We start from the raw sequence: 288,358 nt of genomic DNA on the forward strand, positions 1-288,358 counted from the left end.
TCTTTTCTCAAACATTGGGCTGATAATGGCTCAACAAACCAGTATTACTGTCAATTGTTTTATGGCCGGGGAGTGACACACTTCGTGCCATCCTATCTCAAAAATGCATATTGTGGGAGAGGGTCATGGTGAAACTCCCTCATCCTTGAGGTGTCTCTCTTATCTGATTAATAGCTTTGGGATTCCCTTGTGGCTCAGCTGGTAAACAGTCTGCCTGCAATGCAGTGGATTATTCCTGGGTTCAGTCCCTGGGTTGGGATAAGAAAGGCTATCCACTCCAGTACTCTGGCCTAGAGAATTCCATGGACAGTCCATGGGGTCACAAACAGTCAGACACCACTGAGCAACTTTCATTCACTCACTCAACAGACATAAAACACCTGCTAAAAACTAGCAAGGGGGCACACTTTCTGTCCCCTTCTGATGTCTATCTCAGAAGCTTTCCCTATCTCTGTTAAACTTTAATAAAATTTTGCTATACAAAAAGCTCCAAGCCTTGTCTCTGACCCCAGATTGAAATTGTCTCCTCTGGGGGTCACATGTGTAACACTCAGCTCACAGCAGCAACCTTTCAATAGTGTATAAATGAAAAATAGTCAAATGACACCTCTTCAGGGTTTCTCATTCTTAGGCCTTTCATTACAATGAAAGGAGCTGCTGTTTTTTTGGTTTTTTAATCTCCATTTTTGTCTTAGGTTATATCTACTTGAAAATTTCTCTCATTGCTCAAGTCCAAGGCCTGCCTTTTTTAACTTCCCATTGTGTTCCTTCTTCTTCAGAACTGGGCTCCCACCTGTCAAACAAGAGTCCATCTTCCTTGACACTCTCCTCATGATTTTTCCCTGAAAATACAAACACATGTTTTTCTATTCTAGACTTTCAGTGCTAACTGAAGGTTACCCAGAGCATAACACAGGCAGGGTCGGTCTGCTCTGTCTTTCCAGTGAAACCCTAGAGGTTTCATTTCCCTTTACAAATTCAGATTGGGCTAGTTCTTTTTGCTGGTGAAGTGTGTTTGGTCACTAAGCTTCATACTAAAGCAGAAAGGATATTCAGAGGTGTTTATTATTCCTTCTGAATAGACTAAGCACACACATATTCTCATAAAATGGTTTAGGGCTTCCCAGGTGGTGCTGGTGGTAATGTTGCCGAAACCACTATTGAGAAACCAAGTACCACACCCAGAGAGTTGGAGAACTCAAATTTATTAAAACTGGCGATCCCAGAGCAGTTAACACTCCAAGCTCTGAGCCCTGAACAGAGGAGTTACAGAGATTTTATACATGGACAGGCATGATTAAGCAGGTTAGCAGGGGCTAGGACAATTGCAAAGAGCAGGAAAAGGATGACTGAGATAAGCTCCAGTTGCTAGTATTCTGAGTCCCCACTTTGTGAGACCTAAATGATCTAGACTTTGCAAGGAGCAAGCTGAGTTTCAGAGGCAGAAGGAAAAGGACATAAATTTTTAATTTTTTCTCTTCATTCCCTGTTCTTGATCCTTCTATCACTCACTGTAGAAAGCATCATCTCATGTTTTGGTAGCACATTTAGAGCTCTCTGTTATTTAGGGGGCTATCCAAAGAATAGCAGGAAGAAATAAGAAAGCCTTTTTCAGTGATCAGTGCAAAGAAACAGAGGAAAATAATAGACTGGGAAAGACTATAGATTTCATCAAGAAAATTAGAGATACCAAGGAAATACTTCATGCAAAGATGGGCTCAAAAAAGGGCAGAAATGGTATGGACCTAAGAGAAGCAGAAGATATTAAGAAGAGGTGGTGGGGAGGCGATCCTAAGATGGCGGAGGAATAGGACGGGGAGACCACTTTCTCCCCCACAAATTCATCAAAAGAACATTTAAACGCTGAGTAAAATCCACAAAACAACTGATGAATGCCGGCAGAGGACATCAGGCACCCAGAAAAGCAGCCCATTGTCTTCGAAAGGAGGTAGGAAAAATACATCAAAAAAGAGACAAAAGAGGTAGAGACGGAGCTCTGTCCCGGAAGAGAGTCTTAAAAAGAGAGAAGTTTCCAAACACCAGGAAACTGGTGTTTCCAAACAGTGTTTCCAGAGAGTGTTTCTAAACACTCACTGCCAAGTCTGTGCCGAACCTTTGAAGCACAGAGGGCAACATAATAGGGAGGAAAAATAAGTAAATAAAACCCACAGATTACTAGCCCAATGGTAAGCCCCAGTGGAGAAGCAGCGCAGACTGCGTTGTTTAGACTAAGGATCGGGCCTGAATGCCCCCAAGGCTAATCAGAGCGAACTAATTTGGGCTAACAAGCCAGACTGTGGGATAGCTACCACGTGAAAAGCCTTAAGACACCACCAGGCCCGCACACAGAACAAAGGACTGAACAGAACTAGCCAGCTGCGGACCATCCCCCTCCAGTGACAGGCAGCCAGAGCCAGAAGCAGGCACTCGCAGCCCCAGAGAGACATTATCTACCAAACTGCAAGCAGGCTTCTTTGCTTACTAAGACTTCTTGGGGTTCTGGACAGTCATCCGCCTGAGAAGGTGCGCTGGTTGTACACCCAGAAAACTGAGCGGCAGGGACGGGACAGGCGATAAGTCGCAGTTACCGCGCTCGCCAAACACCTTATCACCTGAGCTGCTTGGAGCTGGGAAGGGCACAAAACCCAGGCCCAACAGAGTCTGCGCCTCTGAGGACTACCCAAGTGCCTGAAACAGCAGCTTAGACCTGGGAGGTGCATGCAGCCCAGGGCTGGCCTCGAACGGTTCCCACCAGAGCAACCTAGAGCCTGAGCTGTGTGGGCAGGGAGGGTGCAGGCGCCATGAGTGGGGGCAGGCCCAGTGTGGCTGAGATGTTGTGAGCGCACGCCAGTGTTATTTGTTTGCAGTGTCCCTCCCTCCCCACAGCGCGACTGAACAAGCGAGCCTAAAACAGTGTCCATCACCGGCCCATTGTGTCAGGGCGCAAATCAGACACTGAAGAAACCAGCAAACAGAAGCTAAAACCGAGGGAACCGCCTTGAAAGTGACAGGTGCAGTAGATTAAAACCCTGTAGTTAGTACCGACTACATAGGAAGGGGCCTATAGATCTTGAGAAATATAAGCCAGACCAAGAAACTATCTGAAAATGAACTGACCGCATATTGCCCACAACACCAGAGAAAGTCCTAGATATATTTTTACTATTTTTACGATCATTCTTTTCTTTTTTCTTCTTTTTTTATTTTCTTTTTTTAACTTAAAAAAATTTTTTAAGTCCTCTATTACTCCTTTAATTTTCATTTTTATAACCTATTACTTTTCCAAAAAAAAGACTATTTTTTAAAGCAAACTTCATATATATATATATATATTTTTTTTTAATAACTTTTGTGACTTTTTTCTTCTTCTTTAATATTGTATTTTTGAAAATCCAACCTCTACTTTAGAATTTTAATCTTTGTTTTTTGGTATTTGTTATCAATTTTGTGTCTTTAAGAACCCAATCTTCAGTACCTATTTTAACTTGGGAGCAAGATTACTGGCTTGACTGCTCTCTCCCTCTTTGGACTCTCCTTTCTCTCCACTAGGTCACCTCTGTCTCCTCCCTCCCTCTTCTCTTCTCTACCCAGCTCTCTGAATCTCTGTGTATTCCAGACGGTGGAGGACACTTAGAGAAGTGGTTACTGGCTGGATCTGTCTCTGTCCTTTTCATTCCCCGCTTTTATCCTCCTGGCCACCTCTGTCTCCTTCCTCCCTCTTCTCTTCTCTCTATAACTCCGTACACATCTCTGAGCGGTCCAGACTGTGGAGCTCACATAAGGAAGTGATTACTGGCTAGCTCGCTCTCTCCTCTTTTGATTCCACCTCATCTCATTCGGGTCACCTCTAACTCCTCCTCCCTCTTCTCTTCTATTCTCCATGTAACTCTTTGAACCTCTCTGGGTGTCCCTCACTATGGAAAAACTTTTCTTCTTTAACCTAGATGTTTTGTCAATGGTGCTATATAGAAGGAGAAGTCTTGAGACTACTGTAAAAATAAGACTGAAAACCAGAAGCAGGAGGCTTAAGTCCAAATCCTGAGAGCATCATAGAACACCTGACTCCAGGGAACATTAAGTGATAGGAGCTTATCAAACGCCTCCATACCTACACTGAAACCAAGCACCACCCAACGGCCAACAAGTTCCAGAGCAAGACATACCACACAAATTCTCCAGCAACACAGGAACACAGCCCTGAGCTTCAATATACATACTGCCCAAAGTTACTCCAAATCCACTGACATCTCATAACTCATTACTAGACACTTCATTGTACTCCAGAGAGAAGAAATCCAGCTCCACCCACCAGAACACCGACACAAGCTTCCCTAACCAAGAAACCTTGACAAGCCACCAATACAACCCCACCCACATCGAGGAAACTCCATAATAAAGAGAACTCCACAAACTGCCAGAATACAGAAAGGCCACCCCAAACTCAGCAATATAAACAAGATGAAGAGACAGAGGAATACCCAGCAGGTAAAGGAACAGGATAAATGCCCACCAAACCAAACAAAAGAGGAAGAGATAAAAAATCTACCTGATAATTCCAAATAATGATAGTGAAAATGATCAAAAATCTTGAAATAAAAATGGAATCACAGATAAATAGCTTGGAGGCAAGGACTGAGAAAATGCAAGAAAGGTTTAACAAGGACCTAGAAAAAAATTTTAAAAAGTTAATTATAATGAATAATGCAATAAATGAGATTAAAAAAACACTCTGGAGGCAACAAATAGTAGAATAATGGAGGCAGAAGATAGGATTACTGAAATAGAAGATAAAATGGTAGAAATAAGTGAATCAGAGAGGAAAAAAGAAAAACGAATTAAAAGAAATGAGGACAATCTCAGAGACCTCCAGCACAATATTAAACGCTACAACATTCGAATCATAGGAGTCCCAGGAGAAGAAGACAAAAAGAAAGACCATGAGAAAATGCTTGAGGAGATAACATTTGAAAACTTCCCTAAAATGGGGAAGGAAATAATCACCCAAGTCCAAGAAACCCAGAGTCCCAAACAGGATAAACCCAAGACAAAACACCCCAAGACACATGTTAATCAAATTAACAAAGATCAAACACAAAGAACAAATATTAAAAGCAGCAAGGGAAAAACAACAAATAACACACAAGGGGATTCCCATAAGGATAACAGCTGATCTTTTAATAGAAACTCTTTCGGCCAGGAGGGAATGGCAAGACATACTTAAAGTGATGAAAGACAATAACCTACAGCCCAGATTACTGTACCCAGCAAGGATCTCATTCAAATATGAAGGAGAAATCAAAAGCTTTACAGACAAGCAAAAACTGAGAGAATTCAGCACCACCAAACCAGCTATCCAACAAATGCTAAAGGATATTCTCTAGACAGGAGACTCAAAAACAGTGTATAAACTCGAACCCAAAACAATAAAGTAAATGGCAATGGGATCATACTTATCAGTAATTACTTTAAATGTAAATGGGTTGAATGCCCCAACCAAAAGACAAAGACTGGCTGAATGGATACAAAAAGAAGGCCCCTATATATGTTGTCTACAAGAGACCCACGTCAAAACAGGGGACACATACAGACTGAAAGTGAAGGGCTGAAAAAAGATATTCCATGCAAATAGGGATCAAAAGAAAGCAGGAGTAGCAATACTCATATCAGATAAAATAAACTTTAAAACAAAGGTTGTAAAAAGAGACAAAGAAGGACACTACGTAATGATCAAAGGATCAATCCAAGAAGATATAACAATTATATATGCACTCAACATAGGAGCACCGCAATATGTAAGACAAATGCTAACAAGTATGAAAGGGGAAATTAACAATAACACAATAATAGTGGGAGATTTTAATATCCCACTCACACCTATGGATAGATAAACTAAATAGCAAATTAACAAAGAAACACAAACTTAAATGATAACAATAGACCAGTTAGACCTGATTGATCCCTATAGGACATTTCACCCAAAAACAACGAATTTCACCTTTTTCTCAAGCTTACATGGAACCTTCTCCAAGATACATCACATCCTGGGCCATAAATCTAGCCTTGGTAAATTCAAAAAAATTGATATCATTCCAAGCATCTTTTCCGACCACAATGCAGTAAGATTAGATCTCAATTACAGGAGAAAAACTATTAAAAATTCCAACATATGGAGGCTGAATAACACATTGCTGAATAACCAACAAATCACAGAAGAAATCAAAAAAGAAATCAAAATATGCATAGACACAAATGAAAATGAAAACACAACAACCCAAAACCTATGGGACACTGTAAAAGCACTGCTAAGGGGAAAGTTCATAGCAATACAGGCATACCTCAAGAAACAAGAAAAAAGTCAAATAAATAACCTTAATTCTACACCTAAAGCAATTAGAAAAGGAAGAAATGAAGAAGCCCAGGGTTAGTAGAAGGAAAGAAATCTTAAAAATTAGGGCAGAAATAAATGCAAAAGAAACAAAGGAGACCATAGCAAAAATCAACAAAGCCAAAACTGATTCTTTGAAAGGATAAATAAAATGGGCAAACCACTAGCCAGACTCATCAAGAAACAAAGGGAGAAAAATCAAATCAATAAAATTAGAAATGAAAATGGAGAGATCACAACAGACAACACAGAAATACAAAGGATCATAAGAGACTACTATCAGCAATTATATGCCAATAAAAAGGACAACTTGGAAGAAATGGACAAATTCTTAGAAAAGTACAACTTTCCAAAACTGAACCAGGAAGAAATAGAAAGTCTTAACAGACTCATCACAAGCACGGAAATTCAAACTGTAATCAAAAATCTCCCAACAAACAAAAGCCCAGGTCCTGACGGCTTCACAGCTGAATTCTACCAAAAATTTAGAGAAGAACTGACACCTATCCTACTCAAACTCTTCCAGAAAATTGCAGAGGAAGGTAAACTTCCAAACACATTCTATGAGACCACCATCGCCCTAATACCAAAACCTGATAAAGATGCCACACACAAAAATAGAAAACTACAGGCCAATATCACTGATGAACATAGATGCAAAAATCCTTAATAAAATTCTAGCAATCAGAATCCAACAACAGTTTGAGCAGGATAGGTATTAGCTCTAAGAATTTGTCCACTTCCATGGTGATCCATGTGGGCTTTATCCCAGGAATGCAAGGATTCTTCAATATCCGCAAATCAATCAATGTAATACACCACATTAACAAATTGAAAACTAAAAACCATATGATTATCTCAATAGATGCAGAGAAAGCCTTTGATAAAATTCAACATCCATTTATGATAAAAACTCTCCAGAAAGCAGGAATAGAAGGAACATACCTCAACATAATAAAAGCTATATATGACAAACCCACAGCAAACATTATCCTCAATGGTGAAAAATTGAAAGCATTTCCTCTAAAGTCAGGAACAAGACAAGGGTGCCCACTTTCACCATTACTATTCAACATAGTTATGGAAGTTTTGGCCACAGCAATCAGAGCAGAAAAAGAAATAAAAGGAATCCAAATTGGAAAAGAAGAAGTAAAACTCTCACTATTTGCAGATGACATGATCCTCTACATAGAAAACCCTAAAGATTCCACCAGAAAATTACTAGAAATAATCAATGACTATAGTAAAGTTGCAGGATATAAAATCAACACACAGAAATCCCTTGCATTCCTATACACCAATAATGAGAAAACATAAAGAGAAATTAAAGAAACAATTCCATTCACCATTGCAACAGAAAGAATAAAATACTTAGGAATATATCTACCTAAAGAAACTAAAGACCTATATATAGAAAACTATAAAACACTGGTGAAAGAAATCAAAGAGGACACTAATAGATGGAGAAATATACCATGTTCATGGATTGGAAGAATCAATATAGTGAAAATGAGTATACTACCCAAAGCAATCTATAGATTAAATGCAATCCCTATCAAGCTACCAACAGTATTCTTCACAGAGCTAGAACAAATAATTTCACAATTTGTATGGAAATACAAAAAACCTCGAATAGCCAAAGCGATCTTGAGAAAGAAGAATGGAACTGGAGGAATCAACCTACCTGACTTCAGGCTCTACTACAAAGCCACAGTTATCAAGACAGTATGGTACTGGCACAAAGACAGAAATATTGATCAATGGAATAAAATAGAAAGCCCAGAGATAAATCCACGCACATTTGGACACCTTATCTTTGACAAAGGAGGCGAGAATATACAATAGATTAAAGACAATCTCTTTAACAAGTGGTGCTGGGAAATCTGGTCAACCACTTGTAAAAGAATGAAACTAGACCACTTTCTAACACCATTCACAAAAATAAACTCAAAATGGATTAAAGATCTAAACATAAGACCAGAAACTATAAAACTCCTAGAGGAGAACATAGGCAAAACACTCTCTGACATACATCACAGCAGGACCCTCTATGACCCACCTCCCAGAATATTGGAAATAAAAGCAAAAATAAACAAATGGGACCTAATTAACCTTAAAAGCTTCTGCACATCAAAGGAAACTATTAGCAAGGTGAAAAGACAGCCTTCAGAATGGGAGAAAATAATAGCAAATGAAGCAACTGACAAACAACTAATCTCAAAAATATACAAGCAACTCCTACAGCTCAACTCCAGAAAAATAAACGACCCAATCAAAAAATGGGCCAAAGAACTAAATAGACAGTTCTCCAAAGAAGACATACAGATGGCTAACAAACACATGAAAAGATGCTCAACATCACTCATTATCAGAGAAATGCAAATCAAAACCACTATGTGGTACCATTTCACACCAGTCAGAATGGCTGCGATCCAAAAGTCTACAAATAATAAATGCTGGAGAGGGTGTGGAGAAAAGGGAACCCTCTTACACTGTTGGTGGGAATGCAAACTAGTACAGCCACTATGGAGAACAGTGTGGAGATTCCGTAAAAAACTGGAAATAGAACTGCCTTAGGATCCAGCAATCCCACTGCTGGGCATACACACTGAGGAAACCAGAAGGGAAAGAGACACGTGTACCCCAATGTTCATTGCAGCACTGTTTATAATAGGCAGGACATGGAAGCAACCTAGATGTCCATCAGCAGATGAATGGATAAGAAAGCTATGGTACATATACACAATGGAGTATTACTCAGCCATTAAAAAGAATACATTTGAATCAGTTCTAATGAGGTGGATAAAACTGGAGCCTATTATACAGAGTGAAGTAAGCCAGAAGGAAAAACATAAATACAGTATACTAACGCATATATATGGAATTTAGAAAGATGGTAACAATAACCTGGTGTACGAGACAGCAAAAGAGACACTGATGTATAGAACAGTCTTATGGACTCTGTGGGAGAGGGAGAGGGTGGAAAGATTTGGGAGAATGACGTTGAAACATGTAAAATATCATGTAAGAAACGAGTTGCCAGTCCAGGTTCAATGCACGATACTGGATGCTTGGGGCTGGTGCACTGGGATGACCCAGAGGGATGGTATGGAGAGGGAGGAGGGAGGAGGTTCAGGATGGGGAACACATGGATACCTGTGGCGGATTCATTTTTATATTTGGCAAAACTAATACAATTATGTAAAGTTAAAAAAAAAAAAAAGAAAGAAAGAACCCACCTGCTAATGCAGGAGACATTAAAAAAAAAAAAAAAGAATCCAACAACACATTAAACAGATCATACACCATGACCAAGTGGGCTTTATCCCAGGGATGCAAGGATTCTTCAGTATCTGCAACCAATCAATGTAATACACCACATTAACAAATTAAAAAATAAAAGCCATATGATTATCTTAATAGATGCAGAGAAAGCCTTTGATAAAATTCAACATCCATTTATGATAAAAACTCTCCAGAAAACAGGAATAGAAGGAACATACCTCAACATAATAAAAGCTATATATGACAAACCCACAGCAAACATTATCCTCAATGGTGAAAAATTGAAAGCATTTCCTCTAAAGTCAGGAACAAGACAAGGGTGCCCACTGTTATCACTACTATTCAACATAGTTTTGGAAGTTTTGGCCACAGCAATCAGAGCACAAAAAGAAATAAAAGGAATCCAAATTGGAAAAGAAGAAGTAAAACTCTCACTGTTTGCAAATGACATGATCCTCTACATAAACCCTAAAGACTCCACCAGAAAATTACTAGAGCTAATTAATGAATATAGTAAAGTTGCAGGATATAAAATCAACACACAGAAATCCCTTGCATTCCTATACACCAATAATGAGAAAATAGAAAGAGAAATTAAGGAAACAATTTCATTCATCATTGCAATGAAAAGAATAAAATACTTAGGAATATATCTACCTAAAGAAACTAAAGACCTATATATAGAAAACTATAAAACACTGATGAAAGAAATCAAAGAGAATACTAATAGATGGAGAAATATACCATGTTCATGGATCAAAAGAATCAATATAGTGAAAATGAGTATACTACCCAAAGCAATCTATAGGTTAAATGCAATCCCTATCAAGCTACCAACGGTATTTTCACAGAGCTAGAACAAATAATTTCACAATTTGTATGGAAACACAAAAAACCTCGAATAGCCAAAGTGATCTTGAGAAAGAAGAATGGATCTGGAGGAATCAACCTGCCTGACTTCAGGCTCTACTATAAAGCCAGTCATCAAGACAGTATGGTACTGGCACAAAGACAGAAATATAGATCAATGGAACAAAATAGAAAGCCCAGAGATAAACCCACGCACCTATGGACACCTTATCTTTGACAAAGGAAGCAAGAATATACAATGGAGAAAAAACAATCTCTTGAACAAGTGGTGCTGGGAAAACTGGTCAACCACTTGTAAAAGAATGAAACTAGACCACTTTATAACACCATTCACAAAAATAAACTCAAAATGGATTAAAGATCTAAACATAAGACCAGAAACTATAAAACTCTTAGAGGAGAACGTAGGCAAAACACTCTCCGACATACATCACAGCAGATTCCTCTATGACCCACCTCCCAGAATATTGGAAATAAAAGCAAAAATAAACAAATAGGATCTAATTAAAATTAAAAGCTTCTGCACAACAAAAGAAACTATAAGCAAGGTGAAAAGACAGCCTTCAGAATGGGAGAAAATAATAGCAAATGAAGCAACTGACAAACAACTAATCTCAAAAATATACAAGCAACTCCTACAGCTCAACTCCAGAAAAATAAACGACCCAATCAAAAAATGGGCCAAAGAACTAAATAGACAGTTCTCCAAAGAAGACATACAGATGGCTAACAAACACATGAAAAGATGCTCAACATCACTCATTATCAGAGAAATGCAAATCAAAACCACAATGAGATACTATTTCACGCCAGTCAGAATGGCTGCGACCCAAAAGTCTACAAGCAATAAATGCTGGAGAGGGTGTGGAGAAAAGGGAACCCTCTTACACTGTTGGTGGGAATGCAAACTAGTACAGCCACTATGGAGAACAGTGTGGAGATTCCTTAAAAAACTGGAAATAGAACTGCCTTATGATCCAGCAATCCCACTGCTGGGCATACACACTGAGGAAACCAGAAGGGAAAGAGACACGTGTACCCCAATGTTCATTGCAGCACTGTTTATAATAGGCAGGACATGGAAGCAACCTAGATGTCCATCAGCAGATGAATGGATAAGAAAGCTATGGTACATATACACAATGGAGTATTACTCAGCCATTAAAAAGAATACATTTGAATCAGTTCTAATGAGGTGGATAAAACTGGAGCCTATTATACAGAGTGAAGTAAGCCAGAAGGAAAAACATAAATACAGTATACTAACGCATATATATGGAATTTAGAAAGATGGTAACAATAACCTGGTGTACGAGACAGCAAAAGAGACACTGATGTATAGAACAGTCTTATGGACTCTGTGGGAGAGGGAGAGGGTGGAAAGATTTGGGAGAATGACGTTGAAACATGTAAAATATCATGTAAGAAACGAGTTGCCAGTCCAGGTTCAATGCACGATACTGGATGCTTGGGGCTGGTGCACTGGGATGACCCAGAGGGATGGTATGGAGAGGGAGGAGGGAGGAGGGTTCAGGATGGGGAACACATGGATACCTGTGGCGGATTCATTTTTATATTTGGCAAAACTAATACAATTATGTAAAGTTAAAAAAAAAAAAAAAGAAAGAAAGAACCCACCTGCTAATGCAGGAGACATTAAAAAAAAAAAAAAGAATCCAACAACACATTAAACAGATCATACACCATGACCAAGTGGGCTTTATCCCAGGGATGCAAGGATTCTTCAGTATCTGCAACCAATCAATGTAATACACCACATTAACAAATTAAAAAATAAAAGCCATATGATTATCTTAATAGATGCAGAGAAAGCCTTTGATAAAATTCAACATCCATTTATGATAAAAACTCTCCAGAAAACAGGAATAGAAGGAACATACCTCAACATAATAAAAGCTATATATGACAAACCCACAGCAAACATTATCCTCAATGGTGAAAAATTGAAAGCATTTCCTCTAAAGTCAGGAACAAGACAAGGGTGCCCACTGTTATCACTACTATTCAACATAGTTTTGGAAGTTTTGGCCACAGCAATCAGAGCACAAAAAGAAATAAAAGGAATCCAAATTGGAAAAGAAGAAGTAAAACTCTCACTGTTTGCAAATGACATGATCCTCTACATAAACCCTAAAGACTCCACCAGAAAATTACTAGAGCTAATTAATGAATATAGTAAAGTTGCAGGATATAAAATCAACACACAGAAATCCCTTGCATTCCTATACACCAATAATGAGAAAATAGAAAGAGAAATTAAGGAAACAATTTCATTCATCATTGCAATGAAAAGAATAAAATACTTAGGAATATATCTACCTAAAGAAACTAAAGACCTATATATAGAAAACTATAAAACACTGATGAAAGAAATCAAAGAGAATACTAATAGATGGAGAAATATACCATGTTCATGGATCAAAAGAATCAATATAGTGAAAATGAGTATACTACCCAAAGCAATCTATAGGTTAAATGCAATCCCTATCAAGCTACCAACGGTATTTTCACAGAGCTAGAACAAATAATTTCACAATTTGTATGGAAACACAAAAAACCTCGAATAGCCAAAGTGATCTTGAGAAAGAAGAATGGATCTGGAGGAATCAACCTGCCTGACTTCAGGCTCTACTATAAAGCCAGTCATCAAGACAGTATGGTACTGGCACAAAGACAGAAATATAGATCAATGGAACAAAATAGAAAGCCCAGAGATAAACCCACGCACCTATGGACACCTTATCTTTGACAAAGGAAGCAAGAATATACAATGGAGAAAAAACAATCTCTTGAACAAGTGGTGCTGGGAAAACTGGTCAACCACTTGTAAAAGAATGAAACTAGAACACTTTATAACACCATTCACAAAAATAAACTCAAAATGGATTAAAGATCTAAACATAAGACCAGAAACTATAAAACTCTTAGAGGAGAACGTAGGCAAAACACTCTCCGACATACATCACAGCAGATTCCTCTATGACCCACCTCCCAGAATATTGGAAATAAAAGCAAAAATAAACAAATAGGATCTAATTAAAATTAAAAAGCTTCTGCACAACAAAAGAAACTATTAGCAAGGTGAAAAGACAGCCTTCAGAATGGGAGAAAATAATAGCAAATGAAGCAACTGACAAACAACTAATCTCAAAAATATACAAGCAACTCCTGCAGCTCAATTCCAGAAAAATAAACGACCCAATCAAAAAATGGGCCAAAGAACTAAATAGACAGTTCTCCAAAGAAGACATACAGATGGCTAACAAACACATGAAAAGATGCTCAACATCACTCATTATCAGAGAAATGCAAATCAAAACCACAATGAGATACTATTTCATGCCAGTCAGAATGGCTGCGACCCAAAAGTCTACAAGCAATAAATGCTGGAGAGGATGTGGAGAAAAGGGAACCCTCTTACACTGTTGGTGGGAATGCAAACTAGTACAGCCACTATGGAGAACAGTGTGGAGATTTCTTTAAAAACTGGAAATAGAACTGCCATACGACCCAGCAGTCCCACTGCTGGGCATACACAGCGAGGAAACCAGAATTGAAAGAGACACGTGTACCCCAGTGTTCATCGCAGCACTGTTTCTAATAGAAACATGAAAGCAACCTAGATGTCCATCAGCAGATGAATGGATAAGAAAGCTATGGTACATACACACAATGGAGTATTACTCAGCCATTAAAAAGAATACATTTGAATCAGTTCTAATGAGGTGGATGAAACTGGAGACTATTATACAGAGTGAAGTAAGCCAGAAGGAAAAACATAAATACAGTATACTAACGCATATATATGGAATTTAGAAAGATGGTAATGACAACCCTGTATGTGAGACAGCAAAAGAGGCACAGATGTATAGAACAGTCTTTTAGACTCTGTGGGAGAGGAAGGTGGGGGATGATTTGGGAGAATGGCATTAAAACATGTATAATATCATATAAGAAATGCATCATCAGTGCAGATTTGATGCAGGATACAGGAATCTTGGGGCTGGTGCACTGGGATGACCCAGAGGGATGGTATGGGGAGGGAGGTAGAAGGAGGGTTCAAGATGGGGAACACGTGTACACCCGTGGCGGATGCATATTGATGTATGGCAAAACCAATACAATATTGTAAAGTAAAAAATAATAATAATTAAAAAAAAAGAAGAAGAAGAGGTGGCAAGAATACACAGAAGAACTATACAAAAAAGATCTTTACGACCAAGATAATCACCATGGAGTGATCACTCACCTAGAGCCAGACATCCTGGAATGTGAAGTCAAGTGGGCCTTACAAAGCATCACTACGAACAAAGCTAGTGGAGCTGATGGAATTGCAGTTGAGCTATTTCAAATCTTAAAAGATAATGCTGTGAAAGTGCTCCAGTCAACATGCCAGCAAATTTGGAAAACTCAGCAGTGGCCACACAACTGGAAAAGGTCAGTTTTCATTCCTATCCCAAAGAAAGGCAATGCCAAAAAACGTTCAAACTACCAAAAATTGTACTCATCTCACACACTAGCAAAATAATGCTCAAAATTCTCCAAGCTAAGCTTCACCAATACATGAACTTTGGACTTGCACATGTTCAAGCTGATTTTAGAAAGGGCAGAAGAACCAGAGATCAAATTGCCAACATCCGCTGGATCATTGAAATAGCAAGAGAGTTCCAGAAAAACATCTATTTCTGCTTTATTGACTATGTCAGAGCCTTTGACTGTGTGGATCACAATAAACTGTGAAAAATTCTGAAAGAGATAGATATACCAGACCACCTGATCTGCCTCTTGAGAAATCTGTATGCATGTCAGGAAGCAACAGTTAGAATTGAACATGGGACAACAGACTGGTTCCATATAGGAAAAGGAGTACATCAAGGCTGTATATTGTCACCCTGTTTATTTAACTTCTATGCAGAGTACATCTTGAGAAATACTGGGCTGGAGGAAGCATAATCTGGAATCAAGACTGCCAGGAGAAATATCAATAACCTCAGATATGCAGATGACACCATCCTTATGGGAGAGAGTGAAGAACTAAAGAGCCTCTTGATGAAAGTGAAATAAGAAACTGAAAAAGTAGTCTTAATGTTCAACATTCAGAAAACTAAGATCATGGCATCTGGCCCCATCAGTTCATGGCAAATAGATGGGGAAACAGTGGCTGACTTTCTTTTGGGGGACTCCAAAATCACTGCAGATGGTGACTGCAACTATGAAATTAAAAGACACATTCTTTGGAAGGAAAGCTATGACCAACCTAGACAGCATATTAAAAAGCAGAGACATTACTTTGCCAACAAAGGTCCGTCTCATCAAGGCTATGGTTTTTCCAGTAGTCAAGTACGGATGTGAGAGTTGGGCTATAAAGAAAGCTGAGTGCAGAAGAATTGATGCTTCTGAACTGTGGTGTTAGAGAAGACTCTTGAGAGTCCCTTGGACTGCAAGGAGATCCAACCAGTCCATCCTAAAGAAGATCAGTCCTGGGTGTTCATTGGAAGGACTGATGTTGTAGCTGAAACTCCAGTACTTTGGCCACCTGATGCGAAGAGCTGACTCATTGGGAAAGACCCTGATGCTGGGAAGGATTGAGGGCAGGAGAAGAAGGGGATGACAGAGGATGAGATGGTTGGATGACATCACCAACTCAAAGGACATGAGTTTGGGTAAACTCTGGGAGTTGGTGATGGACACAGAGGCCTGGTGTGCTGCAGTCCGTGGGGTCACAAAGAGTTGGACACGACTGAGCAACTGAACTGAACTAAATTACAACATTAGAGCATTTTGAGTTTAACTATGCATTTACCTTTACCAGAGAGTTGTGTACTTTGGTAGGTTTTCCAGTCACTAATAAGCATCTTTTCATTTTAGCTTGAAGAACTGCCTTTAACATTTCTTGTAAGACTGCTCTGGTGGTGATTAATCCCATTAGCCATGAACTTAAAAGACGCTTATTCCTTGGAAGGAAAGTTATGACCAACTTAGATAGCATACTCAAAAGCAGAGACATTACTTTGCCAACAAATGTCTGTCTAGTCAAGGCTATGGTTTTTCCAGTAGTCATGTATAGATGTGAGAGTTGGACTGTGAAGAAAGCTGAGGGCTGAAGAATTGATGCTTTTGAACTGTGGTGTTGGAAAAGACTCTTGGGAGTCCCTTGGACTGCAAGGAGATCCAACCAGTCCATCCTGAAGGAGATCAGCCCTGGGATTTCTTTGGAAGTGATGCTTAAGCTGAAACTCCAGTACTGTGGCCACCTCATGCGAAGAGTTGACTAATTGGAAAAGACTCTGATGCTGGGAGGGATTGGGGGCAGGAGAAGAAGGGGACGACAGAGGATGAGATGGCTGGATGGCATCACTGACTCGATGGACATGAGTTTGAGTGAACTCTGGGAGTTGATGATGGACAGGGAGGCCTGGCGTGCTGCAATTCATGGGGTCGCAAAGAGTTGGACACGACTGTGGGACTGAACTGAACTGAGCTTTTGCTTATCAGGAAACCTCTCTCAACTGTAGCTGTGAGGCACAACTTCACTGAGTATAGTATCCTTGGTTGGAAGTTTTTCTCTTTGAACAGTTTGATATGTCATTTCTTTATCCTCTGACTTGTACAGTTTCAGCTGTCATCATATAGGAATTCCATTATCTATAGCAAGTCTTCTCTGGATGCTTTGCAGATTCTCTGGTCTGTAGCTTTTGACACTACAAAATTACTGGTGACTTCCCTGGAAGTGCAGAGGTTAAGATTCCATGCTTCTACTTCAAGGAGTGCGGGTTCAATCCCTGTTCAGTGAAATAAGATCCTGCATGCACTTTGTTGCAGTCAAATGAACAAAATATATTGTGTCTCAGTGTGTCTCTCTTGGGATTCATTTTTTGGGGGAAATACATGGACTTTCTGGATCTGGATATTTGTTTCTTTCTCCATGTTAGGGAAGTTTTCAGCCATTATTTGTTCAATAAATTTTCTGCCCCTTTCTAGTCTCCTTCATTAACCTCTGTAATGTGTATAAATGTTTTACCTGATGGTGCCCTATAAGCCTCTAAAATTTTCTTTATTCTTTTCCTGTTTGCTCCTCTCACTGGATAAATTCCAATGACCTGTCTTAAAATTTGCTCCATTTGCTTGATCCAGTGTGTTGTTGAATCATTGTTTTGAATTTTTGTTATTCTTCAGCTATGTGATTTGTTTGGTGCTTTTAGATATTTTCTTTGAAATTCTCATTTTGTTCATGCATCACTTTTCTGATTTCAGTGAGCACTTGTATGCCTGTTCCCCTTAACTCTCAGGTGAGTTACTTCCATATTTTTAAAGTCTGTTTCTGGAATTTGAGTCATTTGAAACATAGTGTGTTGTTTCTTCAGTTTCCTTGTCTGTGTTGGTTTCTGTACATTAGATAAAACCGCCACCTCTCCCAGTCTCAACAGAGTGGTCCTCTGCAGAAGGTCTTCTGCAGAACAACTTTGTCAGTCAGCCCAGCCCAAGCTTTTGTTTGCTTCTCAAACCTTCATGATAGTACAAGCTACTTTCTTTGTTCTTGGTGCTTCTTAGTAGTTGAGTTTGTTGTCAAGACTGGGCAGTATGGCAATGGGGAAGACCACAGTCAGCACGTAGATGCAGGCTGACTGGGAAACTGAACCCTCAGATGGCAGCTGGAAAAGTGGGCAGTTAGGCCCTTTCCTTGAATAAACTGGGAGCTAAGGAGTTTTGCCTACTCCCTCTGCACTTGGCCTGGGTGTATAGCTGTAGGGGTGCTCCAGTGCCTGGTGAGAATTGCTGCTACATCCTGTAGGCCCTTGTGAATGCCAGCCCTGGTGGCTGTCAGAGCCAGACAGTCTAGGGATGTTTCCCTGGGTGGCAGGTGCTGATTCTAGAGCACAGATGTGTGTACCTGCTTCTCCCTGGAAACACTGGTGAGTGGAACAGGCCAAGCAAGGACACAGAGTATCCTTGGGCCCTGGGAAGATGGCAGTTCCCTCTGTCCTAAATTAGAAGAGTGACTGTAGGTAGCCTTTTAACATATATAATTAGACCCCTTTCAGGGAAAGACTAGGAGTTGGTGAATCATCTAGGGCTGGGTAAAAACTCACTGTGACAGTCTTGTGGATTTCTTGGACCCAAGTCCTAAAACTGGGTGTCTGGAACCCAGTCTGCTCCAGAAGTGAATGTCATAAAAAGTAGGGTGCTAGATATAGGGTCTGAACACCTTGCTCTTCAGAGTGAACTCTGGAGGTGGGCATGCCCACCAGATTGTGGGGTGTTATGCCAGAGTTAGGGTTTATGGGAAGTCTGAGCCTTCTCTGCTTGTTTCAGTGTGGGTATTCTCTTGTCCACTAGATGTGTAAGAGTATCTCAGTCTTTCTTTGGAAAAAAAAAACCTTCTTGGTGTGTAGTAGTCTTTGCAGTGTATCCATGGCAGGAGTGGGAGTTCAGGAGCCTGCTATGTCACTCTCTTAGTCCTGAGCCCTCAGATAAGTTTTAATACATTGTAGCATTACTTTGCCCCTACCATTCTATTTTTCAAAGTGAAAGTTGCTCAGACCTGTCCGACTCTTTGAAACCCTATGGACTATAGAGTCGATGGAATTCTCCAGGCCAAAATACTGGAGTAGGTACCCTTTCCCTTCTCCAGAGGGTCTTCCCAATCCAGGGATTGAACCCAAGTCTCCCACATTGCAGGTGGATTCTTTACCAGCAGAGCCACCAGAGAAGCCCTCTGTTTTCAAAGCCCTTGTCTGAATATTTGTTCTTTCAGTTTTCTAGTGTGGAGTTTGGTAGCTTCATTTCTTCCTTTCTTTTTTTCTTATTCTTTTCTTTTTTTTTTTTTTTTGTCCTGTCACTCTACTCAAGTTCTAAATAGTATTCTTAATACTGCAGATGAGGTTAAGGTCTGTTTAAACAACAGTAAGTCATCTCTTAATGCAGTATGTCAGGTGATCACATCATCTCCCCTGCATATGAATACAGTCTGTGAAATGTGAAACCCCTGCAGGCTGCCTTGTCCTTCCTCCCAAAGACCCCCCAAATGGAGTCTGTTCAAATCCTCCCCAGGTGGATAAGTATGTAAGTATAGACAGCACCACAGGAAGATAGAGGGACAGTTTAGAAAATCAGTGTTCTGTGCCAAACTTGACTGACCTCTCTCTGTATTTTTTTTCCTAAAAACTTTCTGTTGTTTTATTCATGCTAGTGATCACTTTGAAAAAATTACCTTAGTAAAACCTGTAATTTTTCACACTCCCAAGAACAAATTAACCCTGTACTGGCTAGAAAAAATGCCACCATTTAAGACAAGATAATACTCACAGAACTCGACATGAAACAACAGACTGGTTCCATATAGGAACCAGAGTCATCTGTCCAGCTTCCCATTCTGAGTCTCCAGATTCTCATCTTCTGAGACTCTGTGGTCTCATTCCCAGAGTCTCCTAGTGCTTGTTTCCTGAGTTTCCTGAGTTTTCAAGGTCTCATCTCCTGAGTCTTCAGGATCTGGTCTCCTAAGTCTCTAGGGTCTCTTCTCCTGAGCCTCCAGATTCTTGACTCCAGGGTCTCCAGGATTTCATCTCCTGAGTCTCCAGGGTCTTGTATCCTGATTCTCCAGGGTTTTTCATCTCCAAGTTCTCATCACCTGAGAATTCAGTTTCTTGTCTCCTGGGATTCTTAGAGCTTGTCTCCTGAGTCTCCAGGGTTTCATCTCCAGAGGGCGTGGGGTCTCATCTCATAAGTGCCTATGATGTCATCTCCTGAGTCTCCAAACTTTCATCTCATGAGTCTCCACAGTCTATTTTCTTGAGTCCTCATGGTCTCATTTCCAGGGTCTTGTTTCCTGGGACTCCAGGGTCTTGTAGCCTGAGTCTCCAGTTTCTCATCCCCTAAGTCTCTAGGGTATTGTTTTAAGTCTCTGGTGTCTCATCCTCAGGGTCTCATCTCCTGAGTCTCCTGAGTCTCATTTCCAGCCTCTCATCTCCTGAGATTCTCGGGTCCAAACACCTGGACTCTGGGGTTTCATCCCCTCAGACTCTGGGTCTAGTCTCCAAGGAAACCAGAGTCTCATGTCCTGAGACACCAGAGGCTTGTCTCCTGAGCCTCTGGGTCTCATATCTACTTCTCATTTCAGGAGACTCCGAGTTTCCTGAGTCTCCACTGTCTTATTTCTTGAGTCTCCACAGTCTCATTTCTTGAGTCTCCACAGTCTCCTCTCCTGAGTTCAGGGTTGCCTCTCCAAAGACTCAGGAGCCTCATCTCCTGAGTTTTCAGGATCTTATCTCCAAAGTTTCCTGGGTATTGTCTGCTAAATCCTCAGGGTCTCATCTCCTTGACTGTGGGGTCTCATCTTCTGAATATCCATGATCTCATTCCTTAAGTCTCCATAGTCTCATCTCCAAGATCTTATCTCCTGATTCTCAGAGTCTCTTCTCCTGAGTCTCTGAGGTCTTACTTCCAGGGTCTCATCACCTGAGACTCCTGGTCTTATATCTTTAGACTTCTGGGTCTCATGTACTGACACTCCAGGGTCACTTCTCCTGAGTTCCTGGGGCTCATCTCCTCAGTCTCCAAGTTGTCTCTTCTCTAGTGACTTGTCTGCTAAGAATCCAAGGTCGCATCTCCAGGGTCTAGTCTGAGTCTTCAGGGTCTAGTCTTCTGAGTCTCCAAGGTATCTCTTCTCCAGAGTCTTGACCTATGACACTCCAGACTTTCATCTCCTGAGTCTCCAGGGTATGATCTCCTGAGACTCTGGGACCTCATCTCCTGACTCTCTGGGGTCTCATCTCCTGATCAAGGTCATGTCTGCTAAGTGTCCATAGTCTCATCTCCAGGGTCTCATCTCCTGAGTCTCTGGTTCTCATCTCCTGAGACTCCAGAGTGTCTCTACTCCAGGGACTCATCTCCTGAGACTCCAAAGGCATGTCTCCTAAGTCTCCAGGGTCTCAGCTCCAGTTTCCTGATCACCAGGGTCTCATCTCCTTGACTCCAGGGTCTTGTCTTCTGAGTCTCTGTGGTCTCCTCTCCTAAGTCTCCATGATCTCATCTTCAGGATCTTGTCTCCTTAGTCTCCTGGATCTCTTCTCCTGAAACTATGGGATATGGTTACCTGAGAGTCCTGGATCACCTCTCTTCAGACTCCTGGATATCATGTACTGAGACTCCAGGATCTCATCTTCTGGGTGTCATCTACTGAGTTTCCAAGGTGTCTCTATTCTAGGGACTCATCTCTTGAGAATCCAATGTGTCCTATCCTGACAATCCAAGTTTACATCTTGTGAGTCTCCAGGGTCTCTTCTCCTGAGTCTTCAAGGTGTCTCTTCTCCAGGATCTCAACTGTGGATTCTCCAGGGTCTTATAGCCAAGGTCTCATGGCCTGAGACTCCAGGGTCTCATCACCTGAGACTTGTTTCTTGTCTCCTGAGTGATCAGGGTCTCATCTCCAGCGTTTTCTGAATATTGTCTCCTGAATCTCCATGGCCTCATCTCCTGACTCTCCATGATCTCATCTCCAGGATCTCATCTCCTGAGTCTCCAGGTCTTTTTTCCTGAGTGTCCAAGTTCTAATTTCCAGAGTCTCATCCCCTGAGATTCCTGTTTCATTTCCTCAGACTCCTGGATCTCATGTACTGAGACTCAAGATCTCGTGCCCTAAGTCTCTGGGGTATCATCTCCTGAGTCTCCAAGTCTCATTTCCTGAGACTCCAGGGTGTCACTAGTCTGGAAACTCATCTCCTGAGACTCCAATGTCACATTTCCTGATAATCCAGGGTATTGTCTCCTGTCTCCAAGGTGTCTCTTCTTCAGGGTCTTGACTCCTGACATTCCAAGGTTTCATCTCCTGGGTCTCCAGGGTCTGGTCTCCTGAGACTCCAGGGTCTTGTCTCCTGACTCTTTGGGGCCTCATCTCCAGGGGGTTGTCTCCAGAGTTTCCTAGGTATCGTCTCCTGAATCTTCAGAATCACATCACCTCAACTCCGTGGTCTTGTGTCCTGAGTCTCTGTGGTCTCCTCTTCTGAGTCTCCATGGTTAATTCTGAGTCTCCATGGTCTTGTCTCCAGGATCTTGTCTCCTGTGTCTCCAAGAGTCTCTTCTCTTGAGTCTCCAAGATCTCATATCCAGGGTCTCATCTCCTGAGACACCTTAATCTCATCTCCTCTGACTCCTCCATCTCATGTTTGAGACTGACTTCAGGATCTCATGCTCTAAGTCTCTGGGGTCTCATTTCCTAGCCTGCAGGTCTCATCTCTAGAGCCTCCACGTGTCTCTACTCCAGGGACTCATCTCCTGAAACTTCAAGGTCACATCTCCTGAGTCTCCTGGGTATCATTTCCCAAATCTACATGGTGTCTCTCATCACAAGTCTCTCAATTTGTGAGACTCAAGGGTCTCGTCTTCTAGGTCTCCAGGGTCTGGTCTCCTGAGACTCTGGGGTCTCATATCCAGATCTCCAGGGTCTCATCTCTTGAGTCTCTACTGTCTTGTTTCTTAAGTCTCCACTGTGTCATCTCCTGAGTCTCCAGGGACTCAACTCATCTCCCAGGTGTCCATGGTCTCATATCCAGGATCTCATTTCCTGAGACTCCAAGGTCTTTTCTTCTGAGACTCGGGGGTCTAGCCTCCTTGTACTCCAAGCTATCATGTACTAAGTGTCCAGGATCTTATCTCCTGAGTATGCAGGGTCTTGTCTTCTAAACCTCTGGGTCTGGTCCCTGAGACTCAGGGGTCTCATCTTCTCAGACTCAGGGTTCTTGGTTCCTCAGACTCTGGGTTCTGGGCTCCAGGGTTTTGGTTCCTCAGACTCTGGGTTCTGGGCTCCAGAGCCTCTGGGGTCTTGTCTCCTGAGTCTCTGTGTTCTCATTTTCTCAGACCTAGGTCTCATTACCTGAATCTCTGGTGTCTCATCCCCTTAGTCTCCACTCTCTCATCTCTGGAATCTACTGGCTCTCCTCTTCCAAGTAAATTTTGTCTCATCTCCTCTTCTGAGTCTTCAGAGTTTCCTCTCCTGAGTCTCCTGTCCAGGGTCTCCTCTCCAAACATCCCATAGTCTTATCTTCTGAGTCTCCAGGGTCTCATCTCCAGAGTTGTATCTCATAGGTCTCCAGAGTCACATCTCCAGTGTCTACTCTCCTGAGACAGCAGGATTTAGTCTCCCAAGACTAATGGTCTTATATCCTGAGTGCCCCATTCTCATCTCCTGAGTCTCCAGACTCCCTCCTGAGTCACCTAAGTCTTGTCTCCTCTCCTGAGTCTCCTAAGTCTCTTTTCCTGAGTCTCCTATCCGGGTTCTCATCCCCTAAGTCTCCAGTGACTCATCTCCTGAGTGTCCTGGTTCTCGTTTCCAGAGTCTCCACAGTCTTGTATCCTGAGTCTTTGGGGCCTCATCCTGAGTCTCCAGGGTTTCACCTCCTCAGTCTCCAGGGTCTCACCTCCAGAGTCTCATCTCCTGACACTCCAGCTTCTTATCTCCTGAGACTCTGGTCAGTATCTCATTTCCTGAGTCTCAGCTGGCTCGTCTCCCAAGTCTCCAAACTCTCCTCTCCTGGGTAACCTAAGTCTTGTCTCCTCTCCTGAGTCTAAGTTTCCTCTCCTTAGTCTACTATACCTTGTCTCCAGAGTATCCTGTCCCCAGTCTCATCTCCTGAGCCTAGGATCTCATCCCCAGGGTCTTGCCTCCTGAGACTGTGTGGTCTCATTTCCTGAAATTCCTGTGTCTCATCTCCTGAGTAGCCTTAGTTTCATATCCTCTCTTGAGTCTCCTCTCCTGAGAATACTATCAGAATTTCTAGTCTCCTGTCCAGAGTGTAATCCTGAGTTTCCAAACACTCATCTCCTGGGACTCCAGGATCTTGTCTGAAAAATCTCCTTGTTGTCATCTCCTAGGCTTCAGGTTCTTCTCTCCAGAGCCTCCAGGTTTGTCTCCTGACTCCCAGGGTCTCATCTCAATTGACCCATTTTCTAAGTCTCCAGGGTCTCATCTCCTGAGAGTCTGGGGTCTCATCTGCTGACACTTGGTCTACTCTCCTGAGACACCTGGGCCTTGTCTCCTGAGCCTCCGGTGTTCTATCTCCTGAGCTACTGGGGTCTTGTTTCCTGATTCTCTAGGATTTCATCTCCAGGGTCTCTTATCCTGAGTTTCCATGGTCTCTTCTCCCAAGACTCCAGGGTCTCATTCTCAGGGTATCATCTCCTGAGGTTCTTGGGTTTCATCTCCTAAGACTCCTGGGTCTCATCTGCTAAGTTTCCATGGTCTCATTAAGGGGCCTCATCTCCAGAGGCTCCAGGATCTCATATCCTAAAACTCCAGTTTCTCATCTCCTGAGACTCCAGGGTACCGTCTCAAGAGTCTCCAGGGTCTCATCTCCAGGATCTTGTCTCTAAGTCTCCAGGGTCTCATCTCTAGTTCTCATCTCATGAAATTCTAGGCTCCAGTCTCCTGAGACTCCAAAGTTTCATCTCCTCAGACTCCAGGGCCTGGTCTCCAGAAATTCAGGGTCTCATGTCCTGAAACTCCAGAGACATTCCCTAAGCCTCTGCTGTCTCATTTCCTCAGACCTGAGTCTCCTTTCCTGAGTCTCTGTGGTCTGATTTCATGAGTCTCCACTGTCTCACCTCCAGAATCTCCAGACTCTCCTCTCCTGAGTAGCCTAAGACTCATCTCATGTCCAGAATATCATCTCCTATGACTCCAGGGACTGGTCTCCTGAGTCACCAGGTACTCATTCCCTGAGACTCCATGGTCTCATCTCACGCATTTTTAGGTCTCATTTACTGAGTTTTTACAGTCTCATCTCCAGGGCCTCGTCTCCTGAGTCTCCAGAGTCACATTTCTCATCTCAGAAACTCCTAGGTCTCATCTCTTGAGACTTTGAGGTCTCATATCCTGAGTGCCCATCATCTTGTCTCCTGAGTCTCTGGACTCTGCTTTACTAAATAGCCTAAGTCTCATCTCCTTTCCTGAGTCTCTTAAGTCTACTTTCCTGTCTCCTATCCTGAGTCTCCAATGTATTCTTTCCTGTGTTTCATCTCCTGAGTCTCCAGAGTCTAGTCTCCTGAGTTTCCATGGCCTAGTCTCCTGAGTCCCCAGGGTCTCATATCCTGAGTCTCCAGCATCTGTTCCCTGACTCTGCAGGTTCTTGTCTGCTGAGTCTCCAAGGACTCATCTGAAAGGTTTCTTCTTCTGAGTTACCTTTGTCTTTTCTCCTGAATGTCTAGGCTCTCATTTCCAGGGTCTTATCCCCTGACACTCTGTGGTCTCCTTGCCTGCATTAACAAGGTCTCACTTCCTGAGTCTTCAGGGTTACATCTCCATTGTCCCATCTCCTGAGGCTCCAGGGTCTCTTCTCCCAAGTCTCCAGAGTATCACCTCCAGGGTTTCATCTCCTGAGACTCCAGGGTCTCATCTCCTGAGACTCCTGGGTTTCATTACTGAGACTCCTGGATCTCATCACCTGAGCTTCCAAGATCTTGTCTCCTGGTTCTCAGGAATCTCTTCCCCTGAGTTTCCAGGGTCTTATCTCCAGGATGTCACATCCTGACTCTTGGGGTCTCTTTTCCTGATTCTCCAAGGTCTCATATCCAGGGTCTTCTTACTGAAACCCCATGGTCTTTTCTCCTGATTCTCACTGATCTCATCCCATGAAACTCTTGCCTCCTGAGTAGCCTAAGTCTCAACTCTTCTCCTGAGTTTTCTAAGTCTCCTCTCCTGAGACTCCACAGCCTCCTGTCCAGGGTATCATCCTGAGTCTCTAGAATCTCATATTCTGAGAATCTAAGCTCTTGTCTCCTTGGTATCTAGAGTATTATCTCCTGAGTCTCTGCGATCTTGTCTTCTGAGTCTCCAGGGTCTCAACTCAAGGACCTCATCTCCTGAGCCTCCAGGCTCTCGTCTCCTGAGTCTCCAGGGTTTCTTCCCACAAGTCTTCAGACTCTCTTTTCCTGAGTCTCTAGGGACTCATCTCCAGGGTCTATCTCCTGAGACTTTTCCTGAGTCTCTAGGGACTCATCTCCAGGGTCTATCTCCTGAGACTTCAGAGTCTGTTCTCCTGAATCTCCAGGGTCTTGGTTACAAATATCCTCTCCAGAGTCTCTGGTGTCTCATTTCCTGAGTTTCATCCCCTGAGACTCCAGGGTTTCATATCCAGAGTCTCCAGTTTCTCATCTCCTGAGTCTCCAGGGTATCATCTCTAATGTCTCGCTCCTGAAATTCTGTGGTTCAATCTTCTGAGGATCCAGGGTTTCATCTCCTCATACTTGGGTTTCTTCTCCTCAGACTCTGGCTCGGTCTCTGGAGACCCCAGGATCTCACATTATGAGACTCCAGAGACTCATCTTCTGAGCCTCTAGGGTCTCATTTCCTCAGACCTGGGTCTTTCCTCTGTCTCTGGAGTCTCATCTCCCAAGCCTCCACTGTCTTGTCTCTCCAGTCTTCACAGTCTCATATCCTGAATTTCCTGACTCTCCTATCTTGTATAATCTTACTTTCATTTCCTCTCAGAGTCTGCAGAATCTCCTCTCCTGAGTGTCCAGGGTCTCCAGAGACCAGGCAGCCCTGAGAAAACAAGACCCATAAGCCTGAGGAGACAAATCACCAGGGTCTCTGGAAACTGGACCCTGGCATCACTAGAGATGACAGGCTAAGAATGAGATCTTGGAGACTCAGGAGATGAGACCCTGAAAATGAGATCTGGAGGCCCTTGAAACAAAACCCTGGAGACTCAGGAGATGAGAAACTGGAGGCTCAGGAGATGAGACCCCAGAGGCTCAGGCGCAAAGACCCAAGAGTCTTAAGAGACAACATCCTGAGGTCTAAGAAGATGAGACTTTCAAAGAGAAACCCTGGAGAATCAGGAGATGAAATCCTGGAAACTCTAGAGATGAAAATCTGGACTTTAGGAGATGATACCTATAGGATTCTGGAGACAAGATCCTGGAGTTTCAGGAGTTGAGAGTTTGGAGACTCAGAATTGGACCCTGGAGAGGAGACTCTGGGGACTTGGGATAGTAGTCCCAGGAAAGAAGACTCAGGAGAGGACACAAACTTAGGCTTTTCAAGGGGATGAGAACTGGGAGACCCCAGAGGCTCAGGTGATATTCCTCCAGAGCCTTAGAGCATTAGACTCCATGGTCTCTGGAAAGCAGGTGTTAGAGTCTGAGGAAATGAGACCCATGAATTTGAGGAGATGAAACACAGGAATCTCAGGAGACCAGACCCCAGAATCTCAGGAGACAAGAGGCTGGAGATGATACCCAGGAGACTCAGGAGACAAGATCCAGGAAGTGAGACTGGAGGATCTTGTGATGATACCCTAGAGACTCAGGAGATGAGAAACTGGAGACTCTGGATACTAGACCCTGGAGTCTCATGAAATGAGACCATGGAAACAAGACCCTGATACTCAGGGGCTGAGACCCAGGAGATTAGACCCTGAAGAATTAGGAAATGAGATCCTGGAGACTCAGGAGATGACACCACAGAAACTGAGACCCCCAGATTCTCTGGAGACAAGACATCAGAGACTCAAGATATGAGAACAAAGTTTCTAAGAGATGACACCCCATAGACTCAGGTGGTTAAACCATGGAGATGAGACCCTTAAGAATCAGCATGGGACTCTAGATACTCAGGAGATGAAACCCTAGAGACTCTGGAGATGAAAATCTGGAGCTTAGGCCATAGTCTCTGGAGAAGGCGATGGCACCCCACTCCAGGACTCTTGCCTGGCAAATCCCATGGACAGAGGAGCCTAGTGGGCTGCAATCCTTGGGGTCTCAAAGAGTCGGACCTGACCGAGCGACTTCACTTTCACTTTTCACTTTCATGCATTGGAGAAGGAAATGGCAACCCACTCCAGTGTTCTTACCTGGAGAATCCCAGGGATGGGGGAGCCTGGTAGGCTGCCGTCTCTGTGGTCACACAGAGTCGGACACGACTGAAGCGACTTAGCAGCAGCAGCAGGCCATAGTCTCAGGCAACTAGACCATAGAGATGAGGCCCTGGAGAATCAGGACATGGGACTCTGGATACAGATGAAATCCTGGAGACTCTGGAGATGAGAATTTGGGGCTTAGGAGACAATACCCAGGAGACTCAGGAGATGAGACCTTGGAGTCTTAGGAAACAAGACTTAGAGACTCAGTATTAGGCTCTGGACAGGAGACTCTGGAAATTCTCAGCAGTAGTCTCAAGACAGGAGAGGATATGAGACTAAGGCTACTTGGGAAACATGACCTAGGACTTTCAGGAGATGAGACCTTGGAGTCTCAGCAAGATCCTGGAGATGAGAACCTGGATTCAGGGGATGAGACTCTGGATAGGATACTCTGGAGACTCTGGATACTAGACTAATGAGTGGAGTCTGAGGAGACTCAAGAGAAGAGACAAGACTTACTCAGGGGAGGAGGCTCAAAGTCTTGTGACAAAACAGGAGAGACTTGGGAGATGAGACCAGGATGTCTCAGGAGACAAGATCCTGGAGTCTCTGGAAAGAAGAACCCAAAGTCTTATGAGATGAGACCCTGGACAGGAAACTCAGGAACGGAGACTGGAGATTCAGGAGAGGAAACGAGACTTAGGTTACTCGGAAGAGGAGAGTCCAGAGACTTAGGAAAGGAGACCATGGAGACTCAAGAGATGAGACCATGTAGATCATTAGGTGAGACACCAGAGACTCAGGAAACAAGGCCCTGGAGACTCAGGAGATCAATGTTGAAGACTCAGGAGATGAGACCATGGAGGCTTAGAAAATGAGAACTTGGAAACTCTGGATATGAGTCCCTTTAGACTTAGGAGAGGAGACCCTAGATAGGAGACTCAGGAAAGGAGACAAAAACTAGGACACTTAGGAGAGGAGAATCCAGAGGCCCTGGAGATGAGGTGATGTACATTTAGGATAAGAGATCCCAGAATTCCAGGAAATCAGACCCCAGAGTCTCAGGCACTAGACCCCACAGCTTCACCTCTCAGGAGATGAGACCCTGAAGTCTCAAAAAAACAAGAACCTGAAAGCTCAGGAGATGAGAACTCAGAATCTCAGGAAACAAGACCCTGGATGAGATTCAGGAGATGAAAACTGGAAACTCAGGAGAAGAGACTAGGAAATGAGACACAAGTATCTCGGGGTATGAGGCCCAGGAAATTAGACCCTGGAGACTCAGGAGATGGGAACATGGAGATGAGACTCTGGAGACTGAGGAGATGAGACCCTGGAGACTCATTCAATGACACCTCAGAGTCTCAGAGGAAGAGACCGTGGAAATGAGACCCTAAGGACTCTGGAGAAGAGACCCTAGAATCTCTGTATACACGACACTGGAGATGAAACCACAGATACTAAGGAGGTAGGATCCAGGAATCTTAGAGAGGAGACCATGCACAGGGGAATCAGGAGAGGAAATGAGATTAAGATTACTCAATATGGGAGTCATAAAATGCATAAGCCTATATGGTGGAGACTTAAGAGACAGGATAGATGAGACTCAAGATATGAGATTACAGAGACTCAACACAAGATATGAGACTACAGAGACTCAGGAAAAGAAACACAGGTCGGTATTTCACAGAGACCCTGGAGGTTCAGGAGACAAGTCTAAGGAGTCTGAACACTTGAGACTCTGAGGTCTCTGAAGACTAGGCCTTAGAATCTGAGTAGATGAAACCTCTAAATCTGAAGAGATGAAGCCCAGGAGTCTCAGGAAACCAGACCCCAGAATCTCAGGAGATGTGACACTGAGGATAAGATCATGGAGACTCTGGAGAGGAGAAACTGGAGACTCATGATAAGAGACACTGGAGTCTCAGGAGGTGAGACAAAGGAATTGAGACCCTGGAAACTCAGAAGACGAGACCCCAGAGAGTCAAGACAATACCACTGACACTCAAAAAATGAGACTTCATAGTCTCTTAAGACAAAACTCCAGAGACTCAAGAGAAAATCTCGAGGGTCTCAGTTACCAAAACCTTGGAGATGAGACCCTGGTGAATCAGGGGACAAAACCTTGGACTCAGGAGATGAAATTCTGGAGACAAGAATCTGGAGCTTAGGAGATGATACCCAGGAGACTTTGGAGAAGAGACTCTGGAATCTCAGGAATTGACTGTTTGGAGACTGGGAATTAAATCCTGTACAGGAGACTCTGGAGACTCCAGATAGTAGTCTCAGGAAGGGAGACTCAGAAGAGGATATGATGCTTAGGTTACTCAGGAGATGAGACCAGGGAATTTCAGAAGATGAGACTCCTGAGACTCAGGAGAGGAGATCGCAATGTCTCAGTAGATGAGACCTTGGAGATGAAACCCTGGACTCAGGAGATGAGATTGTGAAAAGGATACTCTGAAGACTCAGGAGAGTAGACTAAGGAAAGAGACTTCGTGAACTCAGGAAACCAAGTGAGATTAGGCTACTCAGGAGAGAAGACTTTGGAGATTCAAGAGACAAGAAAGCAGAGACAAAGAAGAGGAAACCCTGGGGTCTCAGTTTCTCAGATCCCAGATTCTTAATAGGAGAGACAATGGAAATGAGACCCTGGGGACTGAGAAGATGGTATCTTTGAGAAGAGGCCCTGGAGACTAAGGAGACAAGACCCAGAGGACTCAGGAGATAAGAACATGGGGAATCAGGAGATGAGACTCTGAGATGAGACCCTGAAGACTCAGGAGATGATACCATAGACACTGAGGGAACAAGGACCTACAAACTCAAGAGAAAAGTCTCTTGAGACTTAGGAACCAATAATCTGTACAGGAGACTCAGGAGAGGTGACTTAGGAGACTCAGGAAAGGAGGCATAGGAAAGGAGATGAAACATAGCCCACTCACAAGAGGAGAGCCTAAAACCTGGGAGAACATTCATATGAGACCCCAGAGTCTCAGGAGACTGGACCCTGCAGTCTCAGGAGATAAGAATCTGCAGATTAGGAGACAAGAATCTGGAATTTAAACCCTGGAGAACAAGAAGAGGAGACCCTGGAATCTTTGCAGAAGAAACTCTGGACAGGAGACTCAGGAGAGGAGACTGGAGAAAGAAAGAAAGAAAGATAATCTATCAAGAAAGATAGATTAAGGTTACTCAAAGTAGGAGACTAAGGAGAAACAACAAAGGTCCGTCTAGTCAAGTGAATGTTGAGCTTTAAGCCAACTTTTTCATTCTCTTCTTTCACTTTCATCAAGAGATTCAACATTCAAAAAACAAAGATCATGGCATCTGGTCCTATCACTTCATGGCCAATAGGTGAGAAAACAATGGAAACAGTGACAGACTTTATTTTCTGGGCTCCAAAATCACTGCAGATGATAACTGCAGCCATGAAATTAAAAGACACTTGCTCTTTGGAAGAAAAGCTATGACCAACCTAGACAGCATATTAACAAGCAAAAATACTTCTTTGCCAACAAAAGTCTGTCTAATCAAAGTTATGGTTTTTCTAGTAGTCATATATGGACGTGAGAGTGGGATCATAAAGAAAACTGAGTGCTGAAGAATTGGTGCTTTTGAACTGTGAGTTGGAGAAGACTCTTGAGAATCCCTTGGACTCCAAGAAGATCAAACCAGCCAATCCTAAAGGAACTCAATTCATTGGAGGACTGATGCTAAAGCTGAAGCTCCAATACTTTGGCCACCTGATGCAAAGAACTGAATCATTGGGGAAAACCCTAGTACTGGGAAAGATTGAAGGCAGGAGGAGAAAGGAATGACAGAGGATGAGATGGTGGATGGCATCATTGACTCTATGGACCTGAGTTTGAGCAAGCTCCAGGATTTGATAATGGATAGGGAGGCCTGACGTGCTGCAGACCCGGGATCACAAATAGTTGGACACAACTGAGTGACTGAACTGAACTGAGCTGATAGAGGACTGCAGCAACATAGAAGAGGCTGCAGAATAGCTAGAAGGTAGAGGATTCTGAGCACCACATAAGTAGAGGCAGTAGGATATCCAGGAGGTAGAAAATCCTGAAGTGCAACAAAAGAAGAGGAGTGAGTGAGTGAAAGTCACTCAGCCATGTCTGACTCTTTGCAATCCCTTGGACTGTACATGAAATTTTCCAGGCAGAATACTAGATTGGGTAGCCTTTCCCTTCTCCAGGGGATCTTCCCAACCCAGAGATTGAACCGAGGTCTCCTGCGTTGCAGGCAGATTCTTCACCAGCTGAGCCACAATGGAAGCCCCCAGAAGAAGAGGAAACAGGATATATAGCAGAGAGGGAAGTAGGAGTTAAATAAGCAGAGATGACAAGACACCCAGTGAAAAGAATAGCCTGAAACTCCACAGAATAAGAGGCAGCTGGATATCCAGCAGGTAGAGAAGTTTGAGTCTCCACAGAAGCAGAGTCGACAAGATACCCAGCAGGTACAGGAGCCTGAAACTCTTTGGAAGCAGAGGCAACATGGTGTCCACAAGGTCGAGGAGCCTGACACACCACAGCAGTCGACTCATCAGGAAATCCAGCAGGCAGGGGAACCTTAGGCTCCCCAGAATAGTCGACAGGATACCCAGAAGGTAGAGGAGCCTGAGACTGCACAAAGAAAAGGTCAGCAGTGTACCCAGCATGTAGAGGAGCCTGAGGTAACAGAGTAGAAGAGGTGGGCAAGATACCCCACAGGTAGAGAAGCTTGAGGTGACAAAGAAAAAATGGGGACAGGATAAAAAACAGATAGAGGAATCTGGGGCTCCACAGGCAAAGAGGGTGGCAGGATACCTAGCAGGTAAAGGAGTTTGAGGCAACAAAGAAAAAACTGGTTGCATGATAAACAGCAGGTAGAAGAGCCTGAGGCTCCATGGAAGAAGGAGCTCCAGGATACTCAGCAAGTGGGGAGCCTGAGACTCCACATAAGAAGTAATGATAGGATGGAGGATCCTGCCCAGCAGGTGGAGGATCCTGAGGTTCCAGGGAAGATGAGCCAGCATGATACCCACCAGATAGAGGGAACTGGTGTTCCAAAAGGAAGGGGTGGTAGAAAAAACTACATAGAGGACCCTGAGGCTTCACAGAAGAGGTGATGAAATACCTAGAAGGTAGAGGAGTCAAAATAGGGAACTGGAGTGCAAAAGTAGGAAGTAAAGTGATGCCTGGAGTAACAGGCAAGTTTGATTTTGGAGAACAAAATGAAGCAGGACAAAGGCTAATTGTTTTGCCAAGACAATGAACTGGTCAAACAAACACCCTTTTTCAACAACACAAGAGATGACTCTACTTGTGGACATCACCAGATGATCAATATCAAAATCAGATTGATTATTTTCTTTGCAGTCAAAGATGGAGAAGTTCTATAGTCAGCAAAAACAAGACTAGGAACTGACTGTGGCTCAGATAATGAACTTCTTATTGACATATTCAGACTTAAATTGAAGAAAGTAGAGAAAACTACTACACCATTCAGGTTCCTAAATCAAATCCTTTATGATTATATGCAAGAAGTGATGAACAGATTCAAGGGATTAGATCTGATAGGCAGTGCCTGAAGAACTATGGATGGAGGTTTGTGACATTTTCCAGGAGTCAGTGATCAAGATCATACCCAAGAACAAGAATTGCAAAAAGGCAAAATGATTGTCTGAGGAGGCCTTACAAATAGCTGAGAAAAGAAGAGAAGTGAAAGGCAAAGGAGAAAAGAAAAGATATTCTCATTTGAATGCAGAGTTAGGAGACTAGCAAGGAGTGATGAGAAAGCATTCCTCAGTGACCAATGCAAAGAAATAGAGGAAAACAGCAGAATGAAGGCCTAGACATCTCTTCAAGAAAATTAGAGATACCAAGGGAATGTTTCACGCAAATGTGGGCACAATAAAGGGCAGAAATGTCATGGACCTAACAGAAGAAAAAGATATTAAGAAGAGGTGGCAACAATACACAGAAGAACTATATGGAAAAGATCTTCATGACCCAGATAACAACAATGGTGTGATCACTCACCTAGAGCCAGACATCCTGGAACGAGAATGAGTGGGCCTTAGGAAGCATCATGCAAACAAAGCTAGTGGAAGTGATGGAATTCTAGCTGAACTATTTCAAGTCCTCAAAGATGACTCTGTGAAAGTGCTGCACTCAATAGGCCAGCAAATTTGGAAAATTCAATAGTGGCCACACGACTGGAAAATCCAGTTTTTATTCCAATCCCAAAGAAAGGCAATGCCAATGAATGTTCAAACTACTGTACAGTTACACTCATCTTATTTACTAGCAAAGTAGTGCTCAAAGTTCTCCAAGCCAGGCTTCATTAAGTAACAGTATGTGAATGAGGAACTTCCAAATGTTCAACCCAGTTTCAGAAAAGGCAAAGGAACCAGAGATCAAATTGCCAAAAACCCTTGGATCATTGAAAAATCAAGAGTGTTTCAGAAAAACATCTATTTTGCTTTATTGACTATACCAAGCATTTGACTGTGTGGATCACAACAAACTGGAAAATTCTTAAAGAGAGAGGAATACAACACCATCCTACCTGTCTCCTGAGAAATCTGTATGCAGGTCAAGAAGTAATAGAACTGGACATGGAAAAACTCCTTCTTCAAGTTTGTATATTGTCACCCTGGTTATTTAACTTCTATGCAGAGTACGTCATGAGAAATGCTGGGTTGGAAGAAGCACAAGCTGGAATCAAGATTGCTGGGAGAAATATCAATAACCTCAGATATCCAGATGACACCACCCTTATGGCAGAAAGTGAAGATGAACTAAGGAGCCTCTTGATGAAAGTGAAAGAGGAAAGTGAAACAGCAGGCTTAAACCTCAACATTCAGAAAACAAAGATCATGGCATCTGGTTCCATCACTTCATGTCAAATAGATGGAAAAATAACAGAAACAGTGAGAGACATTATTTTGTGGGGCTCCAAAATCACTGCAGATGGTGATTGCAGCCATGATACTAAAAGATGTTTGCTCCTTAAAAGAAAAGCTATGACCAACCTAGTTCAGTTCAGTTCATACCAGTTCAGTTCAGTTCAGTTCAGTTGCTTAGTCATGTCCAGCTGTTTGTGACCCCATGAACCACAGCATGCCAGGCTTCCCTGTCCATCACTAACTGCTGGAGCCTACCTAAACTCATGTCCATTGGGTCGGTAATGCCATCCAGTCATCTCATTCTCTATCATCTCCTTCTCCTTCTGCCCTCAATCTTCCCAGCATCAGGGTCTTTTCAAATGAGTGGGCTCTTTGCATCAGGTGTCAGTCCTTCCAATGAACACCCAGGACTGATCTCCTGTAGGATGGACTGGTTGGATCTCCTTGCAGTCCAAGGGACTCTCAAGAGTCTTCTCCAACACCACACTTCAAAAGTATCAATTCTTCAGCACTCAGCTTTATTTATAGTCCAACTCTCAAATCCATACATGACTACTGGAAAAATCATAGCCTTGACTAGACCGACCTTTGCTGACAAAGTAATGGCTCTGTTTTTCATGCGCTGTCTAGCTTGGTCATAACCTTCCTTCCAAGGAGTAAGCATCTTTTAATTTCATGGCTGCAATCACCATCTGCAGTGATTTGGGAGCCCAGAAAAATAAAGTCTGACACTGTTTCCACTGTTTCCCCATCTATTTCCCATAAAGTGATGGGATCAGATGCCATGATCTTCATTTTCTGAATGTTGAGCTTTAAGCCAACTTTTTCACTCTCCACTTTTACCTTCATCAAGACGCTTTTGAGTTCCCCTTCACTTTCTGCCATAAGGGTGGTGTCATCTGCATATCCGAGGTTATTGATATTTCTCCTGACAATCTTGATTCCAGCTTGTGCTTCTGCCAGCCCAGTTTTTCTCATGATGTACTCTGCACAGAAGTTAAATAAGGAGGGTGACAATATACAGCCTTGACGTACTCCTTTTCCTGTTTGGAACCAGTCTGTTGTTCCATGTTCAGTTCTAACTATTGCTTCCTGATCTGCATATAGGTTTCTCAAGAGGCAGGTCAGGTGGTCTGGTATTCCTATATCTTTTAGAATTTTCCAGTTTATTGTGAGTCACACAGTCAAAGGCTTTGGCATAGTCAATAAAGCAGAAATAGATGTTGTTGGTTTTTTCTGGGACTCTCTTGCTTTTTTGATGATCCAGAGGAGATTGACAATTTGATCTCTGGTTCCTCTGCCTTTTCTAAAACCAGCTTGAACATCTGGAAGTTCACAGTTTATGTATTGCTGAAGCCTGGCTTGGAGAATTTTGAGCATTATTTTACTAGACTGTGAGATGAGTGCAAGTATGCAGTAGCTTGAGCATTCTTTGGCATTGCTTTTCTTTGGGATTGGAATGAAAACTGACCTTTTCCAGTCCTGTGGCCACTGCTGAGTTTTCCAAATTTGCTGGCATATTGAGTACATCACTTTCACTGCCTAGACAGCATATTAAAGAGCAGAGGCATTACTTTGCCAACACAAGTCCATATAGTCAAAGCTATGGTTTTTCCAGTAGTCATGTATGGATATGAGATTTTGACTATAAAGAAAGCTGAATGCCAAAGAATAGATGCTTTTAAACTGTGGTGTTAGAGAACACTCTTGAGATTCCCTTGGACTTCAGGGAGATCAAAGCAGTCAATCCTAAGGAAATCACTCCTGAATATTCTTTGGAAGAACTGATGCTGAAGTTGAAGTTCCAATACTTTGGCCACCTGATCAGTAGAACTGAGTTGTTGGAAAAGCCCCTGATGCTGGGAAAGATTGAAGGCAGGATGAGAAGGGGATGACAGAGGATATGATGGTTGGATGGCATCACTGACTCAATGGACATGAGTTTGAGCCAGCTCCAGGAGTTAGTTAAGACAGGGAAGGCTGGAGTGCTCCAGTCCATGAGTGATTGAACTGAATAGAGGAGCCTGCATCTCCATAGAAAGAAATGGGAAAAGGATATCCACTGAGGACTATTTAATGAGAACTGTCCAAAGGATATCCAAAGAGAAGCCTGAGGCAACACAACAGAAGAGGGGGCAGGATACCTGGATAAAATAAAAGTATGAATCTGCACAGAATAAGAAGTGACAGGATTTCAACTAGTAGAGAAGCCTGAAGCTCCACATAAGCAAGTGGAGTCTACAGTTGGCTCAGTGAGTAGAAAACCTTAAGCTCTGTAGAAGTAGAATCAGCAGAATACCCAGAGGAGCCTGAGGAGCCACAGAAGAGAGACAGCAGGATAGCCAGCAGGAAGAGGAGCTTGAGGCACCACAGAAGCAGGGTCAGCAAGGTATCAACCAGATAGATTACCCTGAGGTTCAACAGAAGAAGAGGGGAGAGCATACCTGGAAGTATACCCAGGAGCCAGAAAATTGAAGAGGTGGTGGGCTACTCAGCAAGTAGAAAACGCTTAGATTCACAGAAGGAGAGGAGATATGATATCCAGTAGGTAGAAAAGTCTGAGGCTCCACGGAAGAGGCAGTGAGATTCTCAGCAGCTACAGGAGTCTGAGGCTTTGCTGAAGAGGAAGGGCAGATACCTAGCAGGTAGAAGAGTCTGAGGCTCCAAGGAAGCATAGTCGACTGGCTATATACTGGGTAAGGGAGGATGGGGCTCTACAGAAGAGTTAGCAATATACCCAGTGGGAAGTAGAGACTGAGTCTCCAGAGAAGAAGGGACAATAGGATACCTAGCAGTTAGAGGAGTCTGAGGCTCCACTGAAGAAAATGTGGCAGAATACCCAGGAGGTGAGGGGCTGAGATCACACAGACAAAAACGTGGCAGGATATCCAGCAGGTGGGGCATCCTGAAGCTCCACAGGAGATGAGACAGGATAGCTACCAGGTAGAGGATTATGAGGAAATATAAAAGAAGAGGTAAGAGAATACCCAGCAGGTAGAGGAGTCTGAAGCTCAATAGTAGAAAAGGCATCAAGATCCACAGCAGGAAGTGGATCCTGAGGCTCCACAGAAGAGGTGAAAGTTTATCCTGCAGGTTGAAAAACCTGAGGCTTTACAGAAGAAGAAGCAGAGGGTTAACCAGCAGGTAGGTGAATCTGAGGCTACACAGAAGAGGAGTGGGCAGGATATTCATTTGGTAGAAAAGCCTGAGGCTCCACGGAAAAGCTGGCAAAATATCCAGCAGGAAGAGCATCCTGAGTATTCAGAGACATACAGGCAGTAGGGTTTCTAGCAGGTAGAGAAACCTGAGACTCCACTGAAGATTCAGAAGAGTACCGAGGAGGTAGAGGGGCCTGAGGCAACACAGAAGAAGAGACAGGATACTTAGCAGGTAGGGGAGCATAAGGAACAGAGAAAAAACATCTACAGAATACCACAGAAGATGAAATGGCAGATTAACCAGCAGGCTGGGGAGCCTTACGCTCCCCTAAGAAGAATTGACTGGATTCCCAGCAGTTACAGGAATCTGAGTCTCCACAGAAGAGGTGATAAGATACCCAGCATGTAGAGGATTCTGAGGATGCACAGAAGCAGATTCAATAGGCTACCCTGTGGTTTACGAGCCTGAAGCTTCATAGAAGAAGAGTTGACAGGTTACCCAGTGAGTAGGGGACCCTGAGACTCCAGAGAAGAAGAGACACTAAGATACAGAGCAGGTAGAGGAGCTTAAGCATAAACAGAAGAGTTGGCAGGACGTCTATCAAGTGGGGGAGCCTGAAGCTCAACAAAAGAAAAGAAGAGACGATGCCCAGTGGTTAGAAGAGCCTGAGGCTCCACAAACAAAGGCAGCAGGATAACAAGCAGGTAGAGAAGTTGAGGTTCCACAAAGCAGAGTGGACAGGATACCCATCCAGTAGGAGGACCTGTAAATCCACAGAAGAATCCATAGTTTACCGAAAAGGTAGAGCAGCCTAAGGCTCCACACAAAAAGAATCAATAGGATACCCATACCCACCTGGTAGGAGAGCCTAAGGCTCCATATAAGAAGAATCAGCAATATACCTAGTTGTGAAAAGAGCTTGAGGCTCCACCAAAAAAGAGGTGACAGGACTCCAAGGAAGAAAAGGCAGCAGAGTACTCAGCAGGTACTGGGAGTCTGAGGCTCCACAAAAGAGGTGGCAGGATTATCCAGCAGGTAGAAAAGCTAGAGGCTCCACAGAAAAGAGGCAAGTTACTTAGCAAGCAGTGGAGTCTGAGGCCTCTGGGAGAAGACGCCGAAGGACACATGACCAGAAGAGGAGCATGAGATTCCATAGAAAAGGAGGAGATAGATATTTAGCAAGTTGGGGAATATAAGGAACTACAGAAGAAGAGGTGACAGAATACCCAGCTGATAGGAGAGCCTGGGAATTCAGAGAAGAAAAGGCAACAGAATACCCATCAGGTAGTGTAGCCTTAATCTCCACAGAAGAATTGTTAGGATACCCAACAGGTAGGGGAGCTTGAAACTTTTCAGAAGTAGAGGCAACGTGATATCCAGCAGGTAGAGGAGACTGGTCTCTATATAGGAAGGATCACAGGGTAACCAGCAGGTAGAGGAACCTGTGGTTCCACAGAAGAAGAGGTGACAGCATACCCAGATGGTAGAGAGGCCACAGACTGCAAAGAAGAACCAGTGGCAGAATATCTAGAGAGTAGAATAGCCTGTGGCTCCATAGAAGGGAAAGTGGCAAGATATCCATCAGGTAGAGGAACCTAATGCTCCACAGAAAGAGAGATGGCAGGATACACAAACTGGTAGGGAAGCTCGAGGCCCTGCAGAAGTAGAATCGACAGGATACCAAACAGGTAGAGCAGCATGATGCTCTTCAGAAGATGCAGTCCCATACCCAGTAAGTATGGGAGCCTAAAACTTCAGAGAAGAGGAGACAGGATATCTAGCAGGTAGGAGAACCTGTGGGTGCACAGAAGAGCCAACAGAATACCTAGCAGGTAGGAGAGCTTGAGGCTCCACAGAAATAGAGGTGCAGGATACTCAAGGTAGAGGTTCTAGAGGCTCACAGAAGTGTCGAAAGGATAGCCTGTTGGGAGATGAGCCTGAGGCTGTAAGAAAAGGCAGTAGGATACCCAGCTTGTGTGGTAATGTGAGGATCCACAGGAGCAGAGTCAATAGGATATCAAGCAGGTATAAGAATCAGAAGGTTCACAGAAAAAGAGACAGAAAAATATCAAGGTAGGAGAACCTGAGGCCCCACAGAAGAAGTGCGTCAGGATACCAAGCAGGTTGAGGAGACTCAGAAAACCCAGAAAAGTCACGGCTGGATACCCATCAGGGAGAGGATCCTGAGGCTCCATGGATGAAGCAGCAGCTAGATATTCAGCAGGTAGGGGAGCCTGAAGCTTCACAGAGGAGGTGACAGGATACTTAGCAGGTAGAAGAACCTGAGGCTCCACAAAGAGGAGTCATCAGGGTACCCAGCAGGTAGGGGAGCCTGACTCCACAGAAGAGTCAACAGTATACCCAGGTAGAGGGAGCTGAGGCTCCTCATAATAAAGGTCAGCAGGGTACCAGCAGGTAGAGGATCCTGAGGTTCCCCAGAAGAAGATGTGACCACATACCTAGCACTGTCTCTACATCTGTGAGCCTCAAGCTGCCCCACCTGCTGAGTAACCTGACATTACCCAGAAGGTAGCGTAGCCAAAGACTCTAAAAAGAAGAGGCGGGAGGATACTCAGAAGGTAGAAGAGATTGAGGCTCCACGGATGAGTCAACATGACTCCCAGTAGTATGGAAGCCTGAACCTCCACAATGGGAGAGATGACAGGATACCCAGCAGGTATGAAAGCCTGAGGTTTTTACAGAAGATGTGACAGGATACCAAGTAGGTAGGGTGGCATGTAGCTCCACAGAAGAAGATGAGGCAGAATACCTAGCTGATAGGGGAGCATGAGGCTCTACATAAGAAAAGAGGACAGGATAGGCGACAAAATACCCAAGAGGTGGGGAACCTGAGACTCCAAAAAAGAAGAATTGTAAGGATATCTAGCAGGTAGGGGAATTTGAGGCTTCACAGAAGATTTGCCAGGGTACTCAGCAGGTAGGGGAGCCTGAGATTCCACAGAAGAAGGGTTGGCAGGATATCCTGCAGGTAGAGGAGCCTGAAGTTCCACATAAGAGTTAACAGGATACTCAGCAGGTAGAGTAATTGAGACTCCAAAAAGCAGAGTTGACAGGAATCCCAGAGGGGAGAGGAGCCTTAGTCTCCATAGATGAAGAGAGAGCAGGATACCCAGCACGGTGAAGAGTTTGAGGCTCCACAGAAGCATAGATGACAAGGAGGAGCCTGAGATTCTACAGAAGAGGTGGCAGGATTCCCAGCAGGTAGAGGAGCTTGAGGCTCTACAGAAGAAGAGTTATCAGGATACCCAGCTTGTAGGGGAGCATAAGACTCCACAGAAGTGAGAGCAGGGTATCTCACAGGAGGAAAAACCTGAGATTCCACAGAAGAGGTGACAGCATACACAGTAAATAGAAAAGCAAGAGGCTCCAAAGAAAAAAAGGCAGCAGGATACCCAGCAGGAAGAGGACCCTGGGGCTCTGCAGAAGAAGAAGCAACAGGATATCCAGCAGGCAAAAGTGATGCCATCCTAAGATGGCAGAGTAGATGGATGTGCGCTCATTTTTTCCTGTGAGAACTTCAAAATTACAACTTGCTGCTGAACAACCATCAACAGGAGAATGTTGCATCCCAGCAAAAGAAGATACTCCATGTCCAAGGGCAAAGAATAAAACCCCAGCAAGATGGTTGCTGCTAAGTCGCTTCAGTCGTGTCCAACTCTGTGCGACCCCAGAGACGGCAGCACACCAGGCTTCCCCGTCCCTGGGATTTTCCAGGCAAGAACACTGGAGTGGGTTGCCATTTCCTTCTCCAATGCATGAAAGTGAAAAGCGAAAGTGAAGTTGCTCAGTCGTGTCCGACTCTAGCGACCTCATGGACTGTAGCCCACCAGGCTCCTCTGTTCATGGGATTTTCCAGGCAAAAGTACTGGAGTGGATGCCATTGCCTTCTCCTAGAAAGATGGTAGGAATTGTGAAATTGCATTTAGAATCAAGCCCCATAACCACCAGAGATGCTCAGAAGGCTCAAACTAAACCTTGTGCACAATACGAGACCCCACAGAGACTGAGCCAGGCCTGCCTCGGAGTGTTAGAGGGTCTCCTGCAGAGGTATGGGTCAGCAGTGGCCTGTTGCAGGGGCAGGGTGTCTGGATACAGCAGACCTGGGTATGGCATAAGCCCTCTTGGAGAAGGTCGCCATTATCCCCATTATAGAACTGCAAGAACTTACACAGAACTGGAGAAAAACTCTTGGAGAACACAGAAAAAAACTTGTGCACACCAGGACCCAGGAGAAAGGAGCAGTGACCAACCACAAGAGACCAACCCAGACTTACCCATGAGTGTCCAGGGGTATCTGGTGGAGGTGTGGGTCAGTGGTGGCCTGCTGCAGGGTTAGGGGCACTGAGTGCCGCAGCGTGCATGAGACATTTTGAAGGAGGTCAGTACCTCCAATATAGTTTCACCTTAGGAGGGAACAGAGCTACACCCATCAACAGAAAATTGGATTAAAGATTTACTGAGCATGACCCCACCCCTTAGAACAATCCGGTTTCCCCCTCAGTCTCTCCCATCAAGAAGCTTCCATACACCTCTTATCCTTACCCATCAGAGGGCTGCTGCTGCTGCTAAGTCGCTTCAGTTGTGTCCGACTCTGTGCGACCCCATAGATGGCAGCCCACCAGGCTCCCCTGTCCCTGGGATTCTTATGGCAAGAACACTGGAGTGGGTTGCCATTTCTTTCTCCAATGCATGAAAGTGAAAAGTGAAAGTGAAGTCACTCTGTCATGCACGACTCTTAGCAACCCCATGGACTGCAGCCTTCCAGGCTCCTCTGTCCATGGGATTTTCCAGGCAAGAGTACTGGAGTGGGGTGCCAGGGCAGGCAGACTGAAAACCATAATCAGAGAAAACTAATCAAACTGATCACATGGACCACAGCCTTGTCTAACTCAAAAAAACCATTAGCCATGCTGTGTAGGGCAATCCAAAATGGACGGGTCACAGTGGAGAGTTCTGACAAATGTTATCCACTGGAAAAGGGAATGGAACACCACTTCAGTATTCTTGCCTTGAGAACCCAGTGAACAGTAAGAAAAAGGCAAAAAGATAGACTTTACTTTGACAGCAAAGGTCCATCTAGTCTGACAAAATGTAGTCCACTGGAGAAGGGAATGGAAAACCACTTCATTATTCTTGTATTGAGAACCCAATGAACAGTAAGAAAATGGCAAAAAGATACTTTACTTTGACAGCAAAGGTCCATCTAGTCAAAGCTATGGTTTTTCCGGTAGTCATGTGTTCATGTGAGAGTTGGACCATAAAGAAACCTGAGCACTGAAGAATTGATGCTTTGAAACTGTGGTATTGGAGAAGACTTTTGAGAGTCCCTTGGGCTGCAAGGAGATCCAACCTCTCCATCCTGAAGGAAATCAGTCCTGAATATGCATTGGAAGGACTAAGGTTGAAATGAAACTCCAATATTTGGGCCACCCTATGCAAAGGGCTGCTGTTAGGTTCATATCATTTCTGTCCTTTATCAAGCCTGTAAAGGACAGAAATGGTATGGACCTAACAGAAGCAGAAGATATTAAGAACAGACGGCAAGAATACACAGAAGAACTATACAAAAAAGATCTTCATGACCCAGACAATCACAATGGTGTGATCACTGACCTAGAGCCAGACATCCTGGAATGTGAAGTCAAGTGGGCCTTACAAAGCATCACTACGAACAAAGCTAGTGGAGGTAATGGAATTGCAGTTGAACTATTCCAAATCCTGAAAGATGATGTTGTGAAAGTGCTGCACTCAATATGCCAGCAAATTTGGAAAACTCAGCAGTTGCCACAGGACTGGAAAAGGTCAGTTTTCATTCCAATCCCAAAGAAAGGCAATGCCAAAGAATGCTCAAGCTACTGCACAATTGCACTCATCTCACACACTAGTAAAGTAATGCTCAAAATTCTCCAAGCCAGGCTTCAGCAATACATGAACCATGAACTTCCTGATGTTCAAGCTGGTTTTAGAAAAGGCAGAGGAACCTGAGATCAAATTGCCAACATCCGCTGGATCATGGAAAAAGCAAGAGAGTTCCAGAAAAGCATCTATTTCTGTTTTATTGACTATGCCAAAGCCTTTGACTGTGTGAATCACAATAAACTGTGGAAAATTCTGAAAGAGATGGGAATACCAGACCACCTGATCTGCCTCTTGAGAAATTTGTATGCAGGTCAGGCAGCAACAATTAGAACTGGACATGGAACAACAGATTGGTTCTCAATAGGAAAAGGAGTTCGTCAAGGAAGAAACACAAGCAGGAATCAAGATTGCCGGGAGAAATATCAATCACCTCAGATATGCAGATGACACCACCCTTATGGCAGAAAGTGAAGAGGAACTCAAAAGCCTCTTGATGAAGGTGAAAGTGGAGAGTGAAAAAGTTGGTTTAAAGCTCAACATTCAGAAAACTAGGATCATGGCATCCGGTCCCATCACTTCATGGGAAATAGATGGGGAAACAGTGGAAACAGTGTCAGACTTTATTTTTCTGGGCTCCAAAATCACTACAGATGAAAGGAAATTAAAAGACACTTACTCCTTGTATGGAAAGTTATGACCAACCTAGATAGCATATTCAAAAGCAGAGACATTACTTTGCCAACAAAGGTTCGTCTAGTCAAGGCTATGGTTTTTCCTGTGGTCATGTATGGATGTGAGAGTTGGACTGTGAAGAAGGCTGAGCACTGAAGAATTGATGCTTTTGAACTGTGGTGTTGGAGAAAACTCTTGAGAGTCCCTTGGACTGCAAGGAGATCCAACCAGTCCATTCTGAAGGAGATCAGCCCTGGGATTTTTGGGGAAGGAATGATGCTAAAGCTGAAACTCCAGCACTTTGGCCACCTCATGTGAAGAGTTGACTCATTGGAAAAGACTCTGATGCTGGGAGGGACTGGGGGCAAGAGGAGAAGGGGACAACAGAGGATGAGATGGCCGGATGGCACCACTGACTCGATGGACGTGAGTCTCAGTGAACTCCGGGAGTTGGTGATGGACAGGGAGGCCTGGCGTGCTGTGATTCATGGGGTCTCAGAGTTGGACACGACTGAGCGACTGATCTGATCTGATCTGATCTGACGCAAAGAGCTGACTCATTTGAAAAGACCCTGATGTTGGGAAAGATTGAGCACAGGAGGAGAAGGGGATGACAGAGGATGAGTTGGTTGGATGGCATCACTGACACGATGGACATGAGTTTGGGTAAGCTCCAGGAGTTGTCAATGGACAGGGAGGCCTCGAGTGCTGCAAGTCATGGGGTCGCAAGTAATTGGACACGAATGAGCAACTGAAATGAACTGAACTGAACTGAAAGAGATAGAAACTGAGAGATAAACTCTCCAGGTTGGTAGGTGCCCAGGTCGGTAGGAGAAGAGTGGAGAAATAACCCCAGGAAGAATGAAGAGTTGGAGCCAAAGCAAAAACAACACCCAGTTGTGGATGTGACTGGTGATGGAAGTAAAGTCTGATGCTGTAAAACGCAAGAATGCATAGAAACCTGGAATGGTAAGTCCATGAATCACAGTAAATTGAAAGTGGTCAAACCAGAGATGGCAAGAGTGAACATCAACATTTCAGGAATGAACGAACTAAAATGGACGGCAATGGGTGAATTTAACTCAGAGGAACATTATATCTACTACTGTGGGCAAGAATCCCTTAGAAGAAATAGAGTAGTCAAAAAAAGAGGCCACAATGCAGTACTTGGATGCAATATTAAAAATGACAGAATGATCTCTGTTCATTTCCAAGGCAAACCATTCAGTATCACAGTAATCCAACTCTATGCCCCGACCGGTAATCCTGAAGCTGAAGTTGAACAGTTCTATGAAGCCTTACAAGACCTTCTAGAATTAGCAAACAAAAAAGATGTCCTTTACATTATAGGACACTAGAATGTAAAAGTAGGAAGTCAAGAGATACCTGCAGTAACAGGCAAATTTGGCCTTGGAATACAAATTGAAGCAGGGTAAAGGCTAACAGAGTTTTGCCAAGAGAACACACTGGTCATAGCAAACACCCTCTTCCAATAATACAAGAGAAGACTCTACACATGGACATCACCAGATGGTAAATATAAAAATCAGATTGATTATATTCTTTGCAGCCAAAGATGGAGAAACTCTATCCAATCAGCAAAAATAAAACTAGGAACTGACTATGGCTCAGATCATGAACTCCTTATTGCAAAATTCAGATGTAAATTGAAGAAAGTAGGGGAAACTACTAAGCCATTAAGGGATATATGTCTCTGGGTGTGTTAGTTGCTTAGCTGTGTCTGACTCATTGCAACTCCATGGACTGGAGTCTGACAGGATCCTCTGTCCATGTAATTCTACAGGCAAGAATACTGCAGTGGGTTGCCATTTCCTTCCCCACAATTCAGAATTTGTAAATCAAATCCCTTACGATCATACACTGGAAGTGACAAACAGATTTAAGGGATTAGACCTATACACAGTACATGAATAACTATGGATGGAGGTTGGTGACATTTTACAGGAGTCAGTGATCAAGCCATTCCCAAGAAGAGGAAATGTAAAAAGGGAAAATGATTGTCTGAGGAAGCCATACAAATAGCTGAGAAAAGAAGAGAAGTGAAAGGCAAAAGAGAAAAGGAAAGATATACTTATCCAAGTGCAGAGTTACAGAGACTAGTGAGGAGAGAAAAGCAAGCCTTCCTCAGTGATCAATGCTGAGAGATAGATGAAAAAAAATAGGATGGGAAGGACTAGAGCTCTCTTCAAGAAAATTAGAGGCACCAAGGGTACATTTCATGCAAATATGGGCACAATAAAGGAAATGGCAGAAATGGCATGGACCTGACAGAAGCAGAAGATATTAAGAACGGGTGGCAACCATACACAGAAGAACTATAGGTAAAAGACCTTCATGACACAGATAACCATAATGGTGTGATCACTCATCTAAAGCCAGACATCCAGGGATGAGAATAAGTGGGCCTTAGGAAGCATCACTGCAAGGAGAGCCAGTGGAGGTGATGGAATTCCAGCTAAACTATCCAGGTCCTAAAAGATGATGCTGTGAAAGTGCTTCACTCAATATGCCAGCAAATTTGAAAAATTTAGCAGTGGCCAAAAGACTGGAAAAGTTCAGCTTTCATTCCAATCTGAAGGAAAGGCAATGTGAAACAATGTTCAAACTACTGCACAGTTGCACTCATCTCAGTTCCTAGCAAGTTCAGTTCAGTTGCTCAATCATGTCTGAATCTTTGTGATCCCATGGACTACAGCACACCAGGCCCCCCTGTGCATCACTAACTCCCTGAGTTTACTCAAACTCATGTCCATTGAGTCAGTGATGACATCCAACCATCTCATCCTCTGTTGTCCCCTTCTCACCCCACCTTCAATCTTTCCCAGCATCAGGATCTCTTCCAATGAGTCAGCTCTTTGCATGTAGTGGCCAAAGTATTGGAGTTTCATTTCAACATCAATCCTTCGAATTAATATTCATGACTGATTTTCTTTACAATGGACTGGTTGGATCACCTTGAACTCCAAGGGATTCTCAAGAGTCTTCTCCAACACCACAGTTCAAAAGCATCAATTCTTTGATGCTCAGCTTTCTTTGCAGTCTAACTCTCACATCCATACATGACTACCAGAAAAAACATAGCTTTGACTAGATGGACGTTTGTTGGCAAAGTAACATCTCTGCTTTTTAATATGCTGCCTAGTTTGGTCATAGCCTTTCTTCCAAGGAACAAGAGTCTTTTAATTTCATGGCTGCAGTCACCATGTGTAGTGATTTTGGAGCCCCCCAAAATAAATAAATAAAGTCTGCCACTGTTTCCCCATCTATTTGCCATGTAAAGATGGGGCCAGATGCCATGATCCTAGTTTTCTGAATGTTGAGGATATTTTTTTAATAAATTTATTTATTTTAATTGGAGGTTAATTACTTTACAATATTGTTTTGGTTTTGCCATACATCAACATGAATCCACCACAGGTATACACGTGTTCCCCATCCTGAACCCCCCTCCCTCCTCCCTCCTCGTACCGTCCCTCTAGGTCGTCCCCCAGTGCACCAGCCCCTTAAACTAACTTTTTCACTCTCTTCTTTCACTTTCATCAAGAAACTCTTTAGTTCTTTTTCACTTTCTGCCATAAGGGTGGTGTCATCTGTGTAACTGAGGTTATTGATATTTCTCCTGGCAGTCTTGATTTCAGCTTGTGCTTCTTCCAGCCCAGCGTTTCTCATGATGTACTCTGCATAGAAGTTAAATAAGCAGGGTGACAGTATACAGCCTTCATATATAGATGAAGGCTACACTCCTTTTTCTATTTGGAACCAGTCTGTTTTTCCATGTCCAGTTCTAACTGTTGCTTCTTGAACTGCATACAGATTTCTCAAGACGTAGGTCAGGTGGTCTGGTTTTCCCATCTCTTTCAGAATTTTCCAGCGTTTGTTGTGGTCCACACAGTCAAAGGCTTTAGCATAGCCAGTAAAGCAGAAGTACTTTTCTAGAATTCTTGCATTTTTGATCATTCAGTGGATGTTGGAAATTTGATATCTGGTCTCTCTGTCTTTTCTAAACCCAGCTTGAACATTTGGAAGTCCACGGTTCACATACTATTGAAGCCAGGCTTGGAGAATTTTGAGCATTACTTTACTAGCGTGTGCTGTTGCTGCTGCTGCTGCTAAGTCGCTTCAGTCGGAGATGAGTGCAATTGTGAGGTAGCTTGAGCATTCTTTGGCATCATCTTTCTTTAGGATTGGAATGAAAACTGACCTTTTCCAGTCCTGTGACCACTGCTGAGTCTTCCAAATTTGCGGCCTATTGAGTGCAATACTTTCACAGCATTATCTTTTAGGGCTTGAAATCGTTCAGCTGGAATTTCATCACCTCCACTAGCCTTGGTCAAAGTGATGCTTCCTAAGGCCCACTTGACTTCACATTCCAGGATTTCTGGCTCTAGGTTGGTGATAACACCATCGTGATAATCTGGGTCGTGAAGATCTCTTTTGTATAGTTCTTCTGTGAATTGTTGCCACTTCATCTTAATATCTTCTTCTTCTGTTAGGTCCATACAACTTCAGTCCATTACTGTCCCCATTTTTGCATGAAATTTTCCCTTTATATCTCTAACTTTCTTAAAGAGATCTCTAGTCCTTCCCATCCTATTGTTTTCCTCTATTTCTTAACACTGATCACTGAGCTTCCTTATCTCTCCTTGCTATTCTTTGAAACTCTGCATTCAAGTGGGTATATCTTTCCTTGTCTCTTTTGCCTTTTGCTTCTCCTCTATTCACAGCCATTTGTGAGGCCTACTCAGACAATCAATTTGCCTTTTTACATTTCTTATTCTTGAGGATGGTCTTGATCACTGTCTCCTGTACAATATCACCAACCTCCGTCCATGGTTCATCAGGCACTCTATCAGATCTAATCCCTTGACTCTATTTGTCATTTGCCCTGTATAATCATAAGGGATTTGATTTAGGTCATCATTTGATTTAGACCTTAATGGTCTAGTGGTTCTCCCTACTTTCTTCTATTTAAATCTGAATTTTGCAATAAGGAGTTCATGATCTGAGCCACAGTCAGCTCCCAATCTTGTTTTTGCTAACTGTATAGAACTTCTCCATCATTGGCTGAAAAGAATATAATCAATCTGTGTTGGTATTTATCTGGTGATGTCCATGTGTAGCCTTCTCTTGTACTTGTGGAAGAGGTTGTTTACTATGACCAGTGTGTTCTCTTGGCAAAACTCTATTAGCCTTTGCCCTGCTTCATTCTGTACTCCAAGGCCAAATTTGCCTGTTACTCCAACTGTCTCTTGACTTCCTACATTTGCATTCCAGTCCCCTATAAAGAAAAGGTCATCTTTTTTGTGTGTGTTAATTCTAGAAGGTCTTGTAGGTCTTCATAGAACTGTTCAACTTCAGCTTCTTCAGCGTTACTGGTCAGGGCATAGACTTGGATTACCATGATATTGAATGGTTTGCGTTGGAAATGAACAGAGATCATTCTTTCATTTCTGAGACTGCCTGTAAGTACTGCATTGCACCCTCTTTTGTTGACTATGATGGCTACTCCATTTCTTCTAAGGGGTTATTGCCCATAGTAATAGATATAATGTTCTTCTGAGTTAAATTCACCCATTGCAGTCCCTTTTAGTCCACTGATTCCAAAAATGTTGATGTTCAGTCTTGCCATCTCTGATTTGACCACTTCCAATTTGCCTTGATTCATGGACCTAACATTCTAGGTTCCTATGCTATATCTCTTTACAGCATCAGACTTTACTTCCATCAGCAGACACATCCACAACTGAATGTTGTTTTTGCATTGGGTCCATCTCTTCATTCTTTCTGTAGTTATTTCTCCACTGATGTCCAGTAGCATATTGGGCTCCTACCGACTTGGGGAGTTCATCTTTCAGTGTCTTTACTTTGTGCCTTTCATACTGTTAGTCAGGTTCTCAAGGAAAGAATATTGAAGAGGTTTTCCATTCCCTTCTCCAGTGGACCACGTTTTTTCAGAACTGCCCACTGTGATCCATCCTTCTTGGGTGGCCGTACACAGCATGGCTCATAGTTACATTGAATTAGACATGGCTGTGGTCCATGTGATCAGATTGGTTAGTTTCCTGTGATTGTGGATTTCCATCTGTCTACCCTCTGATGGAAAAGTGTATGAGGCTTATGGAAGCTTCCTGATGGGAGAGACTGAGGGAGAAATTGGATCCTGTTCTGATGGGTGGGCTCATGTTCAGTAAAGCTTTAATCCAATTTTCTGTTGATGGTTGGGATTGTTATTTACCTGGGGCCACACTATGGTGGAGGTAATGAGGATAATGGTGACCTCCTTCAAAGGGTTCCATGCACACACTGCTACACTCAAAGCCCTTAGCCCTGCAGCAGACCAGTGCTGACCCATGCCTCCACCGGAGACTCCTGGACACTTAGGGGCAAATCTGGATCTGTCTCTTGTGGAGTCACTGCTTCTTTCTCCTGATGCATGCAAGATTCTGTTTGTGACCACCAAGAGTTTGTTTCCCAGTCCTGTATAAGTTTTGGTGGCTCTATGGTGGGGTAAATGGTGACCTCCTCCAAGAGGGCTTATGCTATACTCAGATCTGCTGCACCCAGAGCCCCTGCCCCTGTGGCAGTCCACTGTTGACCCCATACCTCCACCAGAGACACTGATCTATTAGACTGACACAGTTCAGTCTCAGTCTCTGTAGGGTCTCTGGGTCCTAGTGCACACAAGATTTGTTTGAGCCCTTTGAGCATTTCTGGCAGGTACAGGGTTTGATTCTAAACAAAACTTTGCCCCTCTTATCATCTTGTTGGGGCTTCTCCTTTGTCCTTGGATGTGAGGTATCTCCTCACAGTCGCTTGAGCACCACACAGCCAGCGCTGCAACACCTACCATCTTTCTGAGGCTTCTCTACCCTTGGACATGGGGGTGTCTCCTCAGTCACCTTGCTAGTCACTTGCTAGTATAGTAATGCCTAAAATTCTCCAAGCCAGGCTCAACAGTATGTGAACTTGCAGATGCTCAAACTGGATTAGAAAAGACAGAGGAACCAGAGATCAAATTGCCAACATTCATTGCGTCATCAGAAAGACATCTACTTCTGCTTTATTGACTATGCCAAAGCCTTTAACTATGTGGATCATAACAATTGAAAATTCTAAAAGAGATGGAAATACCAGACCATCTTACTGCCTCCTGAGAAATCTGTATGCAAGTCAAGAAGCAACAGAACTGGACATAGAACAATAGACTGGTTCAAAATTGGGAAAGGAGTACATAAAGGCAGTATATTGCCACCCTGCTTATTTAACTTCTATGCAGAGTACATAACGTGAAATGCTGGGTTGGATGAAGCACAAGCTGGAATCAAGATTGCCAGGAGAAATATCTATAACCTCAGATATACAGATGATACCACCCTTATGGCAGAAAGTGAAGAGGAACTCAAAAGCCTCTTGATGAAAGTGAAAGAGGAGAGTGAAACAGTGGGCTTAAAACTCAACATTCAGAAAACTAAGATCATGACATCCGGTCCCATCACTTTATGGCAAATAGATGGGCAAACAGTAGAAATGGTGACAGACTTTATTTTCAGGGCCTCCAAAATCACCGCAGATGGTGACTGCAGCCATGAAATTAAAAGACTCTTACTCTTTGGAAGAAAAGCCATAACCAAACTAGACAGCATGTTAAAAAGCAGAGACAGTACTTTGCCAACAAAGGTCCATCTAGTCAATGCTATGGTTTTCCATTAGCAATGTATGGATGTGAGTGTTGGACTATAAAGAAAGCTGAGCATTGAAGAATTGATACTTTTAAACTATGGTATTGGAGAAGATTCTTGAGAGTCCTTTGGACTTCAAAGAGATCAAACCAGTCAATCCTAAAGGGAAGTGGTCCTGAATATTCATTTGCGGGACTGATGCTGAAGCTTAAACTCAAATACTTTGCCATCTTATGCGAAGAACTGACTCATTGGAAAAGACCCTGATGCTGGGAAAGATTGAAGGTTGAAGAAGGGGATGACAAAGTGTGTGATGGTTCAATGGAATCACTGACTCGGTGGACATGAGTTTGAGTAAGCTCCAGGAGTTGATGATGGACAGGGAAGCCTGGCATCTGGCAGTCCATTGGATCATAAAGAGTTGGACATGACTGAGCTAATGAACTGAACTGAGAAGTGCCTGAGGCTCCACAGAAGAGTGGCAAGATATCTTGTAAGCAGAGGAGCCTGAGGCTGTAGAAAAGCACAGTTGACAGGATAATAAATCAGTACCCTCACGCTCCAAAGAAGAGTTGTCAAAATAACCAATAGGAAGAGGAGACTAAGGCTCCACAAGGAACAGGCCATAGGATACCTAACAGTTAGACAAATCTGTGCCTCCACTGAAGAAGATGCGGCAGAGTATGCAGGAGATCTACTTGCCTTAGAAAACACAGAAATGGTGGCTGGATACCTTGTAGGTTGCACAGTCTGAAGTTCCTCAGCAGATGAGGAGATAGAATAAATATCAGGTAGGGGATTATGAGGAACTACAAAAAGAGATATAAGAAAGCCTGAGGCTCCACAGAAGAGGTGACAGATTAAGAGAAAGTAGGGAAGAATGAAGCACTACAGAAAAGGAGAAAGAACACCAACCTAGTATGGTAGCATGAGGCTCTACAGAAGAAGAGAGTACAGGGTATCCAGCAGGTTGAAGAGCCTGAGGCTACACAAAAGAAAAGGGACAGTATACCTAGAGGTAAGGGAGCCTGAGGCTCCATAAGATTTGTCAGGGTGCTCAGCAGGTAGGGGACCTTGAAGCTTCACAGAAGTAGTCAGCTCAATACCCAGCAGTTTGAGACTAAGACTCCACAGAAGCAGAGTCGACTGAATACTCAACAGATGAGGAGCCTGAGGCCACACAGAAGAAGAGTTCATTTAATACCCAGTGGATCGAAGATATTGAGGCTCCATGGAAGAATAGGCATAAGGATACTCAGTGGGTAGAGGAGCCAAAGGCCTGGAAGAAGAGTCTCAAGATACACAGCATGTAGGCAAGACTGAGGCTCCATAGAAGAGTTAACAGGATAAAGAACATGTGTAGGAGCCTGCATCTCCACAGAAGAAATACAGCAGGATACCAGGCAGGTAGAGACTCCCTAGGCAACACAGACAATAGACGACATGATACATCACAGGGGAGGAGCCTGAGACTCTACATAAGAAGAGGGGACAGGGTATTCAGTAGTTACAGGAGTGTTAGGCTCCACAGAAGCTTCACCAGAATAATTAGTATATATGAGCATGGACCTCCACAGAAGAAGATGAGACAGGATACCCAGCAGGTAAAGGAACCTGAGGCTCCACAGAAGCATAGTCAACAGAATATCCAGTGGATCGAGAAGCCTGAGGATTCACAGAAGATGAAGAGGCAGCAGGATATGCAGAAGGAAGAGGAGCTTGTGGCTTCAAAGGAGCAGAGTCAACAAGATTACCGGCAGGTATAGGATATTGAGATCCACAGAAGAAGAAAGGCACCAGGATATCCAGTAGATATGGGTGCCTGAGGTTCCAGGGAAGAACAAGCAGTAGGATACCCAGCAAGTAGAAGAGCCTGAGGCACCTCAGAAAAAGAGTCATCAGGATACAGAGCATTTGGAAGAGCCTGAGTATCCAAGAAGAGGTGGGTATGTACCCAGCAGCTAGAGGAACCTAAGGCTCCACAGAAATGTGGGCTGAATACTCAGAAGGTAGGGGAGCCTGAGGCTCAAAAAAGAAGAGGCGACAGCATATCCAACTGGTAAAAGATCCTCAGCCTCCATAGAAGAAAGGCAATCAAGATAACCAGTTTGTAGAGGACCCTGAGTTTCCAAAGAAAATTAGACAGGTTACTCAGAAGGTAAAAGAGAAAATCTGAGGCTCTACAGAATAGTTGTCAGGATATGCAGCAGGTAGATAAGATGAGACTTCAGAGAAAAAAAGTGGGTATGATACCCAGCAGATAGATTAGCCTAAGGCTCCACTTAAAAAGAGTTGACAGGATACTGAGGACATAGAGGAGTCTGCTGACAGCATACTGAGGACATAGAGGAGTCTGAGGCTACACAGAAGAAGATGCACAAGGGAAGTGGGACCTAAGGCTCAACATAAGCAGAGTCAGAAGTAAACCCAGTGGGTTGAGGAGCCTGAGGCTCCACAGAAGGAGTCAACAGGACACCCAGCAAGTACAGGAGGCACCACAGAAGATGACTTGTCAAGATACCCAGTGGGTAGTGGAGCCTGAGGCTTCACAGAGAAGAAGAAACAGGATATCCATTAAGTAGAGTATCCTGAGACTCCACAAAAGCTGAGTCAAGAGGATAGCCAATAGGTAGAGGTGCCTGAAGCTACAGAAAAGAAGAGGTAGCAGGATATGCAGAAGGTAGGGCTCCCAAGTCTCCAACATCTCATCTCCAGGGAAACTTTATATTCTCATTTTCTGAGATATTGGGGTTTTGTATCCTGAGTGTCCACCATCTCATCCCTGAGTCTCTGGACTCTCCTTTTCTGAGTAAACTATGTTGCATCTCCTTTCCTAGGTCTCTTCTAAATCTCATATCCCAAGTCTCCAGAGTATAATTTTCAGGGTTTTGTCCCCTGGGTCTCCAGGGTCTAGTCTCCTGAGTCTTCAGGGTCTCATCTACAAGGACTCATCTACTGAGTCTCCAGAGTCTCTCCTCCCGAGTCTCTAGGGTCTCATTTACAGGTCTCATATTCTGAGGCTCTCGGGTTTTGCCTACTGAATCTCTAGGATCTTGTTTCCTGAGTCTATAGGGTCTCATGTACATGGTTGCATTTCCTGAGTCTCCAGGACCTTATTTCCTGGGTATGGTCTCATTAGACTCTGTGGTCTATTCTCCTGGGGCTCCAAGGTCTTATGTCCTGAGTCTCCAGGGTCTCTTCTCCTGTATCTCCAGAATATCATTTCCAGGGTATCATTTCCTGAGTCTCGGAGGTCTCATCTCCTGGGATTCCTGGGTTTGGTCTCCTAAGACCCCTGGGCCTCATTTCCTGAATCTCTGAGTTCTTATCTTCTGGTTCTCAAGGATCTCTTTCATGAGTCTCCAGGGTCTCATCTCCAGGGTCTCAACTCCTGAGACTCAGGGTTCTGGCCTCCTAAAACTTCCAGGTCTCATCTCCTGATTAGCCTAGGTTGTCTCCTCTCCTAAGTAGCCTGAGTCTCCTATCCTGAGTCTCTGACTCTCCTGTTCAAGGTCTCATTTTGAGTCTCTAGACTCTTGTCTCCAGAGAGTCCAACATCTCTTTGCCAGAATCTCCTGGGTATCATCTCTGAAGCTCCAGATTCCTGTCTCCAGAGTCTCTAGGATTTCATCTCCTGAGTCTCCAGGGTCTCATCTCAAAGGTATCATTGGCCGAAACTCTAGGGTCTCATCTTCTTGGACTCTCGGGTATTGTCACCTGTGTCTCTGGGGTCTCACCTCCAGAGAGTCCAGAGTCTTGCTTCCTGTGGGTTCATGGTGTCATCTCCTGAGTCTCTGGTGTCTCATCTCCTGAGGTTCCATGGTCTGGTCTCCTGAGATTCTGGGGTTTGGTCTCCTCAAGCTCAGGGCTTTTTTTTTTTTTTTTTCTCCTCATACTCTGGGGCTTGGTCTCCAGAGACCCCAAGGTTTCAGGTCCTGAGCGTTTGGGGTCTCATTTCCTCAGACCTGGATCTCATAACCTGAGTCTCATTTTTTAAGTCTCTATTGTCTCATCTCTTCAGTCTCCATGGTCTCCTCTTCTGAGACTCTGGGGTCTGACATCCTGAAATTCCAGGGTCTCATATCCTGAGAGTTCCCATCTTGACTCCTGAGTCTCCAGACTCTCCACTCCTGAGTAGCCTAGTCTCATCTCCTCTTCTGAGTCTGCTAACTCTCCTCTACTAAGTCTATCTGAGTTTCCAAAGTATGCTTTACAAGTTTTCATCTCCTGAGTCTCTAGAGCCTAGTCTCCTGAGTCCAGGGTCTAGTCTTCTGAGTCTCCAAGTCCTGGTCTCCTCAGTCTCCAGGGTCTCATCTACAAGGACTCATTAGTATCTCATTTCCAGGGTTTCATCCTCTGAGTCTCTGAGATCTCATCTCCTGAATATCTGGGGTCTCATCTCCTGAGTCTCCAGGGTCTCATTTCCTGGGTATTCCTGAGACTCTAGGGTCTTTTCTCCTAAGACCCCTGGATCTCATCTCCTGAAATGCCTGGGTCTTGTGTCCTGAGCCTCCAGGGTCTCTTCTCCTGAATTTCCAGGGTCTTATTTCCAGGGTGCATCTCTGAGACTCTAATCTCTCATGTCCTGTGACTCCTGGGTTTCATCTCCTAAGACTCCTGGGTCTCATTTTCTGAGTCTCCAAGGCCTTGTCTTCTGTTTCTCAAGGGTCCTTCTCCTGAAACTCTGGGATCTTTTCTCCTGAGATTCTGGTGTCTGGTATCCTGAGTGTCTACCATCTCATCTCCCAAGTCTCTGGAGTCTCTTTTCCTGAGTACCCTAATTCTCCTCTTCTATGTTGAGTTTCCTAAGTCTACTCTCCTAAGTCTATCCAGTCTCCAGAGTATTCTAAGGTTTCATTTCCTGAGTCTCCAGAGCCAAATCTCTGGAGTCTCTGGGTCTATTCTCCTGAGTCTCCAGGGTCTGCTCTCCTCAGCCTACAGGGTTTAATCTACAGGAACTCATCTATTGAGTCTCCAGGGTCTCTTCTCCTAGCTCTCTGGGTATCCTGCCTCCTCTTTATCTGTGGAGATTCTTGTTCCTCTACCTGCTGAGTATCCAGCTGACTCTTCTTCTGTAGAGTAACCAACTGACTTTTCTGTGTAAGTTCAGGTTCCTCTACCTGCTTTGTATCTAGTTAACTCTTCTGTGGGGCCTCAGCTTCCTCTAGTTGCTGGCTATCCTTTCAAAACTTATTCTGTGGAGCCTTAGACTTTCCTATCCACTGAGTAGATGAGGTGTGGGAATGTCAAATCCAAAGTTTAGCCTCTCTTGATAGGTTTTTGCCAGCATTTGGAAATTATACATTCTACTGGGTTTGCCAGTATACAGTGTAGTTGGGTTCTCTTTCCACCATGATCCATTTTGCAATTGTTGTTGTAGCATTTTCAGAATGGCAACTTGGGATTTGATTTCTGATGTCCTGATTGACACTCCTATCATAACTAGGAATGTGTGGTCTCATATTATGTGGTGGACATCTGGGTTTTCAGTTTTGGTTTTTTGCTCATTTGCTTTTTTTCTTAAAAGTTCTGAGGAAAATTTACCTGTAGCATTTGGCCTTCTGAAATTCCACTGTTTGGAATTTATTTTTGCAATATTTGCTGCCAAACATGCCCTGAGCGTAGCTGTTATCACTAACAACCCTCAAGTCTGAATTTAAGATGTCAGTAAGCACTGGTTATCCAGTTGTAGTTACAAGAAGGTGGTAAAAAGTCCACAAGGTGGTAGCACTTTTTCAGGCCAATGACTGATTCCTGGGACAACTATAACCTTAAGAATGTCAGCTTCTTGAAATGTGCTTTGAAGTGGAATATGCCTATGGAATTCAGAGTACAGAGTACATCATGAGAAACACTGGGCTGGATGAAGCACAAGCTGGAATCAAGATTGCCAGGAGAAATATCAATAACCTCAGATATACAGATGATACCACCATTATGGCAGAAAATGAAGAACTAAAGAGCCTCTTGATGAAAGTGAAAGAGGAGCGAGAAAAGTTTGGGTTAAAGCTCAACATTCAGAAAACTAAGATCATAGCATCTGGTCCCATCACTTCATGGCAAATAGCTGGGGAAACAGCAACAAGCTTTATTTTGGGGGGCTCCAATGTCACTGTCACTGCAAATGGTGACTGCAGCCATGAAATTCAAAGATGCTTACTCCTTGGAAGAAAAGCTATGACCAACCTAGGCAGCATATTAAAAAGCAGAGACATTACTTTGCCAACAAAAATCCATCTAGTCAAGGCTATGGTTTTTCCAGTAGTCATGTATGGATGTGAGAGTTGGACTATAAAGAAAGCTGATCACTGAATAATTATGCTTTTGAAATGTGGTGTTGGAGAAGACTCTTGAGATTCCCTTGGACTGCAAGGAGATCCAACCAGGCCATCCTAAAGGAGACCAGTCCTGGGTGTTCATGGGAAGGACTGATGTTGAAGCTGAAACTCCAATACTTTGGCCACCTAAAGAGGTGACTCTTTTGAAAAAACCCTGATGCTGGGAAAGATTGTGGGCAGGAGGAGAAGGGAACAACAGATGATGAGATGGTTGGATGGCATCACAGACTCAATAGACATGAGTTTGAGCAAGCTCCAGGATTTGGTGATGGACTGGAGGCTTGGTGTGCTACAATCCATGGGGTCACAAAGAGTCAGATATTACTGAGTGACTGAACTGAACTGATAGGGTCGTGTCTCACTGTTTAGTCTCGTTAAAACTTCACACCCCTAAACCTTGACTGAAACCAAGCCAGGACCACAGCACCCAGCTGAGGGTGCTATGGTACCTAGGTGTCTACACTGTCAGAATGGAGGCTTAATCTGGAAATTCCAGCCCCTGAAGAGGTGGATAATAGGTGACTATTGTCTCCAAGATCTTCCAGGCCTTTACACCACTTGGGATTCTGGTTCCAGCTAGAGCCAGCAGGTAGAAGAGGTTTTAAAAGGGGTTCAACGAAGGGCCCACTGGCAGGCTGTCTTGACATGAACCCAGTCCAATCTTGGCACCCATGCCTACTCAGGCCCTAGTCAGGAAGTCTGAGGGAATAAATTAGACTTTTTTTTCCCTTTCCTTTAACATCAAGATCATGTTATTTTAGTATTTAGCAGATTGGTCATGCTTGCTTGTTGTCAGTGTGGATCCACGATTAAGGTTTGATGAATCCATGCAGTGTAACTTTCCCTTTTGGATTATTTTACCATAGATGTTACTGCAGAAAGTCAAGCATCATACTGAGCATCAGATTCTTGTGAATTATCTACTTCACATATATCTTGTGTATATGAGGAAGGTAGAAAGGAGATAATCAGGTACACATTTCTGTGAATAGGTGAGACAGAGATTTATGTATGTATATGGAAGGAAGCAAGAAAGAAAGGGAAAAGTTGATAAACCCTGTGAAATAGCAATTACAGGTACAGATCTCTGTCTGTATGTTAGTCCCCAGCAACTTAATTCATCCCTGGTCCTTAATTTCTTATGGATCTCTATAAAAGGGAATCTGAATTCTAGTCTGCAGGGTCAAAGAATGAACTTCACAAACATGCACTCACCACAGCAAGCAGGCAGAATTTATTTTAAAGAAGAGAGAAGTAAAGCTCTCCACGTAGACACTGAGGGAGGGTGCCCCAAAATGTGGGAATTACAGCAGGTTATATTTTTACTAGTATTGATGTGTACATTTTTTATTGCCTCCCATGTTAACATGTGTAATTTTTAACCAATTAGCTTAAAGACCACCATGTCCAGTTTGACATCTTTATGACTTCCTTTGATCCTCAGTTTTTGTTTTTTTTAGACATAGGCATTGACTCACTATCCTGTGACCATTTCTCACGACTTTAGGCTATTGTTTAAGGACCAGATGTAAATGGGCTAAGAATTGATGGAACATCTGTTTTTTGTTTTTGTTTTTGTTTTTTTATAAGTTAGGCAACAGTTAATGTGTCCTGTCCTGGGTCTGGATGTTTTCTGACCTACCAGACCAGGGATGCATTCCTCTGAATGCCAGGAAATTGGAACAAAGAGTATAGTTTTAGGTTAATGGAGTAAGATGTTTACTTGAGAAGGAAAATTAAATTTTAAAAAAAGGACTGAGGGCTCAGAGTCCTACACTAACTGACTAACAATTTCTACTTCACCTGGGCATCAGTTTGAATTCTCAGGGTCTCTGCATTGCAAATTTGATCTGATATTTCTCTTTTTTATTTTGCTAAGAAGGGACATGATATGCTTTTGTCTTTCTCTATCTGGCTGAGTTCCCTTATTGTACGATCCTCTGTCATCATCCCTGTGTCAACCAGTGACATAATTTTCTAATTTCAGTGGTGGTTTCTTATGCTGAGCAATGAGGATGATCAGTCCTGAATGTATATTGGAAGGACTGATGTTGAAGCTGAAACTCCAATACTTTGGCCACCTGATGCAAAGAGATGACTCATTTGAAAAGACCCTGATGCTGGGAAAGATTGAAGACAAGAGAAGGGGATGACAGAGGATGAGATGGTTGGATGGCATCACCAAGTCAATGGACATGAGTTAGGGTAAACTCCAGGAGTTAGTGATGGACAGGGAATGGGGTCTTTAGCACAAAGTATCTGCTTAATTTTAGCACAAAGTATCTGTTTAATTAAGGAAAAGCAGTGATTTTTTTCCTTTTAATTTTTTCAGAACAAAAAGAAACCTGAATCAACGATTACATTACAGGTTAATTTTTATACAGCATCAAAACTGTGTATTAGTTTTTGAGTGAGTCAAAACTTTTAAGTGCTTGTTGTGTTACAGAGCTTTTTACTGATGGGAACATGAAAACAGTTCACCTTTTTCTAGCCATTTCTTGATGAGCTGTGTGCACCTTATCACATTAATTCATCTTGGCTGAATGTGGTAAAATAATATGGTCCAAGACCAGACTTAGCAGTGTCTAAAGAGTTTGTGGACTTCCCTGGTGGCTCAGACGGTAAAGTGTCTGACTACAATGTGGAAGACCCAGGTTCAAGATCTGGATTGGGAAGATCCCCTGAAGAAGGAAATGGCAACCCACTCCAGTACTATTGCCTGGAAAATCCCATGGACAGAGGAGTCTAGTAGGCTATATAGCCTATGGGGTTGCAAAGAGTCGGACACGACTGAGCGACTGAACTGAACTGAACTGAATCCATTGTGTATACGTAGTGCATCTGTTTAAACTTCAGTTCTGTTCAGTCGCTCATTCGTGTCCGACTCTGCAACCGCATGAATTGCAGCACACCAGGCCTTCCTGTCCATCACCATCTCTCGGAGTTAACCCAGACCCACGTCCATCGAGTCAGTGATGCCATCCAGCCATCTCATCCTCTGTCGTCCTCTTCTCCTCCTGCCCCCAATCCCTCCCAGCATCAGAGTCTTTTCCAATGTCAACTCTTCACATGAGGTGGCCAAAGTACTGGAGTTTCAGCTTTACCATCATTCTTTCCAAAGAACACCCAGGGCTGATCTCCTTCAGAATGGACTGGTTGGATCTCCTTGCAGTCCAAGGGACTCTCAAGAGTCTTCTCCAACACCACAGTTCAAAAACATCTGTCAGTTAAAACTTAGCTCTTACTCTGTCTTGGCCATTGTAGTTAGTGCCACAGTGAATGTTGGCGTACAGGTGTCTTATTGAATGAGGAATTTCTAGGGATCTAGGCCCAGATGTGGGAATGTCAGGTCCTAAGTTTAGCCTCTCTTGAAAGTTTTTTGGGAGGATTGGGAGACTGTCCATTTTACTGGGTGTTTCCAGCATACATTCACACTGATTGTGTACGGGGTTCCCTTTTTCTAGCCCCTCTCCCACATGTATCGCTTGTAGCCTCTGAAGATGCCTAAACTGACTAATGGGATATGATTTCTCATCCGTTTGATTGTCATTGCTGAAGTAATTCGGAGAAGGCAATGGCACCCTACTCCAGTACCCTTGCCTGGAAAATCCCATGGATGGAGGAGCCTCATAGGCTGCAGTCCATGGGATCGCTGAGTCGGACACGACTGAGTGATTTCACTTTCACTTTTCACTTTCATGCATTGGAGAAGGAAATGGCAACCCACTCCAGTGTTCTTGCCTGGAGAATCCCAGGGATGGGGGAGCCTGGTGGGCTGCCATCTACGGGGTCGCACAGAATTGGACACGACTGAAGCGACTTAGCAGTAGCATAGGAATGTAGAGGATTTTGTTCTGTGGTATAGGTTTGAATTTTGTTTTTTTTTCCCCCAGCAAAAGTGTATGAGAAACATTTCCTTGTGTCCACTGACTTTCTGAAAATCCGTTGTGTTTGGAATTTCTTTCTGAAATACTCACTTGAAGACATGTCCTAAGAGCAATCTATTGAGCTTCTCGAACTTGTGAATTCCAGGTTCCAGTAAAAACTGGCAATCCAGTATTTATTGGAAGTGTCTACAAGGCAACAACACTTTTTCATGCCCACCATTCGTTCCTTAGGCACCCAGAGACTTATGGAAAGTTGGCTTCTTGAGCTATGCATCCAATTGAATGCCTGAGCATGCACCTATAAGCTTGTTTCCCCCTACTTTCTCTCCCTAAATTTTCAAAAGCCTGACCCCTATCTAATCCTAAGGGGCCACAGCATCCAGCTATAGATGCAAAGGTGTCTAGAAGGCCATACTATCAGTAAAGAGGCTTGAGCCAGGACCCCAGCACCATTGCCTCCAAGATCCTCCATTAAGGTGGTCTTTAATGGCTGAGCAATAATACATTTCTATATGTAAAACATTTAAGCTTTAATCTGTCAGTGGAGATTTTGCTGTTTCTCTGTCTTGGCTGTTGTGAGTAGTGCTGCAATGTAATTTGGGTGTGTGTTTCTTTGTGAATGATGGATTTGTCAGCATCCAGGCCATGTTTTGTGCAAATGTCAGGTCAGAGGCTTCACCTCTCTTGATATTCTTTTGGCAGGCCTTCCATGACTAGTCATTATAGTGGTTGTTTCCACTGTGTATACCCAGCAATAGTGTAGGAGTTGGGGTGGGGGTGGGGGTCTCTTTCCCCTAAAATGCCTCCCACATTTATTGTTTGTCTCCTCATGAGGATGTCAGACCTGGCTGGTGGGATTTGATTGCTCATTGTCTTTCTGAGGGACATTTCTGCAGAAATTATAAAGCTGAGCATCTTGTTCTGTGGTAGAGGATTTGCTTTTGGTTTTCTTTTCATCAGAGTATGAGGAAAACTTGTGGCAATTGGCTTCCTGAAAGTCCATGATGTTTGGTTTCACTTCTCCAATATCAGCCCTAGGACTTGCCTTGAGGACAACAATTATCATTAACAGACCCCAAGACCTTGTGAATTAGAGTGTCAGATAAACTGTGGAAAATTCTGAAAGAGATGGGAATACCAGACCACCTGACCTGCATCTTGAGAAACCTGTATGCAGGTCAGGAAGCAATAGTTAGAACTGGACATGGAACAACAGACTGGTTCCAAATAGGAAAAGGAGTACATCAAGGCTGTATATTGTCACCCTGCTAATTTAACTTACACGCAGAGTACATCATGAGAAACGCTGGGCTGGAAGAAGCAAAATCTGGAATCAAGATTGCCAGGAGAAATACCAATAACCTCAGATATGCAGATGACACTACCCTTATGGCAGAAAGTGAAGAGGAACGAAAAAGCTTCTTGATGAAAGTGAAAGAGGACAGTGAAAAAGTTGGCTTAAACCTCAACATTCAGAAAACGAAGATCATGGCATCCGGTCCCATCACTTCATGGGAAATAGATGGGGAAACAGTGGAAACAGTGTCAGACTTTATCTTTTTGGGCTCCAAAATCACTTCAAATGGTGATGGCAGCCATGAAATTAAAAGATGTTTACTCCTTGGAAGAAAAGTTGTGACCAACCTAGATAGCATATTGAAAAGCAGAGACATTACTTTGTCAGCAAACGTCCATTCAGTCAAGGCTATGATTTTTCCAGTGGTCATGTATGTATGCGAGAGTTGGACTGTGAAGAAAGCTGAGCACTGAAGAATTGATGCTTTTGAACTGTGGTGTTGGAGAAGACTCTTGAGAGTCCCTTGGATGGCCAGGAGATCCAACCAGTCCATTCTAAAGGAGATCAGCCCTGGGATTTCTTTGGAAGGAATGACGCTAAAGCTGAAACTCCAGTACTTTGGCCACCTCATGCAAAGAGTTGACATTGGAAAAGACTTTGATGCTGGGAGGGATTGGGGGCAGGAGGAAAAGAGGACGACAGAGGATGAGATGGCTGGATGGCATCACCGACTCAATGGACATGAGTTTGAGTGAACTCCGAGAGATGGTGATGCACAGGGAGGCCTGGCGTGCTGCAATTCTTGGAGTCACAAAGAGTCGGACACTACTGAGGGACTGAACTGAACTGAACTGTAGCATCATGATGCTGTTGTAGTTAAAGGAAGTGCCCACAAGGTGGCAGCACTTTTGTCTGCAAATATCGTTTTTTATTAATTTATTTATTTTGCTGCTGCTAAGTCACTTCTGAGTCTGGGTGAACTCCGGGAGTTGGTGATGGACAGGGAGGCCTGGCGTGCTGCGATTCATGGGGTTGCACAGAGTCGGACACGACTGAGCGACTGAACTGAAGTCACGACAGTCGTGTCCGACTCTGTGCGACCCCATTGACGGCAGCCCACCAGGCTCCCCCATCCCTGGGATTCTCCTGGCAAGAACACTGGAGTGGGTTGCCATTTCCTTCTCCAATGCATGAAAGTGAAAAGTGAAAGTGAAGTCGCTCAGTCGTATCCGACCCTCAGCAACCCCATGGACTGTAGCCCATCAGGCTCCTCTGTCCATGGGATATTCCAGGCAAGAGTACTGGAGTGGGGGTGCCATTGCCTTCTCCTTATTTATTTTAATTGGAGGCTAATCATTTTACAATATTGTAGTGGTTTTTGCCATACATTGAAATGAATCAGCCATGGGTGTACATATGTCCCCCATCCTGAACTCTCCTCCCCCCTCCCTCCCAACCCCATCCCTCAGGGTTATCCCAGTGCACCAGCCCTGAGTGCTCTCTCATCCATCAAACCTGGACTGCTGATCTATTTCACATACAGTAATATATTTGTTTTGATGCTATTCTCTCAAATCATTCCCCCCTTGCCTTCTCCCACAGAGTCCAAAAGTCTGTTCTTTACATCTGTGTCTCTTCTGCAGTCTTGCATATAGGGTCATCGTTTACCATCTTTCTAAATTCCATATATATGTGTTAATACACTGTATTGGTATTTTTCTTTCTGACTTACTTCGCTCTGAATAATAATAGGCTCTGGTTTCATCCACCTCATTAGAACTGATTCAAATGTGTTCTTTTTAATAGCTGAGTAATATTCCATTGTGTATATGTACCACAACTTTCTTATCCATTCGTCTTCTGAAGGACATCTAGGTTGCTTCCATGTCCTGGCTGTTGTGAACAATGCTGCAATGAACATTGGGGTACACGTGTCTCTTTCAATTCTGGTTTCCTCAGTGTGTATTCCCAGCAGTGGGATTGCTGGGTCATAAGGCAGTTCTATCTCCAATTTTTAAGGAAATCTCCACACTGTTCTCCATAGTGGATGTTCTAGTTTGCATTCCCACCAACAGTGTAAGAGGCTTCCCTTTTCTCCGCACTCTTTCCAGTATTTATTTCTTGTAGATTTTTGGATTGCAGCCATTCTGACTGGCATGAGACGGTATCTCATTGTGGTTTTGATGTGCATTTCTCTGATAATGAGATGTTGAGCATCTTTTCACGTGTTTGTTAGCCATCTGTATGTCTTCTTTGGAGAAATGTCTGTTTAGTTCTTTGGCCCATTTTTTGATTGGGTCGTTTATTTTTCTGAAATTGAGCTGCATGAGCTACTTGTCTACTTTTGAGATTATTTCTTTGTGAATTGCTTCTTTGCTATTATTTTCTCCCATTCTGAAGTCTGTCTTTTCCCCTTGCTTAGAGTTTCCTTCATTGTGCAAAAAGCTTTTAAGTAGGTCCCATTTGTTTATTTCGGGTTTCATTTCCATTACTCTAGGAGGTGGATCATAGACGATCTTGCTGTGATTTATGTCAGAGAGTGTTTTGCATATGTTTTATTCTAGGAGTTTTATCATTTCTGGATCAGATTTTTAACACATTTTGTTTATTTTTGTGTTTGGAAAAGAAGTAAAACTCTGTTTGCAGATGACATGATCCTCTACATAGAAAACCCTAAAGACACCACCAGAAAATTACTAGCACTAATCAATGAATATAATAAAGTTTCAGGATACAAAATTATCACACTGAAATCCCTTGCATTCCTATACACTAACAAGAAAACAGAAATTAAGGAAACAATCACCACTGCAATGAAAAGAATAAAATAGGAATAAATCTACCTAAAGAAAACAAAGACCTATATATAGAAAACTGTAAAACACTGATGAAAGAAATCAAAGATGACACAGGTAGATGGAGAAATATACCATGTTCGTGGATTAGAAGAATCAGTATAGTGAAAATGAGGATACTACCCAAACCAATCTATAGATTCAATGCAATCTCTAACAAGCTATCAATTGTATTTTTCACAGAACTAGAACAAATAATTTCACAATTTGTATGGAAATACAAAAAAAACCTTGAATAGGAAAAGCAACCTTGAGAAAGAAGAATGGAATGGGAGGAATCAACCTACCTGACTTCAGACTAAACTACAAAGCTACAGTCATCAAGACAGTATGGTACTGACCCAAACACAGAAATATAGATCAAAGGAACAAAACAGAAAGTCCAGAGATAAATCCACACACCTGTGGATACTTTCCTTGACAAAGGAGGCAATATCAAAAGTTTCCAGGCAACCAGAGCCTTAAGGAAAGCTGACTTCCTGTGCTGTGCATTCAAATGCAATGTCTGAGCAAACACCTAGGGTCTCATGTCCCACTACTTCCTCTTCCTAAACCTTTACTTCCCCAATCCTTAACCAGTTCCAGGGTCAGAGTGGGATTAACTAATCTAGGGCCAGAGCACCCAACTGTAGATATTAAGGTGCTTAGGAGGCTTCACTCTCAGGAAGGAGACTGGAGCTTGAAACTTAGTACCAGCCAAGGTGGAGGTTAATTGACTAATGCTGTCCAAGATTCTCCAGATCTTGATCCCACTCAGACTCTGGTCCAAGCCAAAGTCAAGTAGACAGTAGAGATTTTAAAGGGGGCTCAATTAAGCACCCTGCTAGACTGTCTCAACCCCATCTCAGTCCCGCCCAGGGACCTAAGCTTGCTCAGGCTCCAGAATTGGGATAGAACCTAAAGTCAGGGAGGTCTGAGGAAATTAAGTAGGCATTGTTTATCTTCCCCCCCACCCCCCGCCCCCCACCCTTTAACATCATACACATACTATACTGCAATATAGTCGATTGGCCAAACTGCTTGTTGTCAGTGTAGTGACGCAAGATTCAGGTATGATATACTCATGTTGTGTTTCTCTTCTTGATTCTTTTGCCTTTGAGTGTATTCCAAAAGGTTAATCAATGTGCTGAGAATCAGGTCTTTGTGTATTATCTATGTTAGAAGCAGTTTCCTCTGCATATGAGGATGGAAGAAAGGAAAGAGATGACTTTGTAGATTATCTCTTAGAGAAACAGATTTCTCTATATATATGAGAGACAGATTTGCCATATGTATGTAGAAAGAGGGAATGAAGGAATAAAATAAGAAAACTAATAATCACTGTGGATTTTCTATTACAGATACAGGTTTCTATGTGTATGCTAGTCTGAACCTCGCAATTGATTCCTGACCTTTAACCTTTTTTTTTTTTGGAACACTTTGTTTGAATTTGAATTTTCAGTGTGTCTCCTTGGGCCATAAATTTACTCCTTTGTCTTTTTATTTGGCCTAGAAGAGACATCGTAAGCTATTGTCTTCCTGTGTCTGGCTGAGTTCCCTTAGGGTACGATCCTCCAAGATTCATTACTGTGGCTGTCAATGGAATAATTTCCTGATTTCAGTGTTGCCTTAAGGCTGGGTAATTATCTTATGGATGTAGCATATCTTGTTTAAGCTTTAATCTGTCCATGCTTCTGCTGCTGCTAAGTCGCTTCAGTCATGGCCGACTCTGTGCAACCCTAGACAGCAGCCCACCAGGCTCCGCCATCCCTGGGATTCTCCAGGCAAGAACACTGGACCGGGTTGCCATTTCCTTCTCCAATGCGTTAAAGTAAAAAGTGAAAGCGAAATCGCTCAGTCATGTCAGACTCTTCACAACCCCATGGACCGCAGCCTACAAGGCTCCGCCATGAGGATTTAACTATGTCTTGGTTATTGTAGTTAGTGATAGAGTGCATGTTGGGTGCTGGTCTCTTTGAATAATGGATTCTTGGGATCTAGGCCCAGGTGTGGGAATATCAGATCCTAAGCTTAGTCTCTTGATAGTCTTTTTGCAGGTGTTCAGAGACTCATCATTATACTTGATCTTGCCACTGTATATTCCCACTGACAGTTTAGTTCTCTTTCCTCCAAGCTGTCTCCTGCAATTATAATTCGTAGCTTTATGAAGATACCCAAACTGACTGGTGGGATTTGATTTCGTCACTTTGATAGACTTCCTGCGGTAATTAGGAATGCTGGGCATCCTATTCTGTAGTGAAGGTTTGGGTTTGTTAGTTTCTTTGTTTTCTTAAAGGGGTGAGGAAAATTTACCTGTGGCTTTTGGCTTCCTGAAAATCTATTGTGTTTCAAATTTATTTCTGTTAACACCCACCCCAGGACATGCCTAATTGTAATTACGAAAGAGCTAATTCTTAGGTAAAATGATAAAGAGTTCCGGGCCTTTGAGGAGAAAGGGGCAAAAAAAATTTATCTATATTCCTTCACCTCAGTCGCTTCCCTGGTGGCTCAGCTGGTCAAGGATTTTTCTGCAATTCAGATTTGGGTTTGATCCCAGGGCTGGGAAGATCTCCTGGAGTGGGGAACAGCCACCCATCCCAGTGTTCTGGACTGGAGAATTCCATGGACTCTGTAGTCAATAACGTCACAGAGTCAGACACAACTGAGCAACTTTCACTTTCTCCTTAGTCACTTGATTCTTTTTCTTAAGCTGTGAGTTGCTATGTCAACAATCTATTTTGCCTAAAACTTTCTTTAAGCCCAGAACTAACGATTACACAATAAAACATCTTGCTCAGGTTTATACTTTTCCTTAAGCTCTCTGCTAATTATATAAGAACAAAGTATCTTGCTCAATGACATGACTCTTAACAGGAACACTTTCCTTCTGGCTAATCCTGTTATCTTAAGATGTGTGTTGTAGCAGCTGGTCTGGTAAAATCTTTACAACCTTGAGACATTCTTTTAATCTGTTAATTTGTTAGTAGCCAACTGAAAAAGTGTGTAAGTGCCTTCCTAAGACTAGCAAGGGCACTCTTTCTGCCCGCTTCTGATGTCTGTGTCAGATTTCTTTATCCACTTCGACTTTAATAAAACTTTTGCTGTACAAAGCTCTGAGTGACTGAAGCTGCCTCTTTGGTCCCGAAGTGAAATTTTCTTCTTCAGAGATCAAGAATCTAACACTGTTCACTCTAAGTGATCACATACAGGAAATGTCCACTTTTCAGAAGCTCTTTTTTATGCCTACATTTTGTTTCTTGGCAACCAAATCCTTAGGAAAAGTCAGCTTCCTGGCCTGTGAATTCAAATGGAATGTGCTTGAGCAAACACCTAGGGGCTTGTGTCATTATTTCCACTCCCTAAAATTTCAAAGATTTCAATTGGGGGTCGGGGGCGGGGCGGGGGGGGGGGGGGGTGGTTCCTGCTTATAATCCCAGGATGCAAATTGATACCATCAGTCTGTGAGCAACTTGTAGCTGTAGTTTCAGGTTAATTATGTTTGTTCTGTTCTTTAAATCTTGGAATGGTGCTAAGTCTAGGGAAGGTCTGACCAGACCTCCTCCAGGGATTTAACAAATTCTAAGAGCCATTTTACAAAGATCATGGCATCTGGTCCCATCACCTCATGGGAAATAGATGGGGAAACAGTGGAAAGTGTCAGACTTTATTTTGGGGGGGCTCCAAAATTACTGCAGATGGTGACTGCAGCCATGAAATTAAAAGACGCTTACTCCTTGGAAAGAAAGTTATGCCCAACCTAGATAGCATATTAAAAAGCAGAGACATTACTTTGCCAACAAAGGTCCATCTAGTCAAGGATATGGTTTTTCCTGTGGTTATGTATGGATGCGAGAGTTGGACTGTGAAGAAAGCTGAGCGCCGAAGAATTGATGCTTTTGAACTGTGGTACTGGAAGACTCTTGAGAGTCCCTTGGACTGCAAGGAGATCCAACCAGTCCATTGCAAAGGAGATCAGTCCTGGGTGTTTATTGGAAGGAATGATGTTGAAGCTGAAACTCCAATACTTTGCCCACCTGATGCGAAGAGCTGACTCATTTTAAAAGATACTGATGCTGGGAAAGATTAAAGGCAGGAGGAGAAGTGGATGACAAAAGAGGAGATGGTTTGATGGCATTATCGACTCTATGGACATGGCCTTGGGTAGACTCCAGCATTTGGTGATGGAGGGTGGCCTGGTGTGCTGTGGTTCATGTGGTCGCAAACAGTCGGACTCGACTGAGAGACTGAACTGAACTGAACATGTTAAAACTTTTAACAGTTAAGTTTGCTTCTTATGGATGAACAAAGAAACTGGTTTCTTCAGACTAACACAGCCAAGAGATTTGTGGTGGCCAACTGGAAGGGAGGTGTGGGAACAAAGGACTATAAGTTTGGGGTTAGCTGCTACTGCTAAGTCACTTCAGTAGTATCCAACTCTGTGCGACCCCATAGACGGCAGCCCACCAGGCTCCCCGTCCCTGGGATTCTCATGGCAAGAACACTGGACTGGGTTGCCATTTCCTTCTCCAATGCATGAAAGTGAAGTCGCTCAGTCGTGTCCGACTCTTGGCGAACCCATGGACTGCAGCCTACCAGGCTCCTCCGTCCATGGGATTTTCCAGGCAAGAGAACTGGAGTGGGGTGCCGTTGCCTTCTCTGTTGGGGTTAGCAGACAGAAGCTATTATACACAGGATAGATAAATTACAAAGTCCTACTGCAGAGCACAGAGAACCATATTTAATATCCTGTGATAAAGCATAATGGAAAAATTACAAAGAATGCCTTATATGTGTATATACACACATCTGTATGACTAGATTACTATGCTGTACAGCAGAAATGGACACATTACAAAAAGTGAGAATCGCTCTGTTGTATTCAACTCTTTGCAACCCCATGGACTCCATGGACCATATGGACCATGGACCTGGCAGGCTCCTCTGTCCATGGAATTCTCCAGGCAAAATTACTGGAGTAGGTAGCTGTTCTCTTCTCCAGAGGACCTTTCCAGTCCAGGGATTGAACCAAGGTCTCCCACATTGCAGGCTGAGTCTTTAACATCTGATAGATACTTCAATTAAAAAACAGTAATTTTTTAAAAAAGTGGTTTCACATGACTTACCTCTGCTGAAGATTGTATGAAGACTATGAAACAATTTAGAGGGGCATTCCTAAGATGGGGGAAGAAGTGGAAGGGGAGACCCCTTTCTCCCCCACATATTCTTCGAAAGAAGATTTGAATGCTGAGCAAATTCCACAGAACAACTTCTGAATGCTGACAGAGGATATCAGGCACCCAGAAAGGCAGCCCATTGTCTTCAAAAAGAGGTAGGACAAAAATATAAAAGATAAAAAGAGAGAAAAAAGAGGCAGGGATGGAGATCCATCCCGGGGAAGGGAGTCTTAAAAAAGAGAAGTCTCCAAACACCAGAAAACCCTCTCACTGGCAGGTCTATGGGGAGCCTTAGAATCTCAGAGGGCAACATAACCGGGAGGAAAAATAATTAATTAAAACCCAGAGATTACATGCCTAAAGGCAATTCCCAGTGCTCCCCAGCCACCACCAGCGAGCGGGGGCTGAACAGGGAGGCAGGGGCTGCATTGTTTAGGGTAAGGACCTGGCCCGAATGCCTTGAGTGCAATCTGAGGGAACTAACCTGAGATAGCAACACACACTGCATGATAGCCAGAGAGAGAAACGGGGGAAAGAAAGAGAAAGAGAGAGAACTATCCCACGAAAAGTCCTAACCTAAGACACTGCCAGGCCTGCTCACAGAACAAAGGACTGAGCGAATACCAGAGGAGAGCTAACAGGCTGTGGACCAGGCCATCTGCTGCCAGAGACAAGCAGGCAGGGGGCAGCCAGAGACAGAAAGGGGCAAATTCGGCCCGAGAGAGGCATCTTCTACCAACTGTGAGCAGGCTTTATTGCTAACCAAGGCTTCTTGGGATTTTGGATGATTGACATCCACCAGGAGGGTTGCAGCCAGAGATCAGCTCCCCAGAAGAAACACACGGCACCCCTGAGAAGGCAGGCCCATTGTACAACCAGAAAACTGAGCAGCTGAACTGGGGAGGCATTAAAATGCACCCCCAACTTAGGGCGGACTGCGCTTGCCAAGCACCTGGTCACCTAACCTGCTCAAACCTGGGAAGGGCACAAAATGCAGGCCCAACTGAGTCTGCACCTTTGTGGAGTACCCGAGAACCTGAACCTGAACCTGAGACCTGGGAGGTGTACGCAATCCAGGGCCTGCATCAGACAGTTCCCGGCAGAACAATCTAGAGCCTGAGCACTGTAGACCATGAAAGCATACACTCCATGAGCAGGAGCAAACCCAGTGCAACTGAAACACTGTTAGCACTCCCAACACATACCAGTGATATTTGCTTGCAGTGTTCCTCCTGCCCCACAGCGTGACTGAACAAGTGAGCCTAAAAATGTGACCACCATCACCCCCTTGTGTCAGGGCAGCAATTAGACACTGAAGAGACCAGCAAACAGAAGAAGCTAAAATAGAGGGAATCTCTTTGAAAGTGACATGTGCAACAGATTAAAACCCTGTAGTTAGCACCAACTACACTGGAAGGGTTATACTGATCTTGAGAAGTCTAAGCCAGATCAAGAAATTATCTGAAAATGAACTGACCCTACATTGTTGGCAACAGCTCCAGAGAAATTCCTAGATATATTTTCACTATTATCATTTAATTAAAAAAATTTTAAGTCCTCTATTACTCCTTTTCTGAAAGAGATGGGAATATAAGACCACCTGATCTGCCTCTTGAGAAACTTGTATGCAGGTCAGGAAGCAACAGTTAGAACTGGACATGGAACAACAACAGACTGGTTCCAAATAGGAAAAGGAGTACATCAAGGCTGTATATTGTCACCCTGTTTGTTTAACTTCTATGCAGAGTACATCATGAGAAACGCTGGGCTGGAAGAAACACAAGCTGGAATCAAGATTGCCGGGAGAAATATCAATAACCTCAGATATGCAGATGACACCACCCTTATGGCAGAAAGTGAAGAGGAACTAAAAAGCCTCTTGCTGAAAGTGAAAGTGGAGAGTGAAAAAGTTGGCTTAAATTCAGAAAACGAAGATCATGGCATCTGGTCCCACCACTTCATGGGAAATAGATGGGGAAACAGTGGAAACAGTGTCAGACTTTATTTTTCTGGGCTCCAAAATCACTGCAGATGGTGACTGCAGCCATGAAATTAAAAGACGCTTACTCCTTGGAAGAAAAGTTATGACCAATCTAGATAGCATATTCAAAAGCAGAGACATTACTTTGCCAACAAAGGTCCGTCTAGTCAAGGCTATGGTTTTTCCTGTGGTCATATATGGATGGGAGAGTTGGACTGTGAAGAAGGCTGAGTGCTGAAGAATTGATGCTTTTGAACTGTGGTGTTGGAGAAGACTCTTGAGAGTCCCTTGGACTGCAAGGAGATCCAACCAGTCCATTCTGAAGGAGATCAGCCCTGGGATTTCTTGGGAAGGAATGATGCTAGAGCTGAAACTCCAGTACTTTGGCCACCTCATGGGAAGAGTTGACTCATTGGAAAAGACTCTGGTGCTGGGAGAGATTGGGGGCAGGAGGATAAGGGGAAGACAGAGGATGAGATGGCTGGATGGCATCACTGACTCGATGGACTTGAGTGTGAGTGAACTCTGGGAGTTGGTGATGGACAGGGAGGCCTCGCGTGCTGCGATTCATGGGGTTGCAAAGAGTCGGACACGACTGAGCGACTGATCTGATCTGATTACTCCTTTTTCATTTTTATAACCTACTATTACCTTGGGGAAAAAAGACACTATTTTTAAAGCAAATTTCATATATATATATAATTTTTGTGACTTTGTTTTGTTAATACTGTATTTTTGAGAGTCTAACTTCTAGATTTTTAATCTTTGCTTTTTGGTATTTGTTATCAATTTTGTACCTTTAAGAACCCAACCTTCAGTACCCATATTTATTTGGGAGCGAGATTACTGGCTTGTCTGCTCTCTTCCAACTTTGAACTCTCCTTCTCTCCATCAGGTCACCTCCATCTCCTCCCTCCCCCTTTTCTTCTCTACGGAACTCTGTGAATCACCAGTGTGCTCCAGGTGGTGGAGAACACTTAGGGAACTGACTACTGGCTGGATCTGTCTTTCTCCTTTTGATTTCCCCCTTTATCCTCCTGGCCACCTCTGTCTCCTTCCTCCCTCTTCTCTTCTCTGTGTAAATTCCGTGAACATCTCTGAGCGGTCCAGACTGTGGAAAGCCATAGGGAAGTGATTACTGGCTAGCTTGCTCTCTCCTCTTTTGATTCCCCATCTTCTCCTGCTGGTCACCTCTATCTACCTCCTTCCTCTTCTCTTCTCCATGTAACTCTGTGGACCTCTCTGGGTGTCCCTCACTGAAGAGAAACTTTTCATCTTTAACCTAGATGTTTTATCAACGGTGCAGTATAGACAGAGATAAAGGCTTGAGGCTATGGTAAGAAAAGTCTAAAAACCAGAGGCAGGAGGCTTAAGTGCAAATCCTGAGAACCCCAGAGAACTTCTGACTCCAGCAAACATTAACCGAGAAAAGCTCATCCAAAAGCCTTCATACCTACACTGAAACCAAGCACCATCCAAGACCTAACAAGTTTCAGAGAAAGACATACCACGCAAAATCTCCAGCAACACAGAAACATAGCCCTGAGCTTCAATATAGAGGCTGCCCAAAGTCACACCAAACCTACTGACATCTCAAAACTCTCTACTGGACACTTCACTGAACTCGAGAGAGAAGAAATCCAGCTCCACCTACAAGAACACTGACACAAGCTTCCCTAATCAAGAAACCTTGACAAGCCACCCGTCCAACCCCACCCACAGCAAGGAACCTCCACAATAAAGAGGAACCACAAACTGTCACTGTATAGAAAGGCCACCCCAAACACAGCAATATAGACAAGATGAACATGCTGAGAAATACTCAGCAGGTAAAGGAACAGGATAAATGCCACTCACAACTATGGGTAGATCAACTAAACAGAAAATTAACAAGGAAACTTTAAATAATACAATAGACCAGTTAGACCTAATTGATATTTACAGGACTTTTCACCCCAAAACAATGATTTCACCTTTTTCTCAAGTGCACATGGAACCTTCTCTAGGACAGATCACGTCCTGGGCCATAAATCTAGCCTTGGTAAATTCAAAAAAACTGAAATAATTCCAAGCATCTTTTCTGACCACAGGGCAGTAAGATTAGACGTCAACTATAGGAGAAAAACTATTAAAAATTCCAACATACAGAGGCTGATCAATACACTGCTGAATAACCAACAAATCACAGAAGAAATCAAAAAAGAAATCAAAATATGCATAGAAAAAAATGAAAATGAAAACACAATAACCCCAAACCTATGGGACACTGTAAACGCAGTGCTTAAAGGAAAGGTTCATAGGAATACAGGCTCAAGAAACAAGAAAAAATTCAAATAAATAACCTAACTCTACACCTAAAGCAACTAGAAAAGGAAGAAATGAAGAACCCCAGGGTTAGTAGAAGGAAAGAAACCTTAAAAATTTGGGCAGAAATAAATGCAAAAGAAAAAGAGACCATAGCAAAAATCAACAAACCTAAAAGCTGGATCTTTGAGAAGATAGACAAATTTTACAAACCATTAGCCAGACTCATCAAGAAACAAAAGGAGAAGAATCAAATCAACAAAATTAGAAATGAAAATGGAGAAATCATAACTGACAACAAAAATACAAAGGATCATGAGAGACTACTATCAGCAAATGTATGCCAATAAAATGGACAACGTGGAAGAAATGGACAAATTCTTAGAAAAGTACATCTTTCCAAAATTTATCCAGGAAGAAATATAAAATCTTAACAGACCCTCACAAGCACGGAAATTGAAACTGTAATCGGAAATCTTCCAGCAAACAAAAGCCCAGGACCAGACTCTTCACAGCTGAATTCTACCCAAAATTTAGAGAAGACGTTAACACCCATCCTACTCAAACTATTCCAAAAAATTACAGAGGAAGGTAAACTTGCAAACTCATTCTATGAGGCCACCATCACCCTAATACCAAAACCAGACAAAGATACCACAAAATAAGAAAACTACAGGCCAATATCACTGATGAACATAGATGCAAAAATCCTTAACAAAATTCTAGGGAACAGAATCCAGCAATGTATTAAAAAGATCACACATCATAACCAATGGGCTTTATCCCAGGGATGCAAGGCTTCTTCAATATCCACAAATCAATCAACATAATACACATTAAAAAGTTCAAAGATAGCTTTTTAATCATGATTATTTTTAATCAAAAACATACGATTATCTCAACAGATGCAGAGAAAGTCTTTCACAAAATTCAACATCCATTTAAGATAAAAACCCTCCAGAAAGCAGGAGTAGAAGGAACATACCTCAATATAATAAAAGGTACATATGACAAACCCAGAGCAAACATCCTGAATGGTGAAAAACTCAAAGCATTTCCCCTAAAGTCAGGAACAAGACAAGGATGCCCACTCTCACCACTATGAAACATAGTTTCGGAAGTCTTGGCCACAGCAATCAGAGCACAAAAAGAAATAAAAGGAATCCAGATTGGAAAAGAAGTAAACCTGTTTGCAGATGACATGATACTCTACACAGAAAACCCTAAATACTCCCACCAGAAAATTACTAGAGCTAAACTGTGGAAAATTCTGAAAGAGATGGGAATACCAGAGCACCTGATCTGCCTCTTGAAAAATTCGTATGCAGGTCAGGAAGGAACAGTTAGAACTGGACACGAAACAGCAGACTGGTTCCAAATAGGAGAAGGAGTAAGTCAAGGCTGTATATTGTCACCCTGCTTATTTAACTTCTATGCAGAGTACATCATGAGAAACCCTGGGCTGGAAGAAGCACAAGCTGGAATCAAGAGTGCCAAGAGAAATATCAATAACCGCAGATATGCAGATAACACCACCCTTATGGCAGCAAGTGAAGAGGAACTCAAAAGCCTCTTGATCAAAGTGAAAGTGGAGAGTGAAAAAGTTGGCTTAAAGCTCAACATTCACAAAACTAAGATCATGGCGTCTAGTCCCATCACTTCATGGGAAATAGATGGGGCAACAGTAGAAACAGTGTCAGACTTTATCTTTTTGGGCTTCAAAATCACTGCAGATGGTGATTGTAGTCATGAAATTAAAAGACGCTTACTCCTTGGAAGGAAAGTTATGACCAACCTAGAGAGCATATTCAAAAGCAGAGACATTACTTTGCCAACAAAGGTCCATCTAGTCAAGGCTATGGTTTTTCCAGTAGTCATGTATGGATTGTGAGAGTTGGACTATGAAGAAGGCTGAGCACCGAAGAATTGATGTTTTTGAACTGTGGTGTTGGAGAAGACTCTTGAGAGTCCCTTGGACTGCAAGGAGATCCAACCAGTCCATTCTGAAGTAGATCAGCCCTGCATGTTCTTTGGAAGGAATGATGCTAAAGCTGAAACTCCAGTACTTTGGCCACCTCATGAGAAGAGTTGACATTGGAAAAGACTCTGATGCTGGGAGGGATTGTGGGCATGAGGAAAAGGGGACGACAGAGGATGAGGTGGCTGGATGGCATCACCGACTCGATGGACCTGAGTCTGACTGAACTCCGGGAGTTGGTGATGGACAGGGAGGCCTGGCATGCTGTGTGATTCAGGGGGTCGCAAAGAGTTGGACATGACTGAGGACTGAACTGAACTGAATCACTGAATACAATAAAGTTGCAGGATATAAAATTAACACAAAGAAATCCCTTGCATTCCTATACACTAACAATAAGAAACCAGAGAAATTAAGGAAACAATTCCATTCACCATAGCAACAAAAAGAATAAAATACTTAGGAATATATCTGTCTAAAGAAACAAAAGACCCATATATAGAATACTATAAAACACTGATATAAGAAATCAAAGGGTACACAAATAGATGGAGAAATATACTGTGTTCATGGATTCAAGAATCAATATATGGAGAAAGAATTGGCAACCCACTTCAGTGTTCTTGCCTGGGAAATCCCATGAATAGAGGAGCCTGGTGGGCTAACGTCCATGGGATCACACTGTCGGATGCAACTCAGTCACTAAACAACAGCAACTTATTTGTAGGAAAATAAAATAGATGTCTTGTGTGGCTCCAAATGATGTTACTGTCTCCAGGAGGGCATGTAATTTAGTTCTTACAAATGATCGTGCTATGAACAGATAAATTTAAATAACTCAGAAAATTAGCTGATAAAAAAAAAGTTTGAATTCTTAGGATATGGGTTTGTTTCAATTACTCCTTATGATGCAGTTTGAACATTCTTTGACACGGTCTTTCTTTGGAATTGGAATGAAAACTGACGTATTTACCAGTCCTGTGGCCACTGTTGAGTTCTCCAAATTTGCTAACACTTTAACAGCATCGTTGTTTAGAATTTTAAACAGCTCAGCTGGAATTCCATTACTTCCACTAGTTTTGTTCCCATTAATGCTCCCTCAGGCCCATTTGGCTTCATACTCTAGGATGTCTAGGCTCTAGGTGAGTGACCGCACCATTGTAGTTATCCAGGTCATTAGTCTTCTTGGTGTAGTTCTTCTGTGTATTCTTACCATCTCTTGTTAATCTCTTCTGTTTCTGTTTTTGTCCTCACTGTTTCTGTCCCTTATCATGCCCATCCTTGCATGAAATGTTCCCTTGATATCTCCAATTGAGCAAAGGGATCTCTAGTCTTTGCTGTTCTGTTGTTTTCTTCTATTTATTTGCATTATTCACTAAAGAGGCCTTCTTATCTCTCCTTGCTATTGCAGAACTCTGCATTCAGTTGGCTATAACTTTCCCTTTCTCCCTTGACTTTCGTTTTTTGCACAATTCTGCTCATTTCACAAGCTAGCAAAGTAATGCTCAAAATCTTTCAAGCCAGGCTTCAGCACTACATGAACCAAGAACTTCCAGATATAGAAGCTGGATTTAGAAACGGCAGAGGAACCAGAGATCAAATTGCCAACATCCGTTGGATCATAAACAAGAGAATTCCAGAAATGACATCCACTTCTGCTTCTTGGACTACACTAAAGCCTTTGACTGTGTGGATCACAACAAACTGTGGAAAATTCTTAAACACATGAGGATATCAGACCACCTTACCTGCCTCCTGCAAAACCTGTATCCATGTCAAGAAGCAACAGTCAGAATCAGACATGGAAAAATGGACTGGTTCAAAATTGGGAAAGGAGTACGTCAAAGCTGTATATTATCATGACACTTATTTAACTTATATGCAGAGTACAACATGCGAAATGCCAGGCTAGATGAATCACAAATGGAATAAAAATGGCCAGAAGAAATATCAACAACTTCAGGTATACAGATGACACATGGCAGAAAACGAACAGGAATTAAACAGCTTCTTGATGAGAGTGAAAGGCAAGAGTGAAAAAGCTGACTTAAAGCTCAACATTCAAAAACTAAGATCATGGCATCTGGTCCCATCACTTCATGGCAAATAGAAGGGGGAAAAGTAGAAACTTGGGAGATTTTATATTTTTGGACTCCAAAATCACTGTGGACACTGACTGCAGTCATGATACTAAAAAATGCTTGCTCCTTGGAAGGAAAGCCATGACGATCTTAGGCAGCATATTAAAAAGCAGAGACAACACTTTGCCAACAAGTCAAAGCTATGTTTTTTCCAGTATTCATGTATGGATGTGAGAGCTGGACCATAAAGAAGGCTGAAGTAAAGTAAGGTGAAAGTCAGTCATTACCAAACTCTTTGCAATCCCATGGACTATACAGTCCATGGAATTCTCCAGGCCAGAATACTGGAGTTGGTAGCCATTCCCTTCTCCAGCGGATCTTCCCAACCCAGGGACTGAACCCAGATCTCCTGCATTGCAGGCAGATTCTTTACCAGCTGAGCCACAAGGGAAGCCCAAAAACACTGAAGAACTGATGCTTTTGTACTGTGGTGCTGGAGAAGACTCTTAAGGGCCTCTTGGACTGCAAGGAGATCAAACCAGTCTATCCTAAAGGAAATCAACCCTGAACATTCAGTGGAAGCTCTGATGCTAAAGCTGAAACAACAATACTGTGGCCACCTGATGCAAAGAACTGACTCATGTGAAAAGATCCTGTTGCTGGAAAAGACTGATTGTGATTGAAGGAGGAGAAGGAGGCACTCAAGGATAAGATGTTTGAATAGCATAACTGACTCAGATATGAGTCTGTGCAACTTTAATAATGATATAATATTAACATAATGTTTATATACAGTCAAATACTTCAATATTAGAAGCATCAACATTCTCTAACAAATCAGTGAAATATAGGGTAATAACATGTGTCACTTAATACTTATTTTAGACAAAACAACTGTAATTTCATCAAACATTTTTTAAAATGTACTTGTCAGAGCTGCTAATTATACTTTTCATTCCTCTTTGAATATACTCGTGTGTTATTCTTCTTAAATTAATACTCCAAAATAAAAGCTATACCAAAAAAAAAAAAAAAGAATCAATATAGTAAAAATGAGTATACTACCCAAAACAATCTATAGATTCAAAGCAATCCCTATCAAGCTACCAATAGTATTTTTCACAGAACTAGAACAAATAATTTCACAATTTGTATGGAAATACAAAAAACCTCAAATAGGCAAAGCAATCTTGAGAAAGAAGAATGGAAGTGGAGGAGTCACCCTGCCTGACTTCAGGCTCTACTACAAAGCTACAGTCATCCAGACAGTGTAGTACTGGCACAAAGACAGAAATATAGATCAATGGAACAAAACAGAAAGCCCAGAGATAAATCCACGCACCTATGGACACCTTATCTTTGACAAAGGAGGCAAGAATATACAATGGAGAAAAGACAATCTCTTGAACAAATGGTGCTGGGAAAATTGGTCAACCACTTGTAAAAGAATGAAACTAGAACACTTTCTAACACCACAACAAAAATAAACTCAAAATGGATTAAAGATCTAAATGTAAGACCAGCAACTGTAAAACTCCTAGAGGAAAACATAGGCAAACACTCTCTGACATAAACCACAGCAGGATCCTCTATGACCCACCTCCCATAATATTGGAAATAAAAGCAAAAATAAACAAATGGGACCTAATTAAAATTAAAAGCTTCCTCACAACAAAGCAAACTATAAGCAAGGTGAAAAGACAGCCTTCAGAATGGGAGAAAATAATAGCAAACAAAGCAACAAAGAATTAATCTCAAAAATATATAAGCAACTCCTACAGCTCAATTCCAGAAAAATAAAAGACCCAATCAAAAAGAGGGCCAAAGGACTAAACGGACATTTCTCCGAAGACGACATACAGATGGCTAACAAATACATGAAAAGATGCTCAACATCACTCATTATTAGAAAAAATGCAAATCAAAACCACAATGAGGTACCATTTCACGCCAGTCAGAATGGCTGCTATCCAAAAGTCCACAAACAATAAATGCCGGGGAGGGTGTGGAGAAAAGGGAACCCTCTTACACTGTTGGTGGGAATGGAAACCAGTACAGCCACTATGGAGAACAGTGTGGAGATTTCTTTAAAAACTGGAAATAGAACTGCCATACGACCCAGCAACCCCACTGCTGGGCATACGCATCGAGGAAACCAGAATTGAAAGAGATACATGTACCCCAATGTTCATAGTAACACTGTTTACAACAGCCAGGACATGGAAGCAACCTAGATGTGCATCGGCAGACAAATGGATAAGAAACCTGTGGTACATATACACTATGGAATATTACTCAGCCATTAAAAAGAATACATTTGAATCAGTTCTAATGAGGTGATGAAACTAGAGCCCATTACATACAGTGAAGTAAGCCAGAAAGAAAAACACCAACACAGTATACTAAGGCATATATATGGACTTAGAAAGATGGTAATGATAATCCTATACGTGAGACAGCAAAAGAGACACAGACACATAGATCAGTCTTTTGGACTCTGTGGGAGAGGGCAAGGGGGGGATGACTTGGGATAATGGCACTGAAACATGTATATTATCATACGTGAAATGGATTGCAGTTCTTTGCATGAGACAGGGTGCTTGGGGCTGGTGCACTGGGATGACCCAGAGGGATAGGATGGGGTGGGGGTGGGAGGGGGGTTCAAGATGGGGAACACATGTACCTCTGGGGCGGATTCATGTCAATGTATGGCAAAACCACTACAATACTGTAAAGCAATTAGCCTCCAATTAAAATAAGTAAATTTATATTTAAAAAAAGGAAATAAAAAACCAAACCAAAACAAAAAAAGAAACGATTTAGGGTATTGCATAAATGTAGTTCATAAAGCAGCAGCATGAGAGGATCAACTCCAATTTGAAAGAAGTTGTGACTAAAACAATATTAAATGGCAAAGCAGCCTACAGAAGGAGTTTATGAAAGGAAGAATCAATGCAGAAAATGCCATTGTTAAGAACTGCCACAGCCACTCTAACTTTCAGCAAACATAATCCTAATCAAGGGAAGATCTTCTGCCAGCAGAGATCACAACTCACTGAAGACTCAGATGATGGTTAGCATTTTTTTTTCCCTGTAGGAATAAAAAGACAGGGATTTCCCTGGTGATCCAGACTGCATATTTCCAATGAAGAAGGAAAAGGTCTGATCCCTCCTAAGGGAACTAAACCCCACATGCTGCGTGGTATGGCCAAAATAAAAACAAAACCACATTTTTTAGACATACAATGCTGTTACTGCACACTATGTAACTTTTTATGTAACAGAATACCAAAAATCATGTGACTCACTTTACTGTGAAACTTGCTTGACTGCAGTGGTTAAAACTAAACCTGCAATGTCTCTGAGGTAGCCTTATAACCTACTAAGTTCACTACTTTTGAGGAATGTAATCATAAAATAAAAAACATATTATAATTAAAAGTTAAAAAGTAGGATCTCTGGCTTTGATTTTAAATTTCTTAATGTTACAGAAAACCTAGAATAGATTCATGATATATATATATATATATATATATATATATATAGTAGCTATATGTAGTGGAAATCCGTATCTTCTCTGTTGAAGTACAATTACAGTTACAGACTTCTAGTAAAAAAATAAAGCACAAGATCAGTTATGTTAGGAAAATTTTAAATTCTTTTTTTTTCTGTAATTCTCTCATGGTAAAGAACAAAAGGCAAATAATTTTAAATGTAAAATCCCAACATGTCTGAAATGCTGAATTCAGTGTCTTGTTAAGGTATGCTATGCAAATATATTTCAATGTACACGCATTTTTTAAGAAGAAATAAAAATGACAGGAAACAAAAACAATAGAGGACAAAGTCTTCTTAAATCAAACTCTATTTGTGAATTCAGCAAAATAATTTCTATAAAACAAAACAGCAAAATATTTAAATAGTATAAGATGGGCTGTATTTGTTTGCCAGGATATTTGGTTTTTAGACAGGCTCCAAAATATTACACACATTTAAAAGTTACCAATTCTTTTTTAAATATAGTATTTACTTCCAAGTTTCCTGAAATCCTGAAGCAAATGCTTATTCTAAAATAGTACTTCAGAATTATAATAACTAACCATAAATTTGTTTTAATTAAACCCCACCAGAGTAAGTTTTAGAATGGAAAAGAACCTGGGACAATTTTGCTACCAAGTAAAATTCTGACTGACTAGACTATCAGCCAGATATCTTGGTGCAATGGTATTTCAAAGTACTATGGGACTCTGACGATGTCCACTTCACCTTCATCTACTAAAAAAACAAAAAACCAAGGATACCAAGTACAGTCTTCTCTTATGTGCTCCACACTGTGGCACAGCAAAAATTTGCATATTTAATATTTTAATATTTCTATTATCAATACTTTCACATTTCTGTGTCCCATCAAGAGACTCCACTGTCAAATATTAAATATGAGGAACATACATATAACCAAAAACTGCTCATTTGTCACATTTCTCATGTTATATTTATTCCTGGTTTAAGAAGTAAAAGCTCTCAGCAACATATCTGTCACTTTGAGGAAACTGCTATCATTCATGTAACTCTGTTCTCACTGGCTATACAAACTTAGTGTGTGTTCTCGCTGGCTACACCAACATAGTGTGAGGCCAAGCTAAATACAATACAGCAATATTATAGCTTTAAAGTGATCATGTACTAACAGAATAAAAAGGTAATGAAAAATATGCATAAACAGTGTTATTAAAACACCAATTTTCAACATCACCCATGTTATTCAAAGTCTTATAGTGGCTCCAGTAACTAAGAGTTAGTAAGCAGCTACTGGTGTGACTGATATGAATGGCCTCTTTCAATGTTAAGTTTCTCATCCCCATCTTTTTTTTTTTTCCGTAAAGGCTTTGATCGAATTGCCACAAAGCTGAAAATACTGGTTGCCAAATGCAGCAGACATAACAAAAAAGAAACCCAAAAAATCAAAAAACAACTTTTTTGTAGATTTCTCATAGTCACCTAAAATTTTTTTGTTGTTTAAGAATTAACCATCAAACAATACATTATATACAACTTTCCCATTTACATATCGGTATCACCCATTTATTACAAAACACTATACACTCTCCTGCAGGTAGCTCACCTGTTGACACCAAACTTCCACAAATGAGACAATGAATAAACTCTCCACTCCATGTTGAACAATTTCTCTATTTTGTTAAATACTAACCAAGTATATAAAAGTTTGGACTGTAAGGCCTAATAGCCTGGTCTTAAAGAACCAGGTAATTATGGACATTTCACTGATCCTTCACTTCAGAAGAGGATACTTCTTCATTGCCTTCACAGTTCTCTTGTTGCTGCTGGGCAGTTTTCTGATGGTTGTTCAAGTGATGTGCTGCTGGTCCTGTATATGGCTGTCCATGTATGTGATTATTCTGAGAAGGTGAAACAGATTGGCATGTCAGGCTTTTCAAATGAAAATTAAAAACTCACACAGTAAAGTATGTCTAATGGCTTCCCTGGTGGCTTAGCAATAAAGAATCTGCCCGCAATGCAGCAGACACAATGGATGAGGGTTTGATTCCTGGGTCAAGGAGGTCTCCTAGAGGAGGAAATGACAACCTATTCCAGTATTCTTGCCTGGAAAATCCCACAGAGGAGCCTGACAAACTACAGTCCAGCATGTTGTAAAACAATTGGCCAAGACTAAGCAAATTGAGCCTACCAAGTCTAAAAGCAGCAATGAGTCCATTTTCCTGGGGGTGGTCCTCAGCAATCTGTGATTTTAACAAGGACCTTTAGATGATTTAAGGAACATTAAAGACCACTGCCTAAATAGCCGAATTAGTCACATGGGAAACAGATGGGAAAACAGTGGAAACAGTGTCAGACTGTATTTTTCTGGGCTCCAAAATCACTGCAGATGCTGACTGCAGCCATGAAATTAAGACGCTTACTCCTTGGAAGGAAAGTTATGACCAACCTAGAGAGCATATTCAAAAGCAGAGACATTACTTTGCCAACAAAGGTCCGTCTAGTCAAGGCTATGGTTTTTCCAGTAGTCATGTATGGATGTGAGAGTTGGACTGTGAAGAAGGCTGAGCGCCGAAGAATTGATGCTTTTGAACTGTGGTGTTGGAGAAGACTCTTGAGAGTCCCTTGGACTGCAAGGAGATCCAACCAGTCCATTCTAAAGGAGATCAGCCCTGGGATTTCTTTGGAAGGAATGATGCTAAAGCTGAAACTCCAGTACTTTGGCCATCTCATGCAAAGCGTTGACTCATTGGAAAAGACTCTGATGCTGGGAGGGGTTGGAGGCAAGACGACAAGGGGACGACAGAGGATGAGGTGGCTGGATGGCATCACTGACTCAATGGACTTGAGTCTGAGTGAACTCTGGGAGTTGGTGATGGACAGGGAGGCCGGGCGTGCTGCGATTCACGGGGTCGCAAAGAGTCGGACACAACTGAGCGATTGATCTGATCTGATAGTTTATAATTCAGAACAACTTTTCTAGAAACTTTCTCCCCAAATTCTTGTTTACAAATGAAAGTTTCTTCAGATAAAATTTTTATCAGTTATTCTGCTTCCTGCAATGAACCATCTATTAAAATGAGTCAAACTGTTAACAGGAGGAAGGGAACTTATTTAACATGCTGCTTTCTTCAATGAAGCTACAGTGGTTTCTATGATTACTTGTGTGTATGTTTTTTGTTGCTTGTGTGTGTGTGTTCCTCTCTGATTCTTACAGAATTTGGCTAGGGCACACACATCAAGCTTATTAGTCTATAGTTTCAAGAATCTTAACAACTGCGATCTCTGCCATTTTTCAGTCTTCTTGTAGTCTTTCCATTCATGATGTTTCAGAGAAGATACATTTAAGTGTTCAAAAATGTCAGTATTATTATAATCTATTTTTAAACTTGGAAGACATTTACATTTATTTTTACTTTCCCACATCAGCAATCACGTGTATCAGACTAGCCTGTATTGTCCATCAGGAAACATAGCACTATTGAATACTTTTTCCAGTGGAGAATATTGACTATTTTATCCAATGAAGAACATAAGAAACTTTTAATTTCTAGTCCTGGTGGTTCTTTGAGAATGAACTATGGACTAAAATGTGCTATGTTAGATGGATGTCATTTGACTAGTACTGTGATCATATTTCCAGGTCCTTCCTGTCCACTGGAGAGTACTCTGACAGAACTGAGGCTTAAACCCCGACTATCATTTAAAAGACATTTCTATTGCAACTAAACATTGCACCAAAGTAACCAAGACACTTTTACATTGCTTATTTTCATGTTATTGAGAAATATACATCTTGATTAAGTGCAGTTTTGGGTACAAGAGAGGTGCCTAGTGGGCAAAGAAAATACTGTAAGACTGGTCAAAATATGCTGTAATGTCATTCCACTCCATCAACTCTTCTGATCATCTTGTCAAAGTTATTCTAAATAGTTTATTACTTTATAGTCACAACTAAAAGCTACAAAATATTTAAGGAAAATAAGCAAATAATCACAAAAATTGGGGCGTTAAAATGAAGATAAACTCATGTTTACCTGTTGATAGTGAGATCCAGATGAATGAGGATATAATGGGGCATCTTCTGGTGGAGATGATTCATGCTCATCTGGGGCTTCTTGGTCATCTGGCTCCTATTATTAAGATGTTTAAAGAGATTAATAATGTGATTACAAAGCAACTTTAAATTCACTTTTAATCTTTTTAAAAAATTTAAATCCACAAAGCTCAACTGTTTTAAAACATTTTTTCATTTACAGCCAATAAAATAATTTAGAGAAAAAAAATTTGATCACCTAAACATTTTAGAACAATTCCACTGAAATTTCTCCAAACTAATTTCAACAAAGGTGTCAGGAAGTTCCCTTGATTACTTAAGAAAAATTAATACTAGACATTAAAGCCAATAAAACTTCATGACAATTTTTTTATACAATGAACACTAGCCTATAAAGGAAAAAATTACTTTTCTTTCTTCCATTTCTATTTGCTGCCCATGGGTGACTTTTTTTACCTCCTCTGGACAGAGTTCACAAGCTTTTGCCAGTGTCATCCTAGCACTATGTGATCTCTCTAAGAAATAACCATTTGATGTTTCATTGCTCTGAACTGGAGGAGACCAATTATTATAAGTGTATTGTGGATTGCCAGTGTATGGTCTTCTTTCAAGTTCATCTCCAAGCCATTCTACTGCCCAGGTCCACTTTCTTTTAAGATCTCCATTGCCCTTCAAGAGAAAATAAAATAATTATATAAAAGAATAAATAAAAATTTAAAATGTTAACTTAAAATGCTGACTCCAAATTTTCACGATTCTTTTCTTAGAAAGTATCCATTAATTATGATCCAGGTTACAAAATTAAAAAAAAAAATCTCACCTGTAATATTTGGTAAGCAACAGGACAATTGCTAAAGAGAGCCACCATACATTTTATACACTGGTATGCTCTTTTTTGATAGTGATTCTTAGAGCGCTGGATAGTATCAAACAATCCATCTCGATCATCTGGGATTCCTTTAAGTGCATTATGAATTCTAAAAAAGAACCAGATATATAAATTTATAGTGTCTCTTAGCTAACATTTTGAAGTCCACTGCCTATATATTCAATGTATTTTTTAAGTCTAGTGTTAACCACTAAGTCGGTCCCATTAGTAAGGTCACTTCACTGATGAGAAAATAAATACACAAGTCAAACGACTGTCACACAGCTAGCAATATGGGGAGCTGACTAAGTCTGACTCGAGTCTGAAGTTCCACCAAATTATTATCAACCCAAAATGACTTTGCTTTACAGTAATTTAAATGAATTACTAAAACAATTAAAGACACCAATACTAAGCTGTACTCATTAAAATTACCTTGAAGTATGTCTTCATGACTGCTTCAGCTGAGAATAGACTTACTTAGATCACTACTTCAAGGTAGCATTTCAGAGTGTAAAGTCTAGTTTCCATGGAAGTGATACAATCCAGCAGTACAAAATTAACCTGAATTATAATCATTAGAACACACATGGTGGGTCAAAACTATGCTATTAGTTTGGTGCAAAAATTATTGCCGCTTTACTTTATACTGTTGAATTTTGCTGTTTGATACTGGAATACATTTATAAGTAAATGTGGTTATGATGTGTAAAAGAATGAAACTGGAACACTTTCTAATACCATACACAAAAATAATCTCAAAATTAAAGATCTAAATATAAGACCAGAAACTATAAAACTCTTAAGAGAAAAATGCAGGTGGAACTCTCTGGCATAAATCACAGCAAGATCCTGTATGACCCTCCTCCCACAGTACTGGAAATAAAAATAAAGAAATGGGACACAATTAAAAGTTTTTGCAAAAGGAAGGAAATAATAAGCAAGGTGAAAAGGCAGCCTTTAGTTAATGGGAGAAAATAACAGCAAATGAAATGACTGACAAAAAATTAATCTCCAAAATATACAAGACCATAAAACTCTGTATTAGAAAAACGAACAACCCAATCAAAAAATGGGCAAAAGAATGAAACAGACATCTCTCCAAAGAAGATGAACAGATGGCTAAACACAGGAAAAGATGCTCAACGGCACTCATTATTAGAGAAATGCAAATCAAAACCACAATGCGGTATCATCTCATGTCAGTCAGAATGGTGCCATCAAAAACTCTTCAGTGAATCCTGCAGATGGTGTAGAAAAAAGGGAACCAACCCTCTTACACTGCTGGTGGGAATGCAAACTAGTACAGCCACGATGGAGAAATGTAGAGATCCCCTAAAAAACTAGGAACAGCACTGGCATATGACCCAGCAATCCCACTGGGTTCAGGTTCACACCAGGCAAACTAGAGAAAGAGAAACAGGTACCCCAATGTTCATGGCAGCACTGTTTACAATAGCTAGGACTTGGAAGCAACCTAGATGTCCACTGGCAGATGAATGTATGAGGAAGTTGTGGTACACATACAAAGTGGACTATGACATGGCTATAAAAAGAAACACTTTAAGTCAGTTTTCATGAGGTGGGTAAAACCGAAGCCTACTATACAGAGTGAAGTTAAATCAGAAACAAACACCAATCTCTACATTAAGGCATATATATGGGATTTAGAAAGCTGGTAATGATGATTTTATTTATATACAAGGCAGCAAAAGAGACACAGATGTAAAGAACAGACTTCTTTGGACTCTGTGGGAGAAGAGAAGGGTCAGATGATTTGACAGAGTAGCACTGAAACATGTATAATACCATATGTAAAATAGATGACCAGTGTGAGTTCAATACATGAAGCAAGGTACTCTGGGACAACCCAGAGGGATGAGGTGGAGAAGGAGGTGAGAAGGAGTTTCAGGACGGGGGGACACATGTGCACCAATGGCTAATTCATGTTGACGGATGGCAAAAATCATCATAATACTGTAATTAGCCTCCAATTAAATTTTAAAATAACTAAATATGGTTATGTTACACATCCTTTTAAAAAAATGCCCTTTTCTCACTTTATGTTTTTTCCTAATGACTTATTACTTATTAGTAGGGACTAGGGAAATGATGTCAGACAAAAAGCAAATTCAGGCAATTTTCTTATTTGAGTTCCAAATGGGTCAAAATGGACCGTAAAGCAGCAGAGAGAGCTCACATCATCAACAACACATTTGGCCCAGGAACTGCTAATGACTGTACAGTGCAGTAGTGGTTCAAAAAGTTCTGCAAAAGATATGAGAGCCTTGAAGATGAGGAGTATAGGGGCTGGCCATTGGAAGTTGACAACGACCAAATGAGAGCATCACTGAAGCTTACCCTCATAAAACTACATGAGAAGTTGCCCAAGAACTCAACTTGGCCATTCTATGGTCATTTGATATTTAAAACTGGAAAGGTGAAAAACCTCAATACATGGGTGCCTCAGAAGCTGACCAAAAATCAAAAAAAAAAGCTGCCATTTTGAGGTACCCTATTCTCTTAATCTAGGCAACAACAACAAACCATTTCTCGATGAGATTTTTACATGAGACAAAAAGTGGGTTTTATATGACAACCAGCAATGACCAGCTCAGTGGCTGGACTGAGAAGAAGTTCCAAAGCTCTTCCTAAAGACAAAACTGCACCAAAAACAGGTCTTAGTCATTCAACGGACATGAGTTTGGGTAAACTCTAGGAGTTGGTGATGGACAGGGTGGCCTGGTGTGCTGCAATTCATGGAGTCACAAAGAGTGGGACACGACTAAGCAACTGAACTGAACTATGTCATTCTAAGGTCATTTTACTTCTAAATTTTAGTTTTTCTTTCATCACTGAGATCCTATAGGTTGCTTTGAGGATCAGTACACAGACATTTCAATCCAAACACAATTCTTAGCACACCTACCAAAAATGTAAAAAATCATGTACTTGTTAATCAAGTTATACAAGGGAACTCCCAGTTTAAAATCTGGAGCCAAATTTTCCTTGACAGGATTATCAAGTACCAGTATCTTCAAATACTGACATAGTATTACATCATAAGTCCCACTAATTCACAATTTAATATCGTATACAATACAAACTCAAACTGTCAATCATTCACATTATATCAACAAAGTTATTAGATAATCAGATTACGAGGAGCAAAGATGTTACCGAGTGCACAAAAATTTTTTGGGTTATTAGAATGACTAATAGTTGGCAATATGTACACATGCTTGTTTCTAAAATCAACTATAATCAATGCCTGTGAAGAGAAAAGTGAGGATAAGTTGGCGGAGTTGGGCAACTAATTCTATATCAGCATTTGTAGGCTCAATTTTACTTCAAAGAACACAGCAGAATTTTGGGAAACATTAGTTCCAACATTACTCTTGACCCCAAATATAGTAATAAAACTTCCAACAGGCAAGGATTATTGTTAGATAACTAAATGTTACTTAGTGTAATGAATTTAAAAACATACGTAATTCTAAATGATTATTATTTTCCTACATTATTGACCTAATTTTAAAATTCATGAAAAGCTTCTATTAATTACTCTTTGTTAAAAAAAAAAGTAAAAAGCATTAAGTGGAAGGAAAAAAAAACTAGTAATAGCATAAAAATGTGTTTTTAAGAGAAAATAATAACAATGAAATAAAACTATGATGGGGAAACATTTCATGCATTATGCTACTATGTATTTTTAAGAGATTCAAGAAGTAAAAATATATTTGGTTACTAACAATTTCAGTATTTTTTTAGAACCTACAAAAACATCATTATTTTGGTAGCAAAAAGTGTATCCACCTGTGAGCCTGCCAGGAATCCTCTATCAGTAAAATCTGCAGAAGTAGATCCAAATATGGCCGAAGTTCATAGGTGTATGAATATGCAACCTAAAAACGGATGGGACATATTGAATTTCTTACTTAAAAGACTAATCAAATTATAGGCATATGAATGTTTATTTTTCTTTAACCTGCCAGAGTAGTTCACTGAGGACTGTAGACGAGAACTGAGGATTCTCCCAGCAGCAAAAACGAAGCAATTTGATGGTTTCCTCTGAATTACTGCAGTCTTCAATAATTTTCTTCACATAGCTTGTTCTCACAAATAAAATGTCTGCCACATTCTGCTGAATTGGCATTATAGGCTGCGATATATTAGGGTCACCGAAAGGATTGGGAAGAGGGGGATTACCTAGAACAGATTTGTCATCAGTAAACAGCCAATAGATGCCTTTACAAAACCGTAATACTAAATTTTTTATTAAAAAAATGTGAATTAAGTGTTTTAAACAGAAACACTCATAATGGTAAGGTATACTAAGATGACAAGATGCAAAAATATAAATGCTGTAACTGAAGTAAAAAAAAATTAAAGTTAAAATTCTTAAATCATTTCAAGCCCATTAATTTTATCACAGCAGGTGGTGAATTTTGTAAAAGGTCTCAAACTCATAAAAAAGCTAGTTATAAATAAATATACTAAAGCATATAATCTCATTTTATTAATTTCAGAATTTTAAAGTACTACAGAACCCTACCATATTTTTAAACTATTATGAATAACAGGACATATTACTTTACCATTGATTGAAGACTGCATTCTCGATGAGACATTGCAACAGCGGATCAGTTGAGACACTACTGAGTACAACTTGCCTAATTCAGCATACTGATATTTGATTGGAGGACCTGGTCCTTCATCTAAAGACACAAGCATAAAGGTAGCAGGTACACTCAATTTCAGAAGCTGTGTCTTTTCTGCCATACCTATTAAAAAGGGAGAAGAAGAATGTTTATCAAAAACAAAAGCAAAAATAGTAAGAATAGCAACTGCTGCTTTAATAAATATGTATACAGCTGCCTGTAATTTTTATGACTAAAGTTCATCTCTTTTGATTAGACTACAGAAATACATATAGAATACAGATGGAACAGAAAATACACTGATTTACTTAAATTAAATTTAACTATCCTTACTATGATATAGTGACATGTCTCTGCTATTCCAATTATACTAAAGTATACTTCATAGGACCTAGAGTGATCAGAAGAGACTGAACAGTATTTCTCATGACAATAAGGTAGGATGACAAAGACAGAAACTGCTAAATGAGAAATAATATCTCTTTCGTAATCTATTTTTCCCATTCTAGAAAAATCTTTTTTGGGGAAAAAGGCCTATTTCCTATTGCTTTTCCCCCTAATTTTTCCATTCAGTTTCTCTAATTCAGGTTTGAATTACGTTTGAATCTCATTCAGGTTTGAAGGTAAAAAACAGTTCTCAAATTCAACTGTTTCTTTGTTCTTGAATCTTTTACCTGGATTATCTCACCTTCATTTTTTATTTCCTCTCACATTCCATGGTTTTTTCTTATTTTCTCCCCTTTCTATTTCTATTACTTGTGGATTCTTTATCCCCCCTAGGTTTAGAAGTTGGTTTTCTCCAAAGTTCTCATTCTACACATCTTCTAATACTATTTACTTTTTTGTAACTAAATCTATAACTTTGCATACATAAAGATGATTCCAAATTTTGTATGTACATATCTCAATGTTTATTGGACTTCTTCAGTAAGGTGTGCAACACACCTTTAAAATTTGTCAGCTCACATAGGTTCCTCCATCTAGGTTTCCTCTTGGTAAATGGCAACAGTGTTCTCTCACTTCCTGAAGACATACTTTGCACTTATGTCTTCCCCTAATCCATTCACTCAAATACGTAATCACCAAGATCTGCTGATGCTGTCATTAAAAACTCCTGAATATTCCAAGTGTATCTTTCCTATTGCCAATTCCGTAATATAAGGACAATAATGATCTCTAGCTACACATCATTATATTACAATCTCTAATCTTGTAACATTACAATCCATTCTAGTCTATAGCCAGTACAATCTTTCTAAGGTAAGCCTTATTAACAATGTTATGATGACTCTCAGTGCCCTCACAGACTCTGTTACAAGACCCGCCAAAAAAATATATACAATGGACAAACAATCTCTTTAACAAGTGGTGCTGGGAAAACTGGTCAACCACCTCTAAAAGAATAAAAATAGAACACTTTGTAACACCTTACAGAAAAATAATCTCAAAATGAATTAAAGATCTCAACGTAAGACCAGAAACTATAAAACTCCTAGAGGAAAACATAGGTAAACCACTCTGACATAAATCACAGCAAGGTCCTCTATAACCCACCTCCCAGAGTAATGGAAACAAAAGCAAAAACAAACAAATTGGACCTAATGAAACTTAAAAGCTTTTGCACAACCAAGGAAACTATAAGCAAGGTGAAAAGACAGCCTTCAGAGTAGGAGAAAATAATAGCAAATGAAGCAACTGACAATTAATCTCAAAAGTATACGAACATCTCATGCAGTTCAATACCAGAAAAATAAATGACCCAATCAAAAGGTGGGCCAAAGAACTAACAGACATTTTTCCAAAGAATACATACAGATGGCTAACAAACATATAAAAAGATGCTCAACATCACTCATTATCAGAGAAATGCAAATTAAAACCACAAACAGGTGGTCAGAATGGCTGCTATCAAAAAGTCTACAAACAATAAATGCTGCAGAATGTGTGGAGAAAAGGGAACCCTCTTACACTGTTATTGGGAATTCAAAGTAGTACAGCCACTATGGAGAACAGTGTGGAGATTCTTTAAAAAACTGTAAACAAATCTGCCATATGACCCAGCAATCCTACTGCTGGGCATACACACCAAGGAAACCAGAATTTAAAGATATATGTGTACTCCAATGTTCATTGTAGCACTGTTTACAATAGCCAGGACATGAAGCAACTAGATGTCCATCAGCAGACAAATGGATAAGAAAGTTGTGGTTCATATACACAATGGAATATAACTCAGCTTTTAAAAAAAACGCATTTGGATCAGTTCTAATAGGTGGATGAAACTGGAACCTATTATACAGAGTGAAGTAAGACAGAAAGAAAAACATCAATACAGTATATTAATACACATGTGGAATTTAGAAAGACAGTAACAACAACCCTGTATGCACTGACAGCAAAAGAGACAAAGATATAAAAAACAAACTTTTGGACTCTGTGGGAGAAGGCAAGGGTGGGATGATATAAGAGAATAGCATTGAAACCTGTATATAACCATATGTGAAACAGGTGAGCAGTCGAAGTGTGGTGCATGAAACAGGGCACTAAAAGCCAGTGCACTGAGACAACCCAGAGGGATGGAGTGGGGAGGATTATGGGAGAGGGGTTCAGGATGTGGGACACATATACAATGAATTAATGACATTGATTCATATCAATGTATAGCAAAAACCACTACAATGTTATAAAGTAAGTCTCCAATTAAAATAAATAAATAAACTTTTAAAAAAGACCTGCCAAAAGAGTAGAGGTATGGTATTTACTCATGTCTTTCACTGTAACAAGACATCTGAGAAAAAATTTCATATTGTCTGATGAACCGTTATGTTACGCAAAATCTTTGCATTTACTCTGCACTCTGTTTACAAATTTCCTGTATCATTTTCTCCAGCAACTAATTTCTTACTCTATAAATGTAGACTAGATACTTGCTCAAATGTGCACATTATATTTTCTTTGTGTATCATAGTACTTTGTATCCCATTAACATTCTTTATTCATTGCTGGACTAAACCACGGTGAAGAAAGGTTTACAGTGTTTTATCAGAAAACCAAAAAACTGTAAAAAAAAAAAAAAAAGCTTTTTCATAAGTTGGGTATTATGACATCTTTTTGGTAAAATTTCATTTGAATCAAGATGAAACTATCAATTATATACTTATTTCTGGCAATGAAAATGGCAACTGTAATATGGACCAATGATCAGTGGTTTCTGAACAAGCAATATCTAAAATGTAAACAAAATAGACTTTTAGTGAGTTCTTAAATCGGTATTTTGCATTTAAAAAACAGGACTAGAAAATGGAATTTCACTTATGGTTGTTTGTGCTGTAATTTCCTTCCTTCTCAACTATAAGATCTAACAATCTTAGTTACTAATACACACTGCAAACTAAAATAAACTGTGTAAGATAGTAAGAGAAAAGAGAATTAAAAGAAGAACATTCTTCCTAAAGGATCACAAATTAAGAGTTGAGTAACAAATCCAAATAGGTAACACTTTAAAGAAGAAAGCCTGGTTACAAAACTTACTTTCAGGACAGAAGGTAACTGAGATTAAAAAGAAGTTATTCAAAATGCTCTGCTAATTACTTGAATCAATTCCTCATAAGCAACATATATAAGAACATATATTAACACTATAAAACTTTTAACTAGGCTACATTTCAAAAATGTAATAAAAAATTAGTAATTCGAAGCTGCTGGTGCACCAATGTCTAAATCATTAAAGTTTTCTAACTAGAACGATAATGAATTTACTCTCTTCAAAACAGTCTCTTCAACAGAGGTGCTGGGAAAACTAGACAGTTACATGTAGAAGCATGATAGCAGAACATTCTCTAAAACCATTATACAAAAATAAACTCAAAATGATTTAAGGCCTAGGTATAAGACCAAATACTACAAAATCAAAGGAATACAAAGGTAGAACACTGACATAAGTCATACCAACATGTTTTTGGATCCATCTCCTAAAAGAAATGAAACAAATGCAAAAATAAATGAGGGGACCTAATTAAACACATAACAAAGGAAATCACCCACGCAACAAAAAGACAATCTATTGAATGGGAGAAAACTTATAAATGATATGACCAGTAAGGGGTTCATACAACTCAACACAGTTCATACAACTCAACATCAAAAAACACAACCCAATTAAAAAATGAGCTGGAATGTCCCTGGTGATTCAGTGGTTAAGGATCTACATCACTATGCAGGGAATTCAGGTTCCATCCCTGGTTGGGGAACTAAGACTCCCACATGCTGTGGAGCAACTAAGCCGGTGAGACACAACTACTAAGCCTGTACATTACAACTACAGACTGTGTGTGCTACAATGAAAGGTCCCATTTGACACAACTAGGATACCACAATTAAAAATCAGCTAAGTGAAACAGAATAAATAAATAAAACCCTCCTGCACTATCACTGGGAATGTAATGTGATGCAGCCACTATGGAGAACACCATGGAGGTTTTTAAAAACTGATGAACAAAATGACCATATTATCCAGCAATCCCACTCCTGGGCATCTACACAGAGAAAACTATAATTGAAAAAGACGGGTCAAGTTCACTGAAGCACTATTTACAGTCACCAGGACATGGAAACAACCAAAATGTCCATGGATACATGGATAAAGAAGATGTGGTATATCTCTACAGGGAAAAACTTCTCAGCTATAAAAGAGAATGAAATAAAATAATGTCTTCTACAACAATATGTATCAACTTCGAGAGCATTATGCTAAATGAAATAAGCCAGAGAAGATAAATAGTGTATGATCTGGAATCCAAAATAAACTAATGAATGTAACAAAAAGAATCTGATTCACAGATATAAATATACTAGTGCTTATCACTGCAGAGACAGAAAGGAGGAGGGGCAATACAGGGTTAGGGAAGTAAGAGGGATAACCTACTGTATAAGGATATATTGTACAACTCAGGGAATATAGCCAATATTTTATATTAACTGTAAATGGAGTATAATCTTTAAAAATTGTGAATTACTTACACCACATTTACAAATTGAAAAATAAAAACCATATGATTATCTCAATAGATGCAGAGAAAGCCTTTCACAAAATTCAACATCCATTTATGATAAAAAAACCTACAGGAAGCAAGAATAGAAGGAACATACCTCAACATAATAAGAGCTACAAATGACAAACCACAGCAAACATTGTCCTCAATGGTGAAAAACTGAAAGCATTTCCCCTAAATTCAGGAACAAGACAAGGGTGCCCACTCTCTTCATTATTATTCAACATAGTTTTGCAAGTTTTGGCCACAACAATCAGAGCACAAAAAGAAATAAAAGGAATTCAGATTGGAAAAGAATAAAACTCTCACTGTTTGCAGATGACATGATCCTCTACATAGAAAACCCTAAAGACTCCACCAGAAAATTACTAGAGCTAATCAATGAATATAGTAAAGTTGAAGGATATAAAATCAACACACAGAAATTCCTTGCATTCCTATACAGTAACAATGAGAAACAGAGAAATTAAGAGAAACAATTCCATTCAACATTGCAATGAAAATTAACAAAATGCTTAAGAATTATCTACCTAAAGAAACAAAAGACCTATAAATAGAAAACTATAAAACACTGAAGAAATCAGAGAGGAAACAAATAGATGGAGAAATATATCGTGTTCATGGATTGGAAGAATCAATATAGTAAAAATGAGTATACTACCCAAAGAAATCTATAGATTCAAAGCAACCCTATCAAGCTACCAATAGTATTTTTCACAGAACTAGAACAAATAATTTCACAATTTATATGGAAATACAAAGAACCTTGAATAGGCAAAGCAATCTTGAGAAAGAATGGAATTGGAGGAATCAACCTGCCTGACTTCAGGCTCTACTACAAAGCCACAGTCATCAAGACAGTAGGTACTGGCACAAAGACAGAAATATAGATCAATGGAACAAAACAGAAAGCCCAGAGATAAATCCACGCACATATGGACACCTCATCTTTGACAAAGGAGGCAAGAATATACAATGGAGAAAAGACAATCTCTTGAACAAGTGGTGCTGGGAAAATTGGTCAACCACTTGTAAAAGAATGAAACTAGAACACTTTCTAACACCAACAACAAAAATAAACTCAAATGGATTAAAGATCTAAAAGTAAGACCAGAAACTATAAAACTCCTAGAGGGAAACATAGGCAAAACACTCTCTGACATAAACCACAGCAGGATCCTCTATGACCCAACCTCCCAGAATATGGAAATAAAAGCAAAAATAAACAAATGGGACCTAATTAAAATTAAAAGCTTCCTCACAACAAAGCAAACTATAAGCAAGGTGAAAAGACAGCCTCCAGAATGGGAGAAAATAATAGCAAACGAAGCAACGGACAAAGAATCTCAAAAATATACAAGCAACTCCTGCAGCTCAATTCCAGAAAAATAAAAGACCCAATCAAAAAGAGGGCCAAAGGACTTAATGCACATTTCTCCAAAGAAGACATACAGATGGCTAACAAATACATGAAAAGATGCTCAACATCACTCATTATCAGAGAAATGCAAATCTAAACCACAATGAGCTACCATTTCATGCCAGTCAGAATGGCTGCTATCCAAAAGTCTATAAGCATAAATGCTGGAGAGGGTGTAGAGAAAAGGGAACTCTTACACTGTTAGTGGGAATTCAAACAAGTGCAGCCACTATGGAGAACAGTGTGGAGATTTCTTAAATACTGGAAATAGAACTGCCATATGACCCAGCAATCCCACTGCTGGGCATATACAGCGAGGAAACCAGAACTGAAAGAGACACTTGTACCCCAATGTTCATCGCAGCACTGTTTATAATAGCAAGGACATGGAAGCAACCCAGATGTCCATCAGCAGATGAATAGATAAGAAACCTGTGGTACATATACACAATAGAATATTACTCAGCCATTAAAAAGAATACATTTGAATCAGTTCTAATGAGGTGGATGAAACTGGAGCCTATTATACAGAGTGAAGTAAGCCAGAAAGAAAAACACCAATACAGTATACTAACCCACTCCAGTGTTCTTGCCTGGAGAATCCCAGGGACGGGGGAGCCTGGTGGGCTGCCATCTATGGGGTCGCACAGAGTCAGACACAACTGAAGCGACTTAGCAGCAGCAACGCATACATATGGAATTTAGAAAGAAGTTAACAATAACCCTATATGCAAGACAATAAAACAGACACAGATGTATAGAACAGTCTCTTGGAGACTGTGGGAGAGCCTGAGGGTGGGATGATATGGGAGAATGTCATTGAAACATGTATACTATCATATGTGAAACAGATTGCCAGTCCAGGTTCGATGCATGATACAGGGTGCTCGAGGCTGGTACACTGGGATAACCCAGAGGGATGGGATGAGGAGGCCACTGGGAGGGGGGTTCAGGATGGGGAACACATGTACACCCATGGCGGATTCATGTCAATGTATGGCAAAACCAATACAATATTGTAAAGTAAAAAAGAAAAAAAAATTGTGAATTACTCTCCTTATACCTGTAACTTATACTCAATTATACTTCAATAAAAATTGGTTCTCTTTCCTCTTATAGTAAACAATAACCTAAAATAATAATGAAAATGTCACAAAAAATATTTATGTATTCTTGGGTCAACATATCCTCAAACTGATTCACTGCTGCCATGCAAAGTCCCCATCAAAAGAGTTTTCCAGTCTCCTAGACAGCCAGATAAGAAAATCTATTGGAATATAATAGATTATAACACTGTGTTAATTTCTGCTGTGAACAGTGTGAATCAGCTGTTATGCATACCTATATCCTCTCCCTCCCACATTCTTTAGGTAAGCATGTTGTAACCACTGAAAATAAGTAAACTGGTGTTAGGGAAAAAGTTCAGTTCAGTCGCTCAGTCGTGTCCGACTCTTTGTGACCCCATGGACTGCAGCACACCAGGCCTCCCTATCCATCACCAACTCCCACAGTTTTAGTCAAAATCATGTCTACTGAGTCAGTGATGCTATCCAATCATCTCATCTTCTATCATTTCCTTCTCCCCCCAGTTCAATCTTTCCCAGCATCAGGGTCTTTTCAAATGAATCAGCTCTTCGCATCAGGCGGCCAAAGTACTGCAGTATTCTTGCCTTGAGAATCCTATGAACAGTATGAAAAGGACATTGAAAGATGAACTCCACAGGTTGGTAGGTGCCCAATATACTACTGGAGATCAGTGGAGAAATAAATCCAGAAAGAATGGAGATGGAGCCAAAGAAACACAACACACAGGTGTGGATGTGACTGGTGATAGAAGCCAGGTTTGATGCTGTAAAGGGAAATATTGCATAAGACCCTGGAATGTGAGGTCCATGAGTCCAGGCAAATTGGAAGAGATCAAACAGGAGATGGCAAGAGTGAACGTCGACCTTTTAGGAATCAGCAAACTAAGATGGACTGGAATGGGTGAATTTAACTCAGGTGACCATTGTATCTACTACTGTGGGCAAGAATCCTTTAGAAGAAATGGAGTAGCTATCATAGTCAACAAAAGAGTCCGAAATGCAGAACTTGGATGAAGTCTCACAAATGACAGAATGATCTTTGTTCATTTCCAAGGCAAACCATTCAATACCACTGTTTTCCAAGTCTATGCCTTGACCAGTAATGCTGAAGAAGCTGAAGCTGAACGATTCTATGAAGACCTACAAGACCTTCTAGAATTAACATCCTAAAAGATGTCCTTTTCATTATAGGGGACTGGAATGCAGAAGTAGGAAGTCAAGATACACCTGGAGTAACAGGCAAGTCTGGCATTGGGGAGTACAGAATGAAGCACGGCAAAGGCTAAAAGAGTTCTGCCAAAAGAACGCAGTGGTCATAGCAAACACCCTCTTCCAACAACACACGAGAAGATTTACACATGGACACCACCAGAGAGTCAATACAGAACTCAGACTGATTATATTCTTTGCAGCCAAAGATGGAGAAGCTCTAGACAGTCAGCAAAAACAAGACTGGGAACTGACTGTGGCTCAGATCATGAACTCCTTATTGCTAAATTCAGACTTAAATTGAGGCAAGTAGGGAAAACCACTAGACCATTCAGGAAAAAAGTAGGCTACTCTAAAAAGGATATATTGAAAACGATAGTTACTATTTGGTATTGATTTAAACAGAAGAACTTTTAAGTAAACAACTATATACACTTTCATGGATTTCAATTTATTTTAACCAAAACATATGCACAATAGGCCAACTTCTTTGGGAAGTGATTCTTAAACCTAAAAGGTACAACTACTTTTAATCCTTCAGAAAATACAGATTTCTTTTCCTAGTCCTAGGAATTCTGATTCAGAGAGCATGAGATGTGGTTTGGGAATGAGTAGTTTTTTAAAGCCAGATTTAAGGTAAAACATGAACATAATCTATGACTTTAAAGACTACTGAAACAGTAAGTGCATAAATTACCTTAGAACACAACCTGAGAAATGCCATTAAAAAGTTATACATGGGCTTCCCAGATTGCTCATGGTAAAGAGTTCTCCTCGTAATGCAGGACACACTGGTTAAATTTCTGCTCTGGAAGAATCCCACGTACCACAGAGCAACTAAGCCCATGCACCACAACTATTGAGCCTGTGCTTTAAAGCCCAGGAAGTACAACTACTGAGGCCATATGCTGAAACTACTGAAGCCTGTGCATCCTAGATCCCCTGTTCCGTAACAAAAGCCACCCCAATGAGGAGCCTGCATGCCACAACAAGATAATAGCCTCTGCTCACAGCAACTAGAGAAAGCCCATGCAGCAAAGAAAACCAAGTACAGCAAAAAATAAAAAACTAAATCTTAAGGAAAAAAATTATACAAAAAATCTGCAAAGGATTTCAAGGATAAACCTAGAATACTGCTTGTATTTTAGATAAGATTAGTTCTCAACACTGCAATATATGATTTCATCATTTACTATGTAAATACAAAATAACACATTAAAAGAATCATGAAATTCTTACCTAAATTGGCATACATGACAAACAGATTGAAATATTGCTGTAAATGACGACCATGTTCAGACACTTCCCTTCTCAGGAGATTTAACACTGCTCTTAGTAGATGATCACTCAAACTTAAATTGTCACATGCCTGTGAAGCATAATTTACTGTTTTATCAGGAACAAGATACACAACAGTATACTTCTATTTGCATTAAAAGGGTATGTTCCCAGATGATTAAAACGGTATGTTTATAGAAGTATCACATACAAGTTTATTAAATACATTTGCTTTTTCAGACAGGAAGAGCTGGAGAGATTTCATATCAGATGTTTTATATGTTGTTTTAACTGTTAGAGAATAATAAAAACCATGTGTAGCTTTATGCTAAAAATGTAGTCAACAAAAAAACTCAGCCTTTATAAAATTAACATTAACTGAAAACTTCGTACAGAGCCTCAAACAACTGAATAAAAGAAATTTTCCTTATAAAGTCCCCAATAACCATACCTTATTGGCAAAAAATTTTAATGAACTCAATAATGTGTATGTACATATACAGTATATATCTCAAAATATGCATGTTTATTAATTTCAACTAGAAGAAAATATAACTTACACTTAAGTATTTCATAACTAAAGCAAACCTTTCAATTACCTGACTAGAAGGTCCTGGAGATGTGAAAGATGAAGAACAAGGCCCATCTTGCAAAGAAAAATGTGCAACAAATACTATAAGTTTTGCAAATACACCCCTCACTTCAGCACTAGGGCACTCCAGAAGGTATTCAGAGAAACGATTTGAAACACTGAAAAGCACATTATGAGCAAACCAAAAACGTACGTTCTTGCTGTGACGGAGTAGAATGCACAATGCATCATACCTGAAAAAGGAAAATAAATGAATTTTCAACATGGGGTCCCATTCTGATTACTACAATAAACAGGTTCTATGAACCAAATAAAGAGGAAAAATCTCTATAATTAATAATCTTAGGGGTTTTTGGGGGTGGGGAAAGAGAGGGGTCACACCATGCAACTTGTGGGATCTTAGTTCTCTGACTGGAGACTGAATCCTGGCACTTTGCAATGCAAACACAGAGTCCTAATCACTGGCCTTTCAAGGAATACCCAGTCACAGTTGGTTTTAATACAAATACCAGCCCTCTGACTTTTCTACTCCCACAGTCACAAAATGAATTTAATGAGAACTGTGTATGCAGGGGAATACAAATCTATTTAATAATCTTTTTTGACCTAGTGATATTTCCTTAACATTTCCTAATCTGAGATGCTATGAATTGTTATCGAGGTATTATAGTGTCTTCCATACCAACAATCATTTACAATTCTTCTACCTTTTTAAACAGAAGCCACAATCCATATAGCAAAGACTTAACAAGCATTTTAACTACACAGTTTCTCTCAACACTACTATCAAGATTTTTATCTTATATTTAAAATTTGAAATGATTCCCACAGTCAGGAGAAAATAAAGCAATCTAATCAGAAAATAAAGCAATCTTATCATAAACTTTACCAATTTTAAGTACAAAGTAAATAAAATGAAAGCTATGTACCAATCACTGGCAGGGCCACGGACTATTTTCTTGGTGTGAAATCCAGTGGTAAAGAGGAACCTAGCTGCAAGCTGAATGCTAATCATAGTAATTTCTTCAGCTTCAGGCAGTAAGTGATCTTGTCCTTCAATAAAAAGCACATTAACAATCAAACACAATCTTTGCCTAAAAGTGCTTAAATAAATGCTCTATTTTTTTTTCAGCTAAAAGTAATCTTCAGTGCTTATCTCAGCACTTAAGCAATCTACGTTTCAAACTAATGCTTAGTCAAAACTCTCCTAAGTTCAAGTTTTTCTGTCTCCAGGTGCTGACTGCCACTATTCAAAAGTATAAGTAACTTAATTAACTGGCATTGAATATGCTGATGCATTTAAACTAAAATGAGTCTAAATAGTATGGAAAAAACTTACCTGGAGCAGGGCTTAAGTAAATACCATTACATGTAAGCAATTTTTTCACAAACTGAAAATATTCTAAACTGTACTGCATTCGGTTATGCATGAATTGCACATTTTGTTTTCGCACACTTCTCTCAATGGCTGGTGACATAATCTGATGGGGTTTTGTGATAGTTAGCTCTGATATGTATCTTATCATTTCATCTTCTTGGTCTATTGTGTCCATTCGTTCATAAAACAATATATAAGCATTCCACCATCTTTTCTGCCTTCTGTATGACATGCGTTTCATCATATGATCAAATACTTCTCCCATGTACTCTCCACCAAAACACTGATTTTTCATTTCTTCATCATCATCCATTTTACACTCTGTTACATCTCCATCATCAAATTTATACCAGCGATTTCTGTCACCATCTTTGCCATTCCTCTGAATGATGTAGGAGTAATAATGTCCACCACTTGCTTGACCACTGTGTACAAGCACCCCCACAAGTCTGTATTTCGTGTTTCCAGTTGTATCACTTCCAGACCGTTCATTCTGTTCCATCAACTGACTCTCTGGGTTTACATTATCTCCTTCCAGCTTTGCAACACCTAGTACTGTGTAAGGTTCCATGTCCAGCTCTCGTGGAAATTCAAAATAATCATTGAATTTAATTGCACATTCTCTTTCCCAGTCATAGTCAAAACGTTTCAATTGAATAGCAAGAACAGGAGGCAATTTTTTAATTAGCAACCGTTTTACTGTATCAACCTACAATAAATTTTAAATATAAATGAGTGTTCTTCTAAAAACAAATAAAACAAAAAACTTTATAATAGTATAATTTAAAACTTTACGATCAGCTAAATTTATAAATGATAATAAACCTAATTATTCACCATCACTGACTTTTTCAAAATATTTACAGTAAACCAAAAAACATATAATCACTCATCTGTTGCAAAGTGATACCAAAAAAAAAAAAAATAGTGACAGACAAAACTAATGACTACCTGGTTCCCACTATCACTGCTAACTGATCATGTTACACTTCTTAACTTTACTTTTATGTTAATAAGTAGAATCTGCTATGAGCAAACAGGAGAAATAATATAAGTAATAATATACCAATATATACAGAGTGCAGTCCCAGATAACATGCTACCATGCTGAATTTAATTCACACCATCTTCTGGAAAACTGCTACCAAATTCCTTTCTTTTAAGAGCATCTTGTGGAAAAAGAAACTGCCCTAGCAAAAACTGTATCAAAAATAACAGGGATGGCTTTAGAGCCCACAAGTTTAATGCTGTTAAAATTCAAACAATGCAAGTAACTTGAAGATAAAAGGGTATAGTGAGTCCAGAAAAACATTAACTATTTTTAAAATAGTACGTATTTTCAAAAACATGTAATAATTCCATCCCACAGGCTGTTTAGGTGGCCACAAATAAAATTAGTTGGTGGGGTTTTACAATCAGACCTGATCTTTAAAACTGCAAGCTGTTCTAAAAATCTAATATAATCAAATAAAATTAACAGTTGTTCTAAAGTTGAAAAATAAGCCTGAGTATGAAAGGGGAAAAATATTTTCTGTTAGCAACTCTTCAGGTTTGAGGAATTCAATGCTTATGAGATTCAGGAAAGAAATGAAAAGTTACTGACCTTTGTAAACTACAAGAAAAAAATCATTTTCCTAATCTGTAAGAAACAGTGATGTTAACTTGTCATGAGTTCTAAAATTATTCACCCAATTTAAAGGACTTTTCTCAATTTATTATTGCTCTCTTTCAGTATCATTTCCCTAACAAATCTTTCTTAATCAGTTATCATGTTGACTACTATTACAGCACAGCATAGGTAAACTTCGAGGTTAAAAATAGCTTTGATGTCTCCCATCTCCCATATGTTAAATGCAATCATATTTACTTAAAAATAAGCAAAACATACCTTTTTATCACATTTTTCACAACGATAAGCATTTGCACCTTCCAATAAATCGCCTTTGATATACTGTTCCAAAGAATCCAGAAGGTTTTGGTGATTTCTAATATCTACATTCAGAGTTGTAAAAGATTCTTCACACTCATATCTGAAGAAATCATTTAAGAAACATTAAAAGGATTTATTCTGTTGCTTATTTTCAGAAAAAAAGCTGCTAAAGATACATATCTGTCGCTATTTTACAGATACAGAAATGGGCAGGGGTGGTAGTGATGGTGAAGCAGGAGACTGAAAAGATGAACATAGTTCAATTTACTAGGTAGAATATGATTTAAAGCCGGGTTTTTCTGACCTCACTGCATAAGTTCTTTACAGTTTTTTCATACTGCTACCTGTGTTAAGTAGTACTGATTTCAGGAAGGAAAAGGTAAATATTTATCAGGTTTAGAAAAAAAGGCTAGTTATGAACTGAATTTTTAAATGTTCCTCTGTTTATATAATGTAAAATAGCAACTAATGTTTAAGGCAGTTAGAGGCCAAGTTCCACGATACAAGTTCAACTATCCAACGTACTTTTACAACTACAGAACTGTAAAAAAATTTACAGTGTGGGTTAAGTAATGTGGTAAGAGTCAGCAACCCTCATTGTGAAGATTTTCTACAAAAGCAGCTTTCAGAAACTTCTTATGAAATACTTATAAATTCTGAAAATATATTCTCAACCAATAAATCAACTGATCCAATGCCTCTATCAAGAGTGCCTGGGAATTCCCTATTGGTCCAATGGTTAACACCCTGTGCTTTCACTGTCAAGGGCCTGGTTTTAATCCCTGGTCAGGAAACAGATTCCACCAGCCATGGGTGTGGCAAAAAAACAATCAAAAAAGCCCACTATGTGTAAAGCATAGAGGATACTATGATTTAGACAGTCCATATTTAGAAGCTCATAGTACAGAAAGACAAAACAATGGAAGTACACTACAGAAGTACTTATTACACATGTTCATAGTGTGATAGAAACCTGTCCATGGAGGAGAACAATGGTCTTAGGGGATAAACAGACTTCATCTACAGTTTGGTACACTCTTAAAAAAACCGAAGACTCAGGATGCTTACATACTCTTATATTATCTAAAATATAAAAACTAGCCTTGTCGGAAATGTGTACTTCATTTGCATGATACATGTGTCAGAGAAAAAGAATTTACAAGTATTCTGAAAAATGTTTAAAAAAATTGAGGACTGATAGGTGACAAAGAGCTATATTTTTACTGGTCCCCTAATATAAAGTATCTTTCTTAAGAATCCAAATTGGCCATGCTAGGTGAATAAATCTCTCTCCATATTCCAAATGAATGGCACTGTAAAAAGAATTTCTCATTTATGTGATTTTACCTTTGTTTTCTTAGTTTCAAAAATATCTGCTTTATTCACTCATACCAAGCTAATTATAGAAAACAATAATTTTAGAAATACTATCATTTTGTTTGTGTGAGAAAGGACATCATATCTGTATCATGTGAATGTGTAATAAAACTCCCACAACAGGCATAAACGAATGTTCATCATGAAACCTTCTGAATTATTATTAACAGAAGTTATTTATTTTCATCAGGAACCTGTAATAAGTTAATCTCTCCTAAACTGCTACAAAACACAGAAAAATACCTTGTCAATGTCTGCTACTGATGTGATGTGCAAATATATCTAACGTATCTTAAGAATGGTAAGAATCAATAGTTATTTAAAAACTACTACTCTCCACCCACCACTAACCTTCTAAATTTACTGTATTTTTAATTACTTATTTAAAGTTTTGTTGGGTAACCAAACAAACTCCAAACACCCAGGGATGCATGCTGGAGATTAACTACTAACAGTTAATGAGTGTTTACTATATGCCAGATGCCATTTGCAAAAATACAATTTTTAAAAAATTTTTTGCTATGCTATGTGGTTTGAGGGATCTTAGTTCCCTGACAGGGACTCATCCTGTAACCCCTGTAGCGGGAGCAGAGTCTTCATTACATTGAGCCACCAGGGAATTTCCTAAAGTTACTGTATTTCAATTATTATTTTCACTATAACAACCAGGTAAGAATCCTTACAATAACTTCAGATTTATGAATGTCATTGTATTTCCTCAGATATGACAAAATAATGTAAGAGAAAGGTAACAATACTGAGTAACACTGAAAATAATGCACCCACCCAACAGTTGCATATATCATAAGCATTTTAGTTGGTACTCTCTGCTTCCATACATAAACACTGGTGGAAATTTTATTTATATTGATACTACTAAAAAAAGAAAGACCAATATAAAGTTCATGTTAAAAATGTTAACTAGTACTCACCTATGTGGGCAGCCCTGGCAAATCTTCTGATCAGCAAAGGAACCTCCCAGGACTTGACTTAGCATAGCTGGATGTCCTAAAGCTTTTAAAGCTTCATCTAAACTATCCACCAAAGAATTAAAAAACTCTAAGGCATCATGTTGTTCACGAAGATTAACAGGCTCACCCCAAAGTCTAAGAGAAAAATAGAACAAAACAAAAGGTATTCTCTATTTCCAGACTATTATTTTCTTTTTCTAAACAGCAAAAATGACAATGACATTAGAAATATGAGTTGAGGCTTCATCCCTTTATATAGGAAGTGGGAATAAACTGGTACATTATTATGTATTGGGTGGCAATGTAAAAGAATCTCATACTATAACTGTTAATACAGCAGCAAGCTCTTAGAATGGTGTCTGCTTTATGAAACGGTATAATCATGCATTCTCAATTCAAGAGACCATTAACATGAAAAGGAAAAGTCTCATGTTATATGGAATTTATGTGGAATGTAAGTTATATGGAATTTGTAATGACTACTTTGTTATTTAAATCTGCTTAAATTTGGGGTGCTATACTGCAAAGTCCATAGCCATTTATTCCTAAAGCAACTGTTCTAAATGAAAAGACAAAGATTTGCTCTGTTCTACAGTGAATGCATTTTCTGTAAGATGAATGGATTTAAAACCTAAGCAAACCAATTCGGAGCAAACAAAGTGTCAATTGTGTATACACAAAATGAGAACTCCAGCTATGAAAAGCCAGTCATCCTGGAAAACCTAAAACATCTAATTTAACATTTCAAGAAACATCTACATAAAACAAAGGGCTTCCCAGGTGGCGCTTGTAGTAAAGGCCTACCTGCCAACACAGGAGTAGAAAGAGAAGCAGGTTCAATACCTGGGTTGGGAAGATCCCCCAGATTGGGATAGGCATGGCAACCCATCCCAATATTCTTGCCTGGAAAAATCACATACACAGAGGAGCCTGGCCAGCTACAGTCCATAGGGTCTCAAAGAGCTAGAAATGACTAACGTGACTTAGCTTGTATGCACACACACACATAAAATAGAAACATACTAATTTTTAACAGCTAGTACACAGGCACACAAATGTAAAAAAATAGAAACATACTTATTTTTACCAAAAGACAAGGCAAAAAATTAAGCCTGCAAAGGAGGTTTATTTTATATGTGTGGTGTGCTTTTGGAATTTAAAAAACTGGCTGCTAATTTTAAAATAATTTTAAATTTATATACAGTAACATCCAATCTTTTAGGAGCAAACTATATGATCTTTACCAAACACAGGTCGTTTAACAATTATTAGTAGGACCACTAAGATACTTAGTCAGTCAGTCAGTTCAGTTGCTTAGTTGTGTCCAACTGTGCGACTCCATGAATTGCAGCATGCCAGGCCTCCCTGTCCATCACCAACTCCTGGAATTCACCCAAACTCATGTGCATTGAGTTGGTGATGCCATCCAGCCATCTCATCCTCTGTTGTCCCCTTCTTCTCCCGCCCCTAATCCTTCCCAGAATCAGGGTCTTTTCCAATGAGTCAACTGTTCACATGAGGTGGCCAAAGTATTGGGAGTTTCAGCCTCAGCATCATTCCTTCCAATGAACACCCAGGACTGGTCTCCTTTAGGATGGACTGGTTCCATCTCCTTGCAGTCCAAGGGACTCTCAAGAGTCTTCTCCAACTAAACCATACCAATTCTGACACCAAATTTCTCAATGCTACTATGTCAGTAGTCAGACTTCTGGATTCCTTTCCCTTTGAAATCAACTTTTTAAAGCTTTACAGGAACTCAATGAAATTACTGTTTTTTGAAGTTATCTGAATTTTTTCTTTTAATTTTCTTCATATTAGTGATTATGGTTTACCTTTTCCTACCATTTAAGTTTTTTTCTAAATTAATTTTACTTTGAGATAACTGGAGAATTAGCTATTTGACTATTTTACATTCATACCAGCAACAGGTGACCCAGACTCTCTGCATCCTAGCCAGCAAAGTATGCCTTTTACAAAGTATCCTCTTACTTTTCTTGGCTGTGCCATGTGGTTTGGGGGTTTTCAGTCCCTTAACCAGTGACTGAACTCAGGTCCTTGACAGTTAGAGCACAAATCCTAACCATTAGATGGCCACTGAATTCCTTCCCATTCCTTTACTTTTAATTTACAGCATTAACTTTATTTTGAAATATTTCTTTCTCGCTGTACTGGGTCTTCATTGCTGCACAAAGGCTTTCTTGAGTTGCCAAGAGCAGGGGATACTCTCCAGTTGCAGACTGCCAGCTTCTCTTATTGAAGCCCAGGCTCTAGAGTGCTTAAGTATCTGCAGTTGTGGTGCATAGCACTAGAAGTTCTAGTCAGACCAATTAGGCAAGCGTAAGAAATAAAACATCCAAATTGGAAAATTCAAAAGATTCAACCAAAAAACTGTCAGAATTTAGTTAACTTAGCAAAGTTGCAGGATTATGAAACCAACACTGGGATTTCCTGCGTGGTCCAGCAGTTAAGATTCCACCTTACAATGCAGGGGATGAGAATTCAAACCCTGGTGGGAAAACTAAGGCAACACATGCCATGGGGCAACAAAGTCCATGTACTACAACTACACAAGCTTGGACGCCATAACTAGACTGAAGTCTGTGTACTACAATGAAAGACCCCAAATGCCACAACTAAGATCTGACACAGCCATAATTAAGTATTTTTAAAATCCTTAAAATCACATAAAAATCAGTATGGAGAATCATTATTAATGTGTATGTTGCTGCTGCTGCTGCTAAGTCGCTTCAGCCATGTTCGACTTTCTGCGACCCCATAGACGGCAGCCCACCAGGCTCCCCTGTCCCTGTGACTCTCCAGGCAAGAACACTGGAGTGGGTTGCCATTTCCTTTTCCAATGCATGAAAGGGAAAAGTGAAAACGAAGTCGCTCAGTCGTGTCCAACTCTTCGCAACCCCATGGACTGCAGCCCACCAGGCTCCTCTGCCCACGGGATTTTCCAGGCAAGAGAACTGGAGTGGGGTGCCATTGCCTTCTCCCAATTAATGTATACAGAATTTCAACTTTAGGAAGGTGAAAAAAGATAATGGTATACAAATATAAATGCATATAACTGGTATCAATGAACTATATACTAGAAGACATTTAAAATGGTAAATATTAATATTTTACAAATTTTACCTCAATACACAGTAAATTAGAGTCAAAAGAATTTCATTAAAATTAAAATTTTTTGTGCATCAAAAGACACTACTAAAAAAGGAAAAAGAAAATGTGGGGGAAAATGTTTATAGGTAATTTATCTAAAAACCTAGTATGATGACCATATAAAGAACTTTTGTAAAAGAACAACAAAAAGACAGTGTGTACAAGAATACAAAGTATCCTAAAAAAATAAACTGTCAAAAATAAAAAGATGCTCAATGTTATTAATTAGAGAAATGCAAATTGAAACATAAATGATATATCACTTCACAACCACAGAGAAGCAATCATTAAAAACAAAAAAACCAAAATCAAAACAACACAAACTCCCTACATATATTGGTATGAATGTTGAAAATCTGCACTCCTCACAGTTTGTTGGTGGAAAAATAAAATGGTACAAAGGATGAGGAAGAGTCCAGTGGTTCCTCAAAAGGGTAAACAGAGAATTACCACATGATTCACCAAATACACATCTTAGATACATACTACAAGAAATAAAAACTTATGTAAATACAAAAACTTATAGGATATGACTGTTCACAGAAGTACTGTCCACAACAGGAAAAAGACAGAAACCATCCAAAGATCCATCCACTAATGAGTGAATAACAAAGAATATGGGTTATTCATAAAAATGAATTAGAAAGAAACTAGTCCCCAAATGCCATACTGTGATTGAATATGTATATTCAAAACAGGCATATTCATATAAACAATGGTGGGTTTTAAGAAGGGGAAATGAGGAATGCTTCTTTAACAGGCATGAGGATTTCCTTTTGGGTGATAAGAATATTGTGGAACAAGACACCTCAATAATAACACTAGTGATAGTACATTTTGAATGTGTTAAGTGTCACTGAACTTTCAAATGGTTGTTACAAAGGTTAATTTTATGTTAATCCAACTTTGCCAAAAAAGAAAAAACACACTGAGAACATAGTGTATGTCTAGACTGTAGGTAGTACAAAAGTGCTTTTTAAATTGTAAGCTTCCCAGCATTATATGGTGGGAATAACTGTAAAGGGAAAAATCAGAAACATCATATTTAAGTACACATTACAATTCAGAACATTAAAGTACAAACATTTTAATTCTGTATTACAATGAAAAAAACTTTACATATCTATGTATCTAGCTATACCTATAGGTAGAAATAGAGATACATACATCCATGTAATACAGTTTTGCTATCTAACTATAATTACATATACCTGCACATATACAAATAACTGAATGAAACATTTTAAGATGAAACTCATTATATAGTAATCTAAAAGAGTAAGAACAGAAATGTTGACCAGAATATTAATAAAATCTTCGATCACAAACAGAATAAGATTTTAATAAAAATTTTTACAGCAACACGTAAAGAGAAGATAGACATTTGCCAGGTGAGAGAACTGAAAGAGGAAATGTGCATATTTGGTAGGAAATATAAAGTCAAATAATTCTTTTGACCTAGGTTGAGAGTTTTAATCTAGAGAATACACTCTTAACCTGACTCTTTAATAGTCATGAGCATCTCCTTTTGGAGGGGAATACATAGAATACTGAAAGATAATGGGGGTACTACAAATTCATGAGTTTAAAAATACATATATATATCTCCTAATATATATATATAAAATCCTGTCCTGACTGAAACACAAGGTGACCCAAAAGTTACATGAGTCCTCTGCTTACCCACCTCCTAACACTTAGGAGGTCCTGTGCTGAAATAAGTCTTAACACCTGTTAAGGACTATAGCCTTCCTCTACTCAGATATTAGTGCTGTTTAGTTACAGCCATACCTGGGCGTGATACAAAGCCTCGATAAAATTAGTGAAAAAGAAACCAGATCAAAACGTAATTGAGCTTTTAAAATAAAAGAGGAGAATACATTTTATTGGTCACTTGAGTAGGATGCTAAGAAACTACACGATTACTTTATAAACATAAATATAAGAAAAAATTAAACCATTATCTGTCCCAGTTCTGATGTAGATATTATTTTAAGGTTATTTAACTGATGGACACTTTTATTTATGCTAAGTGATTCTTTCATATCATAAACATAAAGATACAGTCTATATCTTCACCAAGAAAATAAAATCATGTATGAAGTAGGACTGTCCATTCACAAATATATGAATATTTATACTTGAAATAAATATATTTCAAGGAATAATATACTTGAATCAGCTGAAGCCTTGTAATCCTAGTTATGAATAGCTCATGAGTGAAGTCAACTTGATTGCCTACATACCATCACTGAGTTAAGAATGGTTTTATATATATTAAATGGCTGGAGAAAAAAAAATCAGTAATATTGCATAACAACTGAAAATAATATGAATTTGAGATTTCAGTGTCCATAAAAAAGGAGTTTAACAGAGTCACACCTTACTCATTTATGTATTGTTTACAGTTGCTTTCTTGTTATAACAGTAGAGTTGAGTAGGTGTGACAGACGATTATGACCTGGAAACTTAAAAAATACAGGGGCAAAAAAACAACCAAAAAAAAAACCTAAAAAAAGAAAAGAAAACAACAAACCAAAGTCAGAACCAAACTGCAATTAATAAAATTCACACTGGGCAAAGTCCCTAGATTCTTCATTCTTAACTGCAAACAAACAAAACAAACAAACAACACAAAATAACCCCCACCCCTATTCTTAGTATACTGAGATTTTAATAAAACTAAAATCATCATTCACCCATAATTTACCTGAACTGTTTCCAAAATCCTCTGGGGACATAGTATTGTAGCCGGGAAGCAGCTAAATGACCAAAGATAACCTGAAGGTGTCTCAGAACACCAATATTGTACTCTTTCCTATCTTCTGTTTTATTTAATGCTGGTTTGTCTTCAAATTGATGAGGGTATCCAAATACATCATCTCGGGGGTCAACATTACTCTGAAGGTCAAAAAATATCACTGATGACCTAATTTAACTTTAAAAGTATAGTGAAATAAGTTGAGACAAATACAATTAAATAAGTAATGATTTGTATTATTTTATATTGAGTATCTAAAGCACATAACATTCATCTTGTAATATTAGTGCTTGGCCCCCAAACTCACAGATGGACTAACATTAAAAAAAAAAAAAAAACCACATTAAAAACCATAATATCCACCAAAGATAGTATAAGAGACAAAGATTTGAATAGAATGGACTGGCGATAGATGAGTGCTTTATATAAAAACCTTTGGGGATATATGTTACTTAGTCTTTCTAAGATTCAGTTTTTTCTTGTGAGATAATATGTTCTTTACAGATTATATGAGATAAATTATGTGATATGGTCTGAATTACTAATACTTAATTAGTATTAATACTTAAGTACTTAAGAGTACGTTTGGCTGAAACAGAGACAGAGTCCTAAAGGTCTTTATCATTCTACAAAGAATTCAGTTGTTTTACAGAGAGCTGAGTACTTTTTTATACTCTTTGCTCCAAGTTTGAGGCTTATGACATAAAAGTAAACACCCAGTTTCTGCCCTTGTAAAGCTCACAGCCTAGGAAAAGAAACTAGTAAGCAGAAAGCTAACCATTCTGCAAGGCTGATACACATAAAGTACAGGGATCAAATAAGAAAGGTAAATATCTCATTTGAGATTCTACTATTTTTTCTGCCTTATTTTCTTCTTGGGTATATGACTAGCTATCTCTTATGCTCAACTTGGCATCCTAGCAGTAACATGGGATATAGAACTAGATATTTAAAATCCCAATTTTCTTTCAAAGATTGGTTATTAAGCAAGTATTGGTCTGTGCACCCCATATGGTGATTCTAAGAAATGTAAACCTAAGCAGATCCTAATTATTAACCAGATCTGAGAAGAGTAAAGTAAGTTATATGTTTCAGAATATCTCTTAAGTGATGGACCACTTCTTGAGAGCCAAACTATTCTTGGCAAGAAAAGGCTAGAAACACAGGAATGAGGAAAAGAGCATTCACTACGTTTAGAATATTCTATTTCTAGAAACTTATTTAAAGGAAAAAGTGAAAGACTTAAAAAACAAAAACAAAAAACCCACTGTTTCTACATAAATATCACCGAAACTCCTTTACTTATATTCTTATGAACTGTATCTTAGTTTCATTTACTCTGATCAACCACTAAAACCTAACGTTTCTATTACTCCATTCTGTATTGGATACTCTCCATATGTAGCCTTATTATCTATTTCTGTTACCTAATCCTTAGCTTGATTTAAAGTAGCAGACCAATTTGTTTCTTTATGAGAAAAAGTCATTATCTAACAAAATATTTAAACTATCTTAAGAATAATCAGATTATAAAATGGTAAGTGAAATCAATAAAATGAAATAATGTATTTTAAAAGTTATAGAATGAAAACATAATCTCATTATTTTAGATGAAAATATTGATCACTTTACAATTTATACTTACCAAGGCTCACAAGACATGATTACATTAACTGCTGCTTTAAAAAAACAAACAAAAATGTGTAATAAAGATTATCAACTGCAGCTTAAAGTCTATTACATAAATGAGAACTATAATGTGCCAAAGACAGTAGATCAGATATTCTTGTTCTATCAAATGCAGTTTAAACTAATCCTATGTACAACATTCTAAGAGAGAAAAATAGTATCTAGTATGAAGATGTTAACAACAAAGGAAAAAAACTGTAATTAAAACTTACTTCACTGTCCTGCTTCTCATCACCAAACATATCATCATCAATATCACTACCTGTGCCTTCAATTGCAAGAATACTATTCCTGATGGAAGGAATCATGTATAACTGCTGGATCACAGAATTCATATAACAAGTAGCACCAGCATTTTTGAGTCCCACAAATCCTTTTGGTGGGCGGGGTCCAACAGGTGGTAGATATTCCCACTCCGTAAGTGCTTCACAAGCTAAAAGAAAAAAAAAGATGTTCATACTATGAAAATAATGATTCTGTCCACTGGTAGCACTGTTGCACTACAAATAATGATTCTGTGCACTGGTAGCACTGTTGCACTACAAATTAAAATTTGCAAGAATTCCATTACCATCGTAACAAAAGTATATTAAGAGACTACATGATTTTCGTAATATGTGCCACTATATAGTGCTGAGTTGCTTTCAGGATCTTAAATTGAGAAACATCACAATTTCATGTCAAAAACAGTAATTTCAAAAATTAAAAAAAAAAAAGGCAATAAAAAGTACTACAATTTTCAACGCTCCTGGTGGGACTTTAAAACGAAAACGAGAAAGCCACCATGCAAAAAGTCTGGCAGCTCTCTATGGAATTACAAATGATTCTGTAATTTTACTCCAAGATGTCTATTTAAAAGAAATGAAAATACATATCCACATAAAATGTGCACATGGATGTTCAGAGCAGCATTCTTCATAACAGCAAAAAACTGGATAAAAGTATCTTCATGTCATCCACTGATAAGTGGATAACTTACTATAAATACATAGCAACAAAAAGGAACACCGGCTGACATATACTACTGTGCTCAAGAACTGAAGCAAGTCGTAAGTATTTATGACACATTGAGAATAAGCCTGTTTATAAGGAAAACTATTTGAACCACCTATGCCAGCAAATGTGGAAAACTCAGCAGTGGCCACAGGACCGGATAAGGTCAGTTTTCATTCCAATCCCAAAGAAAGGCAATGCCAAAGAATGCTCAAACTACCGCACAATTGCACTCGTCTCACACACTAGTAAAGTAATGCTCAATATTCTCCAAGCCAGGCTTCAACAATACATGAACCGTGAACTTCCTGATGTTCAAGCTGGTTTTAGAAAAGGCAGAGGAACCTGAGATCAAATTGCCAACATCCACTAGATCATCAAAAAAGCAAGAGAGTTCCAGAAAAATATCTATTTCTGCTTTTTTGACGATGCCAAAGCCTTTGACTATGTGGATCACAATAGACTGTGGAAAATTCTGAAAGAGATGGGAAAAGCAGACCACCTGACCTGCCCCTTGAGAAACCTATATGCAGGTCAGGAAGCAACAGTTAGAACTGGACATGGAACAACAGACTGGTTCCAAATAGGAAACGGAGTACGTCAAGGCTGTATATTGTCACCCTGCTTATTTAACTTCTGTGCAGAGTACATCATGAGAAACGCTGGGCTGGAAGAAGCACAAGCTAGAATCAAGATTGCAGGAGAAATATCAATAACTTCAGATATGCAGATGACACCATCCTTATGGCATAAAGTGAAGAGGAACTAAAAAGCCTCTTGAAAAGTCTAAGTGGAGAGTGAAAAAATTAGCTTAAAGCTCAACATTCAGAAAACTAGGATCATGGCATCCGGTCCCATCACTTCATGGGAAATAGACGGGGAAACAGTGGAAACAATGGCAGACTTTATTTTTGGGGGCTCCAAAATCACTGCAGATGGTGACTGCAGCCATGAAATTAAAAGATGCTTACTCCTTGGAAGAAAAGTTATGACCAACGTAGATAGCATATTGAAAAGCAGAGACATTACTTTGCTAACAAAGGTCTGTCTAGTCAAGGCTATGGTTTTTCCAGTCGTCATATATGGATGTGAGAGTTGGACTGACTGTGAAGAAAGCTGAGCGTCAAAGAATTGATGCTTTTGAACTGTGGTGCTGCAGAAAACTTGAGAGTTCCTTGGACTGCAAGGAGATCCAACTAGTCCTTTCTGAAGGAGTCAACCCTGGGATTTCTTTGGAAGGAATGATGCTAAAGCTGAAACTCCAATATTTTGGCCACCTCATGCGAAGAGATGACTCATTGGAACTCTTCCAATGAGATCCAAGACTCTGATGCTGGGAGGGATTGGGGGCAGGAGGAGAAGGGGACAACAGAGGATGAGATGCCTGGATGGCATCAATAACTTGATGGACATGAGTCTTGAGTGAACTCCAGGAGTTGGTGATGGAAAGGGAGGCCTGGTGTGCTGCGATTCATGGGGTCGCAAAGAGTCGGACACAACTGAGTGACTGAACTGAACTGAAGGCTGTGGTGGGAGGGATAGAGAAGCTGAAGATGATGAATGACTACAAAAGGTCATAAAAATTCTTTGGGGGATAATGGAAAAATGTCATGAAATTAGATCAGGTGATAGTTGCAAAACACTAAAAATAGATGAAAAAACTCAATGCAACTGAAATTATATCCCAATAAAGTCATTCAAAACAAAAAAAAACCAACAACAAAAGAAACCCAACAAAAACCATGTGACTTTATATATACATATATTTAAATTTTCACTTTTAATTCCCTATTTTATAATTAAATTATAAAGTAATTAATTACATGTTAGTGACTTAGGATCATATGAGTTTCAAGTCATAGTTCCACATCACAAAAACTTTAAACTTCAAGTGAAGGTTTCCTTCCTTATACAGTGATGAAGGAAAAGTAAAAATTGCTTTGGCTACACTCAAGTTTAATTTTGAGAAGTAAACAAGAGTATACTTGAAAGGTCTGTGAGAAATGTAAAATACTTTATAACCCTTGCCACTTCTCATATAACCAAAAACAACCATCAATCACTAACCTGGAGATGGATTAGATCAACTATTGTTGTTGTTGTTGTTCAGCTGCTCAGTCATGTCAAGTTCTGCAACTCCATGAAGTGCAGCACACAAAGCTTCTCTGTCCTTCACTATCTCCCAAAGTTTGCTCAAACTCATGTCTATTCCCTTGGTGATGCTACCTAACCACCTCATCCTCTGGTACCTTTCTCCTCCTGCCCTCAATCTTTCCCAGCAACAGGGTGTTTTCCAAATGAGTCTGCTCTTTGTATCAAGTGGGTCTTTTAATTTCATACCATGTGCAGTGATTTCAGACCCCATGAAAATAAAGCTTGTCACTTTTTATCTTCCCCCTTCTATTTGCCATAAAGTGATGGGAGACCAGATGCTATGATGCTACTTTTTTGAATATTGAGTTTTGAGCCAATTTTTATACCCTCCTCTTTCACCATCAAGAGTTTTAGTTCCTCTTTGCTTTTTGCCTAATTTTCTTGAAGAAATCTGTAGTCGTTCCCACTCTATTGTTTTCCTTTATTTCTTTACATTGTTCACTTAAATAGGTTTTCCTACCTTGTTGCTGTTTTTTGGAACCCTGCATTCAGACAGGTGTCTTTCCTTTTCTCCTTTGCCTTTCAATCTACTTTTTTCTCAGTTATAAGTAATTTATACTGTACTGCAAACTATATGGCCAATAACTGAATTACATATACCTTTATTATGTCAGCATAAATAAAGGTATATTATGCTGACATAATAAAGGCATGCCATATTATACTAAGTGCAAAATTTAAATAAAACAAAGGATGTGTGTACAGTATATTTATTGCCTTTTATGACAAAATGAAACAAATTAACATAAAGGCTATCCACAGTTACAACCTACATATGCAGACAATGTCTGAACCAGGATTGTGTACCAAGTTAGTGTTTAAGTTCAGTTCAGTTCAGTTCAGTTCAGTTGCTCAGTCGTGTCCGACTCTTTGCAAACCCATGAATCGCAGCACGCCAGGCCTCCCTGTCCATCACCAACTCCCGGAGTTCACTCAAGACTCACGTCCATCAAGTCAGTGATGCCATCCAGCCATCTCATCCTCTGTCGTCCCCTTCTCCGCCTGCCCCCAATTCCTCTCAGGATCAGAGTCTTTTCCAATGAGTCAACCCTTCGCATCAGGTGGCCAAAGTACTGGAGTTTCAGCTTTAGCATCATTCTTTCCAAAGAAATCCCAGGGCTGATCTCCTTCAGAATGGACTGGTTGGATCTCCTTGCAGTCCAAGGGACTCTCAAGAGTCTTCTCCAACACCACAGTTCAAAAGCATCGATTTTTCAGCACTCAGCTTTCTTCACAGTTCAACTCTCACATCCATACATGACCACTGGAAAAACCACAGCCTTGACTAGACGGACCTTTATTGGCAAAGTAATGTCTCTGCTTTTCAATATGCTGTCTACGTTGGTCATAACTTTCCTTCCAAGGAGTTAGCGTCCTTTAATTGCATGGCTGCAGTCACCATCTGCAGTGATTCTGGAGCCCCCAAATATAAAGTCAGCCAGTGTTTCCACTGTTTCCCCATCTATTTGCCAGAAAGTGACGGGACTGGATGCCATGATCTTCATTTTGTGAATGTTGAGCTTTAAGCTAACCTTTTCACTCTCCTGTTTCACTTTCATCAAGTGGCTCTTTAGTTCTTCACTTTCTGCCATAATGGTGTTATCATCTGCATATCTGAGGTTATTGATATTTCTCCTGGCAATCTTGATTCCAGCTTGTGCTTCTTCCAGCCCAGCGTTTCTCATGATGTACTCTGCACAGAAGTTAAATAAGCAGGGTGACAATATACAGCCTTGACGTACTCCGTTTCCTATTTGGAACCAGTCTGTTGTTCCATGTCCAGTTCTAACTGTTGCTTCCTGACCTGCATATAGGTTTCTCAAGGGGCAGGTCAGGTGGTCTGCTTTTCCCATCTCTTTCAGAATTTTCCACAGTTTATTGTGATCCACATAGTCAAAGGCTTTGGCATCGTCAAAAAAGCAGAAATAGATATTTTTCTGGAACTCTCTTGCTTTTTTGATGATCCAGCGGATGTTGGCAATTTGATCTCTGGTTCCTCTGCCTTTTCTAAAACCAGCTTGAACATCTGGAAGTTCACCGTTCATGTATTGTTGAAGCCTGGCTTGGAGAATTTTGAGCATTACTTTACTAATGTGTGACATGAGTGCAATTAGCGGCTGTGCACAGAGCGCAGCCAAGAGGAGCAACCCCACATCCAAGGTCAGGGGCAGCGGCCAAGAGTGCCAGGAGCGACGGTGCAGGAACAGCCGAGAAGAGCTACCCCACATCCGAGGTCAGAGGCGGCAGCTGAGAGCGCCAGGCTGCGACAGCGCAGAAGCAGCTGAGAGGAGCTACCCCAGGTCCGAGGTCAGGGCCTAGGCCGGGAAGAGCTTCCCTGCTCCGAGGCCAAAGGCAGCAGCTGGGAGGAGCTACCTCATGTCCAAGGAGCGGTGGCTGACCGGGCACAGATGGGCCTTGAGGAGCTATTCCATGTCAAGGTCAGGAGGGGCAGCAGTGAGGAGATACCCCTCGTCCAAGGTAAGGAGCAGCAGATGCGCTTTGCTGGACAGCCATGAAGAGATACCCCATGTCCAAGGTAAGAGAAACCCAAGTAGGACAGTAGGTGTTGCAAGAGGGCATCAGAGGGCAGACACACTGAAACCATAATCACAGAAAACTAGTCAATCTAATCACACTAGGACCACAGCCTTGTCTAACTCAATGAACTAAGCCATGCCCGTGGGGCACCCAAGACAGGCGGGTCATGGTGCAGAGCTCTGATAGAATGTGGTCCACTGGAGAAGGGACTGGCAAACCACTTCAGTATACTTGCCTTGAGAACCCATGAACAGTATGAAAAGGCAAAATGATAGGATACTGAAAAGAAGAACTTCCCAGGTCAGTAGGTGCCCAAAATGCTACTGCAGATCAGTGGAGAAATAATTCCAGAAGGAATGAAGGGATGGAGCCAAAGCAAAAACAATACCCAGTTGTGGATGTGACTAGTGATAGAAGCAAGGTCCCATGTTGTAAAGAGCAATATTGCATAGGAACCTGCAATGTCAGGTTCATGAATCAAGACAAATTGGAAGTGGTCAAACAGGAGATGGCAAGAGTGAATGTTGACATTCTAGGAATCAGCGAACTAAAATGGACTGGAATGGGTGAATTTAACTCAGATGACCATTATATCTACTACTGCAAGCAGGAATCCCTTAGAAGAAATGGAGTAGCCATATTGGTCAACAAAAGGGTTCAAAATGCAGTACTTGGATGCAGTCCCAAAAATGACAGAATGATCTCTGTTTCCAAGGCAAATCATTCAAAATCACAGTAATCCAAGTCTACACCCCAACCAGTAACGCTGAAGAAGCTGAAGTTGAACGGTTCTATGAAGACCCTTTAGAACTAACACCCAAAAAAGATGTCCTTTTCATTATAGGGGACTGGAATGCAAAAGTAGGAAGCCAAGAAACACCTGGAGCAACAGGCAAATTTGGCCTTGGAATACGGAATGAAGCAGGGCAAAGACTAATAGTTTTAACAAGAAATGCACTGGTCATAGCAAACACCCTCTTCCAACAACACAAAAGAAGACTCTACACATGGACATCACCAGATGGTCAACACCGAAATCAGACTGATTATATTCTTTGTGGCCAAAGATGGAGAAGCTCCATACAGTCAAGAAAACAAGACAGGGAGCTGACTGTGGCTCAGATCATGAACTCCTTATTGCCAAATTCAGACTGAAATTGAATAAAGTAGGCAAAACCACTAGACCATTCAGGTATGACCTAAATCAAATCCCTTATGATTATACAGTGGAAGTGAGAAATAGATCTAAGGTACTAGATCTGATAGATAGAGTGCCTGATGAACTATGGTCGGAGGTTCGTGACATTGTACAGGAGACAGGGATTAAGACCATCCCCATGGAAAACAAATGCAAAAAAAGCAAAATGGCTGTCTGAGGAGGCCTTACAAATAGCTGAGAAAAGAAGAGAAGCAAAAAGCAAAGGAGAAAAGGAAAGATATAAGCATCTGAATGCAGAGTTCCTAAGAATAGCAAGAAGAGATAAGAAAGCCTTCCTCGGCTATCAATGCAAAGAAATAGAGGAAAACAGAACGGGAAAGACTAGCAATCTCTTAAAGAAAATTAGAGATACCCAGGGAACATTTCATGCGAAGACAGGCTCAATAAAGGACAGAAATGGTATGGACCTAACAGAAGCAAAAGGTATTAAGAAGAGGTGGCAGGAATACACAGAAGAAATATACAAAAAAGATCTTCACGATCAAGATAATCATGATGGTGTGATCACTCACCTAGAGCCAGTGAAGTCAAGTGGGCCTTAGAGAGCATCACTACGAACAAAGTTAGTGGAGGTGATGGAATTCCAGTTGAGCTATTTCAAATCCTGAAAGATGATGTTGTAAAAGTGCTGCACTCAACATGCCAGCAAATTTGGAAAACTCAGCAGTGGCTACAGGACTGGAAAAGGTCAGTTTTCATTCCAATCCCAAAGAAAGGCAATGCCAAAGTTAACGTTCAGTGCATATAATGAATAATATAGTCATTAAATTCTTAAGCTAAGTAAGTTTTCTAGAATCACCTCTTTATGTAGATTCTACAGTATAATAAGTTCAGTAAGAAACTCCTAAAATGTGACTGAAAACTTATTTACATTCTGGAAGTATAAGAAAGATAATTTCAGATGCAGTTAAGAGATGCTGTATATTACTTTGCCATGTCTTGACTTTCTCTAATTCAAGAACTAAAGAAACTTTTGATGAAACTGAAAAGACGAAAGTGAAAACACTGCCTTAAAACTCAACATTCAAAAAACCAAGATCATGGCATCTGGTCCCATCACTTCATGGCAAATAGATGGGGGAAAAGTGGAAACGGTGAGAGACTTTATTTTCTTGGACTCCAAAATCACTGCAGATGGTGACTGCAGCCATGAAATTAAAAGACGCTTGCTCCTTGGAAAAAAACTATGACAAACTGCAACACCATATTAAAAAGCAGAGATATTAGTTTGCTGACAAAGGTCCATATAGTCAAAGCTATGGTTTTCCAGTGGTCATGTATGGATATGACAGTTGGAATATAAAGAAAGCTGAGCACTGAAGAATTGATGATTTTGAATTGTGGTGTTGGAGAAGTCTAGTGAGAGTTCTTTAGACTGCAAGGAGCTCAAACTACTCAACCCTAAAGGAAATCCATTCTTAAAATTCACTTGAAGGACTGATGTTAAAGCTCTAATACTTTGGCCATCAGATGGGAGACGAGGACGACAGAAGTTGAGATGGTTGGATGGCATCACCGATTCAATGGGTATGAATGTGAGCAGGCTCTGGGAGTTGATAATGGACAGGGAGGCCTGGCGTGCTGCAGTCCATGGTGTCACAAAGAGTCAGATACAGCTCAATTGAACTGATTTTCTTAACATTAGATTTTATGACCATATTTTCTGTTATTTTAACTTACTCTCCATTTTTTGAGTTTCACTTCTTTATAGGTCTAAAGAAAATGTCCTCCTTTATGAGACAGATATCCACATTAACTGAGAACAAAATAATAAACACTAAAATAAAATCTTCTTACGTCAGGCAACTTTCTTAAAACTCAGATCAAAATAACTGAAGCTTGAAAAAAATCTTTCCAATGAATCTATTTTAGGTTTTAAGTACAAGTCTGGGATATCAAATTTGGCTTATTAGTCTGGCCTTTGGATTTCATTTCATATATGATGAAAGAAAGCATTCTTTCAAGTTACCTGATCAATTACCAGAAGACATCTAAAGTACATTTGGAAATTTTTCTGTATAAAGTCTCTGTGCTCATAATGGTCTTTGTGTATGATTATTGAAATCATTATACTAAAATGATAGCTAAAACAATCTAAAAGTTGCTAAAAATACAATCATAAGTTAAATGTTTCCTAAAAGAAAAAACCCAGTATTTTAAACATGGAAATATTACTAACCAAAAGAAACAGTTTTTGAAGTTAAAATACTTACTAGTTATTGCTGTTCCTATGTAATACATTTCAGTCAAACAGTCTACTATCTGTTTGAGATTCTTTACACAGCCAACAGCTAATGCTACAAGTAGTTCAAACCCAGCATTGATGGTAGCTGGTGAACTACAGACTGGGATAGCCTGTTCAGCTGGTAGTTCTCCATTTCTCATACACTGCAGGTAAACTTTGGAGGCAGGAAAGATGAAATCATCTATTAATTCCTAAAGAGTTGAAAGAAAACAGATCATAAATTGTTTGTAATATTTACTTTATGAAAAAGTATCCCTTGGAAGGAAAAGAGTCTTATTATTTGATACAATCAAACGTCTCATCTCAAATACAATTTTGGAGTTTCAAATAAAATAAAATTCTATTTTAAAAACATAGTCTAATTAATATACTCACTTTTTTTGATATTAAGCTTTTTTTTAAACATTGACTATTAAGAATAATATATTCTAAATAAATATATTTTAATTAAATATGAACTGAAACTAAAGCACTTTGACTAAAAATGAAATACATGACACTCTTTTCCTTAAATTGTAAGGGATAAGTGAAAAAACTCATGGAATAAATATCAAAAAAAATAAAGTCTTGTAAAATAAAAGTTTTCACTTTCAAAGTTGATCAAATAAAAATTCAGATTTACTAAATAGCAAAGTCAATTAATACTGCTTGTTAATTTTCTAAAACACTTCATCTGAGCTTTTTCTGAACTCAAGATTACTGGGTTGACCAAATAGTTTGTTCACTGCTTCCCATAAGCTGGCTCTAATAGCTCTCAGCTGTCCTTAACTTCATTTGAAACAACTGTTAGACTATACTGTGACAGCTATCATTTAGGCGTGTATTGAAAAAAAAATCAAAATTAGCAATTTTTAACATAGTCATATTAATGCTGAAGATGGAGGAAAACATTTTCATCATATTATGCTTTATTCTTTCAAGAAAGGTAAAAACTCAACTGAAATGCAAAAAATGATTCATGCAGTGTATGGAGAAGATGCTGTAACTGATCAAACAAGTTAAAAGTGGTTAAGTTCTGTGGAGATTTCTCACTGAATGATGATCCACCATTGGGTAGACCAGGTGAAGTTGACAGTGATCAAATCAAGACACTGGAACAACATCCTACCACCCAATAGATAACTGACATACTTAAAATGTCCAAATCAAGTGCTGAAAATCATTTGCACCAGTATGGTATGTTAACTGCCGTGATGTTTTCATTTCACATAAGTTAAGAAAAAAAAAAAATCCCTTCTTGATCCATTTCCATTAGTTTCTTAAAGGAAAACATTTTGTTTTTAAAACAAATTGTGATAGTGATGAAAAGGGTATACACAGTACAGTAACGTGGAACCAAAGAGATTATGGAGCAAGTGAAGTGAATTACCACCAATCTCACCAAAGGCTGGTCTTCAACCAAAAGTGATGTTGTATATATGATGGGACTGGAAAGGAGTCCTCTATTATAAACTCCTTTCAGAAAAAAATCAAATGATTAATTCCAGTAAGTACTGCTTCCAATCAGACCAACTGGAAGCAGCACTAAATGAAAAGTGTCCTGAATTAGTGAACAGAAAAAGTATAACCTTCCATCAGGATAATATAAGACTGTACATTTCTTAGATCATCAGGCAAAAACTTTTACAGCTTGACTGGGAAATTCTGATTTATCCACTGTAATCACCAGATACTGCATCTTTGGATTTCCATTTATTTCAATCTTTACAAATCTCTTAATGGAGAAAATTTCAATTCCCTGAAGACTGGAAAAGGCCCCTGGAAGAGTTCTTTGCTCAAAAAGATAAAACATTTTGGGGAAGATGGATTTACGGAGTTGCCTGAAAAATGGCAGAAGTTAGTGGAACAGAACAATGGATACATTGTTTGATAAAGTTCTTCATGAAAATGAGAAATACATCTTATTTTTACTTTTAAAAAAGAGAATATTTTGGCTGACTCAACACTTAAAAATTACTGTAACCTTCACAGAGATGGCAACCACTCCAGTATTCATGCCTGGAAAATCCTATGGATTGAGGAGCCCATGGGGTCCATGGGGTCGCAAAGAGTTGGACACGACTGAGTGACTTCTGTGTGTTCTGTGTGTCACAGAGATAAAAGTTTTTCTAAAGTAAATAATTAACAAAAAAAGGTCAAGATACCTTAGAGACGAAACAGTATAGAAATCACACAGATCTGCTAACAACATTCAAAAGTTCAAAATAACTTCTTACTACTAAAATGTAGAACTTACTTTAACAAGATTAGCGCCTCCTCTTTCACAACCAATATGATACTTTTTCTCAGGTGTTTGAAAGGCCAGTAACTCTTTTGTTACCCCAAGGTGGCCTTCCAAGATAGGCTCTTCAATACCTGTTTCACCTCTACTTTTAACATTATCCTGTCAAAGGAAAAATATAACAGATCTGACTTAAAGAAAAGAAGGACAAAAAAGAGCAGTATAAAAGAGAATTGGAGGAGAGTGATATCTCAGATAATGCTGCCAAACTTGTTCATTCAAGTATTTCTTATTTCTTCCATATAACTATATATTAAATAGTAAATGAAAGCAATTTTGTCCCAACAGGACAGACACGGTCTTGAGATATTTCTGGTTTTCTGGGATGAAACAGGAATTACTAAAGAACTAACTACTGATTAGAACCCAGGAATACTGCTCATTATATTTCAATACATAACACAGCTCCTCAAAACCAGAATACTTCATTCAAAATTTTAATGGTACCAAGGTGAAGAAGCTAGAAAAGTTTTCAGAGAATGCTAATCTAGAGGAAAAACACTTAACAAATTTCAGAAATATATTCTCATAGAGCTCTGTAAATATAAAAAGCAGGCAATGATGAAATGTAAGTATTAATCAGACATTTTTTATTAAAAAAATTTTAACTTTTATTAACTACGATAAAAAAAAGTAGCAAATGATGAAATGTAAGTATTAATCAGACATTTTTTATTAAAAAAATTTTAACTTTTATTAACTACGATAAAAAAAGTAGCAAATGATGAAATGTAAGTATTAATCAGACATTTTTTATTAAAAACATTTTAAAGTACTTTTATTAATTATGATGATAATTTGGAGAAAAAAAATTTTAATAACAAACTGGAGCACTCTAAGCCCCAATTATGAAGTAAAACATTTATACAAATATATCTGTATGTTGCTTCTATCAGTCATGAGTTATTTATCAATGAAAGTATATATTTTGTTTTATTACCTTGAAGGGTTTTTCTTTTTTTTGGCTTAACATTACTCAAAACTATAAACCCTTTTTTAAGAAGAAAAAAATTTAACAGTCAAGTAATAAACTGAACAGGCTTTTCAGGTGGCTCAGTGGTAAACAATCCGCCTGCAATGCATGAGCCATGCACTCAGTGCTGGGTTGGGAACATCCCCTGGAGGAAGAAATGGCAATCCAATCCAGTATTCTGGCTGAGAAATCCCAAGGACAGAGGAGCCTGGAGGGCTACACAGTCCATGGGATCCCAAGAGTCAAGATACAACTTAGCAATTAAGCAACAACAGTAAACGGAACAACTTACCCTAATTCTTTTGAGCCAGTCAATTTCATTGTTGAGAAGAACTTCAGCATTGGGCACATTAATATTATTGTTGAAAGCGTAATTAAGAAGGTGCCGAAGAAGACTGAAATAGTCACCTGAATGTTTACCTCTCTCTCTTGCTGTGCTCTGAAATACAGTAATTGACACAACATGAATTAACAAGTCCATGCTCAAAAGTAATTTTAACTTTTTAAAAAAGCCCAGAGAACTTTTAAGTTAAGGGGGAAAATCTAGTATTAATGGCATAAAAAAGATCTCTGATTTCTATTTTTCAAGTAAGATCGAGTATTTTTCCCTTAAGTATTTATAAAAAGCAAATAAAAACCAATGTATAACCAGTAAAGAAAACAACAAGGAAGATTGACTATTTGATTCATTAAACATAATAAATTAAAAAAAATCTAAAACCACAATTTCCTTAATGTTCCTTAAAGAATAAATCATACTAGTAAGTCTATTAAAAAATGACTTACCCCCAAAATGGTAAAGAGCAAAGTAATGAGGAAAAGCAGAGGTCTGTGTCCCATGCAACATCTGGTGCACATTAAAAAAAACTGTTCCTGTGCCAACTGACGAACAATTCTGAAATAAAAAGTCTATTTAATGTGTTGCTCTCATTAATAAAATTGACATTAATTATTTCAACACTGGTTTATCCTTAACAAGGAAAATAAACTGATAGTAAAATTACAAGACAATTCACCATTAGCACTAAAAAAAAAAAAAATCAGTTATTTTTCATGAAGTACCTCACATTACACCCAAATAGGCTGGAAATTATTGAGTTAAAATTTCTTTTTCACTTTTATTTCATTTTTTATTATTCTCGTGTTTTACATTTTAAATTTTTATCAGACTACAGTTGATTTCAATGTTGTTAGTTTCTGCTGTACTGCACAATGGGTAACTAATATCTCTTAATACATGATTTCAGAATCTTCATAAAGAACAAACAGATGAAACAACATATGTCTAAATTTGCAGGATATCTTTCAAACCTCTCTTGGAACAACACATATACCCTAACAGATACAAGATGCCATGTTCAGTTCAGTTGCTCAGTTGCGTCCAACTCTGTGACCTCATGAATTGCAGCATGCCAGGCCTCCTTGTCCATCACCAACTCCCGGAGTTCACTCAAACTCACGTCCATCGAGTTGGTGATGCCATCCAGCCATCTCATCCTCTGTTGTCCCCTTCTCCTCCTATCCCCAATCCCTCCTTGTTGCTCAGTCACTAAGTCATGTCTGACTGTGTGATGCCATGGACATCTTTTCAATGAACAGTGCTTTCAAGCAAACAACCTGGTAATTGTGAGACTACAAGCACTGTCAAACTGTGGAGAAACACAAATGTGGGGACCTACCCCATGCTTTTCCACCTGCAATGCAGGAGACCAGGGTTCAATTCCTAGGCTGGGAAGATCCCTTGGAGAAGGGAACAGCTAACCACTACAGTATTTTTGCCTGGAGAATCCCATGGACAGAAGAGCCTAGCGGGTTATAGTCCATGGGGTAGCAAAGAGTCAGATGCAACTGACTGACTTTCACCTTCACTCCATGTTTTACTAAATGACAAACTCAGGGAGAGAGGTCTGGTAATTTATACTTTAAATACCAATCCCAAAGATTCTGATAGAAGTTTGAGGACCATTAAAACATTATATTGTATAACATTAATATTAATCTATTTGAGAAGTATTAACAACTCAAACTTTGGAGAAGGAGATGGCAACCCACTCCAGTATTCTTGCCTGGAGAATCCCACGGACAGAAGAGACTGGGGGGCTACAGTCCACAGGGTTGCAAAGAGTCAGACATGACTGAGCGACTTCACTCAACATCTCAAACTTACCTGAATAATTCAGATCTACAAGTAACGTTAATTCACAGACAGTTGCGTAAACTGGTAATGCTTAAAACTACAGCATGTTTTGCTCTGAGAATGTGTTCAAATGGCACAACCTTCCCTTACTAGCATAAATAATAAACTCAATTATGTTTCTTAATTTCATAGAATAGTAATCTTTCTAAATTTTGACCAAGGCAGGTTCTTTCAAGCTTTGTTGACCAGAGTCCTGACATCAGAACAGAGCCAAATACATGTTGGATATTAGTGAGTGAACACTATAATATGGATAAATACCATATTTCTGTCTTATGCTAGCTGCTAAAGCTCTGAAATAAATTTATGTTTATTTGCTACTACAGGTGGGCAGGTGCTTTACCACTGAGCCACCAGGGAATACAACTGCCCACTAATCCTATTTAACAATTTAAGTGCAAAACTTCTGCGAACACCGACCATAATCCTGAAGAAACCACACTCTGGTTTGTGTATGGAGAACTGTTGTGTTAGGAGAAGCAATCCAAAAGTTCAGTTCTCCTCTTCCTCTCTTCATTACTCTAAAAAGTTGTATGATGTTTCATTCACTGACACTATCACAGGAGTATAAACAAGTAATGGAGGAGGAAGAAGAAGAAAAATAATAAATGGTTCAAATTAAGTGTATCTGAAGTCAGGTTACTGGCCTGACTTCAATTCACATAAATTGCCCCAATATAAGCTGAGGCAATTTCTGAACCTTTAAAAGTCCCTTTGATTTACAAAAACAGCAAAAGGAGTTTAAAAAACTTCCAAATAGTACTTAAAATGTTGCACATGTATAGATTTCTTCACAATTTTCTGCACAGGTGACTAAATACTTTTAACAAATTTTCAAAGGTGTTTCACAATGCGTTGCTCAAGCTCACTTAAAAAACAGGTATGGAAGAGGACATGGAAAAATGGAAAACTCTGTACATTGCTGGTAAGCCTACACTGTAACTCCTGGTGGAGCCTGAAAAAGCTGAAGGATTCCTACATGACCTAAGAGATCCACTCCAAATTACAAACTGAATTACAAAAGAACTGAAAATGAGAACTCAAACCAGTTTCTACTTCACAACAATAGTCACAGCAGTACTATTCACAACAGTCAAAAAAGAAACAACTGAAGTGTTCACCAAAAGGTGAATGCAAAAACAAAAATACATATATAGAATGAAATATTATTCAGCATTAAAAATAAAGAAAATTCCTTAACATGCTACATGTTTGAACCTTGAGATTATGCTAAGTCAAACAAGTGAAAACCCAAAAGGACCAATAATATGTAATTTCATTTATATGAGGTACTGACAATAGGTCAATACAAAGACACAGAATGCAAATTAGAGATAAACAGGGGCAGAGAGATTTGGGAATGGGAGTTAAGTACTGTTTAAAAAATATGTTTGGGATAGTGAAAAATTCAGGAATTAGTGGTAATTGCCTAACACTGTAATTACTCTTAATGTTATTCACATGAAGTTGTTAAACTCTCTAGTTTTTAGTTATAACTAACTATATGTTTGTATTCAGTAGCTCAATAGTGTCCAATTTTTTGCAAGCCCATGGGTTATAGCCTGCCAGGCTCTTCTGTCCATGAGATTTCCCAGGCAAGAATATTGGAGTAGGTAGCCATTTCCTCCTCCAAGGGATCTTCCCAACCCAGGGATCAAACCTGTATCTCCTTTATCTCCTACACTGCCCACAGAATCTTCACCATTGAGCCACCAGAGATGTAACTGTATGTTAGTACTTTACGCAACTGAAAACTATGAAAGAAAAAAATCAACATGGGAACTTTCCAGAGATGAAAACATATTCAGCTTACATGAAATACATAAAAAAATGTTTCCAAAATATCAAAATGCTACAAAGACAAGAAAAATGCTCCCTTATTTGACTTCTGAGATTTTGATCAAAATTAACTCATGTCTGCTTAAAGAATAAGGTCAGTCTTCTTTCAGATCAACAAAAACAATCACTTACTTGCTGGGACAATGCAATAATAAGTCAATGATAAATGTCTGCCAAGCTTTTTCTTTATTAAGTGTATCCAGGGCTGTTGGAACTAGAGCAAAACATAAAGTCATCACTTCCAATGCTTCACAGCAAACCTGTTCATCTTCCACATCTAGTTCATGGCTTGGACTGCTGGTCTGTAAAATGATGAGGAGTGAACTACTGGTGATACACTGAAGAAAACTTTTAAAATCTTCTAGTTAGTATTTAACACTATATCCACTAAAGACCGTTTGTCTTTAGTCTCTTTACCTGTAGCTTTTGAGACTCTTTAGAATATATCCCAAAATGGATTAAAGGAACATGTTTAATAAAAGCTAAGTATTGCTTCCTTGTCCTTCTGGATATGAGTTGTGTATTTCTGCACTTATCGTGATGCCTTTCTAAAGAATAACTCTGGCACTGTACTTGAAATGTTGATTAGTTTTATTTTATAGCTTTATCTACAATGCCATTTTATTAAAGAAGCAATTAGCTTACACAAATGTTGAAGGCTATAAAAGACTTTTCTAATGTAAAATATACTTGCCTGTAGTTAAATTTTATGTTTCCACATCAAAAAATAAAATCAATATAGTATATGCCTAGAATGGACCAGCCATTTAAATATCCAAAATGAGGAGCCTTACAATTCCAATATCCACTCTCTCCTCTGAACTATACGTAAGTGACTACTTCAGACAAGTAAACAGAAAATCTAGGACCAAAACAGTCTCATTTCTGCAAATAATTTGTTTTATCAAATGAGGAAGAAGGATAATACTGAAACAGTAAAAATTGTTGTTACACCCGAATGCTATAAAATAATCAAGTAAAATATCTGAATGTTATGAGTCCACAAAGTCATAGAAAGCACAATAATTAAAGAAAATTGGAAAAAGCAAATTCTTTACAGCTTAACTATATTCAACTCAATGAGACATTAGGACAAAAAAATTTTAGAAGAAAGCTGCCTTACAGTGAGATCCATAAGTAGTTTTTTTTCAAAGTAAAAATTTTCATATTCTCATCCTAATTACAGAATTTTATTTTAAACCATTAGATACACAAGTGACTTCATCTTCAAAGAGGGCAGACAAGATGAAAATTCAGTCATGTGCAAAATTAACATTCACATAAAGGAATACATCTCCGTAATGACTCTTACCGTCTCGTAAATTTTAGTGATTTCTTCATTAGGGCTAAATACTAGCTCTAATGTCCCACATCCAGATGCCCAGGTGATTTTCTGTATAGCTCTAATAACACAAATATCAGGCATATATCTTGAAGCCTGAAAGAAAACAAATAATCAGTAGTGCTGACTCCAGTAGAGTGAAATAATCAGAAAACAAAAATTTCTTTTTAGAAAACAAAAATGTCATTATTGTGAAAGTAGTAGGATAAAAAGCTCTATATAAAGTAACTATGCCTCCTTCTTCTGACAGTCTATGTTTTCTTTAAGCTCCAAAGTAGATAAAGTCTGGCAGATGCAAATTATTACATATAAGATGAATAAACATTCACAAGGATTATGTTTAATATCCTGTGATAAACCATGATGGAAAAAAAATGTGAAAAAGAATACATACACACACATACATGCATAACTCAATCACTTTGCTGTATGGCAAAAATTAACACAACACTGTAGATCAACTATACTTCAATAATGTTTAAGAAATTAAAAAATGAACAAAATAAAAACAAAGTAAGTTTTGGTCTCATTTTTCTGTATCTTCAAATGAAGTCTGAGTATGCATGCTGATGAAGCAAAAATATGCTTCTCAGCTATAACGACAATATAGACTTCAGGTTAAGATCTAATCTAGCTGAAACATTGTTCACGAGACTTTTACAAATACAGCAACCAAATTACCCAGCCATTCCAACCCTGTAAGCCATGTCCAACCCAGAAATGAGAAAACATACGCCCAAGAAGCACTTGTGACATTCATTTCAATAGTAAAGAAAACTAGGAATAACACAAATGTTCATTAGCAGAACACATAGAAAGACAATAAAATGTGGTTTTACTCAAAATGAATTCACTACTGACACATAATTTCACAATCATGCTGATTAAAATAAGCCAGACACAAGAGTATATAAAATGATTCATGTAAACTTTTAAAACATGACAATTTTACAGTGACAAAAACCAACAATAAATGACTAGGTTCAGTAGGAAAGAACTGTTGGGACTAACGGAAATATTCTGTTTCTTGACTGCATAATTAAACATTATGTCAAAACTCAGTCTATATTTTACTTTGATCTAGTTTATTCAATATAAATTACACTCAAAAAATCCTATTCAAAGGTTTTTTTAAAGTACTTTATAAAGTATTAATATTAATACATATTAAATTTTACTAAATTTTAGCTAAAGTAAGAGAATCTAACGTGAAAAATCTCAGAGTATTCAACCTCAAATTGTAATATTTATGAGTAGAGTAGAAACTGTGTCAAGAACAATAAAAAAGTAATCCATCCACGATCCCAGAACTTTCAAAGTTTGATACTAACCTCTTCAGATATTTGTTGAGCAAGCCGTATTGATACATTTCTAAGAATACACTCAGATAATGGGTTAGGAATGCTCTGAAGAGCATTTTGTAGCACCACTGCTTGATCATGAGTAACTTGGTTAATCTGAAAAAAAAAAAAAATTTAACCTTTTTACTTGGAGTAAAAACTTGTATATAACTAAACTTCAAAAATTTGTACACCAAAAAATTCATCCATACACTCCTTATCCATCATCTCTATCATACTTTCACTTATCTACAGTAGAATGTATGGTCTTCAGCATAAAAAGTATTTCAGATTGTCAACTTCCACAGTAGACTTCTAAAGTCACTGTGCCTTTTAAAGTCACAACTTTCCTCTGCAAACTCCAATTTCATATGAATTCAATAATGTTTCTAAAACTGCATTTACTTTCACTTGCATAAGATACTGACAGGGTTCTGAACAAATCTACTTGTCTCCAGTTAAATCCTTTGCTAGCCCTCCTACTCAGCAAATAACCATACTTGCCATGATACGACTAAGAAAAGATATGACTAATCAAAAGATAAAGACACTTCTGATTTCTTACCACCTAAACTCTAAATTCATTTCTCTCGCTTCCTTTCCTTTCAGTCTTTAAAATGTTTTTTATGTTTTGTTCAAAAGTATTTTCTCTATCCATGTTTTAAACTTCATCACCCAAGAAACATGAGTAAGTCCCCACAACTTAATCTTCCCTGTTTTCTGTTTTGGTAAGTTAAGTTTTGGTAAGCAAATCTTTCAAAAAATAGATATTTAAGAAATTCAAGAGTTTGTGGAGGTGTTGCCAAAGTCTCTAGGTAGCCAATGAAAATTTACAGCTCTTTAAGGCTTCCAGCTCTTCTCTATTAATTGCAAATCAAAGAAGTTTAACCTTCTGTTTAACTTACTGTTATTTATATTATTATAATTATCATGCACATATTATTTATTTGCTGCTGCTGCTAAGTCGCTTTAGTCGTGTCCGATTCTGTGTGACCCCACAGAAAGCAGCCCACCAGGCTCCCCCATCCCTGGGATTCTCCAGGCAAGAGTACTAGAGTGGGTTGCCATTTCCTTGTCCAATGCATGAAAGTGAAAAGTGAAAGTGAAGTCGCTCAGTCGTGTCCAACTCTAAGTGACCCCATGGACTCCAGCCTACCAGGCTCCTCTGCCCATGGGATTTACCAGTCAAGAGTACTGGTGTGATTTATTTGCTAGGTGCTACTAAATGAGATTTCAAATAAAAATCACATGAAGCAGAGATTTAGTACAATTTCAGAATTCATTGGATCTTTAATCAGCTAAACTCTTGGGTCTTTTTGAATATTAGAGCCAAGTTACTTTATCTGCTTAGACTGTTTCACTTAAAAATAAGAGAGAAATAAAACAGACTGAACAAATATACTGATCAAATGAGATGAAGTATAATGATTAACATTAAGAGACTCAATGTATTTAGATGATTACAAATTTCAAATAAACTAGCATGAACACATACATGAATCATGTAAGCTTCTGTTAACTTTCATCATACTGCACCTTAAGCAATATAAGGCATATAATAGAGGCATAATTGTTTACTCAATGAATAAAACCATGTTTTCAAACTGTTAATTCAGTCTTACTAATTATTAGGGTCTATTTTTAAGTCAAAGTCTTATGGCACTTTTACACTGAAACTGTTCTTGTTAATTAAGATCACCACTGATACGCTGATTTCTAGTTCAACTCATTAAACAGAGATGTGGATTAACCAAGTTTTGCAAGATAAAAATAACTATTTTCTTTCACTTATCATATTGACAGAACTAAATATTCTCTTTAAAAAAACAAGGTCTCAAATTGTTAACTGAAAAGGAATTAAGGTAAACAAAAAATTTAAAAAGTATAAATGTGAAAAAAACACTATGAAGTTTTACTTAAGAGTATAAATTCTTAAATCCATGAAAAAAATACACGGAATTAGTTTTATCAGTTACAGTACTCATCAAATTATAACCCACTTCTGTTTTATATGTGGTCCTATAATGAACATTTTTAAGATACTAATTTTTCACTTAGCTCCTTTTTAAACATGGGAAACTTGAAATGCACCTTCCCAAGTGGCGCTAGTGGTAAAGAATGTGCCTACCAATGCAGGAGACTTAAGAGACATGGGTTTGATCCCCTGGGTCAAGAAGATCCACTGGAGAAGGGCACAACAACCCACTCCAGTATTTCTACCTAGAGAATCCCATGGACAGAGGAGCCTGGTGGGCTGTAGTTCATGGGGACACAAAGCATTGGACGTGACTTAAGTGACTTAGCAGCACACATATACCTTTAGATCCTTATAACATTTTCTAAATAGTAAGTCTTTGCGAAAAAGACAAGAAGACATGTCTTATATCTACCTCAGTAAGCCCCCACAGTAGGATCATGACCAAAACCTATCAGTTTTTATGTAAATATACACAAAAGGAACAGTATAAAGCAATCTAACTTACAGTGAAAACACAGCACTGTAACTTTTTTTAAATTTACTTACACAAATTTTAACTTTTTAAATGAAACTTTCAAAATTATACAAAAACAGAAAGTATAAATAATCTTCAAGTGCCAATAAATTACAAACAAAAAGCCAATCTTGCTGCCACATCACCCCAGAATTATCTGAGAAAATTCTAGACATTCTATTTCAAAAGAATGACTTAGCATATGTCTCCTATTTTTTAAAAACCTCGTGTTTATTTTAATTACTTATTATTTTTTCTGGCTGCCCTGTGCAGCTCGAAAAATCTTAGTTCCCTAACGTGGGGCTGAACCTGAGCCCTGAAATATAAGTACTGAGTCCTTACCACTGGACAACCAGGTAATTCCTAATAACTCTTCTTTTAAACAAAACCCCAAATACTAATATCTCATCTAAATAATAAAAACCAGTTTGAACATAAAAAATCTAGTGATTATTTAAATTTCCCTGGTTAAGAACTAACTCATTTCTAAACGAAAAAATCTATCTCTAAGCCACTTTTTCTTGAGCAATTTAATCAAGTCATCACTCTAATGTGAATTAACTCAATGAGAAAGCATGACACTTTCAACCTCTGCACTAAATCTCATGTCTTGATTTGCTTTAAGGATGGTACCGGCATAAAGAGTCTTTGGCAGTCATTGTGGTTAAACCGGTTGGTGGGAAGAGAGGTGGGCAATTTGCAAAACAAATCTTTTCTTTTATAACCACTTGTCTGTATATGCCTTTCAGGTACAAGGTAACAGAAGATGAGTGTGAAGTTTTTATGAGACTTAAAGGAAAAGTCAATACTTAAGGGTAATGAAATATCCTCTTTGGTTAGTGTAATCAGTACATATCATTCACATTTTGGGACTTCCCTGGCAGTCCAGTGGTCAGGGTACTATGCCTCCAATGTAGGAGGCACAGGTTTGATCCCTGGTTTGGGAACTAAGATCCCAAACGTTGTACCTCACAGCCAAAGTAAAATTTACATTTCAGTATAAATAAAACAATAGATTGAACTGAACTTACATTCTGTACTAAGACTCACTGAAGGGTCTAATTTTAAAAATTAAATCCTAAACACAAAGCATTTCAAAAAATTATTACCGGTGTTATGGGATCTGCACCATCTACAACTGGCTGACAAGCTTCTGCTATAGCTCTAACATGGCCATAGCCTACTGCAGTTAACAAGAGTTTGGCTATTTTAAGACCACTGAAGTATGCACCCCTTCGTGTTTCCATATCTGTATTTGGCAGGAAGTTATTTTTGGTTAGCATACTCAGTACAAGGGATAAGCCACCACTTTTCAAGAAGTGAAACTGAAAGTCACAAGAATCATCTGCCAGAGGCATATCAGCAGGCATTAACAAGGCATAAACAACCTGAAAAAGAGAAGGGGTGGGGAGGGACAGAAACTGTATTAAATATGTCTTAAATAATTTGTAATTTCTATTTCCCTTACTGTTGCTAAGAAATTCGTAACCATCCCCAAAATTACAAATGATGACATCACTACATGATGAAAAACTCTAATTTTGAAAAGGAAAAAACCAACCTCTGTTAGATACAGGACTCGGGAAGCAGAAGGACCAAAGAAAAGTGAATCAAGAGAAGGTCCAAGGTTATTTTCTCCAAGTTTTGCCTGGTCCAAACAAACAGCTCTTAGTTTTTCTACTGTTGTGCTATCTGTAAAGAAAATAGACATAGACTAAAGTAAAATATAATTATGTTGTTAATATTTCATATTCAATATACTGGAGTATTAAACTGAAACATCTATGAATTCAACAAAGTTGAACTGTTAAGTTCAAATGTTACAAGACATAACCAGATCTGGACTGGTTAATGATCAACCAGGGCTCTTTGTCACCTCAATATATGATGTGAACAGCTGCTACTGAAAGAACTCAAATGAACATCTCCTCCTTCATCCACTGGAAACAGAAAAAACAAAAACAAAAAAAACACAACACTGAAAAGGAATTAGTTCTGCTTGAAATATAAACAATGCAAGCTCTGCTCATCGAGGTCTAAATTACTTATCTCAGTACATTACGCAAAAACTTTTAGCTTCAAGGGGAGGTGTATGTTGAAAAGAAAATGGCCAAAGAAACGATTATTTTCTAACATAAGCAGAAATAGGAAAAGCTATTTATTTTCTTTTGTCATATATAAAGATATGAAGCTTAAAAACAATATACACAATGAAAGATACACTAAAAAGACAGTGCCCTCTTTGAAAAAAGCTTAGCAGCAAATCTGCATGACCTTAGATTAGGACAAGTGACAAGAGGAAAAAAACTGATAAACTGGACTACATGAAAGGACACTATTTAGACAGTGAAAAGAATATAAAGACTTTAAATTACATGATTTAATAAAGGATATTTTTCAGAATATATCAAAAACACTTATGAAACAATAATAAAAAGACAAATAATCCAAATAAAAATAAGCAAAGATTGTGAACAGACATTTCCCCAAAGATATGCCAAGTGTTTGTAAGTAAATTATTAGGCATCAAGGAAATGCAAATCAGAAAAAAAACACCACCTTCACACGTTGGTGAAAATGTGGATAAACTGGAACCCTCATACCTTATTCTAGGAATAGAAAATGTACCATATATTTTACCACAACAAGGAAACCAAAACAAAACTAAGCAAATGATTTTGAATAAGTGATTTGGGGGGGAGGGGGCGGCACATAATGAGTTGATATTAACAATGCTGCTCAGTAGTTCAGGGAAAGGCAATGTCAAGTTTGCAGTGATTAAAAAAAAACTGACTACTTATTAGGTTGTTTGCATTATAAATAAAAATGTTAAAATAAACTGAGAAAACTAATACAATAAGAGTAAAATCTAATAAAACAATCAGAATAATATTTAGGAGGAAAAGTCTTAAAAGCTTGTGAAAAGAATAAAACAGCTTGCAAAAATGGAAGATGTTTAAAACCTAGGTCATTCATTCACTGCACTGCTCATTAGCAAGTAGTTTGTGTTGAAAACACATGAATTTATCAATGTACTATTAAGCAGTAGTGTCAATGGTGAATTTCATTTACTTTCACGGACTTAACAGTCTTTATAAACTTTTACTGGAAATATAATATGGGTATTCTAATTTGCCCTACCATATAGCAGTTCAGTGTTTAAGCAAAATAGTAATGTTTTTACTGTTTTACTAGTAAAGTGATTTTTGTTAATGCTCAGGGTAAAAAATAGAAATTGTTTGAACAAACAAATATTCTCAAACACTAAACAAAACCACAGACTGGTTCAGAAATTTAGTTAATGCTGCAAACCTGATGTTTCTTAATGAATTTAACCCACAATTACAAAACAGTGCTAAAAATAGTGCAGTAAAGTCATTAAGATACCAACTATGTGAACTATGGAAGTTCACCTTCCACACCTGTAGGTTTTAGCATTCAACTGTTTCAAGAAATGTGATCCAACAATACAAAAACAGAAAACAAAATCTGAAAAACAACCGAAGACTTCACTGTTAAGACTCAAAGCTTCTACAGTTAATCCCTAGTCAAGGAGGTACTAAGATCCAATATGGACACTGAGTGGATAAAAAAGCAAGCAAAATAAAAACCCCTACATGGTTCCAAAAAGCAGAATGTGAATTGACCATGCAATGAGTACTACAGTAAAACCAAGCAAATTAAGTGCTCTGTAAGCATACTCTTCCACAGTCTACCACTACTTCAAAGACCCTCAGTTTCTATTGCTTGTACACTGCCTCAACTCTCACTTCACATCTTTGTTTGTTGTTTGTGTTGGGCATAGTTTGTTTCTGGGAAAAAATGGCTCTCAAGTAATTAAGTTATCAAGCAAACTGTTAGAGGCTAAGAAGCACAAAGTGCTACCAACAAGAAAATAAAAAATTTTAGCTCTTTGCTCTAAGGGCTATAAAGTTGTTACAAACAAACTGAGCATTCACACAATAAAGCAGAAAGAAGCTGAAATCTCTGTTAGCACTACACCTACACTGGCTAAGCTGGTCTATTTCATGGTTATCTTCTTGCAATCACTGGCAAAGCATTAAGCATGTGGCTAGATATGTTAGACCTGACCAAAGGAAAACCATACACAAAAAAGCTTTTAGCACTCCAGAAGAACTAAGCGGGTTCCGAAGAACAAGAGGAAAGAGTTCAAAGCTAGTAAGGGATATCAGATAATCTATGCAAAGCACTACAGCCTGAAGAACTTAAACATCATGTGATAATTGGCATGGATGATGCTGACAAGAGTATCATCATTTGCAGAAGGGGTTAAGGAATTCATGGAAGAAAATGGCTACATTCAGAGCAAGTTTTTTTGTGATGAAACAACTTCGTTTCAAAAAAAAAAAAACATTCAACTGAACTTCTATTCCTCAGAATACCAAGCTAAAGTTCAACACCTGGAAAGATCACATTACTTCTTTGTGTGTGGCAATGCAGTGGGTTGCATGATCAAGCCAAGCTTCCTTTGCTGAGGAAACAATACCCAGCACTCAAAAACAAATTCAAGAATGTCTAGGGCTAGCAATCCCACTGCTAGGCATACACACGAAGGAAACCAGAATTGAAAGAGACACATGTATCCTATGTTCATCGCAGCACTGTTTACAATATCTAGGACATGGAAGCAACCTAGATGTCCATTGGCAGAAGAATGGATAAGACAACTGTGGCACATATACACAATGAAATATTACTCAGTTATTAAAGAGAACACATTTGAATCAGTTCTAATGAGGTGGATGAAACCGGAGCCTATTACAGAGAATTAAGTAAGTCAGAAAGAAAAACACCAATACAGTATATTAATGCATACATATGGACTCTGGAAAGATGGTTACAATGATTGTATATGCGAGACAGCAAAAGAGAACAGATAAAAAGAGAAGACTTTTGGACTCTGTGGGAGAAGGCAAGGGTGGGATGACCGGAGAGAATAGCACTGAAACATGTATATTACTGTATGTGAAATAGATCAGCAGTCCAAGTTTGATGCATGTGACAGGGTGTTCAGGGCTGGTACACTGGACAACCCTGAGGGATGGGATGGGGAGGGAGGCCGGAGTGGGGTTCAGGATGGGGAACACATGTACACCCACGACTGATTCATGTCAATATATGGCAAAAACCATCACAATATTGTAAAGTAATAAGAGGGGCTGGGGCTTAGCTATCTCGTCCTCAAAATGACTTCACAAGAGCTTCATTATCGAGGTGAAGAAATACATCATGAGGAGAAGCCATCCTTCAAGGTCCTCCTAACAATGTTTATAACCACCCCTAATCTAATCTCTCTGCATCAGGTGAGACTGGTGTTCCTGACTCCTAACTCTATGTCACTGCTGCAACCAACAGATTAAACAATTCATCAAATGTATCAAGGTGATTTATACTTCATCTTCAGGAAATTCATGCCACTCTTCAGGCTAAACTTCCCTGCAACATCATGAATGTAAAAAGCGTCAACTGCAGATGCAACTGTGCTTACGAAGTTACAGACTACTGACGCTTTACAGCCCAAGACAATCAGTGGACCTCAGAAATCATTATGAGATGAAGGAAGTCAATTATTTCAGGGGCTTCCTCACTCGTAATGCAGAAGTCAAGAACCCCTTGCAACAACAAAGTCCTACTGTATACCACAGGGGCCTTATTCAATATCCTTTGGTAAACAATAATGGAAAATAATAATAATAATAAAGAATACCTTGAATGTTCCAATGTATCAATAAGTTGGGAGGTTCTTCCTAGGATGACACAGGATATCTCTGGGGAACAGATTAAAGAGTACAGACAAATTTGTACCAATAAGCCAAGTTCAATCGCTCAGTCCTGTCCAACTCCTTGAGACCCCATGGACTACAGCATGCCAGGAAGGATTCTCTGTCCAGCATCAACTCTTGGAGCTTACTCAAACTTATGTCCATCAAGTCAGTGATGGTCATTCAAACATCTCATAGCGCCTTCAATCTCTGCCAGCATCAGAGGCTTTTCCAATCAGGTTCTTCCCATCAGGTGTCCAAAGTATTGGAGCTTCAGCTTCAGTCCTTCCAATATTCAAGATTGATTTCCTTTAAGATTGAATGGAGTGATCTTGCAGTCCAAGGGACTCTCAACAGTCTTCTCCAACACCACAGTTCAAAAGTATCAAATTCTTCAGCACTCAGCTCTCTTTAAAGTCCAACTCTCACATCCATACATGACTACTGGAAAAACCACAGCTTTGACTAGATGAACTTTGTTGGCAAAGTAATATCCCTGCTTTTTAATATGCTATCTAGGTTGGTCATAACTTTTCGTTCAAGGAGCAAGCATCTTTTAATTTCATGGCTGCAGCCACCATCTGCAGTGATTTTGGAGCCCCCTAAAATAAATGTCTGTCACTGTTTCCATTGTTTCCCCATCTACTTGCCATGAAGTAACTGGACCGGATGCCAGGATCTTCATTGTCTGAAGATGAGTTTTAAGTCATTTATTTTTAAATGCTGAGTTTTAAGTCAACTTTTTCACTCTCCTCTTTCACTTTCATCAAAAGTCTCTTTAAATGTTCTTTGCTTTCTGCCATTAAGGATGTATCTGAAGTTATTGATATTTCTCCCAGCAATCATGATTCTAGCTTGTGCTTCATCCAGTCCAGCATTTCTCATGATGTACACTGCATATAAGTTAAACAAGCACTGTGACAATACACAGCCTTAACGTACTCCTTTCCTAATTTGGAACCAGTCTATTGTTCCATGTCTGGTTCTAGCTGTCGCTTCTTGACCTGCATACAGATTTCTCAGAAGGCAGGTAAGGTGGTCTGGTATTTCCATTTCTACTGTTTTGTGATCACACAGTCAAAGGCTTTGGCATAATCAATAAAGAAGTAGATGTTTTTCTGGAACTCTCTTTTTTGAAGATCCAGAAGATGTTGGCAATTTATCCCTGGTTCCTCAGTGTCTGAATCCAGCTTGAACCTCTGGATGTTGTTGGTTCATGTACTGTTGAAGCCTGGTTTGGAGAATTTTGAGCATTACTTTGCTAGTGTGTGAGATGAGTGCAATTGTGCAATAGTTTCAACATTCTTTGGGATGGCTTTTCTTTGGAACTGGAATGAAAACTGACCTTTTCCAGTCCTGTGGCCACTGCCGAGTTTTGCAAATTTGCTGGCATATTCTGTGTAGCGCCTTAACAGTGTCATCTTTTAGTATTTCAAATGGCACAAATGGAATTCCACCACCTCCACTAGCTTTGTCCATGGTGATGCTTCCTAAGGCCCTCTTAACTTTACATTCCAGGATCTGGTTCTAGTTGAGTGATCTATACCCTCGTGGCTATCTGGGTCATGAAGATCTTTTTTTTTTTTAATAGTTCTGTGTATTCCTGCCACCTCTTCTTAATATTTCTGCTTCTATTAGGTCCATATCATTATTCTCCTTTACTGTGCTCATCTCTGCATGAAATGTCCCTTGGTATCTCTAATTTTCTAGTTGGAGATCTGTCATTTCTACCAAAAAGGAACTCAAAAATCTGCTAACATCTTCTACAGATAATGATAATGAGGCAGAAGATTTAGCAGAAACAGAACCATCTTCTGGACACTTGGAAAATGAAGCAGGTTTTTACTAGACAACAATAGTTTACCCTACCTTGCTTTATTTTACTTGCTGCACAGTTCAAAGTCTTAAGCATTGGACCACAAGGGAAATCCCAGGCACTGACTGTTTTAAAAAAATACAGTCCTCAAATACAATCCTTCCATAGAGGTTAAGGAAGCCTCCATGTCACCCAAAGTAGAACAATATGAGTTATAACTACTGTTAATTTGCTTGATTGTCCAAATAAAGAAGAAAAGAAACAGCTTCTTATGTCAATGTTTGTAACTAAAGCACCTATAGTTATGAAGCCTCAACCTTCTACTCTTAAAGATTCTTGTCTTTAACTATTGCTGATCCTGACAATAGTGTATGTGATCTTCAAAATCTCAGAGTTTAGAATCTGAACCCGGTCCTTCCAATATATGATCCTTTAATATATATCAGTGATTGGAGTTACCCTGGTGTTGAACCCCTTAACTACAGTGTCATACATCTTACTCCTCATGACATCAGGTCTGCAGGCATGTATTGTCATGAACACTGTCATCATTATCATTACAAGAGACTTAAAAAAGAAAAAATTTTTGAGAATGTTAACACAGCATATGTTTGTATCATAATGGTGGTAGATGATGCAAGTTTGTGATTTTCTTATACTAAAATTTTGTATATATACTTTTGCTTTAAATACTGTTTTGTTCAGTTAAGTTTTCTTCCAGCTCAGTAATAGCAATTTGTAAGTGTAAGAAAGGTTATTGTTAGGGTCTAAAAGGGGTTTCACAGTGTATTATTTAAAAATGGTCCATTGTGGTAACCTGACAAAAAATGGATGAAGTCACAGTGGCCACAGTACCCTAGTGGGCACCCTGTTTTTTCCTTAAAGCAATAGCCTGTTTTTCTCTGCTGGTGCTAGTTTATCAAGACTACATGACCAACCGTGAGACACCTCCAATGGGCGAAGGATAAACTAAGCCTTTCAGGGCACAATTTCCCATTGACAGGTTATAAGATGGAGAAGGAAATGGGAACCCAATCCAGTATTCTTCCAGGAAAATCTCTTGACAGGCTACGGGGTCACAAAGAGTCGGACACAAGTGAAGCGACAGAAAACACACACACACACAGTATAAGAAGGGTTGGCTGTAAAGGGTCACACACACACACACACACACACACACACACACACACACACACGTTATAAGAAGAGTTGGCTGTAGGGTAAGCACTGGATTCTCACTCAAGTCAGTCACTTTCTCTCTGCTTGTAATAAATCTTTCTTTGCCTGAATGACCAGCTCACTCTCTTTTTCTCTGCGCTCGCCTTACAGTTAGTTATGTTATTGCCTCTGTTTACTATGCAGTTAGACCTACTATCTATAAAGAACAATCACAAACTTTTCTTGTCATTATTCACTAAACAAAACAAGGTAACAACCATTTACAGCTTGTTAAGTATTATAAGTAAGGTAGAGATTATTTAAATTACAACAGATATATTTTCCAAACTCAAATTACAGTTCCTGCTGCATTTCAAACCTTGAAGTAGGTACAAAGGAAGCTCCATTATTTCAAAGTGCAATGAACAATGCAATTGAAAAGCTTCCAATCTAGCCTAAAATTCAAAGTGACTAAACTGCAGTGCAATGACATAATAAAAATCGAATATTAAGAGAAAAATTAAGGACATATAAATGTCTTTTATATATGCTCATGGAACAATGACCAGTAGTACCTGTTTGTGTGAAAATCATGCTAAAGATAAAACCACCTGTATTTTAGAGACAAGCAATAACAAATGAACATTTGCAACTGATTTGATAAAATGGAACACAGACTTTGAACTTCAACAAAATATTATAATGCCCTAAAAAGTTCTATGACTCTTATCAGGAGACCCATATCATAAAAACTGCACTATATGATTTTTAGCTTGATTGTGCTAATAAAAACTTCTCTGATAATTTGTTTTCTTTTATTTAAGTACCTGCATGGTATCCTTGATTTTATCTACTGGTCCACAAAACCTAACATATTTGCTATCCAGTCTTTAACAGGAAAAGTTTTCTAATCTTTACTAAAAATTTTACTAGAATAACTGGTGCATTTTGAATGGATACAATCAATTACATGATGAAAATATGGCTGTTAATTTTCTGCTTTACATTTTTAATTTTCTATTAGACAACAGACTGTATTTGAGGGAAATCACAATATCATTTTGGAGAATAACAAAATATCATATTAATTACTCTCATATAGTTAAGAAATACAAAGTTTTTTGTAATATACTTCCTAATTTTCTGTAACTTTGTGATTTTCTCCCAGTAATAATATACGGTTGATTTTACAAAACATTAGGCTTAGATGAACAAATATTCTATTACGGTAAAAACACACGAAAGTGTTCATAAAACAGAACTCTAAGAACAGAAAAAAAAAAGATAGTGAAAATGTTACAATAAACTCAAAAAGTCAATTCGGAGTTACATCAATGTAACTTTCAAAAGAAAACTGTAATTAGCCAAAATATGAAAATAGATGCAGTAAATCCCACAGGACCTTCTGATGCAGAAAACATTTTCAAAAGCATAAATAAAACAATGCCAAAAATATTAAAAATTTCCAAATCTCTCATGTGTGAAGTAAGTAGTTAAATCATCTGACTGACCAAGTCCACTAAGCAATCACCATCAATGAAAATAAAACAATTCTTCCTAGCTGTTAATCTTCTGCTTTACATTTTAAATTTTCTAATAGACAATAGACTGTCCTTATTTGAAGTAAATCACAGTATCATTTTGAAGAATAACAAAATATCAGAATATAAAAAATCTGAATATAAATATATAAAATATCAGAATATTTAAAAATTCTATAAAGACAAGCCATCAGATCTCAACTAAAAGGCAAAATAAAAAAAGGCTTCACAGAAAAAAACATTGACATAATATTGGCTTCAGTCTTCCTGATGGTCAATAGTGCATGAAATTAACTATGGAACAAAGTTTCAACCTTTAATTCTATGCTCAAACAATTACAAGTAAAATAAACAAAAACACTATAATAGATGAGAGTTCAGTTAAAACACTAGAATAGATGAGAGTTCAGTTGCATTGAGAAAAATAATTTTTGTATGTTAAAAAATTTGCTTCCCATATACCTTTTTTTGTTTGTTTCAGAAGGTTATGTTTCAGCAAAATGAGAACTAAGTGTGAAGACAAAGGTGTGTACCAGATGGTCTATCATACAAAGTTGTATAAAGAAGTCTGAGAACAATAATGATATCCAGGAAAAATAGACTGGAGCAAAAGAAAAAGTAAGAAACAATACATCTAACCATGTTGAAAATTGTTTTAAAAAATTACTGAAGGGAATGTGGAAGATTTAATAAATCTAATAATAAACAGAAGAGAAAATCAAGCAAATAATAGGGAGTGAGTTGAAAAAAATATTGTTTTAACTATATGCCCTTAAATATTTTAAAATGGTTCACAGAAAATTCCTCATCAGCAATAGTATGAATGTACATGATCAACACTATAGACTACACCACAAGATATATATTTAAAAAACAGTATTGTTTATTAATTACTTGTCAGCATTAGCAATAGGGTGTGGAGAGAAGTGGGGAGATATTTTTCTTACCCATTGGCATAAGTTTCATAAGTATTCTGGCTCCATCTCTAAGAGGTGGTATATTCAGATTGCTACCTAAGTCAGCAACTTGCCAAAGGAAAGAAATGTACCTGGGATGTTGTGACATTATCTGGAATACAGAATACGAAAAGTATATACCTACATATTAGGTCAAAAAATGTTGTTATTCAAAATTAACCTATACACTTTCCCAAAATAAGTTTTCTACTTATAAATATCATCCTTTTGCATATGCCATCTTTACTATCTGAAACTGCCGGCGTTCCTTATCTTTTCAATTTTACAAATCCACTGATTCTTTGTAATGAAAATACAATCATTTATTAAATAAGCCTTCAAAGCTTCTTTGAATTCTATACAGTTCTCAAAGCTAATTGTAGAAAAGACACTTCATCCTTCAGGGGTAACTACTACAGACTAAATTCCTAATCTAACTGTTGCAAGGAGTCAAATTCCTCTTACACAGAAGTGGTACTATCCCAGGAATAATTCTTATGAAAGAGGGGCAGACAAAGAGTGAGACAGGGCTGTTCCTTCAGATGTAATATTACTAAGAATCTGAAAATAACAGCAGATTATATGTTTCTGTAAAAATGATTCAAAGGAAAAGCTAATATTTTCTAGAATATATGTTTAGTATTATACAACTGTAATCTTTCTTTCCAAATATAATTCTATATCCATAAGGAAATTTTATTTTAAAATCCAAAGCCAAAAAATTCAACAAGATATTAATATTTAACTGTATATTTATTAGACATTTGCCCAATCTAAAAAACATGTAAACTTGTTAAGAAAGCAGCCATTCTATACATTTCTATTATCAAAGAAGAGTATAATGCTTTACATACAATATCTACTTACCACCCCAGGCAAACAACTTTCCACTTCTTGTTTAGGGCCATCACTGTAACGCTTACAATAGTTCCCAGGAGATCCAGTTGAGGAATCAGAAGAACTATCAGGACTGGAAGGCATATTGCAACTTACTTGTGTAAGTTTGGCCGTAATTATCTGAAAAATGACAGCATGTATAAGTACACAAGAGAATGGAAAATACTTGCACAAAATATAAACTATATATCATGAAGCTAAAAAATATTTCCTGCTTCAACTTTAAACAATTAGAAAGTTAAAATAAACACTTAGCAGTTACCTACTCTACAACACTACTGTCAAGACATCCATCTTACATAAGGTTATAACCCAAACACCTAACAGAGAAGACTACACACAACAATTAGATGCTAAATAAATATTTACGAACAAGTGAAAAACAGCCTCCAGTTTAATTTTGGGAGAGTATTTGAAACTTATATGTACTTACTGATTTGTCTTTTAAGTTCAGCTGTCCAATTAGCTTTCTGTCATCTTCAGAATCTATTAATTCACCACCCACAAAGAGTTCAATTTTTGTATGGGCTACATTTGCCTTAATACGATTGAGAATACATCGTCGTACTGAACCAACAGTATCATTTGTATGAGACCATATATCTAAATCATCAACCTGTCTGCCATGGTTTGGAAACCGAACTATGAGAGACAAATGTTTACCACGGAATGCTCTGTGGGAAAAAAAAACAGTAATGTTTAGGAGATGGTCAGAACAAAAATTTGAGAATTTAACATTTTCTTACTAAGATGAAGATTTTGATTTTAGAATACAGAAAACAACAATTTTATGTTTAATTATTAACACTGTAACTAATCTTGAAAGCACAATGTGACTACCCTTCATTGTTATTAACCTCTGTCTCTATGGCTGCAGAAAAAGATATCTACTTAAACTATAATACAGACAAAAATAACACATCAGTTAATTTTAAGCTATAAAAGCTCACTTCACCAGGAATATTTTTAAATGTGGAAGAGATACGCTTAAGCTTGAGAGTGTAAACAAAAACATTAAAATGGATGTTTCCACTAAAAAGAATTGTTAAAAATTTACCCCCAAATATTTCTTAGTATATTCTCTTCCCACAGGTAAGACAGAAAATAAAAATCACATTAAAGTAGTTATTTTACATTTTTCTGTTGAAAAATGTTCAGTTTTAAAAAATCTAATGATACTTATCCTACAAACTTCCTCAAAACTAGAAATGCCATTTAAAACATTATTAAGTAGTTTAGTATGTTTATTTAATGTATAACATATCATTTGTATCCTGTAATTTGTAATATATTAATTCATAATTATACTGAAATGATTTAGTGAATTATTTTATGAGTTTCTAAATTTAGGAAAGTTTGGTAAACACGATTTAAAAATATTCTTTGTTACATTTACATAAGCAGCTTTAAAGATTTTTCTTTTTGGTCTGGCTGTGCAGAATATGGAATCCTAGTTTCCCAACAAGGGTGTGAAACAGAGCTCTGTGCACTGAAAGTAGAGGTTTAACCCCCTGATCGCCAGTGATGCCTCTAAAAAACTTTATTATTAACACTATAAACAAATAATATCAAAATAAAAACATCAACTGCCAAAACCAAGGCCACACTTTACAGATGCTAATAGCCTGGAAAACAGCACCTCTCCAAAATACAACTTACAATTTTCTATTTAAAAAAAAAAATGTCTGTAAGATCCAAATAATGTTTTTGAAAGGCAGGACACTGACCACCAGAAATAAATTTTTTGTTTATAGTCTTTTTAATCTATATGTCATAACTTTCCCAATTAGCTAACTAATAAATACAAATAACTTCAAATTAACACCAAAAGATCAGTTTTTTACAAACCTTGACATAGGTAGAATTGTTCTTTCCTCATGATAATCACTATCACATTCATTTATGTATTCCCTTAAAACAGTCAATACTCGAACCATTCGAACAGCTTCCTGTTTTGTACAGTTAATGCTGTCTTTGTCACCATCCAAAACACACAATGTATCATATGAAGCTTTCAAACGATCAAAGCAAGACTGAATAAAGTCCTCATGGATAACCACCTACAAATAATGAGCCAAATAAAGACGTTAAACTGCTTCAAAATATAAAACCAAATGACATCAATCCAATTAAAGACAATAAAATTTCAGCCTTTCAGTTCAGTTCAGTTGCTCAGTCGTGTCCGACTCTTTGCGAACCCATGAATCGCAGCACGCCAGGCCTCCCTGTCTATCACCATCTCCCAGAGTTCCCTCGAACTCAGGTTCATCAAGTCAGTGATGCCATCCAGCCATCTCATCCTCTGTTGTCTCCTTCTCCTCCTGCCCCCAATCCCTCCCAGCATCAGTCTTTTCCTATGAATCAACTCTTCACATGAGGTGGCCAAAGTACTGGAGTTTTAGCTTTAGCATCATTCCTTCCAAAGAACACCCAGGGCTGATCTTCAGAATGGACTGGTTGGATCTCCTTGCAGTCCAAGCGACTCTCAAGAGTATTTTCCAACACCACAGTTCATAAGCATCAATTCTTCGGTGCTCACAGTCCAACTCTCACGTCCATACATGACCACAGGAAAAACCATAGCCTTGACTAGATGGACCTTTGTTGGTAAAGTAATGTTTCTGCTTTTCAATATGCTATCTAGGTTGGTCATAACTTTTCTTCCAAGGAGTAAGCGTCTTTTAATTCCATGGCTGCTGTCACCATCTGCAGTGATTTTGGAGCCCCAAAAAATAAAGTCTGACACTGTTTCCACTGTTTCCCCATCTATTTCCCATGAAGTGATGGGACCAGATGCCATGATCTTTGTTTTCTGAATGTTGAGCTTTAAGCCAACTTTTTCACTCTCCACTTTTTCAGTCTTTAGGTAATTCCTAATCACATCATGTATTAATCAGCAATAAAATACAAAAGTAAGTTGATAACAAACAAGTATAAACCAACTATGAAAAAAAATTTGGACTGAATGTCAAAGCAAGTATTTTGCTTGTCTCAGCAAACAATAATAAATCATCATAGTCAAAATTATCCTAGCCACCTAAAGATAATTATCAAGAGTTGGCCTTTTGTAAGGGACAAATGTACATTAAGTACTTACATTGAAAAGACTCTACTTAACACAGTTACTTTTCAATTTAACTGTAATGGAAGTTTTTATGCATCTCAATCCTCACCTGATTGACCTGTAATCTGGGGCCAAGATTTGTATATATTTCTTTAAGGAGATCTATAGCTCTGCTGGCAATATCATCATTACTCTGAATTACGACCTAGATCCAAAAATTGAAGTAATTAGTAACATTCAAGATATATTTTCATTTGGTACTTAAATTCAAATGCTATCAATGTTTTAAAAGTGTATAATCTAAGACTAAATTGCTTTTGATATGCAACCCAAATAAAATTAAGTGACAAAATTAAGCAGAATATTAATAATGAATATAAATGAATTTTCTCAAGTAATTTGCTTTAAAAGTAAAAGTGTATACTTTAATCAATATTACGTAATTCTGCAATTTGGCAGCCAGGCTATGAGATTTTCAAGGAGCAATTCAAAGAAGCTAAAAATTTTCCATGAAAAATCATTTATCACAGAAAACAATTCTGTCAACTCCAGAAACTTCTGAACATCTTTCTCACTTATATAACTGTATTAGAGATTTTCACAACATGTTTAATTTTTATTTATTTGGGTGTTTCAGGGCTGCCCCTTTGAGAAGTTCGGGGAGGCAAAAGGAAAGGAATAGAGGGAGACTGAGTCAAAAAACCACTAATAAAAAAAAAAAATACTAATATTAATGAAAGACCAAACACCTTATTTTGCCTAGGGATGAGAAATGAAACGAAATCCCCACATACAAAACACAATATAAGCTGAAGTATAATAGCTTACATTTCGAGATGGTAATTAAGATTTAATTATCAAGATGGAAAAACCCTAAGTACAATATAGCATTTTCTCCTAGGTATTTAACTATATCACAAATCAAGCAATATCATGAAGTTACTACTGACTTCTTCCAACTAACAGTCCTCTTTTCTGTCCTTTATTTGTTTTGGCATTAAATGTACAATAAGCCCTAAGATATAACTATTAAGAAACATAGCCAATGACCTTTTCAAAGAGAATGTGAAAGATGTGCAGGTAGGCAATGGTTACTCTACTTGCACACATCTCAAATAATTCCAAACACAAAGATGCATTGGTGGTGACAGCGGGGAGCGGGGGTGAGAGGTAAGGGGGAGGGAATATGAACTCAAAAATATTGGCAAATAAAAATGATTTAACAAGAACTTAAGGGTGAACAGCTCCCACCCAGCACCTTCCTTCTACCCCTCAATTCCTAGCACAAACACCAAAGAGAATAAATATACATAAATTAAAAGCAAAATTATGACTCCTCAATTACATTTTCTAGGAGCCACCTCATGTACAATGTTTGTAAACAGGGGTTCCTACTCCTTTACTTACTCTCCAAAGGTAGTCTAATCCTATTAGTTCCAAATCATCCATCATATAGGCTCTTCTTTTTGTTACTAGTTTCCCTTCTCGACAATTAACAGCTTTGAAGAATCGTTCAAAACATTTCATTCCATTTTCAGTTAACAGGAAAGGATCAAGTTGAAGCACATTACTTTCAAAGAATTCCTTATTAATATCAGGATCTAAGTCTGGTTCATCCCCCATTAACTTGGAATACCACTTAAAACAGGCTTCACGATCACAAACATAAACTGCGTTCTCTGCTAAGCATTTCCATATTTGTTTTGCCTGAGGCGCACAAAGCCACAGCTGGCCATCCTTTAATAAAAACCTTGGGGAAAAAATGAGAAATCAGTAATTAGTTTATAAAATTTTACCCTCAAATACAGTTTATTGCAAAGTATTTTAAATAATTCATTTAGCATAATCACATTATAATTACAGCTTAAAAAGGCATCTTTTCAAAAACACTTATATTTTAACCACATCTCTGGCAATTATTATCTAACAGACATCTATTTATTGGCCAACTACAAAGCTCCAGGAACTACGCTAAATGATTTCATCTAAATACAGAAGCTTATTCCTTGTTATGAAAGCTCAGACTTTGAAGCCACATCCTAATTTAGCTTATATGGTTTCAGTGCAAAAGGAGATATTACACATGAGGACTTTCAGCTAACTGCTGTTGCTAAGTTGCTTCAGTCGTGTCCAACTCTGTGCAACCCCATAGACAGCAGCCCACCAAGCTCCCTGTCCCTGGGATTCTCCAGGCAAGAACAATGAAGTGGGTTGCCATTTCCTTCTCCAATGATGAAAGTGAAAAGTGAAAGTGAAGTCACTCAGTCGTGTCCAACTCTTAGTGACCCCTTAATGTTATAAAAAAGAAAACTCAAAGCTTTTTAATTTCTTAAAATATTATACTGAATACCTGCACACAATAAACAAAACTACTGACATAATTCAACCTTATTTCTAGCTCAGTAAGCATTAATGTGTTTGTGACAATTCAAGATGTCCTCTGATGCTTTTCGGTTGTGTGACTGTTAGTTTCCATTAAATGACAATGAAGCTGATAATTCTCAGATAGTGTCTTTTGTCATTTGAGACTCTTAGTTTTTTTTAGAACTTCTCTACTATGTCTTACTTCTCTAAATGACAGTGAAAGAAATAGAATCTGAATTTAATCTGAATAATTTACATGTCATTCTTAGTTAACAAATGATGGCTATGATGGCTTCATATTCAACACAACATGGTGATTCATTTTAATGTTGGTGGGTTTCTTCTTTTGTGTCTTAATCAGGTCTTCAAAATATCAGTAATTCTAGGTCTGAGTATGAAGGTATCCTTAAGTTTTTAATGCTACCTAATCCCTCTTAAAACACCTTTCTATTCCAGTAAACCTAAGAGATACAGTACACAAACATTAATAATTTTACCCCAATACAGGAGACAATCTCAATGAAGTGGCAGTTTTTTTCCTTGGATGTTGCCATGGGGTGGGGGTGACAGTGGGTTTAGAATCACTTTAAATAAATATTATCAGATCTGATGACTATAATTTTTCCTAAGACGGAATATGTAATGACTTGCATCTGGGGAGATAATATTCTTAAAGGTAGTGTGAAATGAAGTATTTCCAGCCACATTGGGAGGCAAGAAATATCAGAGTCATCAGTGATTTGTGGTCTCCAAATATGAAGGTCAGCAGAACTTCCATAGGATTAGGGGAAAAGAAACTCTTGGAAGCCACAAACAAAACTTTGTGTTCCAGGGTAAAGGAGCAGTGACCCCACAAGCCAGACTTGCCTGTGGCGCTAGGGAATCTCCTGCAGAAGCGTAGCTCAACAGTAGACTGCTGCAGGGTCAGGGGCACTAGCAGGCAACAGTCCTCAGAGATGCTGCAGCATGTGGGTCTAAGTCCTTGGGGAGGAGGCCTCCTTTACAACTACCATAGAGCCTACAGCCTAATACAGAAACTGCAAATTCCATGACTGGACTGTCTCAGGCCAAACTACAGCATAGCCCCACCCATACGCAGAAAACTGGACTACATTTTACTGAGTAGGGCCCTGACCACCAAAGGAAGATTTAGTTTTCCCCACAACCAGTCCCTCCTATCAGGAAGCTGACACAAACCTTTTATCTTATGTATCAGAAGGCAGACAAAAGAAGCAAGAATAAAAATCTCCATTTCCATAACGCAAACCATGATAACAGAAAGCTAACCAAAAGGATAACACAGATCAAATTCCTGTGTGAAAGAAAATGAGTGTTGCTCAGTCATGCCTGACTCTCTACAACTATACAGTCCATGGAATTCTCCAGGCCAGAATACTGGAGGTGAGTAGCCTTTGCCTGCTCCAGGGGATCTTCCAAACCCAGGGATCGAATCCAGGTCTCCCACATTGCAGGCAGTTTCTTTACCAGCTGGGCCACCACGGAAGCCCTCCCACATTGCAAGCGGTCTCTCTACCAGCTGTTCAGTTCAGTTCAGTTCAGTCACTGTCGTGTCTGACTCTTTGCAATCCCATGGACTGCAGGCATGCCAGGCCCCCGTGTCCATCACCAACTATCGAAGCTTACTCAAACTCATGTCCATAGAGTTGGTGATGCCATCCAACTATGTCATCCTCTGTTGTCCCCTTCTCCTTCAGCCTTCAATCTTTCCCAGCATCAGGGTCTTTTCAAATGAGTCAGCTCTTTGCATCAGGTGGCCAAAGTATTGGAGTTCCAGAACATCAGTCCTTCCAACGAACACTCAGGATCGACCTCCTTTAGCATGGACTGGTTGGATCTTCTTGCAGTCCAAGGGACTCTCAAGAGTCTTCTCCACACAGTTCAAAAGCATCAATTCTTTGGTGTTCAGCTTTCTTTTTAGTCCAACTCTCACATCCATATATATGACCACTAGAAAAACGATAGCTTTGACAAGACGGACCTCTGTTGACAAAGTGATATCTCTGCTTTTGAATATGCTGTCTAGGTTGGTCATAACTTTTCTTCCAACGAGTAAGCATCTTTTAATTTCAAGGGTGCAGTCACCATCTGCAGTGACTTGGAAGCCCAAAAAAATAAAGTCTGACACTGTTTCTCCATCTATTTGCCATGAAATGATGGGACTGGATGCCCTTTGTTTTCTGAATGTTGAGCTTTAAGCCAACTTTTTCACTCTCCTCTTTCACTTTCCTCAAGAGGCTTTAGTTCTTCTTCACTTTCTGCCTTAAGAGTGGTGTCATCTGTGTATCTGAGGTTATTGATATTTCTCCTGGCAATCTTGATTCCAGCTTGTGCTTCTTCCAGCCCAGCATTTCTCATGACATACTCTGCATATAAGTTAAATAAGCAGGGTGACAATATACAGCCTTGATGTACTCCTTTTCCTATTTGGCACCAGTCTATTGTTCCATGTCCAGTTCTAACTGTTGCTTCCTGACCTGCACACAGATTTCTCCAGAAGCAGGTCAGGTGGTCTGACATTCCCATCTCTTTCAGAATTTTCCATAGTTTATTGTGATCCACACAGTCAAAGGCTTCAGCATAGTCAATACAGCAGAAATAGCTCTTTTTCTGGAACTCTCTCTCTTTTTTGATGATCCAGCAGATGTTGGCAATTTGATCTCTGGTTCCTCTGCCTTTTCTAACTCCAGCTTGAACATTTTAAAATTCATAGTTTGCATACTTTTACGGAGAAGGCAATGGCACCCCACTCCAGTACTCTTGCCTGGAAAATCCCATGGACGGAGGAGCCTGGTAGGCTGCAGTCCATGGGGTCGCTAAGAGTCGGACACAACTGAGCGAATTCAGTGCCACTTTTCCCTTTCAGGCACTGGAGAAGAAAATGGCAACCCACTCCAGTGTTCTTGCCTGGAGAATCTCAGGGACATGGGAGCCTCGTGGGCTGCCGTCTCTGGGGTCGCACAGAGTCAGACTCGACTGCAGTGACTTAGCAGCAGCAGCAGCAGCATACTTTTAAAGCCTGGCCTGGTGAATTCTGAGCAATACTTTACTAGTATGTGAGATGAGTGCAACTGTGTGGTCATTTGACCATTCTTTGGCATTGCCTTTCTTTGTGATAGAAATGAAAACTGACCTTTTCCAGTCCTGTGGCTACTGCTGAGTTTTCTAAATTTGCTTGCATATTGACTGTAGCACTTTCAGAGCATCATCTGTTAGAACTTGAAATAGCTCAACTGAAATTTCATCACCTCCATTAGTTTTGTTCATAGTGATACTTCAGCTGCCCCACTTCACTTTGCATTCTAGGTAGGATGTCTGGCTCTAGGTGAGTGATCTACTAGCTGGACCACCAGGAAAAGTCTTGTGTAACTCAATGTAACCAAGATTCATCAAATTCAGGACCATTAAAGACAGATGAGTCATGACGGAGGGTTCTGAAAAACTGGTCTACTGGTGAAGACAATGGCAAACCATTTCAGTATTCTTTCCCTGAGAACCAAAGAATAGTATGAAAAGGCAAAAAGATGAAACGGGAAGATGAGCACTCCGCAAGTTGGTAGGTCTCCAATATGGTATTGGACAAGAGTGCAAAAACAGCTCCAGAAAGAATGAAGGTCTCTAATATGCTACTGGACAAGAGTTGAGAAACAGCTCTAGAAGAATGAAGACGCTGCGCCAAAGCAGAAATGAGACCCACTTGTGGGTGCATCTGGTGGTGAAAGTAAAGTCCAATGCTGTGAAAAACAATATTGCATAGGAACCTGGATTGTTAGCTCCATGAATCAAGGTGAATTTGATGTGGTGAAAAAGGAGATTGCAACAGTGAAGACTGACATTTTAGGAAACAGTGAATTAAAATGGATGGGAATGGGTGAATTTAATTCAGATAATCATATGTTTACTACTGTGGGCAAGAATCCCTTAGAAGGAATGGAGTAGCCCTCACAGTCATCAAGAGTTTGAAATGTAGTACTTGGGTGCAATCTCAAAATTGACAGAATGATCTTGCTTTGTTTCCAAGGCAAACCTTTCAACATCACAGTAATCCAAGTTTATGTCCCAACTACCAATGCTGACAAAGCTGAAGTTCATCAGCTTTATTAAGACCTACACGACCTCCTAGAACTAACATGAAAAAAGAGATGTCCTTTTCATCATATGGGATTGGAATGCAAAAGCAGGAAGTAAACAGACACCTGGAGTTAACAAGCAAGTTTGGCCTTTGAGTCCAAAAATGAAGCTGGGAAAAGGCTAACAGTTTTCTCAAGAGAATGCACTGCTCATAGTAAATACCAGACACCACCATATGGTCAATTTCAAAATCAGACTGATTACATTCTTCGCAGTGAAAGATGAGGAAGTTCTACACAATCAGCAAAAACAAAAGCTGGAGCTGACTATGGCTTGTATCATCAGGTCCTTACTGCAAAATTCAAGCTTAAATTGAAGAAAGCAGGGAAAACTAGGCCATTCAGGTATGACCTAAATCAAATCTCTTATGATTACATAATATGGGTGACAAATAGATTCAAGGGGTTAGATCTGGTAGACAGAGAGCCTGAAGACAGAGGTTCGTAACATCACATAGAAGTTGGTGATCATTTCATCCCCCCAGAAGAGAAATGCAACAAGACAAAGTAGTTGTTTGAGGAGGCCTTACAAATAGCTGGGAAAAGAAGAGAAGTGAAAGGCAAAGGAAAAAGGGAAAGATATACCCAACTGAATTCAAAGTTCAGAGAACAGAAAGGAGAGATAAAAACCTTGAAGGGCTTCTCAAAATCCTTCAAGCTAGGCTTCAACAGTACATGAACAAAGAACTTCCAAATGGACAAGATTGATTTAGAAAAGACAGAGGAACTAGAGATCATATTACCAACATCTACTGGATAACAGGAAAGGTAAAGGAAGTCCAGAAAATCATCTACTTCTGTTTCAATGACTACGCTAAAGCCTTTAAGTTTGTGGATCACAACAAGCTGTGGAGAATTCTTAAAGAGATGGGAATACCATACCGGCTTACCTGCATCCTGAGAAACCCGCATGCAGGTTAAGAAGCAACATGTAGAACCAGATATGAAACAAAGGATTAGTTCAAAATTGGGAAAGGAGTATGCCAAGTATGTGTTCTATCACCCTATTTATTTAACTTATATACAGAGTATATCATGTGAAATGCCTGGATGGATGAAGCAGAAGTTGCAATCCAGACTGCTGACAGAAACATTAACAACCTCATATATGCAGATACCACCATACTAATGGCAGAAAGCAAAGAGGAACCAAAGAATCTCTTGATGAATGTCAAAGAGGAGCGTGAAGAGGCTGGCTTAAAACTCAACATTCAAAAAACTACTAAGACCATGGCCTCTGGTCCTATCACTTCATAGCAAACAGGTGAGAAAAAAACTGGAAACAGTGGTAAGACTTCATCTTCTTGGACTCCAAAATCACTGTGGACGGTGACTGAAGCCATGAAATTAAAAGACACTTGCTTCTTGGAAGAAAAGCTATGAGAAACCTAGAGACTGAAAATATTAAAAAGCAGAGACATCACTTTGCCAACACAAGGCCATATAGTCAAAGTTATGGCTTTTCTAGCAGTGATGCCTGGATGTGAGTGCTGGACTGTAAAAGAGGCTGCAGAATTGATGCTTTTGAACTGTGGTGCTGAAGACTCTTGAAAGTCCCTAGGACTGCAAGGAGATCCAACCAGTCCATCCTAAGAGAATCAACCTTTAGTGTTCCTTGGAAGACCTGACAACTGAAGCTGGAACCAATATTTTGGCTACCTGATGCCAAGAGCCGACCTCTTAGAAAAGACTCTGATGCTGGCAAAGAGTAAAGGCAGGATGTAAAAGGGACAACAGAGATGGCTGGATGGCATCACTAATACCAACAGATGTGAATTTGAGCAACCTCTGGCAGATGGTGAAGGACAGGGAAGCCCGCTGTGCTGCATGCAGTCCAGGGGGTTGCAAAGATTTGGACATGACTGAGTGAATGAACAACAAATTTGAATGAGGGTTCCCAAAAGGAAACACAATGTCTACAATATAGCAGAAGCAGCCATCTGCCATACCACCCCTTAATATGACAAGAAATAGGATTTGGCCCCAGATAGCTGAGGTGTGTGTGAAAGGAATGAATTAAATGAGTTCAGAGGTTTGCATAGGTTGATACCTGGTTTTCCTTACTACTTAGCAAGCACTGATGTTCAGACTGCCCACTCGCTTTACTGCAAACATATACAGCCTGACCCCATCTCAGGCTTCCTCAGAGCAGTTTTCTCAGGGTTACTTAGAGCTACAGAATCCTTAATCTTTCCACCAAATAAAGTAACTACTTTCAGATTGTGACTAATTTTTCAGTCAGCAGTAGCCACAGACTGACCTAGAAAGTAGGTATGCAAATAGAAATATTTTCCCATAAATAACTACATGGTTTGTTAAAAGAAATACAGCATGTAACATTATAAATCTAAAGAGAAAACTACTAAGAGTAAATATATATTAAAATAAAAAACACAAGCTTTTATGAAAAACCAAGAACCTGTGTATACATAGTATTAAAAGCCAAACATTACTGAGCAAATTTAATATTAGCTTTGGCTTAAAAAACAGGCTATTTTTCCTTATTCCCATCTTAAATAATTTTATTATATACAGGCTTATTTCACCTTTATCAGTTACTATTAGTATAAACAAAGCACACACATATACCAACCATCCTGTTCCTTACTGCCCATGACAGCAATAATGAAAATATTCCCTGGCTGATTGTTTTCCTGTCCAATACGGTCAAAGTACGATAATACATGAAGAATAAAATCTAATTAATAATAGAAATAAGCACCACTCTAGTAATGAACACACAGGCAATGTTACATTACCTATTATTGGCCATGGTTCTTATGTGGGAAAATACTCAGAGAGTGAAATAGCTACTTAAAAAAAAGACTCAGCTGTGAAGAATACTGTCATTGCATTCCTCATATGTGCCTTATAAGAAAACATCACTAATCATATAAAACTAACCTAAGGAAGTTAAGCCGTTCTTGAACTTCTTGAACATGACTGTATCTACTTCCAAGCCTCACAGTTTGTGGGTCATAGTCTTCATGGTCTGCAAATTAACAAAAATTTTGTATTATACATGCATATCCGTATCACTGTTGACTTTAATCAAAAGAGTTAAGAATCCATTAATCACTTATTAATAGGCAATAGGTTTCAGATATATTTAAATATATCTGTTTTCCCCACAAAAATAAACTGCTGCTTTTTACATAGCCAAAAGGAAAAGTGTTATGTGTTCAATGTGGTATCAAAAATAATTTTTCAGCACAGTAGTCCTCTACTTTTCATATATATTAAAGCAATTCTGTGAGAAAATTCTATGACTTTATCCCCTTAACTCTCCCTTCTGTTATATAATAACTGTAATTGTCGTATGTGTGTGTATGTGTTAGTTGCTCATATCCAACTCTTTGGAACCCCACAGACTGCATGCAGCCCACCAGGCCCCCTGTTCATGGGATTCTCCAGGCAAGAACACTGGAGTGGGTTGCCATCTCATTCTCTAAAAGAATTAAAGAAAGAAAGAAAGTGAAGCCACTTAGTCATGTCCAATTCTTTGTGACCCCATTGGCTGTAGCCTACCAGGCTCCCACATCCATGGAATTTTCCAGGCAAGAGTACTGGAGTAGGTTACCATTTCCTTTTCCATATTTTAGCATACACAACATCAATAAGAGCATTAACCAAACAAAGAAACAGTTGTTAACAGCATCTGATAAAGTTAACAATTACCTTAATCATCAGACTATGAATGCCTAGAACATAAGATAAAATAAAACAAATCAAAATTAATCTAGTCTCTCATTCTGACCACGAATATGTATGTTGGTAAGAAGGTTTAGCGTAGGCTGAAAATTTTTGGCCTCTTAAATACAGAACTGTTAAGTACTTATACTATCAACACTATATACTATGGGAAAAATTCTCAGTATCTGTCCATAAGAAATCAAAGGAAAAAAACCAAAACACACACTTTTCTAAAAATACTATAGTGTTTTTGTGTCTAAGATGCTTCCTCAAAAAAGGGTAGAACCCAACTAAACCATGAGTTTTATAAGCCTGTTTTAAGAACTACTCATCAGGTTGTTCTGCAACTACTCATCAGGTTGTTCTGTTTTGCTTGTTACACAGCAAAATAAAAATCACAAATGAAGTAAGAATGGATAAACCCTCTGCCTGAAAATGACCTAACTGATCTGAATGGAACAGAGTGGAAATAATGGAAAATAATAAATGCCTCAAACAGTGCTGTCAACCACTCAGGAATCAAAGGTACTTATTTTAAAATTTGGAAGTACTGGTATTTATCAATTATGCATCCCTTGGAACTTATTATTACTTCAAAAATTTTATTTATTTTTGGCTACACTGGGTCTTCACTGCTGTGTGCAAGCTTTCTCTAGTTGTGGTAAGTGAGGGCTACTCTCTAGTTGCAGTGAGTGGGTTTCTCATTGCGGTGTCTTCTGTTGCAGATCTCACACTCAAGGGTGCATAGGTTTCAGCAGTTGTAACATTACAGCTTCCTTGATCCATGGCATGTGGGATCTTCCCACACCAGCGATCAAACCTGCGTCTCCTCACTGACAGGCATGGGATCAACCACTGGACCAGGGAAGTCTGATGTCAGTAATAAAGGCAAAGACTTCTAATTGTTTGAGCTAACTTTGGAGTTGAAAAAGGCAACCAGGATCACCAAAACATCAACATTTTACATATCAGAAAAACCTGATTCAGAAGTAAAATGGTGACTTGTTATAGAAGAACAAAGGGAATGTTCAGAGTTATATTTAGAACTAGATTTGGGAACTGAAGAGAAAGTCACTCAGTTGTGTCCAACTCTTTGCAACCCCATGGACTACACAGTCCAGAATTCTCCAGGCCAGAACACTGGAGTGGGTAGCCTTTCCTTTCTCCTCCAGGCCGAACCCAGGTCTACCACATTGCAGGCAGATTCTTTACCAGCTAAGCTATCAGGGAAGCTTTACCAGGGAAGCCCAAGAATACTTGAGTGGATAGCCTCTCCCTTCTCCAGTGGATCTTCCCTACCAGGAATTGAACCAGGGTCTCCTGCATTGCAGGCGGATTCTTCACCAACTAAGCTATCAGGGAAGCCCAGATTTGGGAAAGAAGGCCACATATAAAGACTGCTTTGCACTTCTAGATACATGAACATCTACCAACAGTTATAAAATCTTAGTAGCCCCATCAACTCATCAATTGCTGGGACATCAAGGGTCCAGCCTTCAAAACTGTAAAAATTATTCTCTATTACATACATGTGGTTTTTTTTGGTATTCAAAGAGCACTGATCCTGAAGTACATGACTAAACTCTACACCACTACTTCAGCTGCTTTTCATCCTTTAGAGACTTCTGTCTGAAAACTTCTTTGTGTGTGCTTACTTGGCAGGACTGGGGCAGGAGGGAGCAGAGGGGGTCACACAAATACACAAAGAAGTAGAAAGCATGGTGTAACTTTTCTTTTTTTAAAAATATAATTCCAAGTGTCAAATAATACAATTATTTTCTGCCCATATAATCCACTTGTTCATAATCTACTCATTTTATCAGGATCTCCTTTTTTTATACTTTTTAATCACTTTTTGAACCATCTAAAGAGACTCCCTAAAATTAGGTTTATTTCCTGATAACAAGCACATAGCCATAGTACTTACCTGATTTTAAGATTAATTAAAGACTATTATCTAACTACTGCATATATTCAAATTTCATTAACTGTCTCAGTAACATTCTTTATTGTTTTCCTTTTCCCAGTCCAGAATCAAAGCTAGGGTCACATTCCTAATGTGGCTGTTTTCTTAAATTCCTTTGTTCTTTATGGTCTGTTATTTTTTTCCACCTAGACCATTTTCAAGAATAAACCCATTTGTCTAAAGCTATTCAATTTGTGTTTGCTTCACTTCCTCTAGTTGGATACAGATTATTTATATTTGCCAAGAAATACTACAGAAACGACACTGTATCTTTTCCTGTATCTCCTTAAACGTAAGTCAAGATGTCAATTTATACCATTAATATTAATTTAACTTAAATTGCTTAGTTAGGGTGTTTCTACCAAGTTGCTCCAATAAACACAACTTTTCTCTCTGTAATGAATAATTTGTGGGAGAATAGTTTGATACTGTGTCAGTATTCTAATCCTCAATAAACTTTCACTTACTCATTTAATTATTGACAATGTTTTCCTACCTTTATAAGCTGACATTTATTTATATCACTGTGAACCAATGGACTTATATATTGAACATTCAGGCTATCACTCACAGTATCATTATTTTAATTTGGGAAGTGACTCGTTTTTGACACTGCAAAATGATTCTCTAAAAACACTTAGCCTGTTGAAGACTTGTCCATTCTTTCATGTGGTAGTCCTAGAAACAGTTATTTCTCTAAAAAAATAGCTCCATAAGAACATACAAATATTTAACAGTACTTAATGGCCCACAGGTAGAAATGAGTAAGAATCATTAATGATCAAAAACCATAGAATATACATTTTATCAAAGCATGGTTATGAAATGACGTGTAAAGAGGCTGCCTTTTTTTTGGTAGGTGACCTTGAAAATAGACGATCATAATAAAAAACAAAGAGGATAAAAAGAGGTAATGCAAACTGACAATCCTTAGAAAACAAAAGCATAATTGAATGCCACTGGTCTTATGATTAAGTGTAAAGCCTATAAACTTTGCTCAGGAATGGGAAAAATGACCCATAAAATTCTCATTAAGTTCAAATCAACACAAAGGATATTTCTTCTAATGAACTACATGAGACATTATATTTTGCTGATGAACACTAGAAATTTTTCTTCAACTGTGATTCATGAAGTACTGGTGCATTACTTCACCTAAAAAAGAGCTCATTTTTACCTTTCACATGTAAAAGTCATAAGATCATGCCATAACAGAAATTATTCTTCCAAAACCAAAAATCCCTAGTAGATGTGGTAGTCATGGCAAATGCAAACCACTCGGTATGAAATTCAGAAAACATCCATGAACTGCAAAGAATCTCACAAAAATACTGTTGCATGTCTTGTCATATGCTTTAGATCCATGCAATAGGCTTCTCAGACAGAAGCTGTCACAAAGGTTTGTCATGTTTTTAGTTGTGCATCATAATCATAGAACTTAATAAATAATCTTGTCCCTACAGTTAAAGATCAACTGCTAAAGAGCACTAGTAAGAAACACAAATAGTATATTAAGGTGGAAAAGGTTAGAAGCTAATGATAATCAATTAACTCAGAGAAACTCATTAATACAACAAAGTTTTAAGAGCTTGCTATGTGCCAGCCAAAATTCTATTATATTGGTGCAAAAGTAATTAAAGTTCTGAATTGCTGAACTTTGTCATTTGATACTGGAATCTATTGACAAGTTTAAAGGATGTTATACATTCTTTAAATGCATACTTCTTATGGTTTTTTGCTAGTGACATTACTTGCTGTTCATTTTATATTTATTTTAGACTACGGAAATGATGTCAGTCCAAAAAAGCAAATGAGTGATTTTCTTACTGGAGTTCAAAATAGGTCATAGAGTGGTGGAGAAGACTTGTAATGTCAACAATGCATCTGGCCCAGGAACTGCTAATAAACATACAGTGCAGAGGTGATTCAAGAAGTTTTGCAAAGGGCCCTAGAGCCTTGAAGATGAGGAACGCAGTGGCTAGCTACTGAAGTTAACAATGACAAACTGACAGTCATCATTGAAGCTGATCCTCTTACAACTACAGAGCAAAGTGCCAAAGAACTCAACATCAACTACTGTATGGTCATTCAGCATCTGAGGCAAACTGGAAAGGTGAAAAAGCTCCATAAGCATGTGTCTCTGAGCTGACCACAAATTTAAAAAATCAGTTTTGAAGTGTCATCTTTTTTTCCAGGCAACAATAAAGAACCATATCTCAATTGGATTGTGACATGAGATGAAAAGTGGATTTTACATGACAACCAGCTCAGTAGCTGGACCAAGAAGCTCCAGAGCAATTTTCAAAGCCAAACTTGCACCAAAAAAAAAAAAAAAGGTCATGGTCAATGTTTGGTGGTCTACTACTGTCAGTCTGATCTGCTACAGCTTTCTGAATCTTGGCAAAACCATCATACCTGAGAAGTATGCTCAATAAACTGATGAGATGCACTGATAGCTTCAAAGCCTTCAGCTGGTAATGGTCAACAGAAAGCACCCAATTCTTCTCCACAGCATCCAATAGTGGGCTACAAAGTTTTGCTTCATCTGCAATATTCACCTGACCTCCTGCCAATCAACTACCAATTCTTCAAGCATCTTGACAATTTTTTAAAGGGAAAACGCTTCCACCAACAGCAGTAGGCAGAACATGCTTTTCAAGTGTGTATCAAATCCTGAGGCAGATTTTTAAGCTATAGGAATAAACTTATTTCTTCTTGGCAAAATGTGTTGACTAATGGCTACTATTCTGATTAATAAAGATGTGTTTGAGCCTAGTTATAATGACTTAAAACTCATGGTCTGAAACTGAAATTACATTTGCACCAATCTAGTAACAAGCATTCGGAGAAGGCAATGGAACCCCATTCCAGTACTCCTGCCTGGAAAATCCCATGGACGGAGCCTGGTAGGCTCCAATCCATGGGTTCGCAGAGTGTCAGACACGACTGAGCAACTTCCCTTTCACTTTTCACTTTCATGCATTGGAAAAGGAAATGGCAACCCACTCCAGTGTTCTTGCCTGGAGAATCCCAGGGACGGGGGAGCCTGGTGGGCTGCCGTCTATGGGGTCACACAGAGTCGGACACGACTGAAGTGACTTAGCAGTAGCAGCAGTAACAAGCATTAACCCTTACTTCTAGAATAGCCATTAAGCTGTAACTACTGTTATCCTCATTTTATAATATGATAAATCCTCACACTTAACTTACAAGTTATACAGCTATGAAGTGATGTTAGGTTTTAAACCTAGGCAGTTGATAAACTGTGTAAAGAGGCAACATAAATATGATTTAAGGAAGAATGTTGACATTCTTTTTTTTTTTTTAATTTTTAAACTTTACATAATTGAATTAGTTTTGCCAAATATCAAAATGAATCCATCACAGGTATACATGTGCTCCCCATCCTGAACCCTCCTCCCTCCTCCCTCCCCATACCATCCCTCTGGGTCGTCCCAGTGCACTAGCCCCAAGCATCCAGTATCGTGCATTGAACCTGGACTGGCATAGAATGTTGACATTCTTGAGATCACGAAAGTGAGTTAACTTAAGAGCACAAGTGTAATGTGATTAAACAGAATATATAATCCTAGTGAGGCTGAAATGCACACCTGCTCCAACTCACCGTACTAGCAATTCTGGCTTCAATTAATGTCATGGACATTAAAATAACACAGTAATTCACACAAAAATGAATAAAAATTCCAGTTAAATATATAGCTGACTGGACTTTTAGAAAAGGTCTTAACTAGCATGTAGGAGGACTCTAACTCAAGAAAAGCTGAAGAGAACTACATGCAAATTTCTCATGTATGTTGCTGATTTGGGGTACTTTTGCTAGAGAAAATGAACAATATAGTTTTATGCCTACAGTGTCTTTCCCATCCTAACATTCTGCTAAGAATTAAGTTTGGTATCTAACAAATATATTGAGTGGGACCATTTTAGTACCTGATTCTTCGATTGCTTTTCTAGCACTAAGGCTAGAATGGACAGAATGAGTAAAATATGAGATAATTCAGTGTGATCATTCAGGTTATTTCAAGAGTGACTGAATTTTTCCAAACAGGTTTATGTAATTTATATGGGTGAGTATGTATAGCAAACACTGTCTACAAACATTGTACTACTCAACTACATTCTACTCCACAAGCATTAAAGGTAGAGACATACACAGTCTATCATTCTACTCCAATGAGGAGTTATTACAAACATCCACACTTTTCTGTGAAAAACTGAATGTACACATCCTAATGCATCTTGTTAATTAAGCAGCACTTTCACTTCAACACTAAGCTTAATCCTATCTTCAACAATGAACAAGGTCAAGTTTTTCTCCTTCATACTCAAATATAAAAAACTTCACCTACAAGGTGGCTGAGGTTTTACTTATCCTAAAAATTTGGTATGATACTATACGGGTAGAATTTAACACAGTATTCTGTGCTCCAGCAGAGTGTTTCTGATAAGTTGTGAAATAACAAATTAACAGTGGAATTAGCGTTTAAAGGATTAAAAAGGCAGCCTCACACAGACCAAACACTGAAAAGTTTTGTGAACACCACAGAAAATTTTATCCTCATGTTTAAATAATTTATTACTATGAGAACAAATGAAACATAGAGATCACTAATCTAATAACATTTTAATCAAGATCTTTAAAGAACTGAAAACATCAATTTAACTAAAAACAATTCTAATACATATAAACAATCAGCTTGGACAAAATGGGTAATAGGAAAATTAGTTTTTCTTGTAAAGCAATTACAAGAGAAAGCAGTTAAGAAAGAAAAAATTTAAAAGGAGTACACCCCAGAATGTAATAACCACAACAACTTACAAGTAACAACTTATAAAATTAACAACTTTATAAGTACAAGATAAAGTTCCAATGTACAAAAGGAAAGAAATCAATTTAACAAAGATAAGCAGGAAGAGAGACAAGCAACTGTTAAAGAGCCCTTAAAGCTTGTAAACCTATTCACTTCCATTTCTTCATCCTTTTAAAAATTTGTCATGTCTAATTAAATTAACATGAGGACAAACAAAATATAGAGAAAGAAGGCCAGAGTGACCCCAAAAACTAATTTCAATCCGTAATACATACCTCTAGCATATAGTCGTGTGCTATCCATGTAAGTTGCAAGGTTTTCTGCTACCAAAGTAACTAAGGCATGATTGTGCTGAAGCTGACTGATTAAATCATGACGATAAAATACATGGGGACTTCGCTGAGATTGACTAAAACGAGAAGAACTTAACAGTATAATCAGGCAAATGAACACTGCTAAAACTAAGTTTATAGATGTTAATTTCTAACTACTACTTTTAAAAGGTTAACATATTTTATATTTGTTATAAACTTGGTCAACAGTCTCCTTTATAAGAACAAAACATTAAGGAATCTGAGGGTAACTATGGCCTCAAAACATGAATATTTATTCTAATGCTTTTACTTGAAAACTATCTATCAGTATTCTCCAATTTCACCCAAGATACTAATCTTACATGATACTGATGTCAAAGCACAACTACTGTGCAGTTAGCTGCAAATTTACATTATCAAGGATATTAGCTACAGAGGCTCACTCTAAGTAAACTGAATTTGTAGCCAGATTTGCCTATGGATACCACCAGAAAGAGATCTAGTTCCCTTCTAGTTTTGCATTTTCAACAACATCAATCAACTGTCACATCATTATACATCTACTGATCAAATGAAAAGTCAGCAGAGTATAGTACTGAATGTATAAGCAATATAAAAAAGACTATGTCTGATAAAAGACAAAACATATGCATGAATGTGAGATCAAATATAATAAAGATACAGCCTCACAAATTAAGTATTGTTACACTATTTCAGTATTTCCTGCAGTTATTTATCTCCATAGAATTTCCTGCTGCTGCTGCTGCTGCTAAGTCGCTTCAGTCGTGTCCGACTCTGTGCGACCCCATGGACGGCAGCCCAAGAGACTCCCCTGTCCCTGGGATTTTCCAGGCAGGAACACTGGAGGGGGTTGCCATTTCCTTCTCCAATGCATGAAAGTGAAAAGTGACAGTGAAGTTGCTCAGTTGTGTCCGACTCTTAGCAACCCCACAAACTGCGGCCCACCAGGCTCCTCCGTCCATGAGATTTTCCAGGCAGGAGTGCTGGAGTGGGATGCCATTGCCTTCTCCATAGAATTTCCTAATTTCATGTAATTATTTCACCATTAGGGGGACAAAAAAAGATTAAAAATACAACTTGAAAAATACAAAGCAGCATCTAATAAGTCTTTTAAACAGAAATCCTGTTTATATACATAATCGTAACAAGTCTTAAGTTAAAAGGATTTGGCAATTACGTAACTGTCTTATATACAAGAAAAATATTTTTAAATGTTGGAGAAGCATTCTTAGATTACACAGCTGAAGTAATCACACAACTCAGTCAACATTGGAGTTCACTATCAGGAGTCCTGATTGTACTATGAGTATTCCTGTCACTGCACTGAGCTTTCTACATGCTACTTCTTCTCTCCTGTCATTAACTCAACATATACTGCAAGAATATAAAAGGATAAATTATTATAATAATTTTGCATCAAGTAACTTAGTATCAAGCATCAAGTATGGTAACTTAGCATCATATAATAATTTAGCATCAAGTACAAATGCAAAAAATTAGCTATTTAAGAAAATCCAGCCAAAGCAGAGTAAAAAAATCTTTTAATACAGACTGATCATGTTTTATATCACATTTAATTTTATCTTTGAGAATTAACTATGAAAAATTTAAAAAAATGTAAAACCCTGCCACCCTAATTTCAAAAATATTATTCACTACTACGAAATTTTAAGTTAATTTTTAAAAAATACTGAGACTATATCCTAGTAGACCAGTTAAGAATATACTAAAGACTGCATGAAATACTATCATATGCAACTAAGAATGTGTATAAAGCCAAGGAAGAGGGAATTGGCAGAAAAGGTTAAGATGAAATAAGAAGTGAGATAAAGAAAGCCCAGCCCATGATAATATCTGGAATATCTGCTAGAATTGGGGTAATTCTGAACTAAGAGCAGAAGGCAATATCTTAATTCATACTTAATTGCTACATACAACTGGATAAATTGTCACTAAATATAAAGGAAAATACAATCAAGAAATCTTAACTTCATTAAGCTTACTGTTTTCCCACTCATTTTTGTTAAAATCTGCTATCACTGATACACTGTTTTCAACATAAGATAAATAAAAATAAATAATTTTCTGAAGTAAAAGCCTTACCTTAAATTCTGAGGTGCTTCCCCAAACAAACTACAAATTTCTCTTATTTGTTTCAGTGCAGGAATTACCCATTTGTCATTTATGCGAAGTTCTTCAATAAAGCGATCTATCCACTGGATCTTTTGTGTGTCTCGATCCTTATACACACACAAAATTATGGTTGAAGGACCAATGTTCAATATAAATCTACCTCCAAATTACTTTGAGAATACAAAGTAGAAAAACTTTTAAGCTAAGCCTCATAAAAATGATGATGTAATTATAATAATATAATTAAATAAAACACTTTCAGTATGTTTTTCATTTGAACTTATCACGTGAACTCTAAACTGTAAAGAACTACTATGGAGTCAGTGTTCCATGGATCCAGATATATCTGCAATATGGTATAAATTCCAAGCTCATGAACATTAACAGAAAATTTGACTTTTAAAACACACACTTATATGTGAGCATTGAATTTTAACTGTTTTATAAAGTTCTTAATTATATAAAAGGCAAAACATACAATCCCAAGTATTACTATATGTGTGTGTAAAGTTGGTGTATTTATTTTCTAAAAAGGTCAACAAATACCACTTTTTCATAAGAATAAAAAGAAATCAAAACACAAACAGAATGGAAGAGAAAACAGGCACATGTTTTTACAGAAAGGAAAATTTTAAATGTTGAACAATGTAGTATGGTAAGTTTGTTTCTAAAAATCTGGTATTATTTACTGGTTAGTCCTTTTATCTGTGACTTTAGTAAATTTACATTTATAAGATAAACACAGGGAAGCTGTTATGACTTGCTAATAAGAAAACCCTCTGTTTTTCAGCAAACTTGTAAAAACAAACAAACCGTGTTTTGAGCAAAAAAATTTAATTATCCTAACTTCCGAAGTACTAATTGGTTTTAGTGAATCACAGTTTCATTTGACCATCATCAATATTATTATGAGTTGTTTCATCTGTATAGACCCTCTCACAATGTGCTAAAAATGTTCAGTGAATGATATTAAGAATTTGTTGGGAAAAATGTTAGAGGAGAAAACTAGACTTATTTGACAATGTAAATTAAGACAATCCTTAAATATTACTCTTGGAATGATTAAATAGTGGAATTATTCTGTAACAAAGATATCCTATTTGTGGGGGAAAGTCAGAAAACAAGAGCAAAGAAGCACTCACATACCTGGGAACAACTATAATCTAGTATTTTTATGTGGGCACTGAGAGCTAGGTCCATGATGTCTACAGGCACATCATCACTATGAGCCAGATTCCAAAGAAGGTTCAACACTTTGTGTGCCATCACACCATCTTTATCATCTTCTGCAAGACGTCGTATCAGCTCTAGCAGCTTTTCACGTTGCTTTTTACTTGCATTTGTCCAACTTGCCTAGAAAAAAAAAATCACATCAATATCACTTTAGACATGTATTATTAGGTCATCACTACTTTATACATGACTCTGATAAATTACAGTCAATTCACTACACCCACATATACACACCAAGAGTACAATTTACTTCCCATTCGAGGAAAACAGTATTCAAAAAGAAGACTAAATAGCAGAAGAAGCAAAATCTCTATTTATACTTTACTTCTACCACTGTAGACTTTTAACTTATATAATAAAAAGATGGGAAAAGATACCTAATACAAAATACATTAAGAGATTCTAAAACTCAACAACAAAACACCCCAGTTCAAAAATGGGCAAAGAACTTAAGATATTTCTCCAAAGAAGATATAAATTCGACACGAGCACATGAAAGATGCTCAACACACTGATTGCTGCTGCTAAGTCATTTCAGTCGTGTCCGACTCTGTGTGACCCGATAGACGGCAGCCCACCAGGCTACCCCATCCCTGGGATTGTCCAGGCAATAACACTGGAGTGGGTTGCCATTTCCTTCTTCAATGCATGAAAGTGAAAAATGAAAGTGAAGTCACTCAGTCGTGTCTGACTCTTATCGACCCCATGGACTGCAGCCCACAAAGCTCCTCAGTCCATGGGATTTTTCAGGCAAAGAGTATTGGAGTGGGGTGCCATTGCCTTCTCCAACATCACTGATTAGAGAAATGCAAATCAAAGTTACAATGGGGAACTACTTCATATGCATAAGCATGGCTGTTTTCAGAAATACACAATAACTATCAATGAGAATGTGAAACATTTGTGTATTGCTGGTGTAAATGTAAAATGGTACAGCTGCTACAGAAAACAGTACACCAGTTTCTCAAAAAATTAAAATTAGAATTACCACATGATCCATCACTTCCACTTCTGGTTATGTATGCAAAAGAACTGAAAACAAGGTCTCAAACTGACATTTCTATACCACAGTCACAGCACCATTTTAATTCACAATAGCTAAATGTGGAAACAATCCAAGTGTCCATCTATGGAAGAATGCATAAGCAAATGTGGCATATCCATATTATAAAATATTATTCACTTAAAAAGTAAAAAAACTGATATATTTTACAATATGCATGAATCTTGAGGACATGACAGTCAGCGAAATACGCCAGATACTAAAAGTCAAGTATTATATGATTCCACTTGAATTAGGTACCTAGAGCAGTAAAAATCATTCAGATGAAATTAGCAGGGTAGTTTTCAGCTCTGGCATGAGTGAGAATGGGTAGTTCTTGTTTAGTCTGGGTACAGTATATCAGAAAAATAACAGAGAAGACAATGAAATAACAACTTGGTAGTCTGGAAGAATCTAACATACTTCCAGTATTTGAACAAGGCGAAAAGAAAAATACACAAATTACTAAAATAAAAAATGAAACAAATATATCACTATCCAGGCTGCAGAAAGGATAATAGGGAATGACAGACACAACTCTACAAACATAAGACAATTTATATGGTATGAACTACATGACTGAAAAAACACAAATTACTACAACTCATACGACATAAAATAACTGTAGAAGAACTTATGAAAAATTAAATTCATGATTTACAAATTTCCAGAAACAAAAAGAACAGACCAAGATAGTTTCATGGGAGATTTCTACCTAGCACTTTTATCACTTATTGTACATAATTTCTTCCAGAAAATAGAACACAATTTCCCATTCATTTTACAAAAGAATACCTTGATGTACACACATACCACACTGCAAACCAACCCCTAATGAATACAGATTTGTACTTCCTCAACAAAATACTAGAAACTGGAATTTAGCAATAATAGAGTAACAGGATATGACCATCAGCAAGGGAAGGATGGATTGCTAATTCAATACAGGAAAAATAATTACTGTAACCCAGTACATTAAGAAAGAAAAACAATCATATTAATGAATGTAGAAAAACATCTGACAAAATTTAACATCTATTTATGACAGAAACACTCAGAAAATAGAAATGGAGTAGAACTTTCTGAACTCTGATGAAAGACATCTACAAAAAACACACAGTTATCATTATTATTAGTGAAACATGAATGCTTTTTCTATTTATTATCTAAGACAATGCTGTATAAGAAATTCTAAATATAAAGGAAGAATAAAAAAGACATCCATTTAGGAAGAAAGAAGAAATAACATGAAGATCATATGATTTTATATGTAAAAAATTTCAAAGAGTTTAGAGGAAAAAATTTAAAGACTACTGTACTTAAGATCACAGGATTTAAGTATACACAACAGATTATTTCTATATAGTAGTGATCAATTTATGAATATAAGAAATACCCAGAACATCTATAACTGCTTCAGAAAATATATTTATATTCCTAAGTATAAAACATTGTTACAGGGTTCAGAAGCAGAAGAAGGAACTCAATATTCTAACAAAAAGCAATATGGTTTTCATGGAACAGAAGACTGAAGATAGCAAAAATGTTAAGTCTCACTAAATTGATACACAGGTTTAATATATTTGACAAATCCCAGCAATATTTTCACTGTATCAGACAAAACTGTGCTAAAATTTTACATGTAAAGACAAAGGAACTGCAATATATAATTCTGAATAAAGACAAATACAGTGAGAGGAATCTCTGTGCCTGACTGCAAAATTGATATGTAAACACTAAGCAAAGCTGTAATATTGAGAGGGACAGAGAATGACACAAAACAGAGAACCTAGAAATAGTGCCCTACAAATATACCCAATTGATATTTGATGAAGATGCAAAATTAATCTAATGCAGGCAAGAAGAAAGATACTTTTTCTCGATGGTAGAAGAGCTGAACATACATAGGAAACCAAAAACCAAAACAAGCACACAAAAAAACCTGCATAACAATCAAAATCCCTGCCATCCAACTCTCACAGAATTTAGATCAAATGAATCAGACTTAACTATAAAAATACAAAAATTTCAGAAAACACAATGCAGTAAAAATTCCTTGGGATTTATGTCTAGTAAACAACTCCCTGGCTGACACTGAAAATGTGAACCATTAAAAGGAAAGCAACAGAACGTCATTAGAACAAATTCTGCTACCAAAATACCCTCAGTTCAGATCAGTTCAGTCACTCATTCGTGTCCAACTCTTTGCGATCCCCATGAATCGCAGCACACAGAGGTCTCCCTGTCCATCACCTACTCCCGGAGTTCACTCAAACTCACATCCATCCAGTCGGTGACGCCATCCAGCCATCTGATCCTCTCTCGTCCCCTTCTCCTCCTGCCCTCAATCCCTCCCAGCATCAGAGTCTTTTCCAATGAGTCAAATCTTTGCATGAGGTGGCCAAAGTACTGGAGTTTCAGCTTTACCATCATTCCTTCCAAAGAACACCCAGGACTGATCTGCTTTAGACTGGACTGGTTGGATCTCCTTGCAGTCCAAGGGACTCTCAAGAGTCTTCTCCAACACCACAGTTCAAACGCATCAATTCTGAGAGCACTCAGCTCTCTTCATAGTTCAACTCACATCCATATATGACTACTGGAAAAACCATAGCCTTGACCAGACGGACCTTTGTTGGCAAAGTAATGTCTCTGCTTTTCAATATGCTGTCTAAGTTGGTCATAACTTTCCTTCCAAGGAGTAAGCGTCTTGTAATCTCATGGCTGCAATCACCATCTACAGTGATTTTGGAGCCCAAAAAAATAAAGTCTGACACTGTTTCCACTGTTTCCCCATCTATTTCCAATGAAGTTTTGGGATCAGATGCCATGATCCTAGTTTTCTGAATGTTGGATTTAAGCCAACTTTTTCACTCTCCACTTTCACTTTCATCAAGAGGCTTTTTAGCTCCTCTTCACTTTCTGCCATAAGGGTGGTGTCATCTGCATATCTGAGGTTATTGATATTTCTCCCGGTGATCTTGATTCCAGCTTCTGCTTCTTCCAGCCCAGTGCTTCTCATGACCTACTCTGCATAGAAGTTAAATAAGCAGGGTGACAATATACAGCCTTGACCTACTGCTTTTCCTATTTGGAACCAGTCTGTTGTTCCATGTCCAGTTCTAATTGTTGCTTCCTGACCTGCATATAGCTTTCTCAAGAAGCAGGTCAGGTACTCTGGTATTCCCAACTCTTTCAGAATTTTCCACAGTTTATTGTGATCCACACAGTCAAAGGCTTTGGCATAGTCAATAAATCAGAAATAGATGTTTTTCTAGAACTCTCTTGCTTTTTCCATAATCCAGTGGATGCTGGCAATTCGGGGTCTGGTTCCTCTGCCTTTTGTAAAACCATCTTGAACATCTGGAAATTCATGGTTTACGTACTGCTGAAGCCAGGCTTGGAGAATTTGAGCATCATTTTACTAGCATGTGAGATGAGTGCAATTGTGCGGTAGGTGGAAGCAGGGTCTGATGCTGTAAAGAGCAATACTGCATAGGAACCTGGAATGTCAGGTCCATGAATCAAGGCAAATTGGAAGAGATCAAAGAGTTGGCAAGAGTGAATGTCGATATTCTAGGAATCAGTGAACTAAAATGGACTGGAATGGGTGAATTTAAGTCAGATGAAAATTTTATCTACTACTGCAGGCAGGAATCCCTCAGAAGAAATGGAGTAGCCATCATGGTCAACAAAAGAGCCCAAAATGCAGTACTTGGATGCAATCTCAAAAACAACAGAATGATCTCTGTTCGTTTTCAAGGCAAACCATTCAATACCACAGTAATCCAAGTCTATGCCCCAACCAGTAACACTGAAGAAGCTGAACGGTTCTATGAAGACCTACAAGACCTTTTAGAACTAACACCCAAAAAAGATGTCCTTTTCATTACAGGGGACTGGAATGCAAAAGTAGGAAGCCAAGAAACAACTGGAGTAACACGCAAATTTGGCCTTGGAATACAGAATGCAGCAGGGCAAAGACTAAGAGAGTTTTGCCAAGAAAATGCACTGGTCACAGCAAACATCCTCCTCCAACAACACAAGAGAGACTCTCCACATGGACATCACCAGATTGTCAACACCGAAATCAGACTGACTATATTCTTTGCAGCCAAAGATGGAGAAGCTTTATACAGTCAGCAAAAACAAGACCAGGAGTTGACTGTGGCTCAGATCATGAAATCCTTATTACCAAATTCAGACTTAAATTGAAGAAAGTAGGGAAAACCACTACACCATTCAGGTATGACCTAAATCAAATCCCTTATGATTATACAGTGGAAGTGAAAAACAGATTTAAGGGCCTAGATCTGATAGATAGAGTGCCTGATGAACTATGGAATGAGGTTCGAGACATTGTACAGGAGACAGGGATCAAGACCATCCCCATTGAAAAGAAATGCAAAAAGGCAAAATGGCTGTCTGGGGAGGCCTTACAGATAGCTGTGAAAGGAAGAGAAGTGGAAAGCAAAGGAGAAAAGGAAAGATATAAGCATCTGAATGCAGAGTTCCAAAGAATAGCAACAAGAGATAAGAAAGCCTTCTTCAGCAATCAATGCAAAGAAATAGAGGAAAACAACAGAATGGGAAAGACTAGAGATCTCTTCAAGAAAATTAGAGATACCAAGGGAACATTTCATGCAAAGATGGGCTTGATGAAGGACAGAAATAGTATGGACCTAACAGAAGCAGAAGATATTCAGAAGAGGTGGAAAGAATACACAGAAGAATTGTACAAAAAAGATCTTCATGACCAAGATAATCACAATGGTGTGATCACTGATATAGAGCCAGACATTCTGGAATGTGAAGTCAAGTGGGCCTTAGAACGCATCACTACGAACAAACCTAGTGGAGGTGATGGAATTCCAGTTGAGCTATTTCAAATCCTGAAAGATGATGTTGTAAAAGTGCTGCACTCAATATGCCAGCAAATTTGGAAAACTCAGTAGTGGCCACAGGACTGGAAAAGGTCAGTTTTCATTCCAATCCCAAAGAAAGGCAATGCCAAAGAATGCTCAAACTATCGCACAATTGCACTCATCTCACATTCTAGTAAAGTAATGCTCAAAATTCTCCAAGCCAGGCTTCAGCAATACGTGAACCATGAACTTGCAGATGTTCGAGCTGGTTTTAGAAAAGCCAAAGGAACTGGAGATCAAATTGCCAACATCTGATGGATCATGGAAAAAGCAAGAGACTTTCAGAACATCTATTTCTGCTTTATTGACTATGCCAAAACCTTTGACTGTGTGGATCACAGTAAACTGTGGAAAATTCAAAGAGATGGGAATACCAGACCACCTGACCTGCTTCTTGAGAAATCTGTATGCAGGTCAGGAAGCAACAGTTAGAACTGGACATGGAACAACAGACTGGTTTCAAATAGGAAAAGGAATATGTCAAGACTGTATATTGTCACCCTGCTTATTTAACTTACATGCAGAGTATATCATGAGAAACACTGGACTGGAAGAAGCACAAGCTGGAATCAAGACTGCCGGGAGAAATATCAATAACCTCAGATATGCAGATGACACCACCCTTATGGCAGAAAGTGAAGAGGAACTAAAACGCCTCTTGATGAAAGTGAAAGAGTGAAAAAGTTGGCGTAAAGCTCAACATTCAGAAAACGAAGATCATGGCATCCAGTCCCATCACTTGATGGGAAATAGAAGGGGAAACAGTGGAAACAGTGTCAGACTTTATTTTTCTGGGCTCCAAAATCACCGCAGATGGTGAATGCAGCCATAAAATTAAAAGATGCTTACTCCTTGGAAGGAAAGTTATGACCAACCTAGACAGCATATTGAAAAGCAGAGACATTACTTTGCCAACAAAGATCTGTCTAGTCAAGGCTCTGGTCTTTCCTGTGGTCATGTATGCATGTGAGAGTTGGACTCTGAAGAAGGCTGAGTGCCAAGGAATTGATGCTTTTGAACTGTGGTGTTGGAGAAGACTCTTGAGAGTCTCCTGGACTGCAAAGAGATCCAACCAGTCCATTCTGAAGGAGATCATCCCTGGGATTTCTTTGGAAGGAATGATGCTAAAGTTGAAACTCCAGTACTTTGGCCACCTCATGCAAAGAGTTGACTCATTGGAAAAGACTCCGATGCTGGGAGGGATCGGGGCAGGAAGAGAAGGGGATGACAGAGGATGAGATGGCTGGATGGCATCACTGACTCAATGGACATGAGTCTGAATGCACTCCGGGAGTTGGTGATGGACAAGGAGGCCTGGCATGATGTGATTCATGGGGTCGCAAAGAGTTGGACACAACTGAGAGACTAAACTGAACTGAACTTGAGCATTCTTTGGTATTGCCTTTCTTTGGGACTGGAATGAAAACTGACCTTTTCCAGTCCTGTGGCCACTGCTGAGTTTTCCAAATTTGCTGGCATATTGAGTGCAGCACTTCAACAGCATCATCTTTAAGGATCTTAAATAGCTCAACTGGAATTCCATCACCTCTACTAGCTTTGTTCGTAGTGTTCTTTGGAAGGAATGATGCTAAAGCTGAAACTCTAGTACTCTGGCCATCTCATGCAAAGAGCTGACTCACTGGAAAAGACTCTGAGGCTGGGAAGGATTGGGGACAGGAGAAGGGGACAAGAGAGAATGACATGGTTGGATGGCATCACCGATTCATTGGACGTGAGTTTGGGTAAACTCCAGGAGTTGCTGATGGACAGGGAGACCTGGGGTGCTGAGGTTCATGGGGTAGAAAGAGTCGGACACGACTGAGAGAGTGAACTTAACTGAATTGAAGCTACAACTGCCTATCATAATCTTAGGTAATTTCTTTTAGGAAACTGACAGACTAATGCTCAATTTTTAAGTCATGTTAAAAGACCTGGGAATAGCCAAAATGACCTTAATTTTTTGAGTTAAAAAAAAACTTCTATAAAGCTGCAGTAATCAATGTGGCATAACATATGCATTAATGAAAAATAAAACAAAGCCCAAAATAAATCCTTACAACTATGATCACATGATTTTAAACAAATGCCAGGACACTGCCATTAAAAAAAAAAAAAGCCTTTTAAACAAACGCTGGAAAATGGAATAAATATATGCAGAACAATGAACTTGGAACTATACCTCACACTACACACAAAATATTATTCAAAACTCATTATAAGCTTAAGATAAAAGCAAAAAACATTTTCAAAAATTCTTGAGACTGCAGATAAAACAATAATTTCTTAAATATGAAACCAAAACTACAAGACCCTTTGCACTTTTTGAATCCTCCCTCCAGTAAATAAATAAACTGATCTTCATCAAAATTTAATAACTCTTATCAGAAATGGGTAAATCTTTAGAGAAAGAAAGTAGACTGCTGGTTTCCAGGGTAAAGGCGGAAGAGCAGAAAGAGAAATAACAGGACTGATGAGTATGTTTTGTATTCTGACACCATGAATGTACAAAATCTCACTGAATGATACACTTTAAAAATGGGGCTTTAAAACATTTCATTTAATATAAAATTCACCTGGACAAAAAAAAACTTTGTGTCACAAAAAGGACATCAAGAAAGCAAACAACTATCAAAAAGATAATATTTGCAAATCATAATATGAGACTCTGTATACAATGTACAAGGAACTCATAAATCAAAGAGACAAATAAATGATTTAAAAGGGAATTTATTAAAGATGATGGAGAAATGACCACTAAATGCCTAAGAAGATGCCTAATATCAGACATCAAGAAACATACAAATCAGAACCACTGGGATAATACTTACCTACACTAGTATGATAAATATAATAAAGACATACGAACTAACCATACAGTTCATGTGTTTGGCTACTGAGTTAGAAAAAAAAATGCTAATAAAACTGAGAAATACTGTTAAAACACTGACAAGAATCAAGCATCATATATACAAAGAAACTCTTGCTGCTGCTGCTAAGTCACTTCAGTCATGTCCGACTCTGTGCGACCCCACAGACAGCAGCCCACCAGGCTTCCACATCCCTGGGATTCTCCAGGCAAGAACACTGGAGTGGGTTGCCATTTCCTTCTCCAATGAATGAAAGTTAAAAATGAAAGTGAGGTTGCTCAGTCGTGTCAGACTCTTCGTGACTCTGTGGACTGCAGCCTACCAGGCTCCTCGGTCCATGGGATTTTCCAGGCAAGAGTACTGGAGTGGGATGTCATTGCCTTCTCCAAAGAAACTCTTACAAGTCAAAAAAAAAAAGGTAACAATCAAACAGGAGAAGCAAACAGGTCATGTAAAAATATCTTCAGTCTTATTATCAACTAAGAAAATCTATGAAGACTAGTGCTTCAATGAGAAAGAATTTCAAAATTACGAGACTGTGAAAAAGTACCAATTCTGTAACCACAGGACTGCAAATCAGTACAAATACACAGTAGACAAAAACTAAGAATTCCAGTAAGGAGTAACTATTTTAACTGAGGATATATCAGGATCATTTAGTTACAAACTATAAAGAACTGCTAACAGACCCATACTCCATGCTTCCTTTAAGGCATTTTTAGTAACAACATTAAGATCCTGTGTGAGAGACAGCAGAGACACAGATGTATAGAACAGTCTTCTGGACTCTGTGGGAGAAGGCGAAGGTGGGATGATTTGGGAGAATTGTATTGAAACATGTATATTATCATATGTGAAACCAATCGCCAGTCCAGGTTCAATGCATCATACCAGATGCTTGGGGCTGGTGCACTGGGATGACCCTGAGCAATAGGATGGGGAGGGAGGTAGGAGAGGGGGTTCAGGATGGGGAACACATGTACACCTGTGGCAGATTCATGTCAATGTATGGCAAAACCAATACAATATTGTAAAGTAATTAGCCTCCAATTAAAATAAATAAATTTATGTTTAAAAAAAGAGAAAAAACACAATGAAACACTATATGAATTATCAGTTTATCAACCCCTCAAAAACTAATGTTTCTTACTGAATAACAGATGTTCAATGAACACCTGGAAAGCCAAAGTAGCAATGCACTTTGGAATTGTGCATTAATGGAACAATGGAATACTACATGATGGAATTACTATAATTAAGAGTCAGACCATCTTAAAAATCTTTGAATTCAAAGGAGACCTGATGCCATCCATTCTTATGTCATCATGGCTAGTATTTCCAACATAAATATTTCAGAAGTTTTCTCTGAAATTAAGTTTCAGAGTATTTACAACTTCCCAATGCTTATTTTATGTTCAATGGTAAATCACTTCAATGGATTTTTTAAAAATATGTACAGAAGATTTCTTCACATTAGTGGATTCATTCATTAACAGCTCTAAATGTATTAATTTCACTGACATGTGGCATTCTACTATTAGGTTAGACCACATCTGATTTATCCTTTTACTATTCATAACATGTGAGTCTTCCAACTTGAATAAACAGAAATAATTCAAATAAAGACATCAGTAAACACGTATTGTGGTATACGTATGATTAGTTTCTCCAGAGAATACATTCATGAATAAAAAAGCTGCATTGTAGGACACAAGAACCTACATTTTAACAGATAATGCCACATTGTTTTCTCAAGACGTTGTACCAACTTAAGGTGTCACCTAAATGAAAGTTATTTTCAGTAAGAAATCCTTTAATTCTAAGGAATATGGTTACTAGAATATTCATTCAGGAACAATAAAATATGATTTTAAGCTCTTGATCCATAAATCCTCAATTTTAACACCTATAAAGAAACACTGTTTCAAGTGCCCAAATATCCCAATGTAGATATATGAGTCTCTAGAACTTCTTTCTAAATCTCATTCCTATTTCCCTGTATACATCAGCCCAGAGCCAAACTGCTTTAGTGTCTTATTTGTTTCCACATTTGGTTCATGTTTCACTTTGCACTGTAACAGATAATATTTTCCTACATTTCTGTAATTTATATTAACCTAGAATAAAATCAGGACTTTCCTGGAGACTCAGGGAATGGGAATCCACCTGCTAACAAAGGGAACATGGGTTCAATCCTTGGTCTGGGAGGATTCCCCACACCCAAAAGCCTCAACTACCCAAATAAACACTCTAGAACCCACAAGCCTGAGGGCTGTGGAACCTGGAGCCCATGCTCCACAATAAGAGAAGTTATCAATAAGAAGCCCATGCAAGACACAGTGCAGCCAACAAACAAAAAACCCACCCTGGATGAAGATTAAAAAATTTTGAAAGAAAAAAGGCAAAATCAGTAATTGGCAGAGGAAACTAAAAGAAAAATAGCTATTTCTGTATTTGTGAAGAAAATTATTATAATAAAAACTTAAATTCTTACTGCAACACATAACAAACTAATTCTTTCTCAGAGATTCCTTAATGAAATTTGTTAGTAAGTATACTGGTCAACATGAAAGACATCTAATTAAATCTACTTTGAAAATGGTACAACTTTACTGTTTGAATTTCTACCTTAAAGCAATCAAAAAGATGATCAAGTTGTTCAGCAGAAAAATCCCAAGCCAACTTTGCCAGAAGGTCATGTACATTCTTTACAATGGCTTCGTGTTTCCCTGCCTGGTGAAAAAAACAAAATAATAGTATTATTCATTTATGATATAAATAAAATCAAAGTCATATCACACAAATATGAACAGAAACAGGAAATAACTCTACTGTGTCAAACTCTATTAGTTGGTAAAATATTTCTAATTGCTTAATCTAGAGATATAAATTAAATTCCAAATACTCTAAATGCTTTAAAGCTGACATTTATATAAATAAATTTTATACTCAATTTTGTGATAATAAGCTCCAGGAATTCATAGGAAAGTTTATGACAGAATTTTTCAAAATAAAATTAAGAAAAAATAAGGCAAAATAATGGAGTCTTTCCAAATTGTCTCTCAAAATTTAAACTTAAGTGCTTAACAATGGCAAATGAACATTTTGTTGGGTTCTCTTTAAAATAAGCTTTGTAATCCAGAACTTACTAGTACTTACCACATAACCAATCAATAACACTTGCCATGGGTAACTGAATTATACATTAATAATTCAGGAACCAAAAATATATTTATCCTCATGGAAATAATTCAGAAACCAAAAATGTATTTATCCTCACATTAAGTTTAAATGTTCCAGGATTTTCCTGGTGGTCCAGTGGTTAAGAATACACTTATCAATTTAGATTCAATTCCTGATTCAGGAAGATCCCAAAGCCATGGGGTAATTAAGCCTGTGGGGCCACAATTACTGGCACCACATGCTGCAACTACTGAAGCCCAGGTGCCTACAGCCTGTGCTCCACAACGAGATAATACACTGCAATGAGAAACCCACTCACAGGAACAAGAGAATAGCCTCCACTCAAAAACTAGAGAAAGTTTGCACAGCAAAGAAGACCCAGTGCAGCCAAAAAAAAAGAAAAAAGTTTTAATGTTCTATTATAATCCTAAGTTTTTAGAAGTAACATAGTGATACCACTCTTTTACCTTTTTTTTACATAATTCAGAGAAAATGTGAAATCTATAACTTATAAACCTCAAACACGGAAGATATAATTGTAAATCTATGCATTATATATAATTGTTATATAATGTACAATTACACCCTTTATGAGAGGGTGTCATAATGGGAGAAATTTATTTTTAAAATATTCTTGGCTAAAAAAAATTCTTTTAATTTTCAATAAAAATATTCTTGACAAGATTCCTGTTTATATCAAGAAACTCACAATACCATTACATAATGAGTACCACAAAATACTTAATTTTTAGTATCCTGCTTATAAAAAATAAAACAGCATCTTAAATTCCTTACCTGTGCTGCCCAGATATTATCAAGATCTTGTAACGTAAGAGCTTTTTCTTTAATCACAAAACGAAGAATCTTCTCTAGCTTTTCTACATACTGAGGTTGATGAAGACTATCTCGCAAGACTATGGATAAGATATTGTTCTGCTGTATCCATTCCTAAATATAATACAAAATTTTATTTCAAAACAGGAAGAAGCATTTTTTTTAAAGTGAAATAGGGAAAGGCAGTTGGAAAAGGTGATCAAAAGAATCACAGTTGTTAGATAAACAACTACTGGGGATATAATGGACAACAGTGATGATGACTAGAGTTAACACCACTGTAGAGTCTACTTGGAAGTTAAGAAATGAGATCATGTGTCTCATCAAAAGGACAAAAAAATTTTGTTTAAGCAACAGTGGATGCCAATTATATTTGTTATAACCACTTGATAATATGTTAAGAAAGTCATTATACTGTACACAGTAAACTTACACACAGTGCCATTTGTCAGAAGGGTGTGTTCATTATTAAAGGACAGAAATAGTAAGGACCTAACAGAAGCAGAAAAGATTAGGAAGAGGTACGGTAACCCTTGTAAGAGTGATGCTCTGCACCCTGAAGCCCCCAGTGTAAATGGGGCTGTGTATGCCAGCCTCCCACCTGTGTCTCTCTATTAAGTAACTTGATTCTGGAATAGACAAATAAAGTTATCTATTTAAAAAAAAAAAAAAAAAGAGGTGGCAAAGAATACACAAAACTATACAAAACAGATCATCATGACCCAGATAACCACAATAACGTGATCATTCACCTAGAGTCAGACTTCCTAGAGTAAAGTCAAGTGGGCCTCAGGAAATATTACTATGAACAAAGACAGTGGAGGTGATGGAATATCAGCTGAGCTATTTCAAATCCTATAAGATCATGCTGTTAAAGTGCTGCACACAATATGCCAGCAAATTTGGAAAACTCAGCAGTGATAACAGGAGTGGAAAAGGTCAGTTTCCAATCCCAAAGAAAGGCAATGCCAAATAATGTTCACACTATCACACAACTGCGCTCAATTCAACACTACCAATATAATGCGCAAAATCCTTCAAGCTACGCTTCATCAGTACATGAACTGAGAACTGTGAGATGTACCAGCTGGATTTCGAAAAGGAAGAGGAATCACATATCAAACTGCTAACATCCACTGAATCCCAGAAAACACAAGGGAATTCCAAGAAAATATCTACTTTTGCTTCACTGACTTTGCTAAATCTTTTGATTGTGTGAAACACTACGAACTAGAAAATTCTTAGAGATGGGAATACCAGAACAGCTCACATATCCCATGAGAAATCTGTATGCAGGGCAAGAAGTAACAGTTACAATCAGACATGAAACAGATTGATTCAAAACTGGGAAAGGAGTAGGTCAAGGCTGTATACTGTCACCCTGTTTATTTAACTTATATGCAGAATACATCATAAGAAATGTCAGATTGGATGAAACACAAGTTGAAATCAAGACTGATGGGAGAAATATCAACAACCTCAGATACACAGATGACACCACCCTAATGGCAAAAAGTAGAGTAACTCAAAAGACTCACGGGAAAAGCTGCCTTAAAACAACATGCAAAAACCTACAATCATGGCATCCAGTCCCACTTCATAGCAAATAGATGGGGGAAAAATGGAAACAGTGACCGATTTTCTTTTCCTGGGCTCCAAAATCACTGCAGATGGAGACCACAGCCACAAAATTAAGACACTTATTCCTTGGAAGAAAAGCTATGACAAATCTACACAACATATGAAAAAGCAGAAACATCCCTTTGCCAACAAAGGTCCATACAAAGCCATGGTTTTTCCAGCAGGTCATGTACAGATGTGAGAGTTGGACCATTCATTCAGAAACCTGAGTGCTGAAGAATTAATGATTTCAAACTGTGGTGTTGGAGAGTTTGAGAGACCCTAGGAACAGCAAAGAGATCAAACCAGTCAATTCTAAAATAAATCAACCCTGAATACACATTGGAAGGACTGATGTTGAACCTGAAGCTCCAATATCCTGGCCACCTGATGCAAAGAGCTGACTTACTAGAAAAGACACTGATGCTGGAAAAGATTGAAGACAAAAGGAGAAGGGGACAACAGAGAATAAGATGGCTAGATGGCATCACCAACTCAATGGACATGAATTTGAGCAAACTCAGGAAAACAGTGAAGGACAGGGGAGCCTGGGGTGCTGCAGTCCATGTGTTTTAAAGTCGGACATGACTTAGTGACTAAATGACAGCAGTAATTTAGTATTACAATAATTCTATAGGGTCCAGTTTTAAACATAAGCATTCCCAGAGATGTGCTAAATATACAATTATATCTAATTAATGTAATGTGTTGTTATTTAATATAAATTCATAAAAAACTATAATACATAAAAGCAGAAAATCTACTTTTCTAATATACAGAAAATGTTCCTAAAAATACAAGAGAGAAAACACTTTTCAACTATCTTGGGAGAGCAGTAAATATTGTATTTACAATCTGCCTTAGATTATTTTACAAATAAATCAAAAAGGCTACATAGCAATGACAAATTGCTACAAAAGTTTTTGAACACTTAGTTTCTTCATCTCTCAAAAACTGGTAACAAGCCTACCAGACAATATTTTGAGTACTCAATGCTCAACATCCCAAGGCAAGCAAATTGCATATAGGAATGCTGACCCCCCAACACTGAATTTGAACCTGGCTCTAGGTTATATACACCTCTCAATATCAACCAAATGCCTTCAAATTACCTATTATCACATTTTTATTATTTCCACAAGAAAAAATGAAGATTCTTTTAAGGTAGAGGTTATTCTTTACAGATATACACATCCAATGCTGGCACAGAATACACACTCAAAAAATATTACTGAGTAATTTATCATTACAACTTACTAGATACTACTCACTTAACCCAAAAATGTATACAAGTATCTATGGTGTATCAATGTCAAGATGATGTTGAAATAGGTATTTTAAAAACAAAGTTCATAAAAATCATGCTACTCGTCAAAATTTTATTCTTTTAATTATCATCTGTTTTTTAAAACTTCTAAACTGAACTGGCAAATTATCACACCACACCAATTCATTACTAGATCTAGATTCCATATCTACCAATCCCTTCTAAAGATCATCTTTATTCACTTCATTTCAACCAACACATCAAACTATACTTGCATCATAAGTTAGCCTACCACTCCTAACAATGAATCATTTGCTATTACTACTATAAACAAGAGTTTTAGTATTTAATAGTCCATAATTAAGTCAATCTCCTAATATCAGAGTTAATTTTGTTGTTGTGACTTCTAACATTAACAGGTGCTAATTTTCCATAAGCAGATTTTTATTCACAAAAGAAGCAAAGGGACTTACTGCCATTCTCTCAGCTGTCAGCCATTCTTCCTCTTCAGGATTACCATGCCGATGAGTATAATATGATACACTAGAAATCACCTTGTTAATTTCATTCAGGGCATTCATCTTCCCATTAAAAGAAGAAATTTGCAACAATCTACGAGAAAAATTTGGATTGAGTATCATGTACGAAACAAAGCAAGTAATTATTTACAGAGGGAGATATCTTACCTGAGTATCATTTTCAACCTAAAAATTTCTAAATTTTTTACAGTTTCTTCTTGGTCTGGAATCCTTGAAGCTAAATTCTTCAGAGACTTAATAATCATTGAAAGGGCATCATTTTTAGTTTCATTCTTTGCTTCTTTTTTCAGCTCTTCATCAGTTAAATTTTCTAAAAATTGTGGAACTATTTCTATAATTGGAATAAAGTACTTTCTCACTGTATGTTGATTGAGAAACTCATAGCATTGTCCAAATGGTCTGAAATAAGAAAACATTATTTCTGAAATATCTCAGACTTTTACAAAAACTTAAATCCTGAACTAATTTCAACCCTTAAAATTTTTTAACAGTTTAAAATGAGAAAAAAACCAGAGTAGAAAATGGAAACAATTATTTTCAAGGTATTAAACTACATTTCTATAGTACAATGAATATTAATTTTTCAAAATAACTTACTTAATAAGAGCTGCAATTATTTGAACATTTAATGCTGATCCATTAATAAAACGATCATGCAAAATCTGGAACCCATTTAATATGCCAAATTTATTGATGAGATCCACTAGCCAACCCTGCAATACAAATGATGAGTTGTTTAAGAAAAATGTTAGAAGTTACTATTAGAAATAGCTTTGTTTGAAATAAGTCATAAATAGGACATAGTTGTATTTCAAAAGAACACAAACTATTTCTGTGAAACGGTCACAGATATATTTCAGAGATCTGTTCTCTGTATAGCTTGAGCCAAAAGCAGCACGGGTTTAATTTACAAAGTAGTTCCTAATTCATGGCTGGTATTTGTTTACATCCCATAGGTCTGGTAAAGAGAAATTTAGACTGCCAAAACACACTAATGAAACTGTCTGAAGCCAAAGACAAGGAGATAGAAAAGAGAAAATAGTAACTCGTCACACTTAAGAGATCCTCACTGCTTTAAGAAATCCTATCATCAGATGCTTGCTCAACAGAATCAAATCTACAATTAGTAAGGATATTAAATGTATGAGGCCAATATTAGTGTGACAACAAAGCTAAGCAGACTGTAAGGAAACTGCCCTCAATGATACACTAGCAATCAAATTTATCATATTAAATACATGACATACACAAATCAGGGCAATGCAAACAAAAAAATCCACAATCATGCAGAAAGTTAATTAGACAAAATTCAACACCTTCAACATGACAAAAACACGCAACAAAGTAAAAATACAAGGAAACTGCCTCAGCATAATAAGGGCCACATAAAAACCCAGAGTAAAGATGAAACTCAATGGTGAAATACTGAAAGCTTTTCCTCCAAGTTCTGGAACGAACAGGAATGTTTGTTTTCATTAAACCTGTTCAACATATCACTGAAGTCCTAGCCACAGACATTAACCAAGAAAAAGAAATGAGGGACATCCAAAATTGCTAAGAAAACAGTGAAACTAATTAGCTAACTCTACAAAGAGACTGCATGTCATTTTATAGGGATTCTGAATTGTTTTGCATTAATTTTATACTCTATTTTAATAAGCATGACAGCGTACATATGCACACTAAAGATATGTCCTGCAGTTTCTAATGTTAATGTTTTCCATATATTTAAGCATTAATTAAAATAAATATAGTAAATAGCCTTTGAGACAGTAAAAGGCCATTAAGGTAATGCTTAAGCCACTAAGACATGAGAATAGACATATATAAAAGTCCCTAAGAGCCGACTTCCCTAACCAGGTCTACTGGTTCTGTGCTTTTGCCTGTTTTTCTTATCTCTGCTGCTGTTGCTGCTAAGTCGCCTCAGTCGTGTCCGACTCTGTGTGACCCCATGGACTGCAGCCTACCAGGCTTCAGTCCATGGGATTCTCCAGGCAAGAACACTGGGGTGGGTTGCCATTTCCTTCTCCAATGCATGAAAGTGGAAAGTGAAAGTGAAGTCACTCAGCTGTGTCTGACTCTTAGCGACCCCATGGACTGCAGTCGTACCAGGCTCCTCCAACCATGGGATTTTCCAGGCAACAGTACTGGAGTGGGGCTCTACTGACATATAATTAACTCCTGTTTTTTCCCAACCTGTCTCCTTGAAACTGGTTATAATTTGGGTTAATATAAAGGAAATGATATATCCCCTATAAAATAAGGACAAATTAAAAAATTATTTACTTGACTCAAAAGTCAGATGCTCATCATAACATTTTCTAAGAAACTGAATGCATTGTTTAAAAAAAAGTATGAAAGCAAAATAATAGAACCCAGAAAATCAGTGTTAACATAGTCTTTGCATAAATGTTTTCTATTGTTAAATATATATAAGTACAAAATATATGTAGTAAGTACAAACAAGGTAATGGTTAATGTTCATTATTTATACTAATTATTTATGTTCTCTAAAGCAGAAAGCACTGAACCACTGCTATGAGGGGAAACATAGATTAGATTCCTATGAGCATCTTATCAACAAACAAATATAAATTAAGCTTTGTTCAAGCATAAAATTACATTTAGTATGGCTGGTCATGAGTTCAACAGTAATAACTCAATAATTCACATTAAATAATGTGTCTTTAATCAGAAACCTACATATAACAAAACAAAACTAAGGAGATTAATGCCCCTGGAGTTCTAAGATAAAACAGCACAATTTTAATATTTAATTTTGAAATTAACAAACCAACACACTTTTGGTGATCGAGGATCTGAGGAATGAGCGAATAATTCATCTTCAGGTGACTGAGCACTTGTGGAAACTGATTCACAAGGACGTGTACCATTGTAGACATGAAATTTGCAATGAGGATTTAAGGCCATGGCGAGAAGTTCTAGAAGTGGAAACCAGTCTTGGGACAACTTGGCCACACAAAGTTCCACTAGGCGATGAGTATTGTTAATAATGCATCTCTGTTTATATTGGGGGTGGAAGAATTGATTTACAAAGAGAAAACAGAAATTTCAAACACAGAAAGATTAGAATCGTGTTAATGATCTCACAACATTTTCTATACTGATGATATGACTTTTAGTCCATTTTACAAATACTGAGATCAAACTGACATATGAGTAAAATAAATTCATAGTTATTTACTTCATAATTGTATTTTACCCATTTCAAAAGCTATTTCAGAAGGGTTACAAATGACCTAGAGGTTGTCTATTTTTGCTCCATGTGCACAGGAAACAATTTATACTTTTCTTTTTTTGGAGTTCATACTCTATAGTCAGTAATTCCAAAATCCAAATATTTTAAGTCATGTAAATTAACAGATATAAAGACATGTAATCTAAGTCTCAATTAAAAAGTCAAAGATCATTTCCAACATGTATACTTCTATAACTAAAAATTCACATGTCAAATCAGAAAATTTGATTTATAATTATGCCACAATCATTTCTGCAAAATTCTCCAAGTTCTGCTTTCCAGGTTGAAGTCCACAAAAAGTATGTTTACTTCACAACTTTTGATTAATTTCATTTCAAAAATGAACAGAGGTTTGGACTAATTATAATTACAGTGTTTCAATGCTTCTACTAAGATGCAAACCTTTAACACTTTCAAAATCTCTGGAATACCAAGGTATGTATCTTTAAAAGTAACAGTAGCAAGAATTACTTTTGTTCCATACTGAAGATACTGCCTTAAGAATTTGTGTTTCCTGATGCCAGTCACTTCAATACATGACCAATCTGAAAAAACTTCAAATTCCTTTTGAGTTGTTTTATTAAAAGTGAATTTGAATTCAAATCACAAACTTACAGGAGTACTAGTTATTCAAATTTCCAGTGAAGACTTTCTCTCTACTAACCGCAAAAGTAAAATTGTGCAAGATGCCATGACTGTCACTTCTGCTATAGTTTATCAGCTACATATACAATGAAATCTCACACACCTTTTGCTATCCAACTATACTGGGGGTCTCTTATTATATTCCCCATCTGGAGCATTTTTCATTCTTACTAGTACATAAATTAGAAGGATTCTTCCCATCAACCAACAAACATTTGATGAAATACAGTATCTTGCATAAAGTCACAGGCACAGGGGGTCCAGGTAACAGATGAAACCAAGTTTACACATCTCAAAATGTCAAGCTCATTCTTAAAGACCTTTAAGGGTATTAAATATATCAGTAGACCTGATACATTATTCACAGTAATGTTTTCCAGAGAAAAACCCACAGGGACCACCATGTAAACAAGACCTCAGTCTCCAATATAAAGGATGAGACTCACATGAATTTCAAACTTCCAGCCACTCACTGCTTCATCCATAAGAATTTTAGTGAAAGATATTGTTAGCCCATCTCGGAAAAAACGTTGACATGCCTCACTTTTAACATCAAGACCTAAGAAAAGGTCAAACATTAAACTAAGCATGACACAAAGTAAATACATTGTTATAAACTATTTTAGTTTCAACTGAAAAATAGTATTGTAGCTTTTGAAACAAAACACTGAATTACTGAAAGAGGTTAAAAGGTAACTTGCTGCTGCTACTGCTGCTAAGTCGCTTCAGTCCTGTCAGACTCTGTGAGACCCCATAGAGGGCAGGCCACCAGGCTCCACAGTCCCTGGGATTCTCCAGGCAAGAACACTGGAGTGGGCTGCCATTTCCTTCTCCAATGAATGAAAATGAAAAGTGAAAGTAAAGTCCCTCAGTCGTTTCCAACTCTTAGCGACCATGGACTGCAGCCTACCAGGCTCCTCCATCCATGGGATTCTCCAGGCAAGAGTACTGGAGTGGGATGCCATTTCCTTCTCCAAAAGATAACTTATTTACATTAAAAACATGCAACTGAAAAATAAAGTATTAATAAACTCAATAAACTTCAGAAACACTGAGCTGTATTAAACTACATCAAATTAATGAATGTAAAACTACATCAAATTAATCAAAGTGCTCTGAAATACAATACTACACTTTGTTAAAACAAAGAACAGTTACTAGGTAGATATGGTATACAACCACTCCATTCACTTACTGAAAATATAGCTCAGAACTTTTAAATAGTAATCACTTAAAATTTTCATTTGGCTGTAAACTATCTGTTTATAATCAAATTGAAAAGGTGAATCCTGTCTTATACTTCTACTTTAGTTCTTTTGCGTTCTGAAATCTAAAGCATCTTCTTTTTTAACTTCATGTGATTTTATAGAACAAACTTACATGCTTCCATCACCAGAATAAGACTTGTAATTCTTCACAACCCAGAAAGATTGAATTAACACAATAAAGTATACTGTGGTTTTGATTACTTATTGATAAATTAATGTCAGTTAAACCAGGATTTCCCACAAAAATGTAGACTTCGCTTCACAGTAACTATGATCCCAGAAAAAAAGAGAAGAAAAAAATGAATGCTACTAAACAAAATAGCATTTCCAGTTTTTATTTATCTAGGACCTAGAACAAATAAGCCCTTCAATAAATAAATACAATGCAAACTAACCACACTGTTGATAAAAAGTGAGAAACATTTTTTATACAGTAAGATATTTTCACAGACATTAGAATATGTTTGTAAAATATTTTTTAAAAATGCATTAAATGTTTAGGATAGCTGCTGTGAAGGTAAAATTATCACTTTTGTCATGGAGTCAGAAAGATTTCCCAAGGTACCACAGATGTTAAAAATAGGCCTAAAAACATTATACTTAGTAAATATATCTCTGAATAGTTAATTTCAAATCTTCATTGGATGACCCAGAAACGTAATGCTACTATACTTTGTTTTAGCCTTAAAGGCTGTAACTAAGTAGAATATACAAGAACTCATCTGCTATAAGAACTCAGCTATTGTTTTTGAACAAACTCACTGAAACATAATGAATTGCGACAGAAAATTTTTATATATGGGTTAAGAGATTGTGTTAATTGCTTGAAAACAAACACATACACACTTAGGCAATCTTTATTTCTCAAGACCTTTTTTCTTTCTCAGAAAAAACTGTGTGTTTAAACAAAAGTCAAATATACTATTCTTGACAGTTTATTACAAAAACAATAACTGATGGGGTTTCCATTAGCATCTCCTTTGCTTTCACAGGCTTTTTTACTAAATGACTCAAAATGCAAAGTAAAATAAACTATACTGAATTTATTTGCAAATTTAACGTATTTCTCCAATATTAATGGCTTAGGTACAAAACAAAGTCCACAAAAATAACTGAAGCCACATGGCCTTATAGTACTTTTAAATTATAAAATATACTGTAACGTATGCTCTTCCACAGGCTTCCCCGGTTGCTAAGCTGGTGAAGAATCCGCCTGCAGTGGCAAGAGACCCTGCTTCAATTCCTGGATCAGAAAGATCCACTGGAGAAGGGACAGACTACCCAATCCAGTACTTTTAGGATTCCCTGGTGGCTCAGATGGTAAAAAATCTACCTGCATTGTGGGAGACCTGGCTTAAATGCCTGGGTTGGGAAGATTCCCTGGAAGACGGCATGACAATCCATTCCACTCCAGTATTCTTTCCTGGAGAATCCCCATGGACAAACGAGCCTGAAGGGCTACAGTCCATAGGGTTGCAAACAGTTGGACATGACTGAGCAACTAAAAGCACACACCCATGCTAGAAAATGTTTCTGACTTTCAAGTGACAATCTCTTTTAAAAATATGGGGAAAAAAAAGATCCTGTCCTTAGAAATATGAATAATAACAAAATTCTGCATTCAATTTTAAAGGTCTTAAGGTCCTTAAAGCTTGTCCAAATGTTTTCATGAATGATAGCTCAAAGTTTAATATCTATAAGTTCTACTGGAAAGTTTAGTCTAGTGTAATCTAGAATTTTATAACTGAGAAAAGCAAAGCCATCAAGAACAATGTGAAAATACGTATAATAGCACGCATAATGAAAAATACCGTAATATATAAACTCACCTTTTTTACTAAGATCAATAGCAGCTTCTAAAAGCACTTCTAATTCCCCTTTTGGCAAAACTGGAACCACCCAACGAGGCCTAAAAATTAATACAGAACTTTAAAACGCCGCAGTTGTTGAGCACAAATAAAATATCATAAATAACTTAAATGAAATTTAAAATCATAAATAAATTTAATTTACCTGCTGTAATTGCTTTACTAAGAAAAAGTTTAAAAACTCTGACTGTATTATATAATCACCATACAATTTAAAAGAGTTTGGCAAGTTACATGCTTAGTGCTACTACATTACAAATACAGTATTTTAAAGCACTATCAAAATTCAGACATAACATTAAGAGAGAATTCATTGAATAACTTTCACAGATGACAAAAACTAAAAATACTTATTAATTAATTATATAATCATTATTATAGTAAGTAAGAAAAAGTGTTGCTTTGTGGTTCAGGTTTACTAGTAAGAAGAAACAGTTTGACAACCTTTTTCTTTTGTGTCTTCACAACAAAAGAAATGAGGCAAAAGAAATGAGGAGAAAGAAATCTGGCTGGTTTTTCAATTCACATAGACAATTTATCAACCCTTCCTGACAATTATGTGAATTGTATGTTCTCCAAGACTTTATACTGTAAGCACACTTCAACATCAAAGCAATTATGCAGATACCATCATATCCAGCTAGGTTTCTCAACTATCAAAAAATCTCAGTCATATAGGAATGTGTCTACTACTAACTCACTACTTCTAAAGCAGGGGTCCCTCTGCTACATAAAGAGGTGAGCAGTGAGTGAAAGTGAAGCTTCATTCATACCTACAGCCCCTCTCTATAGCTCACACTGCGGCCTGAGCTCCACTTCCTGTTAGATCAGCACTGGCAGGAGATTCTCATAGGAACTTGAACTCTACTGTGAACTGCACATTCAAAGGATCAGAGTTGTGAGCTCTTTATGACAACCTACTGTCTGATATCTCAGTCTGAGCTGAGGTGGGCTGGGGGGTGGCTGCAAATACTAATCATTCAGTTCAGTCGCTCAGTCGTGTCTGACTCCTTGCGACCCCATGAATCGCAGCACGCCAGGCCTCCCTGTCCATCACCAACTCCCGGAGTTCACTCAGACTCATGTCCATCGAGTCATTAGCAGAGAGATTTGACTACACAGACCATGATACATCACCTGCTTGCAAACTCATACCAAAACCCCGTTAGTGAGTGGCAGGTGACAATTAAGCCGCATGGGGTGGCAAGCTTTAAGTCAGAATCCCACACTTGTTTTAGTCCATATGTGGCCTTTCATTATTTTAGTTACCACTTCCAGCCCTGCCTCTTTCTCCAGAGGCACCTGTGCACCATGCACCTGTCTCGGTTGCAGTTTTTCTAAGACCACAAGCTAACCTAGCCAGTGAGTAAAAAATAAATGTCTCTGGAGAGCTTCTTTGAAAGGGGTGAAGACCCAATGATGAGACAGCAGAAGACTCTAAGACTGCCAACACAGGGTCCTTGCCAACAGCAAGGGTCCTTGCTGCCAACACAGCAAGAGTCCTACTTAAATTACATGTTCATTGCAACAGGTGATTCACATTCTCCAAGCACACTATGTATAATATGTGGCAATCAGCTATCCATCAAAGTAATGAGATCTTCAAAACTGCTTCACTACATGGAGACCAAGCAACCTGCATTAGAAGACAAGCTGCTAGAATTTTTCAAAAGTAAAAAAAGGTGAACAAAGAACAAAAGCAATTATTGAAGGCCACCACTTCACTGAATGTGTCTGCACTGAGAGCATCATTCTTATTGGCTAACTGCATTGCTAAAGTTTAGAAGCCCTTTACTGTTGGTGAGCAGTTGGTCCCGCCTGCTGCTAAAGACAATGGCCTTGAACTTTTAGAAGCTACAGTTCAAAATGTGCCACATGTTCCTCTCTTGGCTAGCACCATAACTAGACAGATTGATGAAATAGCAGAGGATACTGAAGCACAACAGTTAGGATTAATGAGTCACTATGGTACACAATCTAGGTTAAGAAGTCTTCCTTTACTGACAACAAGACAAGAGGATATGTCGTGTACACTTTTCCTGCCGGCCAACAGTACAGCTTTTTTGACTATGTATCAGCAAAACGGAATGGGTCATTTTGTATTGGTATATGCACAGACAGAGCAGCTGCCATGACTGGTCTGCTTTCTGGTTTCACAACTTGTGTCAAAGAAGTCGCTTCTGAGTGTGCCTACACAGAGTTATCCGTAGAGAAATGCTGGGTACCTGAAAAAATGTCACTTGAACATAAAGTTACACAGGATGTGATTAAAATAAGCAACTGCACTAAACAACATGCCCTAACTCAAACCTGTTGACACAGCTCTGTTGGGAGATCAATGCAAAGCACATATCTTTTCTCTTATACAGAGACATGACATTGCTTTCTAAAGGCAGGTGGCTAGCCAGAGTTTTTCAGTTATGAGAGCCACTCCAGTGATTTCTTTTAGAAAACTGTCACCACTGGCAGCATATTTTTGTGACACAGAATGGGTCACAAAACTTGTTCACTTGTGTGACATGTTCAATCTGCTCAACAAACTCATTCTGTCACTTCAGCTGTGCTCAAGTCGGCAGATAAAGTAGCTGTGTTAAAAACAGACTAGAATCATGGCAACAACGAGTGAACACTGGAAGTTTTGACATATTGCTAACATTAGCAGAGATTCTGAAAGAAATTGAGACAGGGACTTCTCTATCCCAGCTAGTGCCTGATCTCCTATCTCAGCTTTCAAAGGAGCCTGAGTATTACTTTCCAACCACAAAAGACCCACAAGCTGGGAAGCAATGGACCCAAGACTATCTGTGAAGAAGCCAGGTCAATCAACTTTGCCCATGCTAGAGGCAGATCAACAGCTTGAGATCACAAATGACAGCGGCCTTTAAAGTATTTTTGAAACAACTTCAAATCTCCATATAATCCAATAATCCATATATTCTGGATTAAAGTCAACGTGGAATATACTGAGATTGTCACAAAAGTACCAAAAAGCCTGCCTCCATTTCCAACATCCTTTCTTTTTCTACAGTGAGAGCAACCAAAACAGAGTATTGAGTAAACTGGACATAAGCAAGACACTTCAGGTATCACTGTCTCCCATCATCCCCAGAAGGGACTGTGTAATTGCAGGAAAACAAGCTCAGGGTTCCCATTGATACTGCATTATGGTAAGTTGTATAATTATTTCATTATATATTACATTGTAATAATAAAAGTGCCCAATAAATGCAACATGCTTGAATCATCTCAACAAGATCCTATTTTCGAGGAAACTGTATTTAATATCCTATGACAAACTATAATGGAAAAGAAGATGAAAAGTATGTATGTACAATGGACTCGCTTTGTAGTAAAGAAGAAATTAATACAACAATGTAAATCAATTATGCCTCAATAAAATAAATTTTTAAAAACTTAAACAAACAAAAAACCCTCAAAAAAAAAAAAAAAAAAAAAGCAACTCCCCCCAAAAACAATGACCTTACCGGTTGATCATGTCATCCAACTTTGCCAGGTCAGCATGAGGAAATGCAGGTTCCTCATCTTCATGTTGAGGTGGAGCATCACCTTGACCTTGTTCATCTGGAGGAGTTGCTGGGGAATTCTCATTGGAAGAATCAGGTGATGAGGTCTTAAAATGAAATATTATAGATTTAAATTTTATAGTATATGTACAATATTTAGCTGTTCAGATGCCAACACAAATATATATATATATTGTCAATATATATCTGTAAATACTTGATAAAATGGAGATCACATTGCTTCTCTTTTCCTGTCAATCTATGAGAATTTTTCCATATAATTAAGAATCTTATAATAAGAGTGAATTAATGGCTATATAATACTACATGAATTAATGTGATGAGAATTACAGAACGTAAGTTCGGTAACACCTGCTGCCAAACAGTATAATCACACTGAGCCTTCTAATTACAAATCTTTATACAAAACTGGAAAAGAGACAGAAACTTCTGTGACTACAACACAGAAGTCATCATGACTTCTTCCTCCTCTTCTCTTAGGACAATCTTTCTGTTAAAAGTTACATGTGTGTGTGAAATTGTGTCTGACTCTTTGCGACCCTGTGGACTACAGCCCGCCAGGCTCCTCTATCCATGGGATTCTTCAGGAAAGAATACTGGAGTGGGTTGCCATTTCCTTCTCCAGGGGATCTTTCCAACCCAGGGACTGAACCTGGGTCTCCTGCATTGTAGGCAGATGCTTTATCCTCTGAGCCATCAGGGGAAGCCCCAGGTCCTAAAGACTCTTAATCACATCTTGAAGACACCGTGCACAGATGCAAAGGACCATGTGGTAAGAAACTGAGGCCTCCAGCCAACAGACATCTGGAAAGGAAGTCCCCAAACCCAGTCAAATATTCAGAATAATGTAATCCAAGGTGACAAGCTGACCAAAACCACAATATACTAAGACAGAACCGTTTAACTAATTGATTTGCAAAATCTTCATGCACCAAAACTATGACAAAATGGGTGCTTGTTACTTCAAATTACAAAAAAAGAACAAAGGACAGAACTTAGCCAGAAGGCTACATAAAATATACATGCTTAAAAGCAAGAACCCAAAAAGAAAGAAAGAAGTACAGGAAAAGACTTTTGCTTTACAATACAACTAGTAAGGAGTTTGTAAGCTGTTACTCCTTCTTAACAGCTAAAAGAGCTGAACACTGCTATACACTTGAAACACAACATTGTAGATTTACTATACTTCAGAAAAGGGGGAAAATATTTAAAAAATAAAAAAGTTGAATAAAATGAAAACCAACAATGGTTCTCAGATTGAGCAAAGAACTAAGGTCAAAGCGAAAACGGTCAAACACAAAATGAGAAAAGAGTTAGGGGAACACAGGGAATCAAAACTGCCAGAACAGAAAATCACAAGCATAAACCTCCATGGAAACCAAACCAGCAGCTATAGCCTTAGCTGCAGTTTCATTTTCCAAGTTTTAGTTAGCTGTAGCCAACTGCAGATTAAATCTATAAAATAGAAAATTCAAAAAATAAGTAATCATAAAGTTTTAGACTGTGAGCCACTCTGAGTAAATATATGAAATCTCAAGCCATGCTGACCCTGCCCCACCTTCCTGTGCCCTCAACAAGAGTATCATGAGTTTGTCCCAATTATGAGATTGCTTTTATAATGCAGTGTTTCTGTTCAAGCAACCCTTATTTTATTTAATTATGACAATCAAGCACAAAGTGTGATTCTGGCAAAATTCAGAAATGTCAAAGAAAGCTGCACAGTACTTCCTTTAGGTGAAAAGTTGTAAGTTCTTGAATTAAAAAGGAAAAGAAAAATCATATGCTGAGACTACTAGGACTTATGGTATGAATAAATTTTCTATTTATGTGAAATTGTGAAGAAGGAAAAAGAAGTTCAACCAAAGTCTGCTGCTGCACCTCAAGTTAAATCCAAAGTACATGAGTATTTAGATATAAAAGGCATCACATTGTGCACGATATTTTGAGAACACATTCATTTGACTTATAGCATACTATTACTGCAAAGTTCTTTTTTATTATTAATTACTGTTAATCTCTTAGTGTGTCTAACTTATAAACTCCATCACAGGTGTCAATGTTTAAGAAAAAACATAGTTATCAATATACATAGAAATGCTACCTTCAAGTTTCACGCATTCACTGAGGGTCCTGGAATCTTTTCATTGGGAATAAAGTGGCCTGGGGCAGGGGGAGGTACTATTGTACTGAAGTAAGAAAACCTAAATTGTAATTGATTAATTGCTAGAAGCTGAATATGGTAAGTTGGAGAGTTAAAAACTCCAAGAGGTCAAAACTTAAAGGGATTCAGTACCTTTCTAAGCTTTACTTCCAGACAGTCCTATCAAGCTTTCAAAATGAAGACTGGAAAAAAATTCCCTGGTGTTCCCACTAGGATGGACAAGGTAGCCATTCTGAAATACATTCTTCAAGCATTCTATTCTTAATAGGGCTGATCCTTAGGAACCACTGCCTAACCTACTAGGTTTTTTTTAGAATCTAACCAACTTGCAGCTTCCCTGGTAGCTCATCTGGTGAAGAATCCAGCTGCAATGCAGGAGATCCCGGTTCAATTCCTGGGTTGGGAAGATCCCCTGGAGAAGGGATAGGCTACCCACTCCAGTATTCTTGGGCTTCCCTTGTGGCTCAGCTGGTAAAGAATCCACCTGCAATGCAGGAGACCTGGGTTTGATCCCTGGGTTGGGAAGATTCCCTGGAGAAGGGAAAGGCTACCCACTCCAGTACTCTTGGGCTTCCCTGGTGGCTCAGAAGGTAAAGAACATGCCTGTAATGTGGGAGAGAAGATCTCCTGAATCAACTTAACTTTCTCTAGTAGTTACACATGGTGGAGAAGGAAATGGCAACCCATTCCAGTACTCTTACCTGGAAAATCCCATGGACAGAGCAGACTAGTGGGCTACAGTCCATGGGGTCGCAAAGAGTCAGACACGACTGAGCACCTTCACTTTCACTTTTCACTTTCATGCATTAGAAAAGGAAATGGCAACCCACTCCAGTGCTCTTGCCTGGAGAATCCCAGGGACAGGGGACCCAGTGGGCTGCCATCTATGGGGTTGCAGAGTCGGACATGACTGAAGTGACTCAGCAGCAGCAGCAGCAGTTACATATGATGTGAGACCATAAAGCTTGAGTGCTGAAGAATTATCTTAGCTGTTACTTGCACTAACTCATAATTTGTTCAATATAAGCAATAACGTATATAAAATTATAGACTTGGGGAAATGAAAAAAACAGTATCAATGATATAAAAGACCAGAAAGAGGAGTTATGAATAATTTACTACAAGGAACTTAAAACTACCCATATAACAGTGAATGTACAGATTAGTTACACATGTATACTGCAAACACTAAGGCAACCACTACAAAAGTTAAAAAAAAAGTTTAAGAAAAAGATATGAATGGTATGTTAAAACAGGAGAGAAATGGGAATCATTAAAACCACAAAAGGTGGAAGGAACATGAAACACAAATATAAGGACAAGAGCAATTAACAGAAAATGGTAATAAATATGGAAGGTACTTATCCAACTATTTTAATAATCACGTTAAACCTCAAAGGTCTAAATACACTAAATAAAGGCAAAGATTAAGTGGATCAAAGAGCAGTTCAGGAACTTCCCTGGTGGGCCAATGGTTAAGAATTTGCCTTGCTAAGTACAGAACTCAGGTTCAATGCCTGGTCAGGGAATGAAGATCCCACATGCTGCAGGGCAATTAAGCCTATGAGCCATAAACTACTGAGCCATAAACTACTGCAATGAAAGATCCCACAGAATGCAACAAACAATCCATGTGCTGTAACTAAGACCTAAAAAAGGTCTGTCTAGTCAAGGCTATGGTTTTTCCAGTGGTCATGTATGGATGCAAGAGTCAGACATGACTGTGCGACTGAACTGAACTGAATGCAGCTAAATAAATATTTTAAAAAGGAAAATTCAACTTTATGCTTCATTTGCCAAAGACAAACATAAAGTTTAAGGAAAAAAGAAAGATACAGAAACAGACCCATAGCAAGAGAATCAACTGATCTTTGGCAAAGGGACAAAGACACAAAGATAATAACAATGGTGAAAAGAAAGGCTTACAATGTATAATGTAGCAAATGAACAACCACATGCAAAAATAAGAATTCAGAGCCTAGACTGTAACCCTCACAATTAACTAAAAACAAATCAGACTTAAATGTAAAACACAAAACTGTAAACCACATGCAAAAATAAGAATTCAGAGCCTAGACTGTAACCCTCACAATTAACTAAAAACAAATCAGACTTAAATGTAAAACACAAAACTGTAATCCTCTTAGAAAAGAAAATAACAGAAAATCTAGGTGACCTTGGGTTTGATGCTAACTTCAGATATAACAACAAAGACAGTTAAACAAGATGGACTTCACTAAAATTAATGATTTCTGTTCAATGAAAGAAACTGTCAAGAGAATGAGAAGACAAGTTACTAGGACAAAGACTGGGAGAAAATATTTGCAAAATAAAGTACAGCTGTCCAAAGCATAAAACTGAAAGAAAGTGAAAGTGAAGTCGCTTGGTCGTGTCCGACTTTGCAGCCCCATGGACTATAGCATACCAGGCGGCTCCTCCGTCCATGGGATTTCCCAAGGAAGACTATGGAGTGGGTCAACATTACTTTCTCCAGCGGATCTTACTGACCCAGGGATCAAATCCAGATGTCCCACATTTTAGGCACATGCTTTACCATCTGAGCCACCAGGGACTCCTCAAATTCAACAGTAAGAAAATAACCTGATACAAAAATAGGCAAAAGACCTGAAGAGACACCTCATCAAAGAAGACTAACAAGTAATAACTAACCACTGGAAAAGATGTTTAATATCACAAGTCATTAAGGAATTATACAGTAAAACAATGAGATACCAAAACATAAACATCTGAATAGCCAAAATCTACAATCTTGACAAAACCAAATGCTAGTACAGCCTCTTATAAAACAATCTGGCAGCTCTGTTTTACTTTTTACAAAACTAAGTATATTTTTATTATACAATCTAGCAATTACACTCCTTAGTGTTTAAACAAGCTGAAAAATCCCACTGTTGTTTAGTCATAATTTTGTTAACTGCCAAAACCTGGAGGCAACCAAGCTGTCCCTCAGTAAGTGAACAGATTAAATCTGTGGAACATCCAGACAACGGAATGTTTCACACTGATTAAAAAAAAAAAAAAAAAAAAGCTACTAAGCTATGAGAAGACAAAGAACTTTAAACCCATATTAAAGTGAAAGAAGTTAATCTGAAAAGATTACACACTGCATGATTCCAACTACACCACATTCTGTAAAAGGCAAAACTAGAGGCAAGTAAAAGACCAACTGGGCTTCCCTTGAGGCTCAGTGATTTAAAAAAAAAAAAAAATCCTCCTGCCAATAAAGGAGACTTGGGTTCAGTCCCTGGGTTGGGAAGATTCCCTGGAGAAGGGAATGGCTACCCACTCCTGTATTCTTGCCTGGAAAATCCCATGGACAGAGAACCTGGTGGGCTACAGTTCATGGAGTCACAAAGACTTGGACATAACTTAGCAATTAAACAAACATCATCAAAAGACCAAGTAGTCACCAGGGATTCAGAGAAGGGAGGGATGAAAAGGCCAAGGAGACTTTAGTGCAGTGAAACTGTTTTATTATAGTATACTAAGATATCTTTGGAAAACTCAGCAGTGGCCACAGGTCTGGAAAACGTCAGTTTTCATTCTAATCCCAAAGAAAGGCAATGCCAAAGAATGCTCAAACTACTGCACAATTGCACTCATCTCACAGGCTAGTCAAGTAATGCTCAAAATTCTCCAAGCCAGGCTTCAGCAATACATGAACCATTAACTTCCTGATGTTCAAGCTGGTTTTAGAAAAGGCAGAGGAACCAGAGACCAAACTGCCAACATCCGCTGGATCATCGAAAAAGCAAGAGTTCCAGAAAAACATCTATTTCTGCTTTACTGACTACGCCAAAGCCTTTTGACTGTGTGGATCACAATGAACTGTGGAAAATTCTGAAAGAGATGGGAATACCAGACCACCTCACCTGCCTCTTGAGAAACATGTGTGCAGGTCAGGAAGCAACAGTTAGAAATGGACATGAACAACAGACTGGTTCCAAATAGAAAAAGGAGTATGTCAAGGCTGTATATTGTCACCTTGCTTATTTAATTTATATGCAGAGTATATCATGAGACACGGTGGGCTGGAAGACGCACAAGCTGGAATCAAGATTACCGGGAGAAATATCAATAACCTCAGATATGCAGATGACACCACCCTTATGGCAGAAAGTGAAGAGGAACTAAAAAGCCTCTTGATGAAAGTGAAAGTGGAGAGTGAAAAAGTTGGCTTAAAGGTCAACATTCACAAAACTAAGATCATGGCATCTGGTCCCATCACTTCATGGGAAATAGATGGGGAAACAGTGGAAACAGTGTCAGACTTTATTTTTTTGGGCTCCAAACTCACTTCAGATGGTGTCTGCAGCCATGAAATTAAAAGACGCTTACTCCTTGAAAGAAAAGTTATGACCAACTTAGACAGCATATTGAAAAGCAGAGACATTACTTTGCCAACAAAGGTCCATCTAGTCAAGGCTATGGTTTTTCCTGTGGTCATGTATGGATGTGAGAGTTGGGACTGTGAAGAAAGCTGAGCGCCGAAGAATTGATGCTTTTGAACTGTGGTGTTGGAGAAGACTTTTGAGAGTCCCTTGGACTGCAAGGAAATCCAACCAGTCCATTCTAAAGGAGATCAGCCCTGGGTGTTCTCTGGAATGAATGATGCTAAAGCTGAAACTCCAGTACTTTGGCCACCTCATGTGAAGAGCTGTCTCACTGGAAAAGACTCTTGATGCTGGGAGGGATTGGGAGCAGAAGGAGAAGGGGACGACAGAGGATGAGATGGCTGGATGGTATCACTGACTGGATGGATGTGAGTTTGAGTGAACTCTGGGAGCTGGTGATGGACAGGGAGGCCTGGCGTGCTGCGATTCATGGGGTCCACCAAGAATCGGACACAACTGAGTGACTGAACTGAACTGAAGATATCTTTGTCAAAACTGACAGAATACAGAAAAGACCAAGTGAACCATAATGTAAACCATGGAGTTTGTGATAATGATTCATCAATATAGTTTCACTGATTATAATAAATGTACCACCTTTGGTAAATGAAGATAGTGGCAAGGAGTGGGAAGGTAGTATAAGCAAGATTAAAAAAACTGTACTTTATGCTCAAGTCTGCCCTGACTCTAAAAGCCCATTAAAAAGTGCAATCAAGAACAATTTTAAATAGTAGTATTCAGGGGAATAGTGAAAGACAATAATAAAACAATGAATGCTGTTTAAAAAAGGATATGATATCCTTCCTAACAATAATCTTCCTTTCTCCTGGCAAAGTGGTATACCTATATTAATATGTGAGAGCTAGAGGTAGAAGAATTATTCGAGATAAAAGGAAATCTCTACACACATAAGAGATATGAATGTAAAGATTAATGACTCAATTACTCCCTATCTTCCCAAGTCACTATTTTCAATGTGAATCCATCTTATTGGTTCAAAATACATCTAGCTAAAATTGATATAACACAGAAGAGTATTATGATCAAATCGCAATCCCAGGTAGAGACAAACAGAGGGCTCAACTAGTAAAAAACCCAGCAGATTTCAAACTAAATAAAACAAGGTTAGGGTTCTCTGGTGCCTCAGTGGTGAAGAGTCCTGTCAATGCAAGAGACAGGGTTTGATCCCTGATCCAGAAAGACGCCATATGCGGCAGTCTCTGTATCACAGCTACTGAGCCTTTGATTTTTAAACCCAGAATCTGCAACTGCTGAGCCCATGTGCTAACACTACTGAAGCACTCTAGAGCCTGTGCTCTGCAACAAGAGAAGCCACCAGAATAAGAAACCCACCCACTACAACTAGATGGTAGCTTTCACTGGCTGCAAGTAGTGAAAAGCCCACACACCAATGAGGATCCAACATGGCCAAAAATAAAATTATATATATATATAAAGAAATAAGGCTCTATACTGAACAGAATATATGAAACGAATACTGAGGAAACTACATTTAACTGACATGTGCAATGAATGCTATAACATAACATACAGCTTTTTTTTAAGAAGCAGAAATTGAAATTGACGACATGTTGTGGGGGAGGGCATAGGGATGTGTCTCTCACTCTCACTGTCTCTCTCTCTGTTCTGACTCTCTGTGACCTCACAGACCATAGCCTGTTAGGCTCCTCTGTCCATGGGATTTTCCAGGCAAGAATACTGGAATGGGTGCTATTTCTGACTCTAGGATCTTTAGCAACATTTCAACCCTCAATAAATTTCCATGTAAGACACCAGAGAATAGACTCTCTACCCACAAAGGAATTAATTTACAAACCAAGACAAAAAGTTACCCAGAAAATCTCTAACTGCTTGCAAATGAAGCATCATGTTTATAAAGTATTCTTTACAAACAAAAATCACCACACAAATTTTAAAACATTAACTAAATAACAGTAAATGCAAACATACATCAAAAGTCATGGGATATGGTATAGCAAAAATTTATAGTATAAAATACATGTCTTAGAAAACAGAAAAACTGAAATAAAAGTGGAACAATCACCTTATCTAAACTAGAAAGTTCACTTACCTAAACTAGAAAATTAACAACAAACCCTAAGAAAGCAAAAGGAATAACTATGAAAATTTTAAAATACATATATGGAAGGATAAAAATGAAAGCCAATACTTTTGCAAAACTCTTTTGCAAACTTCAATGAAATGCATTAATCTCTTAATACAATAAATATAAGTTACCAATATTAGATACCAGAATCAAAGAATCACTGTTAATAAAGGTTTTAATATATTAATCATACGCAAATTCTTCCAGAGAACAGGGGAAAAAAATATTTTGTCAGTCAGCATAAAACTCTGATACTAAAATCTGTATTAAACTCTTTACTAATATTATTTCCTCTATGGTTATTTTAAAAATATGGAATCTGAAGATTAAATATTCTATTACTTAGTCAGAGGTATAAGGTAAACGTGAGTACAAAGATAAGACATGAACATAAACAGCTGACTTGAGTCAATGTTGATAACTAAAGGAGAAATGACTGATTTCACACATTTGCCCTCACATTCATACAAAGCCCTATGTTAAAAAGGTACATTCTCAAGCATATGTACAGGTTTCCTGTTACTAAAAGCCTCAGTGACTTACTTTAAGTATAACTTAAAAATAGTTTTTTATGATTACTTAACAAATTACTCAGGATATGTCATTCTTTACTAATTCAAAGCACCACAAACAATACAGCCTTCATGTCCTACCTGATTCTGGAAGGGGGTCTCAGACTGTCCATCAGGAGCCTGGCCCTGGCTGTCATTCCCTCCTACTGGAGAGCCACGAGTAGTGGCTGTCATACTCAAAACAGAAAAGATTTTTGCTATTTTGTCTGTTTATTTAGTTGTTGTAAGAGAAGAAATTACAGTTCACTTATAGGAGACGAAGCACCAGGATATATCAGCCTCAAATATCTCCAATTCAAGGACAGACCATTCTTGAAGAGACCATTTCACTACCTAAAAGTAGAGGGAACAAAGGGTATATTTGTTTAAAATATTAAAGAGATAAATAATGAATTATTCTAAGTTTAACATATACATTGTTAACATCACCAACCTCTACAATCAATAACAGATGGCTGTAAAAATGAGAGACAGAAGTAAAAGGTAAACTTTTATAAATATTATTATTCAATAAATTTACATAAAGTATTTATATATAATATTCCAGAAAAAAATGCAAAGTTCTTAGTTAACATTTTTTTACTTACAAAAGAATCTAGAGAATGATCAGTTTTTGCCTTAAACATACTGCAAAAATATAAACACTTAAAGGTATACTGCTCTTAAGTAAATAAAATGAAAAGCCAAGTTAACAGAGAATGTGATTTCTAAGGGTAGTAGAGCAAGAAAATTAATTTAAAAAACACCTGAAGTACTCATACAGATTACATAAACAAACATATACATACATATTTCCACAAGGTCACTGGAAGATCAGAATCTTTCACCTAATGTCTTTTAATACTCAGACATTCTCATTCAAATTTTATATTATATAGATCATTTTTAAAACAGGAGAAATTCTATCATCTTCTGAGAACTATTGTAACAAAAATTAAATCATTTTTTCTTTCATCTCAAAAAAAATGAATTCTCATTTAAACAGCTGTTTAATTCTAACATTTTCTTTCTTCTAGCCTTCTTTACATGGACTTCTGATCCCACTGTGTATGCGCCACATGTAAGAGCCTTGATCTAAGATTCAACTGCTCCATTTCTTCCTGGATCCATTTTTCTTGGTCAAAAATATGCTTAAATCTCCCCTCCTGAAAATCACAAATATCTGTCCTTTTGCACAAAGTTCTTGAAAAAATGTAGTGTCGTTCTGGTTTCTCATCATGTGATCTGTGTTCAAAATTATTTTTAAGGCTAGTCGTGGCTGGCTCTGAAAAAAACCTGTTTGTGTAAAACTGCAATCAAAATTTTATGTATGCGTGTTTGGGGGAGGACAATAGAGATGACACCTGTTCCTGGACCAAGACTCCATTTAGCTTTCTGTAAGTTTTCAGGTTACACAGATTTTGTGATACCAAAGAAACACAAAGGTCTAAGAAATTAAGTAATTTAACCAAAGCACAGCTAAGAAGTTTGTGGAAACTTCAGAGCACAGGTAAAGCACAGGTAATAAAGTATACTACTACTACTACTACTAAGTCACTTCAGTCGTGTCCGACTCTGCGCGACCCCATGGACTGCAGCCCACAGGCTTCTCCGTCCATGGGATTCTCCAGGCAAGAACACTGGAGTGGGGTGCCATTTCCTTCTCCAATGCATGAAAGTGGAAAGTGAACTAGAATTAATCCTATTTCTCTTTAAAACAATACTATTTCCTGACATGGGGGAAGGGTCCTACTTGAAATTTTTCTTCACACACTTCTCCTTTGTTTTGTATTTTCTTTGACGTTTGAGGTTACTTGAACTAAAGCATCTTAAAACTGTATTACTCTGTCATATTATATCTGCCCATATCCCTCTATCTAGAGACACATCTTAAGTAACCTAGCAAAAGGAATAAGTCATTCACAACAAAAGAGTTACCAATCAGTGCAAAGCGAAACAAAGTGGCAATGCAATCATCCTCCCCTACCTTTCTCCCAGATCATAACTAGTATTTCTTGCAAAGTCTCAGTGTTTTGTCCAAGTAGCAATTTAGCAATGCAAAGACACTATATCCTAAAAAACTAAAAAGCAATTTAGAAATTACTCAAATCACTTAAAATGAATTCAGCAATGTTAGATTTCCTTTAGATCACAGCATTTTCCCTCATATTCAAACTTCAGTATTTCAACATATTTTTAGGACTAGAAAAGTATCACTTTTCTTTAGTTAAAAGTCCATACTAGAAGACTGACATCAGCAAGAGAGCAGCTACAGGCACTGGTTCTCCCACATAAATAATACAGGCACTTGTTCTCCCACATGAATAGTAAGTTAACAGGAATAGGTGGATCAACATACAATTCTGATACAGCTAGAAACTGGTTAAAATAGAGCTTTCAGACTCAGGAGAGTTATTTAATAGAACAGAGAACTGTGAGGAGCTGAAGAGTACACTGAGTTTTATTACACTGGTTCATTTTCCAACCCAGTGTAGCTAAAAGTAAAAGAGAGAAATAATACCCAGTTCTTGGCTCCAACTGATGCCTCTCCCAGGACAGAAGTAATGAAGTGGAACTTATGTTGAGATTTCTGGCTTTCCTAGGGATTTCCTGACAGAGGCATAGGAGAAAAGCACACAAAGCCAATAACATAAATGCCTAAGAAGGTCTGAGAGCTCCTCCATCTAGGTGGCCTGACTGGTGAAGTTTTCCCTCTACACAAAGGCAATCAGTAAAGTCTGCAACTCTGGCTGTTTTTGCCAATGAACCCTAACTCAGCAACAAAAAATCATAAAGCACACCAAAAATACGGAAATAAGGCCTGATCAAAGAAGTAGACAACCAACCCTGTAAAATGTTTTTCAAATGTCTTAAAACTGCAGAATGACCTGAAAGAGAACACAGATAAACAAAACTAGAAAATACACAAAGAGAGAATTTCAACAAAGAACTCCGAAACGCACACTAGACACTCATGCCTAGATACCTAACAATCAGAAGTCAGACTAAAAGAGAATCTCAAAAGGAGTAAGAGAAAAATGACTTGTCACATACAAGAGCACCTATATATGATTATTAGAAATTTCCCTAGCAAAAAATTTACAGGCTACAAGAACGATGGTATCTCAAAATCCTGAGAAGAATTTTATTAAATGTTTATCCCCCAAAATTGAGATTATTATGTACTTTTTCTCCTTATGCTATTAGTTTGCTTACACTGATTAATTTTTGTACACTGAACCACACCTATACTCCAAGAAAAACTCTCACTTAATCACTGTGTATAATTCTTCTAATATGCTGCTGAATGCAGTTTGTTAGCATTTTGTTGTTTACTTTGCATCACTGTGTACAAGGGATACTGGTCTGTAGGTGTCTTTTAGTCTGTAGATTTCTTCAGTCTTTGGCTGAAGCAGCAGCCTAATGCTAGACTCAACAAACATTTCCTCCTCTTCAATTTTTGTAAATATTTCAGAACATTGCTATAAAGATACTATTTAAATATTTAACATTCAAATACATATCACTTGAATGTTTGAAAGAATTCACAAGTAATATCATCGGGTTCAGTGCTTTTCTTTGTTGGAAGATTTTTGATTATTGATGAAGTCTTCTTAGTAGTTTAATGTCTATGCAATGATTTGATCCTGATCGGTTTTAATGTTTCTAGCTGTTTCTCCGCATCTTCTAGTTTACTTAATTTAGTGATGTATATAATAGTACATGCTATTTTCTTAGAAGTCAACATATTTTGGCATATGTGTTATAAGTGTTATAGTTCCAGTTTCATTTCTAGTTTCAGTAATTTCAGTCTTCTCTTTATTATCACTCTCATTTGTCAATTTTATTGACTTCTTCAAAGAGCAGTTTGGTTTCACTGATTTTCTCTATTTTAGTTCTATTCTTTATCTCTGTACTCATCTTTATTATTTCCTTCCTCTTGCTAACTGTGGGGTAAGTTCTTTTCCTAGTACCTTAACTCATCAAGTAAGGCTGTTATTTAAGATCTTTTTTTTAATATATTTTAGCAACAAGGAACGAGAATATTGATGCAAAAATTCCTGATGAATACTGATGCAAAAATCCTCATCAAAATACTCTACTATCAAATCAAATTCAACAGCACATTATGGTTTAAACACTACAACCAAGGGGGATTTTCAAATCAAACAACATAATACTCCACACTAGCAGAGTAAAGGGAGAAACACCAATGATCATCTTAACTGATTGAGAAAAAGGATTAGACAAAATTGAACATCCTCTTATGATCAACAATAGAGAAGGAAACCCAACCTAAGAAGCCAAATATGAAAAATCCACAGCAAAAACCATAATACTGAAAGCTTTCTAAGATTAGGAAGAGGCAATGCTAATTCACCACTCTTATTTAATACAGATTTGTAACTCTGAGTCAGGGCATTTAGGAAAGAAAGAACAAAAGGCATCACAATCAAAAAAGGTATATAAATTCTGCCTGCAGGAAATTACATAATCTCATACATAAACATTGCTACTGCTGAACCATATGCATAACACTAAAGCTTCCACAATATAAAAACTATTAGAATTAACGGTTTCACGAAAGTTTCAAGGTACAAAAGTCAACACTCTAAAAACCAGTTCACTAAAAAAAAAAAAAAATTCAAAGAGGAAATTAAAAAAATATTTCTATCTGAACATTAAAAAAGAATAAAATACTTAAGAATAAACTTAACCAAAGAAAAAAGGTTCCACATACCCTGAAAAACTACATTTCTGAAAGAAATCAAAGAAACTATTAATAAATGGAAAGATAACCCATGTCACAGATTAGAGGACTTATTAATAAAATATCGAATCTAGGTAGAGCAGATAATAATCTGCCTACCACTGCACAGGATATGGGTTTGATCCCTGGCCTAGGCAGATTTCACATGTCCGCTACGGAGCCACTAAGCCTGTGCACATCTTCTGAGTCCGTGCTTTACAGTCTTCGTGCTGCAACTACTGAAGCCTGTGCACCCAGAGCCCATGTTCCAAAACAAGAAAAGCCACCACAGTGAGATGCTCACAACTACAGTGAAGAGCAGCCCCTGTCTGAGTCAACCAGAAAAAGCTTGCGTGCAGCAACAGAGACTCAGCGCAGCAAAAATAAATAAATAATAAAAAACAATGTCAATCTAGGGACATCCTTGGTGGTCCAGTGGCAAGACTCTGTGTTCCCAATGCAGGGTCCCAGGTTCCTTCCCTGGTCAGGGTGCTAGATCCCACATGCCCCAACCAAGAGTTTACAGGCTACAACTGAAAAAAAAATCTCCCAATATGCTGCAACTAAGAGCCAATGCAGCCAACTAAATAAATAATTTAAAATTGTTTTTAAAATTTAGAAGATGTCTATCTGTAGAATCAATGAAATCCCAATCAATATACCAAAAACATTTTTTGTACATAAACATTCATCATAAAATTCAAATGTAATCTCAAGTCAACTCAGTTAAAACAATTTTGAAAAAGAACAAAGCTGAAGGTGTCATACTTCCTGATTCAAAACAAACTACAGAGCTTATGGTTCAAGATGGTGGAGCAGAAGCAGTGCACAGGTCTCCTCCTGCAAGAGTAACAAAATTACAATATATTATTTAACAACAGGGCCAGAAGGGTACTGGAACCCATCAAAAAAAGATACACAATGTCCAAAGACAAAGAAGCTGCAGTGAGATAGCAAGAAGGGGCACATTAATGGTAAATTCAAATTCCATCCCACCAGGTGGGTGACCCACAAACTGGAGAGCAGTAATACCAAAAAAGTTCTCCCACTGTTATGAAGGTTCCGAATTCCGCATCAGGCTTCCCAGCCTGGGACCTGACAAAAGGACTGGGAATTCCCAGGGAATCTGACCTTTAATACCAGTGGGATTTGATTAAAAAACTTCCACAAGACTGAGGCAACCAGAGACTACAATCTTGGAGGATACAAACAAAATCTTGAGTGCACCAAGACCTAGAGAAAAGGAGCAGTGACTCCACAGGAGACTGAACCAAAACCACCTGCTAGTGTTGCAAAAATTCCAGAGAAGGCACAGATTGGCAGGGGCGGACAAAGGGATGTCGAGGAAGGAAGCTGCCCCTTGGCATAAACCCACTTGGAGTTCATCATTTACCCTACCACAGAGCCCAGAGTACCCAGGCCTGGATCACCTCAGGCCAAACAACTAGCAGGGAGGGAGTGCAACCTCACCCATCAGTAGATAACTGGACTGAGGCTTTAGTGAGCAAGGCTCAGATTTTCACACCACCAGTCCCTCTCATTTAGTGAGGGTTTAGTGAGCAAGACTGAGATTTTACACTACCAGTCCCTCTCATTTAGGCATCAGTGAACTAAAATGGACCAGAATGGGAAAATTTAATTTAGATGACCATCACATCTATTTTGTGGGCAGGAATCCCTTAGAAGAAATGGAAAAGTCTTCATAGCCAACAAATGAGTTTGAAATGCAGTACTAGGGTGCAATCTCAAAAATGAAACAATGATCTCTATTTATTTCCAAATTAAATGTAATTCAACTCACATTCAGTATCACAGTAATCCAAGGCTATGCCCCAAGCATTAATGCTGAAGAAGCTGAACAGTTCTGGGAACACCTACAAGACCTAGAACTAACACCTCCCAAAAAACACCTCCCAAAAACACCTCCCTAACCCTAACCCTTTTCATCACAGGAGACTGGAACACAAAAGTAGGAAGTCAAGAGATAGCTGGAGTAACAGACAAGTTTAGCCTTGGAGTACAAAAGGAAGCAGGGCAAAGGTTAACAGAGTTAACCAAGAGAACTCACTGTCACCCTCTTCCAACATACCAAGAGAAAATTCTACATATGGACATCACCATATGGTCAATACCAAAATTATATTGATTATGTTCTTTGCAGCAGCAGAAGCTGTATACAGTCAGCAAAAACAAGACCAGGAGCTGACTGTGGCTGAGATCATGAACTCCTTACCACCAAAGTCAATAGACCAATCAGATATGACCTACCTAAGTCAAACTCCTTATGATTACACAGTGGAAGTGACAAACAGATTCAACAGATTAGATCTGATAGATCAAGAGTGTACGACGCACTACAGATTGAGGTTTGTGACATTGTAGAAGAGGCAGTAATGAAGACTATTCCCAAGAAAGAAATGCAACAATGCAAAATGCTTGTCTGAGAAGGCCTTACAAACAGCTGAGAGAAGAAGAGAAGCTAAAGCCAAAGAAGAAAAGGAAAGATATACCTATCTGAATGCAGAGTTCCAGAGGACAGCAAAGAGAGATAAGCCTTCTTCAGTGATCAGTACAAAGAAATAGAGGAAAATAAGAGAATGGGAAAGATTTCTTCTCCAAGAAACTGAGAGATGTCAAAGGAACATTTCATGCAAAGATGGGCCTAATAAAGGACAGAAACAGCATGGGCCTAAACAGAAGCAGAAGATATTAAAAAGAGATGGCAAAAATACACAGAAGAACTATAAAAAAAATCTTAACAAGTGATCACTCACTTAGAGCCAGATATCCTAGAATGTGAAGTCAGCACTACAAACAGAGCTAGTGGAGGTGATAGAATTCCAGTTGAGCTATTCCAAATCCTGAAAGATGATGCTGTGAAAGTGCTGCACTCAATATGCTAGCAAATTTGAAAACTCAGCAGGGCCACAGGGCTGGAAAGGTCAGTTTTTGTTCCAATCCCAAAGAACAGCAAGGCCAAAGAATGTTCAAACTACCGCACAATTGCATTCATCTCTCACACTAGCAAAGAAATGCTCCAAACTCTCCAACCCAGGCTTCAACAGTATGTGAGCCAAGAACTTCCAGATGTTCAAGCTGGATTTAGAAAAGGTAGAGGGATCAAAGATCAAATTGCCAACATCCTCTGGATTATCAAAAAAGCATGAGTTCCAGAAAAACATCTACTTCTGCTTTACTGACTATACCAAAGCCTCTGACTATATGGATCACAACCAACTGTGGAACATTTTTAAAGAGATGGGAATACCAGACCAGCTTACCTGCTTCCTGAGAAATCTGTATGCAGGTCAAGAAGCAACAATTAGAACCAGACATGAAACAATGGACTGGTTCAAACTGGAAATGGAGTACATCAAGGCCATGTATTCTCATCCTGCTTATGTAACTTATATGCACAGTACATCATGCCAAATGCCGGGCTGGATGAAACACAAGCTTACATTAAGACTGACAGGAGAAAAGTCAATAACATATATAAAGATGACACCACCCGTATGGCAGAAAGCAAAGAAGACCTAAAGAGCCTCTTGAGGAAAGGGAAAAAGGAGAGTGAAAACATTGAATTAAAATTCAATACTCGAAAAACGAAAATCATGGCAACCGGTCTCATCATTTCATGGCAAACAGATGGAAACAATGGAAACAGTTGGAAACAGATGGAAACAATGGAAACAGTGAGAGACTTTATTTTCTTGGGCTCCAAAATCACTGCAGATGGTGACTGCAGCCATGAAGTTAAAAGACACCTGCTTCTTAGAAGAAAAGCTATGACCAACCTAGACAGCATTTTAAAAAAGCAGAGACATTACTTTGCCAACAAAGGTCCATCTAGACAAACCTATGGTCTTTCCACTAGTCATACACAGATGTGAGAGCTGGACTATAGAAAAGCGGAGAGTTGGAAAAGACTATTGAGAGTCCCTTGGACTGCAAGGAGATCAAACCAGTCAATCCTAAAGGAAATCAGTCCTGGATATTCACTGGAAAGACAGATGCTGAAGCTGAAACTCCAGCTTTGGTCACCTAATGGGAAGAACTGACTCAACAGAAAAGACCTTGAATGCTGTGAAAGATTGAAGGCAGGAGGAGATGCAGACAACAGAGGATAAGATGGTTGTTTGGTATCACCAACTCAATGAACCCGAGTTTGAGCAAGCTCCAGGAGTTGATGATGAACAGGGAAGCCTGGCATGTTGCAGTCCATGGGGTCACAAAGAGCTGAACATGACTGAGCAACTGAACTGATTTACACACAGTGGAATTCTATTCAGCCTAGAAAAAGTAAATTCTGGCATATGTGGCAACATAGATAAGCCCTGAGGACACTATGTCAAGTGGAATATGCCAATCACAAAAGGATGAATAATGTAGGATTCCACTTGAAGTATGTAATCAAATTCATAGATATAGGAAGTAGAAAAGTAGTTGCAAGCAGCTGGGAGAAGAGGGCAATGTTTAATGAGTTTCATTTCAGTTTTACAGGATGAATGCTGCTGCTGCTAAGTTGCTTCAGTCGTGTCAGACTCTGCTCGACCCCGTAGACGGCAGCCCACCAGGCTCCCCCGTCCCTGGGATTCTCCAGGCAAGCACACTGGAGTGGGTTGCCATTTCCTTCTCCAGTGCATGCAAGTGAAAAGTGAAAGTGAAGTCACTCAGCTGTGTCCAACTCTTAGCGACCCCATGGACTGCAGCCCACCAGGCTCCTCCATCCATGGGATTTTCCAGGCAAGAGTACTGGAGTGGGGTGCCATTGCCTTCTCCAACAGGGTGAATAAACTTCTAGAAATGAATGGTGTTAGTTGCATAACAATGTAAACAGACTTATTCTGAGCTCATTGTACTTCAGATTTGCATTTCCCTAAAAACTGGTGATGTTGAGTATCTTTCCACGTGTCTCTGACTGTCTGAATGTCTTCTCTGGAGAAATGTCTATTTAGATCTTCCATCCACTTTTTGATTGGGTAGTTTGTTTTAATAATGAGCTGTATGAGCTGCTTGTATTTTGGAGAGAAATATTTGTCAGTTGCTTTGTTTGCACATATTTTCAAGTATTTGTAATGGGTCTTTTTCTCATTCTGAGGGTTGTCTTTTCATATCATTTATGGTTTCTTTTCTGTGTAGAAGCTTTTAAGTTTAATTAGGTCCCATTTGTTTATGTTTTTATCTTCATTACTCTAGGAGGCGGGTCAAAAAAGATCTGGCTGAGGTTTGTGTCAAACAGTGTTTTTCCTATGTTTGCCTTTAAGAATTTTACACCAGGCTTTCACTTAGGTCTTTAATCCAGTTTATTTCTGCGTGGCTGGGGAGTGCTCTAATTCATTCTTTTACATGTAGCTGTCCAGTTTTCTAAGCACCACTTACTGAAGAGACTGTCTTGTCTTCACTATATATTCTTGTCACCTTGTTATAGATTAGATAAGCAGAGGTGTGAGGATTTATCTCTGGGCTTTCCATCCTGTACCATTCATCTGTCTTTCTATTTTTGTGTCAGTACCATACTGTCTTGATTACTGTAGCTTTGTGGTATAACGTTACTAAACTGCCTAACTGAAACAGGAAAATGGTAAATTTTCTCTGCATGTTTTATTTTAATTTAAATAATAGATACATAATCCGGACTTAGAAGATGCAGTATGAAACTGAAAAGCTCAAGCTATATTTATCCTTCATAATACTACCTAAACGTTATTCCTCTTGCACATCATTTTGCAACCATAAGCATTAATATCAACTATCTTGAATTAATATAAAACATAAGTGAGTTAAATGTTTAAGCACATATAAAAAAACATTTATTCTGTATTGTCATTCAGTGGCATTGTAAGCCCTATGCAAATTAAGAGTACAAAAATATTTATTTCTAAATTACTATTTAATTTTAATAAAAGTATTTAAAATTAAAATGAATTGCTACAGCACATTCAATAAGATTAAAGGCATATCTGTAAGACTTGTAGTCTGAAAGATCTTCAACAAAAGCAGCAATTCCTTAACTGTTTTTTTTCTCCTGCCATGTATGATAAGCCTCATATACAATGTAAAGCAGCAATTCCTTAACTGTTTTGTTTTCACCTGCTTTTTGGCTGGTCATAACTTTCCTTCCAAGGAGTAAGCATCTTTTAATTTCATGGCTGCAGTCACCATCTGCAGTGATTTTGGAGCCCAGAAAAATAAAAGTCTGACACTGTTTCCACTGTTTCCCCATCTATTTCTCATGAAGGGATGGAACCAGATGCCATGATCTTACTTTTCTGTTGACCTTTAAGCCAATTTTTTCACTCTCCTCTTTCACTTTCATCAAGAGGCTTTTTCGTTCCTCTTCACTTTCTGCCAAAAGGGTGGTGTCATCTGCATATCTGAGGTTATTCATATTTCTCCCAGCAATCTTGATTCCAGCTTGTGCTTCTTCTAGCCCAGTGTGTCTCATGATGTATTATTCTGTATATAAGTTAAATAAGCAGGTGACAATATACAGCCTTGATATACTCCTTTCCTGATTTGGAACCAGTCTGTTGTTCCATGTCCAGTTCTAACTGTTGTTTCCTGACCTGCACACAGATTTCTCAAGAGGCAGATCAGGTGGTCTGGTATTCCCATCCCTTGAAGAATTTTCCACAGTTTATTGTGATCCACACAGTCAAAGGCTTTGGCATAGTCAATAAAGCAGAAACAGATGTTTTTCTGGAACTCTCTTGCTTTTTCCATGATCCAGCAGATGTTGGCAATTTGATCTCTGGTTCCTCTGCCTTTTCTAAAACCAGCTTGAACATCTGCAAGTTCACGGTTCACGTATTGCTGAAGCCTGGCTTGCAGAATTTTGAGCATTACTTTACTAGTGTGTGAGATGAGTGCAATTGTGCAATAGTTTGAGCATTCTTTGGCATTGCCTTTCTTTGGGATTGGAATGAAAACTGACCTTTTCCAGTCCTGTGGCCACTACTGAGTTTTCCAAACTTGCTGGCATATTGAGCGCAGCACTTTCACAGCATCATCTTTCAGGATTTAAAATAGCTCAACTGGAATTCCATCACCTCCACTAGCTTTGTTCGTAGTGATGCTTTCTAAGGCCCACTTGACTTCACATTCCAGGATGTCTGGCTCTAGGTAAAACTCCCTTACAAAACTGCTATTAAAATTTTTTCCACTTTGAAAATAATATATTTCCACTTTCACAATAATATTCATTAACATGTAACTGGGTTTCAAACGGAACACTGAAAAAATTTTAATCTACAACTTAATTTTTTTTTACTTTTTTTGTGTAGTTGCTCAGTCGTGTCCAACTCTTTGCGACACCATGGACACCAGGCTTCTCCATCCATGGGATTTTCTAGGCAAGAGTACTGGAGTGGGTTGCCATTTCCTTCTCCTACAACTTAAATTTTAAAACATGGTAAATATTAGGAGATAACACAGAGAAACTAAAACTTCATAAGGTTCTCAAAACCTTTTACAATGTTAAGGGCATGAAACCAAAAAAGTGATAACTGCTAACCTGTTAAGAAATCCAACATACAAAATAAGCAGCTTCTGCTAATTCTCTTTTAGTGATAAAAAAACAAAAAATCAACATAAAATTTTACATGCAACTATCTACAACAAAATCTAATCAATGTATGTCTCTACTCTTTTTATGAGAAAAAACTAAGATTTCTCTTAATGTTACTTTCCCTAACAGATTACTTTTTAGCACCATTAATACTCTTCACACTTAACAAAGGTATTCTCAGCAAGGCAGCCAACATTTTATTTGCTCCAGAACAGGAAGTAGCACTAGAAAGATCCTCAATGCAAGAATTTGATGGCCCCTACCAATAGTCAGTCCTATGATTAAGTTATTGGTCCAGCTGTCAAGCCTTCAAGTAGAAGACTGCTACCACAGCTGACACTCTGAGTACAATGTCTAGAGACAGCCTGAACCAGAACTATCGATAGGGTTAAAGGAATAAATACAACTTGAGAGTTACAGTAAGATAAGATAGCAAACCATCATAGCTCAGTTGGTAAAGAATCCGCCAAGAATGCAGGAGACCTGGGTTCAATCCCTGGGTTGGGAAGATCCCCTGGAGATCTACTGGACTTCCTTGGGTTGGGAAGATCTCCTGGGAGATCTACTGGAGACCCCATTCCAGTATTCCAGCCTGGAGAACTCCAGTCCATGAGGTCACAATGAGTTAGAAACAACTGACTGACTGTCACTTCACTTTCAAAATAGCAAACAGTGAGTCTAAGTCTATTTTACTTGGCCATACCTCGAAGCATTGGGGTCTTAGTTTTCAGTTAAGGAACTGAAAACCCATGTTCCCTGCAGTGGAAGCTCGGAGACTTAAATACTCAAGTCTCTCATTTTAAGGTTAAATAACTCACAAACTGGTTGAAGCGCTAGTACTGCAACCCAAGTATCTTAACAAACAAAAGGATACTTATATTAACTACCGAACTCCCCCTCCACTAGTCACATATGCTGATCTCAAAATACATAACTTCACTTCAGAAACCAAGAACTTCACTCAGAGACATTACAGAAAAATTTATGAATGGCATATACTATAGCACTGTTTCTGTAGGTTCTTTAATAACCAGTAAATCAATAATATGGACTTCCCTGGTGGCTGAGACGGTAAAGCGTCTGTCTACAATGTGGAAGAGCTGGGTTCGATCCCTGGGTTGGGAAGATCTCCCGGAGAAGGAAATGGCAATCCACTCCAGTAGTATTGCCTGGAAAATCCCATGGACAGAGGAGCCTGGTAGGCTACAGTCCATGGGGTCACAAAGAGTCGGACACAACTGAGCGACTTCACTTTGACTAAATCAATAATATATGCGACTTCACTTCCACTACATCAGTAATATATTAATTCATTAACAATGTGACAAAGTAATTTAGATTATATAACAACAATCCCTAGGAGTCTAAATAATCACTGTATAAATGTTAATAAGAAAATATTCAGTTAGTCAATATATTTAGCAAGTAAGAGAACATGCTACTACAAATGGATTTAAATTTGATGAAATAAAGTTGTTTTTAAGGCAGCACAGCAAGGAGATCAAACCTGTCAATTCTAAAGGGGATCAGCCCTGAATATCCACTGGAAGGACTGATGCTGAAATTGCAATACTTTGGCCAAAGTATTGAAATACTTTGCAAATAGTAATGCAAAGAGCTGACTGACTGGAAAAGACTTCCATGCTGGAAACATTAAGGGCCAGAGGAGAATGGACTGACAGGATGAGATGGCTGGATGCCATCACTGACTTAACAGACATGAGTTCAAGCAAACTGCAGGAGATAGAGAAAGACAGGAAGCCTGGTGTGCTGCAGTTCATGGGATCGCAAAGAATCGTATACAATTTAGCGACTGAACAATGAAGGCAGCAAAGAAAATTTCTAAACACAAAATTCTCCCCATATTGTGAGTCACCACCTCCTCCCTCTCTAGTTTGCATCTGTACTACACATTTACTAGATTCCCCCAGAAGACACAGAATGGCCTGAATACCCAATGGCCTGAACACCCAAAACAGGGGAAAAGGCAATTTCTTCCTGGCACTAGTAAACTAATTATTTAGCAGATAACATTTCTTTCTCAATTCTTTAAGAGGTCACAATAACCCATTACTTGCCTTGCTGGCAATGTAAACTGTCAATATATTACTTTGATGAGTTAACACAGGAGAGAAAAGGAAGATAAAACAGGGTTCTACTGAATAGTGCTATCTGTAGCACCATTAACTGAAAGGAAGCCAGGAAAGCTTCCCATGATTCTCTTTCCACTAATGTAATTTCCACAAAGCCAGCACTGAGGATTACTAAACTAATCCTTTACTGACAACAATTCAATTTAAAGCAGTTTCCACGGCTCAAATAACACCTTCTCCTAACAAAGAATGGATATACCTGTGGACACTACTGCATAGTCTCGTCTAACTCTCAGCCCCTCTACCTCCAGCTCACAAGGTGAGTGAGTGAAGTCTCTCAGTCGTGTTTGACTCTTCGCGACCCTATGGACTATAGCCTACAAGGCTCCTCTGTCCATGGAATTTTCCAGACAAGATTACTGCAGTGGGTTACCATTTCCTTCTCCAGGGGATATTCCTGACCCAGGAATTGAACCCGGGTCTCCCACATTGCAGGCAGACGCTTTACCATCTGAGCCACCAATAGCCCTCAAGCTATAGGGGATGCAAACTTAACAGAACTATGATTCCAAACAACTCTGCAGACCAAGGCATCTCAGCATTATAAACATCAAATAATTCTGGGAGCTGGGGATGTTTTGTGAATTGCAAGATGCTTAGCAACATCTCTGTTCTCTAACCACTGAACAAGCAACCAGTGCAAGCCAATTCCTCCCACCATCCAAATCATTATAATCAAAAGTACTACGAGGACTTCCCTGGTGGTCCAGTGGTTAAGAATCCATGTTGTAATGCAGGGGACAGTAGTTCTATCCCTGGTCTGGGAAGATAACACAAGCTACAGAGCAACTAAGCCCGAATGCCACAAGAGAAGTCACCTTAATGTAAAGCCCATGCACCACAACCAGAGAGTAGTCCCCTGCTCACCACAACCAGAGAATGCCCACATGCAACAACGACTCAGGGCAGTCAAAAATTATAAAATAAAAAAAATTTTAAAGTATTTCTAGACATTACTCAACATCTAACAAAAAGGCAAAATTAGCCCAAAGTGCAAACTACTGCTGTACTAAATTATATGAAAAGTGAAAGTGAAGTCCCTCAGTCATGTCTGACTCTTGCGACCCCATGGACTGTAGCCTATCAGGCTTCTCCGTCCATGGTATTTTCCAGGCAAGAATACTGGAGTGGGTTGCCATTTCCTTCTCCAGGAGATCAGCCCGATCCAGGGACTGAACCTGGATCTCCCGCATTGTAGGTAGACGCTTTACCGTCTGAGCCACCAGGAAAGTCCTAAATTACATAAAGCATTCAGGTAATTCGTTATTTTTATTCTGTTTCAATCAATTCTTATATATGCTACGAATAACAAACATCAATCGCATATAAGAGATTGTAATTATTTACAGAAAGGTCTGGGCAACTACCTCAAGTAAAAAGAGGAAACTACATTCAAATACAATTAATCAATCTCATATCAAAGGTGGAAACAGATACTAAATTCACAATGGGAAAACCTCTCTGACAGAGAAATACAAAATTAAGGAGAAAGAGAGAATTTTAAAAAACTTGAGATGAGGACTTTCCTGGTAGTTCAGAGGCTAAGATTCGTTGGTCCCAATGTACACATTCTTGGTTTGATTCCTAGTCAGGGAAATAGATCCTACATGTTGCAACTAAGAGTCGGCACACCAAAACTGAAGATTCCACATGCTGCAACAAAAAACTAACGACTCAAATAAGTGAATATTGAAAAAAAGAGAATCAAAGGCTATTTTAGTTATATATGAACCATTCTGCAAACCTCAGCCACAGAAGATGAAAAATAACTAGCACTAAGTACAAGAAAAATCCTCCCCAAAAGAACAGAATGCAGTTGTAAAACTGTAAACCTCAAGTTTACATGGAAACACCTGAGTTAAATGGAGTATAGGAAAGAATTTTTTGGTTCTGTGTGAGGCTTTTAAGAGCTGGAAACAGAAAGTTCTGTTAAAACTAACTTCAACATGGGTGTTTTAAGCAGTATATTGAGAAGTTTGGGGGAAGAAGCAGGAGCAGTACTTGACATAGAGACAAGGATTATGAATCTTCCAAGCAGAATGAGCAGATAGTATATACCTAAACACTAAAACCTTAAGGAAATAGAGGAAAAATGGGAAAATTTTACTAAACTTAAATACATAGCAACTAACAAAAACTTTGATTCAAGGTAATATTCAAGTATTTATCAAAACAAAAATGATCACAGCATATTTAACCAAAACAGGAGACAATCTAAAAAGGGCATCAAGTGGAAGATTAACTACATCACAATACATTTGTAAGATGGAGTATTAACAGGCCTGAATAATCCTACTTACAGACAACTTTCTAAATGACAAAGTAACCACTAACTTGTACCTACAGTATTTTCACTTATTTTTAAAAAGTGAACACGAAAAAATACCTAATTATATGATTGTTTCTACATGGTGCTATTAGAGACAAAATATTTGCACACAACTGTTTTGTCTTCTAATACTCTTTTATGGGGTCCAAAACTTTTCACCCATCAACAATAAACATAACTTTCATAGACACATGCACCCCAAATATACACATTGTGCGTTAAGTGCTTAGAATAAAATGTAGGCTACACTGGAAGTATACTCAAAGCCAAGGGCTCTCTGCATATCTTTTAAGACCAGAAGCTTCAGCACCACCTAAGAACTTACCAGAAATGCAGAATCTCAAAAGCACCACTCTAGACTAAAATGAGTCACTCAGTCATGTCCAACTCTTTGAGACTCCATGGACTACATAGTCCATGGAATTCTCCAGGCCAGAATACTGGAATGGGTAGCCTTTCCCTTCTCCAGCCTATCTTTCCAACCCAGGTTTTCCACATTGCAGGGGAATTCTGTATCACCTAAGCTACAAGGGAAGCCCAAGAACACTGGGGTGAGCAGCCTATCCATTTTCCAGAGGATCTTCCCGACCCAGGAATCAAACCAGGGTCTTCCGTGGATTCTTTACAACTGAGCTGTCATCTAAAAATCTAAGGACAGCATACAACTGTGTATTTTTTACCAGTAAATTTTTCTATACATTTCCTGGAACACAAAGGACTACTATTATACTTTCCTGAAAAACTACATCAAAAACAACAAAATTTCTTAACAAAAAAAAACATACTCTGGACTTCCCTGGTGATCCAGTGGCTAAGACTGTGCTCTCAATACAGGGAAGCCTGGGTTGATCCCTGGTCAGGGAATTAGATTCCACATGCCATAACTAGGGCTTCTCACAGCCATACAAATAAAATACTAAAAAATATATATGTACTGGGACTTCCCTGGTGGCTCAGACAGTAAAGCGTCTGCCTACAATGCAGGAGACCTGGGTTCAATCCCTGGGTCAGGAAGATCTCCTGGAGAAGGAAATGGCAACCCACTCCAATATTATGCCTGAAAAATCCCATGGACGGAGGAGCTTGGTAGGCTACAGTCCATGGGGTTGCAAAGAGTCAGAAGCAACTGAGCAACTTCACAAATAAAAGTTACCCAAACATTTTTAAAAATAAACTCACCAATTAAAATATTCTGTATATGTTGGGAGCCATAGGAAAAGAGAACTTTAACTCTGTTGAAATCACATCTCTGTGGCTACTTCACAGTACTGAAATAATTTAATCTTTAAAACAATATTACCAAAAAAAATCTTTAATCAAACCTGAGTCTATTCTAATTGTCACGTTTCAATGTTTAAACATGAAAAATACAAACCAGTGATTATAGAATACTATGACAATAATTTGTACAAGAGATGGAACCACCACTAGTTGACCTCAGAACTCAATTTTCAGATCTGTGGAAATAACATTATCTTAATAAAATGATGCCTACTAAGTGCTAAATAGCACTAACGTAACTAAAATGCAAAAGTGAAAGTCGCTCAGTCCTGTCTGACTCTTTGTGACCCTGTGGACCATATACAATCCATGGAATTCTCCAGGCCAAAATACTAGAGTGGGTGGCCATTTCCTTCCCCAGGGGATCTTCCCAACGCAGGAATCAAACCCAGGTCTCCTGAATTGCAGGTGGATTCTTTCAGCTGAGCCACAAGGAAAGCCCTAAAATGCAAAACACAACTTTTAAAAAATGACAGTTTGTGCCTCAAATGGTAAAGAATCCCAATGCACAAGAGCCAGGTTCAATCCCTGGACCAGAAGAGAAGAAAACAGCAACCCACTCTAGTATTCTTGCCTGGAAAATCCGACGGACAGAGGAACCTGGCAAGCTACAGTCCATGGGATTGCAAAGAGTCAGACACTGAGTAACTTAACACACTAAAAAATTAAAACTGCATGCTTAGAAACAGAAACAAACTGTTGACAAATTAAGTGGGAGGTGTTGCTGGGGAATTGAGTGTAAAAATAATTACCAGGATATTTTAAAAGCTCCACAAGTGCTTTTAACACGAGTATCAGGGTAGAGCAAAAAAACTCTGTTAAAGCTTTCCCAAATATTGTCGGACTCTATATTCAAATAAGACTGCTTAATGATAATCAATGTTTTTAAGGACACAACTTCTAACAGAGCAAAATGGAAGCTAAAATTTTATTTCTTGAGTACTGAAGTAAGGAAACACATCAAGGTTCAGGAAATATAAGGTAAAAGTAAAAATGCAAAGGCAATATGAAAGTGTCACTCTCACAATGGCTGCCCCACAACTGTACTTAATACCACTGAAGGTTTTCAGATGGCCCAGAAGTAAAAATCTGCCTGTCAAGCAGGAAATACAGCTTCAATTCCTGGGCTGGGAAGAGCCCCTGGAGAAGGAAATCTGGGGAATCCCATAGACAGAAGAACCTGGTGGGATACAGTCCATGGGGTCACTAAACAGTCTTATGACTCTTATGACATGACTTAGTACCTAAACCACCATCAGCACCACAATTTTTTTTTTTTTACAAATTAACTGTTACTGTCATTAGAATATAACTTATGCAATGCTACTGTGGGGATACACAAGACACATCAACACATCAAGTGTAGTTCAGAAATAAGCCCTTATTTATAAAACCTTTTTTAATATGTCAAATGATTTTCAACAAAGGTGCCAAGACTACTGTAGGGTGAAAGAAAAATATTTTGAACAACCTTCTGTGAACCAACTGGATATCCACATGCAAAAGATGAATCTGGATTCCTAAACTACACAATACACAAAAGTTAACAAGGACAGCAGACCAAGACATAATACTTCATAAAATTCATAAAGAAATATGAACCTTTATGACCTTCAGCTAAGCAAAACTTCAAGCAAAGATTTTGTGGCTAGACATTTAAAGTGATAAAAAGAAAAACACTAATAAACTGAACTTAATGAAAACTAAATGAAAATTACAAACTACTGCATTTCTAAAGACACCATAAAGAAAGTGAATGGAGAAAACACAGATTAAGAGTAATATTGCCAAGTCATATACCAGAGAAAAGACACAATATAAACAGAAAATTTTTAAAAAAATGAGTTTAAATAGATATTTCTCCAAGTGAAGATATACAAACAGCCAACAAGTAGATAAGATTATGCTCAATATGACTAGTCAGTAGGGAAATGCAAATTCCACTACAAGTCCACTGCAATCAATATAAACAGAAAATCAAAATTAGTCAAAACAGATTGGAAATCTCATAAACTGTTGGTAGGAATGTAAAATGGGGCAATCTTGTGGGGAACAAGATTGTACAGTTTAAATTAATCTTAAATTTAAATACAATCCAGTAATTCTGCTCCTAGCTACTAGCCAACCCAAAACCATATTGTTCCCACACCAACACTTGAAAAATATCCAATTTCAAACACAGTAAGCTGCATCAAAGAAAATTATCCATGAGAACTGCTTTATCTTACTTTAATATTGAAAATGAATTTCAAGGTAACCAGAAAAAAGACCCACTTCGACCCACTAATATGATTTACAGTAAAAATCTGCTCTTAAAAAAATTACTTTAGAACTTAGAGTCTTAAATGTAATTAACGTTTTGCTGTTATGCAGTCGCCACCGAAATTCTCTCCAAATTCATAAGAAACATTCAATATTATTAAGTCCAACCAAAAAAGGAATAACATTTAAAGTATCAAGATGATACAGGTTAAATTTTTATATAAGGGAAAAATGTAAGAAAAATAGTTACAATCTACATAATGTATCTTGAAATCTATGAAATATATAAAAAGGCATCCTTTGAAATAATAATGGCAAATAGCTCCTAAATATTAAGACACTTAAAGCTACATGCTTTAATTTCCGAATGAGCAGAACGAAAATTTATGTTTAAGCTAGGCACCGAAGGTTACTGTCAGGATATAATCTTACTTATAGGATATAATCTTTAATAAGACTAGGGAAAACAATCTTTTCTAAGAAGAGCATACCAAACTGTTTTTTATGTACACGAATGTCATGCAGCTTTAACGAACGAATGCCTGCGTTCCCTGGTAAGAAAATGTTAGAAGGCATATATCATTTAAAAGATACAGGATGCAAATTTAATCCACATCTAAAAGCTAAAGCTCGGTAAGGTTAAAAAAGTTTTTGCATCACTTAAAACACCTGTAGGAGAATGTGCACAGTGGCATATTCAAGTGACATTTTAGCAGAATTTCATAAGTATGTGCTACAGAACTGTAATATTTCATAATAACGAAAAAATACATATTTGAAACGTAATGAATCATATAACAAAAATGAAATTTTACTACCCAAGAAACTGAGTGACGCTAATATTTTTGCAGCAAAGAAAGAAAAAGGTAAAAGCAAATGTGGAATAGATTATCTTCATCACCACACCTTCCATCATCCCTCAGCCATAATCACTTTGGTGTAATATTCGGGAAGTGCACAAACGTCAAAATCTGACAGACACGCGGAGCTGTAGCCCAACTCCACATCAAATCGCTCTGTCTCGATGGCGTTTGCCGTTAAGTGCAACGAGGAGACCAATCTCCTCTGAGGATTGTGCCACAATTCACGAAGGTGGGGCGGCAGCCTACCGGCACACAAAAAAATAAAAAAAAGCTTACCGGAGGAAAAAAAAGAGGCGGGGGGTGGAGACAGAGCCAACAGCCATTTTCCCTCAGAGTTCAAAACACAGGCACTTTTCTCGAGCGCCGGATCCGCACCCATTAGCGTGGTTAGAGACACTCCACCCGGGTGGTGGTGGACAAAAGAGGGCCTAACGGCCCCCACCCCAACAAGAGAACGAAGATACACTTAACAAGCCCCAGCCGCTGAATCCCCGAGGAGGTGCGGAGGGGTGGCTACTCACTGTTTAATGTAGGGCCTTTTACCTCAAAAACAAACTACGCGAAAGCGAAAGGAAATAGAAAGCTCAACCCCTACTACCGGAAAAAAACTGCCACGGCCGAGCTCCGGCCTGTAGCCTGAGGAAAAATGCCCTGCTCCCTACTCCACACGTTGCGGCCCTCTTACCTCTTTTTTTCCTCGCGGTGGCGTTTCTCTATCCTTAGATGGGCTCCAGGTGAACCGTTTCTCCTGTTTAACGTCCGCTTAATGCTCCCGCAGCTGCGGTTTCACCCTTTAGGGCCTAGTCTCTTCACTCCGACTCGGTCCTAGCTGCCAACTCCAACACTAAAATGAGCCGCTAAGGCGGCAGTCTCCCGTAAAGGAGAGGGCAACACAAGCAGTCAAGATCCTGAAAGGCCTGGGAGCTGAGTGACGCTTAATGGGTCTGGGCTCCACAAAACCCCTTAAGGGCGGGACACCGGGACGCTGGAGCTCCAGAAATCGCCTGCCCCGGCCCTCTTCAATATGGCGGATCCGGCAAGCCAAAAAAAAAAACGGCCGAACAGCGGCAACCGCGGCGGCGCAAACTCCCACCAGCCTCAGCGCCAGTCGGAGCCTCCAATATGACGCCGCGCCGTGCCGCCCCGCCCTCTCGAAGCCCCCCCTCTCGACCCCGCCTCCTAATCTTGCCTGCTGCTGCTGCTAAGTCGCTTCAGCTGTGTCCCACTCTGTGCGACCCCAAAGACGGCAGCCCACCAGGCTCCACAGTACCTCGGATTCTCCAGGCAAGAACACTGGAGTGGGTTGCCATTTCCTTCTCCAATGCATTAAAGTGAAAAGGGAAAGAAAAGTCGCTCAGTCGTGCCCGACTCTTCGCGACCCCATGGACTGCAGCCCACCAGGCTCCTCCGTCCGTGGGACTTTCCAAGAGTACTGGAGTACTGGAGTGGATTGCCATTGCCTTCTCCGCCTTATCCTGTCTAATACCTGATCAATCCTCGGGACCTTACTTTTGGCGCGTTCCCCTCCCCGATGAAATTAAAAGACTCTTGCTCCTTGGAAGAAAAGTTATGTCCAACGTATACAACATATTAAAAAGCAGAGACATCACTTTGTCAACAAACGTGTGTCTAGTTAAGGCTATGGTTTTTCCAGTGGTCATGTATGGATGTAAGAGTTGGGCTATAAAGAAAGCTGAGCGCCGAAGAATTGATGCTTTTGAACTGTGATGTTGGAGAAGACCCCTGCGAGCTCCTTGGACTGCAAGGAGATCCAACCAGTCCATCCTAAAGCAGATCAGTCCTGGGTGTTCATTGGAAGGACTGATGTTGAAGCTGAAACTCCAATATTTTGGCCACCTGATGCGAAGAGTTGACTCATTGGAAAAGACTATGATGCTGGGAGGGATTGGAGGCAGGAAGAGAAGGGGACGACAGAGGATAAGATGGCTGGATGGCATCACCGACTCAATGGACATAAGTTTGAGTAAACTCCAGAAGTTAGTGATGGACAGGGAGGCCTGGCGTGCTGCAGTCCACGAGGTCGCAAACAGTCGGACACGATTGAGCGACTGAACTGACCTCCAGCAATGGCCTTATTTCACTGGAACTGGAAAGAAGTTATAGCCCCACCAGGAAACCAGTCAGTTTGACTGCGGCATCCTAGTCCTGTGCTGAAGTTAAAAGTGGTGGTAAGACTCACTCACTAAACACTCTCCGCCTAGTTACTGGCTGTGCGACCTACCCTTCCAGGGATCGCGATGGGTCTCACGTATCCCACCCCTTTAGTTCTGGAGCGTCTTAACGGAAAAGCTGCATCGGTAAGCGGCCAGAATAAAAAAGTACATTATTGAGACTGGGAGTCAAACCCCAAGGTACGTAGGCTGAACAGGAAAGGCAGTGACTCCCAAAGAATTCGAAGAAGGTGTTAATTACAGAGATTAACCGCCTGGGGTGACCCATAGCATTCACACTTCCATCGCTAGGTTTGTTGCATTGTGAATTTCTTCTCTTCCAACAAACCCAGATGAATGCATTTTTAAGTCTTTTTTCTTTCCCCCCAGAATCGAAATGCGAGAGAGATGGTGGACTTGAATGAAATACTGAGACTCCTCAATGATTTACGTTCCTTGTCTACAGTCTCCGAGGCTTCACTTTGGCCATCACTTGTTTCGACCTCCTAGCTCTGCTAAACTCAGCCCACTATAGAGTCAGTGTCACAGAGTCAGAAAGAATTGTCGATTTGGCAGGATCCCCTGAGTGAAATACCTCTGAGAGACTAATATGAAAGCCTGTTGGTTATCTCTTGAGAAAATATTAAGGTGACCGTGTGAACTGTGCCCTTTATTAATAGCATATATTTTGTTAATCGATTTTTGTTACGTTAAAAAAAAGTTTTCATGGGATAACTCCCACTTAGTTTTGATATAGAATATTTTTAAATGTAGTACTGAATTCAGTTAGTATTATTCGTTCCTCTTCTGGATCTGTCTGCAAACGTCCATCCATGTACAATTGCAGGTGTGCCAATTATGGTGATTGTTAACACTTGTGATTTGGAGATTCCTAACACAAATTACTTAGGTCATGGACATAGGTAAACGATATAGATGCATTTTTGGCATACAATGCAATCGGATGGTACATCATCTGTCCCAAAAAATACCGACAGTACTTCAAAAACAAACTTTTCACCTCATTGTCCACCCTCCATCCTCTAAAGTAACTATTCTGACTTCTATTGACCTAATTGTTTTACCTGATTCAGAGCTTTATATAAATAATCATACAAAATGTAAACTTATTTTTTACTTTTTTGCTCAACATTGTGTCTAAGAGCTTAATTTGTGTTGCAGTCATACAACTTTACACAACTGTCTCTTATTAGTGTTAACAATACATGTGAGTCATCTCCAGGTTGGAACTGTTATAGATAAAATTGCTATGAATGAGTAAGTTTTAAGCCCTGTCTTTTGGAGGATGTACAAGTGGGATTTTTTGAGTATTTTTATGTTTATCTTTAATAAAAAGTGCCAAAAATTTATCAAAGTAATTGTGTTTATTCAAATATAAACTTGCCATTTTTTGTATGTCAAAGGAACCAAATGATGTCACATGTTGACAGTTTCTGTGGTGGAATCTATAAATGATATCCCTACTAGCAGTCCCCTACACTTGTATCAAATCAAATTGAGGTCACAAACAACCTTCTTCCTATGCTCCAGGGCAACATTAAACACCTTGGCTGCAGAATGAGTCTGGAAAATATAGCTTTTCAATTTTCACATTTTCTATACACTTAATGCCACAGGAGAATAATAGTTCTAGATTAAGGTAATAGTGAAATTATATTGAATTGCATCAGTTAAAGTTTGTAAGCACAAAGACTTCTTCCCATTTCTCTTGTTTTGGTTTCTCTGTCTTTAGCTTTAATATTAAATAGTACAGTCTTATTGGAGAAGGAAATGGCAACCCAGTCCAGTATTCTGGCCTGGAGAATCCCAGGGACAGGGGAGCCTGGTGGGCTGCCATTTATGGGGTCACACAGAGTCACCCACGATTGAAGCAACTTAGCAGCAGCAGCAGCAACACAGTCTTATTACTTTGTTCTCCCTTATTAGAGAAAAACTGTTACTACATTGTATTTCTAATCAGAACTTCGCATTGCACTTTTTCCCCCCCAAAACACTCGTAAGTAACTTATTATGAAACTACTCTTATAAAATAGATGCAGGGAGGACTTGATAGCAAGAGGAGTTTCATAAACCATCTCTCCAGCAAATAAATTATATTATTGAAATATACAGATTACATATTAATTCTACTTAATCTTCTTTAAATTTTTTTTCAGAAGAAGCAACATGCACGAAGCTTGTAATACTTTAGAGTTATTTTCTGTCCTGTTCCCACTCTGTTTCATAAACTATATTGTAAACTTCATATCTGAGCTGTGTCTGTCCTCTTAAATTCTAAAACTTCACCTAAATTTGCATCTACATAAAAGTCCATTACAGGTTTATTTGTTTTTCAAAGTACTTTATGTACTTTTCTTTCATGAAGCAAACTCTGTTAACTTTTAAAATGTAAATCAGATAATGTTATACTCATGAACAGCTGCACTCTCCAGGAAATTTCTATTGTCACCATAATAAAATCCAAACTCACAAATGAGGCCTACAATGTCTCATACGATCTATTATCTCATTTAAGATCATGTTACCAAAAAAAAAAAAAGATCATGTTACCAGACTGAAGTTATAGCAAGCTTTGTTTGCTTCCATTAAGTTTCTCAAAGATCACAAGTTCCTATTTCAGGGCTTTTGATTTGAGTATTCTCTCAATACTGGATGTATTTCCACCAATATTTCCATTGGTGGTAGTATCCTTATTATAACTGAATTATGTGTTCATTCATCACTGTTTCAAGAGATTTATTTCTAACAATAAAATCTAAAGTGCCCCATAGTCACAATCCCTTTTCATAACCGCAGTTGCCTGAATGATTTATTTCTTCACCATTTATATATGTACATTACCTTTACCACCTACAGTGTACACCTGTACCACCTACACCAGTGGTTCCACCAGTACTACAGTGTAATCTCCATGAGAGCAGAAACCTTGTTCAATCATAATTATCAAAAACTCTCAAGACTGAAATTTTATGCTTTCGACAACCCATGAAATTTGCTTAGTACTGTTGCATGAATCTCAGATGAAGAGATGAGACACTCATGGACCACTTCTTATTCAAAAATATTTTTTTGCCTACTCACATCACAGCAGGCAACAAAATCTTTGTATTTTCTCTTGTTTTCCAAGTCTCATGGATATTAAAGTGAAGCATCCTTCAAAACTGTTATCACCAGAGCATTTATTAGCTTTCTAAAAGGTTTGTCACACTGAAAGAGGCAGGACTTCAAAATGCAGTACAATTTGAGACTGATGTTACCACAGAAGTACCTAGAGGGTATAAAAAGATTTACACTTGCATAATGAAACTTTGGGGGTACAGCCTTCTGAAATTGGTTTAAAAATATGTCTAGGACCCAAGGAAAGGACACTGGTTGGGGTTTTACTATGTTTAGGGAATGAGGCTGATGGGATTTGCATGATAGGGATTTGCTAATATCAAAGGAGGTAGTAAATTGCTTCAATATATCCAGAAGAGACACAAAGGACAGATAAATCTATAAATTGTCAGCAGGCAAACATTAAAAAAAGCAAAACAAAAACACTACAAAACTTCTGTGGTGGTTCAGATGGTAAATAATCTGTCTGCAATGCAGGAGACTGAGGCTTGATCACAGGGTCAAGAAAATCCACTGGAACAAGGAATGGCTGCCTGCTCCAGTATTCTTGCCTGGAGAATACCATGAACAGAGGAGCCTGGTGGGATACCATCCATGGGGTCACAAACAGCTGGACACGACTGTGCAACTAACACACACACATACACACACAAACATCAAAAAATGGACTAGTCATCTTCCCTACTGATCCAGTAGTTAAGATTCTGTCTGCAATGCAGGTAACCCAAGATTCCATATGACTGGGGGGCAACTAAGCCCATGCACCACAACAACTCACCCTATGATCTAGGGTCCAGAAATCACAACCACAGAAGCTGACATACCTAGAGCCTATGCTCCACAACAAGAGAAGCCACTACAATGAAACTAGAAAGTAGTCCCTACTTGCCAAAACTACAGAAAACCAATCACAACAAAGACCAAGCACAGCCAAAAAAAAAAGTTTTAATGTGTAAAGTGACACATTAGGCCAATGAAACTAACTGATATTTTCAGGACAATCTGTCCAAATGCAAAAGAATACACTTTCTTCCCAAGTATGCATGATACTTGGAATCATGTATCATGAATGTGGAACATTGTACACAACAGACCACATCTTGGGTTACAAATTAAGTCTCAGTAAATTTTAAAAAATTGAAATCATATCAAGCACCTTTTTTGACCAGAATGCTATGAGAGTACATATCAATTACGGGGGAAAAACTGTAAAAAACTCAAACATATGGAGCTTAAACAATATGTTTCTAAATAAAAACAAGTTACTGAAGAAATAAAAATTAAAAGGATATACCTCAGCAACCCGTTCCATTAGTCTCGCCTGGAAAACCCCATGGACAGAAAAGTGTGGTAGGCTACAGTCCATGGTGTTACAGAGTCAGACACGACTGAGCCACTTCACTTTTTCACTTCATTTGAAACTCTGGGCCTCCTGAGTCTGGGTGATTTTCTTCTTCCCCAGGTTTTTAGCCATTATTTCATCAAATAATCTTTCTGTTCCATTCTTCTTTTCTTCTAGTATGAGACTCCTATGATTGGAATATTGGTATGCTTGATTGAAAGTGGAGAGTGAAAAAGTTGGCTTAAAGGTCAACATTTACAAAACGAAGATCATGGCATCCGGTCCCACCACTTCATGGGAAATAGATGGGGAAACAGTGGAAACAGTGTCAGACTTTATTTTTCTGGGCTCCAAAATCACTACAGATGGTGACTGCAGCCATGAAATTAAAAGACACTCCTTGAAAGGAAAGTTATGACCAACCTAGATAGCACATTCAAAAGTAGAGACATTACTTTGCCAACAAAGGTCCAAGGCTATGGTTTTTCCAGTGGTCATGTACGGATGTGAGAGTTGGACTGTGAAGAAAGCTGAGCGCTGAAGAATTGATGCCTTTGAACTGTGGTGTTGGAGAAGACTCCTGAGACTCCCTTGGACTGCAAGGACATCCAACCAGTCCAGTCTAAAGGAGATCAGTCCTGGGTGTTCTTTGGAAGGAATGATGGTAAAGCTGAAACTCCAGTACTTTGGCCACCTGATGCGAAGAGTTGACTCATTGGAAAAGACTCTGATGCTGGGAGGGATTGGGGGCAGGAGGAGAAGGGGACAACAGAAGATGAGATGGCTGGATGGCATCACTGACTCGATGGACGTGAGTCTCAGTGAACTCTGGGAGTTCGTGATGGACAGGGAGGCCTGGCATGGTGCGATTCATGGGGTCGCAAAAAGTCGGACATGACTGAGCGACTGATCTGATCCGATCTGATCTGATACTTGATTGATATTGTGCCGTAAGTCCCATAAGCTAGCTCACTCTTCACATTCTTTTTTCCTATAATACTGTCTTCGAGGTATTGATTATTTCTTCCACTTATCTGCTTTGAATCTGTCAAGTGTATTTTTTAGTTCAATTCTTATATTCTTCAACTCAGTGATTTGTTTTTTATATAAATTTTTATTTATTTATTTTTGACTATGCTGGGTATTCATTGCTGTGTGTAGAGTTTCTCTAGCTGCAGTGGGTGGGGGTTACTCTCAAGTTGTGGTGTGTGGGCTTCTTTTTATTATCATGTTTTAGTTTTATCATCTATTATCATTTAGACTAAAAATGATATTAATTTAAATGATTGTTCTCTTTAAGCCATTTTAAGCATTTTGAAATGAACAAGTAGGCCATTTTATTATACTCTTTTGGTTTCCTAGGATAGCAACCATATTTCTAATACAATTTGTGGAAAATATTCTGTGATAAAGCATACCTGTCCATTTTGATGAAAACTTTAAAAAAGTTTTGGTACTCTGGTAAAAGGCAGTCTCCTTTTTAGGTCAAAGACTAACAGCCATTGTATCTGTTTATCTATGTAAGTAGAATTTTAAACAACCGTATCTTAATATGCTGATAAAATTTTAGATAGAGAAGGGTAAAAATGCAGATTGTTATTCTAATTCCCCAATAAGTTTCCTTCAGTTTTTAGAAAGTATAGGCAGCTCAGTATACCAACTCAGATTTCAAAATGCTAGAATAGATTGCAATGCTTATTAACAGCAATATGTAAAACAGTAGAAATAAAAAATAAAATGAGTAACTTTATACTATAAAACAAAACAAGGCACTTTTGATAACTATACGCAAAGCTGAAATAAACATGTTTTTCATAAAGCACACTCACAGGACTCTAGGAGACTTTTGTAAAAGGTGAAAGTAAAGGCACTTTATAATTCTTTTTCCTAACACCACTGGGCTTCTCCTGTTGCCAAGATGGGCTCTGGGTGCACTGGCTTGATAGCTGCGGTACACTTGTTTAGTTGCTCCCTGAGGTATGTTGACTCTTCTTGGACCAGGGATAGATCCTGTGTCTCCTGCATAAGATAGACTCTTTATCACTGAGCTACCAGGGAAGCTCTATTGGTACTTTCCTTTCTTGTATTTTTTGTCTTTCCACTACAGTTCTCATTGTGTTTTCCCACTTTTCTCCTAAGTTCACTGAACATCTTCATAATCATTATTTTGAAGTGCTTTTTTTATTATAGCTTTTCTTTTTTTCAAATTTTAAACTTTTTATTTTGTATTGGGGTACTGGTTGGATCTCCTTGCAGTCCAAGGGACTCTCAAGAGTCTTCTCCAACACCACAGTTCAAAAGCATCAATTCTTCGGCGCTCAGCTTTCTTCACAGTCCAACTCTCATAACCATACATCACCACTGGAAAAACCATAGCCTTGACTAGATGGACCTTTGTTGGCAACATTATGTCTCTGCTTTTTAATATGCTATCTAAGTTGGTCATAACTTTCCTTTCAAGGAGTAAGCATCTTTTAATTTCATGGCTGCAGACACCATCTGCAGTGATTTTGGAGTCCAAAAAATAAAGCCTGACACTGTTTCCACTGTTTCCCCATCTATTTCCGATGAAGTGATGGGACCAGATACCATGATCTTACTTTTCTGAATGCTGAGCTTTAAGTCCATCCTAAAGGAGATCAGTCCTGGATGTTCATTGAAAAGACTGATGTTGAAGCTGAAACTCCAATACTTTGGCCACCTCATGCCAAGAGTTGACTCATTGAAAAGACCCTGATGCTGGGAGGGACTGGGGGCAGGAGCAGAAGGGGACAACAGAGGATGACATGGTTGGGTGGCATCACTGACTCGATGGACATGAGTTGGTGATGGACAGGATGGACAGGGAGGCCTGGCATGGGTCACAGAGTTGGACACAACTGAGCGATTGAACTGAACTGAACTGATAGTCAATTAATAATGTTGTGATAATATCAGGTGGACAGTGAAGGGACTCAGCCATATATACACATGTATCCATTCTCCCCCAAACTCTCCTCTCATTTAGGCTGCCACATAACACAGAGCAGAGTTCCCTGTGCTATACTGTAGGTCCTTGTTAGTTATCCATTTTAAATATAGAAATCTGTACATGATATTCCCAAAGTCTCTGTCAGGTAAATTTCTTATCTCTGTTTCATTAAGGATTTTTTTGCCTCACTTTGTTTGGAACATATTTTTCTGTACCTTCATTTTTTTTCTTAACTCTGTGTTAGTTTTTATGCATTAGATAAATCAATTACCACTTCTGGTCTAGACAGAATGTCCTTGTACAGGAGTTGAAAATTCATTGTTTATACTTGCACTAACTCTTGTTTGGCTCACAGACATCTGTGATGTTCAAGTAGCCTATTTTATTTTTCATAGCTCCCCATAATTGAGAGTATGCCAAGTACAGTATCCCAAAAAGGAAGATCTCAGCCAGCTCAGTTTCAGGCTCTCTGGGAGTCAGACCTTAAGGAAAGAGTTTTTAAAGTATTTGTTTTTGTTGTTGTTTGGTAACTAAGTCAGATCGACTCTTAGTGACCTGTGAACTACAGCATGCCAGGCTCCTCTGTCCTCCACTTTCTCCTAGAGTTTGCTCAGTTTCACGCCCACTGAGCTGGTGATGGCATTCAACCATTGCATCATTGGTCACCTCCTTCTTCTTTTGCCTTTTGCCTGGGTTCTCTTACCTTCCTTCTCTCTGCCTATACCCCTTCCCAATACAGTCTCGTGCTTTGTCAGCAGATGCAAAGAGTCAAATCACTGAAAAAGATCCCGATGCTGGGAAAGACTAAAGGCAAAAGGAGAAGTGTTACGTCACTTCAGTCATATCCAACTCTGCAACCCTGTGGACTCTGGCCTGCCAGCCTCCTCTGTTCATGGGATTTTCCAGGCAAAGACACCAGAGTAGGTTGCCATTTCCTCCTCCAGAGGATATTCCCAACTCAGAGATTGAACCCACCTCTCTGATGTCTCCTGCATTGGCATGCAGGTTCTTTACCACTAGTCCCACCTGGGAAGCCCAAAAGAAGAGGTAGTTATATTCTTAGTTTTAATTTCTCCATAGTGGCTGTATAATTTGCATTCCCACCATCAGTGCAAGAGGGTTTCCTTTTCTGTACATGCTCCCCAGCATTTATTTTTGTACATTTTTTGATGATGGATTTTGATACCCCACTTTTGATTTGCATTTTGCTCATAATAAACAATGGAGAGCATCTTTTCATGTGTTTATTATATATCTGTACATCTTCTTTGGAAAAATGTCTCTTTGGGTCTTCTGCCCAGTTTTTGATTGGGTTGTTGTTTTTCTGGTATTGAGCTGAATGAGCTGCTTGTATATTTTGGAGATTAATCCCTAATCAGTTATTTTGTTTGCTATTCTTTTCTCCCATTCTGAGGGGTATCCCACTACTGGCCATATACCTAAGGAAACCATAAATTGAAAAAGGCACATGTACCCCAATGTTCACTGCAGCACTATTTACAATAACCAGGACATGCAAGCAACCTAGATGTCCATCAACAGATGAATGGATAATGAAGTTATGGCACATAATATAAAATGGACACATCTGACTCAGTTCTAACAAGGTGGACAAATCTAGAGGCTATTATACAGAGAGAAGTCAGAAGGAGAAAAACAAATATCGTATATTAGCACATATATGTGAAATCTAAAAAGATAGTACTGATGAACCTGTCTGCAGGGCAGCAGTGGAAATGCAGACATACAGAATACATTTGTGGACACAGGAGAAGCAGAGGGTGAGATAAATGCAGAGAAAAATATTGAAACATACAGTATCATGTGTAAAACAGATAGCTAGTGGGAATGTGCTGTATGATGCAGGGAGCTCAAACCTGATGCTCTGTGACAAACTAGAGAGTGGGATGGGAGGGGAGGTGAAAGGAGGGAGGGAGGTTCAAGAAGGAGAGGATGCATGTATAACTGCTGTCTGATTTATTCAATCAACATGGCAGATTCATATGGACATTGGAAAAACCAACACAACATTGAAAAGCAATTATCTTCCAATTAAAATAAATTTTAAAATTTAATATATAAAATATTTTTAAAGCTTATATTAAAAAAAAAAAGAGGTAGAAAGGGTGGCAGAGGATAAAACAGTTAGATAGCATCATTGACTCAAAGGACATGAATTTGAGCAAACTCCAGAAGATGGTAGAAAATAAAAGAGGCTTTGCATGCTGGAGGGGACTGCAGAGTTATACACAACTTAGCAATTAAACAACACATCTATAACTAAGTTTACTTTTCTCAGAACTAATAGATAATTTACACTCAATAATTTACATCCTGCATCTTTCACCTTCTAACTCTGTATGAGCTACTACACCTACTATTCTTTAACTCTATGCTAATTTCTTCCTGCACCTGGCACTTTCCTTTACCAAGTTGCCTTTGCAGCTAGTCCTTGTAATTTATTTTAATTTCAGAAAGAAGGCTGCAGTACAATAAACCAAGCACAAATGGACCTAGTTACTGGGCTACTTATTACTGATTTCTAGTGGCCTTGGCCAGCAAAGGCTTGAGTGGGGCTTGGTTCCTAGCCAGAAACTGAGATTGGGTCATAGCAGTGAAAGCACCAGATCCTAAGCACTATATCAGTGGTCAATGACAAGGGTTCTGGCCCTTTCACTTTGCAGAAAAGAATTTCAATTAAGACAGAATGTAAAGAAGCAAGTAAAGTATTTATTAGGAGGAAAAAAGAGTATAGTACATGCACAAGGCAGCATAGGGGCAGATTCAGAGGGTGAGTCCCTGATTTGCATCAGCATGGCAGGTTAAATCATTTAAAAGTGGCATTTCTTTTGGTTTTTCCTTTGGCCAGCCATTATGATTTACCTGATTCACAGTCCACATTTGCTATATCTCAGGATCCTCCCATGTAAGCTCAGGCATCACTTAGCCAAGATGGATTCTACCACAAAAGTGTCTGGGTAGAATATCCCTTGTCTTGATTCTCCTTTGGCCTCCAAGGAGCATTTTCTGTGCATGTTGCTCAAGGGAGCTTTTGACTTCAGGGTCAAGTGGTCTGTGCAGGGAATAGCCTCCTCTCCTAATGCCCTGCTATTCTTGTCTTGGACTTCTGGGCAATAGAGAATGAATCTTCAATTGCTCTACCCTGGGGGCCCCAACTTTTCCAGTAGTCATGTATGGATGTAAGAATTGGACTATAAAGAAAGCTGAGCAGCGAAGAACTGATGCATTTGAACTGCGGTGTTGGAGAAGATTCTTGAGAGTTACTTGGACTGCAAAGAGATCCAACAACTTCATCCTAAAAGAAATCATCCCTGAATATTCATTGGAAGGACCGAGGCTGAAACTGAAGTTTCAATACTTTGGCCACCTGATGCAAAGAACTGACTCATTGGAAAAGACCCTAATGTTGGGAAAGACTGAAGGCAGGAGCAGAAAGGGACAACAGAGGATGAGATGGTTCGTTGGCATCACCAGCTTGATGGACATGAGTCTGAGTAAACTCCAGGAATTGGTGATGGACAGGGAGGTGTGGCATGCTGCAGTTCATAGGGTCACAAAGAGTCGGACTGAACAACTGAACTGAACTAGGGGGCCCAACTACCTTCTGCCTCTTGACTGTTTTGAAACAATGCAAGAAGATGACTGCAGGATTTTTACCTCTCTGTTACTTATCACATATATTAGACTGGGAGCACCATCTATAAAGTCTCTTGGTTCCCCTGGCAAGGGAAGGGGGGAAATGTTTCTTGATGCACTAACTTGCTATGTTCTCCTCTCTGCTGGTTGAGCATTAAAGCCATCTTTCTATTACCTCATAACACTTTCTCTGCATTTTTCATTTCCTTTGATGGGCTAAAAAGCCAAGATTTTGACAATAACACTATGACATACAAACACATTTTTTGTTTCCTTTGTAGGAACTTAAGTGGCTGCATAAAAGCATCTGACATAAAAACAATCAACTGTTGAAAGGCTATGGGGTACAACTTTCCCCAACTTATTCTTTACAACTTGGACAACATAATTCATCCATTCTTCCATCCAAAAAAAAAAATTATATTCTAGGCATTTAGTTCAGTTCACTTGCTCGGTCACAGCCAACTCTTAGTGACTCTATGAAACACAGCACACCAGGCCTCCCTATCCATCACCAACTCCTGGAGTCCATCCAAACCCATGTCCATTCTGTCAGTGATGCCATCCAACCATCTTACCCTCTGTCATCCCCTTCTCTTCCTGCTGTCAATCTTTCCCAGCATCAGGTTCTTTTCCAGTGAGTCAGCTCTTCGCATCAGGTGGCGAAAGAATTGGAGTTTCACCTCCAATATCAGTCCTTCCAACAAACACCCAGGGCTGATATTCTTTAGGATGGATTGGTTGGATCTCCTTGCAGTCCAAGGGACTCTCAAGAGTCTTCTCCAACACCACAGTTCAAAAGCATCAATTCTTCAGCCCTCAGCTTTCTTTATAGTCCAATTATCACATCCATAAATGACTACTGGAAAAACCATAGCCTTGACTAGATGGACCTTTGTTGGCAAAGTAATGTCTCTGCTTTTTAACATGCTGTCTAGGTTGGTGATAGCTTTCCTTCCAAGGAGTAAATGTATTTTAACTTCATGGCTGCAATCACCATCTGCAGTGAATTTGGAGCCCAGAAAAATAAACTCAGCCCCTGTTTCCACTGTTTCCCCATCTATTTGCCATGAAGTAATGGGACTGGATGCCCTGACCTTTGTTTTCTGAATGTTGAGCTTTAAGCCAACTTTTTCACTCTTCCCTTTCACTTCCCTCAAGATGTTTTTTAGTTCTTCTTCACCTTCTGCCATAAAGGTGGTGTCATCTGCATATCTGAGGTTATTGATATTTCTCCCGGCAATCTTGATTCCAGCTTGGACTTCATCCATCCTAGCATTTCTCATGATGTACTCTGCATATAAGTTAAATAAGCAGGGTGACAATATACAGCTTTGACGTACTCCTTTTCCTATTTGGAACCAGTCTGTTGTTCCACGTCCAGTTCTAACTGTTGCTTCCTGACCTGCATATAGGTTTCTCAAGAGGCAGGTCAGGTGGTCTGGTACTCCCATCTCTTTCAGAATTTCCCACAGTTTATTGTGATCCATGCAGTCAGAGGCTTTGGCATAGTCAATACAGCAGAATAGATGCTTTTCTGGAACTCTCTTGCTTTATTGATGATCAAGCAGAGGTTGGCAATATGCTCTCTGGTTCCTCTGCCTTTTCTAAAACCAGCTTGAACATCTGGAAGTTCAGGATTCATGTATTGCTGAAGCCTGGCTTAGAGAATTTTGAGCATTACTTTACTAGAATGTGAGATGAGTGCAATTGTGCAGTAGTTTGAGCATTCTTTGGCATTGCCTTTCTTTGGGATTGGAATGAAAACTGACCTTTTCCAGTCCTGTGGCCACTGCTGAGTTTTCCAAATTTGCTGGCATATTGAGTGCAGCATTTTTACAGCATCATCTTTCAGGATTTGAAATAGCTCAACTGGAATTCCATCACCTCCACTAGCTTTGTTCGTAGTGATGCTTTCTAAGGCCCACTTGACTTCACATTCCAGGATGTCTGGCTCTAGGTCAGTGATCACACCATCATGATTATCTGGGTCCTGAAGATCTTTTTTGTACAGTTCTTTTGTGTATTCTTGCCACCTCTTCTTAATATCTTCTGCTTCTGTTAGATCCATACCATTTCTGTCCTTTATCGAGCCCATCTTTGCATGAAATGTTTCCTTGGAATCTCTAATTTTCTTGAAGAGATCTCTAGTCTTTCCCATTCTGTTGTTTTTCTCTATTTCTTTGCATTGATCTCTGAGGAAGGCTTTCTTATCTCTTGTTGCTATTCTTTGGAACTCTGCATTCAGATGCTTATATCTTTCCTTTTTCCTTTGCTTTTCACTTCTCTTCTTTTCACAGCGCTTTGTAAGGCCTCCCCAGACAGCCATTTTGCTTTTCTGCACTTCTTTTCCATGGGGATGGCCTTGATCCCTGTCTCCTGTACAATGTCTCAAACCTCACTCCATAGTTTATTAGGCACTCTATCTATCAGATCTAGTCCCTTAAATCTATTTCTCACTTCCACTGTATAATTATAAGGGATTTGATTTAGGTCATACCTGAATGGTCTAGTGGTTTTGCCTACTTTCTTCAATTTAAGTCTGAATTTGGCAATAAGGAGTTCATGATCTGAGCCACAGTCAGCTTCCGGTCTTGTTTTTGTTACTATCTCCTAAAAAGACTTCTAGCTATTCTTAATTATTCCTAAACCCTAAACTCAGTGAACTTCTTTTGCCATAAATATTTCCCTCACAAGCAGGTCTCAAAAAACAATCCTTCCCATGGCCTCAAGCTGTGGCCTACGCGCTCATCCTGGGACATTCTTTGTAATGATCTTTGAACAAATGTCAATGGTTATTTTATAGGTTATTTTCTGGATACAACTCCTGAAGGCTTTGTGCTTTCTCATGCTTCTCTCAAGCACCTTAACATTCTTTACAGCCAACTCAACCTAAGAAAGGAAAGAATAAGTCAGAATCACAAGGCCTAACTCCATTTCCCCAAGGCCATGCCTGCGAGATGAGGAGAGGGGGTTGGGGCCGTGTCTCCATTTTGTCAGTAATGCCTAACGCAGCTCCTGACAGGTGTTGGCTATCTGGTGATGTCCATATGTAGAGCTTTCTGTTGTGTTGTTGGAAGAGGGTGTTTGCTATGATGAGTGTGTTCTCTTGGCAAAACTATATTAGCCTTTGCCCTGCTTCATTCTGTACTCTAAGCCCAAATTTGCCTGTTACTCCAGATGTTTCTTGACTTCCTACCTCAGTGTGATTTGCTGGAGCAGTCATGAAGAGACATCCCACATCCAAGGTAAAAGAAACTCAAGTAAAACAGTAGGTGCTGAAAGAGGGGATCAGAGGGCAGATAGACTGAGACCACAATCACAGACAACTAGCCAATCTGATCACATGGACCACAGCCTTGTCTAACTCAGTGAAACTAAGCCATGCTGTGTGGGGCCACCCAAGATGGATGGGTCATGGTGGAGAGATCTGACAAAATGCTGTCCACCAGAGAAGGGAATGGCAAACCACTTCAGTATTCTTACCTTGAGAACCCCATGAACAGTATGAAAAGGCAAAATGATAGGATACCGAAAGGGGAACTCCCCAGGTCAGTAGGTGTCCAATATGCTACTGGAGATCAGTGGAGAAATAACTCCAGAAAAAATGAAGGTATGGAGCCAAAGCAAAAACAACACCCAGTTGTGGATGGGACTGCTGACAGAAGCAAGGTCCGATAATATAATGGGCAATATTGCATAGGAACCTGGAAAGTTAGGTCCATGAATCAAGGCAAATTGAAAGTGGTCAAACAGGAGATGGCAAGAGTGAATGTCAACATTCTAGGAATCAGTGAACTAAGATGGACTGGAATGGTTGAATTTAACTAAGATGACCATTATATCTACTACTGTGGGCAGGAATCACTTAGGAGAAATGGAGTAGCCATCATAGTCAAGAAGAGAGTCTGAAATGTAGTACTTGGATGCAATCTCAAAAATGACAGAATGACCTCTGTTTGTTTCCAAGGCAAGCCATTGAACATCACGGTAATCCAACTCTATGCTCCAACCAGTAACACTGAAGAAGCTGAAGCTGAATGGTTCTGTGAAGACCTACAAAACCTGTCTAGGCATTATGCTCAGCGTTATAACTTTTAATGGGGGCTTCCCAGGTGGCACTAGTGGTAAAGAACCCACCTGCCAATGCAGGAGACTTAAAACAGACTGGGGTTCAATCCCTGGGTCAGGAAGATCCCCTGGAGGAAGGTATGGCAACCCAGTCCAGTATTTTTTTTTTTAATTGGAGGCTAATTACTTTACAATGTTGTGGTGGTTTTTGCCATACATTGACATGAATCAGCCGTGGATGTACATGTGTTCCCCATCCTGAAACCCCCACCCACCTCCCTCCCTATCCCATCCCTCAGGGTCATCCCAGTACACCCGCTTTGAGTGCCCTATTTCATGCATCAAACTTGGACTGGTCATCTACTTCACATATGGTAATATACGTTTCAATGCTATTCTCTCAAATCATCCCACCCTTGCCTTCTCCCACAGCATCCATAAGTCTGTTCTTTATATATGTGTTGCTTTTGCTATCTCACATGTAGGGTTATTACTATCTTTCTAAATTCCTCATATTTGCATTAATATGCTATATTGGTTAATATACTGTTTTTCTTTTTGACTTACTTCACTTTGGATAATAGGCTCCAGTTTTATCTATCCCATTAGAGCTGATGAATTGCATTCTTTTTATTTATTTATTTATTTTTGGGGGGCGTCCCTGGGTGGGCTTGATGAAATGCATTCTTTTTAACAGCTGAGTAATAGTCCATTGTGTATAGTTAACACAACTTTCTTATCTATTCATCTGCCAGTAGACATCTAGGTTGCTTCCATGTCCTAGCTATTGTGAACAGTGCTTCAATAAACATCAGGGTACACATGTGTCTTTGAGTTCTGGTTTCCTCAGTGTATATGCCCAGCAGTGGTACTGCTGGGTTACATTGCAGTTTTATTTCCAGTTTTTTAAGGAATCTCCACTCTGTTCTTTCTGCACAGTGGCTGTACTAGTTCACACTGCCACTAACAGTGTATGAGGGTTCCCTTTTCTCCACTCCTTTCCCTTTTCTCCTCTCCAGCGTTTATCATTTGTAGACTTTCGACAGCAGCCATTCTGACCAGCATGAGAGGGTACCTCAATTGTGGTTTTGGTTTGCATTTGTCTGATTATGTCCACTCCAGTAGTCTTGCTCAGAGAATCCAAGGAACAGAGGAGCCTGATGGTCTACAGTCCATTAGGTGGCAAACAGTGAAACAGAATCCAAGTGACTTGGTACACAGGCATACCGCTTAATCAGTCTATAATTTTATAGTACTTGTTAATCAACTCATACTTGTTTTATACTATACCTGTTAGAATAGCCAGAGCTACTCTACCCCATGCAGTTCACCATTAAAAGGGGATCTCTTAAGGGTTCACTATTGTTGGAAGAAACCATTTCCAGCTCAAGTGGTCTGGATTCCGGTTCTTACCTCTGTGACTTTCGGTACAATTGTGTCTTGTCTAGTCTTTAGTCACTCAGTCGTGTCCAACTCTCTGCCACCCCATGGACTGTAGCCAGGCAGGCTCCTCTATCCATGGGGATTCTCCAGGCAAGAATACTGGAGTGAGTTGCCATTTCCTTCTTCACGGGAATCTTCCCGACCCAGGGATCCTTCCAGGCTCCCGTGCAGTTGAAAGGAGAGCGACTTTACTTCACTTTCATTTCCACTTTGCATAGACAGCAGACCAATCAGGTTCTTGTAGTGAAGGGAGACCTGTGCTGATCCCGCTGCAGACTTGCGACCAGAGGGAGGCTTTTAGCAAGCCGCCCACCATGCCCCTACCCTCTACGCCTAAGCCTTCCCTTGGCTAACCGTGTCCCTGTACCACAACAACACGGCTTCTCTTCCTCAGCTCTAAAACAGGGGCTTCCCCGCAGACGTCGCTGTCCGCCCAGTCCCGCCGTCACCAAGCCTCGGACAGCGGTTAAGTCTTGGGAAGCGAGCTGAAGCACAGACAACGGCGAACGCCGAGGGACGGTCGCGCTAGCCCCACACCGACCCGCGAGCACTGGGACGACCCCACCCCACGCCTGCCAGACCACCCCGCCACTGGGGCACCACGGCCCTAAACTCACTTCTCTTCGTGTCCGCGCCGCTCTCAAGTCTGCGCCGCACCCCGGGGTGCGACAGCCCCGCGGCACCTGTGGTTTGAGAATCGCCTTAAGTTTTACCCGGCATTTGGAGGCGGAGAACTTTTGGCCACTCTCTGCCCGGCTACTTCCCTGTCACCAGGATCAGGTTCGATAGGTCTGCGATGGTGTGCGGCCCCATGAGGCGGCGGGCAGGCATCGGCCAAGGCCTGACCAAGGAAATCTGCCCCTGCACCCTGGCCGCTGCCCGACCGAGCCCGTTATTTTTAATACCAATCTTCAGGAATTGAGGCGCGTTGAGATTTGCAACAAAATCGGACCGTTGGGATAAACATTCCTTGCAGTAGCGAAATTTGCATGCAAGTAGAAAATTTATGTTACAGAAAGTAAACTATTCATCCTACAATGTTTGTCTGCTGTGGGTCTGGGTGAATACAGAACTCTGCTGCGCTTAGTTCCATATCCTACTTTTCCTAAGCAAATCTGAATCCTCCCCCTTTCCTATCTCCTCCCAGGTGGCTCAGACAGTAAAGAATTCACCTGCAATGCAGGATACACAGTTCGATCCCTGCACGGGGAAGACCCCCTGGGGCAACCCATTCCAGTATTCTTGCCTGGAGAATAGGCAAGACAGTGGAACCTTGTGGGCTAAAAGTCCACAGGGTGGCAAAGAATGGGACACCACCTAGTGACTAACCCATACCACCCTTCTCCCTTCCCCCTTCACTCTTCTTCCCTCTCCATCCCCTTCCACACTTCTCTTTTCCTGGTTTCTTTGACACCTTGCAGGTTGCAGCATCTTAATATCTAGAAATTCGGAGTCTATTCTTTTCCAAATTCTGCTAACAGCTTTCATGTGCATCTTGGCTTCTATAATTTTTACCAATTCTTTCAAAACACATGCTGTGCAGCACTTCAAACCAAAAAAAAAAAAATGTGTATTTTCTGCTGTTAATCGTTTTAAGTGAGATACAATTAGCATCCTTAAGACATTTTAATAAAGCTAAATTGTCAAATCATAACATTACCAAGTATCCTGTAAATATATTTGGATTTTTCTAATAACTATGACAATTTCTTTGTGACTCTACAAGTTTAGGACTCATTTCAGTCTACATAAGTTGTAAATCTTTCCTTCCCTTGTTCAAATATAAGGTAATCTGATGAATACAAATGTTAGGCTAAAGGTTTGCTGGCAATACCACATTTAAAGGAACTTTTATATATTTCTTGTAACTAAGAAACAACTAAGTTGTTTTTTTTTTAAAGAATACTTAAATTTTACCATTAAATAATATTTGTAAATTTAAAATTATAATTAAGAAGATATTAAAAAAAGATAGCAAGAATACATGGAAGACCTATACAAAAAAGACATTCATGACCCAGAAACCACAATGGTGTGATCACTCACCTAGAGCTGTTGCAGGAAGGGGGACCCCTTCCAAGGCCGGAAACTGGGCTCTTGTCTAACACTCGGAAATGAATTGTCTAAGGAGACACATGTGCTGACAAAAGCAAGAAATTTTATTGGGCAAGGGCACCCGAGTGGAGAGCAGTAGGGTAAGGGAACCCAAGAGAACTGCTCTGCCACATAGCTCCCAGTATCAGGTTTTATGGTGATAGGATTGGTTTCCAGGTGGTCTTCGGCCAATCACTCTAATTCAGTCTTTCCTGGTGGCACACACATCGCTCAACCAAGGTGAATGCTAGCGAGAGGGATTCTGAGAAGTAGATGGACAACCAGTGTCTCCTTTTTAACCTTTTCTGAACTCTTCCAGTTGGTGGTCGCTTATTAGTTCCGGATTCCTCATCAGGATTTCCTGTCATAAAACAACTCATGCAAATGGTTACTATGGTGCCTGGCCAGGGTGGGCGGTTTCAATCAGTGTGCTTCCCCTAACAGAGCCAGACATCCTGGAGTCAGAAGCCAAGTAGGTCTTAGGAAACATCACTAGGAACAAAGCTAGTGGAGGTGATGGAATTCTAGCTGAGTTATTTCAGGTCCTAAAAGATGACTTGTATTTTCAGATCCAATATTTAGTTTTTATTTTCTTCTATCAATTTTATGTGTCTATTGATATTCTCATTTTGTTATAGATCATTTCTTGAGTTCTCTTTTAGGTCTCCAACCATATTTAAGACAGTTGTTTTAAAGTCTGTCATATTTAAGACAGAGAACTATGTTTCTTTTGGCCAGTTTCTGGAAATGTATTTTGTTGCTTTTACTTTGTCATGTTTTCCTATCTCTTGACATACTTTGTAATCTTTTGTTCAAAACATGGCATCTGATGAAAAGCCTTCTCTCTTACTTTTCATGAACTGACTCTTAACCAGTTAATGGTGTAGTGGCTCAGCATCAATTCCATATCTAACAACACAGTTTTTGTAAATGAGGGAGAAATTAACACAGAACACCAAAAGCAAGGGAGTTCATTAGCTACACCTCACCTTAGGAAATACTACAGAGGCCTACAAGTTGGAACAAACAAACAAAATAAATGGTACAGACACTAACTTGAAACCACATATGCATTGCTGATTTTAAATGTTTTAGTTTCCTCAGGAAGTTTTATCTGCAGTTCTGTATTGAAGCTAGCTGTTCTATTCTGGTTGTTTTCTTTTTTTGTTTGTTTGTTTTTGCATGTAGTCTCTGGTCTCCAGGCATTTATGGAGTTTGCAGTGCCCCCTGAAGCTCCTTCACAAACTCTAGCACCTATCACTACTTTCAGTAACTTCCAGCCTGATATCCAAATTTTATTATTCTCATCATCACTCCAAGTTCTGTGAAATAGATACTATTCCCTTGGGCAACCCTATTTAAGTCAGGATGTTGCAGGAAAGTTCCATCCTTTTTTTTTTTTTCCTCTCTCTCTCTCTCCTAGGCAGGAGCCAGCTTCCAATAGGCTTCCATCCTATTGTTTCTAGTTTTGCTGGGTAAGGGTAAGCAAAGATACCATGGAATTTCCTATCCCTACCATTTGAATCCAGTTTTTTATTGTTTACTTTGTTGTTCCAGCTTCCTAATTGCCATTTTTATAGGTTTCAGTGCTAACCTGGTCTGTAGTAATTGATGTATTCATGGGACAACAAATACTTGGAGTTTTGTTGTTTTTATCTTTCTTTGCCACCTCTTGGGAAGAGTTGACTCATTGGAAAAGACTCTGATGTTGGGAGGGATTGGGGTCAGGAGGAGAAGGGGACACCAGAGGATGAGATGGCTGGATAGCATCACTGACTCGATGGACATGAGTCTGAGTGAAGTCCGGGAGTCGGTGATGGACAGGGAGGCCTGGCGTGCTGCGATTCACGGGTTCGAAAAGAGTCGGACACGACTGAGTGACTGATCTGATCTGATCTGCTCTTTCTTTTCCTTCTCTTGTAATGTCTTTATCTGGTTTGGATCAGAATAGTCTGGCTTCATAATATGAGTTAAGAAATGTTCTATTCTCTTCCATTTTTGCAGGAGTCCTAAATTCCAAAGAAATATTCTGTAGGTTTTCCTTCCTAGTAGTGAGCTATAGGTCATACTTTCTTCCAAGTAACCTGCACTTGCTTTATATTGTTTTTGCCCAGGGCCCTCCCCCATTAACCCACGTGAAACAAAGATGATTGCCCTCCATCAGTTCCCCAGATAATCTGCAGTTTACAACAAATATATACAAGAATTTACAAGCAACTTCTGCTTTCCTCCTTCCAGAATCAGATCAGGGTCCTACACTAAGAACTCAGCTGCTGCCACCTTAAAACTACCAGTGTGTCATCAAATGTGTGGGTAAAGGGCATGTAAGATAGTACAAAGCTTCTGTAAGTATTTTCAAGTTGTCTCTTCATACATTTTTCTTAATTCCTTAGTGTAACAGGTTTCTAAAGTCCTGACAGAATTGATTTTGACAATTCTGTGTTTTTCTTGTTGTTTTTGTGGATGAATGAGACTTTGATGTATACTCAGCCATTTTGCTTGTATCACTTCCTGATTCTTTGTAACTCACAAGTTGTGCTGATTTTGTGAATATTGAATACATATTTAATTTGTTATAATTCTGGGAGAACAAAGTAAGATAATTTACTATAGGCTTCTATAATTAATATCAGTCTGAAACTTTCAAACATTAGTCTTAAATATAAAATATCATTAAGCTATATTTTCATAGCCTAACTCTTTCATACTGCTGCTGCTGCTGCTAAGTCGCTTCAGTTGTGTCCAACTCTTTGCGACCCCATAGACGGCAGCCCACCAGGCTCCCCCGTCCCTGGGATTCTCCAGGCAAGAACACTGGAGTGGGTTGCCATTTCCTTCTCCAAAGCATACAAGTGAAAAGTGAAAGTGAAGTCGCTCAGCCGTGTCCGACTCTTAGCGACCCCATGGACTGCAACCCTCCAGGCTCCTCCATCCATGGGATTTTCCAGGCAAGAGTACTGGAGTGGGTGCCATTGCCTTCTCTTTCATACTAGAGTCATCTAATTATTTAAAATATGTGAAGCAGCTTAAAATTGGTGAAAGAACACATTTATTTTGGTAGATTTCCAGATCTCTTTTTTCAGATTTTTCCCCAATAAAGTCCCTTTGTGGATCACTGCCTTATCATGGAGAAGGGGCTGTATAACTCAATGAAGCCATGAGCCATGGTCATGTAGGGCAGCCTGGAGGCATCATAGTGGAAAGTTCTGGCAAAACATGGTCCACTAAAGGAAATGGCAAGCCACTCCAGTATACTAGCTGTATACAAGCAGGAAATGCCAAGAGTAAACATCAATATTTTAGGAATCAGTGAACTAAAATGGATGGGAATGGGTGAATTTAATTCTGATCTACTACTGTGGGCAAGAATTCCTTAGAAAAAATGGACTGGCACTCAGTCAACAAGAGTCTGAAATGTAGTATTTGGGTGCAATCTCAAAGATGACAGAATGATCTCTGTTTGTTTCCAAGGCAAACCATTCAAAATCACAGTAATCCAAGTCTAACCCTAAACACTAATGCCAAAGAAGCTGAAACTGACTGGTTCTATGAAGATCTTCAAGAAGTAACAACAAAAAGAAAGATGTCCTTTTCATCATAGGGGACTGGAATGCAGAAGTAGGAAGTCAGGAGACATTCAAATCAGGAGTTAACAGGCAACTTTGGCCTTGGAGTACAAAATGAAGCAGGGCAAAGATTAACAGAGTTTTGTTGAGAGAAAGCACTGGTCATAGCAAACACCCTCTTCCAACAACACAACAGAAAACTCTACACATGGACATCACCAGATGGCCAACACCGAAACCAGATTGATTATATTCTTTGCAGCTTAAGATGGAGAAGCTCTATACAGTCAGCAAAACAAGATTGGAGGCTGACTGTGGCTCAGATCATAAACTCCTTACTGCCAAATTCAGACTTAAATTGAAGAAAGTAGGGAATAACACTAGGCCATTCAGGTATGACCTAAATTAAATCCCTTATGATTATACAGGGAGTGACAAACAGATTCAAGGGATTAGATTTGACAGAGAATGCCTGAAGAACTATGGACAGAGGTTCATAACATTGTGCAGGAGGCAGTGATCAAAAGCATCCCCAAGAAAAAGAAATGCAAAAAAGCAATATGTTTGTCTGAGGAGGCCTTACAAATAGCTGAGAAAAGAAGAAAAGTGAAAGGCAAAGGAGGAAAGATATACCCATCTGAATGCAGAGTTCCAAAGAATAGCAAGGAGAGATAAGAAAGCCTTTCTAAGTGAACAATGCAAAGAAACAGAGGAAAACATTAGAATATTAGAACAAGCAGAAGAGATCAAGAAGAGATGGCAAGAATACACAGAAGAACTCTACAAAAAAGATCTTAATGACCTGGATAACCATGATGGTTATCTTAGTGACCTGGATAACCATAATCTCTCACTCAGAGCCAGACATTCTGGAGTGTGAAGTTAAGTGGGCCTTAGAAAGTGTTCCTACCAATAAATCTAGTGGAGGTGATAGAATCCAGCAGAGCTATTTAAAATCCTAAAAGATGATGCTATTAAAGTGCTGCACACAATGGAAAAGATCAGTTCTCATCCCAATTCTTAAAAAGGGCAGTACTAAAGAATGTTCAAACCACAGGACAATTGCACTTATTTCCTATAGTAGTAAGACAAAGCTGAAAATCCTCCAAGTTAGGCTTCAGCATTATGTTAACCGAGAGCGTCCAGGGGTACAAACTGGGTTTAGAAAAGGCAGAGGAACCAGAGATCAAATTTCCAACATTTTCTGGATCACACAGAAAGCAAGGGAATTACTAAAAAAATATCTACCTCTCTTGCACTGACTGTGCTAAAGCCTTTGACTGTGTGGGTCATAACAAACAGTGGAAAATTCTTAAAGAGATGGAAATACCAGACCATCTTACCTGTCTCCTGAGAAACCTGTATGTGGGTCAAGACACAAAGGTTCAAACCTAACATGGCATAGCAGACTGGTTTCTAATTGAGAAATTACTATGAGAAGGCTGTTTATTGTCACCCTGTTTATTTAAATTATATGCAGAGTACATCATGTGAAATGTGGGGCTCAGTGAGTTATAAACTGGAATCAAGATTGCTGGGAGAAATATCAACAGCTTCATATATGAAGATGAAACCACTGTAATGATAGAAAGCAAAGATGAACTAAACAGTCTCTTGATGACGGTCAAGGGGGAGAGTAAAAAAGCTGGCTTAAAATTCAACATTCAGAAAATTAAGATCATGGTATCGGGTATCTGGTCCCATCACTTCATGGCAAATAGAAGGGGAAAAAGTGGAAGTTCTGATAGATTTCCTCTTCTCAGGCTCTAATATCACTAAGACACTGACTGAAGGCATGGCATTAGAAGACAACTGCTTCTTTAAAGAAAAGCTACAACAAACCTGGACAGTGTGTTAAAAAAACAAAGACATCACTTTGTCAGCAACAGTGCATATAGTCAAGGCTATGGTCTTTCCAGCAGATTTGAGTGCTCGAAAATAAAGAGGGCAGAGCACCAAAGAATTGATGCTTTCAAACTGTGGTGTTGGAGAAGACTCTTAAAAGTCCTTTGCATAGCAAACAGATCAAACCAGTCATCTTAAAGGAAATAAACCCAGAATAATCTTTGGAAGGACTGACGCTAAAGCTGAAGCTCCAATACTTTGGCCATCTGATGCAAACAGCTGACTCACTGGAAAAGACCCTGATGCTGGGAAATTTTGAAGGTAGAAGGAGAAGAGTGGGACAGAAGATGAGATGGTTGGATGGCATCACTGTTTAAGTGGACATGAGATGGTGAGGAATAGAGAAGCCTGGAGTGCTGCAGTCCATGGGGTTACAAAGACAGAACATGGCAACAACAATCCAATGACGAGGGATTTTCTCTAAGAGTGATCTTCAGAATTGATTAATGTCAATTTCTTGTTTAAATACAGTAAGATGATTACTGGATATAAACCCTTATCTAAAATTAAAACTGAAATCAGATTGATTATATTCTTGGTAGACAAAGATGTACAAAAACAAGACCTGGAGCTTCAGGTATGAACTGAATCAAATCCATTATGATTATACAGTAGAAGTGACAAATACATTTGAAGTATTAGATCTGGTAAACAGAACACCTGAAGAACTATGGAAAGAGGTTCAACATTTTGTACAAAAGGCAGTGAACAAAACCATACCAAAGGAGAAAAAAATGTAAGAAGGAAACATGGTTGTCTGAGGAGGCCTTACAAATAGCTGTGGAAATAAGAGAATCAAAAAGCAAGAAAGAAAGGGAAAGATACACATAACTGATTGCAGAGTTCAAGAAAATAGCAAGGAGAGATAAGAAAGCCTTTTTTAAATGAACACTACAAAGAAATAGATGAAAATAATGGAATAGGAAAGACTAGAGGTCTATTCAAGAAGCTTTAGAGATAGCAAGTGAATTATTTCATACAAAGATGAGCACAATAAAGTACAGAAACAAGAAGTACCTAACAGAAGCAGGAGATTGCTAGAGGTGCCAAGAATACATAGAATAAATATACAAGAAAAGTATTAATGATCTGATAACTAATATGGTATGTTGCTCCCCTATAGCCAGATCTTCTGGGGTGTGAAGTCATGTGGGCCTTAGGAAGCATTACTATGAACAAAGCTAGTGGAATTCCAGCGTACCTATTTCAAATCCTAAAGATACTGCTGTTAATGTACTACACTCAATATACTAGCAAATTTGGAACATTAAGCAGTGGCCAGACTGGAAAACATGAATTTTCATTCCAATCCCAAAGAAAGGGAATCCCAAAGAATGTGAAACTACCGCACAATTGCACTCATCTCACATGCTAATAAACTAATGCCCAAAATTCTCCAAGCCAGGCTTCAGCAATACGTGATCTGTGAACTTCCAGACGTTCAAGCTGGTTTTAGAAAAGGCAGAGGAACCAGATGTGAGGTTCCTGGCATGCTGCAATTCATGGGGTTGCAGAGTCAGACACGACTGAGCGACTGAACTGAACTGAGCAAGGAGCATGAGCAATAGCATTTGAAGAATTTTTGACAAGGAAATTCTAATTGTTCTGCTTTGTATTTGTGACAGAGGATTTGAATTTTTAATAGTGTATCCTTCCTATATGTAAACTAGTAACAGTGATTTCATAAATAGCCAGTAAGTTTGCAATGGACCTGATTTTAGTGTTTTAGCAACAGTGGAAGTGAATGCTGAAAATAGTACTTGTCTGATCTCAGATGTCTTAAGCTCCAAATTCTAAATAACCACTTGGTATCACTAGTAGAATGCTCTGATAATCTTGAAATTTTCTCCTTAAACAGGTTTTTTCTTTGTCTAAAACACACAACCTGCAGTGTCAATTTCACATTCTCTAGCCTCCCCATGTGCTTACCAAAGTGTTGCATTTTCCTTCCATAGCAAGTTCTGGAAGAAATTAGGCTTACATAACTCTCCTCCCCTGTTGATGACTTCTAATGGCATTTTACACATTGCAGATGATCAACTGCTTACTGTTACCATGTTCACTAGTAGTGTTAAATGATGTCATTATTACTGTTTAATATAATCACTTCAAACTTTGGTTAACCAAATGAGTTAACCAAGGGACTTAAAGACCCTTTATGGATATTTTAGTCTGAGAGTTCTCTTAAAGTGATACTTCTGCATGTAATTTTAAAATCAGGCAATATGTATTACTATATTACTATATTTGGGAAAGGAAACTGAAATTCCCATGTGAAACCTGGTTTTATAAAACCACAAGCTATGTAGCATTTCAGTATATACTGGTCAAAATACTGCATTTCAGTATACACTGGTCAATATACTGCATTATCAAAGTAATGGAAATATAAGGGTGTGCTGAAGCTTAAAAAAAACTACACACACACACACAGGGTGTGCCAAAGCTTAAAAAAAAATACACAGACACATACAGAGTGTGCTGAAGCTTAAAAAAAATAAAAACACACATGCTAAAGCTTAAAAAAAAATAAACACACACGCTGAAGCTTAAAATACACACACACACGTTGAAGCTTAAACGCACGTTGAAGCTTAAACACACACACACCAGAGACCCTACTTGAAGTTATGAATTGTTTAAACATAAATGACTATGTGACTTTGTTGGATCAATGATTATTTTACACTAAATATTATAACTAAGGCAGTCTAACCCTGAGACAAGTTACGTAGATTGTTTCATATACCAAAAAAAAAAAAAAAAAACTTCATATCTTCTTTTGAAGGCAAAGACACATTCACTGAGGTATCTTTGTAGTTATAATCATTTGGTCCCTTAATACTCCATATGCTGGGTTGCATTTAAGCTTTGTTGTGATTATTAGAATATTCAGGCCACAGTTAAAATATACAGTTGCATACCAATGTTGAAGGAAAGTTACACAGCTCAAAATAGCCTGGAGTTAAAACTCCCCTCCAGGACCTCCCCACCATTCTATGCAAAACAAAAAACTCTCTCACCCACTTCCCACCCCGCCCCCACCAAAAAAAACGGACATTAAGGTTGATTACACCCAGCTCCCAGCCAGTCCAGCCGCTGGCTGATCTCCAGAATTCCTTGCCCCAGCGTTTAATAGATAACTACTCCGAACAACCTGCTGCCGTCTATGGTGTCGCATAGAGTCGGACATGACTGAAGCCACTTAGCAGCAGCAGCCGAACAACCCTGGAGAAGAACAGGCCCCCTTAAGACAATAGCTTTCCACATACATGCCTGTATGTACTTACTCTTTTCTTGGGTAAATGCAGCGGTTCACTAATCTGACTGTTGCCCCTTCTTGCCTCATTAAAGCTCATCTGTTCCTGTAAAGTGTTGATTGTAAGGTATAGTTCAGGCCAAGGCAGAAAGGGGAAAGACGACCTCAACAGAAGTAGGTTACCTTTATTCAGGCAAGGAGGGGCAACAGTTGGCCTAACGACTAGGCTGAGCTTGGAGAGGGATCAGGGAGGCTCCATATTTATAGGGAGGTTTGTGGAAGTGATAAGGGAAATGTTAATCAGGCAGATGTTTTGGGTATTCTTTAGTTGAAATGGCATTTGTAGTTGGGCAGGGGGTGATAAGTCCTCTGGGCAGGTGTAGGGGATGGAAGGTTTCCAAACAGTGGGTTATAAGTCTTCTGGAAAGGTGTAGGGCGTGGAAGGTTTCTGGATAGGGGGTGATAAGTCCCAGATACATGCTACCGGCCTGGAGCATCAGGGCAGAACCTAAAATTCTGTTTTGTTTTCTCTGAAGTTAGATGATTCAGCAAGGGCCTTTGAGACTGTTGTTTTCTTTTCTAGGCCCAAAAGACTCCTTCATTCCAGACCCTGAAATCATAAAAAATAATGGGGAAAAGGGCGCCATATCTCTCTGGCTACTTCCTGCTGGATAGGGGTGATGATTTTGGGTCTGGAATGGAGGATCATCCTAGGGCCCAGGGTCTCCTTTTTCTGAGCTTGGGTTGAGGCTCTCGAGAAGAATGGTCTTGACCTTATCTTGAGAGATGGCCTGAATCCGTTCTTGGAGAAAACTTTGGAAGAGATTGAAGTGAGAGGGTCCAAATAACAGGAATAGAATGATAAGTACCAGTGGTCCCAGGAAAGGGAGCAACCAAGGGAGAACCTGTTGGAACAGGTTCTGGGGACTGCAAAGGTTTTGTAACTCTTTTCTGTGGCATTCAATTCTAAGTTCTTTGACTCTGCCCTGAACTATGCCCATTTCACGAACAAAATAGCAGCAGTCCTCTCCTAGGAAAGGCAGGTCCCTCTCTTTTCTGCGGTGAGAAAGTCCAGGGCCTGCCTATTTTGTAGGGCCACAGAAGCTAATGAGTTAATTTGTCTTTGGATTGAAATGAAGGACTCCACTACCTGCTCCATGTCTTCATTAAGTTCTTGAGACAGCTTGTAGTAGAAATAGGCAGGGGTCGAGATGCCTCCAATCCTAGTGCCTAGGGCTGCTGTTATGCCAGTCCCCATCAGGAGAGGGGGGGTATGACAACTCGTCTTTTCCTGTGGGAAAGTTCCCTTTGGGGGGTAGACTATTCTACCTTTTCTTCTTTGAGGAATGTTAGGCCCAGGGTCAGGAAGACCAAGATGCAAGGTCCAGGGGTGTCCAATGGGAGACATGAATATGTATAGATCCCACAGAGAATGAAGATTCCTGGATTGGTGCAATTATTTGTGTTGTTCCAGAGAACCCAAGTGGAACAGAAGGTGGGAGTGGAGTTTGTAAGACCAGTGTAGTTGGGACTAGACTAGTTGATACAGGTTAGGTTTGAAAAGGCTGAGAGTAGGACGTTGTCAGAGACTGGCCCAATGAGTTGTGTAGTTTTTGTTGGGAAGGGGAGGTATAGTTGCCCTGCAACAGCCAGGCTGAAGGTAAAGACATTACTATGTGCGGTGAGGGAGACAGTGACAAGCATGTCCAGCACTGGGATGTGTGTTGTGTGTATTGGAAGAATTGGAAAAGTTGAGAAGGCAGGTAAGGTGTTGGTTGCCAGAGGGAGGTTTTAGGAGAGGCTGTAATTGGGAAAGAAGGTCTAGGCATTTATAAGTCTCAGGGGTCACCTGTAACTAGGAAATTATGTTCTTTATGATTTGTTCTTGTTTCTTTTCCCAATTTTAATCTAGTACCCCGCCCCTGTCTTAGCACACCCAGTGGGTAATGGGATAGAAACATATATTTCTTCCATTTGGCTTATAGCAGGTACTCACAAAACTCCCTCTTTTGTACTTTAACAGTGAGTAGGGATTTGGACTTCCCACCCCCGAGGTTCATGGTGCATGGTTTTGGAGCTGTATTATAACATGAGGAATGTACATAGGAATAAATGTCAGAGCAAGGGCAGGGATTAGCCAGAAGGCTGGGGAGTGCAGCAAGGATAAGGAACAGAGGAGTCATGGGCTGTTAGGCAGTGCAGAGGAAATAGCATCCAAGGAGTAGAACACAGCTAGCAACGTAGGCGATACCCACAGAAAGACAAAGGGTAGGTGGCCAGTCCTGAGGGGAGACAGTTACTAGGCCTAGAGCAAGAATTAAGATTAAGAGTGCTATTATAGTTAGAGAGACAGGGAGAGACCAGTCAGGGCGAGGGGAAAAAGGCCCCAAGTTGGTGGTTGTTTGAATCTGAGGAGGAACAGTGTTCATTAGGATGTAGAAGGATGTAGAGAATGAGAGTAAAGAAATCAGTTTCGTCTGGAGTCAGGTTGTAGAAGGCTCCCTGGAGCCATAGTTGAGACACCAGTGTAGTCTGGTCTTTGAAGAAGGTTCCTGTCGGGGCGCTGGTCCAGAGGTCTTGTAGTAGTTGGGTCAGGAACAGTTGTAGGTTGAAGAGAGTCCAGGTCATTCAGTGTCCTCTTGGATGGTTGACAGAGATTGTCACTGGGTGAATTTTAAGGAGGCGGGTCCTGTGAGGGAGATCTGATAGGGGTCAGTTAAGGAAGGCAGCACAGGGTCAGAGGTGACCCGTTATAGGTGAGAGAGGTGTACCTGGGAAGGTGACCTTCTTGAGTTTAGCTGCAGTTGGGATGAGGAGGATGATTTTGAATGGTCCCTGCCATTTTGGGGTTAGGTCACTCTGGAGATTATCAGACAGATAGACCATGTCCCCAGTTTTTAAAGGGGGCAGGGAGGCTTGGGGGTCAGGGGCAGGCAAGTGTGGTTGATGTACTTACAGAAGCCATTGTGGGGTTCCGCCAGCAGAGGGGCGTGTAAGAAGTTTGGTATGGGAGGAGGTCCAGGGCGGTGTACAGGAGGGAACAGGGACCTTCCACACATCACCTCAAAGGGGCTCAGCCCAGGGGCTTTCTGGGCAAAGCCCCTATACTGAGGAGAACAATTGGCAAAAGTTTAGTCCAATCCAGATGTACTTCGAGGGTTAGTTTGGTAAGGGTGTCTTTGATTATTCTATTTATCCTTTCTACCTTTCCTGAGGACTGGGGATGGTATGGAATGTGAAATTTCCAGGGTATCTGTAAGAATTGGACAAGTTGTTGGGTGACCTTGGATGTAAACTCCAGGCCATTATCAGACTGTAGGGATAAAGGCAGGCCAAACCTGGGATAATTTCTGTGAGGAGGATTTGGGCCACAGTGTGGGCTCTTTTGTTTGTAGTGGTAAATGCTTCTACCCATCCCAAAAAGGTGTCCACAAGGACCAGGAGGTATCTGACTCTCCTGACCGGGGGCTTATGAGTAAAGTCTATCTGCCAATCCTGTGCTGGAAGGCTGCCTCGCATTTGATGGGTTGGAAAGGATGTCGGTTTAAGGTTGGAATTGGGGTTAGTACGTTGACATGTTTGACAGGAGCAGGTAAGGTTATCTAAATATTGTTGATCAGCATTGGATATGGGGAAGTGGTTACGGAGGAACTGTTGGAGTATCTTCGATGACAGATGAAAAAGTGAGTGTAGGTAAGAGAGGATTTCTCTGGTGGTGGGAGGGTCGGGTAGAGTCAGAGCTAAGATAACAGGGCTCTGAAGGGAAGGATGGGACAGTGCTATCTCCTTTGCCTTCTGGCCTGCAGCATTGTTGTAGGCTGATATGAGACTTCCCTTTGGATGTCCCCTACAGTGGAGGATGGCGGCTTTGTTTGGGAAGAGTGCTGCCTTTAGAAGTTTGTGGATCAGGTCTGAATTAATAATGGGGGATCCCTTTTGGGTTACAAAACCTCTTTCTCTTCATATTAGGATGTTTGCATGAAGTATGTTATAGGCATATTTGGAGTCTGTGTGGATGTTAACCCTTATATTTTTAGCCAGAGTTAAAGCTCTGGTGAGAGCTTTAAGTTCTGCCTGTTTGGAGATGCTGTGAGGTGGCAGAGGTGAAGCTTCAATTGTCTGGGTCCTGTGATTGTGCCGAAGGTCCCCCTGGCTGATGGCATATCCTGCTGCAAAGGGTGGGGATTTTTGAGAGCTGCCATCAACGAACCTGTGTAGGGTGTCTGGATCTAGGATGGGCTGATCTGTTAAATGTTGGAAGGGGTTTTGGGTAAGATCTATTGTTAGGCTGCAGCTATGTAGGAGGGAGTCTGTTGTAGAGGACACGGGTAACAAGCTGGCAGGGTTAAGGGGAGAGCAGGGGGAGAATGAGAGGTGAGGGTATAGGAGAAAGGCATGTAGGACCTGTACCCTGGAGAGGAAAGCCCAAGGTGATAGTAAGTCTCAAAAGGTGTGTGGAGAACAAACTGTTAAAGGGGCATGTCTAGAGAGTATATTTGCTTCAGGTATGATGGCTGTGATAGCAGCCATGGCCTGTATACAGGGAGGCCAGCCCTTGGTCACCATGTCAAGCTGTTTTGATAGATAGGCTATGGGAGCCCAGGTGTCTCCAGCCCGCTGATGCAGAAGTCCCAGGGCCTGTCCTTGGTTGGAATGTGCAAAGATAAAGAATGGTCTGGTGTGATCTGGCAGGCGGAGAGTTGGCACTTGGAGAAGGCTCTGAGTGAGGTGGTGAAGAGGATTGGCCAGCGAGGAGGGATCCCCCATTATTAATTCAGACCTGATCCACAAGAGGGGCTCATCCAGGCCTCCTTTAGTTGCCTCATAGAGCAGGTTTGCAATGAGGGACAAGTTAGGAATCCAGATATGGAAAAAGTTTAGGAGGCCAAGAATAGACAGGAGCTCCCTTTTTGTTTTTGGAAGTGGATCGTTAATTAAGGCCTGGATTCTATCTGGGGGAATAGTTCTTTGTTGATGGGATATGGAGAGCCCCAGGTAGGTGACATCTGTCTGGGCTATTTGAGCCTTAGATTGGGGTACCTGATAACCCCAGGATCCCATGGCCCCAGGGAGTTTGGCAGAATGTTGGAGGCAGAGTTTTTGGGTTGGGCTACAAGGAGGAGGTCATCTACATACTGGAAGAGATGACTCAGGGCTAGGTCGAGTGTCTGTAGGTCCTTTTGTAAAGCCTGTCCAAAAAAGTGGGGACTGTCTCTGAATCCTTGGGGGAAAACTTTCCATGTTAGTTTTGGGAAATGTGAGTCTTGGGGTCTTTCCAGGTGAAGGTGAAAAGGGATTGGGAGACGGGGTGGAGGGGGATGGTGAAAAAGGCATCTTTGAGATCTAATACCGTGAAGTGGGTTGCAGTCAGGGGTGTGGTGGACAGCAGGGTGTAAGGGTTAGGGACTACTGGGAATGTCGATGTGATGGCCTCATTGACTTTTTGCAGATCTTGGACCAGTCTCCAAGAGTTTGGTTCCTCCCTTACTGCCAGAATAGGGGTGTTGTGTGGTGAATGAGTAGGAATTAGGCTACAGGCTTGAATAAGATGGTCTACGATAGGCTTAAGTCCCTTGTGGGCCTCTGGGGTGAGAGAGTACTGTTGTTGGGTGATTATAGCCAAGGGGTCTTTTAGGGTAATGTGGACTGGGGGATGATGTTTGGCTATGGATGGGTGACCAGTGTCCCAGACTTGGAGGTCTAAGGTGCGTAGATCCAAGGGAAGGTCAGGGGTGAGGGATAGGGACCGTCCAGGGGCCATCTGCAAGCAGAATATAGAGACTGTATCGAGGCGGGGTATGGTAATAAAGACCCCCCATTTGGATAACAAATCTCTCCCTAGGAGTGCCATCAGGCACTGAGGCATTAAAAGGAATGAGTGTATAAGGGTCGATTTTCCAAATTGACAGAGTAATGGAAGGCTGATTTTTGGCCTTAGGGGAACTCCAGAGACTCCCTTGATTGTGAGTTCTGAGTCTTGAGTTTGGCCAGAGTAGGAAGTTAAGAAAGAGAACGGGGGAAGGCGCCAAGATGGCGGAGGAGTAGGACGGGGAAAACACTTTCTCCCCCACAAATTCATCAAAAGAGCATTTAAACGTCGAGTAAATTCCACAAAACAACTTCTGAATGCCGGCAGAGGACATCAGGCACCCAGAAAAGCAACCCAACTCCTTGAAAGGAGGTAGGAAAAAATATTAAAGACAATAAAAGAGACAAAAGAGGGAGGGACGGAGTTCCGTCCCGGGAAGGGAGTCTTAAAAAGAGAGAAGTTTCCAAACACCAGGAAACCTTCTCACTGCCGAATCCGTGCCGAGCTTTGGAAGCACAGAGGGCAACATAACAGGGAGAAAAAATAAATAAACAATTAAAACTCACAGATTGCGAGCCCTACGGTAACTCCCCCAGCGGAGAAGCAGCGCAGACGCCTGCATCCGCCATTAGCAAGCGGGGGCTGGGCAGGGAGGCGCGGCGCGGGCTGCATCGCTGAGAGTAAGAATCTAGCCTGAATACCCTGAGCGCTATCTGAGCGAAATAATTTGGGTTAGCAAACCAGACTGTGGGATATCTACCATGCGAAAAGCCAGCCCTAACCTAAGACACCGCCAGCCCGCGCACGGAACAAAGGACTAAACAGAGATAGCCGGCTGCAGACCTTCCCCCTCGAGTGACAGGCAGCCAGAGCCGGAAGGGGGCAATCGCAGCCCCAGAGACACATTATCTATAAAACTGGCTTCTTTGCTAACTAAAACTTATTGGGGGTCTGGACGGTCAACATCTGCCTGAGAAGGTGCGCCGGTTTTACACCCAGATAACCGAGTGGCAGGGAGGCGATAAGTCGCAGCATTGGCGCTCGCCAAACACCTCATCACCTGAGCTGCTCGGACTTGGGAAGAGCTCAAAACGCAGGCCCAACTGAGTCTCTGCCTCTGAGGACTACCTGAGTGCCTGAACCTGAGCGGCTTGGACCTGGGAGGTGCATGCAACCCAGGGACAGCCTCGGATTGTTCCCGGCGGAACAACCTAGAGCCCGAGCAGTGTGGGCAGGGAGGCTACACGCGCCGTGAGCGGGGACAGACCCAATGTGGCTGAGGTACTGCGAGCGCACGCCAGTGTCATTTGTTTGCAGCATCCCTCCCTCCCTCCCCACAGCGCGACTGAACAAAGAGAAGAAATACAGCTCCACCCACCAGAACACCGACACAAGCTTCCCTAACCAGGAAACCTTGACAAGCCACTTCTACATACCCACACACAGTGAGGAAACGCCACAATAAAGAGAACTCCACAAACTGCCAGAATACAGAAAGGACTCCCAAACTCAGCAATTTAAACAAGATGAAGAGACAGAGGAATACCCAGCAGATAAAGGAACAGGATAAATGCCCACCAAACCAAACAAAAGAGGAAGAGATAGGGAATCTACCTGATAAAGAATTCCAAATAATGATAGTGAAATTGATCCAAAATCTTGAAATTAAAATGGAATCACAGATAAATAGTCTGGAGACAAGGATTGAGAAGATGCAAGAAAGGTTTAACAAGGACCTAGAAGAAATAAAAAAGAGTCAATATATAATGAATAATGCAATAAATGAAATTAAAAACACTCTGGAGGCAACAAATAGTAGAATAACAGAGGCAGAAGATAGGATTAGTGAATTAGAAGATAGAATGGTAGAAATAAATGAATCAGAGAGGATAAAAGAAAAACGAATTAAAAGAAATGAGGACAATCTCAGAGACCTCCAGGACAATATTAAACGCTACAACATTCGAATCCTAGGGGTCCAGAAGAAGAAGACAAAAAGAAAGACCATGAGAAAATACTTGAGGAGATAATAGTGGAAAACTTCCCTAAAATGGGGAAGGAAATAATCACCCAAGTCCAAGAAACCCAGAGAGTCCCAAACAGGATAAACCCAAGGAGAAACACCCCAAGACACATTAACATAATTAATCAAATTAACAAAGATCAAACACAAAGAACAAATATTAAAAGCAGCAAGGGAAAAACAACAAATAACACACAAGGGAATTCCCATAAGGATAACAGCTGATCTTTCAGTAGAAACTATTCAAGCCAGGAGGGAATGGCAAGACATACTTAAAATGATGAAAGAAAATAACCTACAGCCCAGATTATTGTACACAGCAAGGATCTCATTCAAGTATGAAGGAGAAATCAAAAGATTTTCAGACAAGCAAAAGCTGAGAGAATTCTGCACCACCAAACCAGCTCTCCAACAAATACTAAAGGATAGTCTCTAGACAGGAAACACAAAAATGGTGTATGAACTCGAACCCAAAACAATAAAGTAAATGGCAACGGGATCATACTTATCAGTAATTACCTTAAACGTAAATGGGTTGAATGCCCCAACCAAAAGACAAAGACTGGCTGAATGGATACAAAAACAAGACCCCTACATATGTTGTCTACAGGAGACCCACCTCAAAACAGGGGACACATACAGACTGAAAGTGAAGGGCTGGAAAAAGATTTTCCATGCAAATAGGGACCAAAAGAAAGCAGGAGTCACAATACTCGTATCAGATAAATTAGACTTTAAAACAAAGGCTGTGAAAAGAGACAAAGAAGGTCACTACATAATGATCAAAGGATCAATCCAAGAAGAAGATATAACAATTATAAATATATATCCACCCAACATGGGAGCACCGCAGTATGTAAGACAAATGCTAACAAGTATGAAAGGAGAAATTAACAATAACACAATAATAGTGGGAGACTTTAATACCCCACTCACACCTATGGATAGATCAACTAAACAGAAAATTAACAAGGAAAAAAAAAAAAAAAACATGTATCTATAAAGTTCACTAAAGCAAAGCACAGTAAAATTAAAAAAAAAAAAAGAAACTTAAAAAAATAAAATAAAATAAAATAGTGTTCACTTTTACTGATGCTGTTATGGAGGTAGTGCACCAAGAGCAGAGAGTGGCCCCATCAAGCTCCTTTCTGGGAACCACACTCTGCATCTCAGCATCAAGCCCCCCCCCCCCCCCCAAAAAAAAGAATGGTACTTGCTTTCTTTATTGAGAACAGTGCACACTAGTGGATGGGAGTGACTCCATCTACAAGGCATGAAGAGGTGTGTTTAAGAACATTTATACCACTATGGAGGACAATATGGAGGTTCCTTTAAAAACTAAAAATAGAACTATTATATGCTCCAGCAATCCCATTCCTGGGCATATATCCAGAGAAAACCATAATTTGAAAATATACATGTGCCCTATTTGTTCACAGCAGCACTATTTACAATAGCCAAAACGTGAAAGCAACCTAAATATCCATCAACAGATGAATAAAGATGTGGTGCATATATACAATGGAATATTACTCACCCATAAAAAGACTGAAATAATGCCATTTGCAACAACATGGATGGACCTAGAGATTATCATACTAAGTGAAGTAAGCCAGGCAAAAACAAATATCATATGATAACACATATGTAGAATCTAAAAAATTATGCAAATGAAACATATATAAAACAGAAATAGATCCGCTCATAGTCATAGAAAACAAACCTGTGGTTACCAAAGTAGGGGCAGAGATAAATTAGGAGTTGAGGACTAACATTTACACACACACTGCATATATAACATGGGTAAAAAATAAAAAAAAAAGAAAGAAAGATGCCCTGGAGGAGGGCATGGCAACTCACTCCAATATTCTTGCCTGGAAATCCCATGGACAGAGGAACCTGGTAGACTGCAGTCCATAGGGTCACACAGATTCAAAAAAAAAAAAGAAAGAGAACGTGGCTCGTGTCTACTATAAAAGAGGTCTTTTTTCCAGCCACTACCCCGTCTACCCTAAGTTCCGAGCTCCTGTTCAGGACACAGGCTAGGGGGCTGGAACCTGGGCCCTGTCATTGGAACAACTCTCGTAGGGTTGGGCTGCGGTTCTGGGGAGAAGTGGGGATTTCCCCAGAGGCACCAGGACATCCCTGTGGACATTCCACTCTCGAGGTCTGGGAGGTGGGGACCTCCCCAGGGTGCCAGGGCGTCCTTAGGGACAGTCTATCTTCCCGTGTCCCCCATTGGCCACAGGTTGGGCATGCTTTTGTGGGGGGGCGCGGGTTTGGGTATGTCTTTGCCCAGTGTCCTGACTGGTTGCATCGGAAGCAGGGTCCAGGATGGGGTCTTAAGCCCCATTCTGGGATGACTTGGGCTAGGCTGATCTCTTCCCTTAATTGCTGCCACCAAAAGGCATATTTAGCTTTTCTCTCACATTCTTTTTCTTTTTCTTTTTTTTTTTTTACATTCTTTTTCTCTCTTAGCCTCCTCCCTATTATTGAACACCTTGAAGGCTACTTCTAGGAGGTCTCTTTGGGGGGTCTCAGGGCCCTTTTCTAGCTGTCGAAGCTTGTGTCTCATGTCAGGGGCGGACTTGCTGATGAACTGAACATGAAGGTAGAGTAACCCAGCAGGGGTGGTGATATCTAGGTTGGTATACCTCTGGACTGCCTCTGTGAGGCGTGCCAAGAATTAGGCTGGATTTTTGTCTGCCCATTGGGTGTTTTCTCTGACTTCATCATAATTGACATGGATATGAGTATTTTTCTGCATTCCTTCTAGAAGGCAGGTAATCATATGATTGAGTCTCCTGATATCTGTGTCACTGGCCTGGTTAAGTCCAGTGGGGATCTAACTGAGGCACCGCCTCATCAGCAACTGGGCTATCCCGGTCTTGGTTATGTATATGATCAGCATAGGCTTTTGCTGCTTGCCAGATACAGTCTTTTCTGTCAGGGGTGAGAGTGGCATTTAGGACATAATATACATCACTCTACATGAGGTTATAGGCCTGGGAGAGTCTCATGAATTCTTTTCTGTATCTGGTAGGATTTTCAGAAAATGATCCTAACTTTTCCTCTATCTTGCTCATATCTGACAATCAACGTGGCACATGGACTCTGGTTGGGCCCTGTGGTCCTGCCACCTCTCTCAGGGGAAACGTGTTGGGTACGTGACCATGTGGCAAGGGGAGAAGGTGGGGTGGGGGGAGGGAGAGTCAGGGAGATGGGGTAGCGGGGTTGAGGGGGAAGTCAGGAGAGGTTTCTGGGCCAGTAGGTGAGTTGGATGAAGGGGAGAGGGTTGGTGGGGTGGCGGGTAGGGAGGGGGCTCATCTACTGGGTCGAACTCTGGGGGTGCAGAAGGTCACGGTCTGTGGTTAGTTGAGAAAGAAGAGCCCTTTTGCTTGGGAGGCAAGGTGCACAGAAGGACCTCGTGGGTGGAGCAGGCCTTGTATAGAGAGGGCCTGCTTCCAAGGGCAAAAGGCTTGGGCATAGGGGACTTCTGACCACTTGCTATTCCATTTAAGGAAGTCTGTGAGATTTTGAAGAATGTTAAAGTCAAATGTGCTGACTTCAGGCCAGCGGTCTTGATTGTCTAATTGGTATTGAGGCCAAATCTGTGTGTAGAGTTGTTTTAAATGGTTAGCTTTGAGTTCAGTGAGAGTAGTTTGAGATTTTTGAGAGAGGGGAATCTTTTGGGACAGATTGGCCAGACTCTATAATTCAAAGGCAAGCAGAGGCTCCTATTGAGAGCTCGAGTCGTCACCCATGGTCACAATAGGAGTTATGAGAAGAGAGCTCTGTGTTGAGGTAGAGCATCCCCCAGTGTCGCCTACAGAGTGGCCCTGGGCCGGGGTTCCCTGGGACCCAGAGAGGACTGAGTTCTAGGGTGCCTCTAGAACACCATCCGGATCTTGCCTTAATCTAGGGGCCGGCTTGAGTGGAGTGTTGCATGTAGAGCAGTCGAATGGCAAGAGTTCCCTGTTCCGGAGGTTGTCAGAGACAGAGAGAGGGAAAAGGGGTACAGCCGAGGCCTGGCGGTACAAAAAGCATCAATAAAGGCTTACCACAAGGCTTGCACCGCTCACGAAGGCACTGGGCATCCCAGGGGGAACTTGAGCCCTGGCAGAAAAGTGAGCTTGGAGGATGTTGGTGCTCCCAGACTCCAGGAAAAGGGAAAACAAGGAGAGGGAGAGTGAGAGAGAGTGAGATGAGTGCCTCGCCCCTTCCCAGGTCTCAGCACCAACAATGTAAGGTATAGTTCAGGCCAAGGCAGAAAGAGGAAAGTAACCACAAAGTAGGTTACCTTTATTCAGGCAAGGAGGGGCGACAGTCGGCCTAATGACCAGGCTGAGCATGGAGAGGTGCCAGAGTCCAGCTCCAGCAGCCAGGGGATCAACGTGAAGGGATGAGCAGTGTCGGCGGGAAATGATGTAGCCTCTGACTGGGACTACATGTTTATTTCAAGCATCAGGTTCTCTTTTATACTTTTTCAAAAGCAGCAGGTCAGAGGTTTGACATTTTCAGTTCCCCCTCACCCAGATTATTGTCTCATTGCCCTTCAGAGTTCCTGCTTTAGTCATTCTCTCAGAATAGTGTTTACTTGTGATTACATTGTAACTCATGCTTATGTCTGGGCTGCATACCACATTCCTCAGTTTATTTCTTATCTTTCTAAATCCTGCTTGCGCCTAATATCTTAAGCTCAGTCAGTCAGTTCAGTCACTCAGTCATGTCTGACTCTTTGCGGCCCCATGAATTGCAGCACACCAGGCCTCCCTGTCCATCACCAACCCTCGGAGTTCACTCAGACTCACATCCATTGAATCAGTGATGCCATCCAGCCATCTCATCCTCTGTCGTCCCCTTCTCCTCCTGCCCCCAATCCCTAACAGCATCAGAGTCTTTTCCAATGAATCAACTCTTCACATGAGCTCAGTATCTCCTAAAAAGGCTTCTAGCTATTCTTAATTATTCCTAAATCCTAAGCTCAGCAAAATTCCTTTGCTATAAATATATCCCTCACAAACAGGTCTCAGACAACAATCCTTCCCATGCCTCAAGCTGCGGCCTACATGCTCATCCTGGGACATTCTTTGTAAAAATCCTCGAACAAATGTCAATGGTTACTTTATAGATTATTTTCTGGGCACAACTGCAGAAGGCTTTGTGCTTTCTCACGCTTCTCTCAAAAACAATAAGCACCTTAACATTCTTTCCAGCCAACTCAACTGAAGAAAGGAAGAAACAAGTCAGAATCACAAGAGCTAACTTGGTCATCCCGGGTCTATGCCTGCGGAATGAGGCAAGGGGGCTGGGGCCGTGCCTCCATTTTGTCAGTAATGCCTAACACAGCTCCCGACAGAGACAGATCAGGGAGTCTCCATATTTATAGGAAGGTTTTTGGAAGTGATAAGGAAAACGTTAATCAGGAGGGATGTTTTGGGTATTCTTTAGTTGAGATGGCATTTGTAGTTGGGCAGGGGGTGATAAATCTTCTGGGCAGGTGTAGGGGGTGGAAGGTTTCTGGACAGGGGGTGGTAAGTCCCAAATAGATGCAACCGGCCTGGAGCATCAGGGAGGGACCTAAAGTTCTGTTTTGTTTTCTCCTAAGTTAGAAGATTCAGCAAGGGCCTTTGAAACTGTTTTCTTTTCTAGGCCCCAAAGACTCCTTCAGTGGTCTCGTTCTTCCGAATCTCGGCTTCTCTAACTCCCTTACCCTACATTTTTTGGTGCTGAAACCCAGGAGGTTGAGGTTCCTTCTTCTCCACGGCCAGCTCTTCAGAGCGTGGAAGCCTGCCGAGCTCACTTACCCACTTGGGCTTTTAATACCTCCTCAACAGGACGTGCTGCACCTTCGTGAGTGGTACAAGTCCTGTGTAAGGGCTTTATTGGTTTTCCATGTACCCTGAGAAATATTGGTCTCTCTATCTCTCTCTTCCTGTTCTCTTTACACTTTCTTTTCTGCAAGACCGACCAACTCCAGGACAGAGTCTTTTTGCCATTCGACCTCCTTCCATCCACCATGAATTCTCACCTGACCCAGTAGCCCAAGTAAACTCAGATGGTACTCTAGGGTGCCATAGACTATTGTACTTTCTGGGTTCCCAGGGAACCCCCTGGCCAAAAGGCCCTCCGGGGAGGTACTTGGGGGACGTCCCTCCCTCCTTCAGAGTCTCTCTCTCTCTTTTTGCCCAGTCAAAAGGTTAGGTGACAACCTTTGCTCTCAACCAGTCACTAGCCATTTGCTATGGGGTCAAGCCAATCTGTTTCACAGGACTCTCCCCTGGCCTGCATAAAACAAAATCTCAAACCTCTACTCTTGACTGATCTCAAGATTAATAAACTGGAGACACTTTGAGCTAAAATTTGGCCTCAGTACCAACTGGATAACCAAAATCACTGGCCTGAGTTTAGCACTTTTGATTTCAATATTTTATCAGATCTCACTAATTACCTCAAATGGAATGGCAAATGGTAGGAGGTCCCTAGATTCAAGCCTTCTGGGACCTTAGAAACTGTCCTTCTCTCTGCAAGGGCTGTTCTACCTATCAAATCCTCTCTCTCTCCCCCTCCATTACAAAAGAATCCAAATCTAAAATCCCTAAAAGCCCCCTAAGCCCTCAGCCTCCAATTTTGGCACAGCAGATGAGCCTCCTCCCTACCACCCCAGAGAGAAAGCTTCTGGAGACGAGACCCCATTCTCTAGCCCTTCCTCCTCCAAAACAGGCAATGATGACCCTGAAACCGCAAAAGAGATTTCCACCCCAACCCACCCCCTAACCCCCATCAGCTAGGACCTGAAGCAAAGACATGTTTCCGCTCAGAGAGGTAGTGGATCCGGAGGGCCCTACATGGGTTGATGTGCCTTTCTCAATTTCTGATATTAACCAAACTGAAGAAAAATTGGAATCCTTTTCTGAAAATCCTACTAGATACAGAAAAGAATTCCTCCACCTTACACAAGCATATCATTTAACCTGAAATGATCTTTATTACACCCTAAATGCCACTTTAACCCCTGATGAAAAGGAGTGAATTTGGCAGGCAGCCCAGACTCATGCTGTTCAGCTCCATAACCAAGATAGGATTAATCTGGAGGCTGATGATGTGAGCCATGGTGGACATATCAAGCAGGAGATGCCGACATCCTGTACCTGCATCAGATGATCACCTGTTTACTAGAAGGAATGCTATAAAGCTCTCATATTCATGTTAACTACAATAAGATTAGGGAAGTGACTCAGACAAAGATGAAAATCCTGCCCTTTTTCTTTCATGGCTTACTGAGGCAGTCCAAAAATAAACTATGCTAGATATTTCCATTCCCCACCAGAGTTCTGTACCTACATGTCCAGTTCATAAGCTAGTCAGCCCCTGATATTTGCCAAAAACTACGCCAGTTAGACAAGGGCCCCAAAACCCCTCAGCAAGATCTCCTAGAAATAGCCTTTAAAGTTTTCAACAATAGGGCTGAAGAAGTGAAAAAAGAAAAAGAAAAGGAAAAAGGCCAAATATGCTTTATTCGCTGCAGCTATCCAAAGAAAAAATTTAACCCCTTTGGCCGATCAACCTCAGCCCACCCATATGGGAGCTAACCCTCCAGGCCCCTGCTTCAGATGTAACCAAAGGAGACACTGGGCTAAGTCCTGTCCAAACCCCTGGCCACCCACCAAACCCTGCCCCACCTGCAAACAATGGGGCCACTGGAAAATGGACTATCCTCAGACACTACCCACCAAACCTCAGGGCTCACCCCAGGCCCAACAACAATGGGCCAGGAACCAGATTCAGGGAGGCCCTGGTACCCCAGACCACGGTTCATTGAATGAGGTAAAAGATGATCCAATTGTGCCTGAGTTATTCCAGTGACAGAGCCTAAGCTCCAGATGCCAAGTCTGCCCCATACAGATTCAGAGCTTTGGGTAATTGGCATGGTGGCCGGACACAAATTCTTGTTCCTAATAGACACTGTAGCTGCCTTTTCACTTTTAACCTCCTTTAAGGGCCCTCTCCAACCTTCAGAAGTGGCCATCAAAGGAGTCTCAGGCATCCCAAAATAACCCCTCCCCTCCATTGTTCCTTTGGCAAAACACTAACACATTCTTTTATAGTAGTTCCTCAATGCCCAGTGGCATTGATGGGATGTGATCTTCTGGCTAAGCTACAAACTTCTATACACCTCACATTCTTAGATTCCATATCAATTCTTTGCACCCAAATGGCACCTGAACCCCTGGCCAGCCCTCACCCCCAAAACCTGTCCCCTGACCTTCCCCTGATCCTCAGTTCTGCCCTGACCACAGAATCCTGACAAGGACTTAAACCAATAATCTCCAGACTGCTCAAACCTGGCCTTTTGCGGCCTATCTGTTCTCATTATAATACCCCTATATTGGCATTCAAAAAGGGACCCCAGTCCTGGTGTCTAGTCCAAGATCTTTGCAAGATCAATGAGGCCATAATACCTGTACACCTGTGGTCACTAATTCCTACACCCTTCTCTCACATATTCCCCCTGACATACTCTATTAGAACTCAAAAATGCTTTCTTTACTATAACTCTACACCACTCCTCACAGCCCCTATTTGCCCTCACCTGGATGGATCCAGACACATATCAATCTCAACAATTAACTTGGACTGTTTTACCACAAGGGTTTAGAGATAGCCCTCATTTTTTTTTGGTCAAGCCCTTCAAAGAGACCTACAAACTTTAGACCTAGGTTCTACTACCTTACTCCAATATGTACATGATTTACTGTTATGTAGTTCCTCTAGCCATAACTGTGTACTCCACACTGCAAGAGTATGAAATCCCCTAGGCAACTGGGGTTACAGAGTCTCACTCTCCAAAGCACAAATTGCTTCCACCACTGTCAGTTACATGAGATTACTTCTCATTCCCACATTCAAAATCATCCCAGCTCAGAGAATTTGAGTCTTGACATAGACACCCAGACCCCAAACCAAGAGGGCCTATTTAAACTTCTTCTGAACATAGGTCCCAAATTTTGCCCTCCACGCAAAACCAAGCTACTCAAAAAAACTTAGATGAACGCTTATTGGCCCCACCTCTCTCCACACCCCAATTCAGACACTTATCAAACATTTACTGCAAGGCCCCTTCTCTTTACTTACCTGATTATGCCAAGCCTTTTTTCCTTTTTGTACATTCTCAACAAGGACATGCCTTAGGGATTCTGTGCCAAGAGGCACACGTGGAATATGGGGCCCTCTAGCTTACTGATCTTAACAACTCAATCTCGTCACACTCAGATGGCCACCTTGTCCCCAGGCCTTAGCTGCAACCACACTCTTAATACCTGAAGCCCAGGCCTTAGCTGCAACCACACTCTTAATACCTGAAGCCCAAAAACTAACCCAAAATTCTCCTCTAAATGTATGCTTGCCTCATTCCTTCCAAGATTTACTCTGTCATTTGGCTTTCCATTCTCTGCCCTGTCAACTACAAGTCCTCCTCAACCCATCCCTTTCTTTTATGCCTTGTAAACTTCTTAATCCTGCTAGCTTACTCCCTACACCAGATCCAGAAGCAGAACACCTGTCTCATGACTGTGTTCAGACCTTAGATACAACACTTAATCCCTTTGAACATATAACTGATCAACCTCTTTCTGACCCCAAAGTCCCATCGTGGTTCATAGATGGCAGTGCCCAGAAGCAAGCCCTATTTAGGGTTGGATATGCTATAGTCCAGGGACAGCCTGACAAAGTTATCCCCCCTCACCTCATCAAGTGACTCACACTCCCAGCTCACACATCCTCATAACAGACTTACAAAGCTTTGACCCTAGCCAAAGACCGAAAGATAAACATTTAAGCTGACTCCAAGTATGTCTATAACTATATACTAGTTATATATATATCCATATATATATAAAATATTATATATTCCTATTTTATATATATATATATATATATATCAGAAGGGCATACCTATTCTCAATGCTTCTTTTATTTCTGAACTCCTCCATGCAGCTCAGCTCCCACAACAAGCTGCTGTAATACACTGCCAGAGACATCAGAGACATAGTCCTATCTCCTTTTGTAACAATATAGCAGATCACAAAGCAAAGCGGCAGGCTGCCTCTGTTAGTCCTGTCTTTACTATAGCTCAGATTGATGAGCCTAATATCCACACATTACTTTCATATGTACTTTCCCTTTTCCAGTCCTCTACAAAAGTACTTAAGACTTTCCTTCACAACTTTATTGAGCTGAAGATGCGACTTATTTAAATAATCTGACCCAAACTTGTACCATTTGTCAGCGGACAAATCCTAACATTCACCCCCGTCCTTTCACACCCACTAAATTCGCGGACATCTTCCTGAACAAGAGACTGGCAGGTAGATTTCACCCACATGCCACCCATAAAAAGGGTTAAATTTCTCTTAGTCTTCACAGATACATTTTCTGGAGGATTGAAGCTTTCCTAACAAACGAGCCCCTACTGTGGCTTGCCTTATTCTAAACTAAAATCCTCCCCAGGTTTGGAAAGCCTTCCTTCCTCCCGTCTGACAATGGGCCTGAAGACATTACTTTGCCAACAAAGGTCTTGTTGTACCACAAGAGTCGGACACGACTGAGCGACTGAACTGAACTGAACTGAAAATGTTCTAAGAAAGGGTTTTAGAAATTATCACTGGTATTTATGCTAACCAATCTATAAAATGTTAATATAGAAGTTAGTTCTTGGTTGCTAAAGGAAAGTAGGAAGTGTGTTTTCAGTAAAAAAAAAAAAAAGTATGAAAAAATACTAAAAAAAATTATGCATGATCAGGATTTTCTAAAATTGGATTTCAATTAGTTAGATAAATGGATTTGGTTAGAAGTGACACAGCCATAAGAAAACTGGTTAGAGTCAACTAAGTCCAAAATGACTTTCACTAGACCTTGAGCCTTGGAATTTAGGCCTATTGTGACGTATCAAAAAGCTAAATGATACACCCATCAACATTGACAAAATCTGACCAAATGTTCTAAACCCTTTTAATTGATCTTTTCGATAAAACTTCCTAAAGAGAATTCGTCTGACGTACTTTTGACCTCTAGCTAACTTTGGGGTGCTTCAGAGGGCCACTGAAACACCCCAAAGAGAGATATTAAGCTGTGTTTATTTGGTTGGTTCAGTTCAGTTCAGTCACTCAGTCGTCTCCAACTCTTTGCAACCCCATGAATCGCAGCATGCTAGGCCTCCCTGTCCATCACCAACTCCCAGAGTTCACTGAGACTCATGTCCATTGAGTCAGTGATGCCATCCAGCCATCTCATCCTGTGTCATCCCCTTTTCCTCCTGCCCTCAATCCCTCCCAGCATCAGAGTCTTTTCCAATAAGTCAACTCTTCGCATCAGGTGGCCAAAGTACTGGAGTTTCAGCTTTAGCATCATTCCTTCCAAAGAAATCCCAGGGCTGATCTCCTTCAGAATGGACTGGTTGGATCTCCTTGCCATCCAAGGGACTCTCAAGAGTCTTCTCCAACACCACAGTTCAAAAGCATCAATTCTTCGGCGCTCAGCCTTCTTCACAGTCCAACTCTCACATCCATACATGACCACAGGAAAAACCATAGCCTTGACTAGACGGATCTTTATTGGCAAAGTAATGTCTCTGCTTTACAATATGCTATCTAGGTTGGTCATAACTTTCCTTCCAAGGAGTAAACGTCTTTTAATTTTATGGCTGCAGTCACCATCTGCAGTGATTTTGGAGCCCCCAAAATAAAAGTCTGACACTGTTTCCACTGTTTCCCCATCTATTTCCCATGAAGTGATGGGACCGGATGCCATGATCTTCGTTTTCTGAATGTTGAGCTTTAAGCCAACTTTTTAACTCTCCACTTTCACCAAGAGGCTTTTTGTTGGTTAAATTACATGAAAAAGATTAGCAGATGAGTAATAAACCCGCTCATGTTATAATGTATGGTAAAATTACTAATACAAATATGCTAGAAATTATATGGAGTTCTTAACATTTTGATATGTCCTGGTATTCTAATGAAAAACCTGATGACTTCATAAAAGTTAACAAAGGACTGAATGAACCCGCGAATATGCTTACAACTGTTATGGTTTCTATCTGAAAAATTACAGATTTGAATCTTGCGTTTTCCAGGAGTAGGGAAAACGTTCCTCTCAAACTAATTATGAAAATAATTTGGTAAAATTATATGTTATAAACAAAACAATTATACTTTCTATCTGACTCCTCCAGAAATTCAAAACTCTTAGGTTTCTGGTAAGTTTATCAAATAAGCTAGGAAGGTTATCTCACTAATAGGTACCAAAATCTCAAGGAATTTTTGAGACCTTAAAAAGGGAAGAATTCACCTAGATTTGTTAGGCAAAATCAGTGATAAGCCTTTGGTGTGAGTTTCCCAGCCCTGTTTTATTTTAAAAGTTCAGTCTGAGATTCTACAAATGTTTCAGCAAAATAAAAAGTCTATGATCAATTATGGTTATATAAATCATCATGTTAGGTCCATGAATCAAGGTAAATTGGAAGTGGTCAAACAGGAGATGGCAAGAGTGAACATCGACATTCTAGGAATCAGCAAACTAAAATGGACTGGAATGGGTGAATTTAATTCAGATGACCATTATATCTACTACTCTGGGCAGGAATCCCTTAGAAGAAATGGAGTAAACATCATGGTCAACAAAACATTCCAAAATGCAGTACTTAGATGCAATCTCAAAAACGAATGATCTCAGTTCGTTTCCAAGGCAAACCATGCAATATCACAGTAATCCAAGTCTATGCCCCAACCAGTAACGCTGAAGAAGCTGAAGTTGAACGGTTCTATGAAAGCCTCCAAGAACTTTTAGAACATCCAAAAAAAAAAAAAATCCTTTTCATTATAGGGGACTGGAATGCAAAAGTAAAGTCAAGAAACACCTGGAATAACAGGCAAATTTGGCCTTGGAATACGGAATGAAGCAGGGCAAAGGCTTAAAGAGTTTTGTCAAGAGAACGCACTGGTCATAACAAACACCCTCTTCCAACAACACAAGAGAAGACTCTACACATGGATATCACCAGATGGTCAACACCGAAATCAGATTGACTATATTCTTTGCAGCCAAAGATGGAGAAGCTTTATACAGTCAGCAAAAACAAGACTGGGAGCTGACTGTGGCTCAGATCATGAACTCTTTATTGCCAAATTCAGACTTAAATTGAATAATGTAGGGAAAACCACTAGACCATTCAGGTATGACCTAAATCAAATCCCTTATGATTATTCAGTGGAAGTGAGAAATAGATTTAAGGGACTAGATCTGATAGATAGAGTGCCTGATGAACTATGGACAGAGGTTCCTGACATTGTACAGGAGACAGCGATCAAGACCATCCCAATGGAAAAAATATGCAAAAAAGCAAAATGGCTGTCTGGGGAGGTCTTACAAAGCGCTGTGAAAAGAAGAGAAGTGAAAAGCAAAGGAAAAAGGAAAGATATAAGCTTCTGAAAGCAGAGTTCCCAAGAATAGCAAGAAGAGATAAGAAACCCTTGTTCAGCTCTCAATGCAAAGACATAGAGGAAAACAACAGAATGGGAAAGACTAGAGATCTCTTCAAGAAAATTAGAGATACCAAGGGAACACTTCATGCAAAGATAGGCTTGTTAAAGGACAGAAATGGTATGGACCTAACAGAAGCAGAAGATATTAAGAAGAGGTGGAAAGAAGACACGGAAGAATTGTACAAAAAAGATCTTAACGTCCAAGATAATCACAATGGTGTGATCACTCACCTAGAGCCAGACATCCTGGAATGTGAAGTCAAGTGGGCCTTAGAAAGCATCATAACGAACAAAGCTAGTGGAGGTGATGGAATTCCAATTAAGCTATTTCAAATCCTGAAAGATGATGCTGTGAAAGTGCTGCACCCAATATGCCAGCAAATTTGGAAAACTCAGTAGTGGCCACAGGACTGGAAAAGGTCAGTTTTCATTCCAATCCCAAAGAAAGGCAATGCCAAAGAATGCTGAAACTACTGCACAATTGCACTCGTCTCACAGGCTAGTAAAGTGATGCTCAAAATTCTCCAAGCCAGGCTTCAGCAATATGTGAACCGTGCACTTCCAGACGTTCAAGCTGGTTTTAGAAAAGGCAGAGGAACCAGAGATCAAATTGCCAACATCTGCTGAATCACTGAAAAAAGCAAGAGAGTTCCAGAAAAACATCTACTTCTGCTTTATTGACTATGCCAATGCCATTTGACTGTGTGGATCACAATAAACTGTGGAAAATTCAAAGAGATGGGAATACCAGACCACCTAACCTGCCTCTTGAGAAACCTATATGCAGGTCAGGAAGCAACAGTTAGAACTGGACAAGGAACGACAGACTGGTTCCAAATAGGAAAAGGAGTATGTCAGGGCTGTATACTGTCACCCTGCTTATTTGACATATCTTCAGAGTACATCATGAGAAACACTGGGCTGGAAGAAGCACAAGCTGGAATCAAGATTGCTGGGGAAGTATCAATAACCTCAGATATGCAGATGATATCACCCTTATGGCAGAAGAGGAACTAAAAAGCCTCTTGAGGAAAGTGAAAGAGGAGAATGAAAAAGTTGGCTTAAAGCTCAACATTCACAAAATGAAGATTATGGCCTCTGGTCCCATCACTTCATGGGAAATAGATGGGGAACAGTGGAAACAGTGTCAGACTTTATTTTTGGGGCTCCAAAATCATTGCAGATGGTGACTGCAGCCATGAAATTAAAAGACGCTTACTCCTTGGAAGGAAAGTTATGACCAACCTAGATAGCATATTCAAAAGCAGAGACATTACTTTGCCAATAAAGGTCCATTTAGAAAAGGCTATGGTTTTTCCAGTGGTCATGTATGGATGTGAGAGTTGGACTATGAAGAAAGCTGAGTGCCAAAGAATTGATGCTTTTGAACTGTGGTGTTGGAGAAGACTCTTAAGAGTCCCTTGGATTGCAAGGAGATCCAACCAGTCCATTGTAAAGAGGATCAGTCCTGGGTGTTCTTTGGAAGGAATGATGCTAAAGCTGAAACTCCAGTACTTTGGCCACCTCACGCAAAGAGTTGACTCACTGGAGAAACTCCAGTACTTTGGCCACCTCACGCAAAAGAGTTGACTCATTGGAAAAGACTCTGATGCTGGGAGGGACTGGGGGCAGGAGGAAAAGGAGATGACAGAGGATGAGATGGCTGGATGGCATCATCGACTTGATAAATGGGAGTCTGAGTGAACTCCGAGTTGGTGATGGACAAGGAGGCCTGGCGTGCTGTCATTCATGGGGTCACAAAGAGTCGGACACGACTGAGTGATTGAACTGGACTGAACTGAAATCAGACCAAAATTCCTGAGAACAGACCTATTTTTCAAACAAGCTAGCCTTAATTTGGTTATATTTGATAAAAATGAGGGTAATTGTAGGGAGAAAAATGTTTTAATAAATGTTAAATCCCAGTGTGTTAATGGAGGTCTAACGGAATGACTCATTTCTTAGATAGTTCTTTGCTGTAATGTGATAATAATGTAAAATTTAATTGAATTCCTAAAGAATACCCTAAATTTGTTTCTGAAGCTTATCTCAGTAATCTATCTTTGGATGAAGATCAGATGCCTGATGACCTGCAACCAGGACTGGGAAAAGACATCATTTAAGGGACTGTCTCCAACCTGGATTGAAGTCCCTTTGCATCAGGTACTCTTAACTAGCTCATGCACAAAGAAACTGAAGGGAAGCTAACTCTTAGATTAATTCCCACTTCCAAAGGCCCCTACACTGAATTGGTCTATAGAGAAGACAGCTGACCTGATCTCACCTTAAAATGATGCTCAAGGAGGAGAAACTACAGTACACCAGGATGAGAAGATGACGACATCAGAGGTAGACAGCTTGTCTAAGATGCTGGACCTGATTCGTATGATCATTTATAATGTTTTCTTGACTTCTTAGACCTTTGCATATAAATCAAATGCTTTTCTATCATAGGCCTGATCCTATGTTAGTTTTAGAAAGCAATCCAGTTGTTGGGTTTGTGGCCAATTACCTGTGTCTAGTTCTGGGTTACCTTGGTAAATTTCTCTACTACAAGACTCTAACTGGTTGGCCCTGAAAAAATTTACTTAAAAAAAAAATTATAGTCATATTCAGGTCACTGTGATATTACTATGATGGGATCCCCTCACCGGGCGAATTAATAATGCCTGCTCTGACTCTGGCCATAAATTTGAGCTTTTATCTATTACTCAAGCTCAATCACAGCAATAAGAAAAGTTTCAGCAAAGGAAGAAAAAAAATCTCCCACAATTATGGGATGGACTTATATAGATAACACCAGGCTATGGTAATTTAGGTTTAAAGTCTCCTCTGTGTTGGAAACAATTAAATCATACTAAGGATTCAGTCTAGTAACACTAGAAAACTGGGCTATGTGCCTTATAGACGGTGTTGCCAATATATAATTTCCCTGGAAAAAAAAGACTCTAGAGTAGACTAAGTCAGATGACTTGAGATATACTGGGCTACCTCTAATGGAAGCTCCTAAGTCTTATTTGTGACTTTACTAATACTGCTGACTATGTTATTTGTATTTCACCTATTTTACAAAATTGCTGTTTCTTACACTGCCAAATGTGTCTGAGGCCTCTAATAGAATAATATATAGTCCCATATGAGATCGATGATGGTAACAGTGTAACTCTTGTAGATATGGGAAGAAGCAACAAGAGGGAATATTTTCCTGGACCAGGAGGCTAGTAAAACAGGTGGTACAGAGAATTTTGGATACTGTTTTATGGTTTAGTCCAGTAACAGCACATTGGCTTGTCAACAAAATCTTTGCCAAACCTGAGAATCGACATTCTCAGCACCATGGGATAAAATGGTCATGAAATGCTCCCCTCAAAATCCTGGGCAAGTTTATGAGCAAAAAGGGGCTCTGCCAACTGAAGACTGGCACTTGCCATCTACAGCTACAGAGATTAAATCATGGCCACTGCAACTGCTGACTTTCAATGCCCCTGAAAGGAATTCAGGGTGAAAATGAGGAATGAGGCAAACTGTAATCTGGAACTGGCAGAAGAGGCCTTCAGATAGTTAGATCTTTTCAGGAGATTTTATGAGTTCCAATTCTTGCATCTTCTCATACCTAGAAAAACACTGACGTCATTATTGATGACATCTGCTTTGGCTATTAAGGAAAACTTTGCAATTAAAAGTCAAAATAGAGTAGCTATGGTTCAGACATCCTGGAAAATAGGTGATATTATGGGTGTAATTTCAGATTAGACGTTGTATTGCTAAACACTTGAGCTTTCTGAGCCATGTCAGGCTTAGATGCCACCAATCTCAAAACAATGTCTGCTGGAAGCTAGTAACTGCAACCTTACTTTACAAAACTAGGCAACTGGCTACCTGACCAGAAGTCTCCCTGAAGTGCCAGGTCCAGACTGGGTTTCAGGCCTATGCTTCTAAAAAGGGATTTGTCTATTAAAATTCCAGTTATCCCTCCTCCACCTACTTCTAATTGGGTCTGTTACAACAAATGGCAGAACAAAGGATTGAGATTTTAATCATACACGGCTCAGATCAGGAATATTTCCAATTCAGTGTCTATTCTCCAAGCTGAGGAAGTCCTATGCCCCATTTTGACAGGAAGTTATTACAGTCATAGTTGCCCAGTTCCCTAAATTAAAACTGAGCAGGACTCTGTGGGGCTCTGGAGTACAGATCTATTATGTGTTCTACATTTATCTGTAGGATATAGGCTTCATTCACCTTCCCTGGGTTCTAAAGGATGGATTCAAACAATTGCTAATCAGGGAAGGGAGGGGATACAGAAACACAGGAGAAACAAATGGTGGTACAGCCTTGAGACAGGGCCGTAGTTCCTAATCAAAGAAATATCCATAACATTGTCTTTGAGTTCTACAGCACTGGAGCCCCCACCCATGTGGAGGATGCTAACTTCAGACTGAACACAAGATTGCTGGAGCATAGCTATGTTGCTCCACCATCAACCAATCAAAAATAAATAAATAAAGTCACAAACCCTGCAGCCCTCACCCCAAGTGCCTTCTGTTTCCAGGGACCAGAGATGACCATCCTGTTAGGTCTCCTGTTTGGCCCTTGTCTATTTCATCTCTGAGAGGAGCCAACAGTTTCAAAACAAACTGCTGTTACTACAAGGGTGGAAGCTGGTTTCAGATGTGGAACACCCCAACTTAGATCAGGTAGAGAGACTTGTGCTCTGCTAGGCAGGCGTACACCCATGCACAGCAGGAAGAAGTTACAGAAGAAAGAGACCTCTGCCCCAATTCCCAAGAAGTATCTTGAGCATGAAGTCTGTCAGCGCGGAGTTGTTAGGGGAAGCACACTGATTGAAACCGCCCACCCTGGCCAGGCACCAACCACTTGCATGAGTT

The 288,358-nt window shown here is 39.4% G+C and overlaps 1 protein-coding gene across 2 annotated transcripts; it reads right to left on the reverse strand.

The window, feature by feature from the left end:
• Positions 1–84,458: 84,458 nt before the first annotated feature.
• On the reverse strand, positions 84,459–211,617 carry LOC133243836 (probable ubiquitin carboxyl-terminal hydrolase FAF-X). 2 transcript variants are annotated; one of them, XM_061410561.1, is made up of 44 exons: positions 211,374–211,617; positions 201,957–202,102; positions 198,433–198,512; positions 195,782–195,894; positions 194,234–194,452; positions 192,029–192,144; positions 191,579–191,830; positions 191,366–191,504; positions 187,967–188,119; positions 186,617–186,721; positions 175,068–175,274; positions 173,892–174,028; positions 171,729–171,877; positions 163,867–163,954; positions 155,858–156,200; positions 154,560–154,655; positions 153,235–153,446; positions 151,820–152,060; positions 151,357–151,506; positions 150,481–150,601; positions 140,797–140,927; positions 140,345–140,623; positions 136,735–136,860; positions 135,374–135,499; positions 134,194–134,363; positions 130,812–130,920; positions 130,318–130,464; positions 129,008–129,154; positions 126,740–126,962; positions 117,835–118,055; positions 115,883–116,073; positions 109,966–110,139; positions 107,615–107,756; positions 105,688–106,435; positions 105,278–105,401; positions 104,356–104,581; positions 103,718–103,847; positions 93,651–93,836; positions 93,041–93,261; positions 92,869–92,957; positions 89,005–89,161; positions 88,641–88,853; positions 88,165–88,260; positions 84,459–86,028 (listed from the first exon to the last, which is right to left on the reverse strand). In XM_061410561.1, exons 1-44 carry the CDS (start codon positions 211,464–211,466, stop codon positions 85,891–85,893), a joined length of 7,674 nt encoding a protein of 2,557 aa, XP_061266545.1. In that variant the 5' UTR covers positions 211,467–211,617; the 3' UTR covers positions 84,459–85,890. The 2 variants fall into 2 exon arrangements, with proteins under 2 accessions (XP_061266545.1, XP_061266544.1); XM_061410560.1 differs by having other exon boundaries at positions 88,593–88,853.
• Between the last annotated feature and the right edge of the window lie 76,741 nt (positions 211,618–288,358).

Source organism: Bos javanicus, chromosome Y, assembly GCF_032452875.1.
Source record: "Bos javanicus breed banteng chromosome Y, ARS-OSU_banteng_1.0, whole genome shotgun sequence".
Taxonomy (NCBI): Eukaryota; Metazoa; Chordata; class Mammalia; order Artiodactyla; family Bovidae; genus Bos; species Bos javanicus.

Excerpts from the sequence above, each read along its gene's own strand:
- LOC133243836 (XM_061410560.1), bottom strand. The coding sequence starts at position 211,466 with ATGACAGCCACTACTCGTGGCTCTCCAGTAGGAGGGAATGACAGCCAG. Across the intron at positions 198,513-201,956 it reads TTGGATGACATGATCAACCG|GCCTCGTTGGGTGGTTCCAG; the intron begins GTAAGGTCATTG and ends ATTAATTTTTAG. Across the intron at positions 175,275-186,616 it reads ATCTTTTTGATTGCTTTAAG|GCAAGTTGGACAAATGCAAG; the intron begins GTAGAAATTCAA and ends TTTTTTTTCTAG.